Source organism: Pelmatolapia mariae, linkage group LG16_19 (assembly GCF_036321145.2).
Source record: "Pelmatolapia mariae isolate MD_Pm_ZW linkage group LG16_19, Pm_UMD_F_2, whole genome shotgun sequence".
Classification (NCBI taxonomy): domain Eukaryota; kingdom Metazoa; phylum Chordata; class Actinopteri; order Cichliformes; family Cichlidae; genus Pelmatolapia; species Pelmatolapia mariae.
In genome coordinates this window covers 16,258,041-16,510,795 of record NC_086241.1, presented here as the reverse complement: position 1 = coordinate 16,510,795, position 252,755 = coordinate 16,258,041, and the positions used below count along the sequence as shown (strand labels likewise).

At 40.1% G+C, this 252,755-nt stretch overlaps 15 protein-coding genes across 24 annotated transcripts; 6 read left to right on the top strand and 9 right to left on the bottom strand.

Moving 5' to 3' along the window:
* The first annotated feature begins 3,605 nt into the window (after positions 1-3,605).
* ppp1r9ala (protein phosphatase 1 regulatory subunit 9A-like A) lies at positions 3,606-30,260 on the top strand. Of its 3 annotated transcripts, XM_063498138.1 has the most exons (20): positions 3,606-3,749; positions 4,268-6,300; positions 18,369-18,501; positions 19,079-19,199; positions 19,515-19,619; positions 19,993-20,128; positions 21,326-21,484; positions 21,581-21,634; positions 22,182-22,411; positions 23,499-23,595; positions 23,686-23,812; positions 23,941-24,092; positions 24,411-24,735; positions 24,823-24,880; positions 24,967-25,038; positions 25,357-25,558; positions 26,063-26,107; positions 26,945-27,061; positions 27,935-28,123; positions 29,133-30,260. In XM_063498138.1, the coding sequence occupies exons 2-20, from the start codon at positions 4,438-4,440 to the stop codon at positions 29,289-29,291; spliced, it is 4,344 nt and encodes a 1,447-aa protein (XP_063354208.1). In that variant the 5' UTR covers positions 3,606-3,749; positions 4,268-4,437; the 3' UTR covers positions 29,292-30,260. The 3 variants fall into 3 exon arrangements, with proteins under 3 accessions (XP_063354208.1, XP_063354209.1, XP_063354210.1); XM_063498139.1 differs by lacking the exon at positions 26,063-26,107; XM_063498140.1 differs by lacking the exons at positions 26,063-26,107; positions 26,945-27,061.
* Positions 30,261-31,484: 1,224 nt separating this feature from the next.
* Positions 31,485-37,760, bottom strand: pdk1 (pyruvate dehydrogenase kinase, isozyme 1). The gene is made up of 11 exons (XM_063498857.1): positions 37,256-37,760; positions 35,780-35,921; positions 35,607-35,678; positions 35,333-35,517; positions 34,465-34,554; positions 34,281-34,358; positions 34,084-34,160; positions 33,889-33,987; positions 33,652-33,762; positions 33,168-33,281; positions 31,485-33,067 (listed from the first exon to the last, which is right to left on the bottom strand). Exons 1-11 carry the CDS (start codon positions 37,362-37,364, stop codon positions 32,927-32,929), a joined length of 1,218 nt encoding a protein of 405 aa, XP_063354927.1. The 5' UTR covers positions 37,365-37,760; the 3' UTR covers positions 31,485-32,926.
* A 557-nt stretch (positions 37,761-38,317) lies between these two features.
* Positions 38,318-40,584, top strand: nup62l (nucleoporin 62 like). Its single transcript, XM_063498203.1, has 3 exons — positions 38,318-38,512; positions 38,629-40,137; positions 40,229-40,584. Exons 2-3 carry the CDS (start codon positions 38,635-38,637, stop codon positions 40,385-40,387), a joined length of 1,662 nt encoding a protein of 553 aa, XP_063354273.1. The 5' UTR covers positions 38,318-38,512; positions 38,629-38,634; the 3' UTR covers positions 40,388-40,584.
* Positions 40,585-43,345: 2,761 nt separating this feature from the next.
* On the bottom strand, positions 43,346-64,776 carry itga6a (integrin, alpha 6a). The gene is made up of 25 exons (XM_063497539.1): positions 64,570-64,776; positions 54,387-54,511; positions 54,187-54,266; positions 53,838-54,099; positions 53,582-53,713; positions 52,898-53,108; positions 52,486-52,679; positions 52,309-52,403; positions 51,559-51,686; positions 51,383-51,472; positions 51,236-51,297; positions 50,983-51,149; positions 50,532-50,672; positions 50,319-50,437; positions 49,849-50,011; positions 49,158-49,244; positions 48,987-49,066; positions 48,821-48,895; positions 48,627-48,729; positions 47,956-48,132; positions 47,728-47,823; positions 47,542-47,652; positions 47,348-47,440; positions 47,124-47,252; positions 43,346-44,196 (listed from the first exon to the last, which is right to left on the bottom strand). Exons 1-25 carry the CDS (start codon positions 64,755-64,757, stop codon positions 44,032-44,034), a joined length of 3,273 nt encoding a protein of 1,090 aa, XP_063353609.1. The 5' UTR covers positions 64,758-64,776; the 3' UTR covers positions 43,346-44,031.
* Positions 64,777-76,374: 11,598 nt separating this feature from the next.
* dlx2a (distal-less homeobox 2a) lies at positions 76,375-77,800 on the top strand. The gene is made up of 3 exons (XM_063499182.1): positions 76,375-76,696; positions 77,129-77,313; positions 77,474-77,800. Exons 1-3 carry the CDS (start codon positions 76,378-76,380, stop codon positions 77,798-77,800), a joined length of 831 nt encoding a protein of 276 aa, XP_063355252.1. The 5' UTR covers positions 76,375-76,377.
* A 6,185-nt stretch (positions 77,801-83,985) lies between these two features.
* dlx1a (distal-less homeobox 1a) lies at positions 83,986-85,349 on the bottom strand. Of its 2 annotated transcripts, XM_063499295.1 has the most exons (3): positions 85,040-85,349; positions 84,536-84,735; positions 83,986-84,237 (listed from the first exon to the last, which is right to left on the bottom strand). In XM_063499295.1, exons 1-3 carry the CDS (start codon positions 85,347-85,349, stop codon positions 83,986-83,988), a joined length of 762 nt encoding a protein of 253 aa, XP_063355365.1. The 2 variants fall into 2 exon arrangements, with proteins under 2 accessions (XP_063355365.1, XP_063355366.1); XM_063499296.1 differs by lacking the exon at positions 84,536-84,735 and having other exon boundaries at positions 84,215-84,237.
* Positions 85,350-109,978: 24,629 nt separating this feature from the next.
* hat1 (histone acetyltransferase 1) lies at positions 109,979-128,536 on the bottom strand. The gene is made up of 11 exons (XM_063498461.1): positions 128,456-128,536; positions 126,483-126,554; positions 126,276-126,351; positions 122,528-122,648; positions 116,646-116,822; positions 116,375-116,496; positions 115,675-115,779; positions 115,194-115,300; positions 114,474-114,625; positions 113,395-113,511; positions 109,979-110,670 (listed from the first exon to the last, which is right to left on the bottom strand). Exons 1-11 carry the CDS (start codon positions 128,460-128,462, stop codon positions 110,500-110,502), a joined length of 1,227 nt encoding a protein of 408 aa, XP_063354531.1. The 5' UTR covers positions 128,463-128,536; the 3' UTR covers positions 109,979-110,499.
* Positions 128,537-133,405: 4,869 nt separating this feature from the next.
* Positions 133,406-155,383, top strand: LOC134646254 (electrogenic aspartate/glutamate antiporter SLC25A12, mitochondrial-like). 2 transcript variants are annotated; one of them, XM_063500082.1, is made up of 18 exons: positions 133,406-133,596; positions 134,104-134,157; positions 136,781-136,923; positions 137,291-137,406; positions 138,112-138,251; positions 141,082-141,228; positions 141,424-141,562; positions 142,455-142,548; positions 144,758-144,842; positions 146,062-146,143; positions 147,414-147,572; positions 148,554-148,606; positions 148,838-148,918; positions 152,105-152,245; positions 153,356-153,494; positions 153,813-153,971; positions 154,679-154,769; positions 154,856-155,383. In XM_063500082.1, the coding sequence occupies exons 1-18, from the start codon at positions 133,585-133,587 to the stop codon at positions 155,061-155,063; spliced, it is 2,043 nt and encodes a 680-aa protein (XP_063356152.1). In that variant the 5' UTR covers positions 133,406-133,584; the 3' UTR covers positions 155,064-155,383. The 2 variants fall into 2 exon arrangements, with proteins under 2 accessions (XP_063356152.1, XP_063356153.1); XM_063500083.1 differs by lacking the exon at positions 133,406-133,596 and adding an exon at positions 133,822-134,003.
* Positions 155,375-177,541, bottom strand: dync1i2a (dynein, cytoplasmic 1, intermediate chain 2a). 3 transcript variants are annotated; one of them, XM_063500084.1, is made up of 17 exons: positions 177,422-177,541; positions 175,812-175,923; positions 173,753-173,864; positions 172,508-172,595; positions 171,333-171,422; positions 170,900-171,009; positions 165,963-166,052; positions 165,621-165,783; positions 165,430-165,529; positions 164,207-164,332; positions 161,929-162,075; positions 161,731-161,844; positions 161,065-161,198; positions 159,913-160,057; positions 156,862-157,002; positions 156,571-156,696; positions 155,375-156,304 (listed from the first exon to the last, which is right to left on the bottom strand). In XM_063500084.1, the coding sequence occupies exons 2-17, from the start codon at positions 175,911-175,913 to the stop codon at positions 156,191-156,193; spliced, it is 1,902 nt and encodes a 633-aa protein (XP_063356154.1). In that variant the 5' UTR covers positions 175,914-175,923; positions 177,422-177,541; the 3' UTR covers positions 155,375-156,190. The 3 variants fall into 3 exon arrangements, with proteins under 3 accessions (XP_063356154.1, XP_063356156.1, XP_063356157.1); XM_063500086.1 differs by having other exon boundaries at positions 171,363-171,422; XM_063500087.1 differs by lacking the exon at positions 171,333-171,422.
* A 613-nt stretch (positions 177,542-178,154) lies between these two features.
* On the bottom strand, positions 178,155-180,528 carry LOC134645363 (plasma membrane ascorbate-dependent reductase CYBRD1). Its single transcript, XM_063498775.1, has 4 exons — positions 180,224-180,528; positions 179,335-179,543; positions 178,882-179,036; positions 178,155-178,766 (listed from the first exon to the last, which is right to left on the bottom strand). Exons 1-4 carry the CDS (start codon positions 180,408-180,410, stop codon positions 178,487-178,489), a joined length of 831 nt encoding a protein of 276 aa, XP_063354845.1. The 5' UTR covers positions 180,411-180,528; the 3' UTR covers positions 178,155-178,486.
* A 2,175-nt stretch (positions 180,529-182,703) lies between these two features.
* On the bottom strand, positions 182,704-194,362 carry dcaf17 (ddb1 and cul4 associated factor 17). Its single transcript, XM_063499116.1, has 14 exons — positions 193,634-194,362; positions 193,456-193,559; positions 192,564-192,654; positions 192,341-192,477; positions 192,158-192,236; positions 191,754-191,843; positions 191,540-191,647; positions 191,292-191,394; positions 190,773-190,915; positions 185,175-185,284; positions 184,992-185,076; positions 184,705-184,788; positions 183,112-183,267; positions 182,704-183,028 (listed from the first exon to the last, which is right to left on the bottom strand). The coding sequence occupies exons 1-14, from the start codon at positions 193,802-193,804 to the stop codon at positions 182,921-182,923; spliced, it is 1,569 nt and encodes a 522-aa protein (XP_063355186.1). The 5' UTR covers positions 193,805-194,362; the 3' UTR covers positions 182,704-182,920.
* mettl8 (methyltransferase 8, methylcytidine) lies at positions 193,774-199,471 on the top strand. 3 transcript variants are annotated; one of them, XM_063499117.1, is made up of 11 exons: positions 193,786-193,852; positions 194,655-194,715; positions 195,022-195,178; positions 195,416-195,507; positions 195,602-195,963; positions 196,084-196,133; positions 196,495-196,555; positions 197,248-197,387; positions 197,793-197,899; positions 198,028-198,093; positions 198,389-199,471. In XM_063499117.1, the coding sequence occupies exons 3-11, from the start codon at positions 195,027-195,029 to the stop codon at positions 198,541-198,543; spliced, it is 1,185 nt and encodes a 394-aa protein (XP_063355187.1). In that variant the 5' UTR covers positions 193,786-193,852; positions 194,655-194,715; positions 195,022-195,026; the 3' UTR covers positions 198,544-199,471. The 3 variants fall into 3 exon arrangements, with proteins under 3 accessions (XP_063355189.1, XP_063355187.1, XP_063355188.1); XM_063499119.1 differs by lacking the exon at positions 194,655-194,715 and having other exon boundaries at positions 193,774-193,852; XM_063499118.1 differs by lacking the exons at positions 193,786-193,852; positions 194,655-194,715 and adding an exon at positions 194,729-194,909.
* Positions 199,472-200,545: 1,074 nt separating this feature from the next.
* On the top strand, positions 200,546-216,458 carry tlk1a (tousled-like kinase 1a). The gene is given in 24 exon segments (XM_063497391.1): positions 200,546-200,738; positions 200,740-200,778; positions 200,780-200,816; positions 205,636-205,757; positions 205,853-205,924; positions 207,197-207,235; positions 207,683-207,758; positions 207,874-207,917; positions 208,133-208,228; positions 208,321-208,407; positions 208,499-208,591; positions 208,741-208,851; positions 208,950-209,086; positions 209,463-209,651; positions 209,846-209,912; positions 211,101-211,198; positions 212,614-212,695; positions 212,775-212,866; positions 212,964-213,053; positions 213,140-213,309; positions 213,438-213,573; positions 214,966-215,077; positions 215,155-215,262; positions 215,350-216,458. Coding segments are annotated over 24 exon segments (2,310 nt in total). The 5' UTR covers positions 200,546-200,696; the 3' UTR covers positions 215,521-216,458.
* A 123-nt stretch (positions 216,459-216,581) lies between these two features.
* On the bottom strand, positions 216,582-225,995 carry LOC134644380 (Golgi reassembly-stacking protein 2-like). Of its 2 annotated transcripts, none has more exons than XM_063497392.1 (10): positions 225,832-225,995; positions 222,082-222,162; positions 221,804-222,007; positions 221,591-221,677; positions 221,367-221,500; positions 220,157-220,289; positions 219,924-220,053; positions 219,642-219,725; positions 219,390-219,503; positions 216,582-217,376 (listed from the first exon to the last, which is right to left on the bottom strand). In XM_063497392.1, the coding sequence occupies exons 1-10, from the start codon at positions 225,892-225,894 to the stop codon at positions 217,177-217,179; spliced, it is 1,230 nt and encodes a 409-aa protein (XP_063353462.1). In that variant the 5' UTR covers positions 225,895-225,995; the 3' UTR covers positions 216,582-217,176. The 2 variants fall into 2 exon arrangements, with proteins under 2 accessions (XP_063353462.1, XP_063353463.1); XM_063497393.1 differs by having other exon boundaries at positions 216,584-217,376; positions 221,367-221,497.
* Positions 225,996-233,491: 7,496 nt separating this feature from the next.
* LOC134644445 (glutamate decarboxylase 1) lies at positions 233,492-247,425 on the bottom strand. The gene is made up of 16 exons (XM_063497502.1): positions 247,335-247,425; positions 245,699-245,761; positions 244,519-244,674; positions 243,951-244,193; positions 243,742-243,832; positions 239,791-239,903; positions 239,312-239,427; positions 239,111-239,190; positions 238,964-239,018; positions 238,415-238,531; positions 238,227-238,291; positions 237,035-237,113; positions 236,773-236,922; positions 236,579-236,686; positions 236,187-236,276; positions 233,492-235,081 (listed from the first exon to the last, which is right to left on the bottom strand). The coding sequence occupies exons 1-16, from the start codon at positions 247,408-247,410 to the stop codon at positions 234,908-234,910; spliced, it is 1,776 nt and encodes a 591-aa protein (XP_063353572.1). The 5' UTR covers positions 247,411-247,425; the 3' UTR covers positions 233,492-234,907.
* Positions 247,426-252,755: the final 5,330 nt, after the last annotated feature.

The window sequence follows — 252,755 nt, the reverse complement described above, 5'->3', positions numbered from 1 at the left end:
TGAATGTCTGAAGTCTACAAACCATTGAGATCATTAAATGCTGCACTTCCTCCCTTGAGATGCTCTGTCACGCCCACAGCTATACAAACAACCTTCAGTTGCTGCTTGTTTGTCAGTCCTCTCTTCGGACTTGTCTTCAGGGACTGAAAAGCTCTGTTGAGTTGAATATCACATTTCTCTTGGGTTGTTTTCACATTATGCATTCAGCCATTATCCATTTACATTGTGAAGAGCTGCCTGGTCAGTTTTCCAGCATTTGCCTGAATGTGACCGGTGCTTAAAACCATGTACACTTCAGAATTCATCCTGCTACTTCTAGCAGCAGTCACATCATCAATAAAAACTAGTGACTAGTTCCACTGGCAGCCAAATATGCCCATGTCACAACATTGCTTCCACCATGTTTGACAGATAATGTGGTATGCTTCAGATCATGAGCCATTCCTCTTCTTCTCTATACTTCTCTCACCCCCACCATTCTGGTTCAAATTAATCTTGGTTTCATCTGTTTAAAGAATTATTTCTGCGGAACTGTGCGGGCTCTTTTCTGAGTTTTCTGCCAAGTCTAATCTGGCCTTTCTGTTCTTGAACATAATCAGTGGTTTGCACCTATTTGAAAACCTTCTGAAAACTCTCTGTATTTACATTCATGAAGGCGTCTGTTGATGACAATGATACGCCTACCCCCTGGAGAGTGTTTATGACTTTGTTTTATATTATGAAGGTGTTTTTGAAGTTTTTCTTAACCATAGAAATAATTCTACCATCATGCACTTTAATTATCTTTTGTGGTCCACCAGGGCTAGAATAGAAGAATAGAATAGAATAGAATAGAATAGAATAGAATAGAATAGAATAGAATAGCACTTTATTGTCCATGCTTCACACCAAATCTGTAGGAATAAAATATAAATAGTAAGACAGCAGGAAAAAATAACAAACAGGAGAAATATATACAAAACAAGAGAAAGGCACGTAATAGAAAAGGCACAGATTAAAGAACAGGTTGCAAAAGTTGTGCTGCTCAACAAGCTTTCTCTCTCTTTTTTTTAAGATGTACAAGATTTTTCATTTAGCCAGTCCTAAATGTTTTGCCCTCTGTCTGATAGGTTTATATTGTTTTTCCAGTTGAATGATGCTCTTCTTCATTAGCATCAGCATCTTTTTGTAACCTTGTTTTGAGAGTTCAAGTGAACATCTACAGAATTCAAGTTCAATGCTTCGAATCAACAAGTGTCAACTGGTCATAAAGACGGAAAGAGGTAAGATCTTCTGGACCTAACCGTATGCATTTCAGTTTGGTCTTGTTTGGAATTGTTTAATTTGTCCCTCAGCGTTTCATGCTGCACTTCCTGTTTCATATTTTAACCCAAAATGGCTCTTTAGCGTGTCTTTGTATGATTACATGTTACAAACTTTCTCTGCTTTGCCATATTCCTGGTTGCACTTCCCTCCAGAAGCTATACATTTCTGTAAATTTCTAACCATCTGCCTTGAGGACATACAGGATGTATACTTTGGACCTTATCATGAAATGAGCTCTGCTCCAGTGGCTTTAGAATTGAAGGCTTTTAACAACCCCAGCGTCATTCCTGAGATAAATCTGAGTGGTCAAAAGATGTGATAAGAGAATGATAAGAAAGGCAAGCATAGAAATGCATTTCTCGCTCACAGAATAAGACTTCTTTGCTTTACATGACCCTATTATCTGCTCTGAACAATGGGCCCTTTTCACACATTTTGAGTTGTGATTGAAGGAAAAAATGTCAGTGCAGCTGATATTAACAACCACTCTGTTCTACTCAAATATCCCAGTGTAACACTGACCATCCTTATGTGAAAAGCTCAGCATGAAATCAGTCAACTACAATTTCATTTTATTACTTCACCTGTGTGGTGTCAAAAGACCTATTAATCTGATACCAGAAACTAGTGACTCCCCTGAGTCTCGGGCCTTTAAGGAAGGTCAAAGATGTCCAAGCTATAAAAGCAGAGACGATTTTCAATTACAGCACTGTGCAACAGGTCTTGATCCACCCCTCATTTCTTTATATTTTGTTATTAAAATTGGAAGCAAATTCATTGATTTATTTAAACAATAATGCAAACATACAAGTCAGTGTTGTAATTAAAAGCAAATGCAAAGGTTGTACAATTCTAACACATTTGAAACACAATATTTGGTATGACCACCTTTATTAATCAACACAGCCCGAGCTCTTTTAGATAAGACTTCTTGTCATTTCATAAGTAGTCCTCAGGAACAGGCCAGGCTTTTTGAAAGACATTCAAAGCTGTCAAAGCTGGATAATCGTTGCCTTTTGTGCTATTCTCTTTTAAGATGATCCCACACTACTTCTGCAATGTTGAGCTCCAGGCTCTGAGGTCAATTCATGACTGACCTGACATTCTGTGTCAGGTCTTTGTTAGATTTTTTTTCTCAATTCCTAAGGACATGACTTTCAGATATAGTTCAGCTGTTTTCTTATGCCTGCCATTTCTTCTGTCCAGTTTTCTCAGATTTCTTAAGGACACAGTACACAATACAAAGAGTTTTCAACTAATAGTTTTTTGGGAATCAGCTTGTTGACTCAGAAATATTATTGTATGCCTGTCAGTTTCTTATGTTTGACATTTGAGATTCAGTTAAAGAAATAGGAACAGAAATAGGAACATATCGTGGCACAATATTATGTGTTTCTGTGTGTGACAGTTTTGCATAGACACAACACTCCATCTCTTGCGTTAAGTGCGCTTTTTATGCTTGAATGATTCATAGGTCAGTGTTTAGTGTAAGCACAAACATTCCTCTGAAAATGGTCAGATACAAAGGCTGGGCTGGAAATGAGTGAAAAAGCAGCTATGTCTATATAAAGCCTGGAGAAATATTACTCCAGACCATCTTAAAAATTACAAGAAAGCCTGACTCCTTGGAAGCAAAATTTAGAGAAATGAATGGTGGCTCAAAACCTTTGCACAATACCGTACGTGACAATATGCTCATTGACATTTTTTATTACACACCCTTTGCCTGCTTAATCTCAGATCTGTTTGCTCCAGACTACCAACTTATTTTATTACTTTTATATTAATCTTTAATCTGAAGCCCAGATACACCTAAAGGTATCACCTGACCAAGCCAGACGTCAAGCTTTACAACTTTATTACAGCTTGAGGAGTGCTCCTGCTGTGGTATGTTGGCCAAACTGAACTTAATGTGTGACATATTATAACAGCAAAAAGTCAGAGATCCCATTCTACTGGAAAGGTTGTAAGGAAATGCCCTTTTCATTGGGGCCTATCTAAAGAAAAATAATAGTATTGTTGACATGCTCTACATGTTCTGTAAAGAGTACTGTTAAAAGTTTCCATTTTATCTGCCCGGAGGTTTAGGTGAGCTCTCTGACTTTTAGGGTGAGCTTCCCACGCCTTTCCCTCCACTCCTCCTCGTGTCTGTGGAGAAATAGAGTGGAGGGTGGAGCGAGAGCGGTGGGTTACAGTCCTGGAATGTGCGCGCGCTCCCGATCACTCCGTCTGTCCCAGCGGCGCGCCCGTGCAGACAGACAGAAGACTCGTGTGCGCGCGCAGCTCCGCGGCAGGTCTGGAAGTGCAAAGAGGAGGCAGGGGGAAAAAAAGCCGCTGGAGCGGGGGAGTGATGGCGGTGAGCAAGGAGAAGGGACAACTTTGGTAGTGTAAAACTGACACGCTTGACGAGTTTTAGAGGGCTAGCACGATGGAACAACAAAGAGGTGAGAGGCTGAGAAAGTTGTTCACCTTGGTGTGGTGTTTTATGTTGAAATATTGTCAACAACTCGTGCTGGAATTGCCACAATGAATTGTCGAGAGCGAGATACCAACGTTCGCTCCTATTGAACTGTTGGCCGACTAAGCTGAAGTTGGTCGCGCTTTTTTCTAATCAATGTTTGGCGGTGCCGACGACTTGAGTAATGTTTAACCGGTTGAATTTGTTCAAAAAGAAGTTCGTAGTTCATGAAAGTGGCTTTAGAGCCTCATAATGTTGCTGTATCTTAGCGCTAATACACACAATCGGCTGTTCACGCTAACCTTTTCAAGTTGCTAGCCAAATGAAGTGCAACACAAGTTGCAGGCTTACCTGAAGCTACATTTCAGTCTGTTTTGATTTGAAAGTTGAACGACCTATGTGCGTGCAGTTTCTAAAATAGCTAACGTTGTCGTTGGCTGTGGTGAGACCGCGTTGTTTCGTCCATGCACTGATAGACTTTACTTTGCCTTTCTCTCTCTGTAGGAGACTTTGCTGCTTGTGTTTAGTTGATACAACCGTGCTCCAGAAAATCTCCGCCGGACCCATGACATCAGTTGCGTAAAGTTGTCGAGGGACAATTGCTCACCGTCAAACACTGTAACTCTCTCCAGAGCTGGATTTTAAGCGTTGTGCTGCAGCCGTAAACAAACAGAATGATCAAAGCGGAGAGCAAAGCAGGCGAGAGGAGCCTGAGGAGCGCGTCCCCTCACAGAAATGCATACAAGTCTGACTTCCACGCCATTAAGTGCTCCTTTGATGGGACAAAGTCCGAGAATGCGTCTAATACCTTTGCAAATGGATCCAGTGACAACCGGGAGGACTCAAGGGGGAGGCCTTTTGGGACCAGAGTGAATAAGATAAAGAATATATTCCTACAGATGGATGGTCAGCAACAGGAGAGCCAAGATGGGAAAGTGAATTTAAAGTCTGATGTGACCCAGGTGTCTCCACCAAAGGTGCAGTTTCCGGTCAGCACTCAAAGACTTAACTTGAACAGTGCAGCAAGCCCAGAATCGCACATTTTGGATAAAACGCCCAAGGGAGAAGATGCTGAGATTGACAAAGTGGCCTTGGCAGAGAAGTTTTCTGTGACCAGAAAACTCTTTGAAAGGGGCATTAAAGAGCAGCCTGCCGTGGAAAAACAATCTCCAAACAGAGTAGTAAATCGTTTGTCACTTGGAAGTGCCTCTGATGAAGGGAAAAGCACGAGGAGAGTATCAGGATCAGAGACCACTAACAAATCGGAGCAAACTCCTTCACCTGCAGTTAAAAGTCGGCCAGATGAGAAGGCTGATATTGAGAAACGGCCTCGGGCGTCACTAAATGCGGGGCCCTTGTCAAAGAGGTTGGAGAATTATATAGTTGAGAATGACTCAGAAGACATTAGCACCACATCTGCTAAACAACACAGTACCACTGCACACATACTGCCTACCTCTCCAACAGGGGACACCTTACATAAACCTACATCTCCTGTTAAAGACACCGTAGACTCTTTCTCTGATGCCACTAACAAAAAGAGAGACAACAAACCAGCACCTTTAGGGACAAATATTGGGCCAAAACCAACATTTCCAGCTACCAGTTCAGCATCCAAATCAGTTTCTTTTACAACTGATGCCACCCACAAACCTCTCTCACCAGAGCAAACAAGCCCAGTTAGCCATGGTCACAAGTGCTTGACATCATCTGGTGATGGATTTAGTAGGACATCTGTTGACTCAGAGAAGGGCAAACCACAAAGTCCACCCCCAAGGGACGTGAAACAGCCTCTTCCATCAGCTGGTGGCTTACAGAATGACAACAGGGGCAAATACCCTGAAAAAGCCAAGACTAATGACCGTGTAGCACGCAGTCCTGTTGGGGACAAGATTCCCAGTCAAAACTCCTCTCCAGAATCCAAAGGGGTGGGCATGGTACGTGCTGAACTGGTAGTGGTTCAGCATGAGTCCTCGGAAAGTGAGGAGAATGAAGATGAGAATAATGACGATGTGTTTGAGGCTCAGAAGGTTCAGCAACCCAAAGATCAGCAGTCAGACCTGAAAAGAACCCATGCTCCAGAAAAACTGAACTGTACCTCTGCACACCAGGTCTTATTAAGAGATGACATGAAAGAGGCACAGTGGACTGCAGAGGATGTAGGCGAAGGTACACTCTTAGAGGATAATGGGGAATTTGGGCTGAAAGAGAGAATGGAAGACAATGTAGTTGTGAGTCGGGATGGTGAAGACACACGTGATGTAGATGATGAAGCAGCAGCAGAAGAAGAGGGTGAGCTGGAGGAGCAGGTGGGCCAGGGCATACAGGATAGAGCTTCTCCAGTAGTGTATGGTATAGAAAATGCAGCGTTTGTGGATGACAGGGAAGTGGACCAGGTCCTCAGGGAAGAGGAGGAGGAAGATGAGGAGGATCAGATGTATGGGGAATACGATGACTGTTATGAGGTCCTTGGTTTGTCAGATGAGGAAGAGCCTCCCTTAAAAAGGAAAATCAAGTTTTCTACAGATCCCATTCTGGTAAGTATTTTGTGTTGTTTGCATCTGAAGCATTGTTGCTCACCTGAGATAAAAACAAAAAAACCTAAAACAAATTGCACAGCACCTTCATTATAAACCACCGTCACACTGACTCAGCAGTGGTGTCTGACTGGGGTGTTTCCCAGAAGACACAAGACAAATGAGTGTATGCTCAGAATGAATGCTTTTGTTGGACATGTTGACGTCACAGCTGCTGCACTGTATCATCAGATGAGTTTTGCCACAGCTGAGAAAATCTAAACTATGCTTCATTTAATCATAGGGTCAAGGAAAACAGGTAGTTTGACAACCTTGTCCCCCTAATCCCCATGACTAATAGGGGAGCTGTTTGGGGATAAGGGGGGTAGTGGTTTTGTTTGGTCATATTTTTTTATAATAATGTTGACTTTGCATAAAAGCATCCAAGAGTAGGTGCTGCTGAACAAGACTGCAGGGAGGTAGATGCGTAGAAACTGCAATTTAAAAAAAAAAAAAAAAAATTGTACTCATTTATACGGGTTATCCTTTGATCATGAATTATTTGTTGCTGTCATAAGGGATTTTTCTTGTCTGTCCAACATAGATGTGCGTATTTATCCAGTTTATCCAATGGCTCTTTTTGGTTGACCCTGGCTACCAGTAACACGTGTTACCGTTTTTATTTACATTATGTTATAAGGATATAAATCTCAAGTGACAAACAGAAAGGTAGAATTTGTGGCTTTGACAATACAAGTCCTACAACTAGTTTTGTAGAGTTGGTGAACATTGAGAGGACAATTGTAATTAACATATTTTTGACTTCTTTCTTATGACTCATCTCATTTTACCCAGAGATGGGGTTTTCCTGGCTTAGTCACCACCTAAAGGAACCTTCTAAACATTAATTCATGGATATTAAAGTGTCTGTGTCACCTTATTAGACTATTCAGTTTTCCTGTTATTACTCACCACGTGATAAACACAACTCCTTTGCTCAAGTTGATAAACACTTGAGCAAAGGCACTGTCAATTAACAAGGCCAATTAAAAAATTTTAATGCTAGTTTGTTTCTTTGTTTTTTGTTTTGTTTTTGTTTGTTTTGGGTTTTGTTGGGGGGGGGGCGGCAATTTCCTCTGTGCACAAATTCCTCTGGGATGTTTCTCTTTCAGTCCCTGTTTAAAAAAAATCATTCCCCAAATAAGCAGTGGTGAATTTCATCTTCCTAGAGTAGTCACATAGTGGGAATATACAGACTTCTAGACTAGGGAAAATGCATTATATTGAATTTAGATTTAGCAAAGACAACCCTGTAGTATCATTTGTTTTATATATTGTAGAAGTTTGCACTCTTGTTTTTCAGCTGATGTAATCTCTTTTGGTATTGACACAGATCACGAGCGCAAACATCACCACCTAGTTATTAAGGGGTGTGAAGCAGAAGTGATTTATTTTTTTTTCCGCTACTGATACTTAACTGTCATCATATCTCATCAACTTTTTGCTAAAACAGGGGAAACGAATCACACCAGCAGATTTCACACAGCATTTGTAACAGCCCAGTGTTTATCCAGGCCTTGAAATGTGCTGTTATCTGAGGGTGTGGGGTCCTCCTCCCTATCCCAGTCATCCTGGCAGGGGGTCCTGAGAGAGGGGACCAGAAGCTGACCTGGCCTGAAGGGGACACAAACTGTGTGCCTCAGCCCCCAAAATCTAGCTATGACAGGAATAAACACAGCTTTATAGACACATGTCACAGCAAAACACTAGGCTGTCTTCTCTGTAGCAATTCACTGTCTGTAAAAGAGAACTCCTTGATATCAGGTTAGATTAGTTCATATGTAAGTTTGTATCAGTGGGCATCTGCAGGGCTTGTTCCAAATTTTCACATACTAAACTGCTGGCATGACAATTTAGTATGTGAACAGTATGCATAACTTATGGACAAATCACTGAGGTGAAAATTATGGTCCTTTTAATATACTGTTTTCTTCTTTCGGCTGCTCCCTTTAGGGGTCACCACAGTGGCTCATTTGTGTCAATCACACCGTAGCATCTTCCTCTATTACACCAATGCTCTGCATGTCCTTCTTCACTGCATCCATGAATCTTTGTGGTCTTCCTTTTTTCTTCCTGCCTGGCAGCTCCATATTCAACATCCTTTGGCCAGTATAGCCACTATCCCTCTTAGCCTTGGACATCTCGTTTTCATTATATATTAATCTATTATATATAATTCGTTATATATAAATCAGTTTTCTCAACTAACGAATGAGTTACTTTGTTCATAACAAAAAACAAGTGTGTCATAGTTTGCTAGGTCAAAATGTTTACTTCACTGATGGTGCATACATAGTCAATTCTGAAAAAGAACCGCAATCTTGATCAATATGTGGCACATCTAACCAGAGCACTGATTGCTGTGTGGACAGCATGTGGATGCACATTATGGATATTGTCATCCATGAAGTGGGCAAGTCGGCAGTGTAGTAAGTACACCTAGTCATTAATCTTACTTGGTTGACTCGCAACTTCTCACCCTTTGTCAGTGGGATAGGCTCCAGCCCCTCCTCAGGTGAATAAGTGGTTAAGTTAAATGATGGCTGGATTTCGATCAGTGATGTTAAAATGAATTTCCCTGTTGATTTACATGTATGGACTAATGCCAGTTAGTATGAGTGCTGTCCACAATACGAGCTTGTTTTTGCTTCAGATATTTGAGACGTTACTTGACAAATAACTAAAGATATAAGTTGAAGATGATGTCTGTGATTTTTAGCTACATTTACAAGTATCATGCTGAGAAAAAGACAGAAGAAGCCAAGTCTCTTACTTTTTTCCTCAGGCTATGTAAAGACTCTTTTTGGGTGACACAGTTTAGCTAGCTCAGACTGAGCAGCATTCTCGTGGTAGAGAAGACTTGAGATTGGCAGCATTATTGTCCATAGATTTTTAGGTTGGTGATTTAATTATTTAGTTTGAGAAAGAGTTGCTAAAAGACTGAGAAAAGTGGCGGAATCTTTCACTGATGTCCCCAAGATGTCGATAATGACGTGAGTGGAAGCATGATGATCATTGTCTGGAGTGAAAAGTATGTTGAGGCTTCAGGGCTGTGTGGTTAAATAGTTTCCCATTTGAAAACAAAAGATAATGAACGCCCAAATATAGAAACTGAAAACCAGATACCTTATGCAACAGACAAATATGTGATCAGGTAGAGCTGGGCGATAAAACGATAACGATATGTATTGCGAAATAACTTTTTCTCGATAGAAAAATTGCGATAGACCTCGTCTCTCGCTTGCTCTCTTAAAAAAAGAAAAAAAAAAGAAAAGAAGAACAGCCAATCCAAATTAAGTAGCGCAGAGCAGAACCAATCACAGCCGCAGCGTCACGTCACGTGACTTGTTGCGTACAGCACAAGTGCCAAGCCGCGCATGTGTGGTTTGGGATGCAGCCAGCTGCTGGTAATGGAGGAAATGAGTGTGTTTCGTAGTGATGTGTCGGTCGCGAACGAAATGGCTCTTAGAGCCGGATTTTTGACGTGAACGACGCGAGCCGTGGGTTTTTTTTCTTTCTTTCTCTCACCCTCTCTCTCGCACTGTTTTTTCCGCTTCACTCCGCACGCGAGCCTTGTGCTTTGCGCTGGGAAGAGGGGGGAGGGGCGGTAGTTACACTCGCAGTAGCACAGGAACAGAGCGGGAGGGAGGGAGAGAGAAAGAGAGCCAGGGACAACAACGTCACATTAGAAAGGTATAGTAATCATCCACAACTATTTTCAGTTGCGGATGATAAAGGATTCAGAAAGCTATACAACAAGGAGAGATTGAAAATTTCCTTTTAGTTCTCAGTTTATTTGATATTGACAAAAGTTAATCAATTTTGTCTGTTCTTCTGTAAAACAAACTTAAGATTTATTTTTAGAATTAACATTTTGTTTCTAAGTGGAATTGACAATTTAGTAGTCTGTTTTGTTTGTTCTATTTTGAAACTTAAACGCTTTAGCGGCTGCCTTTTGTGTAGTTTGCAATATTTGCCTTTATTTATCTGAAAAGTCTCATGTTCCTTAAGTACATCTACCCTGTTGAACTTATTATGGGAAATAAATATTAAAATCAAGACAAGCTGCTGATTATTTCACATTTTACTTGTGAGCAACGGCACATTTAAATCTTACAAATATAGTTATTTGGCTTATATCGTGATATATATCGTTATCGCCTGAAATGAAAAAAACATATCGTGATATGAAAAAATCTTATATCGCCCAGCTCTATGATCAGGTGGATATTCTATGTGGCTCTACTTAGACTGTAATTCTTTTTGAAAAGTAGGGCTGATTGATGCACACACTGCATCATAGGGCAGCAGTTTGTCAAAACGATGATATCTGCCCGGATTTGGACCACAACAGCGTGGGCTGGTTGTGCTTTCATGATTGTGCCACAGCGAACATTCCTACCTGGAAAACTAAAGCCTTTTGCTAGCACTGCATCATTCTCCACTGTCTATTAGTCAGAGTTGGCACTGGGACTGAGTGCACTTGAGTTGTAGCTGACTAGGAGAGAGGAAGTTCTTTGTACTCTGCCTCAGAACAGTATTAACTCTCTAAGTAACCTGAGTCTTATTGACAGAGGAGGTGTGCTGTGTGAAAGAAAGGTCCTCTTTATGAAGGAAAGACACTGGACATGTCTTTCCTCTTTATGAATGAAAGACATGTCCAGTGTCAAAACGAATCACGCTGGATGAAGAGCTCTTCTAAGGCAGTCCAGCAACATGTAAAATACCAAATGATTGACTACCAAATGCATTTCATGAATACGATACTCACGATGTTCTATATAAGACGAATAAAGGTGTTGAAAATAGAGCAGGTAGGATAGTTACACTTTAGTAGGACAAGGAAATGTTGCTGTGCTGTTAGCCTGTGAGGCCATCTAGCTGAATCAGCAGGATAAAATGTTGCACTACTGCATTACAGGTCCCATATCATTAAAATACGTTTCTGCTGAGAATTTTCTAAATGAAAGTACGAGTTGTGAATATCTAAAGTCTCTTACTCCCAGCAGTCTTTCAGCCCCTTTGTAACAAGAACGTTTGCATGCCAGTTTCCCCCTCTTTCTACTTAGAAAATGGGTAACTAATAGGCTGGAATTGAGCTAGAATTTACTGATAACGGAGTATCAAAGCATGCTGCTAACATGCACTACTGTGCATGGTCAGGAGCAAAATGTATTTTAGCAGACTTAAAGATCATTAGGAGTTTAACTGTAGGCTGTATTTAAAGTTTTGTTTTGTTTTTTTTAGGTAGAGGCTTAAGCTGTTGTCAGACCACTCTTTATAAAAAGGAACTGAAGCTGTTGTCATGGTTAAAACCATCAGTCTCTGCTGATAACGAAAACAGTAATTTTACCTTGCAGAATGCATAACTAGTTAATGTGTTGGTATGACTAATGTACAAACATGTTAATTCTGACTCGAACAACAGTAACCTGGTGTTCTGAGGTAATAGGAGTTTTTTGCTTTTTCCCCTGGAGTCTGATAGTTTCAGTAAAAGAAGCCAAACATCATTCCCTGGCGCATCTAATGTGGTCAACATAATGATTAGCTTTAATCACTGTACACAGATCAGATCTCCAGGAAAATAAAATGCTGACCATGAACTGTGGGAACTTGACCAATTTATAACCAATAGAGAAGAGTCGGGTGTTACTTGGACTTAATTTTGCTTTGTCTTTTTCATTGCAGCTAAACTCAGCTGGCTTTCTGTTCAGTTTACATCTGTTTTGTTTTCTTCTCTCTTCTCTGCACTCATTTATATCATATTTCGATACAGCTGAATTCACAATCAGTCTGTTCTTACGGGCATATTTTTCTGCTCCTGTTGTTAGACAACAGAATAACAATGAAATGTTGACATTAACATGGCCAATTTACACAAGGAAAAAACTGCCAAAACAGTGCAGTCATTTGCCAAGGCACTGCACTGCTGAAGTCTAGTTTTTGTTACTGTGACACTGTCTGATGAAGTCTACATGCTCGTATGTATCATATCGTATGTACTCCAATTTAAAAGCAAAATGGTCACTCAGAGAGCCGACTGTCTGTTTTTAATCGTCACCAACAGACTTCCTGAGAAAGGCAGGTGCAGCAGCCAGTCAGTTCAATTTAAAGCTACAGACACCAAACCGGACGGATGTTAATCTCTTAGTTTGGTACAGTTCTACAATATTATTGTGTCTTAGCATGTCCTCATTCAGAAAAACAAATTCTGAACAAGGACATGCCTATAAACCATTAAACAAATCTTCGTCTAGCACAGTATGTTTGTATAACCTGGATTTCTCATTCTTCCTGAACACTGTAATAGAGCAAAACATCAAGCATGATCAAATGAACTCTTTAAAATAAACAGTCTCTGCTGTAGGTGTGTTAGCTATTTGGGGTCAAAGTCTGCAAAATCACTGTCGGGCCACATATTTTCTATATCTGTCCAAATTGTCACGGTTTTGTGTGTTGTGTTGCACACAAAGAAATTTGAACATTATACATAAGTGGTTCATAGCACACACAAAAAAAGGATCTGCACCTCCTGCTTTGCTGCAGTTACAGAGTCACAGGAAGTGTTACTAGCAGTTGCTGGTCAAGTGACCGTATTGTCCTTTCTCAAACACACAGGGTGTGGTTTAGGATTGTACAGTTCATAGCACATCTTTCTTTGTTTGCACTGTTGATGATTACACTGTCCACATGGGTTGCCGTCCAAGCACGCACCTCCTTTTATTGGTTGGTGTCCCATATGCCCGCAGTAAAGCTTTTGTTTGGTATCCTTAGACATTTCAACTGTCATGAAGATCACAGTTTAATGACTTTAAAATGAGGCGAAAAACCAGGGGTGCCAGGAGTGTTTTTTCCCCCCCATTTTTTGCCAAGCTAAACTTAATTGAAGCAAGGCAGAAGGCTTGTCCTTCTAGTTGTATTTTACATAGAAAGTTAAAAAATAAAAATAAAAAAAGGGGGCGGGTTGACATTTGGATGCTACCCTCTGCAGCCAATCCACCCCTTAGCGTTATGCTTTCCATTTCCTAACTAAAATGGGTCTTGTGTTGGGGAATTTGTCTGACTTTGTCCCACCCTGATCCAACAAATGGAGGGGATTCGATTTTGCTCCAGCCACCTGGACTGGTGAGTGACTCTGACGAAACAGGGCAGAATACTAATGCCGTCAGCTCAATGCTGTTCATTAAACAGCTTGGCATGGGATGAGTCTTGATTGTGATGGCCTTAAACGGTTTCATTATCCCTTTACCAGCGAGCACATTTAACAGATGCTGTGTATATTTCACTCAAAGATAACTGTAGTTTTCAGAAGCTCTTGCTATACAAAAGTGGCTTTTGTGCCATTTATAAACAAACCTGTTCAACCTGTTTATGTTTGCGCTCCTTTTGGAAATTTGACTCTGTTATGGCACTGTGTGCTTCTCAGACTCCACCTCTTCCTGCTGCAGTTCTTTACACTTTGAAGTCTAAAAAAGGCAAACTCAAACTTGACTTACAGTCAGTCATGGTGAACTCTACAAACTCATTTTAGGAGAATGCATGCAGGAAGTAGTAGATGCATATTTTTCTGTTTGCTGGTGCGTTTACCCAGGATCACAGCGCTGGGCCCCTTTGCTTTTTTTTCCCCATTTACTCTCTGATCTGTGCCAGACCACCACCCCTGCCCCAGCTTGCTCCCACAGCATGTTTTGATTTGTTGTCTTTTTGTAGGTCTGCTTACATTATGAGCTCTCCAAATCAGTGGTCAGCCCTTGTGTTTTGGTTTTTTTGCATTGGCAAAAGATTTCTCTGGGTTGACTTTTCCTCGCAGCTGCTGACTCATTTCCCACACTGGTATTCTGTTGTGGGGAAGGAAAGATGGAAAGGATTTCAGTTTGGGTGTGGGCATGTATCCATCTGTGCATGTGAGCCCACATGGAGAGAACAGACAACCACTACAGTTGTGGGAGTTGTTAAGATATCACATGTTGCAGACAGCTAGTGTATTGAAAGACATGGAAACGTATAGATGGCATACTTAAAGTACGTCTTATTTTATTAATTTACTAAAGAACCAAAGAACCAGTAATCAAAGAAATGAGTCATTTAAGGATAGAAGTATCAAAACACATGATCAGCATTACAGTTTTGTATTTTCTAAAGGTAGTATTGTTTCAGTTTATGGTAATTTTTATTTCAAGTCCAGTTTATTTCTATTAAAATAAGAAAGCTTGATAGTTAAGCCTTTAGTTTAGTTGTGTATAATAACCTTGCATATGATGCACTACTAAATGATGGCAAAATGTAAGCAAACTACAGTGTGAGGAGAGGCTGATCATTATCTTAAACCCACCCATATTACACAAACAGCTGTGATTGGCCCAGCACGAGCAAGTCTGTGTGGAAATTTGTTTGATCGGGAGGGGAACCAGAGCAAATGAAACACGAGCTCTTGGATTTGTCTGGTTCCCATGCTCACTAAATACCTTGTTCTGTATAAACTTAAAGGAAAAATTTTAGTTCTTCCTTTCTTTGGTTTCTCATACTTGTTGGAGTCAGTTGTCTGATCGACATTTGCGTGTTTACAATACAAGTGGTTGCTGTGCTGGGCACGTTCTGCACATAAAATGAAAATGAATTTATCTGTCTGATCTGGAAACAGTGCTCTGTTTTTAAGGGTGTTTTTGTAAAGGGAGACGCTAATAAAGACAGATTTTTCTCTTTCTTGCAAAGAAGACAGCGGTTGAGTGATTAGGTTTCTGGAGAGAGCAGGACATTGTTTGAAAAAGGCCCAGGAGTCCATGGCAACAGGGAAGTCAGACGTGAGAGATCAGGGAAAGGTATGGGGTAGACGCCAAGCTGCTCCTCAGCTAATGCCACGGACCAGGATTCAGTGGTGCTTGTTGCATTCCATTAACCTACATTTTCATCCCTCAACTACTAACTCTTTAAAGTATAAACCAAACGGTAGCTTTTATCCTTAGTGAACACTTTTGCTGATCTAGTTCTGTTGAATCCATGTAAACCGCATAAATTTAATAGCTGTGACTTCTATTTATAAAGACAGTCACAGACTTGCAGTATTAGTAACCCTCGTGTTTGAGTGGCTTGTTGTTAAATAGAATTATGTAAGCTTACACACTATGTATAGACACCTTGCTTTAGTGTGATGTAGATTTAAAAAAAAAAAGACATGTGGGATGGGAGCACAGGAATATTGATTCTACACCTGGAATAACATTATTTCAGTATTTTTTAAAAAAAAGGGTTTGAAATGTTAGACACTTGTGTTACTGGTGTAACTAGTAATAGCGTTTCTTCCTAGACTATAAATCCATCTAGACTCCTCACAGTGGTCTCACACAGCAAAAGCTATTCAGATGTGGGTCTTTTGCATAGCACTGCTTAAATAAATAAATTGCTGGGGATATGTAATATAGCATGTAAAAGAACAAGTTCTAGGATCTTGGATATACCCCATGCTTTCCAAAGCAGGATAATTGCATGTACTATTGCACAGCTGTAGTAACTTCTTGAAGTACTTAAAATAAATTATCCCCGTCACTGAGACAGGATCTAACAGGAAATGACTCTGCAGCACTGTCATGGTTATGTCTGAATGAAGCCGTGAGGAACATTAAGGTATAACTGACCTGTGTCTGAATTCCCCTCTGTAAAAGACTGCTAAAGGAAGCAGTGTTATGTATTCCATGTGTCCACTTTGATGATAATCAGTGGGATGTTGTAAAACAGAAATGGTTGCAGTAATTCACTCTGACAGATTTAACATAAAGCTTAGTGAGTTATTCTGGAAACTTGCTATCAGCAGTGTATTTGGGCTTCATCCAAAGGCTACATTGTGAGGAGAAAGAAAGACGGAGGAAGGATGAGATTGTTTGTGGTTGATTCCTCAAGTCTTGACATGCTGCAGGATCTAGACCTTAGTGGAGTGGAAATGTTTATTTAATTACATCATTTAATCTGAAGGTAAATGTCTCAGTCACGGTCTAATCCTATAGACTTTGTAGTTTCTGTTTTTTGTTTGTGTCATCTTTTGTTCTAGGATTTTTGTTTTAGTGTTTCCCAGGAATGTACACTAGAACACAATACATCTGCTTAATAGTTACAAGATTCATGTGAAGTTTTCTGTTTAAGAAAATGTGTGTTTAATGAGAATGCTTGCAGTTGTATGTGTGGTTCTGCAGTTCAGTTTAAACTAGTGAATATTTTAGTTGATTTCTCAAAATTGCCTGTAATGAAACAAAAAGAAACCCTACATTTTTTAGAACCCTACATTTTTATTTTGAGAAATTAATAATATTGCTTTTAATCTACAACACCAGTTCTTTCTTATTTTCTTTTAGCAGCAGTCTATAAATATCTGGAAACAGCAGTGCATTCAGTACAGCTCAGCATACGTACTTGTCTACTGTAAAGCCAAGCTGTTGTAATAACTGCAGTATGTAGTTTAGTATTGTCTTGCTGAAATATCCGAGGCCTTTCCTGAAAAAGATGCCTTCTGGCTTAGAGCAGTTTTCTCTAAAACCTTTACATACCTTTTAGCATTGATGTGCATTTCCAGATGTGCAAACTGTCAATTCCATAGATTGCAATACACCCCTATACCATCAGAGAAGGCTTTTGTAACTGATAAGCAAATTTAGTACCCCTATTTGTGAGATGAGCGTGAAATCCCAGGTATTAGTAACCCTGTTATTCACTAAATTATGGTATTTCTTGCCCATATGCACAAATTATCAGCATGTTTACCTCTATTTCAGTGAGCAACACCTGCGTGGATGTACTTTTAAACACTGACACTGGCATCATCATAACTCCACCCAGATTAAGATTAACAATGGCCAAACAGGGGGGGTTATCTTACCAATGCATAATCAGGCATTAGCTTCTGATGGAGTCTGCTAAACTGTAATCTACTTCTTTTTCTCTTCTTTTTTTAAAAACAGTAATGTTATATCTGTAATACCAAATGTAATTGGCTGTCTTCACTTTATGGCATTTTGCTAGAAAAAAATACTCTCGTTTTAATCAAAGTATTTTTGGGTTACATATTTAGTAACTGAGTGACCGCAGATGATGATCAAAGTCCATTTTTCCCAGTATTATGCTGCTCACTTTGGCTTGACCCTTGTTGTTTTTCGAAGTGGATTATGAATATAATTTCTGCTAAATGGATAAATTAACAATGAAATTTCCCCTTGTGGGACTAATAAAGGTATATCAATCAATCAATCAAATGGAACTTGTTGTCTTGCTGTGTGTTTTAAACCATGGGGCTGTTTCTGAGCCCTGGATAATGCCTGCTAACCAAGGCTAATGTTTTGGGGTTTTTTTTCTCATGTGTCTCTTTTTCCTGTGCTGATGACGACACTTGTCGTCTTTGAATATTGATCATTGCTACATCCACTGCTTGGTTCCCCCAGCTGTGCCCCACTTTCCATGCTGCTCTTGTTCTGACATACTGCTTGTGTGTGCTTTATAATTGCACACACATGCTGCCTCTGGGACGCATCCAGTACTTTGTGAAACCTGCTTGCAAAGTTCACAACTTCTTACATAGAGCATGTTTTAAAATGTCTCTTGAGCTTCAGTGTCACTGACATTTTACTCTGATTCAAGACATGAAGATCAATACTATAAATGTAAGCTACTATATATCCTAAGTTAAATCCAATGGTGACAAAAATGGTGAAAGTGTAACAGAACTTAAAAGAGCAAATGTTAGTGAAACTGGTCCAAGTCACTGGGTTCAGCTGTCGCCCAGCACGTTGTTACAGTTAAGTAGTGAGTGAACTGATGACTTATTTTCTCTAGCAAAGATCAGTGCATGAGTGAAATTCCTTCTTCCCCAAACCATATCAAGAATGTGTCCTTGTTAAGCTTGCCCAGATTTATTAAAAAGAAACAAAAAAAAGCCTGTGCCTGTGAGGATCCTGTGGATTTAACTCATAAATTTGTGCGATGCTTATCTGCCAGGTCAGGACGTAGAACGACTCTGTTGATGCTATGGACTATTTTGCTTGCCACAGGTTTTCAGTACCTTCTCTAATGAGGAATATGATCGGCGTAACGATGATGTTGACCCAGTTGCAGCATCTGCAGAGTATGAGTTGGAGAAGAGGGTGGAGAAGATGGATGTGTTTCCTGTGGAGATTGAGAAAGGTGGGTTTTCCATAACTAAATCAATAAATAACACAGGTTTGTTCTCCAAAGCCAACTGTATTTTCACAGATCTTAACAGTTGTCCATTGTAACTTTGGAATAGATTTGCATTAATAGTATTTATGACAGTCATCAGTTTCTTTAATCAAATGATTAAAGGTCTATGTATGGTGTACATAGACCTAAAAACAATTTTACAAGGATGTGCTAACATTGAAAATATAAAGAGAGGTGATAGCTTGCCAATCATTAATGTATTAAAATATTATTAAATTTAACTCTACGTGCCAAAGCTTTACATCTGCATCTTCCAAATATACACATGGCATGAAGCTGCCAAACCCCCCCCCCCCCCCCCCCCCCCCCCCCCCCCCAAGTCAACGACACTCCTAGAGATTGTATTCAACACCAGCAGTCTCACAGGTTGACTATAGCACAGGCTACAGATGAGATCACCCAGTCGTTTATGTTTTCACATGTGGAGGCTATCTAGAGTTAAAAGGTGTGATTTCAAGTTTACTGTTATGCAGTTCTTTCTACCCATTCTTTAAAATGTGCTTATTTTCTCTTCATCCAGGAGACAATGGGCTTGGTATCAGCATAATAGGAATGGGAGTGGGAGCTGACCAGGGTCTGGAAAAGCTTGGGATTTTTGTGAAAACCATAACTGAGAATGGAGCAGCTGAGAAAGATGGACGGTGAGTCACACTGCTCCAACCTTCTTCTGATTAGACTTCGAAGAAAAAAATGCATAAAATGCACCGCGTACTACACCACAGTGTAATGTCACACAGCTACTGACACACCTGAAAAAACATGTTTATTTATAACTTTGCAAAGAAGCTAATGGAAATACTCAAGAAATTCTCCACTTTAGTAATCGTTCGGTTTCTGTTTGTTGTGATATTTAGATGTGTTTTATTGTTATCTAAAGAAGGGGTGTGTAATATAACTCCCCATTTGAATTACTTTGAAATACTCCATTTTGTGATCACCTCATTTTCTGTCTTCAGCATACAGGTCAATGACCAGATAGTGGAGGTGGATGGTATCAGTCTGGTGGGAGTCACTCAACTGTTTGCTGCCACAGTGCTAAAGAACACCAAAGGCACAGTCAGGTCAGTTCAAACTCCAAAACTTTAATTAAAAGCAACTTTAGTTAAAATACCTTACTGGTAACAAGAATGTATCGCTGTTATCTTAAAATATTAAAATAAAGCTAGTAGTTGAGTCTGTGTTTTTCCCATAAGAGGTCAGAGGTGAGGTGTGTTTGTTTTCTCTTTTGAGGAAAGGTTGCACAAAGTATGCATTATATTACTGATTTATCATAGGAAAATCAAACACCTCTGCGTGACACGGGGAGGCCTGAAATGCATCCCAAAATTTGCATTTCCCCCTAGTAGGCATAACAGATGCTCTGCAGTGTGGTATTTCAAAGCAGCATGTAAAGTATTATGTTAAATAGTGTACTAACAAGGTTAGCATTAACAGGTTTCTGATTGGTCGGGAGAAGCCGGGAACACAAAGCGAGGTAGCCCGCCTCATAAGTGAGACACTAGAACAGGAGAAGAACCAGCAGCAGCAGCAGGAAAGCCTGGATGACCCGTATGAACATTCAACAGAAGAGGTGAGTCAGCTGCTCCTTCACCCCTCTCATATTTTTAAGGGATAAATCATTGGTCATCCTTATGCTATATTGTTGTCATTTAGGATGAAAGATAGAGATGTGAAAATTCCCATGGTGATAACATGACATCATTAAAGTACTGTGAACAGAAATTGTAAAACCATGTTGTACATCAGACCATCCAAAGAAAAATTAAGCGTCTGCTGCTTGAAAACTGGTAATTATTATAAAGCTCACATGCCACGATAATAGCACTATCTCCTTTTGCCACGCCCTGACCTATCCCACTCAGTTCAACCAGCAAATGAGCAGCTGGCTGTGAGTAAACCATGTGTCACCATTCGGCTGTGTTGGAAAGTGTTCATTTAACTACCATCTGTCTGCTGGAGTTGTGAAATGTTTGCTTTCTGAAGTTCAAGCTGCCACAGGCCTGAGCTTTTGCAACAGAGGGAGCGAGAGGATATACAGTGCAAACAGGAGGTTTTCAGGCACTTTTTTAAGTGATCCACATTGTTCTTAATTTTTTTGACTCATTCTAAGATGGATTAAATTCATTCACTTAATTTTAAACACTGTACTCTTATCAAGCATAGCAACCCCACCCCCCCCCCCCTTTTTTTTTTTTTTTTAAAGCTAATACCATGTTTTAAGGGTTGATTCTGAGAAAAAGGAGCACAAAATTCCAGTATTCATTTAATTATTAATTTAATTCATAGCAGTTGCTCACGCTGTAACAGTTCTGAAACTGAGCAATACAGCTGTCCAGAATGTCACATCCACTTCCAGTGATTTCCCATGTGGAGCTGTTAATGTTAGTTTAAGCATGCTCGAATGGTGAATTCACCTCTTTGTTTGTGATCAGTTAATGATCACGTCATTAGGCTTGGTTCAAAAATAAATAAATGCAGGTGACATTTTCTTTCTTTAAGATATTCTTTTTCTTTTGTTTAAATTAATTTCTTTGAAAGAAAAGCCAAGGTATGAACTAAAATTGTGTCATCATAGTATTTACATTTGTTACTGCAGATAGGTGTAGTCAAACTACAGGTGTTTGAATATGATACATTAATTACAGTGTTTCTTCCAGACTGTGGCAGTCATTGGGATCATTGTTGACACATGCTAACCTTTGTCCTGTGCACAGAGGGTGTGTTGCTGTTGGTAGTATCAAATGTCATGTGTGATATCACATTTTAGGAGGACCGGTATGAAGACGACGATGGAATGGATGAAAGGATTCTGGGATCCAATTTCTCTCCTGGGCGAAATGTAGAGGTGTTTGAACTCCCCGATTCGGAGTCCCTGTTTATGCCGGCCAACATGAACAGCTCTCAGATGGCCTTCAAGTTCAAAGAGGTATTACTATCGACATTTGGTTATTTAAAGTTAATACTCAAGTGTTTAATGAACGTAATGTAGCTAACAAAATATTCAATTTTCTTTTTTCCCCAGCTCCAGCTCAAACACAGCATTGCCACAGCTGAAATAAACCAGTTAAAGGAAAAGGTATGGTGAAGCTCTTGATGTAACATATAACATAATAGTAATAAAAACTTAAGTTTAAATAATGTGTACCATGCCATTTTTATTACCAAAATAGAAAAAGTTGAGTTTCTTTTATTGCTCACCCATGTCTGCAGTAATATGTATTTTTATTTATTTATGTATGGATGGATGGATGGATGGATTTTTAAGTTATCATCTCAGAAGTCTGAGTTAGTAAACCTTCAGTGTAAATTTCAGTGTTTTTTGTAAACGTTTTGTTTATTTATTTTACATATACTTAGTATATCTGTACAATGCCTCTGTTGCATATATCTCTATACTTATTGTGCGGGGGTTTTTTTTAATGTAGGTATAGCAGAAAAGTGTCAGTCAAATTTTTCCTCCCAATTGAATGACAGATTGCCAAAGATGGCAGGATAACTTTTAACACACATTCAGAATTTGTGGCGTGTGTCTTTTTAGTCAGTATTTAACAAATAAAATAGCACTGCTCGTCTATTAAGTTATTTTACCAACCCCAAATAACATTCACCATCTCTCTGCACAGCTAGCGGCAGCAGAGGAGGATAAATCGGTGTGGGAAGCCAGGGAGTCTGAACTGGAGCAAAAGATTGAGGAGAATAATGACAAGATCCTCAAGCTGGAGAATTACTGGCTGGAAGCCCAGGCTCTGTGTAAGACTGTGAATGAACAATTAGCTGAGACTCAGACCCAGTATGAGACCCTGGACAAGAAGTACAACAAAGCCAAGAAACTGCTTAAGGATTACCAGCAAAAGTAAGTTTGTCATAAATTACAAAACACTGTTTAAAAAATAATCGCTGTTGAATTCAGATGTTTATAAAAGTTGGTTTAAGTTGGTCAGGTCTGATTGAAGCAGTTCATGAGCCAATGTGAGAAGGATGCCTTTCTGTTGTTTCAAACTATAGAATTGTTATTAGCCTTTTTTCTGCATGACGCTATTAGAGATTTATACAAGTAAGAATATAGCACTTTAAAATAAGTGATTGTGTAGCCACTATGTTTAGTTACATGTGGGATTTTAGTGCTTATTAGTGAGTGGCACAGGTTCAGTACTGTGCTTTGCTTGTGGGGGTGGATGTGGGTTTGAAAAATTGGACCCTAGCAAGCCTTTGCAAATAGAAATTATCTAGGTATGGATTTCAGCTGTGGTCACTTGAGGATACAGATAATACCAATTGTGAACTGAACATTTGAAATTGCATACATTGAGCTCCCCAATTGTGATTTGATCACCCACAATGCCTAATATGAACAGAGCTTAACACTGTAACTGGAAGCAAGTACTAGAGGGAGCCAGGAGAATTTCCAGTAACAACACAGCACTTTACAACCAAATGGACATGTATTAACAGCCATACTGTTATGTTATAACGGAGGTATTTCAGTATCTTCATTTTATACAGAGGGCATTATTAAAACACCCAGAAGGCAATCGTTTGCGGTGCATCTTAAAATAATTTTTTGGAAAACTGTGTTTTGGTCTAAAAGGGTGTCTAAGGGTGTGTGACAGCAAATAATGTCTCTGTGTTGTGTGGGAGAGTGCTTCTTATTTGCATGGATTTACATCAGTGACGTCGCTTGAGATCAACCATGTAACTCAGGGATGGTGGGAAGATGTTGGAAAAGAGTATATGTGTAAATTAAGAGTATATGTAAATGTGTCTATGCATTAAAAAAACAACAGAAAAAACAGTTGGATCTAAACTTAGCCTCTTATTTTGTGATCCTCTGCAGAAAATATCTCTGTGGAATTGCATGGTTTAGTGATAATCACATAAAACTGAACATGTTTATAAGCTTAAATCCTGATGGGAGCCACATTTCCTTGTTTCCTCCCCAGAGAGATCGATTTTGTGAAGAGAGAGGAGGAACTGAAAAAAAGTCTAGATGAAAAAGACAAGTGGTACAAGGGGCAGCTGGAGAGCTTGCAGAACAGAGTAAGACTGCAGCTCAAAAAATAAATGCTTATATATAACCAGACTTGTAAGATACTGAAATGAACCAGAGTGTGATGGCTTTGTCCACAGATAGCTGTCCTGGAGTCCAGAGGAGCATCAGCTGTGGAGAGTCAGATTGTTCAGGATTCTGCTACAGAGGATAGACTGAGCAGCCAGCACTCGGTCACACACACACAGTCTGTTGACTCAAATCTAGGTACTAAAACTGAAGTGTACATGTCACACTTTTATTTTGAGATCTGTAAATCATTCATAAGTACACATAAACTCTGAACTCTTGTAAATTGCTGAAAAGGTGTGCATTCGCTTTTTTCTCTGCTATAGAAAAAGACTGGAGTGAGCTGCTTCCTGAAACGGAGCGCCTAAACACCAGTGCACACAGAGAAAAAGCCCTGTTGGCTCAGAAGTCCAAACGTCAGCCTCCGTCTCGGAGCAAACTGAAGGAGAGTCTTGCTGTGGCTTCGTCATATTCACAGGTCTGAAAGAAAAAGCTTGTGATCCTGTCAAAGAGCATAATATCGGCATGTACTGTGAATGTGATTAGACTGTAAGCCATGTGAGACCACTTCTGTCCAGGAGGTGTTTAAACATACTGACAGACTAGGGAGTGTCCTTTTTTTTTTTTTTTTTTTTTTTTTTTTTTTAATAAACAATATAATAATGCGCCATTATACTGAGACAGAAGACAGCCAAACATAACTTAGAGGCAGAGCTTATATAACGCTATTATATAAATAGCTTTTATCCCCTCTTCCTTGCATTGTCCTTGTAAATTATGGTTTTGGTCCCAACAGGAAAGTGACGGCGAGGACGAGCAGGAGGAGCTACAATCTCCCTGCAGGAGGAGGTCCATCCAGGAGAGTCTGTCCCTCCCAGTGCCGGTCTTCTATCCTGGGAATGGACAGAAAGATGATCCAGGCGAGACTAGAGATGGTTCCAGGAGTAAAGGGGAGCATTCCAATAGCCCATCTCTGTCCCCGTCACAGGGAGAGAGTGTTGAAAGCATTGGAAGTTCCTCTTTGTCGCCTCCAAAACACAACTCGTCACCACAGTCTCCTTCTGGTATCACACGAAATGCGAAGAAGAGGGAGTCCAAAGGCAAGATCAAAGATTCCAAAGGTATGCAAGGTCTGTTTTGAGATGTGTGGAATAGCAAGGCTTTTTCTTGCATTGCTCCCAAGACTGAAATTTATTGTTTCATTACAGAGGAGTTTAATGAGCCTTCAAGTGGAGGAAAGTCTAAAAGAAGATTTCCAGACTTTGGGTAAATATCCAAATCAATCACTATTGTATGTGTAAGCTTTTGGCTTTTTAAACTAACTAAATGAATGTTTCCAATGATCGAAACAGGGGTCTCAGGAAGTCGGGCGGAAAAGGAAAAAAACATGAGAAAGACGCAATGAGGGCATCTTTGGACAGCAGGTATTTTATGGCTACTCACAGTTGAATCTAGTTTATAAAAAAATTTAATATATTTGAAAAAGTCTGATTTGCTTATGGGAACGTTGCTATTGCCACATTGGAAGGTGAACAAGATTTTAATTTTGCAGTATTTATAGAAATCCTGTTTGGTTTTCTTCATTGTTGATTCAAAATCTTCCAAAGGTTTGCTTGCTCATTACTCAAATAGCTGATGTTTATTAATAATTATTAATTTTATAGAATGTGCCACATTTTCAGTATAAACACGTGTAAGTTTGTGTCTCTATAATTACATTTAAACTTTTCTTTTATGACCAGGGGGTCAGCAGAGTTACTAGAGGAATCTGGAGGGAACCTGTCCCCTGCAGAATCAATGACCTCCATCCCCACCTGTATGCCTTTCTCCTGGTTTGGAGACAAAGACAGGGACCGAGACAGAGAGCCCTCTTCCTCCAGCAACAGCCTGGCATATGCTGCCAATGAAACTGGCAGCGAGCAAAGTCAAGATCGCAAGAATAAGGTATGAAGTTCCTGAAAATGTATGTAAAGAAATAAACGTGGAATATAGAGAAAATATTTGTATTAAACACAGCCTTAATAAATTAACATTGTTTTATGGAATTTCACATGAACTTAAGAGAGTGACCAGCTCTCAGTACTGATGGCTTGACTGTAGTCTATCCTCATCATTATTATATAAAACAATGTTAGGCTGACTTCCTGTTGTGGGCTTGTTCTTCAGATACACTGTGCTTTCCAAAGGCTCTAATAAGTAGATCCATGAGTTTGCCATTAGAGAGACACATCAGTGAGGGATTTGGTTCCCTTTTCAGTAACTTTGGAAGTAGTGACACATCAGCTGCCCCCAGTGAAAAGTCTGATTTTCATTTAAGGCTGTGTGGTTGGACTATTCCCAGAATGCTCTTTAATGAGATCATGATCGCACCAAAAGGAGATTACTGGGAAAAAATTTGCTTTTGGCTCTATTGCTGTGTGCTTTATGGCATTTTTTTCCTTTAAACAGACAAATCTCTCCTGGTCCTCTTTATTCAGTCGCTCATTAGATTTGGTACAGTATGCACATTTTTGTTTCACCTTTGGTTTTAGATGACACAGTAGAGAAATACTAACAATCATAGCTCTGGATGCCTAAATTCTCACCTCAGCTGCATCCCATGTATAGTGCACAGTTTTGTTTTGTGTTTTTTGTAGTGGGTATGTGGTACTGTTTCAGGAAACTTTTGTCTAATTTTCCTTCGTTATAGCTGAGAGAGCCTTCTGGCTTTTATTAAACGAAACGGAGAAGCCAAAACTAGTTTCCAGGGATTGTTGCGCTGGCTAATCAGAAATCTACTCAGAGATTTGTGTGAAAATCCAGCACTCACTGCTACCTTGTAACTAACAGTCTTAAAATTTAACTGCACATGAACTTGCTCTTAGTTGGTGCAACAACCTGGAGGCCTGGATAAAAATTCCCTCTCTCTAAATTTAACCCAGAGTTGAGTCTGCATTATATCTAAGAATGATCCCAGCATCAAATTAATTAAAACATTACCCCATACCTGAATAATTGTGTGTTTGTGTTCTAGTGTCAGCTGTGGTAGTTCAGAAGTTGTCGATGTAGTTTTGGTGGTGGATTGGTGTTAGTCTAGCAGCTTCAGTACTTCTTACATAGTCAATCCTTCCACATGTTGAAGATCACAGTCAATCAATGCCTATAATCAATGACATGGACTGCTGCCATAGTAATAAGATTAAATCATTTATCAGATTAATTTCAGTCTTAAGCGAGACAACGTAGCTTTTAACCTTCATACTTAATGCTGTTTGTTTGCCTCTCGTAAAGAACTGCTGAGTGGTGCTGTGTTACTCTAGTAAACAAGTTCCTTGTTTCCACTTGTTCCAGAGTTTTTCAGTCATAGATGATTCTAACCCTGCCAGTCCCAGTTCAGACATCTCTGGGTTAGTTGCTGAACCCAATCTGTCTGGGCGCTCACACACTTTAATCTTCTCTTCCAGCGAGGTGAGTGCTCTCCTTGTTGCACAGTCACAAAAGCCGTGTGGGACGCCTTGATGCTGCTGAAAGGGGACATTCTCAAGCATGCTCTTTGAGCTTCGCCCCCCTTTCATAGCACAGATTAAGTCATGAATGGAGAGGGAATATAAGAGAGCTGCATGTGTGCCTGTTAAATCTTTTTGTTTTGTGTTACAGTGAGTCTTGTGGCTTAGCTTTTTCTGTTAGCTGATGTTAATAGTTCGAACTTGTGCAACCAGTGCTTCGTTTGTTGTTTTTTGTGTTTTTTACAAGCTTTGGCAGTGCACAGAACCTTGTTGACTGCTCCGCTGCCTGTTGAGTGATGTTTCACTATCTGTTTTTTCTGATGTCGTCAATTCTTTTCAGGTGTCTCAGGAAAACATAAAGACATTGACATGCATCAGTGTTGTTGGTACTTTGCTGTCTTTGCACGCTTTTGTTTTTCTCTCTCAGAGCTAGATTAGGAAATGCAAATCAACATAACTCGTAGGACATATCCTTTTGTTGGCTTTCCTCGGGTGTCTCGACCAGCTCATAATTCCTGGCAAAATTTTCTCACCTACACAAAGTTGCAATTTTATCTTGCTGACATTTTTAGATCTGTTGCTCAACACCCATCACTATACTTTGCATTAATAACACAAGGTAACACAAGCCCATGGTATTATTTAGTCGATGAACATGAACTATACATCTTTATTCTGTATAATGTATTTTCCCAGCACTTCGAGTCATAATCTTTAAAAAAAACATGTGGCCCAAAAAAAAGGTGGTATAAGGGGTGGTATAAATTCTTTGCTGCTCTAACAGAAGCAACAGTATGAGGATTTTAATATTTGTTAATATCTGTTTCCTCTGCAGACTTTGGATGATGAACCAGCAGCCACAGGAAAAGAGTATCAGTGGCAGAACCGGCCAGTGTCTGATTGGACCAATCAACAGGTCTGTCACTGGTTGATGGGCATGAATATGGACCAGTACACACCCGAATTCACCGCTAAGGGAGTGGACGGCCAGCAGCTCTTAAACTTGGACAGCGACAAATTAAAGGTAAAACACAAAATTCAAATACAGCACTTACAAATGAGTCAGTGTTGTAGATTGATCAAACAAAGTTTGTTATAGAAAACAAAATCTTCAGTCAGGTCAGCCTGTGACTGCCACCTTGTGGCCAGATTTAGGTTTCACATTTCTGACTGGTGTGGGGTTAAAGTCATGTCACGAAGCATATTAGTCAGACTGTGGTGTTTATAAGACTAAATATTTGTCTAAGATTTGTCTGATTTCACTGCTACATTTGCATTTCATATAACAAAAGTTTTAAACTAAAAGATGTTATAAAAAGTACATTAAAAAAAGTTGTTTCTTTGTAAAAGGGCAGCGTTAGAGCTGATTTAGACTTCTGCAGTGAATCTTTGTGGAGCCTATGATATAATCTGTGTAAGAGGCCAACATCGTGGACAGCATGTGTGGGCGTGTGTGTGGCATAAATGCCTTGTGGTCATCACCTGGTGTTTTATATTCAATGGCAGCTCATAGAAACAAATAAAACTCCAGGACTTGTTTCCCTCCTGGGTCCTCACTCTTTGATGTGGTCAGGTTTTTGTTCCTCAAGCTTTCCCACTTTGTACATTCCCTCACATGCATCCTGGTGGTTTCAGCAAACATTCCTTTAAACATTTGCTGGCATATAGTCCATACATTGAGGTAATGATTGTTATTTACTCAGTGATAAATTCAAAAACTGCTGTGAAAAAGTAGTCCCTAGTAGCACAGGAGGGGTTTGCAGTGACAACACACGGACAGCGTCAATTTCTTCATAAATCCACAGTTAGCGCTGTCTCTCTACTAAACATACCAGTTTGAAGATGTCAGTTTGAAGATCCCAGTTTTTGGGGGGGTTTGTGATATTTTCTGACAGTTAACATAATTAAATTGTGATGAAATAAATGGTTTGAAATGTCCTAATTTTGAAATGTTTCAGTAATGGTATGGAAAATATAGTGGAATTATTTTTGTCCCAAGTCTGTGCTTGATTTATTTTATTTTTTTCTGTCAGGCACTTGGAGTGATGAGTCAGAGTGATCGCTCAACCATCAAGAAAAAGCTGAAGGACATGCGGAAGGCCCAAGAGAAGCTGGAGAAGCAGCGGGAGAAACGAGAGAAGGAGGTTCGACGCAGTGCAAAACTGCCCCTGTCCAGTGACTCCGTCTGCTGAGGCGTCACTTCGGCGATTATGCATTGCATAAAGTTCATCACCATGCACAATCCTGAGAGACATGTTTTGTTTTGTTTTTTTTAAATAACGTCACATTGTCCATGCCGGCAGCCACAGAACATATCCGTGCCAGGAGCAGCCCTGTGCTGTGATTTATGTTTATACTGTTTGTTTTCTCCAAAATCATCAAAATCAAATTTTAACTCAAAGATGGCAAACGTCAAAACGTTTTCCAAAAAAGAGATCCTAGCGTCTTTACCACTAAAAAGTCAGAAGTGATAATTATTAAAGTCTGTATTGAGACATAATGTAGTTCCTGCAGATCATGCACACATTTACCTATCGAGTCAAATGTATACTGATTTTTTTCTTTTTTTGTTAAAGCATTTTATATTTTTTCTAAAATGATATGCCCGTTTCAGTGTTGAACGGTTAATGTACAGGTGGATAAAAGCACTATATTTGTCTTTTAAGCTTCAAGGGGCTACAAGGTTTTAAATGTATAAATGAGTTTTATACATGTGCCTATTAACTGCATATCTTTTTTTTAATTTTTACTTAAATATCATTGTTCATTTTATATTATCAAAAATTTTCTACTAAGTAGAATAGCTAGGCCATCATTTTTGCTGAATGGAAAAGCAAAAAGAAATCAAGCTGGGACAAGGTGAATGCTGCTCTGCTGTCCCCAAGTCTGTGTCGTTAGTGATGCTCCATGTAAATACAAACAGCGTGCAGGTCTGCTACGCGTACACCTCACTGGTCCATTAAACAGCCTGTGACAACGACTTGTGGGATGCGGGATTTGAGGTCTAAACAGTAAAGAATTCACCGCGAAACCGAAGTGCTTCCTTTCCTCTCGAGCATGACTCCATGTTGCGTATCGATTGAGACATATTGGACTGCAACCGCGAAATCAGAGAAATGCTTCTTGGTGTATGCAGCGTCAATAAACTAATTTTCACTTTATGTGGCCTGTGTGCTTTTATGTTGCTGCTCTTTCAAAAAGCAAAGCTTGTATGCACAATAGTCTCAGGGTTAGCTTCACAGACCTGAGTCAAAACCCACCCAATTAATGAAGTGAATATTTGACAGGTTAGATCAGTAAGGTTTTGAACTGATTGCTTAAGATGTTGCTACAGCTTTTATACACAGCTGCAGACTATTAAAGTCTGCTTTAACCAGATGTCGGTGATGTAGCTCATCTGGCACACAATTCACAGGTGTAAAGAAAGTGATGTTATTGTCACCGTTGGTTTGCTGTAGCTGAGGCAGCTTGCAAAAGTCGTATCCAGCACTAATTTCATTCGACTAAAAATAGAGTAGTAGTTGTTGAGTCTGTGTTTCCACAGGCCCCGCTAGTTTAGAGACTTATTCCTCATGAAGAACGAAAACAAGACAGAACATCTTCAAGCGGCCTTTTACTCGCTAGCGAGGGAGAGCTTGGTCAGAACCTGGCTGTGGAGCTTAATGCTCCTCACCTGTCTCTAGCCCAAGTCCTTCAAAGAGCAGCTCTCCTCGCAGCTATTTATTCCCATGATAGTTACAGTTTTACCCCTGAATGACGTCACATTCTCAATCTCTATACAACACAACACAAGCACCTCCCACTGTAGAACCCCCCCTTGGTTACAAAAGACAAGGCACTGTGTGTGTGTGTGTGTGTGTCATGGGGGTGCATTTGTGTGACCCCCCTGCCCCCACACCCAATATATGGTTCAATTCCTGTATTGGTTCACCATACACAACACAGGTGAAACCATAAAAGGGCAGGAAGCTTAACAAACACAAGAAACAGATCTTTCAGATAGGATGTATCTACAATAAAACCCACTTCAGCCTCCCCCAGCACCAAATTGGTTGGAGAGGTGGTCAGACAAAGGAATGTCTTTGATCCTATAGTTTGAACTAAGACTTACAAATTTAAGAAACACAATGATAACATTCAACAATCTGACTTAACAGTAGTGAGTCTTGAGAAAGTAAAGCCATTTTTCTCTTGGACTCAGTTTGTGTGAAAACTTGTTATGAGATCACTGTGAGCAAGTTCAGTTACATTCTGACCAATACTGTCGAAGCAGTAACAAACGCTTCATCGTGGCAGCACATCAGTCAATTGGCTGGATGAGTTAAACATGTGACATAAGTCTCGATCCAGCAGACGTGTGGTCTAAAACTAAAAACAGGCAGTAGTCAGTGTTTGTAACAGTTTATTGAAACTTTTGCCTCACGACAATGATTTCATATCTAATGCTTTCAACTGTCAAACTGCTGGTGTTACAGTTTTAATTAAATACTTGACAGAAATCGGTGATTACAAATAAACAAGTTTCTCTCACCTCTACTCTGCATGCACAAAGCTATTTTAACAAAAGTAATCTATCTGGAAAATAACCTACTACTACTGAACATGATCCACTCAGACAACTGCAGATAGTGTAACATGGAAAACAAGGACTTTTGTCAGTTTAGCTGAATGAGCCCAAATAATACAACCACAGCACTAAAATACTGTATTAAGTTTCCTTATAGGATGCAGAAGAATCATGTGGAAAAGAGTTCAAGGTTGTAGTATCTTCTTTTAAAAGCATAACAGAAAACCACAAACACTGACCCAATAAACCACACCAGCTGCAACACTCCCAATAAATACCCCCAACATTCTCAAGCTAGCACGTAAAACAAGTGCAATACAGCAATTTACAGACAGCAAATCAAACCTTTTTTCCATCATGTTACTTTTTAACCAATACCCTGTTAGAAATGCCCTAATAAATAAACAAAAGAAACACGAGAAGTGCTTAGAAGAGAGCAGCTTAAAAAAAAGCAAAGCTTTTAATTTCACATCAGCTGTGCTTTTCTTTCAAAGTAACAGACTCCACAAAAACAGGGGAGAGAAACTCTACGCACAGATAAACTGTAACAGGAGAAACTAAAGTTCACCATAATTAAAACAGACAAAGGAAAAGCTTCAAAGCAGCAAAGCAAACTAAACTTTTGCTGGTACCTGTAAGGACAACCTGACACGAGTTCAGAGCTTTAATACATTGTCCTCCGACCCCGATGGCATTGAACCCTGCAGACCGCTTGTTTTGCTGAGACCTCTGCTAATACAAACAATACAACATGGCTTTTGAGTCTTATTCTTAAAGCATCACAAAAATTATACAAGCCCTGATAAACACATCAGGTGATCTTTAGCTCATCACAGACAAACGTGACACCTTTGCAAGCTTTGTCCACCAGAGAGCGCTGACAGCTGTGCAGTACCATCTTGCTCATCATTTAAAGGGAAAACATGAATCTATGTTTAAATTGTTGATTTCTCTGCACCTGCAAGTTTTTCATGTCAAATATAAATATAAAACATAAAAAACATGCAGTGTGTGTTTGTTGAAACCTGGTCCTGGTAGATAACAGTTAACATTTAAGATGAATGGGGAAAACCAAGAGCTGCTGCACTTTAAAGTATTGATCATAACAAAGCTATTGTTCCATGTGGATTATATGGCACTAAAACTTTGTTCTGTTATTCTTTAAGCTTTGTTTGTAAATAACTGAAGGGTTTGATGTAATTACTGCCACACGCTCACACATTCAGTTACGTCTCTTGCGCACTTTGATTTACATTTGATCTACAAGCTACGAAATGTCGTCATGTCCTTTGGCTCTTTGCTCGGGACACACCAGTCGTCGGCCTCGTGGATGGTGTTGTAGTGTTTCCAGGCTGACTTGTTGTACACCGGGAGCCTCTCGATTGACTCTGTGGATAGTGCCTAAAACGTGATTGAAGGGGAAAGAAAAAAAAAGATCCTTTACGAACGTGCTCTTCTCTCTAAAAGAGGCACTAATGCTGCTTCTGTGAAACTGGGTTACCCGTATGTAGATCACAGCATCGATTCCGTAACCCTCCATAGAATACAACTTGAGGTCTCCTTGAAAGTAGCGGGCGTACAGTCGTGAGATGGGCAGCCCATACCCATAACCAGCCTAAAGAGAAATGAAGCAGAGTTCATCCAGACAAAGTCTGAAACAGCAGAGCAGCTAGCAGCTCCATGACAAAGACAGCATTCACTGGAACAAAGTGACTGGCTGTGGATTTTCTCTGGAACATAGGGGAAAATTGCAGCAGTGCTTTTTGTTTTGATAGGAGGGACGTGTGAAAGCCCTGCAAAAGCCAAGTATGTGTGTCGAAAAGGAACTCTAGAACTTCAGGGCGTATACGGGATAGCTGGATACCTACCCCAGCTGTGGAGACGCTGGTACAGCTGTTTCCATTTTCAAACACTCACTGATTGATTGATTGATTTCTCTTTCACACTGATTCAGTCACTAGTGATGATAAATTAGGAGTATTCACCAGAGGAGCAGCACGTGAGCCGTCGATGCTGGGTCTCGGAGCAGTCGAGTACGTGTAGGTGAACAGCCTGTCGATTTTACGCAGTGGCACACCTCCTCCACGGTCACTCACCTCACAAAGCAAACAGCATGAATAAACACAAGCTCCTCCAAAACATACACAAAAACCTGAAGGAGTTTTCAATGCCAAGTTTGCTGCTTTAACCTTTACTGTACAGGAGTTTATCTGCACATTTACCTTGACTGTGAGATCTTCAGTTCCCAGAGCAACCTGTGTATGGATAGAAGGGTACTCCATGGCATCTCCGTATAACTCCATGGTGGCCCTCATGGCGTTCTGTGACAAGTGTTTATCCAAATGTTTAACATTGGAAAAGAGATATTTTGAAATATAAAATGCTGACATATATGAAGACAGGCTTTTAAAAAGCACCTTATAGAGTTCAAACACCATGTGATACAGATGAGATGGAACATAGACCATGGTGACAGGTTTTCCCTTCTCTTTGGCTATCAGGACAAACAGATGATTGGAAAGTATTTGATTATGTTACAATTCATTCATTAACCAGTTCAAAGTGCGGCATCATTGAAACTGTTTGTGTTGTTTCTTCTAACTACATAAATTACCATTGAATTCCTCCAGGACCAGCTCAGGAGAGTTCATGTAATACCGATCACAAAGGTTTCTTGCATTTTCGTAGGCATCTACAAGGAAGTGGTTTGTTTTGTTACATGGTGCTTGCAAACTGGAAGAACAGCATAGATTTACACTTTGCTCCGGCATATTTCTATAAATATAAGAAAGTGTCACCTCTGATAACCTCGCTGACCCGACAGTGTGGATCAATACTGCCAATCTGTTTGGGGTGTGCAGGATTCACCTTCCCTCCAAAGAGCAGAGCTACAGAAAAACACACAACATGAACAGTGTGACGTGTTAATACTTACTGATATTTGTCTCTGTAAGTTCAGGGTTTAATGTGAGACTTTTTGATTAGAGCTAAAACAAAACTGAAGAGCAGTACCATCCTGAGGGGGCCTGAGCCGTAACAAGTTCTTCCAGTGTCACCATGTGCAGCAAATTCTAATAAAATCTTTGGTTGAAATTCCATCCATGCTTATCTGGGTTCAGGTCACAGAGTCCACCCTAAGCAGATATGCCCAGACCTCCCTCTACCCATCCACCTCCTCCAATTTAAGCCAGAAGAGAGCCATAATCTCTCCAACGTGTACTAGGTCTCTTCCAGGGCCTTCCGCTGGTAGGATATACCTGAAACACCTCATGCATTGATTAGGCATCCTGGTCAGATGCCTGAACCACTTGAACTGGCTCCTTTAGATATGGAAAAGTGGAAACTCTACTCTGAGCCCCTTCTGAATGACTCACGGTATTTAGTGATGTCCAAAATAAGCCATATTTTATTTATTTATCTACAATGTTTTTATAGTGTAGCTTTATGCAAGTGAGCTTGTTTTGGTCTTTGCTGTCTGTAAATAAAACACAAGTCATTTAGTTTTCGTGCAACTGCCAGAAAATGACACTGGGTGGAGTCTGTTGATTCCTGGTTTACTGTAGCAGACCTCAGATATCTTATCAGCACAGAAGTCTGGCTCCTGAACCCGAGGGCTTTCATTTCCAAACAAGTACAGCTCAGCAAAAAAATACAACATGTGCTCACTGTGCTGGTTGAGCAGCATCCGGATGGAAATCCTGCTCATGTAGAAGCGATCTAGAAAATACTGAACATTCTGGCTGACGATGGGATCTGTGCCATACGCCTCCTTGTACTCCACAACGCCCTGAGCCATGGTGGGAATGACATCATTGTGGCGATTTCTGATATTTATCACAGCATCTGTGAAACTAATTGAAGACATAAAAATTAAGGCAATGCGTGAAAAGAATCTGCAGGAATAGATGAGCTGTTGCAGTGGTTAAAAGAAGAAACCTACTCATATGTGACTTTCTCGTCGTCTGCATTTTTGTCTTTGAACTCCAGAATCTCCTGCAGACTCTGCATGTACCTACATGGGGGAAAATGATCTTTTTGTATTTTACAGACTGGCAAGAGTTAAATACTGTTAATTCGTTAAAATTAAGTGAAAAATAAGGAAAACCTGCATACCAGCTCTGGACCAATCGGACTGATGGAGTCCTCAATAAGTTGTCTGGCAGCAAGTTAATTTCCTTCATGATGTTGGCCAGCCTCACAGGTAACTCCTGTCTGAGGAAGTTGAAGGATGTTTTCACACATGCATTTTCTGAACCTGAGAGAGAAACAAAAGGCACAAATGCCACATTACTACAGTAAAGGGATAAAGTGTAAAATAAAACAAGACAGTAGTTTCTCTGTGTAATATTAAGCCTTAAGCCACCCTCATTTTTTAATAATTTTGCTTGAAAAATGGGAAACAGGTGGAGCAAGCTACTGAAACATGTGCAAAGATACATATAAATACAAATATACAAGGCAAAAACAAGTTTGATAGTCCATACTTCAGCAAGACAGCCTGAACTCTCTTTGTTAGAGTTTTGCCCCATTTCTAAAGAACATGATAGTCTAAGGAGCTTGGAAAGAAAGCGAGTGGACTTCTGTAAGTTTCTTGAAGAAGTGGGTTTTGTCTATTAATTTGGTCAAATCTCTTAAGGGAGAACTCCCACAAGGCATTAAATACTTGGGACTCTCGGGCATTTGGTTTTGGAACTGAAGAAGCCTCTCCGATGTGAGGTGAAATGTCTTCAAGACACTTATAGAAGTCCAGTCACTTTCTTTCCCAGCTCCTTAAACTACCATGAACAGGATGACTGAGAACCTACAAAGACATCTGCTGCAGATAGTTTTTAGGCCTGGCACTTCTTTTTTGTGCCCTACTTGTCCAGTTTCCAGTTTAAACAAATGCAAGGATTACTATGAACACTAATAAAGTCTGGTCCTTAGAAGCATTACTCAAATAAATCAACACTTTTGCACAATCCTGTAAATGTAACATGATAAAAGTTTTTCCATGTCACCCACTTCCAGTTAGCATCAAGGCTGGATTACATATCAGATGCAAAACTACCCCCAAACCATTCAGGCTCCATAACCTCTTATAAACTGTAAACTTTCCATAGTTTCAGCAAACTGGACCATTTTCAGTATGAAATAGAGAAAATCAACCAATCAATCAAGGGCCTAACATTCATTCCTACATACAAGTATTCAAGCTTGACTTACACAGACAGGGCATATATCCCATTAGTCATGTGTTAAGAGATACTTTAAAATCCCTTCCTGTTTAATACGAGGAAGTGTAATAAGGGGATGCTAGATGATTTTAGGAGTATCATTCGTCTTGTGAAATACATCCTTGTGGTATCAACTACCTTTACATCACAGAAGGAAAAGCTTGTGTTATGTGCAGTCCGTACCGTGTGTATGGCAGTTATCCTCGGTTTAACTTTACATTAGTTTGTTTTTTCTATTTTCATATTCAGTTTCCTGAATGTGTATGAGTCATACACGTTGTATGATGATTCTCCGTATTTTAGGCCAGAGTATCGTTAACGATGTAGTAAAGCATTATGTTAGTAAATATCTACTAGTCTTGCAGCTTCTTACCAAAATCCAGAAACTGCTTCATTGATAGAGGGGAGGGTGAGAATTTGGAATAGTAGTCGATGTCCTTCCCTATGGACACGCTGCTCCTCAGAAACCTTAAAATCCTCATGCTGGCACGTTTTGTATTGCCTCACCTCCAGCTGTGACTGCTGCTTAATAAATAAATAAACAAACGGTACTCTCTTTTTTTTTTTTTAGGTTTAATTGCAGTTAGCATTCACAGCAACAGAGCCTAGCGAAGGTTGCAGCTTGGTTTGCTAATCTGTGTTGACACGAGCTTGTTAGCTAACCTCAACAGCCTGCCAACACACAAGTAATTAATGATTTGCTTTTTCGTAATTTGGTGCAGTTTCAGCCTCCATTCTCAGAGCTCCGGCACTGTTTTTCTAAATCGCCTTTTACTTCAGCTTCTCGTGGTCGGATGCCTGGAAGAGGTAGAAAATTGTCACCATGGAAAGGAGAGTGTTCGGCCAGTAAATTCAAAGAGTCACAGCGACATCAAGATAAGCTACCTCTTCAAGCAAACTTTATTGACCAAAATTTGGTGTAACGTTATAGGTAAACGTTACACAGCCAAACTTTTAACGTTGAAAAACAATCGAGGAGTTTTTCAGAAGTTCCCGTAAAGTTTGTTAACTGGTTTCTTGTGGTTTTGAAGCAATTTTTGAGTTAAACTAACATAGGCGTGTACAACAAAATAGAAAAATATTCGTTTTGCTCTAGACAAACGTTATAATAACGCGCCCTCTTGTTACTTAAAATTATTTGTATCTTAACTTTATAGAATAATGTTCATTTTATGTAACTTTCGATTTTGGTGGGAAGCAGCTCGCACTGCGTACAAACGTAAAACCTCTTGTTGTTAATTTGGTCTTTGATAACTTGAGCGTACTAATCTCCGACGTATGTCTGCCAGGTGACAAGCCAAACCAATCAAAGTTTGAGTTGTCTGAAATTGTAATTCTAATTGGTCTTTAGACCTGCCAATATTACTAAGAAAGGCGGGTTGTACTCCGCTAGACAAAATACAGGGCAAACAAACAGTTTGTTTTTCAGGCCAACTGCCGTCATTTCCTTTAGTTGACTACTGAACTGCCTACTTGAAAAAGTCTCGAGGCGGCTGGCCACGTTTTTAAGAAGGATATGTTGCCAGTTTTTTATCATTGTTACGATTAAAGTAACATCAAGAAGGGTGTAGTCAACGTTATTAGACGCCAACGTCTAGAAAGCCGTCGTAAAAGAGAAGCCGATTCTTCGGTAAGTTCCCCCTGGTGTGTGTGTTTGTGACCCGCCAAAAGCTAAATGATTCAGCGAGGAAGTAACCATTTTGTGCGTTAGTCGATTTTAATAATGTTAATTTTTTTATCTTTAAGGAGAAAATGAGCGGCGCTTTCACCTTTGGGCAGCCCTCTTCGGGCTTTACTTTCGGAACGCAGAAAACCACAGCCTCGGCCCCGGCCCCGGCCCCTACCACCGGCTTTGGACTGACAACGTCCACTCCTGCAGCCACCGGAGGAGGCTTCACTTTCGGCTCATCCATCCAGACCCAGAGCACTACCAACCCCACCGGTGGTTTCAGCTTTGGCACACCAGCAAAGTCCACAGCAGCCGGCGGGGGTTTCTCATTTGGGGCACCCACCACAACGTTTGGAATGAATGCAGCTCCTCCAACCACAACAGCAGCTTCAGGGTTGACTTTGGGCTCCACGGCGACTCAAGCAGCAGGGTCGGGGTTCACTCTGGGTGGAGTTTTGTCTGCGCAGGCCACCGCTACTGCACCTGCAGGAGGGGGCTTCACCTTTGGAGCTGCATCTCAGGCTCAAACCCAGCCTGTAGCAACAGCCGCACCGGCAGCCTCCACAGCACCAAGTGGTCTCTCATTTGGAGGGTTCAGCTTCGGAGCTACCAAGGTCCAGGTGACATCAGCGGCAGCCTCCACCACCACAACCAACACCAGCACCACAGGTGGAGGCTTCAGCTTCGGCACCAGTGCTCCCTCCAGCCTTGCCCAGCCAACCTCCACCGCTGCTGCTGCCACAACAGGACAGGGTGGAGGGTTTACCTTTGGGATTAAACCGTCATCAACCCCAGCTCCTCCTGCATCCACCCAGGCCCCACCGTCTTTCGGGCCTTCTCTCTTCGCTCAGCCTGTCACAACAGCTGCTGCCACAGCAGCAGGTCCCGGCTTCGCTTTCAATGCTGTTTCAGCTTCAGCAGCAAGCACATCCACAGCAACAACCACAGCTACTGGTGGAGGTTTGACTTTTATGATCAAACCTCTGGTTCCAGCAACCACCACATCTGCCCCCCCCTCTACCGCTACAGCTGCAGCCTCCACGACGGGTACTGTTACAGGCTTCTCGCTGGGAGCCAAAACTTCATCGATCACAAGCACCACGACAGCTGCTTCAGCCACAACCACTGCCAGCACCACCGGCACAGCTCCTCCAGTGATGACCTATGCCCAGCTAGAGGGGCTCATTAACAAGTGGAGTCTTGAGCTGGAGGACCAGGAGAGACATTTCTTACAGCAGGCAACTCAGGTGAATGCCTGGGACCGCATGCTGGTGGAGAACGGGGAGAAGATCACATCCCTCCACAAGGAGATGGAGAAAGTGAAGCTGGATCAGAGGAGGCTGAACCAGGAGCTGGATTTCATCCTGTCCCAACAGAAGGAGCTGGAAGATCTGCTCTGCCCCCTTGAGGAGTCGGTAAAAGAGCAAAGTGGAACCATCTACATGCAGAACGCCGACGAGGAGCGTGAAAGAACATACAAGCTCGCTGAGAACGTGGACGCACAGCTGAAGAGGATGTCGCAGGACCTGAAGGAGATCATCGAGCACCTGAACACGTCCAGCGGCCCGGCTGATACCAGTGATCCGGTAAGATGACACCTCCAGTTTTTGATAATCGATAAGATTAACAAAGATTTGCTCATGTAATTCATGTCTAATTTCCTTTTTTCATCATCAGCTGCAGCAGATCTGTAAGATCCTCAACGCCCACATGGATTCACTTCAGTGGATCGATCAGAACTCTGTTCTGCTGCAGAGAAAGGTTGAGGAAGTGTCCAAACTTTGCGACACTCAGCGAAAGGAGCAGGAAAAAACCTTCCGATTAACATTCGACTAATCTGCAGTTAATACTTGTGTGCTTACATTTTTACTCTGCAATCAGAGGTGTCATCAGGGCTTTAGATGGTGTAGATCCAACCTTCATTACTGTTATTTTGAGTTTTCTTGGTTGCATAAAGATTGATATTTTCAATCCATTTGCCTTTAGAGTAGTGAAAATTATCCTCTCTTCCTATGTCAATTGTTATGTTTAAGTCTGATTAAATAAACCTTTGGAATGGAAGTCGTTTTTTGTTTTTTAATTATCGGGCATTAAATACATTATTCTTTTCTGTGTCAGAGGGAATGCTTTGTTCACACATCCGGTTCCCCTGTAATAGCTGAATTACAGCCAAGCATATATATATATATTTTTATAAGAGAGGTGTGGATGGAATTGGTTTATTGTATTCACAGGTTTAAGTTTGTGCAGTAAACAAAAAACAAACTGTTGATGGACAAATAAGGCAAACACGAACTTCTACCATGCTGCATCCCCTTCTGGTGCAAACAAGCCATATCTCTTATTACTAAAGATAACAGTTTTTCAAAGGTTGTCAACATGGCACGTTGAACAGGCCACATAATACTTCGACTGAAACGGATGCAGGATTTGCTCTTTATTTTGTTAGAGTGGCAGCTGAAAATTTTTTGCATCATTAATCATTTCCTGCAGGAACCTTTTGGTGATACTCAAAGCGCTTCCATCACAAGGATCAAGGTCTAAATTAAGTTTCTGGGACTTCATTAAAGTGCTGTTTCCTGATTTTGGCACTTGTTGATAAGTCGGCTGGCTTAGCCTCTAAAGCAGGGGTGTCAAACTCATTTTGGTTCATGGGCCAAATACAGCTTAACACCACTGTATAACTTTAATTTACTTTATACTTTATTTTCCCTGAAGAAGAAACTTGTTCTGGATCCCAAACAAGAAAAAAAGGTTTTTATAACTATAATAAAAACTTTCAAGAAATTCTAACTAAAAGTAAAAAATTACTGTAAATCTTAGTTTTAGCATCAGTTATTACAATATTACAACTGATGAGACTTTGATGATTATCGAGACTGAAAGTCAACTGCTTTCAAAGATTTCTGTTTTTAAGGTATTACCTGTACTGATTTTCCTAAATCTTGTGTCTGACATATGCAAATTAAAAACACCCAGACTAATAAAAACTAAACACTTTCAAACAATGACAACTAAACTGAAGCAAGGAAACCCACCGTGGAAGCGAACCAAAAAGAAACTGAATTTAAAAACAAAAAAAATCAAATTGAAATAAAGGTTAAAAAGTAATTAGATAATGCAAAACTATAAGAAGAAGAAGCAATGAAAAGCACCCTTTAATTACAAAACAATGAACAATCTGAAATTTAATTTTAAAAAGCAGGTTAAAAAAAAAAGCTTTCTATCAATTTCTACTCCTGTGTAGTGAAGCTGGGCTCACCACAATAAGAACCCCAAAACACATTTCATTGAAAATCTGGAGTAACTAGTGATTTCACTGGACTTTTGACACTTTGCAAAGCCATACATTGCTGATTATGATCATAGCCAAGCTAAGATTTCAGTTTTCATTCGCTGGTTATTGTTTAAAAATGCAGACAAATTGTGCTAGAAGCCTCTTACCTCTACAGTTTACAGCTTTTATTAAGAGGAAGTGATTCTGCCAGTAGAGTCCAATTTTTAGTGCCATAAATAGTTGTTTGTTATGTTTTATGTAATTACTCATTTACATTCTGCCTGACTGGGCTGGAAGAGTCGGGCAGAATGGGTCTGGAAGTTGCAGACAAATAATGCCCCGCCACGCCTGAAAACCTAGGTAAATTATATTATTTAAACAATAAATTACAAAAAGGAATCAATAAATAAAAAATGCAAATGAAGAAAATATAATACAAATCAAAACTCATATATTCAAAATAATATTTAATAGATTTTTTTTTTAATGGCAGAAATAAACACTCAATTTTCAAAAATGAGAGTTTTCTAACAATGCTTCATGGTTCAGACTTTAAAGGGTAAAATGTGTATTTATCAGCCATTAAAAATGCTCATAGGAATAGATCAGCAGATAACTAATATTGGCTGCTAAATCAGTCGGGCTCTTATCGTCAGCATCTTCCAGAGCTTTCAGATCTTGTTCTGAACAATAATTTATAATACCATTATTTATAGAACACTTTTTAAAACATACTAAGTTCTTCATGTTGTGATATCTCCAAACACAGTACATATAAATGCATGTTCTAACATAAAAGCAGTGGCAGTGGTAGTTTTACAGGTTTTACTACGTTTAGTAGTAAAACCTGCAAAACCTGCAAATGAATTAATCGTTAATTGTCCAGTAATAGGTTTAAAACTTTGCTTTTTGCTAAATCATACAGGTAGGGCTGGATCGGGTGACCCTGAATTCTCTCTTAGTTATGCTCCATTAGGTGTAGGCTCCTGTGGGATTCCCATGATGCATTGAGTATTTCTTTTTCAGACACCTTTCTTACTCACCATGTGTTTATACACCTCCATTGAATCACTACTTATTATTAATCTGTGGTTCTCTTCCACAGCGTGTCTTTATCCCGTCTTCCTTCCCTCACCCCAACCACCCCTGGCCGCTCCTCCCTGAGCCTGGCTCTGCTGTTAAAGGGGAGTTTTTCCTTCCCACTGTCACCAAAGCGATTGCTCATATGGCATCATATGATTGTTGGGGTTTTCTCTGTTGTATTAGTGTGGGATCTACTTTACAATATAAAGCGCCTTGAGGCGATTGTTGTTGTAATTTGGCAGTGTATAAATAAGATTGAATTGAATCAGAAACTTCATGTGCTTGGATTTCTGACTATCTGAAAACCCGTTATTGAAAAGGAGTTTGTTACAGCTGAATGTGAAATAACGTTATAAAGATAACTGACTTCAGTCCTGCTTTCATGTCAGATATCTTCATGACAAGAAAATTCAACAGGAAAACATTTTCTTTACGCATTTTTATTTTACTTGGCAATTTTTTTTAAAGGCATTTTGAATTAAAGCGTTTCACTTGATTTTCACCGTCTTCGCTTTTAATTCCCCACAGAGACCAAAAAGTGAGGCTCGTAGTAAAGTAGATGCGATTCATATGTGAGAACCAAGGTGAGCTAATGTGAGCAGAGAGGAAAAATAGAGCTGCTCTCACATTAGACTCACACACAGTTATTTTCAAATATCTATTTTTTGTGACAAGACAATGTACCTAAATGTCATTTCAAAGAAGAAAAAACAGAAAGTTTACATACTTAACATTCACAGAAAAAAAAAATCTCATTTACATTCATATTACAGTGACTGGCTGTACCTTCTGTGAACAGACCTCAGGCTTCCAGTGAGACAGTACAACTTTAAAAACAGCAGTAAACTTTGCCCGTTGTTATTCGACTCCAGACATGAGTGGATAAAACTTTGGTTGCTTGATTTGATTTCTCTTTTTCTCAAAAAAATGTATAAATATAAAATGCGCAGACATATTCAAATATATACAATGATTAAAAAAAAAATAGTTCATAGGCTATACAGTGTAAAAAGCATTATCTGCATTTAGCAATAAAAAAAACTATCACTGAGCAACATGTTAATGAAATTATTAATTAAGTTCAGTCTTGTCTTTGTTCAAAGATCTGAGCAGAAAAAGGTCATGAGTAACTTTCATTGTCGATCCAAGTCGTCATCCACTGCTTTTTCTCAAAAGGATCGGGTTTCACTTTTCCATCTTTGTGCTCAAGAGTTTCCTTTCTTATCCGCACTGCGTGGTAACGAGGGACACTGTCGTTTTCTTTGGAGCGTTTGAAGAATCCACACTAGGAAAGAGAAATTTTAAAGAAAACACAATGCATTAATAACTTTAAAAAAAATGTATCAGCAATATTCGCACAGTCTGTAAAGGAGCTGTGCAGAAATGCTGAGCAAGCATGCTCAGTGGCAACTGCTCAGTGGCCACTGAGCATGCATGCAACTTCGACTTTTGCAGCAGAACAGCTGCAGGGATGTCAGGAGAAGCGCCTGCAGAAGCACTAGGGGAAACTAGTAAGTCTATTGGCGAGAAAATGCATTACTCTTGAAAAATTCACAGAACCATATTGCACAAAGAGCTCATTAATAAAAAAATATACATTTATTTTCTTATGTAGAAGAAAAATATCTCTCTTCAGCATGTCTATTTCACTCAATTTAGGTGCAAAGTTACCTTTCCCCCCCCAAATAACACGTGCAATATGAGTCTGATTCGAATTTTCCTTCAACAAGTCAGCAGAAGTGGCTTAAAAGCAAGTTCATTAGTCACTGCAGTAACCACACGCCATGCTGACTTTACCCACGTTCAGAGAGCATATATCAGTCCTCAGCACTGAGTTTGTCTTTTTCAGACGGCTGAATGTTGATCTCTGCCTTCTGATATGCAGCATTGTACTGGTCTTTAGATGGTCTCCTGAAGAAACCACACTGAGGAGGAGCAAGGGTGGTGAAGTGTTACAAACGTGTCCAGCAGGAGCAAACATACATTTTTAAAGCAAATACTTCCTCCGGAGTCCAGTGTTGATGTGCAAATGTTAAATGACAAATGACAAACGTGTAGAAAATATTAAACTTCGGGTTATGATTTACACCTTCTTAAAACTGTGTTGTGGCAAGTTTTATTATCAGTTATATGTCCAGTTATTGGTATGACCCACCCAGACACTGAGTAAGTTTACCTAACAGTGTATTTTAGTCACCAAATAACAGATTTATATGGGTGGAAACTTTTAATGCAAATCTAACAATAAACTATCATTTAGTGCTGACAAGCTCTCCAGTGCAGAGCTATTTGCCATAATTAAAGAGTGAATTTTCATTTTTACACTTCAGCTTCTGTAAAGTAAAAAAAGGGGGAATGTTTTTATTAATGGAGCCGGTTGGCAGATTTTATTACAGCTGATCAGAGTTAGCCTGGCTGTTTCTGTTTATTCTAGCCACTGTGATAAGAAGTGCTCTGTCCTCTGCTGTGTCAGTTTCAGATTTAATGCACAAACTGGTGTAAATTCTCCAAATATCAACATAAAAGTGAATAAGCATACAAAACTCTTAATCCGAACGCAACTAACTTCATAGCACTGAAATACTTGTTTTGAAAGCCATGTGTCTGAATTTATGTCGGAATAATTCCTCTCTATAAGATTTTCAGCTTTTTTTAATCTTTTTTACTGAGTGTCACATTCAGCTCAAATTGACAGGATCAGGTGCCAGCAGCCCTTCATCTGAACTTTTCTTCCACAGATCTTGTGACCAAGCGTCAATCAGCTGTTTGTTCATGTGTTTGTATTAAATTATGCCCGCTCTATGTGTTTTTTTAAGAAACTGCAACAATTCATGAAAATGCAGCAGTCAGCATCTAATCAGTCATCGTTACAAGAAATTACTTTCTGTAGACTGGAGAGAAATATGACTAATATGAGCTGTTCCTGTACAGCCACAACTAGCATGTTTTTGATTTTCAATAAATGAAAAATTTGGAACATTTTCCATTAATGTATGTATTTTCTTTTTCTTTTTGAAAAAAAGCAAACACTTGCTTTTGCTTTGAGAGCCAAAAAATTATATACATTTGTAACACACTATATGGACAAAAGAATTGAGCTACCTACACAGTACACCTACATGAGCGTTTAAGACTCTTGGAAGTCTTTCTACAAGATTTTATAGAATTTGTGAAGTTAGACACTGATGCTGGATGAGAAGGCCTGGCTTGCTGGAACAGAAAAGAGCCTTCCCCATACAGTATTGTTTCCACAAAGTTTGAAGCATAGAAATGTCCAAAATGTCTTCAGAAGCTGAAGCATTAAGGTTTCCTATCACTGAAGCTCAAGGGCCCAGGCTACCCTAGAAAAACAACCCCATAGCATTTATCCTCCATCTTCTCCACCAGATTTTACAGTTTGCACAGTGCAGTAAAGCAGGTAACGTTCACCAAACATCAGGCTGCCAGATAGAGAAGCAACATTCATCACTCCACACAATGCTCTTCCACTTCTCCAGAGTCTACTAGCGGTGTGCTTTACACCATCCATTGTGCTTTGTAATCTAGATTGCGTGCAGATGCAGCAGCCATGAAGCTCCCAGCAAGTTTTTGTGCTGATGTGAATGTCAGACAAGGTTTGGAACCCTGCAGTTATTGAATCGGCAGAGTGTTGGCAACTTTTACACACTATCCCCCTCATCATTTGGCACTCCCGCTCAGTAACTTGACCTGGACTGTCACTTTGTGGTTCCTAAAAGTTTCCACTTGATTGAGGAATATCTAGGAGGGAAGAAATTTCCCAAGCCGACTTGTTGGAGCAGTGGTATTCTTATACAGCGCTCAAATTCAGTGAGCTCTTTGGAAGACCTATCCTTCCACACAAATGTTTGCAAAGGCAGACTGCATGGCTAGGTGCTTGATTTTATACTCCTGTGGGGATTGGACTGAAAACACTTGAATTCAAAGAATAAGAGGTGGGGCCCAACACTTTTGTCCATATAGTGTATCAATATCTCATATACTCACAATAAAACCAAACTGAGAAAGGCAATCAGAGCATAGAAATCTAGCAAAAAAGGTGAAAATGTTATTTTTAAGTATCTTTAGCCTTATTTTCAGGCTTCATTTACCTTTTCTAATTGGCTAATTTTCATGAGGGGTTCTCTAAATTCATGTTTTTTTCTCATATCCATGTCCATTGTGTAACTGTAGGTGTGACATCCATGTTCTCACCTTCCACAGCAGATAAACCAGTAGAATCAAAATCAAGAGTCCTATGAGAACTGCCACCAGGATGATCCACCAGGGAACTCCTCCCTGATGCTTAGCTGCTTCATTGTCAGGAGATACATTCACATTCACCTGGAAAAAAACATCAAAGGGAGGAAAACCGAGAGACTGAGTTAGGACCAACACAGCAATAAGGTTAATGTCGTTATACAGCTTGAATTGCTTACATTCGTGTTTTGATTGGTCAGTATGACGTTTTCCCTCTGAGTATCAAATTCAAGTGTGGCTTTTACTGACAAAGTTGAACTAGGGGCATACTCCTGTGTGCAAAAAACAACAATTATCCATGAAGCAAAATCATGAGATTTGATTTATCTCACATGAAGAGACATGTGAAAACAATAAAAATGCTGTTTATTACCTCAATAAAGGTTGAGTTCCACAGACGGGATCTCAATACGACTACTGTACCATCGAGCCCCTGCAGGGGGCACTTGAACACCACGCATTTTTCCATCCCATCTTCACAGGACTAGAAAGCAAAGACACAGTTAAACATCACATAAACACTTTTATTAAACCGTGCATGTCCATTCATATCACTTACAAAAACTCTCTTCTTGCCCTTCAGCGAAGACATTTTTCCACCAGTTTTTCTTTCTTCGTTCATAATTTCTCGTTTTGTTCGACGCACAGAGGACTGCTGAAAGAAGGTAAAGATCTCCTCTCGTTAATTCAACACAGAATCAAATAGGGCAGGCGTGCCATAATGGCCCATTCATCAACGGTCTAATTTCAGCTGTAACACATGAAGCTGAACACTTAAATATGCTACCTGAGCAATATTCAGAGGGTTGATCTCAGTTTTAGGGGAGCAATGGATTTTCTCTGGTCCTTCAGAATCGATGCTCATCAGGTACAGAAGCCATTTCCCATTTTTATGAATTTTGGGCCAAAAAATGTTTAGTGAGGTTTCAAAAGAAGGTTTCAAGTGCTTCCACGAGTTGTTTATCTGGAGGAGAAATTAACAGGAAACAACTCTGCAATTTCACATAAACATTGCACGCACCAGCCACTTTATTAGGTACACATTGCTAGCGCTGGGTTGAATCTCCCTTAACCTGAACTGTCTTAAATCTACATAGTATAGCTTGAACAAGGTGCTGGAAACATTCAGCACTGAGATTTTTGGTCCATATTGACATGATATCTGATATCTGAATCCCCTGTTTCACCACATTTCAATGGTGCTCTATTGGCCTGAGTTCTGGTGACTTTGGAGGCCATTTGAGTACAATCACCTCATTGTCATGTTCAAGAAACCAGTTTGAGAGGGTATGAGCTTTGTGACACTGTGATCATGAAGGTATGGACATGGTCAGCAACAATACTCATATGTACCTAATTATATATTTGCATTAACAAACAGGTATACCTAATAAAGTGGCCAGTAAGTTTTATGAAAACCATATTAATACAGAAAATAGGTGAAATGTATAAACTTACAGTGAAAGTAAAGTTAATCGAACTTCCAATTTCTTCTTCTGACTTCATTGCACTTTCTCCTCTCACAACACCTCCAAAAAACACCTGGGTAGGATTAGCTTCCCTGATGACAACAAGCGAGAAGGTTGGAGGTCCTGTATAGGTATAAAGGTGAAGTCAAACAAGTCAAGGAATCTCTGCGAGAACAAACTTACCCGGAGACAGACAAAGGCCATTCAATGATCACTTTACACTTTACTTTTACATGGATAGCTTCTTGGTAGCTGGTCCTAAACGAAAAGGATATTAATAACAATAACACATTCCAGTTTGAAAGTGTGCAGCACATAACAGAAAGCGACTCTCAGCATCTTTACTTACGTATTCAGCTGCAGATCAATCTCAATCTCAGTGGTGTCTAAAGTCAGATGTGCAGCACTCAGGATGACTTTAAAGGTAACCTTGTGAAAAAGTAGTAGCATTTCTTACATATGAATTACAACAGCAGAGTGTCTTAGAAAGCATTAGCACAGGAGCGTGACATTTCTGTACCTTTGAGTTTCTCTTAAAAGGATTTCCCAGCTCGCATTCTGCTTGAGAGCTGTTTACATTTGCATCACAGGTGATCAGGTTTTCCATCTAGAAAGGAACACGTCGGAAAATGTGTGTAATATATCCAAGTATTTACTTTATGACGCGGCCATAAGCTGTATATAAAAGATGGACGTAGCCACTAGGTTTTAGAAAAGGTAAAGCCCCTTAAACCTGCAATTTTCCAAAGGGCCAACAGGGGGCGACTCTCTTGTTGATGATGTAGAACTGTACTTGAGCTTAGATGCTAGCATGCAAACTATTACAAACGTTAAAGAACATGTACAAAGAAAGCCAAGCTTTTAAACCCGTAACAGCCACATTACGTTGTTTTTTATATGCCAGAAGAGTGGAACAAGCAGTCACTGTCATGGATTCAATCAGTCAGGGATTTGTATTTAATTATCTAAATACTGGATTTTCCTCTTGACAGTCCCACCTCTCTCATCATCATCATCCATATACTGTGTATTCATACCTCCTGCATATTAAACAGCGGAAATGCCCCAAGTTCCAGGTATTTTAAGCCACAGTGGAAGTCATTTTTTAGTATTTTGATTAATGCTTTTAAGGCTTGAATCAATTGCAGGTAAAGGACTTTACTTTTGTAACTTTCTTACAATACAACAAAGTAATTTTACAGTCGACTTACTGTTGTTTGATCGGTGCGGACTCCAGAATATGACATGGTATTTGGGAAGGTCCCCACCAGCTTTGCCTCATAAGCATCGTCACCATTCATGTTGCTTACTGTCACCAACACAGCCAAGTCTTTCCTCTGGGATTTCACAATAAACTCTGGGATGTTGTTCTTGCTGCAGGCACACAGTCATAACCAGTGATGAAAAAAACAAAAACAAAGAAAACATGCTTCTTCAGTGATAATAATCGCGTAGCAAACTGTGTATGTTGTGCAATCAGCATGTCTGAGCTCGTTTTTTGCTGTGGTTTCATTTTAAGTAGGGTTGGTGGCCCAGTGAGACTCAACCATTCACTCTGATGTGTGTCGTCCAAAAGACCAAAGCATGAAAAAGCAGGGTGGGTTTTAAAGTCCAACTGGTCCCATTACAAAACTCAATCAAGGCTACTTTATATTACTACAGTCTGAGAATGAGTTTTAACCTCTTTTTTAACGGGGGGTACTCTTCTTTGTTGGCTTCTTTGTAGTGTAAACTGTAATCCATCTTTAGTTTACTCTTGCAAATATGATCGCTTCCACATCCTTCTTTTAGAAAGTTCACCTGAAACAACAGGAAATGACGACAAATATACAAATTTTACATAACAAACTCGACACAATGAGTTTTAGTGTTTACTTTTAGAAGTTGCCTTTACCTCAGAAATGACTTTGCTTGGTTGAGTGGCGTCTAAAATGGGAATCATGTGAGGGAGGCCATTATTTGATTCCTCTTGTTTTGTACTTATATCTGCCGACACCTCAACGGGAATGCTACGCATCTTGTCCTTAATGTTATCCTTCATGAATCACAAAAAAAGGCATTTAATGCATTTATTATTATGATTTACTGTTACTGTCTCTGTTTTAATATATATTATTACAGTTTTGATTTATATAATTTCCGCTATTCATTTATTATAAATGACCTCAAAGTTAGCACTACATATGTTCATGCACGGTCATATTTAAAACACTGACATCTCCAAGAAATCGTGATTACTATCGTCAACGTCCATGTCTTCATTTTTTTAATCATTTCTCCAGTTTAAAGTTGACAGAGGCTCCTTGCTTTTTCTCAGTGATATAGCTGTGTGACACTTGATTTACCTTAAGTCTGGCTATTAGGTTGATACACTTTTGCTGATTTTGCTCTTTGAGTTTTAAGGTGCCGTTGAACTGGTATTCCAATTCAGAGCTGGAGTCGTTTAAGAACATCGCTCTGGAAGTCAGTCCTCTCCTGTGAGCTCTGTCCACCTCCACAACATAGCTAACAGCTGCAGTGTTGAAGTAAAATGCACATATGTGTGTTAGAAAAAAACTTTTTGTAAATGGAAAAATAATGTCATAAATTTTTACGTACTTAGCTTTGGATTGTAAGATGCAGGATTAGCTTTGTAGGAAAAGCATGCCATCACAGTGAAACTATGGACAGAAAACAGAGATTGTTAGGAAAAAGAAAGTTTTCACTCTGAAGTCTGTTTGAATATAATAATATAAGAACACCTACCAAACATGGTCCCCACACGTCTTATTTGTAAGACTTATTTCATTTGGAGACACTTTGACAACACTGTTGAGGGTAATGACTGGCCTTGTTCTAAAAGAAAGATGGTTAAATAAAACTGTGATTGAGATCAGTAGGACTTTAACTAAATTTAAACTAACGGTTAAGGCCACAGTTACCTGTAAATCATAGCTGAATCTGACAGAGAGCCTACAGCCAAGTCTGGATAAGAGTTACCATCCAGGTCCATGTTTCCTGCCAGAGAATATCCGAAAAATCGAATGTTGTGGTCTTTCCCTGAAAGGATCTGGAAAATAAAGATGCAAACTTAAAGAACTGAAATTAAGCGAGGAAAAAAAACACGGTAAAGACAAAGTTGTCCCAATGAGGTTTTTTAAATTAGCAGCCAAACTAGCTGAAGATTTTACTTTACCTTAGTATGTCTGAGTTTCAGTGCAAGAAGAAATATTAATAATGAGAAAATGTTGTAGCACAGGCTTTCTATCTCTTGATCCCAAGTCTGAAAAAAATTTCAGATGCAAAATCCTGTTTTTCCAAGACTGTTAAGTCTCACTATTAGGGGTAGACGTGTAATAATAGTCTGTATTTTTCTTCTTCTTTTTTTAAAACTGTACCAAACCGATGTTTCTTAAGTCCAGCAGTTATGGAGAATCACTTTTATTCATTTGGAGCAGTTCTTAGGTTCATCAGGAAAATGCTGGTGAAAAAAACAGTCATTTTGAATTTTGGCAGCTAGCTTTAGAAGTTTATCACTAGCAACATGGTTCTGCAACAGCATAAACCAGACTTCATGAAAGCATTCAGACTGTAACAAAACACTGATGTAATATAATTTTCTGTGGCTTCACCAATACAGTCAACTATGAATAATATAAACATGATAGTGGCTACTTTACACAAATATCCACCTGTGCAGGGGTCGTTTTGATTCCCTGTGCAGAGCCGTGATAAATGTAGACTTTTCCTGTCCCAGAATCTTCCTGCGGAGCTCCAATCGCAATGTCTGTATGAGGAAAAAACACAATTTATGTGACTGCAAATGACAAAGACAATACAAACACAGTGCAAAAGGTCAGCTTAATCACCTTTATATGAGTCTTGATTGATGTCCCCGATGTTCTCTACTGCCACTCCAAACATTGAGTCTTTGGTCCCCATTAGACGGACAGGAGTGTTTCCTTCCCACACTCCTGCATTGTTGATGTAAACATAAACAGCTCCCCCAATGTCTTCACCCTTCATGTAGAACTGAGGGGCTCCTATTACTATGTCTTGCCACCTAGTATCACATAGAGTAAAAAGAAGAAAAGCTATTAAAAGTAAATTGTACTTAAAAATGGAAAATATTTTTTTAAATTAAGTGATATTAAAGAAAGTTGTGTAAATCTGAAATGTATGTGTTTTTATACTGTTTTGTGACTTGTTAAGTTTGGATCAAGTCTACTCTTCTGAATAATCTAATAAATGTACCCAAAGGCAGACAGAAATGTTACATACCCATCGTTATTCAGGTCCACTACAGCCACGTCGTATCCAAAGCAGGATCCCAGACCTGGACCATGCAGAATGTACTCCGTCGAGAGGTTTCCTGCTACAATGTCCTTCTTGAACAGGACTACAGCTCCGCTGTGATTGGCCCTGGGCGCTCCAGCCACCACTGTCAGCTTACCCCTAGTGGTGATGTGGTGTCCCGAATCAAGAGAGAATCCTAAAGTGTGGCAAATGAAGTAGATTTATAGTGCTGTGCAAAAGTGTTGAGCTACCTCTCATTGCTTTATATTTTGCTAGAAAAATGGAAAGTAGGTGCAGCAGGTTATTGACACATACACAAAAATACACGGAAATATAGTATCTAACGCAGAAACATGTGAGTCTGAACATCTAACAAACTTGAAAGTCACCCCAGAATTTAGTAGCTTGTAAAATCACCTTTAGCAGCAATAATAACTTGATGAATATCTTCATGTGTGCTTAATCATCCAGGTAAGGAAATCCCAGAAAGCTGATTCTGTTCATCTGGATATTTCTGTATAACCATATTGGTCTTTACATCTTTTTAAAGGAATTTTGGCTCACTCTTTTTTACAATATTGTTTTAGCTCATTCACGTTTGCTTGAGCGAATTAATGAACTAACATTAAACAAGTGATGAAAAAAAATATCTGTGGGTGTTCAACTCACCGAGGTAGCTGTTTGCAGGTACAGGCACAAACTCAGGGTTCCTGACTTGTTCATTCCCAACTTCATATGGGCCGTCATCAAATATTCCCATGTCCAGAAAAGTACTATTATTCTGCTCCACTCGCACTATCCCTGGATTTAAGAGCACAAAATTGTGAGAAAAATGCATTTTAGGATTAAAAAATGAGATTCATGTACGAAACTTAAATCCACTAATGAAGATAAAGCGCATATAAAGACACAATCGAATAGTGACCTTTCCAGTTGTAAGCTCCCACTGCTCCAAAAACCATGTAATGGTAGTCATTGGTGAAAGTAGCCGCCAGTCCTTGCTGGCATGTTCCAAACAATGAATGGCCTTCAGGTCTGCCATCGCAGAATTTCCATTCACCTCCATCCTCAGAAGACTGAGGGTCAATGGTTAGGTCCTGACTCAGAATATAACAACGTCCGGGGATGTGATGAGTCTCCTCTGGAGTATTCACATTCAAACGCTTCTGATAGCGATGAGCACATGTCTGAAGATAAAGATACGAGTAAGACCTTTACTGAACCAGGGCACGAGGATCCAGAGAACGATGGTTTTAATACTTAGTTTGACTCACCACAATCTTTCCCCCAGGTCCCTGACTCTTCACTGACACCCCCATCCACTGATTCTCTTTATTCTCAGCTCTCAGATCCACTGAAAATTTGCCAACAGACATAATTGAACATTTCACTTGGAAAGCTTGGTTTCTACAAATTGTCAAGATTACAAAGGCAGTGGATTTTGTTTAGGTAGGTATGCAGGCAGAGTTCTCACCATTATCATCAAATATGATACGCTCACAATTACTAGACTGGGTGACTTCACATTTATACAGGCCTCCAGTGATATTGGCTTTTTGTTTTTGCAAAGACCGGGCTCTGGGTGCACCAATCAGTACCCTAAAAAACACACAAAAAAAAAACCAAGACAGAAATATATTTAATCATAAACTTATTTCATAAAATGTTTGGGAACTGTTGCTTTAGTTACCTTTGCTGGGATACCATTCAACAAAGCCACAGCTTGTTGAATTTCACACACATATGTAAAAACATCAACAGTGATAATGAAGGGAAACAACAAATGAGTGCAATACTGATGGTTAAAGGGGACTTTGGTTCCTTTACTTCTCTTGTAATGGTGACATCCTGTGGCTTGGTTTAGACAACCTCAACACCCCTCATTTGTTTCCAGTCAAGTAGATTTGTTTCATTATGCCTTGTTTGTTATTTATCACAGTGGTTTTCTGACTGTCTTATCGCTGTTATTATCAAGTAAAGGCAAACAGACAAAAATATTGTTCAAAGAGTCGCTGTGTAAAAAGATGTGCAGGCTAAATATAAAAGAAAAAAGTGGATGCTTGTTAAGCAGAACAGGAGACTCATTAACTCTTTGACCTGCAGCTTGGAGGACAGAAGCTGCACTTCTGCAAAATGATGACCAGAAAGCCAAAGTCAGAGTGACTAAGTGTGTTTCAACACACCACAAAACTAACAGCATTTAGTGTGCATGCTTTCTGCTCTGAATCGACCTTATTTTGCTTCTTTCCAGGTGTAAAAAAAAAGCACATTAAAAACCTGCTTGAATCAGTATGTGCAGATTTGGAAAACAGGAGCATACAACTGACTGGGTGCAGTTCGTTGCTGTCAGTTATTGAATCTGATGATTTTATAAGACATGCAAACTAAACCTGGAGTATGTTACGGCTGATGGGAATGTCATGAATTTTGCAGGCAGTTTGGAACATAAATTTGCCTAGAGAGAAAAAAATAGCTATTAACAGTTCATCCTGAGGGTAACATGAATCTCTGTCATAAATGTAACTGCGGTAACTGTGGGTAAGAAATGTAACTCAAAAGCGAGAAAATCATCAAAATCTTTCAGATAAATGAACTGGAGACAAATGTTTCTGTTTGAATCTCTGAACAGAAATCTTTGCAATAGTTAGTGGGATATTTGGCAAAATATAAGTAAGGTGTAGACACAGTTTTAAAGGTCTGGGCACCAACTTTCCAAGTTACTGGAACTCTACCGAAGGACTATATGCTATGACTATGCATGTGGCATATGAACTGCATCATATTCATGTTAATCAAACCATTTAGTGACCCAGTATGCCCAATGGATGGGTGCAGGGTCATCCTGGAACAGACCACACTCATTAGGATAAAAGGACGGGACAGGAAGTTTATCACTCAGAACAACTTTTAATCGAGTTAAAGTGACCCTTCATTCAAAAGGGACAATTGAATACTTAGAAGGAACAGTGGATAACAGGGCTGCCGGATCCCCTCACTTTAGGGGTCAAGGGTTCATGCCTTTCCTTCAATTTGTCACATGTCTATAGGACACTGACTCACTGACAACCAGACTTTGATCTTCAATTCTAGAGCCTCAGACACTAGACTGTAAAGCCCCCTCTGGTACTAAAACATAATTATAGTTCATAAAGTTGGATCAATTAAAGAAACACAAAGTTAACCTGTTTATCGACACCTCACAGTCACAGGATGGATGGCTTAAAAGGTTCAGCCTGTCATTCAGTTTCTCATTCTTGTCCTCTATGGGGGACACGAGTCTCAGTCCTAGCACAATTTATACAATCGATATGACTCACCAAGAGCTGTGCATAATGGATAGGAAGCAATGTGTAAGAGTCTTTTTATTTCACACACACACACTTGTGCACAATCAACTTAAATTATGGTTACTTAAACTATTTACTTTGTCGATTTGAGTTTTTAATACTATATTTGCTAAAAGTGCATTAAACTGCACAATTAGGTTTCAACTCTACTGGAAATGGGTTGAAACTGTTTTAACATGAAACATGAAAACAGGAGAATGCCCCAGCCAACACTGGAGGCCCATAAACAGCAGACAGACAGCCAAGTTTATGAAAAAAATGTCAGAGCACACGAAGCAGAGAGAGGGTCTTGTCTCTGAAGGCAACCTCAAAACTGAAAATATTCTGGAGCTGAAAACATTCTTCATCATACCCATGTTCACAGCCTGATTCAGACATCCTGAGATCCAGATATGGGGGGCTCTAGTTGTTGCCAACTCAATGAGTCTAGATAGATTCTTCAAGATTAGGCAGTCCATCAAAGTAATGATCATAATGTCTTGAAAAAAGAATGATAACCTCTGGATGGTGACACCTCTCTTAAACAGAGTGCCATGAGGTTGCCTCAATCTGCCGTGTCCATGGAAGAATGATTGCCTTCACAGGTTGCTGTCCCACACTCCAGTTTGTGCCAGGAAAACCAAATCCCACAACTTCAGAGCCCTACCTAACTCCATGCTTCTTGCCTATAAAGGACACGTGTCATCATTTTGGCCCTGCTCAGGCTCCTCAAGAGCTAGTATGCCTATCTCTGAGGCTAATTTATGGCTCCACTTCCACAATTCTGAGTAAAATCCCTTCTGCCTCACTCAGTTCTCTGTCATACCTTTCATGATCCCTATTAGTACAATGGGTGACATGATCTAACAACCCAGCTTTAGGTGACTATCAGATATGCAGAATGCAGGTTAATAAAAGCTTGACTATGAGAAATTATTTGTTAAAATAATGTTTTAATGCTCAGATGTGTTTGCTTCATTTCAAAATTCGTAAAATAAAAAGAACTTTCACCAGAAAGCCAGACAAAAATGAAAACAATATCATTACATCATATCCTTCCTTGATCAAACAGTACCAGACGTCCACTACCAGGAGCAGAAGATCAAAAAGAAATAACAATTGACAATTGAAAAGCATGTTTCTTTAAGCTACAATACTACAATACAATACTTAAACTGTTTAAAATAAAATAAAACATCAAAACCTTTTTGTTTTCTTGGCTCTCAGGAGCATGTTTTATTTTTTAAGAACAAAAATTAGAGAAGTTCCAAATATGGCAATAAACTAGTGTTTTCACACCCTGCAGAGGGCAAGGGGGAACTCAACCAGACTATTGCTTTTCAGTATTGTGGTTGTTGCTCTCTTCTGACCACACTTCCCTTTAAAACCCCGCACTGTTGCAGAGACTCACACATTTTTTAACATCTCATAAAGAGATTCTGTGTTTTATGTGTTTTCAGCAGCAGCCAGTGCGATGACATACGCAGCACCTACGCACAGGTCACTGGGGTTCATCAGATGGTCTTTTTACAGATTGATTTAAGAAACACAGACAAATGCATGAACAAAAAACAGCCTGTTTCTGCCAAAAATGATGTGCAGACCAGGTTATTTTAGAGGACTATGAAATAGTAAGACTGGGTATGATTATGCTGATTATACACCTATATTTGCACTTAAATATATCTGAATTTTTATATGTTTTGCTTTTGAGCTTTTACTGCACATGAATCATGGTCCCTCCTGTGCAGTGAAGTGTGCAACGGTCACATTTTACGCATTTTTTAATATGTTTTACAGTTATTTCAGGAAGAAAGTGAAAGGGTCTAAAAACATGAAATTTCTATTAATTAACTGTACAAAATACACTGCTATACAGCGCTTCTCATAAAGTACATTTTACTACTTGGCTTGAAAATGTAATTGTTAACACTTTAAAAAAAAGTTTTTAGGACTCATTCAGCAGCTTCAAATACAGCTGCAGTGTATCTGCAATTAGATACTGTATCTGGGTATGAAATGCAGTGAGCACTTGCTTTCTGTGACTTTTTACACAGTGTCAGAGCCATGTGAATGTGCAAGGAAGTGAGGGAGAAAAACCACAAGCAGGTCTTGATCAGATAGAGTGGGGTTGAACCACTTCCTGCACCGGAAGTAACACTGAGCACACAACTGAGATCAAGTAAAATCATATCATATATAACAGTATGCCATATAAGTTTTAAAAAATACTATCACATCATCCACAGACTGAAGAAGTCACTTGGATGAAGTGTTTCTCCCGCTGAAAATGCTACGTCAACTTTCTGGGATTTCCTTAGCTGGATGATTGAGCATGCATCAAGACTCAACTACAACTCTTCCCTCCACTCAGTGTTGTGGTTCTTGCACAGGTCAAAGACACAGTGGATAATATTATTGATATACTTTAGACAAATAGATAAAATCTTAACATAAATCTCAGCTCTTAACAGAAAATTGTGACACTACAGACGTCTGATATTCAGAGGCTTGATTTATTTTAAACTTTAATACACTGTAACTGTGTGCCAGTGAACAGAACACATCAGACTACAGGATGTGAGTCACTGGGGACCAGTTGGCACCAAAACAATAGTTTGACGCATTTTACACTCTCAGTCATCTAAACACTTCACGTGTTAGCTGACCATCAAGCTTACAATGAAGGAATTTGTTTTAAGGAATGAAAGGAAATCCTCTCTTTCTTCCTAACTGCAGCTCACTCTGACCCACCTATTGATCTGTGGGACGGCCCCGCGGCTTTTCATTTGCTCAACATGGACCCTCCTAACCGAGCCGTTAAACATCCCCTCAAACAAAGCCCGGCGACATGCAAATATTAAAAAGGAATCTTTAAAGTTAGTTACAGTTTGGGATTATGGGTAAATGATAAAACTAAAAAATATCAAGGTTTTTTTTAAAAATGCAGGTTCATTCAATAAATCTTAAAAGCAGCTGGACGTTGGTGTGTTTGCCACTGTGTTTGTGAGTTCTTTAAGCAACACTCTGCAGCTGCTGTAACATAAGATACGAGATTACACTTTCTTTTCATTGAACAGTCATACTTGGTTCAACGAAATTGGAAACGGTCCCGTGTTGGACCTAAGCACAACTAAAACACACAAAACACAACACAGTCGACCATAAAGTGGATTTTTTTTAAAGTGCAAAAAAAGGTATGACTTAATAAATAAAAGAATGAATGTAATGTTAAAAGTTTTCCCCTACTTGTTCCTTTGTGGTATGTTTTATTTCCTGCCCTGTTCAGATCTAAACTATATCTAGTATATTAGAAAAACCTGCCTTCTTTTTATCGGCCATCTGATACCTGTGGTTGCAAAGAGACCGCCAGCTTCTCTGCCAGTCTGCTCAGTCACTCATTTCCGGCCACACTGACGAAATCATTAACTCCATTTTGTAAACAAAGGTCATTTTAAGTGCTTAGACATAAGGAACATGAAGGGAATGCTCATTGACTGATGACCTGTAGTTGTCAGAATCAACCCCTCACTTTGCTTTGTTTGTTTTTCCTTCTGAAATATAATTTCAGTCATAAAGACATTTTTAACAGAATATCAACATATCTAGTGCCTATGGAAGCCCATTTTCAAGATCCATCATTCCTATGTTCCTGTAGCACATCATGTTATTTAATTCAACTGTATCACCTTAAAAAGCTAACTCATTAATAGCGCTAATTATGTTGGCACAGCTGAAAACTGCTGATTAAAGAAGCAACAACGTAGTTAGCTGAGTATCTGTCAGTCTTGGTGCATGTGATGATATTGCCAACAGAACTTTCTTCTGAAGATGTGCATAAAAAGCTCTAACCAGAATAGAAACAGAAGTGGGAGGCCTTTGTGTACAACCAAGAAAGAAAACTGAGAAAGCATCCTCAGCTTGCAGCTTTAATAAATGGCTCCTGTAAAATAAAGACCCCAACAGTGACAGTGAGGAGGCGACGAGAATCTAGGCAGAGCTGCAAAGAAAAAGCCTAATCTGAGAGTGGACAGTAGAAAGACACTAATACCGAACAGATGAGGATAGACTCTGTACAAAAAACATATTGAGCAATATATCAGAATTTGCACAGTCCAATTTGTAAACTGCCAAAAACACAGCCTGATCAACAAAGCAGGGACCACACATGCTGATATTAGCATCATGGATGTGCATGTGTATGTAAGTAACAAGAAATGAAGAAAGAGTGTGAAAGTTTACTCGTTTTTTCTGGGCTACTGTGGAAAAATGTAACCATGTCAGATGTAAAATGTCCCACTCAGAGTCATCATGTGGGGTGTCTTTTACTGCGGTGTAAATGCATAGTGGCGGGTGTTGGCTTTCACAGTGATCTCACTGGTCTCTGTTAACAGATGTGCTCCAATGCCTTCACAGCTGTGCACTCAAAGCAAGAAGAACTCACAGGATCGGCCGCAGCTGTTCCAACTGTTTCAGTTTACACATCGCACACTGATTGTTGCTGACCTGTGATTGGCTGACACACATCACAGAATCGTGTCAACTTTTAGTAAAGATTAAAGTTTTTAGAGGATTTTCGGGGGGTCTGTTTATTGACGACTTATCTGTTATCTTCACACTAGTCAGACATTGGTGTGAAGTTTGACTGGAGTATCTCCACTGATGATTCACTGATGCGTTTAATCTATCGGGTTACATGTGCACAGATGGCCGTGCATGCCCAGTCTGGTTTCATTGAGAGAATGTTAAAACCATCTTTATCATATTACTCATGAAAGAGGCATCAAATTGCCAAATAGCAACTTTTTGCAATACTTTCAGTGACTTATGGAAACGAGAGTCTACTTTTCTTTAATTATCTCTTTAGAAATCAAACAAAAACTTTTCTTTAATTATCTCTTTAGAAATCAAACAAAAACAAAACACCTTATCACTATATTTATGAAAGCTATAGTGAAACAAACTGGAGACCAACGCGATGGTTTCCTGATTATTAAATTCAACAGCACTTTAATCATCAGAAGAGTCGAAAAATGTGTTTTTTAGCTGAAATTCAGCCTGTGTAGGTTTGGCATGAGAGGAGTTACATTTACCACTCATCAGAGCAGAGGGCCTAAAAAAGAGCCAGTGAAGTCCAGCATTCCCCTCGTCACATATGATTTATTATAATCAGACTGATGCACAGTAAGTAGTGATAGCCAGCAGAGATTTGCAGCTGCCGGTGATCGTCATGACACGTTTTTGTAAAAAATCGGGAGCGACGGATGTTGGACAGCGTGACGCATCCCTGACTTGCGGTTTCGCCGGCTCAGAGGTCCTCAGAGCTTTAGGTCACGCAGAGCTGTTCTACTGTTTTGCTGAGCTTCCTCTTGTCTCGTCTGACTGATTATCTCAGGGTCACACAAGGATCTAGAGCTAAGATCATGACTGAGCTGCTGTTTATTACGTCATTACTGTCCTTTTATTATTTCCATACAGCTACACTTTCTCAGTGTCTGAAGTTTCAACCAAGAAGAGCTGAACAATGTGAGCTCATTGTAACTAGGGCTCCAATTAATGAGTCACTTCAGTGGCTGTACGTTTTGTCAGCTAAAACAACAGTAATTATTTAAGTCACTTTTTAAGTAAAACCATATAAAACCACATAAAACCATAAACATATCTTTCTTTTATATGATCAGGAGGACTCATTCTTACTCTGTGGAGTGTTTGTCAGACAAAACCAACTATTTACCTACAGACAACGATTGGCTAAGTTATCTTCTTCTTCTTCTTAGGGGTCTCCCACAGTGGATTGTCTGCCTCCATCTCACCTTATTCCTAGCCTCCTCCAGTGTCACACCAACCCACGCATGTCCTCATCTGTCTTCAGCCAACAATAGCACAATTTCCACTAACATCTTTCTGGTCAACTGCACAGGTGACAGCTGTTGTTACTCAGGCTTTGATTGATCCAGCATGGAAATCTTACAGATGATGCATATCTTTGAGTTCACACAGCATGTCCTTCCTGGCACAACCCTCCCCTTTTATGGGCACTGGTAGTACACTGGTTTGTGGCCCCCTGTGGTTGGGGGTGTGGCTGGTTAAGTAATGCTAAATCAAATATTAATTAGCTCACATATGGAAAAAAAAAAGTTGCCCATCTTAAGCACATAAAAACGCTGAAGTGGTTCCTGCAAAGAAGAGGTTTTTTTAGTGGTTCAAGTGGTTATGCTTGCTTCATCTCTGACTTCTCAGAGGAGTTCAACATGCCGACTCAAACTTCAGTATGAAAACATGAATTTGGGTAATTTTTAGTTTTAAACAAGTTTTTTAAAGATTTCTGAAATATTTGTGTTTTCTAGATTTTACGAGAGCTGGTCTAATAAATTTCTTTAGCAGTGCATATTTTCTTCTGGCATTATTTAAACATGTAAATTGTTTTGAAGTGAGTTCTCTTGAATACACAAAACAACTCATGAAACCAAGTTACTTGAAGCTCCATAAACCTTGTTGTGAGCACTTTTCTTTTTTTCCTTTTCTTTTTTTTTTTTTTACAGCAAACTATATCTGGCAAGAAAATGAAAACGTGCAGCTCGCTGCCCTTACAGCTCAACCAAGCGAGGCGGTTGTTATGTTTACATCCTGTAATAAGCACAGGCCTCTTGTCACCAGGTAGACGTGCGCTTACTTCTGCACAGCTGTTGAGCTTGGTGACTAGGAAGAAAACATTTCCTATATGAAAATGCTCACATCACTCAGCTTTCCCTTTAAGCTTTTATTTTTTGTCTAAACAACAGTCCAAAACCTGAAATATTCAGTTTCCTTTCACATAAAAAAGATGCTCTGGTTTTTCCTCCCCTAAATAAGGTTTGCTTCCTCACTGAGCGGGATGTAAAAGAGGCACTCTCCTCAGACTTTTACAGGCTGAAAACAAACTCTCAAGCCAGTGTCACATTTCAAGGCTCTATTTGCCCGACAAATATGACATCAGTTTCATGACTTTTCCCTCCCTTTAGACTTGCCAAGCCAGACAAATGTTAAAGTTCCTCTTTTCAGTTTGAATGCTTCTTTGTGAACAAAGAAATGTTTGTGAAAAAGCGATCTGAAAAATCCAGCTTTAAAAACTTCACTTCAACATGACCTGTCTTGGCACGGTGGTCAAAACAGCAGTTAGATTAAATTACACAACTTAAGAGTAATCTCTGCCATCTTTGAGGAATCTCTTGGGTTTTTTGTAAGCGTGTTATCAGGGCTTCTCATCCCTGCTCTCTTTTTCTCAACATGCTGCTGCAGGGTCCCGTGAGTGCCAGCACAAAACCTATGCATAGAGGCTTTTATACACCACACCCTCTTCTCAACACTGAGGAGGCAGGATGACCAGGGTCCCTACACCGGTGTCGATTCTGCCCCTTCTGGGCTGCTCAAACAAGAGATTCTTGAAACCCTTCACTGGACGAATACTTAAATGTTTTGACTCCTGCTCTATCGCATCGTGGCACTGATGCAAAAACCTCATTATCAGCACATCTGACATGTAAGTGAGACTGCATTAGTCAGCATGTTCTGATTTCTCTTCTTAACTGTCTCACAACAGCAAAAATCTAATCTAATCTGAAAACTGCCGGGATCGTGCAGAACACCAGCAAACAAAGCTGATAACAGGAAACCGAGAAGATTAAAAGACAAGAGAATACTGAAAGCCACATGATTACAGCATCTTGAATGGAAATGTTTTGGCTGTTTGTAATCGGTGAATGAAATGTCAGGAATAATAGCTTCGATCCTTTTTACGTGCATTAAACAATGAAAAGCTGAAAATCCACTCGTTTGCAAAGCAATCCTGAGACCCTTTTATTTCCTATTACCTCTCTCCTCGCAGTGCTGCCTCGGTTTGACCCTGCAGGCACATTTGCATGACACTACAAGCATTGTAAATTCACTTGTTATCCTGTGGCTGTTTCCCCGCTTCATATTCAAAGTATCAGCGGGGAAACTGCTGATATCACCGAGAATTAGAACAAAACGTGTGAGAAACCCTGTGGGGTTTGGGGAAAACTGGGGGGAAAAGTTAAAGGACATTGTATTAGAAAGTTACTCTAACGCACGACTGTAACACCTGAGAGGGTTAAAGAGTTATTTTCGCTCACTATTTAAAGTTTAAACAGAAAGTAGGTAGAGTGTAAGCCAGTCAGTCCTCACAGCACTTCCAGTCACATTTGAATTTCTGCGCTGATGCCACCTGACAGAAAAGTCCCTACACTTGCTTGTTAAATGAACCTGTGCGCTCAGGTGCTCCAAGGAGCTCAGACAGCTCTAAAGACGTGAACATCTGGAGACATCACTCACATGACTTTGTCCGGGTTGAGCTGCCGGTGCATGGCCAGAGAAAAGCCGAACAGGCTCCCAGGCTCTCCGTCTTTCCTGAGGACGTGATCGGTGTCCAGGTTAAAGCCGAGCACAAAAGTTGCCTCCAGGACATAAACGAAGAATAAAAGTGCAGCGTGAGCAGCAGAGCGTCCTCCTTGCAGCAGCATTGCAGCGTCGTCCAGATCTGCCCAATCGTCCCAAAGTTAGGACCGCGCAGCTCCTCTCTGCTCTGTCAATTGATGACTGAAAGCTGCCGCTGTTTGAACCCCACCGGGTTAGGGTGGTACTCCACGGCGCCACCTCTGGCCATGATGGCGGAGTGTGTCACTGAATCACTTATCAGTGTCATAATTACACGTTAGAAACTGAATGTCTTTTAGTCTCAGCTGAAATAAGCAGGCTTAACTTATGACACGAGTTTTACTCTAAATTATAGTCCTTAAAAATATCAAAAAAATGACCCACCTTTTACAGAACTCCTCATATTCTCATAAGTGAATTTAAGAATACTTCCTGGATAAAATGTGTATAATAAAAATACACATAACAAGAATAATGCCATAAGAACTGCTCAGTGATGCGCACACCTTTACGCACTGATTGAGTCAATGCTTTGATTTGTCCTCATCAACTTCTATTTGTTATTTCTCGGATAAATGCTTAAAAAGACAGCTCTCAGATTAAATGCACTGATGCAGGCTGTGCTGGGTGGACACACATAAACAGCAAATGTTTGCATCAGCTGGACAAATAAAGCCTCCAAATTCAGCCAGACAACAGAGACGAGATGCTGCAGGTCACTATATAGCTATACTACCTTAAAATTGCCAATATTAGCATCTATCACAAAAAATCTTGTATTCAATCATCTAAGAAAATCATAATTAAATATTTATGTGGGCTGTCATTAGCAGCACCTGCTCTGCTCCGTGTTCATAAATAACTAATTAGTAAAATCAGCAGTCATTCCTGTCCAAAGCTCCTCTTTCTGCTTCTGGTCATGTTTTAACTCTTATTGAAGTATCGCAGAGTACTCTCTCTGGAGACGAGGAAATGATAAAGGAGTCTCACAAACAGCTGAGCAGAAGCTGCTGAGTCCCTGAAAATTGTCATTTGATTCGTTTTGTGTCACATCTTCCAAAACCAGGAGCATTAAACAGCTCCATTGTTCTGTCTGCTCTCTTCTCCCACTTCATCAGCTGCTGTTCGCCGGTGCGGGTGTGAAGTTTGAACCGCACTGGGCCACAATTACACAGCAGAAGACGACACAATGTGGGCATTGTTGAAACCAGAAAGCCCAGTGCCCAGTGTGTGTGTGTGTGTGTGTGTGTGTGTGTGTGTGTGTGTGTGTGTGTGTGTGTGTGTGTGTGTGTGTGTGTGTGTGTGTGTGTGTGTTGTCGGGCGGGGGCTGTGTGAGGGGGTTGGGGTCTGCGTCAGGGTCTTAGCCACATTCCTAATGTGGCAAGAGATTGGGGGGTTCTAGTGTAAGATATGTGAAAGGCATCTCTGTTGGTGGGTTCGGTCACAGATGCGTCAGATCAGATCATGTCCACTGATGTCATCCGCATTTTTCTTCACTGAGCGCGGGCAGAAAACTTTTTTAGAGCAGATCAACTATAATATAGATAACTATATTCACAGTCAAAATCTGGTATAGCAAATGCTCAATATTAACTTCACAGCAGAGCAGTGGCAAGAAAAGGTTACAACTTCTTCCTGTAATATAAAGCATTTAATACTGATTACATCACCATTCTTGACTCTGACAAGGCAATTAGGATTATTAACATCTTGACTATTCAGCATAAACAGTGTATTTACTTGCATATTTATGAGATATACTGATTTCCAATAATTATTGATAATCCTTCATTTTTTTGTGTTCATTTTATGCTCAGTAAAGAAGCTACGTTTTTTTTTCTTTTGTTAGATTTTGTCTACGTGTCCATGAGAGAGTTGAAAGGTGTGCTATCTGCCTTTACCTGAGTTCACCTGAAAGCAACAGCACTTTCATGTCCACTGTTGCCCTGGGTGGTTGTGTAACACAAGCTGTGGGAGAAGGTGAAGCCGCCCAGCTTTGCATTGTCTCAGGTCAGCGGGAAGAGAGAGGTCAGACAGGTGGACCCCTGCAGGTGCCGAGGGCTTTCTTCACAGATTAGCTGCACCTTTGTATGAGCAAAATGAACACTCACTTGAGAAAGATCTGTGAGGCCCCCAAGGTCGAATCACTGGAAAAGATATCAGCTTTCATTAGTCACTGGAGAACCGGAGTCCCCTTTCTCTATGAGTGCACGCTTATTGCACTGACTTAAAAGAAGTGAGCAAATTAAATTCTTAATGTTCACAATAATTTGTTTTTCAGATTTCAGTTTTACTTGCATGCAAAAACATATCAGTCCTGTAAAGCCTGAACAATGAAATAAATGCCAGATAAAAGATTCAAACTGAAGGGTTTATTGAACCTTTTGATAAATTTTTTTTAAAGCTTAATTAATTATAAATTTGCATATATGGGTTAGGATTTGTATCATTTTTGCAGAATTTGTATTTTGTGCAATTTATTTTGTTTTTTCAGGGGAAATATCACACTGATCACGTAGGGGTCTTAAAAACTTCTCTATCAAATATGATACACTTTGCATTACAGGATTAAATTATAATATTTTTAATCATTTGCAACTCATCAATGTTACCGATGTGTTACAGATCAGAAAAATAACATAATCTGTGTGTTTGACCTCATATCAACTTCCTGTAAAGCCAATATTTTAAGGTGTTTGGGAAAAAAATACCTCTTAAATAAGTCTTCAAGTATTCAGCAGAATTTGAAATAAAGTAAAATGAAATGTAATCATTTCACAAAGCTGTCTACAATAACATCTAAGAATAAAATCTTTATGTCAACATCTTCTTCCTTTCTGAGCATTTCATTTCAAATCTTTATACTATTTCTTGCTGAGTCTAACTTTGCTCTAATTATTGTTAAGAATAATTTCACCATTCATGAAAACCTTTTGCTTCCAGAAGCCCTTTAATTCAGATCCTGGCAGAGCAGAAAGGCAAGGAGCTTAAGTTTCACAGCACCAAAGTCGACATGTCAGAGACTGATGGAGGAAACTAAACCCAAAGTTACTGGAGAGACTGGGAAGCATGTCCAAAAGGCACAGCTGGTGTAGGCAATTTGTTGGCGTGCCAACACACTGATGATTGCAATGAAACGTAAACAGATGGACGTTGCCACTTAATTTGAAGGACATCTGTAATATTTAAATGTCGTTTACATTAACTGAATATTAATTTAGACATGAGCTTCACTTTTTTGTGCAGCATTCAGGACAACTCACTCTCAGAGATGTTGAGTGTGGTGTAAGCGTTCATGTTGGATTTGGATTTCACTTATTTGCCACCTTGTAGGCGTGAAGGTGTCAAATCAACTGTTGGAGTTTCAGGAACTCTAATACTAACACTCCCGGCGAGGCGGACATGCCAGCTCTTTCAGTTTCAAAATTAAGTCAGCATAACAAAACCAAACCCACAAGAAAACATGGCCGGAGCGTACAGCTGGCATAAGCAATTTGCCAGCTGGTGAGCCAAGAAATCAAGTCTTATTGAAGGTGACAGAACGACGGTCAAAGTTATTAAAAGCTGAAAACATGTTTTGGTTACTGAATTTATTCCCATCCAACTGGCAACGACATGAATGCAGCACCAAAATGCAAACACTGTACATGTTATGACATGAAGGCTTTTTGTGTTTTTTAGATCTTCATAAAAGTAGGTTAACACTGGACGTATAGCAATAAATCTTTGGCCGAGGAAATTTTATTTTTAATAGCAAAAGGCATCACGGTGATGTGGTGGTTAGCACTGCCACCTCACAGTGAGGAGGTCCAACCTTTGACTCTAACCTGGGGTCTGTCTGTGTGGAGTTTGCATGTTCTCCCTGTGTCTGTGTGGCTTCCTCCCAGAGACACTGATGGGGTTAGGTTAGCTGGTGATTCTAAAGTGGCCACAGGCATGAATGTGAGCATGAATCGCTCTCTGCGCTAACCCAGGGTGTAGCCTGCCTCTCATCCTGTGTCACCTAGAATAGGCTCCAGTTCCCCTTAACCCTGAATTGGATAACCAGAGAGAGAACGGTTGGATAGATCTTTCAACAAGGTGATACACCATGCTTTACATTATATGTTAAATGTGTTAAGACACAAACAAGAGTACAATAAGCTGAAGTAGAGTACCACAGATTCAACAAGAGAGTGAGTGCCCTGATTTTAAAGGACTGAGAGTGGGAACTGACCTCGAATTTGTTTTAGGTACGTTGTGAAATCCAAACAACTTGTGGTGTCCCTGAGAGAAAGGCCTATAATTTAGCAGCCTGAACAGTGAACATGGTACCTCTCTGTGGGTGCAGACAGGCACCGGAGAGGTGCATGAATGCTGAGTGATAACAGAAGTTGTGTCTGCATCAGTGGCTGTGTAAACCATGCCCTAAAGTTGGAGCAGCTGATCCCGGTCCTGTTGTGACAGTGGTGTGGCTCTTTGTAAGGAGACCATCCGCAGTAAATCTGCTCCACTCCCCTCGCACAAAGGATTGGTTCCATTTATGGCTCCCAGGTTGGGCGGGGGTGGACGGTGCTACTGGGTCAGCAGTGAGGGGAGTGGGACCTCACAGACCTCTTCAAAATCTTTCTCACCCAGGCTGTGCAGATGAAACAGGGAATTCCTTTGTTAGCCCTGCAAAATGAGAAATAATTTCTGCTTTAGTGCAACGGACTGCCCTCTGGGATGTATTATCATTATGTCATGCTAATCATATCATACGCTAGGCAGTCTTTTTACATGAGCTGGGAAAACCACATCTTTTAATTAATCAGGTTTTCCTGAACAAAGAGGAAACGAGAGCTATGTAAAGCTGTCACATCAGGAACGGGGATTTGTTAATTCCTTCAGGTTTAAATGTCATTTTTCACGTCCAAGAGGTTGTGAATATTTTCCTCTATTCCACCACTGATTTAAGCAAGAATTCAAATCTTATATGTTATGCTTAACAGAAGCATAACCATAAGGCCTTTAGCACAGATTTCCTCAGTGTGATGCACCAAACATTAACCTTAGCATCTGTTCGGAGCTTAAAGCTTAACACTTCCTTTCAATTGTTATTGGCTGCTGTTGCTCAACATGAAAGCCTTTGTTGTTAAAAATAACTTCTCTTGAGGGGAAAAGTCACCGTGACTAATTCTAAGGAAACACATGCTCAATCATGAACTCCCCGCTGGAGGTTTCCAACTTAAACTCCACGTATGTCCGGAGCCTCGCAGTACAGGCTCAACCTTTGAAGCGGAGAGGTCAAGAAACACTCGGCGGATCATTTCCATGTTTGCGAGAAGCGAGTTGAATGTATGCAGACCCCACAGGTGATTTTATCTCCTGACTCTGTAAGAAGCTGCCCGCTCTTAGTTTGGTTTGAGTGAAAGCATTTTGCAGAGAGAATTTATGTGATTTGAGGAAAAGGATGGGTTGCCAGGGTGATGAATGCTCCAGCTGACGCAGCGGGAGATCAGCAACATCCAAATCACTCTACTGCTGTCTAAACCTGCCTGAATTTCGCTCAGCGAGACAATGCAGAAAGAGTTGCTGCTGCTGACCCCAGTTAGAGCCTAAAACATCTGGAAAATTATCATAATGTGTCATTTAGTGCCTTTCTCCCATTTAAAATCAGCTGACTGTAACTTTAAATGAAATAAAACCACTTAAGTTGAACTTGGTGTCTCTCCAACTGTACTCAGGATATAATTAAATACAATTACGTTTTATAAATTTTTTAAATTAGGCATCATTTTTGGTACATATTTTACCACAAGCACACTTAAAATAACTCTATATTAATACATTAAGTCATATTTAAAATTAGGGGAACTTCAAAAATATGCAAATTTCATTACAATCCAAAAACGTTCTTAAATCAAGTCAAGTCAAGTGAAGTGGCTTTTATTGCCATTTCAACCATACATATGACATATAACGGACAAACACAGGACTACGCAAAGTGCAATGTGCAAAAAGAAATGCAAAAATAAACAAGACAGTGCAACACTAGACAGAACAGGATGAGACAAGACAGTGCAATGGAAATGTACAAAATGCTGAGTATTGTGCAAAAATAACTTGGTGTCTGTAGGTGTGTGTGTGAGAGAGAGAGAGATACTGCAGATAAGTGCTTGGTAGTGACGTGTATGTAGGTGTGCGTGTGTGTGTGTTTCTCTCAGTCCATTCACTGAGTATTCAGGAGTCTGACGTCTTGGGGGAAGAAACTGTTCTGTAGTCTGGTAGTGAGGCCCCGGATGCTCCCGTACCTCTTTCCAGAAGGCAGCAGGGGGAAGAGTGCGTGTGAGGGGTGTGTGGGGTTCTCCACAATGCTGGTGGCTTTGCGGATGGAGCGATTATGTAAGTGTCCGTGATGGAGGGAAGAGAAGCTCCAATGATCTTCTCAGCTGCTCTAACTATCCGTTGTAGTGTATTGCAATCCGATACTGTGCAGTTACCATACCAGGCAGTGATGCAGCTGCTCAGGACGCTCTCGATAGTCGCTCTGTAGAACGTGGTGAGAATGGATGGAGGGAGATGGGCTTTTCTCAGCTTCCGCAGGAAGTAGAGACACTGCTGGGCCTTCTTGGTTATGGAGCTGGACCAGGAGGGACCAGGAGAGGTTCTCCGCCAGGTGGACACCAAGGAATTTGGTGCTCTTGATGACCTCCACAGAGGATCCATTAATGTTAAGTAGGCAGTGATCTCTCTGTGCTCTCCTGAAGTCAACAATCATCTCTTTGTTTTGTCCATGTTCAGAGACAGGTTGTTGACTCTACACAAGTCTGTTAGCTGTTGTGAGTTATATTAAAAATAATCTTGCAACAAATAGATGAAATGTAACTTTACATACTGATAACAGTCAAAAATATAAACAGCTCATATAGGTGTACATAAACAATGTATATAAAGTGCAGAAGAGTAGCAGACTCCTTAGTTTTTGGGTAATCTTCTTGAAAGCACAAAGCAACTTTTGAGTGGTTTACCTTGATATCTTTCTCACTGATTTAGAAATGTGACAAATCTCCAGCAAAATATACTCCACCAAACGCCAGATACCTCTATCCTGGGCATTACCTTTGATCATCTGAAATCAAGAAGAGTGAAAGTCTTCTATCTGATATCTCAGAACAAGAGTAAAAAAAAAAAGAAGATCTACATGATAAAAACCAAAACCTGCAGAATGATCTTTGCATATTATCTCTGTGGGATTCGATGCGCTGTGAAGAATAACATCAGTTTCTCGCCAGCTTCTGTCAACGTTCCTGCAAAGATCATCAAAACATCATCTTCATTGTCGTTCTGCACATAATGGATTGTGCAGAATACAGTGAAATGAAAATTGCTTTGGGTTTATTTAGGATTTCAGACTTTCCATTATATCTTTGCACCAGTAGCAATTAGTATCTAAATAAACAGGTCAGTCAATAATGAGTCTGACATCCGCTCCAGATGGCAGGAGATTTCCTCCTGTACTGCCCTTATTGTTATTTTTGTACAAGGAGTAAAAACAGAGACTAGACACTGTGCGGCCATGGAGGGGTATGCTGTTTTCTGTTGGGGGTTTTTTTTGGTTTTTTTCACTTTTCTGACTTCTGTTTTCCATAACCTAAACTCAGGATGTGCACATGGTATCACATCAGGAAGAACTCAGGCTCTGTTTGCCGTTTGAGTATAAAAACAGATAAGTGAGGTTTGAGATCAATACTTCCTAAAAATGTCAGGGTGTTTATCTCTCACAGTGATTTCCTGGCTTGTGTACTTTGATTCCTCAAGACAAACTGTGACAAACTGTCAATATCAACCACTGTTGGCATTTTCTAAGCACATTTTTCACTCTTTTCAAAGGGTAAAAAACAAGCTGATAGCCCATAGACTGTAATTCAACCATGACTGTCAGAGTTAATCATTTGGACTGTATCTAACATGTTTATCTGACACCTCGATGCCATAGATACACTTTAACTCATTTGTAAACAGGAAGTTATAAAGAGGAATTTTTAAATATTTTTGATAACATATGTGATGTTTCTATGTACGGTAGACTGCTTGAAAAGGAGAACAACAGAGGTTTTGTGGTGCAGCTAGACTGAGGAATTAGTCATTACTATAATTAATATAGTGTGTGTACTCATGGTATTCTTAGTCTTGACATAAAGTCTGAACAAAGTTGTGACAATGCTGAGGTTATAAGATATTTGACAAGCAACACACATGTTGTAATTTGAAGCAACGTAATAGTTTCTCTTTCTATTCAAGATACAGTAATTTTTTTTATAATACGAGTGCTCATATATTATTTGAATGAAGTATTTTCTGCCATAGCTGCTTTGAAAGATTTGTGTGCTTTCACTCTTGTTATTTGTTATTTTTTTTAATTTTTTAATTTTTTTTTTTTTTTTACTTTAGGAATAAACTGACATGCAACTATGTGTGTGTGTGTGTGTGTGTGTGTGTGTGTGTGTGTGTGTGTGTGTGTGTGTGTGTGTGTGTGTGTGTGTGTGTGTGTGTGTGTGTGTGTGTGCAAAGCTTGTTTGATTACTGTGCTGAAAGCCAGTCAAGAGCGACTCCTGTAAAAATGGGAAATTTGGAATGCACAATGAAAGCTGCTTACATCTGTCTGCAGTCATTTGGCATCATTTCCATGTCACCGAACACGGGGAAGATCCACTATACCAGCTGCTCTGCAACAGAGTGATGAAATCACATTTATAGTCACTAAGAGTGACACGCGAGTGACATGAAAACAGAAAAGTTTGACGCAGCAAGAAAGAACTGCTCCTAAGGGTGACAGAAAAGGTATGGGAGGAATGTCGCCTATCGTTAGCACACGGAGCCTGAGCTGTTGTTTTGGCACATCCTAATGCTGATTGTGACTGTGTTGTGAAATCACTCACTGTAATTCCAATATCTAATGATTTTTGCCTTCTCCAGAGGAATCTTCTATTCCATCAACTGACTTTAAAGCTGTTTAGTTCTTCCTCTTTGTGGCATAGATGACACACAGCATAAGCATCTTACTCGGAAGAAGCAAACAAGCAAACTATGAAAAGAAGATATTTTCTTGTATGACTACTCGTGTCCCCCTTCTCCAGTCTTTTAAGGTTTCCATTTGACTCTCCTGGAGAATTTCTGCTCATTCTGGCTCTGATGATGATGACGGGGCAGCTGAATGCAGAGACTTTGTTCCACTAATGAGCAGTGACATGCAGCTACACTGACCTATGGTGAGAGAGGACTGCCCACATCAGCAAAACAATGGACTGATGGAATCCCCCCTGAACTCGAGCTATGGGGTCCTGCTACACCCTCACTGTTGAGAAGGAAATGGTTACTTGTGTGACCTGAACTGGGTCATAATGGATGATGATTTATTGAATCAGAAGGGTGACTGCTCGGAGCTATCACAGATAAGGAAAATTAAAAGGGAACTTCACTGATAATACAGAAGATTTAACTCATTTGTCACTGTCATTAACAGTTGAGTGCTAGTTTTAAAAAAAAATGCAGACTTTAAAACGCACGGTGCTGCAAGGATGCACAAATTCATAATTTCTGCTGCATTTCTATTTGACCTGTCACCAAAACTATGGATATTTCTGATTTGTATCCTTCTCTCTTATGTATCTGTCTTGGTCATATCTTGTAGACTTCTTGATTAATTCAGTTCATTTATATATATATATATATATATATATATATATATATATATATATATATATATATATATATATATATATACAGTATAGATAGATAGATAGATAGATAGATAGATAGATAGATAGATAGATAGATAGATAGAAAACTCAGATGATCCACTATTATAAAGAAATGGGCAATAGTGGGAAGGAAGAACTCCCTTTTAACAGGAAGAGAAAGCTAGCAAAACTAGGCTCAGGAAGGAATAGCTAGCAACTGTGGTGAGTTGGGTGGTGAGAGGAAGAAGAAGAAAGAAAAGAAGCACAAAGAGAAATAAGGACAAATAAAAGGAGTGAAAAGAAGTGAATGAAGAAGAAATGCTCAGTGTGTGTCAGAAGTCCACCAGAAGTCTGAGCCTATAGCAGCAAATAAAAGGGGTGGCCACCTGATCCAGCCCTAACTATGAGGTCTGCCAAAAAGTAAAGTTTTAGGTCTAGTCTTCAAAGATGGGAGAGGGTTTCTATCTCCTGAATGCAAACTGGAAGCTGGTTCCACAAGGGAGAGGAGAGGAGAGCTACAATGCTCTGCTCCCATTTTACTTTTAGAAACTTTGGGAACTAGATTGTGAAATCCTTGTGGGCTTCTATTTAAAGATATGATGATTTGTGCATTTTCAACTAAAAACTTCTTCTTTTAACTGACTGGGTAGTCAGCTGTTAGCTGCTAAGCAACACATTTAAGCAACTTGTGGCACAAAGTTGACGTGTGGAGTTTGAGCTGAACTTTCTGAGGGCATTTTGACAGTATTTGTGGTTGTTATGTATTATACGTTGTGAGACTGAGGAGACTATCAGAGATGATTCATCTCCAGACTTTCACTTTATGACTATATAAAGAGTAGCCAGAGTTCAGTGCAGGTTTCTTTATAAACCTGCAGAGAGAGAGAGTTGTTTTTGTGGAGATGCATGCTGGTGCTAACCTCATCAACACAGAGCAGCCTGCTTTACGCTTTAGGCGTGTTAATAAAAGGAACTATGCTGCCATCTTATGGCGACAACTGCACTTCCGCTCCGTCACCACCTGAACTTTCCCAGGATCTCCGCGAGATCTGAACGCATCACAGTGTCAAACGACCAACACACTTGGACTCCTCACGCGGATGTGACGTAGCTTAAATCGCCAATAGTTTATTTATTTATTCATTTTTAAGGTTGTGCGCAGACAGAAAAAGAGAGGTAAGTGAACAAAAGGGATTTTGTGAACAAGTAAATTTTATGACCTCTGGGTGGCGCTGTAGTTATTCTCCACAGCGACAAAACCTTCACCTTTAGGCGATAGCCACAAGGTTTGGTTTTGTGTCAGCTCCTTGAGATTTCCCTTAAACAGTCCCCTCCTTGTCTATTTTGCTTCTGACAAAGAAGAAGAAAAAAGACTGTTACTGTTGCTCAGTTTTTTGTTTTTTTTTACTATAAAGAACTGTTAAACTTTAATAAACAGATTCCAACAAACAACATACACTGTGCTGCAAGCCAGAAACTGCTTCTTGGCCCAGTTTAATGCATCGTTTTCCTAACGTGCAGTAGGTGTTATCCATTGTCCAAAATCAATATTCATCTGGTTTTAAACGGCAGTTTGCACATGGAGATCAGGCCTGAGTCTGCAGGCTAAATCTTTTGAGATGCTTTTATGTAAAACTATCCGCAGACAACTGGGACAGACAGACCTGAAGAAATAATGGAGGGTGGACGCGGTGGGGAGTAGTCAGTCGTGCAGCCCTTACTCATTGGTTGCCTCAGACACGGTAGCTCTCCCTCTCACTCTCTCATAAATGCGCTCCCACCGCCGACCGTAGCAGATAATCACAGGCCACTGTGAGAAGGACACACCTTGCGCTGATTTTGCCACGGTATACACGGGGATGCGTTTTGATTCACGAAAGGGTGTCATCAGTCCAAGATTTGAGTCGTGCTTTACAGCCTGTCGCGCAATCGCCTAGGTCGCGATTTTTGCGATATTCTTTTTTTTTTCGCATAGGTTAGTGGGCTGCTGTCCTCCATTTCCAAGATGACTGGAGTTTTTGAGAACTTAAATACTGATATGCATTCGAACCAGATTACCTCAAGCAATTACCACAGCTTGCACAAATCGCAGGAGTCCCCGACTCTGCCGGTTTCCACGGCGACGGACAGCAGCTATTACAACGGCCAGCAGCCTGGGCACTGTGCCGGGTCACCGTTTGGACAACTAGGCACTTACCAGTACCACAGCAGCGCCACGAGTTCTGTGCCATATAACGCAAAGTCATACGACCTCGGTTTCAACACATCGTATGGTACATACGGTTCTTATGGCTCCAACTCATCGCCAACTCCCGCAGACACAGGTAGGCGAGCTCTCAAGTTCGTTTTAGAGCATTTTGCATGTATTCAGTGGCTTTGTCTTTGACCAAAACGCACTGCAGAACATGTCTGAGTTAATTTGTATGCACAGTATTTGACAAAAATATTATTATCTAACTAAAATGTATTGATGCTTTATTTTTCTTGTATGAATATGTAACACGATAAACTGTGTTATTTATTTCCAAAGAAAGATCCTACAGATCCACAAAGTGGCCTGTTTTGGCTTTTTGTATTTTTTTAGTAGGGCCTTATAAATATACATAATTTAATCAAATCAGGTTAAGGTATTTCGGGTACACAAATCTGACAAACCTAAACTGACAACAGTGCAAATACACCTAGCAGTTCTGCAACACTGAAAAATGCCCAAACCCTTCGTGCCTAACGTGAATTGCATTTGAATGTTCCCTCAGAGAAAGATGAGAGCGAGCCAGAAATCCGGATGGTTAATGGAAAACCAAAGAAGGTCAGGAAACCTCGAACCATTTACTCCAGCTTCCAACTGGCTGCACTTCAACGGAGGTTTCAAAAGACTCAGTATTTGGCTCTACCAGAACGGGCCGAGCTGGCAGCGTCGCTGGGCCTTACGCAAACACAGGTGGGTAGTCTGCATCTGTGGGCTCATGCGCTGTCAAATATCCACTGCATGTCTCAGTGTGAAAACAAATTAAAACTGACAAAGATGGGATTTAAGGGGGAAATATCGCTTATAATCGATTTTAAGCTTAAATTAGTTTCTTTCTTTCTTTTTTTCTCAGGTTAAAATCTGGTTCCAAAACCGCCGCTCGAAGTTCAAGAAGCTGTGGAAAAGTGGAGAAATCCCCCCAGAACAACATGTTGCTTCCAGTGAATCTCCCCCGTGCACGTCTCCACCAACTACCGCCTGGGACTTTCCACAGACTCAAAGAATGAACAATGTCAGCTCTAGTTTACCTCAGAGCAGCAGCCCTCCAAACACGACTGCGCCTTCGTCGTTTTTGGCAAACTACTCCTGGTACTCAACTACGAACTCTGCCACGCATCTGCAGCCTCCTCTGGTTCAGCATCACCACAACTCCGCCATAAGCGCTGGGACGATATTCTGAAATGTAAAAGAGAGAGAGAGCGAGAGAACGAGAAAACGTCGGGTGTAAATCGGACAATACTGGTGAATAAAGAGAAAATAAAATGCCATTACCTTCATTTTGCAGACCTCGTGCGTGCACCATACGAACTTTACGCGCAGCATCTAGGAGATTTCATGGAACCAGACAGGTTTATGGACCTTGCCAGTTTTCGTGCTTACAAATGGTAGACTCAGATTTCTACAGTTATTTTTGTATTTATTTATTTTGTTTATGTGAGGGATGAATGAACCACTATTACCCAAAGCAATCACAGCCTGGGCGCGAGCCCATATACTTTTACTCGGACGTCACTTTTTCTTCTTCTTTCTTTTGTTTTTTTTTCTTCTTCTTTTTTATGTGTGTTGCCATCCCTGAAAAAAAATAAAATAAAATAAAACATGAATCGCAGGACAACCTGTCACAAATGTAGCACAAGTTAACTGTATGGTGCCTTTTTTGCAATATGACCTCATTTTTGTTGTGCGATCAAAACAAAACCAGCTTACCTTTACCCATTCCTCACGTAGTCCGGGGGGATAAGTGTTCCGATCCACGTTTGTAAATATTTTACAACAGCTTTTTTTCATAGCCCACCTCGCTTTGACTTAATTTTATTTTTTATTTTTTTGTCTTTTTCTGGCTCTTCATCCATTAACCACCGTGAGCTACTGATTGCCCCCCCACCCCACCCCTGACTTGTATCAACACTAAATTGTATTTTTTTTTTGTTCTGGTCTTATTTATTTTAGCAGTGTTTCATATATGGCCAGATTTTATTTAAATAAAATGTTTTCTGTGCATTTGCATCCGAGTTTGTATGTGTGTATAAATACATTCTATGTTCACTAAAGCTGGATTTACCTTCTCAAAAAAAAGTAAATAAATAAAAATAAATCATTTTAGAAAAAGAAGGCATGTTGATGCATTAAGATGTATTTATTATTATTTATTTAATTAATTAATTAATTAAATTGTTTGCCTATTTTTTTTATTAAATGGGTTTAAAAATAAATACATAAAAAATCTTAGGAAATAATTTGTTGTAAAAATGTAGCCTGTGGTTACATGAAGGTCTTGTGGTGCTATATCACGAGCGTGGACAAGCCTCAGGGGGACTCCTGAGTTGTCTCGGTTGAAATTTACTTCTGACTGCCGCCAGCAGCTGCTTATCCGAACCGAGGCTCGGGCAGGCAGGCAAGCAGAGACAGAGGCCCGGGGGGCGCACGCCGAGCTTAGAGCGACAACATCAACAACACGCCTTGGCATGCGAAAGGAGAAGACGAGGGTGGGTATGAATGAGCACAAGCTCGTCAGACTCTGTGGAGTCACAGAGCCGCTTTCCAGACGTTTTATGAACTCAGCCTAACAAGAGAAAAAGAGACAGGAACTCGAGAGCCAAGACAGCCTGCAGCTACAACATCATGGAAACATTTCTCACGCCTCACAAGCGAGGTCTCTGATCTTCGAAGACGAGCCGCTTGACCCACATTATTTGGCTGCATGTAGGGCCTGTGGGCTACATAGAAAACACAGGCACACGTCCAAAAAAACAATTTATTGGAGCCATGCAGGAAACCCTGTTTTATTATAGATTTAATTTAGAAAATGTTTATTAGAGATGTTTTGACTCCAACAGACAGGTAGAGCGGGGCTCGTATTATTTAAACATGGCTCCCACACACAGACTGCATAAAGATAGTGATATACGATGCATGGTCCCACACGCTTCTCTTCAAAAGACCACAGGCCATAAAGTGGGATCGCTTCCTTGTACATAATTAAGACTGCAGCTTGTCAGCGGTTGCTGTATCTGCATGATGAAGCCCCCCACCAACCAACCCCACCACCCCCATAGGGCTGACAGTATCAGACACATGCAGCCCCCCTATGTATATACGTCTAAATAATCTGTTTAAATCAGTGTTGCAAATAGTGTACAAGCGTGCATCGTGCACTTAAAAAATGCTCCTAATAACACATTTTGCTTGCTTTAATTTATTGTTTGCGTCATAAAATAAAATAAAGGGGGGGGGGGGATTTCTGGGTGCTTTCTGTTGCTCCCTGTGATTTCATTCATGGATTAGAGCTGCTGTGGTTTATACTTTTTGCATTTCTCTGGGCAACTTGTAAATGCCATACCCCCCTATCCTAATTTATACCCTGATCTGTAATTTCATCCACATTTGCTCTGGTTTGAGCATTCTGGCTTTCAAATCTGAAAGCCTGCAATTACTATATAATTCTTCGCAATTTTAGATGTCCTAATATGGGGTGTAATTTTTACACAAGACAATTTCCCGCTATTTCAAGCATCAACATTGTCAAAGTTGTATGTACATAATAAATGGGAATATCAATGCATAGTTTTTAGCCTAACATCTTGACTCGACGGTAATTATATCCGTGTGGAGCCTACGCAGAATTAGCCTGAATTGCATGGTAACTGCTGCTTTAAATTTTAAAAAATTACTCATAATTTCCCCCAAAGATTACCAAGATCTCGAGTGCACAATGTCATCAGCGTAATGAGGAGTAAACATTTATGCTAATAATCTACATTTTTTTCCCCATCAGCTATAAAGAGGGGAAATAAAGCAGACATTTTCAGTCATATTCTGAACTCTGCTGCTATAGCTTAGACCGACACATGGGACACATTTTGTGGGATTTAAGCGCTCGTCTTGTGTCTGTGCTGAAGGACTGCTGCTGCTTCTTGCTGGTGGTGCTGATCTGCCTCCATGCTGATATCTGAAAATCCAGAGAGGGCAAACTTGTCTCTTCAATTTCAAGCTGAAAGGTGTGTACCACATGTTTATTTCTTACATTTTAGGGGCTTCGCCGAGTGCGCAATGAGGCTCGATTTATCCATTTCTTTCATTGCGCACAGCCTTTATTAATTTGTATTCTCATCCGTGAATGATGCTGATTCTTTGATGCCGTTTCAAAGACTAGATCCTCAAGAAGCAGGAGGGGTAAAGAAAAATATATTACACGTGTACTATTTTATCCTCCAACTTCAGTGTTAAAAGTGCAACCGAGGAGCTTCTTTTAGCTGAAATCTCCCATGGCTTAGAAAGCCGCTCACATGGAGAGAAGATGCAAGGAAGAGGAGACAGAGAAGTTCTTCTTTATAGTCGCTGCACTCGTTACTCTTACATTGTGCTTTGCTAATTTTGAAGCCTCTTCGCATTGACAACTCGGTGATGTACACCTGCAAGCAATTTGTCAGTCTTATACATAGGCTAAGTCTAAAGGGAACGGTGACGAAATGGCACCTCACCTATTTCACTTTTTTTTCCCTCCTATTGCAGCAGAAAATGTCTTTCAGAGCGCTATCTCTTTTGTCAACGCAGAAAGATCCTCGGTGCGAAAAAAAATTGCTCATAATTACCTCAGAGATAGGAAACTGCATTAGAATAAATAAGGGCGAAATTACTGTAATTATGCTGGGTTTGATGGGCTCAGCTCGTATAATCAAGGGGAGAATACAGCGAAATAACACTGACCCTCTTGGATGTGCAGCTGCGCCTTTTCTAAGGCTAGGTAGGCAGATTTATGTTCACTGCAGCAGCAGCATCTCTGCTTTCCTAATGGTATCGAAATATACGAAGCCCTGTTGTAAATGTGAGGCTGCACACAAAGAGCTCTACATGTTTAAGATTTGTATTAGAATAACAAAGGAGACAGCATCGAAGCAAAGCATGCCATAAAAAACAAGGCTACTACTCACGCTTACTAGTTTAAAGTGTTCTACAATAATAATAATAATAATAATAATAATAATAATAATAATAATAATATGCTTGTGGTGGTTACTTTTTTGGATGTTGGCTTGAGTCAGGTTTAAACGGACTTCGCAGATGCCAAAAAAATAATATTTTTAGGCCGAATTTGCTATTATAATAACATTTATTTATTCATGGAGCTGTGACAGCTGCAAGAGCGAGCACATCCGAGCATCAAAAAAATTGTTCTTTTTTTGTTTTGTTTTTCGATATATTTTTTTTCTTTGCAGGCACATACAGAACTCTATATTTTGTAATATATTTTTACAGTTCTTTATTTTATTTTATTTTTTAATTTATGTTATTATTTATTTTTATTTCTTACTTTAATTTAATATTAATTATTCAAATCATTATTTACTTAATTACTTATATTGTTTACTTTGATTTTTCCCCAATGCATGCAAGTGTTATTTGAGTTTCTATGAATATGGCTAAAATCCAACTATAATAAATGAATTTGTTTCCTATATCACCACCGAAATGCGCGCGAAAAACAGATCTCGTTCTTCTTTTTAAAATATTATCAATATTTATTTCATTTTTTCCCATGTAGATGGCTATTTCTAACCACAGCCTTCGGCCGTGTTAAACAAACAAGAAGGCCTTTGAACTTTTCACTCTCACTGATCTCCATCTGATCCGCCCTGTGCCAGACTTTTTTTTTCTTGTTGCAGCACCTGCCTCTTGAGCAATTATTCACTTAACACACTCAATTGATCTCTCTCATGACGAAAAAGTGAAAAAGTGAGGATCGTTAAAGAGTAGAACAGAAAGGAGGTTATCTTTAAGAAAGGGCTGAAAGGCGATTTTGATGAATGACACAGCAGCGGTGGTTAAATCAGAGTATACATATATATATGTGGTATACATATATCTATATGTATACTCTGATATATAAATTCACGCTTTACACTGCAGAGACTAGGTCTCGTAACAACGCTATCTTGATGCATTTTTACATGCGAGGCCAGATTTCTAATTCTGAGCTTGACTCCAGAGGTCTGACAACATCTGCAGCCAGCGAGCAGCAGCACAAACACATGTAGGCTAAACGCTAGACATGACCATAAATCTAAACGAGGACCCTTTTGCAGTTAATTCAAACGCGCTCACATGGTGTCTGCTACAATAGCCAACATGATACTCCTTTGTGTCAGCTCGCATTAAACCTGCACCACGCTGAAGCCTTTCTTTTCAGGGGCGAGGGTGGGTAGAGGAGGATGGAGGGGTGGTGGTGATGGCGGTATGGTGGAGGAGGAGGTGGGGTGAATCAGACACCGTTCTTGACATAATTTAAATCATATTTTACTGCTTTTGAAACTTTGCACATTATGTACATAAACTTCAGAAACAGATAAATAAATTAAGGTGATCAATACAAAACTAAATATTTCCTATGTTGACTAAACACATTTCGACGAGTAAGCTACACAAAGCCTAAACCCTGTTTCACAGCGTATCCAGTATACAGCACAAAAAAAGGAACAGAAAAAAAGAAAATTATGTACAAAATACAGTGACAAATGAGCTGCTCACCCTCAGGACAATTTTTTTTTCTAAAGCAGCAAATCGTCAGGCCTTTTACATTTTTCACATAACATCGGGGCACGGCATAGAAAAGCTTTGCTTGCGTTAGTGCAGCATTAACAACACAGTGTTGTCATTTCAAACACGCTTACAAACTGAACACAGACTGACCTCAAACAGAAAAAACTAGCCCGAATAATTTAACTTAAATAACAAACACGTAGAAACAACATAGTAGCATCTCGAGGCTCTGCGCACAGCAGCCTGTGTTCTGCGGTTGAATGCGCTGTGAGTGGAGCGGCTTGATGGCTACCGCTGGAATTTATCGTTAATTATTTGGTTAGAGAAACTCTGCTGTGGCCTAAGTGGCCTTTTTAACTGTCGATGAATGCAAATTTATTTTTAAGGCCGTCATCACCTTGGGCCCCGACAACCTGGCGTAAACAAACACGTGTTTTCTAATAAACATGTAGCCTACAGCTCAACAACAAAAGTGTTCACACAAATATGAGTTTGAAAACAAACAGAAACCGACATTTTGAAATAAAATAAAATAACCAAAAGCAGCCAAAAAAAAACCCCAAATGATCCTTTTGTCTGCGATTTCCGCTGTCAGGGACGGTCACGGACTGGTTGCCCTCTGGCGCATTGTGCGCCTTTTCACTCTGTCTGACCTCTTCTCTTCTTCTGTATCTCTGCTCGCCGTCTTCGGTATGAGGAGGCCTCTGTGTCAGCTGGCGGGATGCGGCAGCAAACTCCGGGATTCTTGTTGTTTGTTGTGCATTATCAATGCTGAGCCGCGCTCAGCGGCTGCTGGGCCTTTCACCATCCTGATGCTGAGCTCTCTGCTCACATGAGCTGTGACTGTTGCATAGACTCTTGGTGTGTGGTTGGGTACCATGAGGTGTAGCTGGGAATGTAAGATCCGGTCGTGCCCATTGACGTCTTCACGGTGGTCGGCGAGCTCCAGACAGGTGCCACCGAGGGAGAACCACTGGAAAGTCCACGGCCGGTGGCCAAAGCGTTGCTGTCGATCGTACCACCGCCTTGCTTCATCAGCTTCTTGAATTTGGATCTTTTATTCTGAAACCAAATTTTTACCTGCAGATATTTTTTTTTTAAAAGAGACATTAATATATACATACATATATATATATATAACCATTTTACGCGGTTTTACGCACGTGAAAAAGTGAAAAGCAAAACATGATAATAAAAAATAGAAATTATCTTTATCAATCAACAACACTAAATAAATTGTAGCCTATAATAGTAATAATAATAATAATAATAGTAATAATAATGTATGCTGTGAGAGATAAAAACATTTAAAAATGTGCAGAAATGCGTCGTTGGCGCAGCTGCACAGTGAAGCTATGTGTGTGCGGATCACACTCGCCTGTGTCTGAGTGAGACCCAGCGACGCTGCGAGTTCAGCTCTCTCCGGTAGCGCCAAATACTGAGTCTGTTGAAATCTCCTGTTCAGGGCTTGAAGTTGTAAACTCGAATATATAGTCCTTGGTTTTCTAATCTTTTTCCCTTTGCCGTTGAAGCGCACCTCTCCGCCTTCCACCACTGTGTTTTTCTCTGTTTCTGGCGCTGGCAGAGACACAGAAGAAAGCAAAGAAGAAGAAGAAGAAGAAGCAGAAGGGAAGAAAAATGAGGAGACAGTTGTAGCAAAGAGTGCTGCACAGCAATGAATACTCCAGCGCAAGTTTTACAGGCTGTACTTTAGGTATAATTACCCTTAATTGCATACATTGTTTATAGCCTTACGCAATAAATAATTACCAAGCCTAATTCCACATCTGGGTCGTCTTTTTTGCCTACACCGTCTAGTGGAAAGCCGTACCAGCACAGAAAGTTGATATTTAGGATCCAGAGCACTCCGTGGCACACTTACCCGCATCCTCTAATCGTGTCTGCGTGAGTCCCGAGCTGTTTTGGTAAGTCTGTACTGTGCTGAGATATGGACTGGTGGAATGGCTGCCGACGGAGTTTACGTATGGATAACCCAAGGATCTGGGGAACGACGAGGCTGGACTGTAGCTGTCGTGCTGTGTGTGACCTGCAGAATGTAAACAGTGCATGGGATAGTGTCCGTGAGACATGGAGGAAGGCGACATTTGTTGACTCGGGGGTCCAAACTCCATGAAAACGGTTTTTCCTGAGGCAGGGCTATTAAGACTTTCTGGAATCGTAGTCATTGTCATCTCTTCTGGCGGTTCCCCTTGTCTCGCTTTTGTTGTTTTCCTTCTATGATCTCAGTGAAGGACGGATCCCAATTTAAGCCGAACAGATTTTTTCTCTTTCCATTCATAAGAAAATGTAGTTTGTGCCCGTGAAAAGTCCTAGGAATGATGCTGTGGACCAAGACAAACTCGCTCAAAGGTTTGAATCTCGGACTCATGAATATTCATCAAGACTGTCGCTGATTGGTCCACTCTCTCCAAGAGGGAAGCCGATTGGTGACGCTGGGGCTAGGTCCGAAGAACCTGATAAAGTCAAGGAAAACCGCAAAACCTCAGATTTCCTCCTGACATGTCAAGATTCACCATAATAACATGATTATTATTTGTAGTAGTGATACTGCTACTGCAAAAAAAAAAAAAAAAAGGCCAGTAAACTTAAATATGCGGCTGCTCTTTCTGCATTAAAGCCTTTTTTCTTAAAATGATGATCACAGCTCCCAATGCTCCATCAGGAGTGAACGCGTATTAGCATAACACTAGCGTTCAATTTTCATAAGTAGGCCTGTAATTAGTCATGTATTTAACACTTAGTGCAACTTGAGGTCTCACCTGGCAGCAGAGGGACTGAAACAGCAAAGTCTGCAATGATGTGAAATGAGAAGCTTCTCTGTCTGAGGCCTGATGATGACAACAATAATACCAACTTAAAAAAAACACACAGCATCACAGCAAATGTAGCAGAGCAATCCCTTTAAATTAAACCCGGGGATACTGCTTGTAATTTAAACTACAGTTTCCAAATTTAGTCTTGCAAATTTAGGCAAACTTGAGGTTTTATTTTTGCGCATCTCTTTTTTTTTTTTTTTGCCTGTTTTATAGGCCGGATGGACACGTTTTCTAGTCGCATTTAAATGCTTTCCAAACATCTTTACGCACCCTTTTTGCCGCAGTCAATTTACTGATCACAGTTTAGTTAAACACCGCCACCTTTGATTATTATGAATCTAAGTGAGGATGGGGTGCGGCCAGCCTCCCACAGCCTAACAAGAATAATTGTCGTTTGATTTAATTGAACTTACTACTGAAAAGACTGGAGGCAATTTCCCTCAGCGGCAGATTTAGAACAAAATTCAAATTGGTACAGGAGCTGCAATTTAAAATATAGATACACATACATATCTGTTCACTTACTCAATTTTTTTTAAGTCATGAAAAAAAAGCAAATAAATCCGCATCATCCGGGGTCAGGGAGCCTCCGCGGGATGCACTTGAAAGAAGAAGAAAGTATCCAGCAGCAGCAGCAGCTCTTCATTTTATTAGGCTTCATTTGCAGGCTGCTTCTCTTCTGGTGTCTGCGCAGAGCAGAAACACAGCCTGGCTGCTCCATCCGTAGTCCCTCCATCTCCACCTGAATAACAAATTAAAGGCAGTTAAATTCCGTCACTGTGATTATCAGTATAATTACATAATTGAACTCATAGCAGAACTAGCAAGTTGCAAAATGTGTTATCAAAATGCAGGCGCTGACATCACGGCGCGTGTGCCACAGTGTGCCAGGCGGCTGCGGATGCCTGAATTTAAAGATTTCTGTGAAATATTAGGCTATAACGAAAGCTGGTCCCTTGTCCCCCCTAAAATAGGCCAATTTGAAGTGATTTCTCTGGAATTACTTTCGAAAAATGCTTCAAGATTTCCTCTATCAACAACGACAATGATAATGGTAGTACAACCAATAATTATCATCTTCCAGAACAGAGGACAGATTTTTATGGGTACTTGGTGGGTGCGACTGATAACTGTCATTATTTTCCCACGATTATAGTATCTACAGACAGCTGTGAAGCAAAACCATTAACAGAATAGAGGCAGAATTTGCAGAAAAATGTAAAATAACACCCGAGGAGTCCTACTAATAATAGCAATAATAATGAGAGATTTTTATGTCATTTGGAGGCGAGGAGACAAACATCCTGCATAAATTATATTCATCCCATTGATCCTTCTTGCAGAATCAAACATTTACAAACTTAATTTGACAACTATTTATTTCCTATTTAAGGGGGAATTTCTCTCTCTCTCTCTCTCTCTTTTTCAAGCCATCCTCGGTGTGGCTCGGACGAGGCAGGCGCGGTGATAATATTACCGCTTTCATTAATAATTTGACTCCTGCGCACGCCGGCAGGAGGGCAGCGCAGGCCACAGCGGTCCTTCCTGCAGCGGGGCAGCAGGGCTCTAACTAGCCACACTAAAAATAAAGTCCTCCATGCATGGATGGAGCGCGGAGGCAGGACTCATTAGGAGTGAGTAGCTCTGTGGCTGAGGGTGTTTTAACACCTGCTGCTCTTCACCTGAGGGTTAGTGCAGAGGTGGAGAGACAGAAAGAGAGAGGGGGGCTGCTGCTGCTGCTGCTTGTGGTGGTGATGGTGGTGGTGGTGGGGTAAACGGGCCAAGATGTCACAGACTTCATTTCAGTCCGGTGATAGAAAGCCCTCCTCAACTGCCATACCAACCCACATTTTAACAGCCGCCAAATATTACCCCGACCGCGGTGCGCTGGTAAACTGTGCATCCATGCTGTGTGGAGGCTCAGCTCCCTGTGCACCCTGCAGGCTCTGCATGGGAGTGATGATTAATTACTAACACTGGAGGTGCAGGGAAATTTAAATCCTTTTTCTTTTAAAATAAAATCGCAATTCCTCTTCCTTAAACTGCAAAAGATCAAATATGCCTATTAGGATATGTATATATTTCCCCTCCTTCTGATTTTAGAATTTCTGAGAATATTGAATTATTTCTGAAGTCTGCAAATCATTCTTTTTTTATTGCTATTATTATTATTTAGTTAATTATTATAGGGCACAGATATCTCAAACAGCACTAACAATATAACTGATGTAAAATATTATTATTAATAATAATAATAAACATGAATACAGCAGGCCTCAGCACATCATCAAATCCAAATGCAATTCGGTGAGTGATCTGCAGCAGAAATGTCAAACTATACGAAGGTTGCATTTCACGTTTTTAAAGGCAGCGGATCAGACAAGTGAAATTGCCTTTTGTCCTGCTTCTTCTCTGGTGTTGCTTCGCGCTGCCATCCTGTAATTTGCAGCCTCAATGAACGCAAACTAGATGCACTACAATTAACTCGATTCAATGTCTATTTTCATGTTCAATGCGGCATCAAAATGCGAATTGATTTTGTTTACCGAGTTACGTGTAAACAAAAAAAAACAACAAAAAATGAATCATAGTATCTGAAAGGCAAGATTGTCGCATTGGCTAATTTATTGCATTATCATAAGGGTCAAGAGGGAGAAGATGAAATCATGTTGGGTTTTATTTGACTGTTTATATAAAACAGAGAAGGACGCAGAATTTATTTTGGACAGCTGAATTCAAATTTGTTTCGTGTCAGTTTTTTTTCCCCTCAGAATATGTTTTAATAGCTAATGGTCCATTTCTGTGTGATAATCGGAGTTGACAGTATATTTTATCAGCTCATCATTTATGTTGTGTGAAATGAAAAATTTTAAAATATATTTAGAGTTTTTATTTTCATTTTCTTCCTGTATAAATGTGACTTTTTTTCATTCAATTTCACATCCTAATTAAAACATGCTTGTGTTCTTCATTTGATTTTAATTGACAGTTTATAAGCATGGCAAAGTTAACTTTGTACTTTGTCATATTTTAATAGCAAACTAAAAAGTTTTTTTTCCTCTCCTTGTTTAAACAATTAAACAATTTTAAAAAATGAAATTAAGAAATTGTTCGGGATAACAATCATTATTTTTGTTTGTTTTCAGGCTTTGGTGACCTCATGAGCTCCTGCTTCTCATCACTTTGGGAGGAACTGGACAATCTGGACTTGTTGCTCCGGAAGTGACTGACACTCTTATAAGTGCTGAAGCCTGGAGGCAATAAATCAAATTGAAAATACATATCTATATATATATATATATATATATATATATATATATATTTGTTTGTTTTTAAAATATCCTTTCTTGATTTTCACACCTGTGGAAAAACATGATGTCCAAGTCTTTCATTTCCAGCGGGGCCTCTCTAATATACCTCTAATATGCTGGCTGACTGACTTAAGGTGGCTCATTGCGGAGCTGAAAAGTCACATTTCAAACTCCTTTTTTTCTTTCCATCTCAGTGCTCGGAGCAGCTCTTTCTTCGGAAAGCTGGGGGTCACGGTGTGGAAAGGCTCCTAGTGAACTGGTAGAAATGCTGTCCCCATTACAGCAGCAGCAGGGGTCAGGCCATGGCAGCAAGCATCCAACCTGACCAAAATTGGCTGCAAAATGACCAATTACCTGAGGGAAGGCTGGGGAGAGAAGACTTGGAAAAATATGGCTTTTACTTAATTCAGCTAAACTGTAAAAGAAACTAGTGTCAGGCGGATGCTTCATACTTGTGGACATATTGCAGCGTCCCACTTGTTAAGCTCCACTTTCATGTTAACAAATTAGAAGGAGAAAAAAATGAGTGAAAAATTAATAAAGTCTTAGTCTGTGCAGTGATGCGAGAGAGATGGATGACAGGGGTAGAAATCAATAAAATGCATCCATAACGGAGAATTATTTCACCTACAGTAAAACAACGATTGATTAAACATCTTTACATGCAGGCCTTATTGAATTAATTTCCCCACAAATGGAAAACATGCAAATTCGCCAATTAAGTCATTTGCCCATGGAGAGCTAGGCTGCTTGACGTTCAGCTGCCACTGCGCCTTTAGTCTGAAACCCTTTTTAGTTTTTGTTAAGAGTTAAGTCTCCAACAAAGACAGGAAGGAGGTCAGCACTCAGCCAACACCTGAATGCGCCTCTCTTTTTTGTGCTCCCCTTGATCCCCACAGTCTGTGCCTGTCATTAGTCTTAATGATGGAAAATTGTCATGTTGATACAAGTCTTGCTCTCCCCCTCTCTTCTTTGTATAAGTAGAAGGTGGAAGCTCCATTTGTAACAAAGTTCTTTGTGACTAAAAGCCGTGGACATTGCATTTGTGCTGGGGGAGAAAAAAGGCTGTAGATGCTCTTTCCATAGCTGGGATAATTATTCCTACTGTGACCTTAATGATTCGCTCTGTTCATCCTGCATCTCATCCACGTGCCAGGCCCTCAGCAGAGCCCTGTGTCAGGGAATATGAAAAACCCATATAATGAAACCATTTTGGCTGATGGAAAAAAGGGGCTACTGAAGCTGCACTTGCTACAAAGACGGCTCAATTATATGAGTAATTGTGATAATTTTCCCTCCATTCACTGCCTTCTCTGAAAGGTAAAAAACACAGATGCTGAAAGGGAAATTACTTGGACAATATATAATCTGTGAAATGGTCACAACAGAAAAAAAAAAGATGACTGTAAGAAAGTGTAGGACTATAAATAGGTATGTTAATGCAGGGCACATAAATACACCCTCAGAAGCTCGCAGACATAAACAAACAGCTCTACACTGTGCAAGCTCATGTGAAGAGCAAAAAAAAAAGCAACAAATGACCACTGGGGGAAAAAAAACATGATAAAAGTAGATATGCAGCTGCCAGAAAATTAAACCTCCTTCTCCTTCCTTTTGACAAATTTCAGCTCCTGAAAATGCACCCCCATAGTTGGCTATCATTTGTTGTTCTCTGACAGGAAAAGGATAATTACCTCTCTCAGAGGCAGGAGGACTGACATGCCCTTTAGACTTTGCCATGAATGCAGAAGCTTGATAGAAAGCTTGAGGAATAATTTTGTTCTTTGGCTTTTCCTTTATGTTCGAGAGCATGTTTTATTCCGAAGAACTTGGAGATGGCAGTATTGTAGAGTGCATTAAACCATGAGTGTTCCTACTGTAAATATGACATCCTGGTGTCTATCAACGTCTCCATTCGGGAGGAAAAAAAAACTCTGAAATGCATTAAAATTTCAATTTCATCTCGCTGCGAGACAGACGAGATAGTGAGATATGCATTACTTTTTCCTTTCACAGTGGGTGTTGGATTAAACATTTCTCCTTCCTTGGTGGGTGAAAAAAATATAAAAGCATTTATTTTCTCTCAGGCAAAAACGTAGCTGTAAATCCAACTTCTGTGGAGACCTAAATGCATTGTGTTCTCAGAAGCAGCCCGCCTATGTAAATCTACATTAAAGGAAACACTACATTAACACTTGCTGTTGTGTTTGAGGGAAACAGCAGATGAAGTAGTCAGATATCCACACTAATTGTTTTTAACTCTCTCCCAGCCAGCCAACTGATTCTTGTGAATTGTTTCATTATGGACACCATCATTTCCCCCCTCCTGAAAAGAAAAAGTCCATTTTTTTTCCCAGGTAAACCTCCCGCATGTGCATCCGCTGACCCCTCGGGCCCTGCAATCTAGAATAAATCTTTCCAGACAAGCCGAGCAACATTACAGCCTTGCAGCTCAAACACTTGTATCGCACTCAAATGATGAGTCTCTGTCACACACCATGTCATCAGTTTCACCCCCAACCCCCCAATAACTTCCGTCCCATTGAGCAGTGTTGTGTGTTACGGGGCCAAGACAGCCAGAGACCCCCCGGTCTTACTTGATTGTGCCTCCAGTAACACAGAAAAGCAGCTAGGTCCCGGCACAAGCCTATACTCAGCTTCATTTTTGTGTAACACACAAATACACGCACACACTCTCTCCATAAACCACCAATCTCAGTTCGCTGCACCCCACTGTGAACTTCCTGACAGCCTCCAGAAATGTTTTCAAGTTGTCAAATCTCTACGGTAATAGTCTGGGAGCAGAGAATACAACAAAACAATAATCATGTGATCAGATATTTAGGTTATGTAAGGACCGTAAGAGCCTGTTTGGGTTGCATCTCTCGGGCTCTTTCATTTGCTGTTTTCACTTTGTTTCACATGGAAAGCTGGTGAGGTATTTAAACAGTTTGGACTCCTTGGCACTGAACCAAATTGGCTTCTCAAATCACTTTACTTGCTGTTCTTTGCAGCAGCAGCAGCAACAGCTGAGACATTTGAGCACAAATTTGTTCTTTTGCAAACAAGTTTATGCATCCTGACCGCAGCGAGGGAGCGTCTGAAAATTATTAGGCCAATTAAAAGAAAGGCTGAGGTTTAATTTCATCTGTCAGGTTACGACACTGGTTACTATATTGTCCATATCTCAGCTGATTTAGTTGTTATTGTAAAGGTTTATGGTCCTTCAAGTTTAGCGAGCCATGAATACGGTTAAACTGCATACTCATTTACTAACAGCAAAAAAAACTAGCAGCCAAAATAACCTTCTGTTATTCTGAGATATAAAAGACTGCTGAAACTCTCTTTTATGGAGTCTGAATAAAACATAAATAATCTGCTGTAACAGCAGTGCACTAATGTGGCTCTGGCTACAACCTCAAAAGTCCAGCTATAGGACTTTTTGTTTTATGTGCTGTAGTTGCTCTTTTGCTTAAAGCCCCGTGAAGCTGCTGTACTTATTTGGTATACATATATGTATGAATGGAAAACTAGCTCCGCTTCAGCTGATAAAACCGTGCAGTTAAACACAAAATACATGCAAAAATGTGATTTAGGGACTGTGTGAAAATTATTGGGGTCTGCAGCCAATTATAGCTGGAGAATATGACACCATCACAGCTCACCTTGGCTGTAATAACCAAAAGTGCACACTGAGTATGAGACGGTGTGTCCTTATTTCACATACATAATCAGAAATCCAACACGAGAGGAACTGGAATAACAAAATTATGCAAACAGCCATTTAACAAAAATCTGTGGAACAAGAACTACAATGTTACATTTATATTACATATTAAGGGTCATACTCCCCACTTCCCACCGCTTTCTTATCATTTTCTGCACCGTCCTGTTTAATTAAGGCTAAAATGCAACCCCCCAAAATATTACACATTTAATACCCTTTCAACACTTCTTTTGTTAAATTTTAGAGCAAAGTTGGGTTGCATATATGTTTCCTCCTATACTGGTATCGTAGTTTAGCTTTCGGATGATTTTATTCAGGTGGGAATAAACCAATAAAAGTTTGAAGAGAAAGTTTAAACTTTTGCAAAATGGGAAACGCATAACCCTCGCCAATATGTGATCCCTCTCATCTCTTAATTTTCCCACCGGCTCTTACCCTTACATTTTTGGAGAAAAAAAATATTCTCCCAGCAGCAGCAGCAAGAAAACTCCAATCATCCTCATGTGATTCATAGATAAAGGCATAAATGTAGGGTCTATACTACTGCTCCCACTGACCCTCGGACACAGGTGGTCTGATTTTGTACTTCATAACCAGCAGTCTGATATAAACCAGTCTGACCTACAGCTGTACCTCACAGATATTACTAGCCAGGGACAGAGAGCCTCGTCTTCCAATTACAGGCTGAGCTTCAGGCTGTGGTGCAGCCTGAAGCTCAGCCATCTATGGAGAAAGCTAAGACAAGGCTGTCAGAGACTTTAATAAATGTAGGGAACACTGCATGGGAAAAGTGTTGCTGTCTCAATAGAGTGACACAGACAAGCCAAGGCTGTCAATGGAGCCCCTAATGACAGAGTAAGATAATGACAGACCCCAGTTAGAATCAGCAGGAAGAGGAAGATCAATCTGCAGCCAGAGAGGGAGGGATGGAAGGAGGGGGACAAAACTGTGGGCTCTTTCTTTTCTATTTTCTCACTTTTAGCTCATCTCATACATATCTTTCTGCTGCAGCTGGCTCGCATCATGGCGGGGCAGCTCTGCATTAAGCGCACAGTGGATCAATAGCCATTACAACTCCCTCACAGCCTGACACATCGCAGGGCCACAGTTGACATTTCACTCAGGGCTGCATTGATCCCCAGTGCACAATATTCCAGCCCCCAGTTAGTAGCCGAGCCTGGGGTCTGGCTGGAATTGAAAAGCGAGGGAGGGGGGTGTAAACCGGCAGAGGGGTGGCTAACCAGCTGCCCGTGCTACAAGTAAACAGCACACCCCTTGATGCATTCCTCGTTTTCAATCTTCTGGTTTTCCTGCCACCACTGGCAATCCGAGAGGCTGTATCAGAGGATCAAAGCTTGACCTATGTGAATTATTTATACATGCGCCAGATCAGTGTATACAGCCATGCTGACATGGTCGTTGATAGCATCTTAGCTTTCTGCTGACCGGTGGAAAGGCAAGGGGAAAAAGGAGGGAAAAAACCCTAAAATAAGCATTTGGTGCAATTAAAAAGTGGGAGTTTCCAAGAAAGCTTACTCAAAATAAACATGAAAATAGCAGACAACACAAAATTAGACACAATTTGAGTTAATTTCTTTTTAATTGCTTTCTGAGGCCTAAGATGCTATCTCTGCGGTTAGTTTGACAAAACGCTGAATTCATATTCGGGCAGTAGCCACAAAATGTGTCCTGCTAGGAGCTTGTACAAGTCAAGTTACGTACATGCAATACTTCCAATAGGACACTCTCTTTCAGCACAAACCGATGTAGTCTGGATTATTTTCATCACACATGGTGGAATAATAATCACCTTTTTGCAAAGAACACGACATCTTTCCATGGAAGTGTTTGCTGTGCAGCAAACACAGCAAACACTTCCATGGAAGTGTTTGTTGCACTTCCATGGAAAAACAGAAAACGCGATCTTCTCATGACTCCTCCGCGGGTGAACAGTGCCGCTGTGTTCGATTTCTAAATTGCACTTGATAATTGAAAGAGAGGGGGATTCCAGGGTAAAATGGCTACGAGAGATTTAATACCTGTCAGGTGTAGTGTGACCACATTGTTCACAGCAAAGATGATGGAAAGTACAGTTCTATAGGGAAGGGGGAGGAAAGCATGATAAATCTTCTTTCTCCTTCAATGGATTTCATGTATATGTATGTGCGTGTGTGTGTAGAAAATATGTATCTGCTTCCAAGCTATGTATTCTGAACAAATCACATCTGATATTAAAACCCCATCATGTCTGAAATGATGTCACTGAGTTACATTGCAGGGGTTCATGCTATGTGTATATTTATCTCATGACTTATTTTAATGTGCTAGGCAGGATTAAAGGTATAATCCCAAAATTAAAAATTCCCTCTCACCACAGATTTACCACATGCCCTAATGTTTATAAAGTCTACACCGTGGATTAAAGTGAAAATGTGAGTTGATAAACTTCTCAGGGTGCAGCGACACCACACAGCAGGAAGAGACGTGTACCTCTGATTCACACCCTCTTCTTTTTTATCTTTTTTTTTTATGCGGCCTGCCATACACATACATGTTACGAAATCTCTGTTAATAAGAGAGAATGAGACAAAAAAAGGAACGTACATGAAGATGAGAGCGGGTCTTGTTCACTCACAATGCTCTCAACATGAAATGGTGAGCTGAGGGGCGCAGCGGCTGGGATTGTGGAGCCACAGGTTACCCTGTCTGCACGACCCTTGACAGCAGAGAGACACCGGAGCCCCGCGGGCTGACAGAGGACTCTCCCCATCAGCACTCATATAATACCGCTTTGGCAAGGACTCGCAAGTAAGACGAGGCTACACCCGAGAGCTGCTGGCGAGTTTCCAAGTGGTTTATGGATATATGCCAGGGCAGAGAATAGCCCTAATGTTTATGGAGTGCATGTTGTTTAAATTATTAACTGTCACGAAGAATTAAACACACATGCAAAACTGTAATATCTCCCATGATAAGTTATTTAGAAATTAATTACAGATTTGACAAGAAACTTTCAATTGCACAAGCATTTTCTGCAAGGAACATTTCAAATTCAAATTTCCCTCAGAAGCCTGAAGGCAACGTTTTAGTCCTTTCTTCTTTTAGTCCCACCTTTTTTGTCCTGCTCCCAAAGTCACTTGTCTGACTGGTCAATTACTATGTTTTTCTCCCTCACAGCCACACAAAGTCAAATAGATGCTTTCGTAGCTCCGTTTTATGACAATGTTTGTGTGAATTATTCAGCCTACGCTTTTATCAAATAACAATAACTTGAAAATCCCTAATGCAGAAATAGCAATTCAGGTAGAAACTCCAGCACTCTTTCATTCCTCCGTCTGCTTTCTTGGAAAAAGAAATCAACAATCCTCCCCACATCATTGACGTCTGTTATTCGTGGTTGCATTGTGAAGGAAGCACACAAAGCTTTGATATACAGTAGCTAGCGATACGTTGTATGTGTGTTTTATATTAAGAGCTTAAGGGTTGAGTTTCACATTGAAGATGACTGCTGAAAGTCAACCTTTTGGACAGAGAAGGCAGCCCTCTGCCCTGGCTTTGCTCAGAGGAAACACCTGCAGAGAGCAACACATGGTGGTTTGCAGGGAAACCTCCGCTGTCTGTTTTGCACTGATGAACTATTTCCAAGTAAAGAGGACTTGTTTTGAACATCTGTAGCTCTGGATATTGTTTAAATGCACCACCAGGGAAAGCCTGACGGAAAAGCAAGCAGCAGTTGTTGATGGTGGTTTGCACAGAGGGCAACGAGCTATGGTTTTGGTGTGCGGCAGCTTGGCTTCTCAGTGCTGTGTGAGAAAGTTTTCTCCCTTCTTGCAGCCTGGATAAATTAGCCCCAGAGCCAGAGTGTGGACAGCAGCTGGAGTGCAAGAGTCAGCTCTGGCAGTGGTGATAATCAACAGGGAGGATGTAGAGAGAGAAACCCTGAGGGAGGAGGGGGTGGCGAGGTTGGGGGGGAGGTTGTAGCTGTTGTGATCTTACAGACCCAATCAGAACCCCAAGTGGAGCCGAGGCCTCATGCAGTGTAACAGCACACCATCGTGCTGCAGCACTCAACATCCTGGACACAGAGCAGGTCTCCTCCCTAACCGGCTGCTTAACCCTTTCATAGTGTGTGTGCGCGCCTCTCCCCCGGCCCCCATTCGCTCATCACTGCGCTAATCAGCCTCAGAGACAGCAGCTGCAGGGAGCCCCTCTCCTAACCTGGGCTGGAGAGGCTGTTATACTCAGCAAGAGGAGGGCAAATACAGAGCTTAGTGTTCTCAACAGGGACCGCAGAGCATCCACATGTTCCACACTGGCTGCTCCATCCACTGTGTCACATTCAGTCATCAGATAAACCATGTGAGCACTCACTGGGGCTCTTTATCAGAGGGCAGAGGTGGAACATGTACTCGGATCCTCACCTGAGTAAAAGTCATTATGTTATAATGTAGTAGTATTAGGAATTAATATATTGGTGTTGCAATATAGCAGTACTAAAAGATAACAGTGATTTTTTATTGGTATCATAATGATAATTACATACGATAAGATCTTATTTGTATGCTTTTGCAGTCAGTGTTACAGACTCAGTGTTTATTCACCAAAAATGAGACAAAACTCATAATAAACAAAGTTAAAGATGAATTTTACTGACAGAAATATCAGTATATTTTATATTTTCTAAAGCGATTACAATAATATCATTATTAGGGGAAAATAAAGCCCTAGAATCATTTATTGCTAGAGTAAAAAGTACAGCAGTGTATCAAAGTGCATTAAAAGAAAAAAACCATATGTAATGCATAATCAAAATCAGCTTTATGGCCCAAGCATGTGTACACACACAAGACATTAGGCTCTTAACAGAATAGTCAAACAGAAAATAACAACATGAATATCATATTTATATTTATATATGCAATGCTGCAGCAGTGCAGAGTGCACAAATGCACAAAAAACATATTCAAGTTGTACTGACCAAAAAAAGTAGACACTGAATTAAACAATGAAGAATAAAATGGGTAAGCCCATGCAGACGGTAACTAATTAGATAAAACTGTCATCTGTAATGTAAGTGAAACTGATGCAGTTTGGTATTTGATTAGAGATTTAATAAATAGAATATCTAATAAAATATTTGATTGTGCTGCTATGAATAGCAGTAAACATATAGAAAATAAAAAGCTACATTTTATCTCAACAGATATTATAAATGCACTATGGCAGGGACATAACTGGGCTAAAAAATAAAACAAAATAAAAGCATTAAACTGTGCACAGCTTTTCAGACAGTCTGAAAACCCATTTTCCAAATGTTAGTGCTTCAACAGAACCCAGTTGTGCTCTTTTTCTAAAAGAATACATGAATAACCGCATTACTGGTTCACTGACATGTTTACGTTGAAGCTAATTTTAATATCCTGCCGAAAAGTATAATGCATAACACGCACTTTGGTGTACAGCATTCCCTTGTTAAATACAAAAAAATGTGGCATTCTCATGTAAACTAAAAATACCTCAGATCTGCGCTGAAAGCTGGGGTTTTATGATGGCCTTATTATCTGTCTCTTTATTGGACAGCTTGAGTGGCCACAGATCCGCTATAAATCAGGCAGAGTTTAAATAAACCCCTGATGAATGTTAAGGAGGAAGAATAATGTACTGTATTCTCTGGAAGTCCCGACAGTGCTGGCAGTTATGTCTTATCCTCACTAAATCAGGACTGCAGGTCAAGCCAGCTCAGAGGTTGCACGCGACCAGTGATTCATCAGCATGTGCGTGACACCGGGACATGATGGAGGGTTTGGAGGAACGTCCGGACAGGTAGGGTCAGAGCCGGGTCTGATTACACAGCTGCTGATCTTCCACAAGAACCCAGAGACAAACCAGCACCCCATTCCTGCTTCAGTCCTTGAATTCATCCATCCAGAGTCAGACTGATAAAACAGACCCAGGCCTCAGACGCTGCACAACCCACTGCTTTGTGGTCCAGTGAACAAACTCTCAGATTTGAGGTTTGCTTTCTGTGGAGCGGTTTGTATATGTGTCACTGTGTAAAGGCAACAAACACATTCAGAGTTTGCACAAATGAATTACTCACAGCCTCTCCACAAAGTATAGACCGAGAACTATCTCTTCCAAAGGACTGAATGGTATTGGTAGAGCCGATGCAATCTCTGAAGCCCAGCTTGACATGACATGAAGCAACGATTTTATGTTGTCTGTCAAATATACAGGAAGAAAAAAAAATCAATGCAGCCTGACAGCATTACATAAAGAGCCTTTGTGCCTTGATATTTCTTTTCTGCCTGTGTACTTTTGTCTGGGGTGTAGCGAGTCGTTCTCGAGGCCCAGGGGGAGCAGAGCTGGCAAGAACAATGTGGGAATCCGAGGAGGCAAAACTGCACATGTTGTCTTTTTTTTCTTCTCCTCCACAGTTTATGCTGTGACTCCAGAAGAGGCGGCATCTTTACAGACCATTTCATCCGGCAACATCATCCATCACCGCAGACAGGTTAGGCTGCACCTTTAACACAAATCCCCGACGTGAACCCGGAATTCTTCGGAGATGAAGACGTTCCAAACAGAGGATTAATGTGCGGAATTAAGATCAAATCAATTTAACACAACATTATTTTTGGCCATTTCCAAATGCTCGACATTTACTTTCCTAATCCGATTCTCTCTCAGTGACGCCAAATGCATTTTGTAAATCAACAGCGATCCCGTGTATAAATTGATAAATTGAAATTTAAGTGCACAACTGCATCAAGAGCCCGTTCAATATAATGAAACCAGGTGCATCCATCTGCACACAATTAACTGGAGTTACAGTCCATATTCACAATTTCATGGGAATATGGGAAAAAGGTTTTTAGGGGAAACTGATCAAGCACTTAGTACACCAGCATCCATATAATCTGATTATGGCTAAAAGCCTAAACTTAGCCACGCTCTCTAGCAGAGGTGACAAAGCTATGAGAGCTACTGCCGTCCCAGGTGCACCCAGGCGGACCGAGGTTTCTGTTAACACTCCAGGCTTCAACCTTCAGAGCTTCAGCCCCGGCTGAATGATGCACTGCCTCCCACTCTCTCCCTCTCGCCCAGAAGAGGATCAGCGGTGGCTTAGAGCTGCCCAGGCAGGGAGGTGAACAAGTGGGGCTTTGAGGAGCCCTCTGCCAGTCAGACGGAGAGCTTCAGGCCTCTAGCCCTCAGGGGTTAACCTCTCAGACTGCCAAGCAAAATACTGCAAGAGGCTCGCAATTACAGAGACAGTCAAAGGCCACATGCAATTTCCAGAGCTATTTACACAGTTAGAAGGCCCCCCCTCCAGACCTGCCAAGAATAGGCAGAATTAAGATGGCAGAGAGAGGGAAGGTGGTCTTTTAAATACCCTTTGGCCTCTTATGGCTGTAATTCATTCACAAACCAACTAATGGCTTATACAAATAAAAATTCTCCTCGCTTCATATGAATTATACAGCATATATGAAGCACAGGAAACATTTAAAAACGCATTTTCAAAATAAAGGCGCTCACACACCAAGCAGCACCTGTTCAATACAAATAAATAGTCCACCAGTAAATACGATATACAAAAATGTCTGATATTTTTTTTTATTTTAGCTATGTGAGCAGACATAATTAAAGGACTCTGTGATATTAATTACAAAAAAAAACCCTAATTAACAGATAATACCAATATAATTCATAAAGCGGCTTTCACAAAGGTCTTAAAAGGTAGTTCCCCAAACTGAGAGCCAGGACCTCAAATGGGTTTCAATGCACATCACACAAGACAGTGAGCAGTTTTCCAAACATCTTTGTAATGCTGCTCTTTTTAAAACTGAGTTGTGGAGGAATCCTGAGCTGTAAAGGTAGAAACAGTCATCATGACGTCATGGTGACTGATTGTGACCTTTTTCCAAGCCTTGATCTCAGTATTTTGCTCGTTGCCTGAGGCGTGGATGCTACCAAGAAACTGAGGATACTGCACGCTCAGTAACAACTCACCTACTTATATCTTAATATCTCTCTGTATCTCTCTATCTACACACACACACACACACACACACACACACACACACACACACACACACACACACACACATATGCTTTATTGTTTGTTTTACTTTAAATAGCATCATTTACAAAGTGAGATTAATCCTGTATTAAAAAAAACAAAACTACAGACTGCAAATGAAAATATATTAGGGAAGTTTTCATAGATCAGCAGAGAATTTGAGTAGTTTTCTCATACTATCAGATGTCTTTGTGCAGCGGAATTAACTACTATTATGTATAAGACACTTCCTCATTGTCTTCACTATTTAGACCCAGAGCCTGGTCTGTTTATTGCTCTTTTGCTTCAAATAGGGTCACAGGCCAATAGGTCTTTAAAAAAATGAATGTAAGCCACTGCTCTTACTAAGATACTAACATAACACAGCCCATCTTGAAAAAAAAACTCACCCCAGTTTTGAAGTCAAAGCTTCTAGAGTGATTTTTTGCATGTACTGTAACATATTGCAAGCTTCCCGTTACCACCCTTGGTCCAAGTACATTAGTCAGCGTGCCAATTAATGGGCTAGTGTATATGTTGGTTGTGCACTGAGTCCCCCCAAAAAAATAAAAAAACGAAACTGCTTCTTGGCGGGTAGGTGCAAGAACACCGCACCCCCACCCCAGTAACTGCTCCACCCTCCCAGGGGGCCCCACCAGCCTCTAACCCGCACAGCTGTTCTCCAGGTCTAGAGCCTCTCCAGAGCCCAGCAGTTCCTCCTGCTTTGGGGACCGCCCGCCTGCCCAGGGGGCAAGGAGCTCTAATAATAACAACAACATCCAACATGCAGGCCCGGGGTCAGACACAAACCGTGACCCTCCCCATCACAGCACCAGAGCCTGGACAGGAGCCAGGACACAGAGCCCCGCTGCAGCCTGGGAGAGCAGGGTTAGGAGAGGTAAAGGGTGGGTCTGTGGGTGGCTGGAGCTTTCAGGTCTGCTTTCACTTCCTGCTTAATGCACCACCATCATCATCATCATCATCTTTCTGGGGGTGGAGGAGGCTTTGGATAGATTATGGTTGGAGGCAGTAAACTTGAAAATGTGGAAGCTAGATGATAAAATGTTATAAATGCAGCTAACTGTTGGGAAACTAGCAACAGGGTAGAAGCTTCTCTTTTTTTTGCCTCAGCACCTGTGTTTTGCCGTGGCACACCCCCACATGCAGGACTAAGCTGCAAAAAAGTATCTTAAATGAGTCAAGAGGCAGAATAATATCAGTCCATGCATATCAGCGGAACTTCTAGGAGATCCTGAGCTTCAACACTCAGTCAGACATGGTAGCTTACATCAAATAAAACCCATGTACTTCTCCTTGTAAACGAAAACAGAACAAATTCCTGCTCCAAATAACAATCCCGAGTTTACTTTCAAGCGTTCAGAACTCCTCCCCAGTCAGGTCTTACAGGTCGGCCAACAGTGCACTCACGGTTTCTCACACACTCCATCTGAGGGGGAATACTTGGCCCTAATTAGCACCGAGCATCTGGCAAATGTCAGCGTGGCTCTGTGTGCAGCATTCCTATTTACTTAGTAAGCTTGACTTCAGATGGAACAAACACAGCGAGAGCTTTCCAGTGCTTCAGGTTCTGGGAGTGTTTTGGTATTGCACTGTGAGTGACATACAGTATGTGCAATGCAAGAGCGGTCGTCTCATTATCCACAGTTTCTTTTGAGGTTTACTGAGCATTCCTCATACCACTGCAGGGCACACACACACCGTACACTCACACCGACGTATCCGTTACTGCGTTAGTACACTAAAAAAAAATACCTTTCATATGTGTTTGTTTAATTCTCCCGATTGGACTTTGCTACTGATTTTGAATGTGTCATTATGAGATTTGAGAACCTTCTTAGAGGTCTTCATACCGCTGTTGTTATCCATTTCAATTCCTTAAGTTTTATATAAAAAGTTGAGGGTTTTTTTTTTTTTGTCTTTAGCCAAATAATAACATTAATAACATTAATTTCCTGTTGTGACTCAGGGAAGTTGTTTAAACTGACAGCATCAAACAGGAATCCATAACCTCAGCTCAGAAAACAACCTGTCCTCACAAGTTTGGCCCCTACTGGTGTTATTCCTAAAAGCCACCATTCCCTTTTTCCCCTGTTTAGACATAAACTAACCACTGATCTCCTCGGGCACAAATTGCATATCAAATCTATAACAGCGCCCTCAAGGTTTAAAGCGTTCAAACACGTAAACACCCAGGTGAAACCGAGTCTCCCCCGTGGAAACGACAAAGACGCGTTCACAGCAGCTCAGCAGTCACCGAGAAGCTTCACCGCAGCAGAAGACAAGTAGAGTTCAGTCCGCTCGGCTTGATCTCGGCCCCTGATCTCCAACCTGACGTGATTACACAGAGGCTTCCTGTCTCCTCGGCCCCGATACCATCTCTGTCTGACTTCTCGCTCGCCTCCCACGCGGCTCTGTCCCAACCTCAGATAGCAACAATTACAGCCTAATGGGACAGTTTAAATTAGAAAACTACATCTAGCAAAGCACATGTTCATCCAGCTCCACAGCATGGCTCATTTAAGAGATTAATACTCAGCCAGGTCCTGCAGCACAAGAAAGGCACTCTTAAGAAATAGCAGCTTTAGTCAAGGGGGCCATTCATGTGCAGATCAAAACATAAAGCCTGCAGTTAATGTTGATTTTTTTTTTTTATAGGAATAACTAACAATTAAATCCTCCATGCTGTGCATAACACTGACACATGAATGTTTCCCGTTCTTCCATCTAATAATTACTCACAACTAATTTTTATTTAAAACACACGCTGAAAATTGGTCCTCCGTGGATTTCCAACAAACAGCCCAACTTCCTGCTAGATGCTGTTATGTCATATTTTGGTACCACAAATGGAGTAAATGAAAACCGAATGCCACAGCAGGTTCCAGTCAGTGTGTGATAATATTTAAAAAGCGTAGGGTCATTTGCATTTCCACAAGTCAATTAAAACCAGCGCAACAGAAAGAGAGGAGGATTAAAAACAATGCGATAAATTAAGCCTTTCAATAAGCTACATCATCTTTATGAGGCTATCAAGAAGATTATTCTGCAAACATGCATCGCTTGTGACAAAAATAACAAGCCTCGTCACGCAGCTGTCAATCATGACAACAGCATCCACCACTTTATGTACACCAACTGATCCATTTTCATGTCATCTGAATAGAAACCCGGAGTAAAGCACGCTTGATTTGAAGTGCACCATGATCCCAATTCATTTAGCCGACACATGTAATCACAACCACAAGCTCTGGTCCTACGCAGATGGAAATCAATTACCATGCATTTCGGAAAAACCACTGTCAGCTTCCTGGGATTTATTCGTCTGATGCCGTTTGTTCTGCAGCATTATGAACGCCGGCGGACATTAAAGATTCCCCGTGTGAAAAACCTTTTCAACTGTTGCCGCTGCTCATTTCAAATTTGCTGACACTAAAGATGATTTGATGAAACAAACACTGTTTAAATCTGCACTTAAACATGACCAATCACGTTATGTTTAAGGAGAGGGGAACCAGCGGACTGGACTCCGGGGACTTCTGCTACAAAACCCATCAACAGCACTACTTTCATCACATCCTTCACTTGAGCAAATTACCATATCAGCAGCATGATCTGAAAGCAGTCCAAGAAACCACAATATGTGCTTTCTGACGCACAATTAAAAGATGTCAAACTTGGTTTCCTTTACACTGTTTTGGTTCTGGCTGTCAACGCATCAAACATTATCTTAAAGAGGACTCATTTAGCAGAGAAAAGGGACTGGCCAGGTTCACTGGCGGTGACGAGGGGGCTCCGTAGCCTGGGGGTATGTGGGTAACCAAGGAGCACAAAAGAAATGGATACCCGATAAGAAAAGCAGCGGTGGTGGGAGAGGGTTGAGGGGGTGGGAGGGGTTCGGGGGGGATTCTAACTTTCCTCCCTGGCTCTCTCCTGGGAACCTGGGGGCTAAGACGCTGGAGCTCCTCCACGCAGGTATCATATTCAGCAGGTCCTTCAGTACAGCTGGGCTCCGGTCCAAACTCCCTGACTGTCTGCCTCAGTGGAGAGAGGTGGAGGCGCCATAAGGTCACAGTAGCACAAATGCCAACAGGTGAAACTAAATATTCAAGTCAAGCTTGATACTGTTGTTGTTATTTCACAGAAGAACTGGCAATACGCCTTTCTGCCTGCTTTAATGCAGGTTGCATGCAATTATTTGCATGATTAAACATGATCAAGAGCAGCAAGGATATGCAAACATTAATGCACGTCTGCCCACCCCAGTTTTTTTTTTTCTTTTTATCCGGTGAAATATGAAAAGTGAGAGAGAGGAGACTGAAACCCCTGAGACTTTCAGACATAAATCAACCTCCCACATCTCCACTCTGACGCAGACAGGCTGTATCCCCCCCTTACAAAAGCACGGCAACCGAGGGCCCACGGCTGGATCCACCGTAATAGCTTCGACTCCGGCAGAAAGTGCACTGCTTGCTTCAGATTTCAATTCACTGCACCCGAGTGGCCGATCGACTGCAGAGGGTGAATAAACTGGAATAGAAATGTTGGATACCGCACGTTAGTCTGGACTATGATGGCTTTCATATGTATATATATATATATATATATATATATATATATATATACATATGTGTGTGTGTGTGTGTGTGTGTGTGTGTGTGTGTGTGTGTGTGTGTCTGACAGCTCATATGGCTTCAGAACTGGCCTGAGATATAAAAAAACGAGGATTTCGACATAAAAATTCACTTCAATAAAAAAACACAACACAGAAAGCCTCACTATCTGACCTTTTGTTAATTATATTCCAGTTGGATTGAGAGTAAATGAGAAAGAAAACAACTGAAATTAGTTGCTGATTTGTATCCAAAATAGTTCTCTCTACAAAAAAAAGTGGATATTTTATTTCTTTTATAAAACGTGTTAATCTAAGCGAGAAGTGATTATTGGAACTTCAGCTGAAAAATAATAACGATGATTAATCAAATACTTTCTTCAACTCTAAACACCAGTACAACCATGATGTGGATTTCCTGTTCCGCCACTGCCCAGAGGTGCTCTGCTGGGATTGGGATCTGTTGACTGTGGAAGCCATTTGAGTACAGTGAACTCATTGTCATGTTCAAGAAACCATCACTGTGGTCATGAAGGGATGTATATGGTCAGGTAGGCTTTGGTAGTGATGTGTGGCGTCATCAGAAATGACCTTCTGCGTGTTTTTAAGGGTGGCTGTGGCTCAGGTGGTAGAGCAGATCAGCTACTGATCGGAAGGTTGGTGGTTCGATCCTAGGCTTCCCCAGTCTGCATGTCAAGTGTCCTTGGGCAAGATACTAACCCCAAATTGCCCTCCGATGCATTCATCGGAGTATGAATGTGTGTGAATGTAGTTATAGTTTGCACTTGCGTTTAGAAGTGCTTGCATGAGTGGGTGTGAATGGGTGAATGAGGCATGTTGTATGCAGCGCTTTGAGTACTCCGGGAGAGTAGAAAAGCGCTATATAAGAATCAGTCCATTTACCATTTTGGTAGTGGCCAGTGGTTACTTGAGTTACTGTTCCCTTCCTATCAGCTTGAAGCAGTCTGACCATTCTCCTCTGATGTCTGGCATCAACAAACCTGCCACTTACTGGATATTTCCTCCTTTTCCAACAATCCTCTGTAAACCCTAGTGATGGTTGTGTGGGAAAATCCCAGCAAATCACCAGTTGAAATACTCAGACCAGCCCATCTGGCACCAATAACAATGCCACATTCAAAGTTGCTTAAATCACCTTTTTTCCCTCCATTTTGATGCTCGCTTTGAACTTCGGCAGATCATCTAGAGCATGTGCCTAAATACACTAAGTTGCTGCCATGTGATTGCATGATTAGATATTGGCTTTAAAGGATTTGAACAGGTGTACCTAACAAAGTGACTGATGAGTGTAGCTTAGCTGGGCTCTGTCTTATCTCAAACTCACTCAGCAGCACTAAAATGGAGCATTTGTGACTGGAATATTTCCTGGTGAGCATTTCCTTAGATGCACTTGGTCTAGTAAGTGAAAATGCATATTTCCCAACATGCCACAGTTTCCTTTCTACTGAATCAGTCTCTTCTATACTGCGTCATGACGATGCAGACATGCAACAGACATCAGACCCAGGATAGCATAATTAAGCTTTTCTAAACTCAACTGTGTGGTCTAAAGGGTCAAAAGAGGTTTCACACCCTTCTGACAACTGCAAGGGGTCTGCAAATCCTCCAAACCGGTCACATCCACAGCAGTTTGTTGCCCTTGTCCATCAGATATGTGAAGCTGTGAGCATGCTGTGTGAGAGTCTGACAATGTCTGAAAGTGGAATTAATGAGACAGCATACAAACTCACTAAACAATAATGCCACTTCCCACTAGCAGGTCAGCCGGCTGAGCTTATGCAGCGCAATGCAAAATGTGCACTCACAGCAGAAAAAGCAGAGAAAACTACAGTGAGATGAGGCCCCTCGTGGCCATGAGTGGATTCAATCAGTCTGAATTAGAGGATGTGAAGGGTTCCAAGGTTTTGTCTTGTTTCAAGAGGAGAGAGGGGGAAAAAATTGAAAATTGACCTGGCAGCCTTCATTTAGCGACAATGTGCTAAAGTATTTTAAAGTATGATGGGTATTCATCACAGTGATCTGCACAAGCGGGGGCAATACAGTGGCACAAAGGTTTTCAATTGAAAAGCATAATACTCATTAGTCTCAACACTCAACATCAGCACCAATCAGAAGTTGCATTAGCTGTGAGAGGGTGCCTGGTCAAAAATCCCCTCCCCCCCACCCCCTTACATGGATAACAACACACAAGGGAAAATGAATTAATCAGGCAAGTTGCGATCTATGATATGGCATTAGAGAGGAAAAACTGCAGATTTTACACAAGTATATATAAAGGCTGTTGTTAACTTTCTTTACTAAGTTGCACTGATGACATATTTATAAGGTGGAAACTGCTTTACAAGAACAAGAATGCATCACTACTGAGCATAAGATTATGATGAAGGAGGGTATGATAACACAAAATGATGAATACCCCCCTCTATTTAGTTTCAAAGCTGAAAATAAATAAGTGCAATTAAATAATGCAACCAAGAAGAACAGAGCATTAACCAGAAGACTGGGAATTGCTTGAGGATGTGAAATACAATTATTACGCCTTTGAAAACACACACAGTGAGGAAACAGTGTGGGGGTCTGTCTCTGTCAATCCTTAGAGGAGACCTTCGTGCTTTCCTAGGCTTATATGCCGGAGGATCATATCACAGATCTCACACTTCACACTGCTGTAAAAGCTCGGTGTCAGGCTGTTTTCTCTACTGGTGGATCTGCATGATGTCAAAGAGAAGGGATATCCTTAATGTGGTCAGGCACACGGCAAACCTAACGTTTGCCAGGGTTAGCCAATCAGAAGAAAGTAAGTTATAACATCTCGTTTCCATCAGAGGCTGCACCAAGGTCCAAAATTACATAAATATGCATTATTTTGATCGGCAGTTCATGCAAAGCCATTCTAGTAGAGTCCAAGTCTGAAAATAAACATGAGATCTATTTTTCAAAAACAAAATTAAAGCTACCTGACTAACAATGTGTGGGTTAGGGCATGGGCATTTATGTTACAGTGATGCAGGCAAGTTGTCCTGTTAGGGGAGGTCCCAGCTGTAGGAGAGTGGCATTTCCCCGTGGTAGTGGGTCAAGGTGTGTTGGTCTGCAGTAATGCTTAGGACGTAGGTGGGTGCTTCTGTACTTGCTTGGATCTAAGGTTTTTAAAGCAGAACATTGTATTCTAAGAATCACGAATGGTTAATAATTATAGGCTAACAATTCGGGTTTGGCTAATCATTGTAGATCACCCATCTGGATGCTTGGAGCCAAAAATGATCTTATTAAGGCAGGAGTGTGGAGCACTGAATTATCAGCTAATGCTAACAAGCTTAACTAGATACCGACATCTCGTAATTAACACGTAAATAAATCACTAGACTTTTACTCACCAAAACTGCAGCACAGTTAGTACAATTAAAAACACACGAGACCAGGTTAGAAGGTCCAGCTCAGTTACTTCACTTAGCAGAGGCGACACCTAGCATACAGCTACACCTGTCAGTTAAAGTGACCACGCCCCAAATTTGCACATATTTAAACCCTATTATTTAAATAGGTGAATTGTTTTTACTTACGTAAATGTTAAAATCCTACTTAAGTAGCTTAATAGTACATAGATTCTACTAAATATATTTAAAGTACTTGCAGTAACTCATTCATATATTGTAAGTTAAAGACCCTACAATAATATAGAGAAAAGCCCAACAATCAGAGGACCCCTCTGAGGATGTGGCGATAGTGGGAAGGAAAAACTCCCCTTTAACAGGAAGAAACCTCAGGCAGAACCAGGCTCAATGAGGGGCGGGCTATCTGAGGAAACTGGTTGGGTGGGTACTTTGACATACAGAGGAGCCCGGTATAGAACCACTGATCTTCTAATTATTAGCCCACTCTACTTCCTGTGCCACAGTTGACCAGTGAGTACAAAGTGCAATCACTGCATCCAAAACAAAGTGGAGTAAAAAAGCAGGAGGAAAAATGTAAATACATCAATGAAGTACACTGAATCCAAATAAAGCATAGTTATATTCCTATTGGTGCTATTCATAATCTAACCTGATAATCTTAAAATAGCCTGCAGCACTAACAGTGCTATAGACCACGTTTTAATTTGTCTTCTTAATTTGCTTTCAAAATTTTTTTTTATGCTAAATTGTTTATTTCAAACAGTACATTTGTATTTTTGAGCAGAAAATCATTATATCAAATAAAGCTCTTAACGACCAAAAACAGAAACTCAGTTGCTCCATTTTATTTTCTTCTCAATGACAAGAATCACACCAAAAATACAAAAAACACTTTTTTTTTCTTTTTTTTTTAATTTTCAGTATGAAGTGCTTCAAAACACACACACACACACACACACACTGGGAACTGTTTTGACAAAAGCTCTTAAAAAATGTCTATGATGGAGAAGAAGCAGGGTTTCTCTGCAGGACAGTGTACCTCTGATCACCTGTGAAATATTACGTGTCATTTCATGTCAAACGTTGTGATTTAAACACATGAAGCAAACAGGAAGCCTCCGCCCTTGGGCTGCACTACTCACCTCTACTGTGTCAACACCAGCTGGGAAACAGAAAGGCCCTTTTCTACTACAGCCTATCACCAGCTACTATACATTTGTGACACTCTTCAATCAAAACAGTGATTTCTTTATTTTTTTCCTTTTTTTGCTGCATCAAGAGGTATTCTTCTTGGCTGCTGCAAAAAGTCTGTGGTAATGTGGGAGCGGGTACGCTCCAGGTCAGGAGCCTCTCACAGTCAGATCAGGCCTGTGATGCTAGCCTCTCAATGATTCTCCTGTAGTCCTCCACAACATCCTGATAACTCTTCTCCAGCTCCTCGTGCTGTGTCTGAGTGTCCATCTGACTCATGTGGGACACCAGCTCCTCTGGTCGCAGGCACTTCCTCATCTTTGCCAGCTCCCTCTGATTCTTCTGCACAAAATAAATGACACAAATCAGTGGCTGAGGCCGCATGCATACAAATTCTTCTGATTTCAAATTTAGGGATCAAAAGCCCTCCTTTGCCTTCAGCATGTGTTGGATAAACACCTAAAGAAGGTTCTCTTGTCTTTTCAGCATAGTAGTTGCAGTTTTTTTGTCTTGTTTTTGATTAAAGACAAACTCTGTATAGAGGAAGAGTTCAAAGCTGCTGTCTGGCATAGAGAAGAAAGACTGCAGCCAGAAAGTAATCAGTTTAAAATGTTTACTTAGCATAATTTTTCTTTTCATTGGTTTATGAAAAGATTGGAGGGTTTTTTTAACCCTCCAATACCAAAAAAGACTTAAACTTCAATGCATGGGAGTCTTTTTATATGAAAACTGATTAAATATCAGAAAAATAATCTCCATTAAAGTCTTTGTATATGCTACTCTCTCATCTTTGGAGCCATCTCTTTATTCGGTCTTTATTGTGTAACACACATTCTTTTTTCAATGGCTTTAACATCATGGTTTTGACTGCATGGCTCGTTATTGGAAAGTTAGAGAATGAGTTACTCTCTAATAAAGGGTTCTTAGTGTACAGTAATCCATCAAACAGTGTCTGAAATCCTCCTCATGACAGAAGACGACGGCAGAAGTTTACAGTCGTTAAATAGCTCAAAAAAAGTGAACAATGGAGATCCATCCATCCATTTTCTGATGATTATGTAGGTCCGAGTTGTGGGGGCTTTACCAATTTCTATCCTGCATCTACCCAGGGGCTGCCTACAGGTAAAATACACCTGAACTATCCTCACCTGGAAGAGGTCCTGCTTCTAGGTGAGATGGTTGTGCTGTAGATTTACCTGATTGATACAAAACCCGTGAAGCATAGACTAGAGTCCTTACTCCAGGGGTCTGGTCCATATTTGTCTCTACTCTCTGAACTGTCCTGTCTAACAAAGGCAAACAATGTCCAAAAGAAAATGTTTTTAAAAAAACATCTTAAATGCTAAGTAGCTTTTTAAGTTTAAAGATCTCTGTTACACATATTATACAACACAGAAATATACTTTAGGTTATTTTATACCTCTAGAGAATTAATAACCAGTGATTATCATTTATATGTCTTGACACCTGAAAAAGAAGTGAAATTAATCGCTGCTATTTCTGGACATGGGTGGTTAGATAATGAACATGCGACAGACACATTGCAAACGCAGCCTCAAACATAATAAATCAGACCACACACACAATGCCTTCCCCATCTCCAAACTCCAATTTAGTAATTTATTTTATTTCTTTATTTATTGGTAAACGGATTGGTTCTTATATATAGCGCTTTCCTACTAGACTTTATACAACATGTGTTGTTCACATGTTCACACACACCTTAATACAAGCACTTTTTTCTATGTCTAAGTGCTTTCTAGCTAACATTATACACAGTCTGATTCCTGATCAAGGCATCAGGAGGAATTCTCTTCCCCTTTGGCACGAAGACTAGAGCAGCAACACCCAACCTTCTAATAAGAAGATGACCTGCTTTCAGTCACCCTTGGGCAAAGGGTACACAGTGTTTGGGGATCTGGGTTATCAGCATACCTGTTAAAGGCTACAGTATTTGTTTATCACACCGTAACGTCGTGTTGAAAAATGTTATTGTGAATTTTCTCTTACATTGTGCAGTCTAATCGGCTGTGTGAAAAGCCTGCGCACACGTGCATGCACACACAGTCGCTGGGGAATTGGCGGTAAGAGCAGAAATGCATAATCCCCCTTCACGTTCACAGAGCAGCTCTGCCATTCAGCTAACTACATGCAAAATCTCCTCAGGGAAGGAAAATCTGGCTCTGCATCTGGCCACCAGATCCTTCGTTGCCACTCTCCCAAGGAATTCCTCCTTCCCACTTCGCCGCATAGGTCTTTTCCATGTCACATTCTGCCTTTTTTGAGACATGCGGTTGCCCTGATGACAGCAAAGTCTCTAATGGATAGTATGCGAAGTCTCAGCGAGCAGCTCGGACATAAAATATCACAAGCCAAACAGGATGCAGGGAGTTATTCTGGTGCATAGACACAGCATTTCCCACTGACAAGAATCAAGACGCAGAAAAACGGACATTTTCGATACTCTGTTTGCTCAGTCTCTCAAACTCAAAAAAAAAAAAAACCATCAAGAAACCATTTGATAAGAATCAAATGAAAAGGAGTGAATTCTGAATAGTAGCAGCTTTCTGACAAAGTGCTTTAAACACACTTTCATGAAAATTATTTCCCTCAAAGAAATGCAAATCCCGACTAATGACATGTGCCTGAATAGAAAAAAGCTCCAGCGGCAGCAAAACCACAGACGCCTGGTGCGCCCTATTGTGGCTGTAACAATGCGGCACTAGTATTCTATCAATTTTCACAGGACTGAAGATCAATTTTTCTGCTGTTTTAAAAGGTAACATAATAAACAGTGACAATACGGGGCTGTAAGCTGATCAAGTGTGTGCAGTACACGGGCCACTTTTCTTCCTACACTGAATAGCTATAATGTTATGCTAACAAAAGGTGGAAGACTGCACACTGGATTCCTGTTTGACAGCAGCAGAGACAAGTTGACATTCAGATTTATTCGAATGCACCAAGGAATCACTTTGAATGTCACTTTGCAGGCACTTTTTTGGACCCGCTCCACACTGACATGTAAAGTACACCACGGCGAAGCTGTGAAAATTAAAACCTCACCCTGTAGGGTCCGAAAAGCCTCTTCTTCACCTCTAAGCGGTACTCTCTCGCTTTGTCTTCATCGCTCATGTCTGTCGCTCTGAGGCGTAGGATTTCATAAACTCGCCTGGCATGTTTCTGCAGACAATAAAAAACAAGATAATTATTTTCATTTAATTACTTTCAAAATAAATCATTATGCCTCAACAGGAGTCAAACACACTTCCCAGCTGAATGGCTACAGGAAGTCCTAAGCAGTTACGGGCATGTTGTAAAAGAAAAAAAACAGAAACAAACAAAAATATGATATGCAGCAGCATCAAAGAACAGACAACTGAGTAGCATTTAGAGCAAAGGAACAAAATGAGTTGCTACTATGCTATATACTATACTAGTATAGGCAGTATTTATGAGTATGCAGTGACAAGATCAGCATATGTATTTTTGGGAGGTCCTTTCTCAAGGCTCTAAGTAAATAAATAAAGCATGCAAACTGATTTGCTAACATTTGCAACCGTGCACATATTTAACAGCGGAAAAGAAAAAAAGCATATCTCAGTTTTTGCGTTTGATACTGAAATGAACTGCCTGCATCTGTGTTTGGAAATTAGTAAATTACCCATAAAACTAACCAAGCCTGTGAGCACTATTCAGTATAATGATTATTTATCTGATACTGGACTGTGGTGCAGCCGCTTTTAAGCTCCTCCCTCTTTTTAAAGCAACTGTCTTCTGATTTGCTTCCACTGGCAAATAGAAGGTTTGTGCATGTGTCTGAGGCGGCTGTGTTCCCACACTGAGCATTTAGTGCAGTCTGAAGTGATGACTTATACACATGCTGACAAATTATTTTCATATTTTTCCCATCCATTATTGTAACAGTGCATATATGGCAGGAAACAGAGAATAGCAGGACTAAGGCACTAAACTCTGTGCTTTCAGAGACTTTTCCACACACCTCTGGTAACAACAAATAAAATCTTTTTGATCTCTGCTCTAAAAAAAAAGTAATAAACATAACAAAGGTCATCAAACCTTTTCTTCCTCACTAATAAAACTCAATTTTGCAAAATTATCACAGCTGCACCCTCATACGGCACCTTGTTAATTTTCAGCTTGTCTTGTGCCTCTTTGATCATGTCAGCTGAGAAGCCGAGGTGCAGCTTGTCTGCAGCGAAGGATGGCAGGCCCTGACAAAGCTTCACCAGCACGTAGTCTCTCAGCTTCACATAGTTCTCAGAGGGGTCTTCAGCTGTGAACAGACAAAACCACAAAAAGACTCAAATGAGCTGATGGTGTTAATCTCAGGATTTTTCAACACCCCTGACACAGATGGCCTGGTTCAATCCCAGTGTGTTAAGATAGAGGAGGAGTGAAAGAAACAACAATATACTTCACACCTTGGAACTTTTCAAAGTAGAAATATGGCAAAAATACTCCTCAAAGCCAGATGAACTGTTAGCAGGAACCCTTCTTCCTATTCACTGCTAAACTTTAAAGTTCTGTCTTGAATAGGTTTTCATTCTGAAAAGAAAAGGCTGGGATGCCTCTTTAGTATTCACCCTCCATCTCCATGCAAAGCATCTATTTCGATCCAACTAGTTTCAATAGAGCACATTCTGGTATACGAGCCAGCCCTCCAAATTAACTCACCGTCTGGATCCACCAACTGCAGAGAAAAATCGTTTAAACTGTTCGTGGGTGACGCCTGGATCTTAGATTAAATGTTTATCCCACCTTCTTCAACATAGTAATTGCGTTTTAAAGGGGGGGGGGGGGGGGGGGGGGAATAAATAAATAAAAATAAGTAAGATGCTCACCTGTGATGTCTTGCACTTTGGGCAAGCTGCAATAAAATCTGTGTACTGCCTCCAGAAGCTGAGCTCCGTGACCTTCTCCTTGGAACGGAGGCAGGATCAGCATTTGGCTGTTTAGTTAAAGGTCAGACACAGACACAAATATAAATGCCAAAAAAAGGAAAAGAAAAAAGAAAACAAGAAGAAAACAGGTTTCTTCAGAATTTGTTGTTTTTCTCAGCAGGAGCAGATTCGCTCTGATTGAAAGCAGAAAATAATACACGGATCCATCAATGCAACAAATCAAATCAAATCAAAAGCTTATCTATAAAGTTGTTTTCAGATACAAATCACCCTGGTTTGGTACTGAAACAAAATCTGGTTGAATAGTTGGCTATATAAGCCAGTAATTTGGGCTCTTTGGGAAGAGGATAAAGAAATGTATAATTTTCCACTCCTTTCTCGTACAAAAGAATGGGAAGGCACGTGCTGCCCCGGCAATTACCTTACACGTGGTCGGGTTTTGTCTGGGTATACGTAGTAATTATAAACTGTCATGTAGCCAACAGTTGCGTAGAGAGTCTCCCCATCTTTATTGTACTTTTCAAATCTGCAGATAAAACACAAAGGAAAACAGGTCAATTACAGGCACACTCCCATGCAGTGTCCATTTTAGCCTCTCTGTTCCCGTGCCCACCCCTGACCCCCCTGACATCAGCACGTTGGAGCAGCCAGCGCCGCGATTGGTACACCTGCTGCAACCTGAATACATTATGCACTTAATTGGAGTACTGCAACTTAGACGAAGAGAAGAGGTTGGAGGACGGACTGAGCTCCTCAAACTCACTTCAGCCCATTTTCCCCATTGTAACCATTAATAGGTGCCAGGGTAAAGAAAACACTGGCAGAGGCTCTTTTTACTGTTAAGACATTGTTCAGTATTTCAAAAGACAACAGTATTCGATTCAGCTCTTGCCCCTGAAAAATCTGAAAAGGCCTTCTGGCACAAAGGAAGCTCTTGCCTGATCAACAATTCTCCTACCGGGGGGAAATATAATCAAACTGGCATGGTAATTGGTCACAAGCGCCTCAAAGGGGGGCTTTGTTTTTCAATGACACAATAAAAGCTGCGGGCTAGAGCTCTGTGTGCGTGCGTGCATGCGTGTGTGTGCGGGGGGTTGATGTCAATTAAGGAGGGCACTCACACAAGAAAGAAGTCCCAACGATCGTCGTCTGCGTCAATGAAACTGGCAGTCTCTATGAACCACATGAGGAAGGTCTGCAAGCGCTCGTGGTACTCCCGGAATCCCGGGCAGGTAACGTCAGCCTGTGGGGGCGAATGCAGCGAAAATAAGAGGGTTTAAATCTCATCTGCATCGCTGTGATGCAAAACTATCCGCCAGATGAAAAAGCAAGCTGATTTTAAAACCTAAAAGGCTTTGCGGGTTTGCTTTGATGATTTTTTTGGTCCCCCACCTTGTGAATCTGGTACGTGAGTTCTCCTGCCTCCTCGCTGTGGACCGTGTACGTGTGAAGCAGGGTGCCAAAGGGCTTGAAATTGGCCTCCTTCTCCAGCAGTGAGATGAAGTCATCGGTGTTGCAGGTGAACCCAGCAGGAATGATTTCCCGAATTTTCCCCTCGACGTCATCAGCCTGGAGAAAAAAACCCCCAAAAACAATAAAACACAAGATGACCCCATTTAGCAATTCAACACCCAGATAATCTCGCCTATCTCTGCATCTTTCCCGTATTTATACATATATATATTTTGGCGCTAAACCAGAGTGGTGTCGTTTATGTAGCTGAATACTCATAAAACGTCAGGAAAAAGTTGACTTCTCCAAACACGTTAAGGGTTTCGAGTTTGATCCTAGGGGACTTTTCCGAGTGGTAATTTTTGTCGCTGAAAAAGAGTGCAAAACATCCCGCAAACTCCAACCGGGAGCATACGTGTTTGGCGCCAATGAAAAGAAAACCATTAGGCAATTAAAACTGTCAGCTGAGCAGAGACCATAGCAGCACCCTCCTCCCTCGCGCCCCTCCACGATGAAAAGCCCACTTAAATCAGTACATTTACTACTTATGTTAAACCATGAATATGTGATGAAGTTGCCACAATAAACGCATTTCTGCTTCTCACTGGGAAATAAAATCTTATGAATTGATCTCAACTTAACAAACCTTTGGGCATCCATAATAGAGGCCTCTCCTCTAATCCTGCCAAGTGAACCCAATCAAATGAATTTGCCCCTGCGTTTTCAAAGAGCCTCCGAGACAAAGAGGTCCTACCCTTGGACTTTTTACTCAGTGCAACGTGTGGTTAGTTCAGCTGTAATGTTTGCATTGTATCCATTTCCACAAGGATTGACATGAGAACACTTTGCTAAGCAGCCCTTTCACACCATTTACATGTGTGATGGGCATTATTTCAGCACAGAGACCCTTGCTGCTCAGCATTGAAAACTGGGAAATGAAGAAGGTCTGAGCAAAATGCACTACAAAAGGCTAATACAACATACTGCTAATTCCCCCCTTTCAGACATCAGCTAATATCTAACTGGAAGTAATGCACCTGCAGCTGAATGCCTCTTAGCCATTGTAATTGTTCGGCCACATTTCTAGGGAACAAGGACCACACTTAAAAGGCCATGGACAAACAAGTCTCTTTGTCCCGGCCACTCTCTTACATACTAGACACTAAATTGCACAGCCTTCCAGAATAGATGCTTTAGTTTGGCATGAATATAACTTAATAATGTTCTTTTAGAACATTTTGTTAATGTCTTTGATTTCTAACAAGAAGCACAAAGGGAGCACAAACCACCTAATTTGTTGTGTCGGCATTATTCCATCTCTTTAATCCAATCCTAAGGCCGTGCCACGCTGAACATTTGCAGTCATTTTTCTGTTTACAGTCAAAGTGTTACACATTAACGTGGATTATGAGGCTAATATAAAACTATTAGAGGTATTCAGCAATTTCCTCCAGTTACCAGCCTGCGTGGAATAAAGATCTGGCACTACATTTGTTTTTCTTCTGGGAAAAGTCCAGCAGTATTGGGGGGGGGGGGGGGGGGGGGGGGGGGGTTGGACTGATTTAAAGGGGAGAAAGGTGAGTTTTGATCAGAGTCTTGTATCAGCGTGGCAGCTGCATCAACTCCATCTCTGCCTCCCCTCGTTTCTCACCAGCTGCACCGCACCCCGACCGTCCACACGCACTCAGAGACAAACACTCTTCAGATGCAGCCTGAACTCTGCTGCTCCCCTCGCACTCTGCCTCTACACCAGCTGCACTCAAACCCTTAACAAGGTGAACACTCAGGGGTCAACACCAAGTAGAGGCACACACACTGCCATCACATTTCACGTCTGAATATCGGCTTTAAAAAACAGGTAATGGCTGTCTTTTACCTTTAAAAACCGTAAATTGGTTGCCTTTTTTTGGGGGGTGGGGGATTTGCCTGAGATGAAAGAAATCATGTCTGTATATTCCATATGAGGTTATTTATAATTTCACCGCATGCACAGACACACCAAACTAAGTTATACCAGCACTTCCACTACCACCAGTTGAAGGCCACATTGTCCAGTAGCGAAGCCCCCCTGCTGCTTGCAGACAAGACAGATGTCCCCCAGTTGAATCATTTGACCTCAGTAGGGGCCCTTGCTAATTCTGGTATTCATTTTGCATGTTTGACAGCGTGAGGAAATATTCAAAGCTGCCAGTGGCCTTTTGTGAAGTCTCAGAGGAAGAAGAGAACCCAGGACAAGCATTTCGCTTTACTGTCCGCTTTTGTTCAAATACTGGCCGTTCATATGTAAATAACTCTGACTGGCAATTTAAAAAAAAAAAAAAGGAAAAAAAAGAAAAAGAAATGGCAGGAAACTTTACATACTAAGCAGACGAGTGTTAAAATGAACTATAAAGTCATCAGCAGCCGTCGTTAGATAAAACAAGCATCTCCTTTTTTGATACGTTTACACACATTCGGCCTCAAGGAGCTCAACTGTCAATAACTCGAGCAATAATTCACTCCTACAAATACGTGTACGATACATCCAACCGGGTCACATTACTCCCCCTGCTGATTCCATTACAGAAAGCTCTAAAAATCAATGCCTCGTGTTGGACCCCCGCTTATACAACCATTCTCTTCAGAGGGAGGAGTGGGATTAGTGCAGACACACAGGGGACCGTGGTGTGATGAGATTTAGTCTAACAAAACAGGAGATCTCTAACTGGAATAATGTCACACTCTCCCCTCCGGGAGAGGCTCCGAGGTCCCTCCGTTAGAGCGCCTTAGGTTTATCTGCTTTCCTTAAAGTGTAATCGATCGCACAATTAGGGAGGAAACGCCTCAGGGAAGCTGCCTTGTGTTGGTCTATGAAAATTACAGCCTGATTTGTTAAAAAGTTCAGATTAATAAGGACATCTTTTGTGCCATACTTTGATATGTTGAGCTGTTTTTTTGATATGTTTTGACAAATAAAATAAAATCCTGTTCCATTTACGCTTTTCCCGTCACCTGCTGTTAGTTCAAAACACACAAATTATACGTGACACGGGGTATCGAATCTAACATTTGCAAAACTACTGTCAAAAATACAATACATGTCTCCCCCCCTTCTCAGATTAACAGAAATGCATTGTAGGCGCTTCAGATCTTTTACAGTTTTCTAATGTTTACCAAAGTGGATTCAGAGTGGAGCTGAGTTGACTTGTTTGTTTACAGAGGAAATTTAGGACTCTTTTAAGACTCTTGTAAGACAGCTTTAAATTTAAGACCATGTGTGATGGAAGCAGGCATCACAAATTAAACTAGAATCTAAATACAGTAAGGTCAAATCAAAGTTAACTTCGAGACAAAGTTTCAGTTTCAGCTATTTGTTTTTGCTATTTCAAAAAACGATAAACTTGTATGAATAAACTGCGAATGTGTATCCTTTTCATAAATTGAACTGAAAGAATCAGTTTGAATTTGATGACGTTATCGAGTTTTGTTCAAATAAAAATACAGTTGTTGTTCGACACGATGTCCCTGTTTTTCCGTGTGTCACACACACCTTTGCCCCAGAGTGCGGTTTACTTACTTACTGGTACACATTTCCAAAAATTGTTTTTAACCACAAAGAGTAATCACTATTCTCAAATCACTTGTCACTAAACTTGAATTTTTTTCCATTTCTATAAACTAAAGGGCAGGCTGGCTAGCAACGCCTTCCTCTTTATCATCGTCAGAGTTTCCATCAGTGGACTGCAAGCGTAGCTGGTCATAAAGTGACCCAGTGAAAGCCTAACACACAGAGGCTGTTTGTGATTTCTTTATACATTTTCTTGCATATGAGCTACAACTATTAAGTTAACTAATGCATCTTATCAGGTAACTGTTACTGTTAACCATTTACACAGCCTGAAAGGACAGATCAAACTGTAAGCAGTTTTGTACCACACCCACCCAACATGCTAAAGCGTGATTACCGCGTTAGCGTGTTCACATCCACCCAAACGAACCGGACCGATTCAAACGGTATACAGTGTTAATTTTAACAGCAAACTTTGATTTTGTTTTAGTCAAATTTTAGTCACCTAAGCTGTTCTACTTTTAGTCTCGATTTAGTTGAGTGTAAGATTATAGCAGACTAAATCAACAACAATTGAGCCACATGGTTTATGAAGATTGTTATTGTAGGTGACATCAAATGCAAAACATTTCCATATGTCTACTCTTCTCCTCCCGGGTGTTGACATTGTGTCGCGCTTCCACGAAACAGGGAGCATGGGAGGTAGCAGTACCCACCCTGTTTGTGTGGAGGAAATCAAATGTGCACGTCTAACCTTACTGCACAAGATTACTTCTACTCAAAGTGTTTTTGTTGAGCGATTGTGGATACAGTTTACAAAAAGGAAAAAGAATGGAAACACAAAAACTGGTTACATTGAATACAGAGCAGAACTTCTCATGTTAGAACATAGGCAAAAGAAAAGTTGACAAAACACCACAACCCGGAAGGGGTGATTGATACTAACAAGACCTTTCCTTACAAACCACACAGAAGTTAGCTGCAACATCACTGAGCTTCACATTCCCATTAACACAGACACACATCAGACCTCTACGGAATAAGCAAATCTGTTAGTCAGCAGGAACATCCTTAAATTGAAGGTTAGAGAAGTTTGACAGAAAAAGACCCCAGATTTTATCATATGTGCCCTTTTGGTTCTGGATGGAGCAGTGGATCACGACATAAGATCAGCAAGCCACTGAACATGGGTGGGCGGGGCAGTGGCCTTCCACCTCATCAAAATGGCACACCTAGCCAGGAGGGAACCAAAGGACAGCACCCGACATTGTGCGCCGGCAATATACTTATCATCCTCACCCACTGTACCAAAGAGAGCAAGTAGGGGGTGAGAGCCAGTTTCAGGCCAGTAGCCTTGTTCAGAGTGCAGAAAACCACCTCCCAAAAATTTGCCAAGGCAGGGCAGGTCCAAAACATGTGGGTAAGATTGCCAAGATTACTTCTGATTGGATCAATTCCAAACTTGTCCCGCCTTTCCACACAACTCAATTACTTGTGATTGATCTTGTCTCTCCTGAACATTTCCACCTTGTTTTTAATTCAGTGACAAAATTGTGTGTGTGTAAGAGAGAGAGACATGGATTTATCACCTCTGTACTAGACTTTCATTAGCTCAGTCGGCTTGTTTGTACACTTGAGCTGGATTAAGCTGAACATAGCGTTTGGTACACTGGACAACCCCCAAAAACAGCTCTGGCTAATTGTTACTGGATGTTCTCACATATTTGTTTACTGGACTCCATTCACACAGTTGTACCAGACAAGCATATTCTTACGCAGACACAGGGTAACACGAGTTTCTCATTGATTATCTACCACTTGATGAATGAAATTCAAACTTTTAGCAGCTGTGTAGTTCCTAAGAAAAAACAACATGGTATTTAGCGTGTAGAAACTTTGTAACAAAAAATAAAAAATTAATAAATAAAGCAAGACTGTGTTGATGCAGGCGTCATGACTCAACAACACTTACACAATAAATGACTAAGTGAAAAATCCACCCTCGGGCTAGACAGTGTTTTACATAATAAGCCTTATTAAAAGCACAATAGAGCAGTTTTTGGAAAGAAAAGCACTACTTTTCAGCAGGAGGCAAAGTTTTGTCATCTTTCTTGATATTCAAGTATTATTTTTATGTTTATGTTTATACTGGCGGCCTCCGATAGTGATAAACAGTGAGCAGAACACGGGTATCTATCGTCTATTGTCCCCACGATAACAGAACAAAGAGGCTGATGCAAGTATGATAAAAGAACAGCATAAAGAAATGACTTACCTCCACACAGTCGAACGTCTCTGTGACTTTTGAGGTATATTTCACTTTGAAGAGGGTACTCAGGTTCCCCGCAGCGTAGAAGAGCTGGATCTGAAGACCTTTGTAGCCAAAAGCAACCTCACTGCACAGAAAGTGACTGAAATTACTAAAAATCCAAACAAGATTACAAAAAGTCGGGCAGCGATTTGTAAAAAGGACTGCTTTGTGTAATGTTCAGAGGGACAATAACGAACATCTGATTATTCCCATTACATAAAAACAAATATACACCTGGAGTTTATAATAAATGCCTACCACAGGTCACTTATTTCGCTGTGCTGCATTGTTTCTTTCATCGTTATATCACTGGCAGTTTATGACAAAATAGATTCATCATTATGCAACTGTGATTAAGGTTTACTAGCAATTACGCTTGCCGAAATAATTAATGCCCCAATTACAGAGTTCCCTTTGAGCTGATTGCAGCAAGTGCAAAAATAACCAATCCTAGTTTTGACTAATTTGGAAATGCAATTTAGAAACGTTAACGACGTGCTACTGTAAGTCTATGCGCCGACACAGGTGTCACTGCCAATAATGCAGTGTTGCTCCGGTTCAGTGCCTCTTTTGTGCATCACATTACAGTAATTTCGCAGCTCTACAATAACATGCAAGACCAATTATCATTTATGTTCGCACATTATGTTCCTTTCTGTGAATCCGACACTGGAAACGTCACTGTGTGCTGTCCATCAGGAAGGATCACGTAAAAGGATCAGGTATATTATTCCTAAAACTTTCTGTCAGTGATGCAACAGCAAAGTTTTCTGCTAGTCATTAATAAAATCAGTTAACTGACTAAATCTACGGGGGGTGGGGACGTGTTACCTTAAAATGCAAGTAAAAGTCCTTAATCAAACCACTGGTGTGGGGAGTTTAAATGTGGAGTAACTCATGCACTCCAGGGCCACTTATCAGACCGAATCACACTTCATAAACCCTGACAGGGGCAAAGAAAATCCTGGACACCCTTCTCATAGTGCAAGGCTCAGGACCTTTACTACTAAAACTGTATGGAGACACATTTGAGTCTTATAATGAAGATGCCAGAGGCTTTAAAATAAATTAGCCTATCAACATTACTAATAGGTGTAAATGATTCAAATCTTTAGCTATGTGACGACTCTGCAGTGGGCCATTTATGATTAATTGGTACTTCAATTTTGCATTGTCATAACATTTAACATCACTAATAGCATGCTTTGTTGCATTTCTGAAATGACTGAACTATTTAATCATTCTTATTATCAACAAAGGAAAACCATTGTGACGTGGATATATATACAGGCTGACTTTGAATTGGCATGTCCATAAAAATACGCAGGGCCCTCTGAGTCCTGCTGTGTTTTTGCAAATTAATCATCACAAAAGTAGCCCACTTTGATATTGATTAATACATATAGCATGTAAGACTGGATGTCTGGTAAAGTTTACTGCCACTTTTATGGCTCAGTCTTTTAAAGTATATATGGAAAGAGGTATATTTTAGTGCAGCTTGTGAAGTCTGATGCTCCGAAACTTATCACCATCTGTGAAATGCCTTAGTCCAATAACATCTCCTGAGCTGCTGTAAAACTAGCAGCAGTAGTGAAGTTGTAGATCAGATCTCGCACAACCATGAACAAGCAGATGGATGGATCCAGTTCTTAACACTGGTTTTGCTCTGCTGTACTTCTGAAACTGTTCCCTTTCCTGAATTTTGGATGTAGACAGTCATGATGTAGACACTGATCCTAATGTTTAGCAGGGTTATAAACTTGCAACTTTGTTATCTGGTGTTTTGCTGCCTCTCTGCAACAATGTCCTGGATTCAGACCCACTACTGGTTGAGGCCTGTCTGTGTGGATTTTGTGTATTCTCCCTCTGCTTGTACGGGTTTCCTCAGGCACACCAGCTTCTTCCATAAATGCTGGATTAACTAGCAATAAAAAATCCCCATTGGTGTGAATACAAGCTTTAATTGTTTTCTGTCTCTATGCCGTGTGACTGACTGTTGGCTTCTCCCAGACGAACAATGTCTCTCAACTACCATGAGCTGTGATTTGCTTTAGGCCACCACTGTGTTTGCTTCCAGTCAGACTGAGAGACAAGCGTGCGATATGACTCTTGTAAAAATATTTACTTTGAAAAGTGGTTAAAAGGCAAAGTTATTATGACTTCTAGAACCACAACAGCAAAGTGTGTCAGTTTTAAATAAACTGGGATAAAGTTTTAGTAGATCTAATCTCGCCGCAGCTTGCAGAGCTTTGAACAAATCAATTCTAGGGAGGCAGCCAGTTTACACTGCTCAAAAAATATTATAGGAACACTTAATCACAGTATAACACAAACTCTGTTAAACTTCAGGGAGACTGATCTGTCCAGTTATGAAGCAGAAATGATTGTGACTCCATTTCAGCTAAATCAGTGCAAGCTGAAGGGACTGGAGAGGCAACAAGAAGACAACCCCCAAAAAGGGAAATGGTTTTACAGGTGGTGGCCACAAAACCGCCACTCTTTTCTAAGCCAACCTGTTCGATTTATCTCTAGTTTTGCTTTTTCCTGGTGTCCTTGTCACTACTGGTAGCATGAGATGGTACCGGCATTCCATTCATGTTGCAGAAGCAGTTCAACTTCACCAGGATGGCACCTCCATGCATAAGTGGAGGAGACAGGCTGCTACAAGAGGAGAGCTGGTAAGGGCTGTAGAAGGGACTGTTATCTGCTCCTCTGCATGCAGCAGAACAAAGTGTCAGAATCTGGGATGGTGACAAGACATCCTAACGTTCTCTGGTAGAACCTGTGCTCACAATCCAGCGCTGCGCAGCATTAGCAAGAGAACACCAGAAATCACTGAGTATATGTAGCACAGTATCTAAATTTTGGACTCCCTAAAAAAACTTGTATCATCATCAGCTTCAGAACTCCAGCATCATGCTTATTATACATCTAAAAATTTGCTGATTTCTTGCAGACTCTGTGTCAGAGATCAACCAGCCACCATTCAGCTCAAACAGCAGTAAACAGTTACAAGCCATTATATCACCAATAACTTCTGTGAAAGAATTACTTGTTCAAAAGATGTTGAAGGTGAGTTTAATTTGGGTGCTGTTATTAAATGAAGTTGTTAGCCTAAAATCATCCATAATTTCCTCCTCATATTGCTGCATTTGTAAGATTAATCTCCGAATTCATGCCACTTGAAATTATTGCTTAAATCACAAAATGTAAACAGACAGTAACCACTACCAGTCAGCTCATGTATTGACTGTTTACTGCGTCTTAATTAAAGATTCATGAATATGTTTTCTTAAGGAGGCCAATTACTGTTAATGTTTTCAATACATCTTTATAAAGTCAGCGCAGGAACCCAAAAGGAACGCTAGACGTTATAGCCAAAGAAAGACAAGCTAAGGGAAAAGTATAGTGAAAAACAAAATTTATAGTCACACTGCTACAAGTATTGAGCCCTGTAGTTTTATTTTACTAAACTGTAAACTGACATAACACCTGAGTGATAAGAGGGCCTGAGAGCTGGATTTGAACAGACTTAGTAACTACCATTAAGGTGTCTGTCTCTTGCAGCTCCAATGTGCAACTTTAAATATTTATATGCATCTATAGTGAAGCATCATTTTTGCCATATCTGTCTAATTTTGTTTTTATGCATAGAAAAAAATGCATTTTTTAAACATGATAACATTATGTTTGTATCATTATAAATACTCACTCGTCTCCAAAGACTTGGTGGCTGTACTCGGGGTGGAATGTGGTGCTATCGTCGTCAACATCCTCTGGAAAGCGAACTGAGTGAAGGGGAAAAAAACATGTTCAATTAAAGTGTGAAATTAGGAAAAAGTACCACAAAATGTTGGAACTGTATACACGCATTTATTCATTAACACAACATGGGAAATGAAGAAAAAACACAACCTACCCAGCTTCAAGGATATAGCTTCATTGGTGTCACACTTGTACTCAGCCAGTTTCTTTTCCATGGTGTTTACATCTGGGGCAACACAGAGGAAACAAAGTATGTTAACAATTGTTCCATTTCACCCTGAGAATAGAGACTGAATCCATTTTGATAATTAAATGAACAATTAATGCTTTTTTCAAAAGGTTAGTAAACCAAATGCTTTTTGTTTGTTTTTTAACTGCCGTGCTGAAGAGTTGATTGATTGGTTTCTGGCTGTAGTATTTTATTTCTATCCCACAGTTGACTCAAGCCTCTGGTATGAAAACTTATTTATACTCATGCAGCATTGGCTATTACCACTACTACTCCACCTCATCACGTCACACCAATCCACTGCATGTCCTCCTTCAATACATCCATGAATCTACTTTGAGGTCTTCCTCTTTATCTCCTTGTCTGGCAAGGTAAATGGCCTGTATTTGTATAGCACTTTACTAGTCCCTAAAACTAGGGACTAGTAAAGCACTTTGGGGTACTAGACCCCAAAGCGCTTTAGTCGTCCAGTCATCCACCCATTCACACGCTACATTGTAGCCACAGCCACCCTGGGGCGCACTGACAGAGGCGAGGCTGCCGGACACTGGCGCCACCAGGCCCTCTGACCACCACCAGTAGGCAACGGGTGAAGTGTCTTGCCCAAGGACACAACGACCGAGTCTGTCCAAGCCGGGGCTCGAACCGGCAACCTTCCGATTACAAGGCAAACTCCCAACTCTTGAGCCACGATCGCCCATCCATCTTCAACATCCTTTGTCCAATATATCTACTATCCCGCCTCTGCACATGTCCAAACTATCTCAGCCTTGCCTCTCCAACCTCCTCCTGCCACAATCACCCCAAACACTCATTCTCCACCTCTCTTGTACAATCTCTTCCTTCACGGAGTTGATCGCAAGTATTTAAACATCCACCTTCATGACCTCCACTCCTTCCAATCCATCTAACTCTCATTCACGTACACACACGTATTCTGATTTGCTTCTACTGACTTTCATTCCTCTTTTCTCCACAGCATACCTCCAGCCTCTCCTCCACCTGCTCCCTACTCTCACTACGGATCATAATGTCATCTGCAAACATCATAGTCAGCAGGGACTTCTGCCTGACCTAATTTCTCAACCTGTGGGTCACTACTGCAAACAGAGTTTGCTCAGAGTTTATCAAGAGAGAAATAAAAAGTGACAGGTTTTAGCTCCTCGCCACTTTCGATAAGGTCCACTGATGTGTAATAATGTAGTAAATTTAAATTTCATTCATTACTTTTTTGCAGTTACAATAATGTCTGGTCGGCAGAATGAGGCTGACCATTAGAGAGCGACTGCTCCAGTTTATGACTGATGATGTGAACCACCTCACCTGCCACCAAGAACCCTATTGTTGCAAACATCAACAGCTCTTTTAAACTCTAACTCAAGCCCGACTTATACCTAACTGAACTATAGCTGTGCAACCCATGGACAAACAGAGATTTACCACGATGTAAAACTATAGATCCTGTGCTCTGACCGGATGAGCTACTAGTGTGGTCCTATAAAATAAGCATGCCAGCCTCTTAGTTCAAAATATGTGTCAAGATGTTACATAAAGGCACGCAAACAGAGTATAAACACCTGGTCAGCTACTCGACGTTACATGAAACGGTCTAAATTAACATATGCGCACCATCCCTCCACTCAAAGCCTATATTCAACCTGAAATCAAAGCCTTACAGTAGCACACAAGCATGCAAACATTATCAGCTTGATAACGGGGTGCTAACGTTAGCAAACAGGCCAGCTGCTGCCTCCGAAATCTAACGTTATGTTTTCGAAGACATCGCGAGCTGGTTTACAACTCTAGCGAGCTTAAAGCAGCACTGAAGTCCACCTGACAGTGAACAGCATTAAAACAAAGACAGGGAAACCCAACCTTAAAACGCTTAGCGACCTTACCCGCCATTTCTGCACACTGTGTTGTACGTAGCAGTGTTGTCCCAAAAGACCCGCGGAATTAGGAGGACTTCCGGGTCCGCGTGTTTCCGTGACAACAGGATGTGGATTTTTTTTTTTTTTTTTTAGTAAAGTGTAAAAGAAATTAAAGGATTTAAAGTTTTTCTTTCACAAAATATTAACAATGTATTATAAGTTATTACAAGATTTAAAACAGAATATCTAAAAACAGGATTAAACTAAAAGTTTTAAAAAAAGTGAAGATTACATCGTTACATGCCAAATAAAAAACAAAACACTGAACTGAGATACGTTCCGAATGTAACTTTCTTTTCATCGTTTCATCAAAGTGATTATCTGTTTTTTCTTTTCTTTTTTTCTTAATGGAACGCTTTTCTGTTTTTTAGCTATTAACATACTACACAGTATTGTAATTTCTCATAGCCCTTTTTTTTATAAACACTTGATGAACTTGATCAGCGAGTGTGTCCATCCCTATAAAAATAGAACTTTTGGTATTTTGCTGGACTGGAGCATTCATGTGTGTGTTAACTCACTTCCCAGGAGTGGACATTCTATTAAATTCACCCCAATTTCAGACTTTGCAATGCTCAGGAAAACTCCAGAAAACCCAAGAGTTCCATCTCAGACTGTACAGGCCTCAGTTAGTATGTTAAATGTTAGACATAAGATGTTTGGCCATAATGCACAGCACCACATTTGGCTAAAACCAAACACATATGATATACAGCAGAAAATTATTGCTTATGTAGCTGTTTTCTACAAGCTATAGTATAATGGGGGTATTCTTTTCTTTTTCACATGATTGTACCTTAGAAAAATGCAGGAGAAATACAAATGATAAGTAGTTATGTCACATATCTTTAAAATTTAGCAAATGAATGAAGGTAGCCTAACTTTATTATCACTAACTCCAATTATTTAAGTATGATATTAAAGCATTACTCTAAGAGGCAAAGATATGATGCTAGTATTATTAAATTGACAAGAATGAGGTTTATTGACCAGACAGTTTTGACTTTCACCTATACAATTTCCCACTCAGATCAGTCACAAATTGTAATACTGAAATTTAAGTGGTTCAGATGTGTTATGTGATGACATATAAACAGAATTAGATGTTTATATTTAAACACCTAAATATCTATCTAAATGTATTATGATAAAGAAAAAAAAACAAAAGAAAGTATCGTTAAAATAGAGTTACATTTGTTATGTGAAATAAGAGTAAAATAATATATAAAGGCCATATTTTAATCTGCCCTTTTCATTATATTGTATTGGCTTGATGCAGTGGACTTAAACACTCAGTTAAAGGCATTTTTTACTGAGTCAAGGCAGTAATTTGCTGTGTTTAACTTAAATGTGTATTTTCACATTTTCTTTCTTCTTCTTCAAAAAAAAAAATCCAGTAAAATGAAAGCCTGAGGGGAAATCATCCCACACCACATGCACAGCTGATTACTGTCATACAAATGTGGGACAAATAGCACATTTTGGATAAAAGTCCGACATATTTGGACGGTGAAGTTGGTGAGAATAAAGAAAGTGGTTAGGTTAGACTACTGTGATATCTCAATAAAATAAACAGAAATTTACTCTCTAGGGGAAAGTGCAATTCTGAACATCCCTCTGAGCCCAGGTAATGTTGTGCTATCATCCCAGCCTAAGCTATTCTGTCCTCCAGGTGCACCAATGAATGACCTACCCAGTCATGTTTAAGCCACTGTAATTTTACCTCTACCACACTATCAGCACTAGATTATCCTTTTCCTGAACAATACTATACCTTTTACAATCCTTATGTAACAAATTGTGTCTGCATGGAGGCAATGCATGCTGCTTGATCTCTGAACCTCAAACTACAGTCTTTGGACTTTTTTTCCCCTTTTTTTTGGAGAAGTCCTCGCTGTGGAGGAAGGGAGGAAATATAACATTGCAGTATTAAAAAGGTTTTGTGCAGGAATTCCTCTTGTAGACATTTACTACCGTATTCAATAGTTTGCATTTGAATTGGCTGCGTTAGTGATGTGGCAGTGGTAAGTAGCTCAGATAATAAAGTGATATGGCCACGCTGTAAGGTTATTAGTTTGAACCCTGGCATTTATTGATATGTTATAACTATGACTAAGCACAAAATAATAGGAACACTGACTAAACTATGTTAACTTATATCAGATAATACTCAGAGACTTGGGTGCGACCTACACTCGTCAGTAGTTTTCCTCTGTTCTAACACTGCTCTTCAGTTTATGGATGGTCTGGATTTGCCTGGGCTTCACCTGCAGGTGTGGTCTCCTGTGCCTGCTGTATCAGACTCATCATCTAACTGAATTTAAGGACCAGCTCCAGCATTCCGTCTCTGCCAAATTGTTGTTTATTGCAGAGCAGTAATCAGGCTCCTTCGTGGTTTTAGTGCTCCCCTGAGTTTACGCAGTGCTTACATCCTTACTGTCTTGTTTTCCAGTCGTTCTTGTACAACTTAAAAGCACACTCCCTCCAAGATACACTTACCTGTTTCCACAAAACTGGTCTATTTTATGTGGAAGATTCTGGCCAAACACTCACCTCTCTGACTCACCTGCTTGTTCGCCCTCCAGTGGTGCTGAACTCCCACAGAAACCTGACCAGTGGCTCCCCCCTTGTGTTCTCCTTGCTTCTTCCAAGTAAGAATACTGATCTGCACTATTAAGTAATCGATGACTCACAGTTTGGCCTGGACTAATTCTCTCTCCAGTCTCACCAATCCCCTCCACGTTTCTCTTGTCACTCCTAATTAAATGCAAATAAAACCAAAGAACTATAAACTGTCAAGTCACAGGTTTTGCTTCAGGGACTGCAAACTGGTGTTTCCTTTCAAGGCCATGACACTTGGATAAAATAATGCATCAGTAACTGAAGGGAAATGTTGCATTCAACTGCATTTCCCTGTTGCACACGGAAATCCAAGTCCTTTATGTGAAAAAAAAAACAACCCTTTTTCAAAACTAAATAAACCTTATCATAGAGGGCTTCTTGCATATGTATAGGTTCTCAGTCAACCTGCTCATGGTAGTCTCTGGTCCTTTCAAGCACTCAAGTCTATGAAAGACTATCTGTGCTCTTGCTATGTCAGTAGCACTAGGAGTGACAAATTATCATTAGGAAATGGATAAATATATTCAAATTAAAAAGATCAGTTAAAGTAGTACCAATGGAAGACCACAGAGATGGTTTATGGATGTAGTAAAGGAGGACATGTAGAGAGTTGGTGTGATAGATGATCAGATTACCTGTTGTGGTGACCCCCTAAAAGAAGCAGCCAGCAGAAGAATTATAACAACACCACAACAAAGATAAAGACACACAATTACAGCTACAGACTGCATTTTAAAAATTTACTGTTACACTGAGTAACATTATAGAAAAACAAAACCTAGTCAACCTATAAACCAGTGAGGAACCATCTTTCTGAACCCCCATTTTAGTCTGATTCCAAGCCGAGTCCAAAGCAGGACTTCAAACCCAACTACTAGCTACCAGCTCTCTTATCTCTGAGGGAGCTGGAGGAGGCAGCCTAACCAGAGCTGCTAAAATTATTCATGTTACAGTGAAACATGTTTGCCAGATGTTTTACCCTGAGAGTCCCAATGAGCTAGACTATACACAACTGTTGGCCGACCATCGATGACAGTTCAGGATGTATTAAATGTTGTTGGAACTGAAGAAGAACCAACAATAAGTGAAATGTGGTTTCATTAGTTTCTGCTGGTGACTTTTGATGTGGTTCCACCAACATCTCCTCACCCCCAGGCAGATGGCTGCCCATCCCTGAACCTTGTTCTGCCAGATGTTTCTTCCTGTTAAAAGGGTGTTTTTCCTTCCCACTGTCATTTATTTCAAATTCACAGGCAATCATGTCATTGTTGGAGTTTTCTCTCTAATACGACAGGGTCTTTCTTTTACAGCGTAAAATGCCTTGAGTATGGCTTGTTTGGAAGGGTTGGTGGGTTTTCCCAAAAAAGAACATGCCAGCACAGCTTAGGTTTGGAAAGCTGCATCTGAAAAATCTCTGGTAAAATGTCTCTGGAGCACCATGTTTGTCACAAACCAAACATAGCCTACTGACACCTCGTACTGTCAAGCACAATGGAGGAGTGATGATTTTGGCTTATTTTGCAGCCAGAGGACCTATAGAGCAGTCACTGAGACCACCTCTGTACACTAAAGTATTCTAGAGTCAAAGGTGAGGCTACGTGTTTGACAGGTAAAGCTCGGACAATACTGGATCATCCACCAGGACAATGTTCCAATGGTCAAAGCAGAAAATTTACAACAGAATGAGTGAAAAAGAGTCATAGTGCTACAATGGCACAGACTCCAGACCTGACTGAAAAGCTGTGGTGGGATCTAAGAGAGCTGTGCATAAAAACAGTGAACTGAAACAATGTTCTTCAGTGATATGAGAGACTGATAAGGATATATTTACTTAAATGTAAGTCCTGGTTTTGAATATGTTTTATGTCCTGACATATAAAACCTTAGAATTGACATGGGGTGTAATTTTTATTTATTTTACCATGGCTACACACAAATATGATAGTTGATGTCTGAAACTGTATTTTTACGTGGAGGTTTTAAGCATATACGATCACTTTCGCCAAAACGATTCTCTCTCTTTATTTTATATTATCCTAAACCGAGTAGTTCTATTATTAGAATATGAACTATGGAAAATTCTTTTGGGCATTTTTCATTTCATGATATGATTTTTTCCAATCAGTAAATAAATAACGCATTTTTTTTTTTTAAATTAAGATACTCTCTCCCGGTTTAGAGACTTTATCCACATTTGTTCTTTTCACATCTCTGTCCTGCTGTTTGTTATGTGCAGGGCTACCACACAGTACAGCGTGTCCTCACTTGACCCCGTGCAGACCGGAAATGCTGTAACACATCTGCTGACCAAGTGTCTCTGTCCGGAGCGTCCATCTCAGCTGCGCTGCCACAGCGCCTTGTTCACAGCAAAAGGACAACAATCTGGCTAAAAATAGTGCGCTGTCTCGGACCTCCGCTGTCATCCCGATGCCCAGCGCCTGCGCTAGTCCACTGCGGCTGACGTCACATCCAGCATGGCGGTCAAGGTGACTCCGTCAATATTTCTTATCAGATAATAATTTTTAAAGGCAATAAAACGGCCGCGAGTTTTGCGCTGTCGGATGCCGAGGACGGCTCGTCTGCGCGGACGCTTGGGTTCAAATCCTCAGTCTAAAACGCAGCAGTGTCCTCCCCCCCTTTTATTTAAGCTCTGCATCTTTACACAGGCGCATCTCTCCCGGCCTCGCAGAGACAGCTGTAATTTCTTTTTCTCTGCTGCTTTTTTCTGATTCTGGGAGATTTGATGGGATTTTGCTGTCTGAAAGGATCGCAGCACGGCTACTTCCATATGCAGTACCAGGCTGTTGCTGTTAGTGGTCTGTGATCGATGCGTAAAAAGGGGGGAAAAAATCAAAGCTAAACTGTGACAGACTGAACTTCAGCTTTATTGATGGTAGAGTTGCCTGCTGGAGCTCCAAAAACTACAGGCATTAACGTGGTATGGTCAGTTTTTCAACTGCTTTTCATAGCAAATTCCAACTTGTGTGTTACAGGTGCAAGCAACCAAAAGGGCAGACCCCCAAGACTTGAAGACTGTTTTTCTGAAGGTAAGGCTTGCTCACAGGATTAAAACTGTTTCGAATACTAACTCATATGAAATCAAACAAATACATTAAAAAGCCTACTGGTGCAGTGAGTGAGTAGTTTGTGTGGCGTCCACAGGGACACGTAGCTCTGTAAAGGTCACATAAATACTCTGACTAATTATGGATCAGCTACTGCAGAGATTCGTCCTTGGCTTTAACTTTCTGTATGTGCAGTGTGTGTGTGTTTTTTATTTTATTTTTTTATCTTCAAAACTCAAAGAATTCCTCTTCGTTCTTCCGAGACAACCAATTCCCAGCATTAGGGTGTTAGTTTGTTTACCCCCAACAGGTCTTGTTTGGAGTGTCAACTTCTTAAGTCACCTTATGGTCCCTGAACATCTCTTCACTCTACTAGAACAGGGCTGCGTAATTTGTGTTGCATATTCAGGTGGAAGAGTTAATTACTGGAAGCTCATTCTGACTGCCTGTATAATTTGATTAAGAACTACTTGAGGCCTACTGCGCGGGTGAATAGATACACAATCATGTGATGGAGAAATGTGGCAATAAATTGCTCGGAATTAATATTTTCACTTAAAAAGATTAATTCAGCAGAGTGCGTTGAATTGTCCTGAAAACACTTGGAGTGGAGGTCTCCTCCCACACTCTCAGCCGGGTTCATGTCGTACTCTCTCTGTCTGAGCTTGGCTCGGGCCCATGAGTGTGGCCTTTCTGTTGCCAGTTCATGTGGTGCTTGTGTTCCCAGAGCTATCTCTGCTCCAACTTGAAAACCAACCCGGGCTCTAAAAATGACCTTATGTCTTAGAGCGTGACCCAGATCTCACGTTCAGCACGGCACTGTATTGCATGCTTTGCGTCAGCAGAGTGGAGTAAAACACATTTGCAACACAAGGCTCTGTTATATGCATTTTATTAATTGCAAGTCGATTTGGAGGTTAGAATTGTATATCATGAAACAGCAAGGATTTACACCACTTAATTTTTTTTATTTTAAAAATTTTGGACAATTTTTCAATCTTTGCCGCTATAGTTTCTTGGCAGTCATCATTCCTAGAGCTGGAATTTCCTCTGGAATTTCTATGGAGCGTCTGAGTTGTCGTCCGAGATTTAATTTCTCTGGAGAAAGGTGGGGAGAGGCACTGTTGCATGGAGAGGATACTGATGGAAAGATGAGGTTCACTTTGGTTTTGGAGTAATAAAGCCTATGGATCACCTCGTACTAAATCAAACTACCATGTGTTGTTGGAACACTTATGAATAAGGGATATTGCTTCTTCCCAAAACTCTGTTAACAAGCTGCTGACTAAACTTGGACATTAAGTGTGTCTAATTTGAAGGTAATGGAAAAAAAATGTAAATTTGGAAGGATGCAAACTGTCAGAGTTGCAGTATATTTTGCTCTCCAGGCTGAACATGCCCTATTCAGCTGACTAGGTTTAAAAGGATGGTTATGCCATACTGGGGCATGTAAGGAGATACTAGAGGCCTTCCAGGCTACTTTTGTCTGAGTTGGTATTTGTGGGGACTTTTTAAACATAAAGTTTTGTTGAGCTAATTTGTCTCTGACTGCACAACTGAAGAACAACAGATAGGAAAGGGGTATCTTTTTAACAGCTGAGGTCTCACGGAGTACCCACAGGGGGACATAACTTTATTACTTCCAACAAGCAAGGCCTCTCACATTGGCTGCCCAGTAGTATCACCTCGAGACCGGAATACCAAAACAACCCTCCTCATTAGACTTGTGTGTAGCCCTGTAACACCATATACCCCTAAAACACATAGCATCCATAGATGTTTACGCTCAAATAAATCTCTACATAGTATACTGTGGCACAGCACGTTTCACACCACTGTACATGATAAAACAACATAGAACATCATAGAAAAATGTATCCTGCTAACTTAAGACTTTGGATAAGCGGGCCTGTTCAAGTCCCTGACTGGTGAGATGAGTTTGGGTGGACAAAGTGAAACAAACATTTTCCCATCCCTGAGGAGCCCCTGAGAAAGGCCTTGAACCTCTCACAGGGAGGCCACTGGAGCTGCTCAGCGGCCAGCAGATTGTACTGCAGCTTCCAGGTTTGAATGTGTGCAAGTGTGTGAGTGGGAACAGGGTGTTCCTGAAAAAGAGAGGGGCTGTCAGCTGCGTTGCTCTGAATGAGTAAGGGGTAAATCATTGTAATACAGTGTTCCTCTCACACAGTAACACTTCTTTTTTTCTTTTTCTTTTTTTTTCTTTGCAATTTCAGTGGCACGGCATGCATCATTGTCTGTTATGTGTGTAGCAACATGTCTTTTGTATGAGAATGAGATTCATGGTTAGAATGAAGTCAAGAGATGACAAAGCTCAGCGATGCTTTTTCAATGCTGCCTGTCATTATGGGCTGTGGCAAAGCTACATATATATGCTTAAAATGCTCTATAGGGCCGATAAACTTAGATTCCTTTATGCTGTTACAGGAACTGGGATGCATCTTATTGTTACAGAGACAAGGGATATGTCCACATCTTCCTCTTTTTATGCACACAGTAAAATGTCAGCCTTACTGGTTCTCTGACTAAATGCACATATGTATCCACACTGAGTCTTGTTTATAGCTTGTCTGTTTCTTCTTTGCAGTATGCCAGCGTGGTGCAGGATGGAGAGCAGTACATGACCCCCAAGGACTTTGTGCAGCATTACCTGGGTCTGCATACACAGCCTCAACACAATCCCAAAACTGTGGAGCTGATAGCCGGAGTGGCTGACACCACCAAGGATGGGTGAGTAAGAACAAGTAATGCGATGAAGGTTGCCATGAAGAGTTTGTTATGCTTAGATCTCCTTTTTTTCTTTATCTTTTTTTTTTTGCTATACACAGATATTTATTTTAGTACATCAACCAGTCAAACGTTTTCTTTTCTTCACGGATAAATAAAGGATATCTATCTATCTATCTATCTATAGATAGATAGATAGATATGCGTGTGTATATATCAATGTATGAACAGTGTTAGTAACGTATAGTAAACGTATACCTTTAATGTTTTTTGTGCCTTGTCCTCAACATCAGTCCGTGTCCTGGTCACAGAGTGATGTTGAAGCTCCATTTATCTTTCATCCATTTTTTTTTCTTTCTTCTCCAAACAGATTGATCTCTTTCCAGGAGTTTCTGGCCTTTGAGGCAGTTCTATGTGCCCCCGATGCCCTGTTCATAGTTGCTTTTCAGCTGTTTGACAAGACTGGTACAGGGAACATCTCATTTGGTATGTACATGGTAGTTAATGTCAGTGTTTCAGCACAGACCAGCACAGAGGATAATTTAAACTGGATAATATTATTATACCTACGTCTGACTTAAGATGTAGACCTGATGTAGATAATTAAAAGGAATTTAAAGTGCTTCTTGTTGATAGAAAACATTGATGACATAATGATGAAAAACACTAAGAAACTACTGGGGTGGGGATGATTAAACACTGTAGAAGTTCTCCTTTGTGTGTAAGCATGTATAGTCAATAAATGTGGGAGTATCAGTGCTTTTGGGGGCTTCTTCTTTAGAGTATTAAATATGCTAGCAGTGAGACTTTTTAAGGTCTCGTGTCTGGGCAGTGCTGCAATGAGCTGTGTGAAACATCACATTATACCCAGCTCCATTCGACATGAATCCAGTCTGTCATAAACCAAGAGAGTCTTACAAAGAAGCTGCTGTCGTGCTCTTTCTGTGCAATAGGCCTCCATAAAGGCAGCTGGAATTGAGAGTAGAGCTTATACAGAAAATTTCCTGGAAGGACTCACGACCCTCAAAATGTAACAGCCTCTTCAGATTCGCCATCCAAACTGACTCTTTCATCTCCTTTAACTGGGTTCTCTGCAAAGGGAATGAGCACGCGAGATGGACATTACAGCTGCATCTTGCAGGTTTTTCCTTCTGTCTTTTGTTACTGCTCACTCGGGCCTCTCTCTTCCAGAGAATGTACGTGACATCTTCAGCCAGACTACAGTCCATCACCACATTCCCTTCAACTGGGACTGTGAGTTCATCAGGCTACACTTTGGCCATGAAAGGAACAAGAACCTCAGCTACACAGAGTTCACCCAATTTCTGCAGGTATGTATTTTTATCTTGGAGCTTCATGTCAAAACTGATGTGCAGCGTGTTAAAGGGATGAGCTAAATTTCACAGATGAGCATCGGTCCATTTTTAAAATTAAAGGAATGATTTTACATTTTGGAAATAAGCTCATTTGTTTAATCTGTGTTGTGTATATTACGTCTACAGAAGCCAGATAACAGAAGCTGCATCCAGACTTGTGAAATTTGTATCTCTGCTACTGCCATCTTGCTCGGAGGGGTGGGGCGGTGGGGTGGTTCATTTCATATCTCAGTTGGTAGACTGGTCCTTCTTTTTAGGCTGACTTAATATTAAATGACACTACTTTCTCTCATTTAAATTGGCTCTAACTCTGTAGGCGTTATTGTGTTAACGCATCATAAATTAATGTGACATACAGCAACCGCTGACCTACGTATATACCTGAGCTGTGGCTACAAAAATTTTTTTTAAAGCTGCACAACATTGTTCACGTGAACTTGTTAGGAGACAGAGACAACTGGGGAGGAGAGTCTTCTGCAGCTTTCATTACATGTCTGACGTTCACAGTTCTCTCTTTGTAATGACGAGATTTGTTAGATCAATTTTTAATTTTTACAAACTTTTTTTTGGCAGAATATTACCAACAAGCAGATTGGTTAAATTCCTGCCAAATGTTAAGCAGTATGGTGAAGCAGTGGGTGGTAGTTTCTCATCTCACACCAAGAAGGTTTGGGGTTTGAACCTGCTGCATGGCTTTGCACGTTCTCCCTGTGACTGTGTGGGTTCTCTCTGGGTAATCTGGCTTTGACCCCCAGTCCAAAAACATGCACGTTAGGCGAATTGTTTATTGGCTGTAGATGTGAAAGTGCAAGTGCGCGATTTCTCCCAGGATCACATGAGATATCATCTAGGATAGGCTCCAGCCCCCATGTGACTCAAAGTTGACTAAGCAGTTAGGAAAACGGATGAACGGATGGAACCATGTTAAACATTATTTTTTAGAACTGCCATGAATGCTGCCAGTATTTTGTTATGGAAACAATAATATTATAAATATGGAATGGTGGACTGAAAAAAAGTTGAAAACTAATGATGACCTGTGGCCTCTGTAGACATATATGCAATATATATTACAGAAAACTGCATTCCCTGTCAAACATGGCGGCCGCGTTGATGCATCTTCCAGTGAAACAGAAGTGACCCCTGCACTATCTACATGGGTACATCTATGTTCAAAGGAGCCACTTTTCTTTTGCTTAGTCTAAAAAGTAGTATCTATCAAAAGGTTTTTAAAAAACACACATAACAACGTCAGTATTCAAAAAAGTGTAAAATATACATCTCACGCTCTTTTCATATGACATTTTTTTAAATTTAAGAACATACCCCCTCTAAATAAGTGCCAAAGTCTTTAAAGATAATACTTAATGAACAAAATCCAACTTTCTCATCTAAATCTGATTAATTTAGTATCTTCTGTATTTAAAGTAAACAGTTTGTACAGAAAAGCAGCCAAAAGTGCGTCAATAGCATCAGAAAATATGAAGTCATTCCTCCTGTGGGGATTTCATCCCACTTGGGGTCAAATTGGAACTATATGCCATGCATATAGTTGGCATGACTAAAAGGGAGGGGAGTGTAATCAGCAGTTCTGGTGGTTTGAGGGAGCCTGTTGTGCCATTAAGACACTTAAAGTTGGGCACCAGTTTAGCCCACTGGTTGAGCAGGCGCCCGTACAGTTACAGCTGACATGCAGTGGCCCAGGTTTGAGTCCAGTATGCAGCCCTTTGCTATGTGTCCTCCCTTGCTTTCTATCTCCTTCCTAACTACCCTTCTCTGTTAAACTGTCAAAAAATTCCCAAAAATTGCTATTTTGCTTGATTGATTATTGCCCGGTGTGTGTGTGTGTGTGTTGTCAAAAAGAAAAAGCGGGAGCGGGGCTAGTGCAGCGACCTGGTTCAGAGTTGAGGGCTGTGGTCTGAGGCAGAAACTGGGTGGTCCAAGAGTTATGCAGGCTGCACTCTGTCTCCACTTCAGTGTGGGATCTCTCAGAGCGCTTTGTGGTTTATCATACTTGACTGGAGCTTCCCACCGCTACACCAAACACTCCTGTGCGTGCGGAATTTCATCTATATGTATCATTTTTATTGTCTTGTTTTCTGGCATGTCCGAGCACATTTCTTTTCTTCTAAGCGTTACTTGAAATTGATGCAAGTAGATCCGATTATTATTGAAAGTTAGGGCTCTTTCACAGGAACGTGAAACTTCAGTGAGTTCACAGAGTGTTTGTAACTCTAAAAAAAGTATATGTCTGTGTAATGAGTATCATGACCAGGTTTGAGCATTCTAATCAGCAAACATTGTGAGAATAAATCCACTGATTAGGTTATCAGAACAAGAATATGAGGATGAAGAAGCACCTCGGTGTTGGAGTTCCTCCACAGTCCTCTGGTTATACGCGATGAGCTTTGACAGCAGACACTGACCCGGGGTCAGCCTCCCCCTGCATCCCCTTCTGATTGCACGGTTGTCATATTGAATCATCTTGTTGCAGACACACCTGCCGGCCGCCTCGCCAGCCGCTCAGCTCGAGTGCGGGATCAGACTACCCGGGACGTGGTTTTCATTAGTCTTTGGAGAAACGACTGCTATTTAAAAAAAAAAAAAAAGAACAAAAAAAAGAACAAAAAAAAAAGTCTGTCTAACACGGTCACATCTCATGACTTTCACATCTGTTTAACACTAATATTATTGTACTTTCTTCTTCCAAGGTTCTGGGAACGCGCTCTCTGCTTCTTTTGTGTTTTTAGCATCTTAACCTTGTGTGTCTGTGTGCGCGCTACAGGAGCTGCAGCTTGAGCACGCCCGCCAGGCATTTGCACAAAAAGACAAGAGCAAAAGCGGCACCATCACTGCCTTGGACTTCAGTGACATCATGGCCACCATCAGGCACCACATGCTGACTCCGTTTGTCGAGGAGAATCTGGTTTCAGTTGAGTTAATACATTTTCCTTTTTTAAACAGTGACACAAGAATTCACAGTTAGCTCGGACATCTGTGTTAGTGATTTATGTCTTACTGAGCTGCTGTCATTTAGCTGGTTAAGGAAGATTTAAAGGAACATAATAAGATCCATCCGTAGTCCCTCCTATCCAGTAGGTCTGACAGGCTTTTGGTCTTGCTGTAGGCTGCGGGAGGGAGCACCTCCCACATGGTGAGCTTCTCCTACTTCAATGCCTTCAATGCTCTCCTCAACAACATGGAGCTGATCCGCAAGATTTACAGCACGGTGGCGGGCACATACAAAGACACTCTCGTCACCAAAGGTACTGCCGAGCGTCTCCCGAAATAATCACGTCTGCATCGTAAATGTGATGTGAGATGTTCGATCATATTTTAACTTTCTTGACAGAGTGGTGTGAGTGAACACTCAGGAAACATTTACTGTAGCACTAAATTACTAAGGTAAATGAACATTTTTAATCTGGTAATCAGATCATCCCCTCCCCTCCCCACACATGTATACCTGAGTAACTGATAGTCGTTCTGTCAGTCACATCTGTTCCCAGTTGTGTTTCCCATTCAGATGCAAACTTTAGACGTCTGCTTCCTCTTCATTGGTATTTCTCCTTGTAGAAAAGACTTTGAGCAAACAGTATTTGCAAATAATTATTGTTATTTGTTGCCGAGCATGTCAAATATCATTAAGTTTAAAGCGAGCACTCGCATGTCTGCTGTCCTTCACCGAAAAGTAAATCATTGTACACCTCGAGCATACTTGTAACTAAAGGTGTGGAGGAAGTGAATAACAAACTCTTTCCCCTCTCTCAACAACTACCATTAGGTTTCCTTTTAGAACGACCACCTGATGGCAATGGAGTTTCTCAGCAGGCAGCAGTAAAGAAGTGAATATAAATCCCATATAGCAGAGCCGTGCAGGGTGCTGCTGAGAGTGGTTCAGTTAGTGGTAGTCGAGGAAGAAGAAGTAAAGCGCACACAGGACTGGTTTTAATGGTTTTAAAGATTTTTCTGCAACAAAGAGCCACATAAAGAAAAAAATACAAGAAACATTATTTGCAAATACTATATAACACAAACCTCCAGTAGAAAATAACTAATGTTTTTATCCTCTCAGCCTCATGTCTGATGTTTGACACAGCGAAGCTTTGAAATCCAGTTTGTGTGACCGCGTCGTCTCCTGTCTTTGTTAAATTGTAGAGGAGTTTGTTCATGCTGCAAATAAGTTTGGTCAAATCACTCCGATGGAAATTGACATCCTGTACCAGCTCGTTGGTCTCCACTCTCACTCCGGGTAAGATCTCCAGTTATTCTGTTTCACCTATGGAGTTGGTTTATTGGTCAGTGAACATATTTCAGGCTACAACACGTTTACACTAAAGAGTAACAAGACTTTACTGGACAACAGTTTATAATAAGGTACTTTTATTTACCATTAGCTTATTTCCATGCTTATGTGGAAAATCTTTATTAGTATTTCAAAGATTTTCCAATTAGCAGGCCATTAAGAGATTACCTCTCAATAACTCGACTGCTTTATAAGTTCACTTAATATAGATTTATTTAAAAAAATATATATGAACCCTAGTTTAGTTGTATTACGTTACACCAGTGATGTTCAAATAATAGCGCTAGTAGTACTTTCACAGTAATTAAAGGCTCAACTCATTTAAAAAAACAACAACAAAAAAAGCAAGAAAATACAGTTAATTAAAGAACTGATTGACCTGGACAGGTTTGTATGGAAGGTTGTTTCTGCCACTTAATTATTTACCTATTTGCCAAGTAGGGCTCATTCAAATTTATCATCTCAAAACTGACTTAATAACTTAAAATTTCAAGAACTAAATAAGTTGACATTTTTCAGGAGATAACCCCAAATTCTTGACTTATCGACGGCAACAAGTGTATTTTTTTCTCAGTGGCAGAAGCAAGCTTCCATAGGTTTGTGCAGAAAAGTTCATTTTAAATAAAAACAGGATTGCGTAAATAATAAAAATTGCTAAGTAAACAAGTACGCAGGGAAAAAACTTGTACACTCCACTAAAAGTATTGTCAGCTCACAGCATAATAGACAATCAATTGAAAGACCTATTGAAAATTCAGATTTAACAACTAGGAAATTCTTGACTAAAGGTGTAATTAAGTTGAATTTATTGAGCATATTAAGAAAAAACTAGTTAGCTAAACATCATGGAAGGAGTGGTTGAAATTAAAAGCTTATATTTATAGATAAGCAGTTGAGACAGTTTAGTAACCATAACTGATAAATGGTGAAGTGAATCTAATGGTTAAGAGTTAATGGTAACCTGGTCCAGTTCCACTCTGAACACATTACAGTGCTATGATCCGGTTCTCGGGTCTGTGGGGGGACGTTATTAAAACAGCAACCACTGTATTTGACTGTATTTAATAAGTGTTATTAAGGAAGAATGACCGTCCTGACTCCTGAGTAAAACATACATTATAAAGAAAAACACTAGGAGGATATTGATGGAAAACCTTTAGTTAATGACCTACAAACTGAAGAATATTTTCATGCATATGAAGCATTAATAAATGTTTTATAATTATTCATAAAGATTTACTGAAAAAGTAGTACACATGCTAATAAACAGCTGTCTAATAGTGAATATTTGTACTATAATATACAGTGTTTCTTTTATTTGTACCTGTTCGTGTTGGACAAGCTGAAAAAGTGCTCTTGTACAGAGTGCGTCATTTAAATTTGTAACTAAATTATGAATATGTTCTCATTAAAAGGGCACAAAAAGAAAGTTGGACAAACTTCCTTAATATTTTATTATTTTTTTCTGTTGTGTTTATGTGTATAAATGGGGAAATAATTATTCCAGCTCCTGGATTAACTTGGGTGGTTTTTGACTGTGTAATTTTTTAAATGTAGTTTGGATTTCTAGCAGCCTAATGCTTTCCTAAATTGCCAAAGTCAGACCTGCATATATGTGAGGAATACATGAAATGGAACAAACCAAACTCGACGTGGAGTCCAAAAAAGTGCAGAAATTTTCTTTTCCACTGTCATTAATGCAGTCGCCCAGGTAGCTTCTCCTGCTATTCCCTCAAATTTACATTTACGCAAGCCCGTGTTTTTATTCTAATCCGACACGAATGGAATAAATATGTTATAAACATCTGTTTATTGGTCGTAAAGATAAAGTTATTGCTCATTCTGTTTAACAATGGTTGCTCCAGTGGCTGATTAACAAGACACACATAAAACATGAATGCAGTCTTTATGATGCGTCAGACCAGCGGGGGATACTTGGATCTCCAGCATTTAGTAACAAAACACTTTCATTTACTCGTTGGGCCCCTTCCAGCTTTGTTTGTCTGTTGTGTGTATAAGCTCGAGTAGCAGGAACTTTAAGTTATATGGCAGTAAAAGGTCTGTGGAAAATCTTACATCACTGGCTGCCGCTCAAAGTAGATGCACGGCTTTCTGCTTTTTCCTGGACTAAATCCCTTCCTCTCTCCCCCTCAAGGCGACTGAACCACGCAGACATCGAGAGAGTTGCCCCGCTGGAGGAAGGAGACATGCCATACCACCTAGCAGAGAGCCACAGACAGGTAGCCTGAGTGACTCCTCTAATACACCTCACATCCTCCTGCCTTTCATCAAAGCCTTTCCCACTTCTTCGCCCTGCTTCCTTCTCAGAAAGAAGCGAGAAAAAGGAAGACTGTTCAGTCGCTGAATTAGCAGAGTGCCCATGTTTTTCTTCCCTTGTGAAGTGCATTTCTTTAACTCCCAGATAAAAGTACTCCAATTATAGTCATAGAGGAGGAATGGATTGTTGCGTTGCGCCTCTCCATGAAAGGCACTGCCTATTTTATTCAGTATGGCTGTACATACACATCAGCTGCAATCACACATCTGAGACGCTAATAAGAGGCTTTTATCAGTGTGGGTCTTGAGAAGTTTTAGGAGCCTTTAGCAAAGTCTGCTAATGGCAGGAGGGGAGTGGGAGTCAAGGTGGATGTGGGAGAACAAAATAGTTCCTGCCTCCACCGGATAACACGGCTCTATATCAGGCTGTGGTCAGAGCTTTCAGGCCACTCCTGGGACTCGTGCTCAGAGGTCTGGAATTTGATTCCTTTGGGGGGGATGCTGCAATTCTCAGCCTTGCCCTTCTGTGGAAGTAGGCTAATTGTTTAAACCCTTTGATCAAGACCTCGATCTTGTTAGCATGCAACTCTGGGTGGAAGCATCTGGGAAGAGGAAAAAAAGTGGTCTTCTCCACTCCCCTCTCATCTGGTGGCAGAAGTTGCTAAATACATCGACTTGCACACACATTTGACGATGTCTCACTCGGACTGTGTAATATTCATGTAGATTCTTATCTGGACATGGAAAAGGGTTGTGAGGCTAATCAGTTCCCAGTGAAAACAAAGGCCTCTGTTTTCAACATCAAACACCAATCCTGAGATCAAGTGGATAAGGGAGAAATTATGCTTTGTTATAAAAATAAAAGAAGACCTTTTTAGCTTTTAGCCTCCCACATGTCGCATGCGTGGAAAACTCAGCCGCAGGTTCACACAGTCATTTACTGTATCCAGAGCTAGTCTGTCTGTGACATTTAATACAGGCTGACGATGAATCAGACATTATGTGACATGTCTGCATTCCATCGCCTTCCTCCGCCGTTGAGTACTCTATAGCATTTTTCTTTCCACAATGTATCTGGTTCGCTATAGTTTAATAGCCAGCCGATTCATGTTTAGTGTCTGATCCCCCCTCCTGTCTTTCTCCAGATTCATTTGACCGCTGGTGTCTTTTTCTCCTATACAGCACGCTCACGAAAAGTCTCGGCCCATCTGGCTCCAGGCTGCGGAGTCTGCCTACAGGTTTTCTCTGGGCTCAATCGCTGGAGGTGAGTGACATGTCTGCGGCGGAGCCCCCGGCCCGCCCGAGCGGTAACCTTAGCCGGCCGGCTGCCGCGCCGAGGCCCCGGGGCCGACCATTGTCCTGCAGGGAGAAGGGCTGTGATGTGAGGCTCCGGCATTGTGCTGCTGTGCCACCGTGGCTCCAGGCTGTCGTTGGAGTCGGAGCTTTGGAATGACACAAATCTTCCGGAACCGCACTCCCTGGAATCTCCCTCTCTAATTACGCTGGGGGGAACTGATACAAGGAACTTCTGACATAACTGCCCCTCAGATAGGAACACGGTCTTTGTATGTGTGTGTGTGCGCTTGTTCTCCCTAAATACGCAAAGACTTATCAGTCATCATTCAGCAGAAGCCAATTCAGGCCAGGTCAGAGAGAGATATACTGTAAGTCATGAGGCATACAGAGAAACCACCAGGAATGGCTGTTTCTCACTCACTGTGCTGCTTTCTCTGTTTGCATGTTTGGGAATCATCATTACAGCAGCCCTTGATGCCAAACAAGACATGGCGAGTGTAACTGATAGCAATAGTTTAGTGCAGTGTTGCTCAAACTTTTTCTGGCAAGCTTCCCTTCAGAAGTTGAGAAAGTTCACACCCGCCAAACCGCAATTTTTAACAGTTATTTACAATCACAATAAAGGCTCGAAGGTGCATTCTTGTGAAATAACAGAGAACATAAAAGCTTCAACACTCTTCTCTCCTTACTTTTCCACAAATCCTTCTCATTAAACTTGATTTCATCTTGTATTTTTCACCCAGTCGTCCACTTTGCAGGACTTCCTACTCTAAGCTTTATGATGATTTCTTTTAAGTGATAAACCATCCCCAAATGTAGCTGCAGAATTATTGCTGTACATCTCAGTTGTGTAGGACTCTAGATAAATAAAGTGATGGCTTGTATGCACTAGAGGGCTTCCCAAGGGCTGTCCAATAGCAACAGGTAATTAATTGAATTAAAAATGAATTAGTAGTAATAGTAATTTATTGTTAGAAGCACAAAGATCAAACATTTACTAGCTTGTCTAATTTGAAAAAAGGGAGGGTTTCTTTGTCATTTTGGGTTTTCTTGTCTGCCAGTTGCACAAATCAGAAAACAAACTGCAGCTCTTTTTGTCACATTTGCCACAAGTAAAATTTGAATTTGCTTTCTGACTTGTTTAGATGCTCAAAAAAATCTGTCCAAAATAGCGGAAACCCCCCCCCCAAAAAAAAACTAGTTCATTGTGTGCGTGGTTTTGTAATTTTTTTTTGTAGCTGCCGGCGCTACGGCTGTGTACCCTATTGACCTGGTGAAGACGCGCATGCAGAACCAGCGCTCCACCGGCTCCTTTGTAGGAGAGCTGATGTACAAGAACAGCTTCGACTGCGCAAAGAAAGTGCTCCGTTACGAGGGCTTCTTCGGCTTTTACAGAGGTAATCCTTTGCAGATTTTTTTTCAGTAAATGAAAAGACCTGAAATCTCTGTGCAAGCCAACATGTGGGTGTCGTGCAAAACAAACCATCTGATGGGAAAGCATCAGCATTCGCCAGCGCGCTAATATCGGGAGCATGGTTCGCTAATTGATACCAGAAACCTTTGCCCTCCCTGTTCAGCAGTGAATAAAGCAACACCCAGGGGTCACGTTTTCATTATCTCAGTACCTGGGAGAGTTGCCCGAGGAGAATGACCAGCAGTATTCATGTAGCAGCAGCAGCAGCAGCGGTGTCTGATCTGCCTCTGCCTGAGTGGTGATAATGGTGCTGAAGGCTTGTGATATACAACACTTCTACCCTCGGGCTTTTCATATGAGGGAAGTCAAGACTGCCATCTACTGCTGCCTCTACCGCTGCAGCGCTTTGTTGCTCTGATCTGCGTCCCCCTGCCCTCCTTCCTCATCTCTTGCACATGATAAGAGGGTGATTGACTCAGAGACAGACACGCTCGGCTGTTTTCTGGCTGCACACCAGCAGCAGTCACTCAGCAGCTCCTTCAGAAGTTTATCTGGCCTGATGAAGGACAGACGGTGAAACAGTATGGCAGTTATCGCCACTGTAGCACCCAGCCTCCCCCCTCGATCTTGTACGTGACCACACAGCTCTCTCTGTTCCCCGCTAACAGCGGGATCAAGTCTCCGCGATGCTGATCCCATATGCAGCAGCAGTGTCATATTTTTGGGGACTTTTGTTCAATTTCAGTGGGACCTTTGTAAGCTGGTGCATCAGCTGTATCAGGCACCATCTGTAAATATTTATGGGTTTGTTTTACGCGCACAAGAACCCCGCAGCTTATATTGTTCTAGCTGTCAGTGGATGTATTCATTCAGCAAAGATACAAAAAAAATGTGCATTCATTTCCAGCCAGACTGTCTCTCTCTGTCAGGTATTCTAATGGTATCTATGAATAATATTTTGCAGGTCTCCTCCCGCAGCTCATTGGCGTTGCCCCGGAGAAAGCTATCAAACTCACGGCAAGTCATTCCACTGCGTAGCTTAGAGTCCTCAAAAAGTTGTTCTGAATGATTCATTGTGAATGGAAAAAAACATGCAAAGAAGAAGAGACACACTTTGCAATCAAGATGCGACTGCAACCACAAGTTAACATTAATGCCCTGCCATCAAGACGGCGATTGTGTCTCATCTGACTTTTTTTTTTCTTCTTCTTCGTGTCTTCTTTCCTTTTTTTTCCTTCTTTTCTTCAGGTGAACGATTTTGTCAGAGACAAGTTCACCAACCAGGATGATACCATCCCTCTTCCTGCAGAGATTCTGGCTGGTGGATGTGTAAGCATTACTGAGGCGATCATCATTCAAATTCAGTCTGTAGATGAACCCAAAACCAAGTGAAGGGACACCTTAAAGATAAGCGATGTATGCATGAGTTAAAAAAAAAAAAAAATAGTGCAGTGATTATGTGCATTTTGTAGTCTTGGGTTCATAAGTAAGTACAGAAATGAAATGTGTAAGTATTTCAGATGCAAAGCCAAACGGATACCGCTCTTTTAGTGTTTAAATTTTTGTTTTAACGTATGTGAAGGGCGAGAAATGTATTTAACATGCATGAAATGATCATTATATGCCGTGCGGATGAGGTATTCAACTTTACTTAAAGGTGTTATATGTAAGTACTTTTTTTTTTTTAACATCCCTCCATCATGTCTGTCCTCAGTGTCATTTAGCTGCCTCTTCAGTGAGTCTCTAAAATATCTCCAGTGGATGGATCCAGCTCCACCAGCTGCAGCTGGGAAGCCCAAGATGGGGGAGCTGGTTCTGCTCTGCATAGTAACATGGGAACCAGATCTCTTATTTGTTGCAAGTTGAGGTCGGCGTGTCAGATGAGAGACTCAATGTGGAGGCAGCTGAATGAAATCTAGGACTACCACAATATTAATCTAACCTGTCGGTAGTAAGGATGAGCATTTAAGGCACATATTGTTTTCAGTATTCTTTATGTACTGCCTTTAACCCCAAACGGCTTTCAAATAACTGCACAGTGCTGTGCCGGGCTTTTGCCATTCTTGTTCAGTTTTTAGCTTAATTACCATTTAAATATTTGTAAATCATGACCATCCATAGCTGTCAGGTAGGAAAACACAAATATCTTTCAAAATAAAATACTAGTGTAAAGCCAATTAAAATAAGAGTATCAAAACATTCTACAAGTCCACATCCTGCATCACCATCCAGAGAGGTCAGTTAAAAGTACAAATATATAAAAAGTATATATCATTATTGTTAGCGAGGCCTGCAGCACTTGTTCACTTCAATCATGTATTTAAACAAACACGTATGTTAAGTTTCACTTACTGCTATTCTTTTTATCTTCACTACATGATTGTATATAGTCCATCCATTCATCAGAAACACAAAACAAATGATAATATACACATACGTTTAAGACAAGGTAATCAATCAGACACTATTACTATCACTGTTTGATGAACACTTATTAACAAATATGGATGACAACACTTTCCAGTGGCCCCAAAGTGCCACTGCACTACAAATTGAGCAAAATGTATTTACAAACAATGCACACCTATCATAGATCAGCTACTGTGCATAATCTAAACAAATTATTAGGATTCGAGTGTTATATATTTATTCCCAAAAGCTATAAACATGTTGATAATCCTGGTAACCTAGGCAGGTTGTACAGTGAGTTTCATCCAGACTGATCAATGTGTCTAAGAGGAACAGACATACATATGCCACAATCATAAAAGTAAGATATTAATGCATGATGAGTAAGTAGTTTTTTGCAGGTGAGAACATTATAAATACATAGTACAGAAAGAAGTGTTTTCCTCTTTAATGTGGTGATGTGGAATAATGAAGTAGAGTACAGTCACCTTGTCTTTGCACCTAAGCAGAGTGCTTGATGCACTTTTACAGGTCCCACAGAAGAAAAAAGACACTCCTGTGTTGTAGTAATGTTTTGTGTGTATATTTCTGGTTGTAACCACACCATTTAGAGGAGAAGGTGCCCCGGCTTGTTTAAAGTTTTTGAAAGACAAGTCTTTCACCTGCGTTTGGATCTTTGTGAGGTGTCTGTTTTGGACTTGTAAACACAGGGAGACATTGTGGTTTTATTTTATTTCATTTCATTTACAGATTTTTGCTTTAAATTGAATCTGACTTCATTTGCCAGTGTGTTTACTGTTGCCATGGTGACTCTTATTAAGTTAGAGAGGTTACTATAATTCAGCGTCTCATGTCAGCACATCGGAAGTTTCCCAAAGCAGAAACTATGATTGTGAGTCGTCTGAAATGGCGACTGCGGTCAGGTGTGATTTCTTTTTCTGTGTAGCAATTTGTCATTGCATCATCGGATTAAAGATGCCTCTGTGCCGGCTGTGCTGAAATAAAGCAGGAGCGCTGTGGAGCAGAGGCCGCAGGTTGGACTCAGAGGAGCTGAGGTCTGCGGGGTCGTGACCCCTGTCAGGGTGCAATTGAAGGAAGAGGCCCTGGAGGGCCCTGGATGAAGCGGGGTCTAGCTCATTGTGATTGAGTTTGACAACGCGGTACGAACCTGAGGCGTAGTCACCGTGCAGGTCTTTGCACAGGATGAGGATGGTGTCCACTACAATTCTCGCTGCGAAGAATTTATTCCATCTGTGGACCCTGATAGAAATGCATTTTATGACTTTCCCCATATTCTCGTGTTGCTTCATGAGAGTTTGAAGTCTGCTTAATCTGATAATTTGTTAAATAATTGCTTCCACCAGACAGAACTGAAGGAGATAAAAGGGAGCAGACGAGTGAATCAATCTTCAGAGAAGCGGATATTCCCCGTCCACTCTGAAGATGACTAAATATGCCTGAGCTTTTTTTAGACCTTTGCTCGGATGTTTACAGATAAGACCCCTGCCCTGAATGTCACCAGCAGGCATCCTGAGGCCTGATTAGATGTGGGGCGGGTGATAAATGTGCCTGAGTCAGAGGGTGCCGTGCCTTTAGGGCATCGCTTTCCTGGACTCTTAGCTGTCTGGGTGATTCAGCGCTCTCCCCTGGGAATAGGGGTGAATTGGGGAAGTGTGCGGGCCGAGGCCAGGCTGGGCCACTCACCCTGCCACAGGAGGTGCCTCGGGGGAGGCGAGGGGGCAGAGGGCTGGTGCCAGGGTCAGAGCCTCCCAAGCATGAGCCGAGACTTCTCCTGCTCTATTGTGACCCCGGTTGTTCTTCTATCAATGCCTGCTTTTTCCTCCTCCTGTCAAGGCCACGCTCTGACAATATCACATCAGATTTAGGAGGAGAAAAAAAAGTATTCTTTGTGCAAGAGGTTTACCGAGATGATTTTAGAATCCCTGTGGGGAAGAAATGCTTACACATCATTACCATTTCACCCAGAATTCACCCCTCACTTGTGCAGCCTCACACACCACTGAAAATCCACTTAGAGACCCTGATCCTTGCATTCTTAAGCCACAAGTCAGTTGTTTGTTTATTTTTATTTTTTTCCCGTTGCAGGCTGGAGGCTCCCAGGTGATTTTCACCAATCCTCTGGAGATTGTTAAGATCCGTCTGCAGGTGGCTGGAGAGATCACTACTGGCCCAAGGGTCAGTGCCCTGACTGTTGTGAGGGACCTGGGCTTCTTTGGCCTCTACAAGGTAGGTCAGCACCTCTGCAGCACCATGACGTCTGCAGCATCAACCTCCTTTAACTGTCATACAAGGGCAGTGAAAGGTACTCCAATGTTCCCGAGACACAAGCAGCCAACAACATGAGTTTATTTTTGTTTGCCATGGTGTTGTCACTTGTAAGTTTCTCATCCAAAAATTTTCCACTGATTTTTCTTGATTTGATGAATTGTTTGATACATTAAATTCACAAACAACATCCCTCTAAATAAGAAGGTGGAGACTGACATCTTTAATATTTTCTGCTTGTAATGTTAAACATTTGTTTGATTTTTTTTAACTATAATTTACATTGGGGGTGTCAGTTAATATAACTTGAGCAATAAAAGTGTCAATAAGGCAATTTAACACCTAAAGGTCCTCGATGCAAAATCATATCTATCCTAATATTAGTCTCAATTTCCAACTCTCTGTATCAAGAGTAAAAGGCACAATATTTCCCTCTTAAATTTAGTGATTTTTGGTGTGAATTATAACATATGCTCTTATTTAATTTCCTGTAACAATACATAGATGAAACACTACTGTTTTTGAACAAACATCTTGTATGTGTACATAGACATAATGGAGATGGAGAAACCGAAATCTGAAGATCAAACATTGCTCTGCTGACTGTTTGCAATTTTCCAAAACAGTGTTAAACATGCAAACGGAACCGCGGCCAACAACCGACAGCAAATTACTGAGGGATTACGCTTTGCTACTGCTCCTTTCCAAATCCTTGCGGCTTTACTTACAGCTGGAGTCATGTGTTCATACTCCATATTTTAATGAGCGGCAGACAGTGTGTGGCTTGTTTGAAAAAAGAAAAGGGAAGGAGGGGGGGGAGAAAAAGCGGACTTCCTCTTGGTAAAAGAAGCCAGCACACTGAGGTCTGTGGTGTGATGGATTTTTCTCTGGAGGCCCAGTGCCTGGGGCTCTTTGGCTCCATCATCAACACTAAAGCCCCCTGTAGGTTAAAATAAATCAGATCCCAGACCATTTAATCCCAAAGACAAACCTGCTCCACTGCTGTCTTTGCTCATTCATCAGCCCTGTTACGATGCATTTATTTTTAAGATCTTCCTTTTTTTCTGTTAGGGAGCCAAAGCTTGCTTCCTGCGTGACATTCCCTTCTCCGCCATCTACTTCCCCGTTTATGCCCACACCAAGGGGAAGCTGGCAGATGACGATGGAAGGCTGGGGCCTCTGCAGCTGCTCACTGCTGGAGCTATCGCAGGTAACGAACATCTGGAAAGCTCAGAGAATCTGGACATTGAAACAGCGGCACGTTGAGTTGTTTTGTAAAGGGATCTGTCACGTTGTCTGCACAAAAAAATGCATTTAGGCTTCCTCCCCGTTTGTAATTGCTCCGTCTATTGATGCTCTCAATAGCCTGGCTGTATATGCACCGCTTTTGTCATGCTTCACAGTGAAGGTGTAGCCATTTGGAGCTCTGCGTGATGCTCCAGCTGGGATATCAGAATGTGACGCCATCTGTGCATAGCGAGAGTGCTTTATGATGTGGTTGTTTTTTTTGTTGTTTTATTTAAACAAGGTGTACCAGCAGCTTCTTTGGTGACCCCTGCTGATGTCATCAAGACCAGGCTCCAGGTGGCAGCCCGAGCAGGCCAGACGACGTATAACGGAGTCATCGACTGCTTTAGGAAGATCCTCAAGGAGGAAGGTTTCAGAGCGTTTTGGAAGGGCGCAGGAGGTAAAACACACACATATATATACACAATGGACATAAACATCTTTAAGATTTGTTCAGATGAAACCAAGGTGAATTTCCACAACAAAATTTTACCTGAACTGAACAAATAGACTGTATATGAAGATAGAGATAGCCCAGTGTCAGCCATTGGTTTCTGAAGTTTTGATGCCTTAGCTTTTTGTCTACCATCTTATTCATATTTATGTGTTGGACAGTGACATAACTGAGGATAGCAAACTTGGTTAGCAAAGTTTATCCATCCACAGCTGAGGTACATCAAACAGTCATGGATATCTTCTAATTAGTGAGACATAGAAATAAGCTACTGGAATTTCACTTGCCTAAACTGAGCAGAAACCTCTTGGATGGGCTGTACGAGCATACAGCAGCACCACAAATGTGATCGAGGGATCCAGTGACTCAAATTAGCTGAGGTGAAGCGCAGCAGATCTGTTTAGTCAAAATGACCAATGCAAGCTTTAAGCATTAATAAAAGGGTTTGTGGGGCTCAACTGTAGTGGCCTCCAGAGGAACTGAAGAAATTGCTGTTTCACGCTTCCATTAATTACCGACCCTCAGGGTTGCTGTTTAGCCCTAACAACCATAGAAGTCCTTTGATTTCTATAAATGAAAGTCACACTCAGATGAAGCTCACCAGAGTAATGCTATTTCTCTGTAACTGTCATTTTTAAAATTTCTCCCTTTAGCTCGCGTCTTTAGATCGTCACCGCAGTTTGGCGTAACACTGGTGACCTACGAACTGTTACAGAGATGGTTCTACGTTGACTTTGGAGGACAGTAAGTACATTCATCGTGTTTCAAACAAGAGCGAGCCACTCATTAATGCATCACGAGGCTCAGCTTCTCCTAATCTTTCTTCTCAGTCGTCCTGCTGGATCTGAGCCCACTCACAAACCTACAATCAAGGACCTTCCCTCTGTGACTCCAGACCACCTGGGTGGTTATCGTCTGGCTGCCTCAACCTTTGCTGGCGTGGAGAGAAAATTTGGCCTGCACCTGCCCAAGTTTAAGCCTTCCGGAGAGGTGACAATCACATCAGCGACGTCCAAAGCGGAGCCTCAAGCCTCATAAACAGTCACTTGTTGTGAGGGCTGCATGCTCTTTCAGCCCTCATTTCCTCCTTTACTTAACCACATTTCGATTCAATGCATAGAAGTGGTTGTCTTACTATAAATGCTGCATGGGTATGGCTTTAATTGCTTTGCATAGCTTGCACAATTTTTTGTACATCTTGTACTTCTCCACAGAGGGACATAATGGCATTACAAAGGATTGTCACTGCGCTTTTCTGGTGTGCATGTGTGACTTACATTTAAGAGACATGAGGATGTACAGATATTTTCCAAAGTATTTATTTTGAAATCACGACCAGGGGACTTGGGAAATAATTTAAATGTATTTATTGTATTTTACTGAAATAAATCATTCAAACTGTTGATTTCTATTGTGAAATGTACATTCTCTGTTTTGACACCAATCTCTATTCAGAGCCCATCCCCGTACATGACAAACGTGGAAATCACCGAGCAGTTACAGCATACATAATCACCCTATTCAACATGCTGGGGTGATATTCCAACCATCCCGGATCCAACTCGAGCTGCGCTGATTAAGAGGCAAGAAGTGCAGTATAAAACAACATCTTGGTAGAAAGACATTTCACTATTTTACAAACACGTGTTTATGTTATCCAGTCTAAAAGAACAGAGATGGAGACGTGGGCTACAGCTATGAGATGTTTACATTCCTGGGTGTTTAGAGATGTGATTGCTTTACTACAACTTTGGTGGAAATGGAGAACAGCTCTTACTGATTTTCCTGAATATGTTGAAAGTGGAGCACCGACTTAACTCATAATTAAGGCTGCCATGCTGTAAATAAAGGTGGGTAAAGACGTGACAATCAAGATTTAAATTAAACTTTAAGGCATCTGGTTGAAGAAAAGATGACTGTTTTGTGAATATGGCTTTGGGTTAGTGTCTGAGGTTCATAGCCCTGTCGCTTGGCTTATTCAGAGGAAGACAGACCACGGCGCAGCAAACTAAGAAGGCAATTGTCTAAATAAGAGGAGCGTTGGAAACCAAGCGATATCCGTACTTCTTTCTAATACAAACTTCATCTTTTCCATCTATCAAAACAGGGCTGACATTAACGAGCACATGACTGGTCCCTTAAATGCCTCGTCCAGGGCGACAAGCTCATGCGGCCAGACGCTGAGCTGCCAGCTCCTCTGCGTCATCCCTGTTCTCGTTGATTTCTGCCAGTGTGCGAACAAAACGGGTCCATTCGTCATTTCGCGGTACCGCAATTTGCTGTGGGGGAGGAACACGACAGAGGCGTGACTTTCAAACGCAGACAGGTTATGCTCTGTGCATTTTTTACTCACAAAGAGCAGACCTAAAATGCACAAATTAGTCCTTAAGATGCTCTTCTAAAATCTCAATAAGGTAAATGCTTTACAATTAATCCCTCATCACTAAATTACACATTGTAGCAGGCTGACTCATTTTTGCAAAATCCAAATTGTTTTTTTAAAAAGTACAGTCAGAAACTGAAAGGCTGACTCATGCTTGCTCACCTCTCCAACATCATAGACAAGGACTTGTCCATCAGAGTCTCCCACAGCGATTTCTTTGCCAGAATGAGCCCATCTGACCCTGTTCAGGGCTGGGTTACCCTCCACTGTGACGCTGGCGGTGGGGACCTGAAACAATAACAGCAATCAGGAGTGTACTTGTGCGCTAAACCACGTGAAGGCACAGGATCTGATATGGTTAAAAAGGTCAAAATCAAGATGTGAGTATCTCGTCTACAGTAATGTTTGTAACAGCACACAGCTGCTCTGCTGAGAAATGTCTATTAATATTACCTCTGTGTCATTGTTGAGGTTCCACAGGTCGAGATGACCGACTCCGTCCACGCAAGCAAACAGAGCAGGGTGAGTCGGGGACCACATGACATCATACACGTAATCGGAGTTATCCTCGAATGAGTACAGCGGCTTATTGTTCTGCAGGGGGGCGGGGAAACAACTTCATTCAAAAAGGTTTCCAGTTTTGACTGTACAAATATCCATCTACACACTAGTGCAACTCAGTGATGGGCTAAACTGTTAAAACGCACTGGCTTATGTTACTTAGCAAAGCCAGTCAACATTATCACAAACTGCAGTGTGAAAGATCAAACATTACAAAGGTTTGTGTTTCAAAAGAAGTGTATGGTTATGTTCATGCAGGACACACAATAAGACACTGAACCCCAAGTTGCTCTGCAATGAGTCCATTAGAGTGTGAATGTTAAAAAAGTGCTTGTGTGAATGGGTGAGTTTAAATGCTCAAGTAGAAAAGTGCTCTATAAGAACCAGTCCATTTACAATACTGCTAAAAAAAATGCTTAAAGGTCACTTAGAAATGTTGTAAATGACAATTAATGATTAATGAAATCAATCAGAAGTAATTTATGATTTGTAATGGAATATGTATGCAGGCCCAATTCCAGCGACGATCATTCATGTTTTTCCTAATGGGACACTGTGTTACCTAATGCAGCTTTGTCATGTTAAAAGGCTAATTGATCATTAGAAAAAAGCCCTTTCCAATTATGTTAGCACAGCTGAAAACTGTTGTGCTGATTAAAGAAGTAATAAATTTGGCTACTTGAGTATCTGGAACATCAGCCTCTGTGGGTTCATTGTAGTCTTTAAATTGGGGGGGGGGGGAGAAAAAATAAATAAAATCTGAAAATCAGAGTAAACTTTTTCCAAGAAAAACAAAACAAAAAAGTTATTTCATGATTAGATTTGCAGTGAACAGATTTCAATCATCTGTTCTATTCGACTCAAAGAATAGCACAAACCTCTAACCAGAATAAAATCAACAAGACTGAGACGCTGGCCTATAACAGACCAAGAAGAGACGCACAGTCTCTAGTTTGAAAAACAAAAGTCTCACAAGCCTCAAGGGCACCCACAAAACACCCAATTCTACCTCGACACTGAAGTGATGACACCAGGATGGTGGGCTTCTCTGAGTTACTGAACACAAGGGAAAGATTAAGATGGGCGAAAGAACACAAGAGCGGCAAAAAAGTGCAGAGGGATCCAAATTTGAGGAGACAAAGAAGAAAATTTGACAGACGTAGAACAAACAAAAAGATAATCATTTGTCAAACTGATGGAGGGAACCTGAAAGGCCGCCTCTCTGTGATGTGCTCTTTTTAATCATAGAGTATAAAAATAAAAGCAGTCAGCTGATATCCCAGTCTGTAATGGAGTGGCTGGGCAAAATCGCTGGATCTCAAACCCACTCATCTGTTGTGGGAACATCATGACCATATGGTTTGTAAGAAGTGTCCAGTGTGGGAGGTGAAATGTCTACAGAACAAAAAAAAGCCATCGGGAATTCTGTAACTGATGCAAATGGATGAAAAAGACTTGCTTTGGGATGGGATGCAACGGGGATAGCATGTTATGTCAGAACAGAACCTTTACAGTTTGCCTGGCTTAAAATGGGTCTCTGGGAGCTGACTATGGAGTAAGTGTGATTGGTCTTCATATAGTAAAGGCACAAAGTCATAATTGTTTTACCTTTCCTGTTACTTTTTTGGTCATTTTATAAACAAAAATGAGAAAAGCTTGAGTAAAATGAACATTCCTTATAAAAAAAATAACATTTTTTCCCCACAAGTATGGTAACTTTCCTTTGGTGAAAAGAAAATTCTAAATAAGTGATGCCTTTTCACACTTGACCCTTGATCATCGTTTCTGAACTGTAAATAGTGTACATATTTCGTGATGTTATTCGTTTCACATGTAGAAATGTTTCTAAGACCACTCTTGGCAGCCCAAATTCGTACATCATTTCCTGTGCGTGGTCAGTGCGTGGGCCCACAGGAGGTTCACTAAGTCCCAGCCACCAGACACTCGCCATTGAGCCTCCCATCCCTGGGTGTTGCTCCACAGTGGGGCCCCAGTAACCCTCGCTTGGGCAGGGCATCATCTCGTTCCTGTTCTCTTCAACAGGGATTTCTGAATCACTCATCATCTGGCCCCTCACTTAAGACTGAAATTGCCCCAGGGGACCCCACCGGGGAAAGCTGCCTCTGACAACCGAGCTTCTGGGATCACAAACCCCGTCCACGTCCATAAGCCGGCGATGCACGAAGGGGCCAGATGAAAAGAGGCTGTCTCCCAAAAGAGCTAGAGAAGGTGGCCGTGTATGTGTCTATTCATTGCCAAATAAAGACAACAGAGCGCAGGCAGGTGAGACTTTCACTTTGACAATACTTCTTATGAATTTTCGTTACATGTCCTTTTCTCTCATTGTCTCTTATTTTTTTCAGTCTCCCAAGTTCAGTTCAAGAGTGTTCTGTATTACTCATTGTGATGTACAGTCAAGATGTCAAAAGTGCAAATTTTCCACTGCCACCACTAATGCATTATATCAAATGTTTTTTTAAAAATATATGTAAAAATGCAGGGTAACAACTCTCATTTACCACAACAACTACAGATTAAAAAAAAAAAAAAAAAAAAAAAAAAGAGTCATCCATTTTTATATAAACATTTTTAAAATAAGCATTAGAGCCTAACAGTCTGAGCCGACCTGTTGCTGTGGAAACCAAACTGTGGTAAATAGGAGGTGAAAAAATTAATTCTTTTGGCTAAACGGAGTCTGGTATTGACTGCTGTATCAGGACATCTGTCTACAAATTCAATCAATAGCCTTTTAACAGAAGTGTGTTACTTAAAAATCAACCTTAAAAGAATCATTAGTCCCACCTTACGGCTGAAAGTGAACAATAACTGGATTATAGTGAAGCCCAGAGAGGCACAGAAAGGGAGGAAACTTTTCCCTACGCAGAGATGGGCCAAATAAATGAATCATGGCCTCTAAAATACATCCTAGAGCTCAAGTCATACCTTGGTGCTCCACAGCTTGACAGTCCAGTCGAAAGACGAGGTAACAAACAGGTGAGAGAAGTCCAGTGGCCCTGCAGCTGTGTGGCAGTGGAGCCCCGTGATGGGGCCGTGGTGTCCCTCAAACATCTCGCTAATGCCTGCTTTGCTGTGGAGCACACAGATAAATATGGGTAAATATGCTTAAACTGACCACAAAGAATTAAATTTTACCTTCAGATCTAATGTCTGAATACACATTTGTGTGCACTGTAGAAACTTTAGAAAAAAAGAAACAACAAAAATGCACAACACTGCTGGTTGTTACCATTTATGCAATGCATTAAGCAGGTAAGTAAGCGACAGGCACAGATGGACCTCTGCTGGACGTATTCACAGTAATCATTTACTTATATCATGTAATTACCAGCAGGGAGGCAAAAGTGACTGCATCCCTTCAACCACATGTTGCAGAGCTGTTACCCAACTGAGGCTCTGATAATTAATGTAGAGAGGTAAATACTCAGCATGAGTGATGCTTATGCATTATTAACTGCGATGAGAGTATCATACCATTGTAAATGAGGTGGAAAATTATTCCCCCGATTACAGAGGTGATTCTGCAGTGCAAAACCTCGCAGCTATCACCTCTCTGTGGTCTCCAGGCATACTACAGGACATTTGGTGCGAGGCTGACATGCTGCTCACTGGCAGCTCTGATTTAAGCCACATTTCTCTGCCGAGGACCATCCTACATGAAGAGCCCCAGTCTCCTAAATGAGAACATTGTGGGATGAAGTGCAGTTTTAATTCTCCCAGGGATGACCGACTGTAAACAAACTCTCTCACCCAGAGAAACATACTGAGGGAAAAAAATTAAATAAAAATAAAAGAACAGGGGGGGAAAAAATGATTTGTTTCCCCTGCATGTGTGCCCTGTTTATGTTGAACGACCTTTACAAACACAACTGACAAGCGGAAAAGAAAAACAGGATGACTGGGCAGGAGTGAAACCTCAAACAGCAGGAGATCAAGTGTTGGATTTGCGTTGCACTGGGAAGTGAGTGGGCTATATTTATTTGACACACGGGTCTAGGTGGGCCTTACAAGTCGCCTCAGTTTCCTGCTGGTGTTCGGGAGGCGACACGGTGGGACTGCGGTTGCTTATGAACGCACCTTCCATGACGACATGACATGTAGACTGAGCCGTCCTCGCTGCCCACTACGAAATTGTTGACATCTCCAAGAGGGAAAGACATGGAGGTGACAGCTACAGCTTTGGACTGCTTGAACACCAGCTCCATGCTGTCCTGTGGAGGGGAGGAAACATGGAACAACATCTATAACAAGCTCCCCGCCCAGGCTTTAAGTTAACACACACTCTGCCAAGCAAAACCTATAAAAATCACCCGACAGTTTATTAATGTGTAATCTAAATTCGACTAGTGCTTTATTAAAAAAAAAAAAAAAAAAAAAAAAAAAAAAATCAGTTTGACAGCGAGGGCTTGGCAGCAGAGATGAAATGACACAGCTAGCAAGAATCATTTCCTTCAAAGTGAAAAATGAGCTGTAGAAAAAAATAAGGGTAAAGTCGAAGAAAATACCAAACTGGAATGTGAAAAGGAAAGAGTCCAGCCAAAATGTCTGACATTTAGCACAAATGCAAAGGACAGGAAGCATGTGGGCAATGTGAAAGGGGAAAAAGAGAGGAAAACAACAGAAAATATATTGTCTTTGCTAAAGCTGATGCATTATCATTATAAAAACGTATTTTTATAGTTAATACTTTAACTTCTTCACAGCAGAGCGCACATTCAGCATCTGCCCTGTGTTATATGTTACCTGAGGCTGAGAGAGCATGTCCAGACTCCAGGAGCACATCTTGCCATCAGTAGAGATGCTGATGAGGTTGTGGGCATTCTGGGTGCCGACCACATTCACGCAATATACCGGGTGCTGCGAAGACAGTGACGGGGAAACTTTACCTTTTAGCTAAATATAAATGAAGTATACACCCACTGTGTCAGACCTCTACTGTACCGTATGTGCTGCTGCTGACAGGGGAGTCCTCTGCACAGGGGTCCTCTTGTTGCTCCTGTTGTCCCACAGCACAATCTGCCCCGAGTAGGTGCCTCCCACCACAACGTTGGGGTGGAACTTGGCAAACGCCGCTGACATAACAGCAGACTGTCACAATGAAAGGGTGGAAGAAGGGTTGGGCAAGGAAAAATGAAATAGAGATTTATATTGAGACAGCCGCAGCTAACAATGGAAGCTCAGAGACAGTTTGCAAAGATACCTCAACATTCACCGTATCGGCTGTTAAACTAAGGCGACCGGGCTTTTGCCAACCTAGCCTCTAGTTGGACTGCTCCACGCTTTAGAGTCACAATGGGAGCATCACTACTGTAGAGTTTACCTGAAATACTCTTATCAGAACATCTTTATAAATTTTTTAAATTTTATACATTTTTTTATACTGAGAAGCAGTTTGTAACTTTAAGAGAAGTGCTACATATGAAGTATAACATTTTTTAATGTATTATTCATTTTTTCCCCATTGCAATTTCCTAACCATTTATCCAGTTTCAACTTGTGGAGGCGGGCTGGAGCCTTTCCTAACTGTCGTGGGATAAAAAGCAGGGTACCAGAGAGACAGACAGCCATTCTCCAATTAGAATTACTAATTAATCTATCAAATATGTCTCAGGGCTGTGGAACAAAGCTGGAATACCTGGATGGAAGCCATGCACATACAGGGAGAGCAGAAGAGCTGATCATGGCGTCTGGTCAGCTTGTAGATTTAAACTCAGGACTTTCCTGCTGTGAGGTGATGATGCTAACCGCTGCACCACTGTGTAGCTAATGTTATTAATTTTAGCCCAGTCTTAATTTGCCTCTTTCTCTTAAAGAATAAGTCTAAACAGTTAACCACTTTCCAAGATAGCAAGCGGCAACACTACTGTCATTTCAGAAAAAAGTGACACTATTGACCAAGGGCACCAAATGACCCCAAAAGAGGAAAAAATAGCTCATTATTTGAGGTTAGGTAACCGCACTGTGGAGCGAGTGATGAGAAGGGAAAGAGTTTTCATAGAGTAACAGGCCAATGGAAATCTACAGCAGTGAGGACGTCATGCCACTTGTCGTTTCAAGGAAACTATCCCAAAACTGACGAGCTGAAAACAAAATGGAAGTAACGAGCCCCGCAACATGAAGAGGGCACAGCAAGCATGCTGAGATTTTATGCTACTAGTTGATTTTTGCACTGCTGCCAAATTTGAATTCTTCCACACAAACATTTTTTTGAGCTGTTTTAGCTAAAAAAACTGCATTTTATTGAGAGCAAATGTAATTATTTCAAGCTATTTATTTGCTGAAATAGAAATACAAATTAAAGTCAAAATAACTCCTATTTCCCACTGATGTTCTCAACCACAAGTCAAACCTATGTGGGGCTGCAAAATACTGCAAAGATTTGCTTCAGTAGCACTTAAAATCTCCAAAGATGCAATAATATGAACATGGAAAACACAGACTTCAATCTGCAGCTTTTTCCTTCTTCTGCGTCATCTTGCATGTTCCCTCTTTCTCAAAGTACAACTAAACACATCTTGCATAACTCGAGCCTCAGTTCTCACAGTGTAAATAAACAGACCTCAAGGCTGGCCGATAAGATCAGTATATATTTTTGGATTATGGTTTAGGTGGACTACACACACTCATCACCCCACCTATAACATTTTTTCCCCAGAAAGTCATCCCGGCAAAAATTTTAATGCACAGATAAACTGACTTGGAGGCAAAAAGAAAACTACGTTAACACTTCTGTTCAGTTTTACTCATCTGAGCAACACGCCTGCATTTACATCCGCTATGGAGGCCAAAACATGTGGTTCTACTCAACTTGTCTTGGTGAAGGAGCCTCAGGGCAAGCATTGTAATAAGGCTGGGCAGAGCGGAGGAGCTCAACTGGTCTCCCAGCTAGCTTGTCTGAACACAGGGCCCTTGTTTAGATGCACATGATAACCAGCCCTGCCCCACACGCTTAATCCTGCCGCGGTGCTCAGATTCCACCCGACTCCACAGGTCTTCTCAGGCGCCTCATGAACATGTGTTTGTGCATAGATGTGGTGGAGGTGGATGCCAGCACTGTGAACTCACAATGTGGATGAGGGTAGGAGGGGTATGGGAGCAGAGGAGAAGGCAGGGAGCCTGACAGGATGGCTGGCCGTGTTCCATGTTTGGAAGACGCCATCCGTGAGGGTGCTGGGTTATGTTAGTAAAAGGACAGGAAAGTTAAAGTTGCTTTTAGTACCTGACAGTGGAAGACGTACTCCGGTGTAGTTTTCTTGTACTTCATGTTCCACACCAAAGCCACACCGTCCGGCTCATGAGGAGCATCCTCATTGTTGTTGTACGAAGCAACCAGCAGTTCAGGATACTGGAGACAGACCAAAAAAAAAAAAAAAAAAATCAGACTGAATGAATGTCGGAGGGAGGCAGGCAGACATGCCCCCCAGGCTTGGCTCCAAGTGGAAAAGCTTTGCCTGCCCCGAGTGCTGCTGCTGAATGCCTTCGAGAATGACTAACCCTTTCCTCCAAGATTTATGGCTCATTTAAGTCACCCTACCCCCCGAAGAACGTTGGTAAATGATGTTTTTATTCCTTTGCATAATTTTAACTAAAAGCTACAGTTCTGCAAGGGCTCAAAAGAACACAGAAGCAGACTCAGCAGCTCAGTAAGGATCTCATAAAACACAAACCCATCCCAGTGCATTTCAAAAAACACAGACTGCAGAAACACTATCCAGATGTTGACAAACGATTAACCTCTGCTGCTTTTAATACTTAAATTTAAGTACAGTGGATGCATCACTTTACATCACAAGGGTGTGGATACTGCTCTGAGCAAGAAAATACAGTGAACAAAGAGTTGGTGTTCAATCACTGTCACAAGTCATTGCACAATAATGCATTAAATGACCTTAGACACCAGAGGAAACAAATCATTACGGCCTCCGACTAAGTGACAATTTGTATGGGACATAACTTACTTCTCCTGAGGGAGCTGAGGCTGAAAGAACATGCTGTCAAACTCAAGCTATGTAATCATAAAGCATTATGGCTGTGCAAATCTAAGTCGTTTAAACAGGCAATTACAAAACAATTATGCTCTTAGCAGAATTCCAGCACAAAGATGCAAGGATTAGGATTAGCAGATGATCCATGACTGGCTCTCTGAGAAAATGTGTTAAAATGTTGGTTTTAGGGCCAAACTTATAATACCTGTCGGCCAATACTGGCTAGTTTTTTTTTTTTATTATACTGTCTGCAGAACACCAAAGTATGCATCAAAGCTGAGCATAATCAAGCAGTAACTTCAATGGTGAGTGGCCAGCATGTTTGTGAAAGTTAATAATTAACGATTTCAATATGACTGCAAACATAACGTGTGTTTATATATGTAAACCACACAAAATCCACTATCAGTCGGGCTCTAGTTGGCTTCACCATGAAAACTTTGCTAAGAAAAATGACCTGGGGTGACCAGTCCAAGCAGGTGACAACACGATGTTTGGACCAGCGCTCATCCACGAACTGCCTGTTAAGCGAGAGCTTTGCCCCGGCCTGGATTTCACTGCGGAAAAACAAAGCACCAAAAATCAATAAAAAGCACTTCTTCAAAAACCAATAACAAGTTTTAAAAACACTAGCTGCCTAATAATTACCCCTCTTTCTCTTCAAGGTCACGGCCGCTGTAGTCAAAGAAGAGGTCCACGTGCTCGGATAGAGCCCGCTCGATAATGCGAGTGCTGTGGTCGAAGAAATCTGCAAACTCCTCCGAGTGCAGGATCTGGAGTTTTTCCTCCTCTGTCAGCTCGTGAGGGGGTGCTAAATGGAGAAACACAAACACAGTGAAATGTCGTGAAGATCCCTAGTGCTAGTAACCATTATTTTATGCAATCTGATCCCCTCAATTATATAGATAATCTGTAACACTTACATATTTTAAGTGTTAACTAAACTGCCTCAATTTCAGCAGAGAATCTCAATTATCATTTCTGCAGTACCTTCCTCCTCCTCCTTTTTCTGGTCCTCTTTCTCAGCTTGAGTCTCAACTACTTGCTGAGGTGGAGCACTTTCTTCCTCTTCTTCTTCCTCTGTTGATGAAAAAGATACCCGTATTAAACATTAGAAAACAACTCTCAATCAACATAACCTGTGTAAGAAGTAGTAAATGAGTATGTTTATGATCATCATTTCCTCGGAATTTTCAAATGCTAAAAGGTATAAAAATCAAACAACAAATAAACAACTTTAACAAAATGAATGAGTATGCTTCCAAACACAGACATTTCATACCTTTTGGTCACTACATTTTCCACATTCATTATTTTTCTCTTTCAAGAGAAGCTCCACCCAGTGATTACTGGCACAGCAATAGACCGATTTTGTATCTCTCCCTTGCATTTGTTTGGTTTGTCAGCACAATGTCTCCTTTCAAAAAGAACTTGCCTCTGTAAAGCGGGGAAGTTTGTCATTTGTATTAAAGGGACACAGCGCAGCGGGTGTCTTGTTGTCATAGGGACCCCTGTCTTTCCCAACTGTTAATGAGACCCTAACCATTCAATAGACAGTCTAGCTGTCAGTGTAGCTGTTTCCTCTGTGTCCCACTAGCAGGTTGCCCCCTTCTAGGCCACGGGGCAGAGGGTGTGGAGCAGCTGCCCAGGCCCGTCCCATTGGACTGGCCAGATGACGGCATGGTGCAAAAGCAGATGGTGATGCTGGGATTGTCTTGTGCTCTTCAGAGGTGGCATGGGGATGGCACAGAGGTTTTCCGCATGGCTGCCCCGAGACAAGCTTCTCCCTGAACGGCAAGCCTGTGCAATTACCATCCTAGCAGGAGGTCCTGCAACTCCTATTCAACCTCAGAGAATGTACGACAAAATACAGGCCACACCAGCTGGCAAACTGCACACCGGCTCTACCTCAAAGAAGATGAACACATCTTTTTCAAACACATTTCCTAGAGACAACTATATAGACTATGCTTAAAAAAATAATAGCAAAAGGACAAAACAGATTCATGAGGAAAGTGGAAATACTCGCCTGGTTCCTACAGGCGTTTATCTTTGTATGAACCTTACAGTTAATCTAAGATGACAGCACCACACGCCAGAGTTTCCTTCCTACTGAGATAATCTAAATGATAATGTCATCTGTCACTTTGTCCATAAAGTGATTTATCCCCTTTCTCAGATGGAGGTTTGGGGGACGAAGGTTACCGGGTGCACTGATGAGTTTACAGAACTGGGTTGATGACACAAGCCATTTCAATGTGCGGCCATACTCTGCAACCAACAGGAGAAGGTTAAAATCTTTCCTTTCAAGGGCCTCAATCAGGCTTAAAGGAAAACAGTAATCACTGTCTTTCAGCTAGTCCCGGCCGTGCTCGTCAGCCCTTTCCCTGGTGAGGCAGCCAGAGCAATCAACCTGCCAGGCATTAGGAGCGGACAGACAATCTGAAAATAAAGGGTATAATGCACCTGCCAGCCAAAATGGCCATTTGGAGAAAAGCTAGTGATCCTGGTGACCCCACTGGGGATGTGCGTGTGTGTGGGGGTGGGGTGGGGGGAATAGCAAGGGTGGGTGGGTTGCATTTAACAGAATTCACACGGATCAGCAATGTCCCATACGCTGACACCTCCTCTCAAAGCTGCAAAGCAGGCCCAATTATGGCTTTTGTACCACTTAAGACATAAAAGCTTTTTTTTTGTATGTAGTGGTGGTGGGGGAGTAATCACAAGTCTTCCTCAATAGACAATATATTAATGCAAACATGGCGTGTGGCCAGTGGTGAGCAACTACAAAACTAAATGACCTTGCAGGTGGCATCCGCGTTCTATACGCACAGACAGACCAAGGCTGTGACTTCAGCATGTGCAACATGAAGCCCAATAATGAAACCATAGAAGACAAATTTCCACCAATTCACACGCACATCTGAACTATCATTTCTTGTATGCAGAAATAGACCGCTTCTAGCACCAGCGTACAAACAGCCTTTCCAAAAAAGTGTGTAGTTGCATGTAGTAGTGCAGCAAATAAAAACATCAGCAAACCCTATTACATGAACAATAACAAAAACCAAATTGCATAGGTGCTGAAATCATACACAGAAAAAAAAAGGGAAGAATATTCTCAATTTTCTTTTATTCCAAATGATTAGCTACTGTATGAGAGAAGGATACAACAGATATTTAAGGGTACTAATCATCAAGTGCATAAAAGCTGACCACAATTACAAGTGGCACTTCAAACAAGAAGACCATTAAGGGCTTTTGTGATTAAAAGTTTTGACCTGCCTCTGAATTCATCGTGATTAAAACAATCACATTCAATTAAATATTAGATTTACTAAACTGCTCTGCATACTTATATTCCTGACGAGCCTTTTTGAAATGCTGTACTAGACGAACCAGTCCAGCCCTCCCCCTCCACCCCACACGTACTCCCAAACCTCCAACCTTCCACAATATCTTATGCCATAATTACAGCCTCTTGTTGAGGAGTGCATACTGATGCTGCATATTACCTACTAGTGCAATCTGGGAATCGTGCAGTGGTGGCATATTCGACAACCTAATGACTTAAACTAACAAATTTTCTGAAGCTACCTACAGATGGAAAAAATTAATCTCCAATGCACTAATGTTAGGCAGTGAATGTGGGGCAGGCAGTGCTTTTAAAAATAATGTGGTTTTTTTTTTATTAGGCAGAAAAAAAACATTATATAATTTCTATGTCCTTTCCACTTTGTCTATGTGCACTTGTTTTTTTTTTAGGCTTTTGCCAGGTAGTTTGGCTCAAGCATTTTGGAGAGCTCGCCACTGTTCTTCGGTGGATTCAGTGTGTCACTGCTTTCTCATGTAATCTCAGACTGACCCCACGATGCTGAAATCAGCTCTCTGTGGGCGCCTGATCAGCTGCATGGCTCGTTGTCATAGACGACAGAGCCGTGTAGCTGTGTGCTTGGGGTGGCTGTGATGTAGAAATATGCATGTGGGAGCCAAACAGATGTTTTCCTGAAGGTACTGTGTAATGAATAAAAATCTCAACAGCTAATATGCCTTGAAACATTTGCACAGTGCTGTTCACTGTTTAATTCTCAAAAACTGGGATTAATTATAAGAAGACAGTACATTTTCTTCTTTGGCTGCCCCCTTTAGGGTTCACCACCGAGGATCACCTGCCTCTATCTCACCCTATCCTTTGCATCCTTGTCTTCCTTCACTATATCCAAGAACCCTCTCTCTGGGCTTCCACTTTTCCACCTGCCTGCCAGCTCCAGCTTCAACATCCTTTGTCCTACATATCCACTATGCCTCCTGTGCACATGTCTCTAAAATGCTGAGTCTGAGCTGTCCCTCTGATCTACTCCCTCTCATACTGACCCTCCTGGTCACTCCCAACAGAATTAATAAGAAAAGGAAATCAAATATTAAAAAAATGGAAGTGATCCTTATACGAGCACAGGTATCAAGAGTTTTTTCATACACCAAGAAAACGAGAATCCAGTTGTTCTTGAGTGATATACTATTCTCATTTCCAACTATTTTAAAATGTGGATGGCTTCTCTTGGACTGCTCAGGGGACATTCTTTGTGCCAATGGGGCAGGTTATTTTAAAATCTTAAAATCTTTTACTCCTTTTTCTGAGGTGTCTCACTGACACTGTGGGAACCCTCAGTTTGGAGCAGCCAGGGCATGGCAGCCGCTACCCTCTAATGCCACCGCCTGCTGACCTTGAGAGTGCTGCGGCGTTGCCTCCTTTTGACAACATGATAAATCGCTCAATCAGAAACCAGGCCTGACGCCACCCCACACATCAGAAATGCGCCAAGGGGAGCAAGCTGGGAAGGGGATGCCGTCTCATCGAGTGCCAGAAGTGATGGTGTGAAAATGCACAATGTCACTGAGTGTGTTTTGTTATGTGCCTGCTCGGTGAAGGGAGAAGACAGGGAAGCGAGGGAGTTGATGAAATGATTACATAGTGGCAGAGAGGGGAAGGGGGGCCCCAGTGTTGAACAGCTGGCAGAAACTATCGTTGTTTAACACAGTTTTACAATGCCCAGTAGAGTCCAGCGTAAAGAGCGATGACGAACACTGGGATGCTCTTCATCCTTCACTAGTTCCGCTTGTAGTTTTCCACAAAATCACACAATTTTATCTTACTCGAGCTGCATGCCACCTCAGAATTTTCTACACGTCACCTGATTAGACCACACAACCGACACTCGGTACACTTTTTAAAATCCTAACCAGGCTTTCAGGTATGCTTAAAACACGTGTTAGCTGGTGCAAATCATTTGAGAAATCAGCTTTAAAAAACGAAAGAAAAAAAGATAGTGGCTATGAGTGACGGTACAAAACAACTATCCTAATCAGGATTTCAGTCGAGCATATTACTCACCATCAGTCATTAGAAAAATCAACCGAGAGCAAGAAGCATGACCAAAAATATTGCATATTTGATGGAACATGTGCTCACCATGTGAATTTTAGCAAAAAACCCAAATATTCTCTTCGTCCAACCACATGAAAGCTTTGCTGCAGCAATTACATACATATTGACACGCTTCAGAGGGAATGAGCCGTCCTATGCACAGCATTTCATATCTTCCCTTCCAATCTCATTTCTCCTTCCTGTCACAGGCTTTCTCATCCTGCTCATTAATTATACCAAAGCAGCCTTGGCTGGAAGGTTCAGAGGAGCAGAGCTTGTCAGAATCTAATCCCTGCCCTGACTTCTTATGTTTCCTGGGCCTTGTTTTTCCTTTACTTTCATCTCAGTAAAATCAAATCTCTTGCACTTGTTCACTTCTGCTCTCAGAGAGACTCTGTTAAGAAGAATGATATGATATAACCCATGCAAGCACGCAGTTATGTACATGCGCACACATTTGACTGCGTTTTTCAACATTAACCTATAACATTTCATGAGTCACCTTCTTTCGCCTGAGTAATGGTCTGGGTCTCTTTCGTGTAGGACACAATTTCACGTGGTGGGAAGTCCACTTGTGTGACTTTGGCCATCCCCAGTTTTGGAGTTACACGCCTAAAAGGAAAGAACAACTCAAGCTTTGCACAAAATCACAGTGAAAGAGACAGTAAAGACAAAAACTTACAACACAGTGCTACATCTGTAACCACTCTCAACTCCTTGCAAGTGGGATCTTTTGCTGATTAAAGTGAGTAAATTAGTCGTTTATGGGATGGCAACGACTTCATATTAGTTTTTAAAACTATGTAAATAATTAAAAGGTTTTGTCTCACCATTCCTGCATGCATCACTACACGGTTTTCCTGATCTGTCTTAACTGAATAATGACTTTGAAAGACAAAGTAATCATGCCATAGATTGAGAGAAGGGAAAATGACCAGGAAAGGAGAGAAGAGAGTGTCCAGTACCCCAGCTCAGAATCAGAGTGAAGTTGAAGAGTGGACGGGTCAGAGTCCCAATGCAGATTCCTGGTTAGTGTCACAGCAACAAGGCAGCATTAGTGAGAGAGAAACAGGCGAGCACAAATGAGTAGAGGAAATAAAGTTAGCATTATGGCACATAACAAACATGCTGATTGGATCCTAGGTCACAATTAAAATCATTCTGCATATCCAAACACCCAAAACGTGAGTTTTCTTTATTACAAATTAAGCTTGAATCTGTTTACATAAACCCAGAGATGGAAAAATGTATCTGCTTAAAATGCATGGGCACACAGACCCTCTGACTGCGATGGCACAGGGTGTAATGTCCGAACTGTGTCACACCAAAGCACTGAGTGCTGTGCCGACACAGAGAGAGAGAGGGAGAGAGAGAGAGAGAGAGAGAGAGAGAGAGAGAGAGAACCCTCAGGGAGAAAACATGACCTCCATGTGTGTAGGAAATGGCCATGCTGGTGAGGGAAATGAGTCAACACGTAGGGGGAACAGCTCACTGGGTCTGATGGGACACTGGGGGAGCTTGAGTTTCAGCACTGGGAAGGGGCTCTAATTAGGGGTTAAGAAGTCCCCCAGGCGTCACAGCAGCCTGCTGCTTTATTGTTAATTTAGGATTGTTCTAATTCGATGGCACACAAATGAAATAAACATGCACTCAGTTGGCACGAATTCGTCATCGTTCACTGTAATGATGTAGGACTTTGTAAAATGTTTTAACTCAGCTGCTGTTAATGCAATTGTGCTTAACAGGTATTCATAAGCTTTGTTTATAGAGTTTGAAAGTAATGCCAAGCATAAGAAAGCAGAACAGACAAGCTTCTTTATGTTGTTTTCAAAATGCTTCACAACTAATTTGCTGCAAAACAGTTCTGCAATTTAAGCTGTGACAAAGACACTGGAAACATATATTGCAAATATAAGCATAACAGTTAAAAAGAATGCTGTAGTAACTTCAGAAAAAGCAAGGTAGAATCAACAAAGTACCAAGCATTTGATTATTATTCCTCAGGTAGAAACAGTTTTGGCCTCCCCCTCCCCCCCCCTGAAATAGGGACGTCTGCACGTCCTACTTGTCAAGTACTGTACAAGTGCAGATTGTGAGACAGTGTGTGTACCTGGGTCCCACAGCTCCATCAGAGTCCTGGCTCCCTGCATCACTCGGTGTGCCCGCAGATTTGGCAGTTGGAGAAATGGGAGGAGGGACTACACAGGCAGACAGACAGTAATCATCAGTAAACTGTTTATAGCAGTACAATACAATATAAATGTCTCTGTGTAAAGCAAGCAAAATGCACAAATCTAAATAATAAACGTAAACTCTTGCAAGCTCAAGCCATGTTGGGAAAGGAGATTTCAGCACAATTGTACTGTCTTCATCAATTAAATCATATGCAAGACCAAAAAAATAAAATTAAAAACTAGCATTATTAAAAATACAACCATGATTGTTTTGAATGTCTTATTTGGGTCCATCTGCAAACTCTGATAGATTTTTATATGGATCTCTGCTGCCATCTGCTGTTAGCAATATGACAATGCTCTAAAAACCCACTGTGTGTATACTAGTATATTTTTGGAAATGTTTAATTTTTATCCATCCTTCCACTTATTATTATCATCATCATCTAGTGAGGCTCATGCTTGACAAGCTATTTACACAAACTCATCATAGTAATAATATCATGATTAGCCTCATCTTCCAGGCAACTGGATTTATTTTTGTCACAATTTTCATAGTCACAGCTCAGAAAATGTCTAATATAAAGCCACAAAAGAACAGTGACACATTTATGTTACTTCAGATCTGTGCTCCAGCATATTTGATATGAAATAACTGTAATGGCCACCACATGAAAATGAGACTATTGTGGTGGCGTTTTCTTACATCCATCAGCATTGAGAAGTGTAACAATTTTTTCTTATTTTTAAAAAGTTAATCCAATTTTAGGAGTCAGCACAAGCATTACAGACAAAAATGAAATGTTTATTAAGTAGTCCAAAGTATGCTGCATCTATGCACAAAATCAAGTGATTTAATATGACTATTAATGAAGATTCCAGTGCTTAGACACTGAAATTTGACATTATTTATTTATTACCCCAAATATTCTGGTGTGAGTGATGTGGAATGAAAAATGCTGATTTCTGCACTGCTCATCCATGAACATGAACACCCAGACACCAATGTCAAAACATAGTTCTAGTACAATGACCCAACTGTATGTGTATGCAAACTAGATTCATTTTTTATCCAGCAATGTACTGGGAGTTTGAGCTCAGTTAGACATCTTGTATTTTCCTAATGGTGTACAGTTAAAAAGAAGGTATCATAACAGAGCTCTATGTAAAATAAAACATACCAACTGTAACATCTGTGGTTATGCCCACGCTCTGTAGAAGAGCCTCAGCTTCACGTCTTTTCTTCTCCAGGTCAGAGTCATCCTGAGGAAGTACGACCTCTTTCAGTTCCGCCTAGAAATAAAAATAAACAAAACAAAAAAAACCCCACTAATGATAACAATATTACATTGACTGGATCTCAGGCAACACAGTAAACCATCCAGTCTCTTCTGCTTAACCAGTTCAGTGTTACAGAGGGCTAAAGCTGAGCTGTCATAGACTGAGTGGTGGGGTACACTTTGGACAGGTTGCCAGTCTATCACAGGACTACACAACACATTAATATTGATTTATGACTTTTTTAGTGATTCACAGCTATGAGGAAGCACATTCTCTAAATTAAAAAATAAGTACTTAATTGTTTTTAGATGCACTCTGTGCAAGAATCTTATTACTGCCAAAGGAAATGGCAAGTGCAGCAAAGAGCTGATCAGCAGGAACACCAGCAAGGATACATAACATTAATTTGGGGTGACTGTGTGGAGAGAAGGTGATCCACTAATTGGAAGGTCAGTGACTTGATCCCTGAGCTCCTTCAGCCTACATGTCAAAGGGTCTTTGGGCAAGATATTTAGTCCCAAACTTTTCTTTAGTGTGTGATTGAGAAAGAGCTGGAGGAACAGAATAAAGTGGTGTATGATTGTATGTTTGTAGGCTATCAAATGCTAGCAGAGATATTTTGGAGAAGAAGAAACCGAAAAGATGGATGCTATTAAATATGTCTGAACACAGAGCAAATTTGATTTTGTACATCTCCATCATTTAAGAGAAAGGCACTGCTGATGTCTGTCATTTTACCATCTCCAGACCGAATTGCAAGATGAAAAGGTCTGAGGTTTGCTTTTCCTCGTGTGCACACAAAGCCACTGTATTTTAATGTGTCAAGATAAGATTGTCAAGGCCTAGTGTCTGGCTTCTTAGCCAGAAATGTAGCACTGAGCATACATTGGTATCTGTGGGCAGTGGGACTGTGTATTTACCCTTACTTAAAACAGCGACAGGTTGGTTAAGAGCACATATCTTACAAAATAAACTTGCAGTCATGATACAGTGTTGTTTTATTTTCATCCAATCTGTGTTTCACTGAGAGGTTTTGCTCAATGACCTAAGCCTTGCCGCAGTTCTAATACAGTAAGAACTCATGTTAAACTGGAGAATTTGGGGAAAATGCTCCTTAAAGGACAAACCTGGAGAACAAATCAACTTTCCTTTCCCATTCAATAATCTGTAGCCTTCATACCACAAAGAAATACAGCTATTATGGATAGGATGGATTATATGTTCAAAGGATGTGGAGGAAATAATCAGACGAAAAGTAGAAACATGCAAATATCAATTAAGAAGAAGAGTTCTATATTGTCAGAACAGTATGAAACTGTCAAAACAGGAAATAATCAAATGATCTACACGTGCTTTTAAATGACAGTGGAATATCGTTTTTCATTTTTATTCCAATCAAATTATAGAAATTTAAAAAAAAAAAAACATAGCCAAGAATGGCTGGAGAGGGAGACAAAAGCATCAATATAGCCATCTACCAAAACACAGCAACTCTGCTAGAAGAAAATGCATACTGTACACTAGCCACCTCATATTGTTTTATCACATTAGGCCCAAGTTGAGCTTTTTAATGCTATCTACTTACTACCAGTCAGCTGAAAAAAATCAATCCATGAAAAACATTTTACTTTTCTGTCTTACTTTTGCCATTCAAAACAAATGGTGTGGAATTTATTATCTATATAAACGCAGAAACCCTTAATACCTGCAGGGTTACATTTGGATTAGAAATAAAAAGGGTTATCACTAAAGGAACAGGGTTGCTTATCTTAATATAAATATGCTACCTTTCTCAGAAGAACCTTATCTCTTTGTAAAGGGCCTTGGGATGTGTTGTGTGTATTAACCATTTTCTCCTACTCTAAACTTCATATGCAAATGACCAAATTAGTTTGATGATTAATGTGAACCATTGTAAATGCATGTGAACTAAATATTTACAAAACACTGTTAGCATACCTTCTTGCGCTCCTCTTCCTTCCTTCTCTTCTCCTCTCTGATTTGTGCCAAGCGTTGCTTCTTCCTTTCAAGCTCTGCTTTCAGCTCACTTTTGTCAGACATGATGCCAAAGCTGTATAAAAAGATACAGCTCTGTTATCTTTAGTGTCGATTAAGATTAGTCTGAAATATAAAGTATTTATCAGCTAAAACTACAGCCAGTAGCCAGAAGTATTTGGATAAAGTATTTGGACAAAGACACAATGTTTGTCATTTCAATATGTGACTGAAGTACAGGCTTTCAGCTTTAATTCAAGTTTCACAGATTTAGCCAAATGCTGCAAAACTGATCAGACAGCAAGTTCACAGTGCAAATGAGAAGTGGGATACTGTTCAATGGTCACCTGCTCTCAGCCCAATAAAGCATGCTTTTTAGATACTGAAGACAGAGACCCACAAACAAGCAGTAAAGGTCTGGCAGAGCATGTCAAGACAGGAAACAACGTATTTGAAGATGTCCATGGGGTATAGACGTCATGCAGTTATTGGTTGTAAAGAATTAAAAACAGTCCTGTTATGTCCGTTGGTCCCGTTTCTTCTGAGTCTCTGAAAATTGGGAGGACTCCGTAATAAAACGGCGTTAACTCCGAAAGAGTTCATGCAAATCTTTGGTTAAACCCCTTAAATTAAAGCTGAAAATCTGCACTTCAAACACATCTCAGTCTTGTGATTTAAAACTCCATGTGATTGGGTTTTGAATAATCAGGCAAAAATACAAAAACTGTTAATTTCCAAAGATTATTTATATATCAAAGCACCAGAAGTGTCCCAGTGGTCTCGCTGTGTTTACAGGGTGTCCTATACTGTCACTCAAAGCCAAGCATCTCATAACAGCTTCAGGACCCTCTCACGGCATTTCAGACAGCTTGTATCTACCCAACCTCTCACTGACCGCACAATTAAACCGACCAGTGTTTCAGCCTCCCCCGTGGGTAATTGAGTTTAATGTGTTAGCCATGTATTATTTCTTCGCTTCATGTAAAGACTGGCTGACCAGTCATTGTCATTAGCTAGCTAACAGAGAGCCCCACCCTAGAGTCCGAACAACCTCCCACACCCGCTAACCTCACCCGGCCCGGTGTTACGTTATCCATGTAAGTTAGTTATTCCCGGTTCATATTAGCTTAATGTACCAATGAACTCAAAGCATTATGATGCTTTGTTTATTAGTTACACTGCAGTTTAAGGGAAACCCGCTAAGAAGCAAGGGCCTCGGCTATTGCTAACAGTAGCCTTCCGTGTTATTAGTAACTACTGTACTCGCATTACAGCGCTTTTCTCTTAATAAACACCCACTACTATCTCCATTTATTATTTTTATATTTTTCTTGCTGACTTCAAGGCAATAGAATATTTCCCCCAGAGATCAACCCAAAAATAACGGCTAGAGATACATCACTTGGATAGAAGCTAGTTAGAGCAGCTAGCTACAGCAGTTAACCGGACTCCGGTCTGCAGCGCTGTCACGCTGACCACACGGTGAATAAAGACAGTTCGCTTACGAACACAGACATACTTTTACAGCTATGTGAAGCTACGGTTATATTGATGGTGATGTGTAGAGAACTAACCTTACAGAAAGTTTTGGACCTGTCACCAAAAGGCTTTAATCAACACTGAGCCAAAACAATCGGGCTCCCAACCAAAGTACAGGTGCCAAGTAGAGCCAAAAAGAGCCGCTCCGCCTTGACGTGGCTGTGCTGCTGTCATTTCCAGGCCATGCCAAGCATGCAGAGTTTAGAGTCTGTCAGCAACTCTGGTAGCGAATTAACAGCAGGAGCGTTATTGCTGAAGTCAGCTGCTCGTATCCGGAATTAATTTTGCACCGTTTCTTAAGAAAAAAAAATTATTATAAGACCGTATCAAGGACCTTCAGTCCTAATGGTTCATGTGATGCATGTACTTTTTTTAAAAAAATTCCTGCAGTCAACTTTTGATGTTCAGTCACATTTTACTCGAATTAAGTTGGATTTAATTAAAGCGATCCAAAATCCTGCGTTACTTATTTATGAACATTTTTTTCACCCTGCTGGCAAGGAAAGAAGTGATTCTGACAACCTTGGTTTCTTTCTTTTTATCTAATTCGTGCACCTGGTTAGTACTGTTTTAAACGTTCCAAATTTTTCTCACTTATGCAAAATAATATATGTATGTATATTAAAAATATTAACATCTACAATAATAACAATACAATCACTATCTAGAGCATGGGTAGTTTCTCTCTTTCACTACTTCTCTCTTTTCACTAAATTTACAATGTGAATAATGGAGACATTTTATATGTATCAAATGTTTATTAGAAAATATACTGTCAGTATCAAACTCAGAAAATACAATATAGAGTATTTAGTGTATAGAAAACCTGCAGTGATTAAATTGTGCAGTGTATGCCTATTTTTAAATCATTGTGTAATCTTATTACAGTAGTAGCTCACCATTATTTACATGCACTTACATAAACACTGGAGAAATGAAAAAAAAATCAAAATGAAGTACTTTTAAGGTGTGAGAGTGAAAACTAAAAAGAAATGAAGAGCGGTACAGGAATGTAACAATTTGATGCATTCCTTTTGATTTCCCTTATTCGTTTAAACTGGTTGCACATACATTAATCCACTCTTTTTTTACTTTTTCTATCAGTTAGCCTGTTCTTCAGATTTGTTACTCCTCTTCCTTGCATCTCCAGCACCGTAAGCATCAGATCCATCCGGCAGTTGAGACAGTGCTGAAGCAACTTTACTGTTGTCCTCACCTCCCCCATTGGTATGCAGACTATGCAAGATCTGGTCACTGGGGCGTTTCCAAGATGTTCGAGTGGCAATCCAAAGAATCAGACCTCCAAAAAGCACCAGGAGGACTCCCAGTACGTTCACAAAAATTGCCTCTGGGGGAGAATCCTTATATTTTGGGTCTTTCCTTTTGTGATGTAAACACAGGAAAGTTATTCTCACTTCAGCAGCATATACAGTTCAGCATTTACACTGTATCCGTCTCATTTTTAACCACTCTCACTCTCTATTTTAATACTTACAGGCCAAAGATGAGTTTCTCTGTGATGCCCATAAGTGCCACGGCTATGACACTGGTAAAAAGTAAAAGACCGCTGTAGACGTGGAGAGGCATAAACGCTGCTCTCCAGGACACAGGTGTAACTGGTATCAAGTACATGCCAACTCCAAGAACAAGCTGCCCATTGAAAGAGAGAGACAGATAAAACCCACTTCAGATCTGAAGACTGCTGTCCACTATGACTTAGTCTTTTAGAACCACCAGTAAGAGGTTCAGAGAAAAATGAGAAAGCTATACTGTTATACTTTAGATGTGTTAACAGTCCATTCTAATGGTAGTAGTAGCTACAAAAACCCTGCAACAACTGTGCTTCTTAGGTAAAATGTTAGACGATACTCTTATCTTCAATATGTAACAAAAGTAGGTCTTTGTTGTAACTGCTTTAAAATAATACCAAAAAATTGCATCTATTTACCTGCAGACCATACAGTATAACAGCTGTGAGGCCCAGCCAGCTGTGCAGACTGTACATGTTGGGAATGTTGGCAGCATTGTGGAAGTCAAAAACTGCCACCATGGCTATAACAGCAAAAACGAAGGCTAATAAATTCAATCCTGCATGAATGAACTTCATCATGAGTTTGCTGCACTGCCAGGTCCAGGGGAGCCTGTAGACTATTATTGCTGCAAGAGAGAGTCAGACAGCCAGTTAGCAAGAACTTAAGGCAACAATAATGCTTTTTAAAAAAAAATAAATAAATTAATTAATTAAATAAATAAAATAAAATAAATTTGACTACATATTTCTAAAGTTGTAGGCTTACTTGCTTTATACTATGTAGGATGTAATGTTTGGGTCTCATAGCCTCATGAAAATCATATGGGGAAAAAAGCACACGCATCTAAAATCTATGTGTCATGTCACAGTGCATGTTCACTCATAAGTTTCTCTCTTTAGATGAAGGAAAAGTGTACTGCCAGCTTGTGATTCCCTCATTACGCAATGAAGGCCAGAATCAGGCAGGCAAACAATCCAAGCCAGCCCACTTTGAAAAAGTCTTTGAAAAATGTGAAGGAGGACATCAATTTTGGATTTTATTTGCACCTTTTAATCCCGCAGATATCTTGGTATAAGAAAAAGAAGTGCACTTTCAACAGTTAGTCTCAATTTTTCTACATGATAAAAAAATGCTGCTGTCATCATTGACAGACATCGTCGTCTGCACGACTCTTTGGGCTTAAACTGTAAAACGCAGGAAGTTTTTTTCACCTTAGGCGAGAATTTCCTGTTATTGCTCACACTTTTAATATCAACACCCGATGCAGAGGTGATGTCTTATAAAGGTAATAAAGACCCTTCTTACCTATTCCCTGCAAGAAAATAAATCCAGTGACTGTTAATACTGGATGCCAGTTGAATTCGGCGAGCCCTCCATCCCAGGCCAAACCTTCCTTAAAATACAGAACCCATCTGAGGACGAAGATTATGGAAACAAAGCCGGCGGCGGCGGCGGCACACAGAACCAGCAGGAAGTGCTTCAGGTTCTCCATCGGTGTCTGCAGCGGGGGAGAGGCAGAGACTGGACCGGAGCGGCTGCTGTCAGGTACAATAACAACTTACAACTCAGCGCTGCCCGTTGAGGAGGGACTGCGGTCACGTGACCCCGAGCTGAGAAAACGTTTGGAGGGAGGGTGTTTTGCAACTTTTGTGGTTACAGAAGAGAGTCTGGGATTGGTTTTATAAGATCTTTTATTTTTTTTATTTTTTTTTTGGTGCTGCGTCACCCTCTGACTCCCGTTACAACACAAGTCCACATCTGCGCAGTCCTTCAAAGTCTGAGCTCCAGCGGGATTAAAGAAACAGCCATGTGGGCATGACTGGACATCTGTGGCTCTGTTTTTGCTTTGTACTGCGTTTTATCAATAGGCACTTTTCTCATTATCCCCCTATTTAAATCTTACTAATGCACCACAAGCCACATTACAAAGAAAACATGAAGACAACGCTTTGCTTTTTTTCCTTTTAAAGCTATACCTACACTGTAAATATTAACGTGTCACTTACCCTGACAGACAGCTACAACATTTAGGGTTGGAACATTAAGACACAAAATCCTACAAACAAGCTCAAAGCCACTTTTGTTACAACTGAAGATTCATTATTTAAAAACTTATTAAAGAAGAACACTTGATTAAAGTTCAAGTTCACGGATATCAGTCTGTCCCATTAGAAGGCATAAACCATTGTGAATCAATTTCACTTCCCTTGGTGCAAATAAAAGTCACGCACTGGAGAGGCAACAAAAAAGGGAGTGGTTTTGCAGCTGGTGGCCACAGATCATTGCTCTTTTCTTATCCTTCCCGGCTGATTTCTTTTCTCTTATTTTGCTTTTTGTTGGTGTCAGTACCTGCAGCCCATTCGGGTTACAGAGGTAGTCCAACTCCTCAAGGGTGAAACATCCATATGTGCTGTTGCAAGAAGGTTTGCTGTGACTCCAAGGATAGTTTTTTATTCAAAATATTTTTATTGAGTATTTGTGGATATAGTTTCCAAAAAAAAAAGAAGAAGAAGAAGAAGACGGAAAACACAAACTGTTTACAATGAATACAAAACAAAACTTCTCATGTTGGAACTTTGTTTTCCTCTCTTATTATTTATCAAACATACTCCAAGGATAGTTTCAAGAATTTAGAGGAGACACAAAGTGTGCCATTACATGAGGAGAGCTGGACAGCGCCAAAGAATGGCATCAACCCAGCAGCAGGACCAATATCTGCTTCTTTTTGTAAATGACAGTGGAAACACTGCCAGTGTCACTGCCCACAAAATGACCTACTCGTGCATGTTTCTGTGGAAAATCAGTCAAAAGGGATACAGGAAAAGCAACAGTCCTGCTAAACCATTTCCTTTTGGGGAGGGGTTGACTTGTTGTTACCTCTCCAGCGCATCCGCTGTGACTTTGTGCCAAGACAGGGGAAAAGGATTCACACTGTGACAGATTGATATCCCTAAAGTCCTCCTTTAATTTTTGAGAAGTGTCAATATGGGGTATGGTGTACATTTGCAAGGGAAATGTGATTAATTCTGTGAGATAATATATGCTTTTGATAAACCTAACTTAAAGGTTAGCTAGAACACACAAACTGTTTTCAATTTGGGGATCTATGCAGTAAAGAACAGACATACTTTATTGTACTGCTACTTTTAATTTCCTATGAGCATATTTAAGAGCTAAAATTAAGATATTTAACACCATCACATCTTTTTTGTAAACTGAAGCCAATCAAAATGTGTGATACTATCTCAATATGTGGGACAAGACAAACACGTGATCACCCTAACTTCCCATTGTGACATTATATTTTCTTTTATTACATCTTATAATGAATACAGAAACCATTTTTAAAAAATTATAGAAACTTGATATACATAAGACTCCTGTTCCTGTTATGAGATTTTTCTTTCACGTTAATTTGGAGACTTTTTGGAAAATCAAAACCTCATATCTGTAACCCATGCATATAAATAGACCCGCAATTTGCATGCAACAATCATTTGTGAAACGTGACACTGTCACCACATTTAATCTGCATGAGTGCACTGCAGCTGGCAAATCACTTTTCTGAAACGTACTTCATTAGGATGGCGTTAGGCAATTTCATCAGCTCTGACTGTTAACATCAAGCAAACAATCGCATAACTATCTCAGATCCTGGCTCAGAGCAAATATCAATATCTTAAAATTTGGATATGCATGACGGAAAAAGAGAAGGCTGAAATACAGAGCAACTTGGAAAAATAAAATATTTTATTTTTAGAATAAAGGAAAAAAGTGAGATCAAGTTTAATGGTACAGACTTAGAATAATCATAACAGAAAAAATAGTGATAATCAAGATTAATCATATGAACTGAGGATGCAAAGATCCATATATTAAAAAAACAAAAACAAAACACAGTCATGATCTACATAGTAAAGTAATACAAATGTAATCATATTAAAAAAAATCTTAAGTGATCATGAAAAGCTTTACAGCAGCTTTGATTCAATTTTGCACCGCTTATGTTTTGGTCGTGAACAGTTTGTAAACATGGCAGCAGAACTTAGCGTTCTTTTGTTCAATATGAACAATCGTGTCTTTGTCGAAGAACACCTCGTTTTTTTTTGTCTGAAACAAAAGAGAAGAGCACACATTAATCCACATCCAGACTACTCGCGCTGATGTTTGCATACTCATGTCAAGTTACACACCTCATCCCAGGTTTCGATCAAATCGATCGTCCGCAGTAATTGTCCGGTCTGGTTGTCATGGAGTTGGATGCACGCTCTTCCTTCTCCCTCCTCGCCGTTGGTTACCACGATTGCCAAAAGGTCAAGCTCATCCTCATATTCCACCATTCGGAAAGACTGCATAATCAAAAGGCCGTTGTGAATTAAGTGCTACGTACCATGTTCTCTTTAATGAACAGCTCTAAGAGCTTTTACTTGCCTGCAGTGTTTAAACCTGAAAGCTTATCAATGAAATTCTTCAGAGGACATTACCCAATACATATCTCACCTGAGGAAATGTGTAAGGACAATTAAATGTATATAAATCAATTGAGCTGCCATCCTGAATATTCTGCACTTTAAATAAATATGCAGGGTTTTTTTTTTTAAATTCTTCTAAAAATATTTTGGCGCACACCAAAGAGGCTTTGGCTTTCCCCCAGGAAAAGGAAACTCCCACTGGCTCTCTGCCTTATGTCACATGGAGACCAATTTAGGTTACATACATACTCACCTCCAAATGCCCATTTTGAGCCAGGAAACCTCTGAAAGGTATTTTTAAGGACAGAGGATCTTGTATGATGACTGAATTCGACTTAAGATCCTCATTCATTTTGAATTTTTATTTCTGAGCTGTAAATCTATTTAAGCCTGGAGGGGTGTTGACAATACCTCATCAGCGTCTTACAGCTGATTGGGGAAGAAAAAACTGTTTTGCAAGAAAATTCAGCTGAAAAGAGAAATAAACCCTGCATCAGTTGGCTATTTTTAGCTGCAGATTTGCAGTATTAAGAGGTATTTACAGGAGAGGAAGTGTAGGCAGGATTGAGTCATGTCTGCCATGATAGATAAAATTGTCAACGAAATTTTTTTTTGTTTAGGTCTATTACAGAGGAAAAGCTAATATATATCGCTTTTTGAATAAATAAGAAGAAAAAGATCTTATTTATATTAAGAAACATATATATATATATACATATATATATATATATATACATATATATATATATATATATATACATATATATATATATATATACATATATATATATATATATACATATATACATATATATATATATATATATATATATATATATATATATATATATATATATATATATATATATATATATATATATATATATATATATATATATATACATATATATATATATATACATAAATAATAAAAATGTTGATATTGTGTTTGCTTCTTGGTTTAAATAAGAGAACAACCTAATCCGGATTTGTGGATCTGTTTTGTCATCCAAACCCTCGGGGCATGCAAGGGACTTCGGGGATGTCTCGTGGTGTCTGGCTTCAAAAATGACGGCAGCAGTCTGCTTGTTCTGGCATGCTGTGAATTCTTGATTGGGATCTTGGGAGTTTTTAGATTTTGTCAACACCTTGCTGTTTTTATGGTGAGGCAAGCCACTCTTAAAGTCACTCAAGTAATTAACAAGAATGTCAGGACCCTTACTGCATTGTAAGAGGAAGAAAAATATTATCCACTTCATGTCACTTTCACTTATTGGTATTTAAGTTAGTAATTTAATTAGATCCTATTTTTACCTTTTGAGATGGGTCATCATCCAGCTGTTGAAATCTTCTTTTTACTGTGCGGCCTGATGAGGTCACAGTGACTTGGGAGATAGGCTACAAGAGATGGAAAGCATAAACTTTACATTTTCTGAAATTATAAACAATACGCATACAGTTCACCTCTATAGGAGACTTCCATCTCTGTTGTAGGCAGGCTGATTTATTGTACAAGGCCGATCCATCGCAGGTCAATTAAATTTATTCAGAAAGCAAAGGACAGCAACTAAAAATCTCAAGCAAATAAATATTACACTTACATTGTTTCGGTGGGTTTTCAGGGAGAAATCCTCAACGACCTTAGACGGCAGAGCACTGTTCAGTTCACCGAGGATTTTTAGGACACTGGAATATAAAAAAACCCAAAACACAAATATTGTACAACAAGTGTACTTGGCAAATAAGATAATATGATGATGTTAAATAAATACCGGAGCACTCACTTTATGGTGACAGGTCCCACATGGATAATTCTTCCTGAATCATCAGGATGGAAGAAGATCCCGTCGTTCTCAAGAGAGTAGGAGTCCATCTCTTGTACTCCGTTTGTTGCCTAATTTAATAAAATCAAAAAGCAAAAGATGCAGATTTCTTACAGTTTCTAATTAGCACACAACTTAAAGGCTCTTTCCATCGGGTCTGTTTTCTTGACAAAAAGGTCAAGATGCAAAGAGCAGGTGAGAAAGACAGGAAGTCAGATACAACAAAAAAAACAACAGTGCAGAACATTGTAACAGACCCACGACCGACACATTCCCAAGGTTACATTAGTTGACAGTCTACGCCTATGTCCACACGTATGTGGGTATTTTTGAAAACGCAGATTTTATGATTCTATCCATTTGGGCCTTTCGTCCACATGTAAATGGCGTTTTGTGTCACTGAAAACAGAGATTTTTTAAAACTCCTGCCAGTGTGGAGATTTTCGAAAACTCACTTTTTGCATTTAGGTGTGGACGAGGAAAACGGAGATTTACTCACGCAACGTCAAAGGTGTGCACCGTTTTTGATGTCACGCTGTGCGCCACGTTATTGTTTACATGAGATTAATTTCTATAATGGCGGACATAGACAAAATACTGTTGCTGTTAATCTGACTATCTGCATTTTTTACACTCTTACATATACAGGCGCAGTTTCTGTCCCTCCATTTAGAAAGACAGAGGCGTCAGAGTGAACTTCGGATGTGGCTTCTACATTTAACACAGACGCTTTCACAACCCAAATCCAGATGTCGGTTTTGAATAAATTTAACTTTCAAGGTCCATTTTTAAGCTTTTCCAGCACATTACTAGAAAAAAGAAAAAAAGAATGCATGTTCCATTTATCATCACCTCAGTAAGACCATGTAAAAATTAAAACAAATCATTTTAGCTCGATTTAAATGTCCTTTGTTCCCCTTTTGTTAAAACATAGAAAACTGCACCAAAGACAAATACTGAAAAAGGAAATGGTGCACTATGCATATAGTGTACAAACTCAAAAAACAAATTTCTCTTAAAAATAAAAATTTGCAAATGTGAACAAATCAACTCGTTAGAGATATTCATCTCCACTTGAAAAAAAACAACAACCCCACAAAAGAAGGAAACTGCACCAAACGCCCCAATAATACACAGCAAGGCCAAATTAATAAGTCTTCTCATCAGATATTGATGCTTCTTTCCAATGTGACACAAAAAAAAGGAGACAGATGTTTGTTATTTTAACTAGTTAAGCACCTACACCCTCAAAAATGGGGGGAAAAGGGAGGAGATCGCGTTTAATCGATTATAACACGAGGTCAGAAATATAAGTGCCGACATGAGTAGTGTCCACAGAAACCTCTGAACCTCAGCTAAAAGCTCATGTAAACCATTTCTACAAACACCAAACAAAGCAAAGACACCAAACAGTTAAAAGAGCAGTTACCTCACCATGAATCTGTGGACGGGTAATATTCATATTTTGATTTATGATTTTCTGGAGTTAAATGTGAACCGAAGCATATTTTCAAAGGTGTTGTATGCTATAAAATACTTTTAAAAATTAGGCAAGGGATATAAAAAAAAATAAATTAAAAAAAAATCTAATTTTTCTATGTTTGAGTCACAGCAACTTTGACATAGTAACATCTGCAGTATTATTCACATCCCTGATGACATCTCACAAGTGTTAGCTTTATTTTGATACCAAGACTGTTTACACAGAGCTTGTAATTGCAGAGAAATACATTTATTTTGGTCATTTCATTTTCAAGTAGGAAGGTCATCCTTTTTGTTATACCCTTTAGACGAATAGAGTGTTTTTTAATTAAATACATATTCTTTAAATAATGTTCCCTTTTATAAAAAGTAGGATAAGTTAAAAAAAATACATAAAAAATAAAAATTATTATAGCTCTATCACGTAGAAAAAACTAACCAACTAGTCTAAAACTAAGAAACACTTAAATATTAAGTTAAATTTGAAAACTGTTTAAAAAAAATATATATCCCCATTCCACATTCCAAAATGTCATGTGACAATCTGATAGGCTTAGGAGTGATGATGTCACAAGGATCTTTGATCCTTTGAAGTTTTTCCTTAAATAGGGGTGAGAAACAGCAATTTTCAGTTCGTTTCTTCGCAGCCTTTGTGTTTGCAGCCTTCAAACGTTCACTACAGAAACATTTGGAAACCTCTCAGAGTCATCGTATACAAACGCCAACATGTATCCAAGATTACGGCAACCAAGACAAAAAGATTATGCCGCCTCTCCTTCCTGCCGTGGCCGGCCAATTTCTCCAAGTGGCCTCTTATCCATCCATAGGGCATTACAGGAGAGTAAGAATGAAAACAACCATCTCCAGAACAAAATTCAACAAATTGAAAAAGAAAAACTTCACCTGGAGAAGAAGTGCTTACAAATGGAAGCACAAAATAAACACCTGGAAGAAACACTACAGCGCCAGCCCGACATCAACATTATTAATGAGGGCTGGGGGATCAAGTTTGCTCAAGCCAGAGAGCAGATTGTATTCCTCATCAAGGAAAACAAGCAAAAGAGCGCTGAAGTTAAAGAAATGTCCGAGCAGCTTCAAGGCAGGAAAGCGACGATTGATAAGATAGAGTGGGATCTCCAATACATGGACCAAAAGAATCAGCTGCTCCAAAGAAAGCTTGATGAAGCTGAAGAAAAAAATAAAGAAATCCTCCAACAGAAGGAAGAACAGGACACAAAGCATAAAGACATGCAGCGTGAACTCCAAGGCATGCAGGAAAATTACAGAATGGTGAAGGTAAGGTTGGATCAAACACTGCGCCAAAATAAAGACCTCCTTCAAGAGAAAGAGCAACAGCAAGAAAGACTGGCAGAAGAAAAGTGCATTATCAAGGACTTTGAGAGTAAAAATCAAAAAATGCAAGAATTCTGTAATGAACTGAAGGTCAAAACAAGTGAGCTGGAAGGAGAAAAGGAAACACTGGAAAAACGATGCTCACAGATGCAGAAAAGGATCGATCAAATGGCGAAAAACAACGCAGAGCTCCTTAAGGGGATATTGTTGGAATTCAACATTTTGAAGCGGGAAAACACAGAAATGCAGGCCCAAAAGCAACAACAAGATAAAACGCATGAAGACCTGCAGTGTACGCTCCACGACATCCAGAAAAGAAATGAGCAGCTAGAAGGCATGCACAAAGAAGATCAACTGAGAAATGCAGACCTGCAGAAGGCAAAGCTAACACAGGAGGCAACATCCAAAGACCTCAAAGAAAAGCTTGAAGAAACACAAGCAACATTAGAACAGGTGGAACAAACATGCAAGAAACTAGAGAAGCAAAACACAGAAACAATCGATGAGTTGAGAACCCTCATCCTGGAGAAGAAGGCGCTCGTGGAAAAGTCAATGAAAAAGAAGAAAAAATTCTTCAGCTTGTTCCGGAAGAGGGACAACACTGCTTCTTCAACCGATGTAGCCTCGTCTTGCTCCACCTCTGTTCACCCCCCCAACCAGTCCCGGCAGTTGACTGTCCCCTCCTGAGCCTGGTTCTGCCGGAGGTTTCTGGCCGTTTAAAGGCAGTTTTTCCTCCCCACTGTCGCCTAGTGCTTGCTCAGAGGGGATTGTTGGGGTTTTCTCTTCTCTACCTTGTTTCTTTATTTACTTGTTAACTTTTTTGCTCTTACTTCGTTTTACCTTGTTTCTTTATTTACTTGTTAACTTTTTGCTCTTACCTCATTTAACCTTTTTTTCTTTATTTACTTGTTAACTTTTTTGCTCTTACTTCGTTTTACCTTGTTTCTTTATTTACTTGCTTGTTTAACTTTTTTTTCAACTTATGTAACAAAATAAACCAATTGAATTTATCCTTTGAGTATTGTTCATCTAATCTTTACAGAGTTTTTCCAAAACACTTTCAAACATTCAGATCTGTCTTTTATTTTCTTCTTGAAACCTCATGAACGGTGAACTAAAAACTCTGGAACATAGTTTGAAACACTGAAATTGTTTCAGCTGAAACTGGCAAAGTCCAAAGTCATACGTGCGTGTGTGTGAGTGTCACAGGTGATACGGTGTCACTAGTCCGGTCATCATGTTTAGGCTCATTCACGCCAAAATTATTTAGGCTAAATCTTTAAAACGGTGTCATTGCACACACATTTTCAATCACACAAATGCAGAAATAATTATTTGCAGTATCTTCTCTGATTTATTATAAGAATGTCATACCTGATCATTTGCACCAACACCATGAAAAATGGGGGAAAAAGGGAGGAGATCGCGTTTAATCGATTATAACACGAGGTCAGAAATATAAGTGCCGACATGAGTAGTGTCCACAGAAACCTCTGAATCTCAGCTAAAAGCTCATGTAAACCATTTCTACAAACACCAAACAAAGCAAAGACACCAAACAGTTAAAAGAGCAGTTACCTCACCATGAATCTGGACAGGTAATATTGGGGGAGGGGGTCTCACATTAAAACAGACTGACATGCAGAGGTGCAAGGCAGCCCAGGCGGAGAAATTTTGCTTTTAGACTCATTTTATTTCTCTATCTGATAAGAAAACTATTGGGTCAGATAGTTATTTGTGGTGAAATTAATACAGTTTCAAGCACATTTAAGCACCACATCTGAAATTCAAGCACTTTTCAAACCTTGAAAAGTCTATATTAAAATTCAAGTATTTTCAAGGATTCCAAGCACCCGTACGAACCCTGACTACACAACAGCCAAAATACTGTCTTGAGTTATTAACATTTGAAATGATGAAGGCACTTGAAAATGACACTTGAAAAGTAACACAAAATGATCTGCCTTTCCAGAAAAACAAAAACTTTTCAGAACTACTTAAGGTTTTGTGAGGTTACAAAACCCTGTTTAGTCTTTCCCTCCTAGGCTTCTAAACTTCTGATTGGCCAACATTTCGCTTTTAGCGTTTCCATGTGGACGGAGATATTTTTTAAAACTGCACGTGTGGACGGGATTAAAAAAAAGAAGAAGAAGAAAATCTCTGTTTTCAAAAATACCAGTGTAAGTATGGACGTAGCCTAAACTACATTTTGGAGGCTGAACTGGAACTGGAAACCTCCCTTGTCTTTACCAGCTGACAATCTGACATCCATTCCACTTCATACTATAAAGAGTGTTATACCCCCCTTTGATTCTCCTATGTTCTATTTAAGTATGTGTGGTATTTTCATTCACATGAACAACTCAGTGGAGAGATTATGTGAAAATAATACATAACACATAGTAATATCATCCCTAATCTGATACAATGTCATGGCTTCTCAATGGGAGAGAAGGCAGAGTTTAGAGATCAGCACAAAGGTAGCATTGTGAGGTGATTACAGGTTTAGTTCACTCCTGCTCTTTCCACTGACTGAATAGGAAGACTGTCAAAAACATTTGGAGCCCTTCTTACAATGACAACTCACCAGGGTCTGACAAATTTAGCAACAGCTCATTCTACCACACACTGACTTATTACGATCATGTTTTACTCAAAGTACAACCATAACTAAAAGGTAATAAGGACGTAAATTTATAGTTGATGAGGATTTCTTAAATATACCATAGTGCCGTCCTTGAGTGAGCAGATGTGGTAGGTCCCCTCGTCTTTTTTACGAGGCGGTGTGTAAATGTAGTGCCATGGGTTTCCTCCAATCTGAACACTGTTTTCAGCACAAGAGACCTTGAAAAGTACAGGAGGGCAATCTGTGCAATGAGAAAGGAAAAACAAACATTATGCTCACTTTGTGAAGCAAAACATTCTTGATTAGAGTGGCTAACACTCTGTGACCCCTGGAACAGCAGCAGAAGAAAGCTGCTGCAGCAAATAGGGATCTTAATAAACAGGACCAAATGTGTTTAATATCACCTTCATGTCAAGCACCATATTTTTACTGGTAGTTTTACATGATTCACACTTCACAGCCTTGAAGAAGTAATTTCACGTCCCTTACAGCTCGCTTTAAGACAGCTTTCTTCTTATTAGCTGCCTCACAAAAATGGCTTTATTAGTTATTTGAAGCTATGCATGTACTCAACTTTAAGCACAGATAACACTGGTTCTTAAAAAAAAAAATCCAACCTGTGATTTGAATATTTAACGGGATACCAAACGGTGCATCTCCAACTGTTTTGCCACCAAGAAGAGGACTCTGCTTTCCAAGTGTTAGCTTCTCTGTCAGGTACTGAAAACAAAGAAAATGTTCATCATGTTCCCAAAGACGTAAGAAGCAAGCTAAGCAGAATGATAATAAAACACTTTCTATTAAAAAAAAAAAATCACAGCAAATTCTGATGCATTCACTAATGTCTAAATAAACACAGACTTACTCTTTGGACAATGTGCTCGAAGCTGTACATTTTCACTGACTTATTGCTGTAATACAGTGCAAGGACACCTTGAACCAGATCAGCACCTATGACACCATTTCCAAACACCTACAAGAAAAAAACCAAAAAACCTTTAAATAAAAAAGCCTCCAAAAATGTACATTTGAAAAATGTAAACTGTAAAAAAACAAAAACAAAAAAAAAAACCACTTACTTTTTTATTGATCTCCATAATGCCAATAACTTCCAAAGGGAAAACGTGAAAAATAGCGATGTGCATCACTGTATTCTGAGTGATACCTGCCTGTGGGATAAATCAGAAAAGAGGTCACATCTCCATCTCCTCTCTTCATTTTTATAGGACTTACAGAAAAATAAATAATTAATTAACTCTCTAGTTGCACAAACAATAAATTATTATTATTATTACTACTACTAATAATAATAACAACAACAACCTTCTGATTTGAAACCAACAACCACAAGATGAAAAAGAATAATGATAACAAGGGTCACGTATAGCTAGTGAAAGCTATGTTTAACTTAAATATAACATTAACTTATTATTGACTTTCTCTTACAAGACACAAATGCTTTAAATACATGTATTCACTTTACCTGTCTGGCTAAAGGTGTTTCCTTGTTTTGAACAGATTTAACATAAAATGTCTCTTGAGAAACATCCCAGCCAAGATATCTACAAGACAACAACAAGCTATAAAGTTAAAAAGGCTTTAAAATGAACCAAATCTAAAAATACATTCCACTCAAAGGACACTGAAATCAGAACCTTAGAGATACCTGAACTTATAGTTTGGAGAGAGGTAAACTCTCTGCAGTTCTTCTCCTGTTTCAGCTGAAAGGCGAATTAGCCAGTTATTGGCCGTCAAAGCCAAGAGGCTTGGTTTATGATCAGATGGAGAAGATAAGGATTTTTCCTTTGGATGAGAACAAAAAAAAGAGGTAACACAACAGTCTGAAAATTTCTATCTGAGAAGCACCAAGTTTATTAATGTTTACTTACAACTGGACTGTGACACATCAACGTATCTTCAATTTTCTCCTGTTTGGACCTCGTTGGCAGTTTGTACAAAATCTGAGGCTCAGCATGAACACTGAAACACAGATACAAAATATAAAACATAAGCAGCTTGTCAATGTTATTGGGCATACACAACACTTTCCTACTTCATTTAAAGCTCCTTAGATCATCTGCTCCTCTGTATCCTACATCACTGTTTCGCAAAAGCAACAATTACTAACGAAGTTAAAATGACACAATGGGTTTTATTTTAATAGTACACATTTACATTAAATATCATGGCCCACCTGTTTTCACATTATTCATCAGACATCTATACTTTTCCCTGCCAGATAAGACAAAAATATTCAATATCTTCCGTTGTTTTGAATGGTTTTCCGCATTTTTTAAAAACTCATCTACTTTCAGTACCGCAGCTACACTGTTACACCCATCTCTCTTTCATTCACACGCATGTATTCTGATTTGCATTCCTCTTCTCTCCAGAGCACACCTCAACCTTTCCAGGCTCTCTTTCACCTGATCCCTACTCTCACTACAGACAATAATATTTAATACACTCAAGTAAAAGCTTTAAAACATTATATATCCATTACATACATGATTAAAGAGGTGATGATTTTCATTTGGCTCTGGCTATATCTCTTAAGTGGGTGCCAGAAAAATTAATATTACAGGCCAGTGTAATATGAACACTTCATATAAAAAAAAATTATATTTTGAATAGGTAGACTTTTAACAACTCATTTTTAATAGTGTATATGACCAGTGGAGGATTACTTTAATTTAACGTACCAAAATAATCCTGTGTATTATTTGGTATGTATACGTGTTTAAAAACTGAAGCTAATTAAAGTTAGGACCCCATACTCACCAGCTGTAGCAGTGCTGGTAGTTTTCAAAGTATAGTTTGCAATTTTCGTACATTACTGTGGATTTTGAGGTCTTGCTCCATACTTTCGTGAAAGTCCGGTTTTCCTACAATATGACAACAATAATTAATATGGTAAAACACCGAATGAAAGCAGTTACACTACAAACTGTAACATTACCTGAAGGAGGATACCTCTCAGGATCTTCAAATTATGTCTGATTAAAGTCCCAGTATTGCCAAGACCTGTGCTCCTCCGGCTCAGCAGTTCAGCTGCGTTAGCGCTCCCCTTTCTCTGCTGTGGCGCCATCTGCAGGTGGTGCGTTTCCCTACTGGGGGCTGCTAGCAGCATGACTAGATCGACTGACTGAAGTGACCACAACAGCCCACCCAGAGCGAGGTAAGCACCGTATGGTTTTGTAGTCCAGCACGCTACAGCTGTTTTCTAGGCTTCATGTTTTCAACGCCGTCGCGACCTCACACGTCCAATGACTAACATGAAAAGTTAACAGCTAGCTTAGGTTAGCGTGAGGTAAAGAACCTCGACATGTCGCCAACTTCGTCCAAAAGTTTTGTCTGCTATATGACCCAGAGGAACTGCTCGGAGGTTGCATGGAGGATTAAATATAATTCTTAGGGTTAAGTTGGCGAGCATTGCTTTCGCGTGTCGACTGAGGTTGTGTTGTTAGTTAGCCGCTAACTCTATTAGCACCCCATCCCTCTCCATGTTTTCACACGCGTCTTCTTCTACGGCACAATAGCGCGCTCGCTGTCCCGGTGTAGCGCACCCATTCGTCTGCACGTACCCTGACCAGAGATACACTTAAAAATCAGCTGCATCCTTTAGTTTCCGATTTTATATTTTAGCAATTATTATTCAAACTATATAGCTTTTTTTGAGCATTTGAGCTGTGTTAGCTAAACATATTTGTCTCTGTGTATGTGTATTTAATCATTTATTTATTTTATTTCTGTTTTGTTTTTCTATATTAAATTTGAGCTAATGTACTTTAAAAAGTCACGCTAACGTATTATACTAGGTTCTTTTTTAAGGATTTTGTTGCATTGTATTTAAATGTTTATGTATTCTTGACTTTTGTTTTCTTTTACTATTCTACTACTTTGAGCTCATTTTAGTTTAGTTAGCTTTGGGGATTTTTTTTTTTTTTTTTTAACAAAATGCATGCATTTTCTATTTTCAGGACATTTCCCAGCTTTCAGGGCAAAAGAAGAGTTTATCATATTCTGTTATTTTATTTACATGTATGTATTAACATTAAATAGACATTTGGGTGGTGTCTTTAGGGGTCACCACAGCGGCTCATTTGTCTCCATCTCACCCTATCCTTAGTATTCTCTTCTGTAACAGCAACCCTGTGCATGTCCTCCTTCACTACATTTATCAGTCTTCTTTGTGGTCTTCCTTTGTGTCAGCTCCATCTTCAGCGTCCTTCGAGGCTAGTATCCCTCCCCTGCATGACATAGATATTGCTTCCACTAGTCTTTTTAGGCAGAGATGAACTGACCAGGAATTGTTGTATGTATTTAAACCTATGTGCACTTTTACAGAGTAAATGAATAAAGTGAAGAGGTTCTCTGTAGCCAAAGTGGCTGCAGTTTTCATCAGATTCTCTATGAGGTTAAAGAGCAGTGACGGAAGACCTTCAGTTCCACTGGGTTCACGGATTCTGACCAGTCCTGATGACATCTTCAAGCACAACATGTGGTAAGTGATGCGACTTTAATGAATATGTGTAAAAGTTGTGTTTATGATTCCACATAATAAGAAGACACCATGTAGCCTGTATATTGTATATGTGTTATGTATAATATACAATCTAAAATATAGGTCACAGGATTTCATGACATTAAAGCTAATTATAACAAATTAAATTATGAGTCATTATAGTTAAATTGATATATTAACATTCAGGAGTTGCTTTAGTAATGTTTTTCATGTTAGGGATCATGTGCAATGGACAGAGGAGGACAGGGAAAATGCACAGCAGAAGGCGGAGGAAAATTCCACTGTACGACTTCCTTTAAACGAACAAGGCAAGAATAAAATATTTTAACACATTTAATTGGATTTTTGGGAATTACATGGAAACAAAAATGATGAAAAAGTTCTTGAATTCTGTCCTTGCAGGTAAATTTGTTACAGCAGCTTGCCAGTACTGGGACAAGTTTTATGAGATTCACCAGGACAAGTTCTTCAAAGATCGCAGATGGCTGTTTTTAGAATTCCCAGAGCTGCTGCCTTCAGGTGAAAGAGGCCAGAGCACAAACACGTGTCACGGTCATCAGCAAGCAGCTATTCAACTATGTAGTGCATCCAGATTGGACACTGAAACCGGAAAACATCAACGGTGCAATCCCGTTGACCATCACAGGAATACAGACACCTTTAACTTTCAGGAGTCCTGTCAACAAGCTGCACGAGGAGCGAATGAAGCTGCTGTGGATGATTCTGTTTTTCCTGGACAACGTGCATCCTTCAGGATCCTGGAGGTTTTTAAAAGTGTTAATATACTCTGTTTTTGTTTTAATTTTTTATACAGGATGTGCATGTTATATTATTGTATCACAGATAATGTTAAATAACTGCTTTGCATTTTCTTCTGTTCACAGGTTGGATGTGGAGTTGGTAACAGTGTGTTTCCTATTGTAAATAACATCAAGTAAGTCAAAATGTTTCTCTTTAATGAATGATGTTTAGTATTTGATTGTCTCTATTGTCATCTCTGTTGTTGACTGAAAGCAGAGCATACACATAGAACACAGTGGAAATTTCTCTGTGAAGTTGTTGTGTTATCACCTATATTAGAAAAAAAGTTTCTGCCGTTCTTCTATTTTCTCTTTAGTTCTTTAGCTTTAGTTCATCCTGATCTATGTCCTTTGGAAAAAAAACAAAACAAAACAATTAAGGCACTTGTAAAAAATATGTGTTGAGCTACAAAATCACTTCGTCAGTGTTTTACAAGTACTTGTGGTTGTAATGTGATGATTCCCGGTTGTTAAACTGTTTGTTTTCTTCCACAGAGAAACAGACTCATTTTTATACTGTTGTGACTTCTCACCACGTGCCATTCAGCTGGTTAAGGTTAGCATTTGTTTCAAATGAAAATATAAAGTGTATACTGTATTATAATAATATTTTAGTCATCTACAAAATATTGCCGTCCCTTAAATGTTTTGGGAAATAACTTAATTTCAACAGCTGATTTTTATCTATATATAAAACATGTCTTTATCATAAATTTCTACCTAGACAGACACAGAAAAGATAAATATGACATCATGTGCAGAAATGTAGCAGAAGAAAAAACATCACTGTTACATATCTTCACATTAAATAAATCTCACACACAGAAACTAATGTTAGTAATGTAAAAAAGATGGCATTCATATACACTCGCTAGCCAATTTGTAAGGTACACCTATTTAACTGTTTGTTAACTGATCCACTGGGATTTTCCCACACAACCATCTTTAGAGTAGCTAGGATAGGCTCCAAGCTATCCTAGTCCTGAATTGGATAAGAGGAAGGATGGATGAATGGACGGATCATCTTTAGGGTTTACAGAGAGTGGTCTGAAAAGGAGAAAACATCCACTGAGTGGCAGTTATTTGGGTGAAAATGTCTTCTTGATGCTGTCAGACAAGAATGACCAGACTGCTTCAAGGCGATAGGAAGGTTCATGAGAAAATGTCTCAGAACTGTACATGAGCTGCAACACCAATGTGATAATGACATGCTTAATAGATATAATCTAACTTATTTTCCTTCTGTAGAACCACCCAGACTACGATGACTCGGTGTGTCACGCCTTCGTCCATGACATTTGTGACAAAATGGCCACCTTCCCATTTCCTCCTCAGAGCCTGGATGTTATTCTGGCAGTATTTGTGCTCTCTTCCATTCATCCAGAGCGGTAGGTGAGGTTTAGAGTACAGAGATGGGAGACCCTAATGTCATTTATCACCTGCCAGCCAGCCCCTCCCCCTCTACAACCTCCATAACCATCCCATTGCCCAGCCTTTGTCTGAATGCCATTACAAACCCCAGTTTGAAATGGAAATATTAAACCATACAGTTAAGTGCAAGATATTGAATATTTGGTGGTTTGCTTGACACTAAAAGTATAGATGAATTTGGGAAACATATGTAATATACTTGGGTTAAGCTAATACAAATGCACTGCTGACTGAAGTCAGTTATATCTCAGTGAATGCATTTCTCCTTGGCCTATATTTTACCGATGGCTGCAAGGATCACCTTAGCTGCAAGCCTGCTGCATTATAACATAATTTATCCAATAACTAAATTTTATTGACAGCTTGCAAGACGTTGTGAACCATCTGTCTGCATACCTGAAACATGGTGGTGTACTCCTTTTCCGTGATTATGGGAGATACGACTTCTCACAACTCCGTTTTAAGAAAGGTAAGCCTCCAGATCTACCCGTTGTATCATTTTACCCTAATTTCTTATATATTCTTAATACATCTTTGTCTGTGTGTGAGATTCTCCTTTTTAAACAAATTCTTTGTCATTTCATCTCTGACATCCAGGACGGTGTCTATCAGAAAATTTCTACACACGCGGAGATGGAACCTGTGTTTATTTTTTCACAAAAGGTATTTTTACTTATGGTGTGTGGGTGTTGACACCCCTATTCTGATCAGTGCTATGATACAAGTTTGTGGTGTTTACAAACATGGAATTTACATTTATTGGTGAATGGTTAAATATATACATTATCTCAGATAAAACTCAATTCCAAAATTCGTAAAAAAGAAAACTAATGTATAAAAAAACAGCTTCACGGTAATGCACACAAAACCGTGTTTTCTGTTGTCATGGCTTTCTTGGCAGAAAGAGAACCTGGACTAAAATTTTGGTTCCTGACTGTTGTGTTTTTATGTTTTACAGAGGAGGTTCATGATTTGTTTTCCAAAGCTGGACTGGAAGAAATTCAGAATCTAGAGGATAGACGACTGCAAGTGAACCGAGGAAAGAAAGTAGTAATGCACCGGGTGTGGATGCAGAGCAAGTACAGGAAACCATATCCACCTTCAACCTCTTAGCATCCCACCATGCACAGCTCTAACTAGAATTGTGTATTTTTCATACTTTTATACTTAAACTGGTTTATTTGGGCCTAGTAATAACTGTTTTTTTGGAGGCAGCTGGGGGTAAAATATATAAAACTCAATAAAAACCAGTAAACAGGTGTTTGGTGTTTTCTACTTTATTTCTCATTATATTCATATTTAGATACTGACACAATGTTGTTAAGTCCAGGTGGGCTCGGGTACATGAACCATGGTTCATGGTTCATGTACACTAGATGTTTTAAGGCCACTGTAAGAATGATTGACAGGAGATTACGTTCCATTATTCAGTAAGGCACATATATTCTTCAAGCCACTTTTTGTAAGAGAGAAGCAAATTAGCGGTTGCACTGATGTGTTGCCTGAATATATGCTCAGCCGTGTTTATTGATGCTGATTTATCTGCAGATAAGCTGCAAAACTGATTCAACCTCACTGCCATAAAGAACATTTCAGGAAATCATTCCCACTGTTCTAAGAAATACATTGAGCAAATTAGAACTAGTGAATCTTCTCGGATGAGAGATTTAACATCTTCAATAATTTTAAAGAAGTCCAGTCGCTTTCTTTCCAATTGCCTTAGATTCCCATGACCTGGATGACTCTACACGGACATTCCTGTTATTCTTTATGAAATTGTACAACAGCTCTTCTTTTTGTGACCGGTGAACACATCCGACGCACACCAGGACACATGATTACATGCATATTTCTGTACCAAACCTCCTTGCTGCTGTTTCTTAAGTGTAAAGTGCACATGTTATTTGTTATGTCATTTCCACCACTGTTTGTTAGAATTTGCTTTTGCATGATCTCAGTCTTTTATCTTTTTTCTTTAACTTCATTTTATTATCTGATTTCAAATTTTTTTGCACTGCTTTACATATTAAAGCCTTCAGTATTGGCCTGTGGTACTTTTAATATTGTTTTATTTTTTGTAGATTATGCTATTTTAATTTTTTTTTTAATTTCTTTTGTAACAATAAAATCTGGCAAGCTAGCTATCAGCAGTGCTGTGAAGAAGTATTTGCCCCTTCTAATGTCTTAGTTTGCATATTAGTAGTGGTTAAAATTAGCAAGAAAGAAATTGTTTTAAAGAATGTAATCGTTACTAACCTGAAATACTCAAATTTATGATAAAATATATGGAATTTATTTACCAGCAGTGGAGAAAAAATGTGAGGGGGGGCTAAGTTAAAATTTTAAGTTATTATCTCAAAATTTCAACTTACTAAGTATCTAAAAGTTTTGCCTTACTTCTGACTAACTGGAAATGTCAAGATACTTTACTCAAAAGTTTGAGATAACTAAAAATGTCAAAATATTAACTCGGACTTTTGAATTACAAGTTGTTTTTAATAGCATAAAGAAGCTTCCATATCAACCCATTAACCGTTCCAAAAGTAAGCTTTTTTTCTTAATTACTATTTCAGAATTGTTAGTTTCCGTCATACTTTTGACGGAATAATTTTTTTTTAATTTGATTTCTTGAAATTTTTTTGTTTTGGACGTCAGAATCACAACTTAACCCTTACTCTAATTTATGCCTGAGAGTAGAAAATAAAAATTATTGCATTGTATCTAACTATTAATCTGAGTATTTTTATAATTATTATGTTAACTCTCAACCGTTTTTTGTATTTATTTATTTTAATTCTTAATTAAATGAATTTGTTTATTTATTTATTGAAAAGAGATTTTTTGATATGCCATGCTATGACAGTTTAATACGAGGAAATCGATTGTTTCATTCGTTTAAAAGTCATGTCTCGACCCTTTGAGCATCGTAACCTGTAAAAATAAAACATATGGTTGTCATGTTTTTGTATGTTGTCGCTGACGCTGGGGGGGAAAAATGTTTCGCCCTCGCGATAAGAATTTTGCACACGATGCGTGACGTTTCATAGCCAACCACTTGAAGACGGAGAGGTGGCCCCGGAGCCCGGACTCGCTACTGAGGTGTGAAGAGGTTTGTGTCCTTAAAACACAATAATTAGACATTTTCACCTACTGGCAGTCACCGAGCCCTTCTAAAGTCACACAGGGCATGCCAGTCGGTCAGTTTTTCAGTCAGTGTTAAAGCCTACCCATGTACGCTGCAGCACCTACACACGAAAAGTAGCTTGATGAGTATCCAAAGTAGTGGAAGTTTGGAGGGGACGCCATCTTTGGTCCCAGCTCTCCACGTCCCCAACACGGACTGTGTTTTCAGCTACATACCACGGCAGTGGTGAAGGTCCAGAAAGGTATCGTGAAACATTTTAAGCCGCACGTCTTTTCTACTTGTTCGTGTTGGTCTTTTTGTGCATATAGAAGGGAAATTGTATTAAAATGACCGAGCAAATCTTGGTGGCGAAATCTGCTCGCTAGCTAACGTTACTGTAACGCGTCAGCTCCAAAGTCCATTGAGCCTGTTTGGCTAGCTACTAGCACTGAAGACACAGGACCGTCTTTCTGTGCCCAGGCCAGTGCAGTAACCTTAAGACTAGTGCAATGGCGATTAAGCTTTGTTTTGAGCAGAAATGTAACTCTTGTAGTCGATGCATCCTCCATTAGGCATGCTGCCTGTTTAAGAGCACACATTAGCCAGGTTACCGATAATCATGCGCAAATGGAGATAATCAAGCAAATTCTAGTAATGCTTAGTGGATTGGCAGCAGCCAGTGCAAAGGTGTGCATCGCATCGTTAGCAATCCTTTGTGTGTTAACTGGTGTTTTCTTCCATCAGTGTCCACATCATCTACATGTGTAAGTGGTGTTGTTTGTCATCTTTACGGTACACAGGGGTCTTGCATCGGCTTTTATCCTGGAAGTATTTGTGGTCTGTAACTAAAGCTAATGCACTGGATGCTTGGTAGCCTTGCTTGACCTTAGCTTTTAACTCTTAAGTAATACTCAGTGTTTGTGTAGAGATGACATACCAAACTGAAGGAGAACTTATGGCTGGGCTATGCAGCATGCTAATCATAACGCCATAAAATACATCTGTAGTTGGCACTTAATGTTAATATTGCTTCCTGGACGTTAGTAGTTTTCATTGGCTGTTGCAATGATGGAGGACTTTACCCAGCCTAGGACACTGATGAATCTCCCCCCTTCGTTTTGTATACACAGATTGACATAAATTAGTAAGTAAGCTGACTACATCAGAAATGAGACTCTAATTTATTTTGTTTTCAAGTTTTCAATGAATGGACTCAGACTGAAATGGCCCGTTCATCTAATGTCAGGTTTTTTGTTTGTTTTTTTTAAAAACCGACTTTCCAAATGTCTGCCATAAACAGGTGGTCAGCTTGTCTGCTGAGCAGCGTGGAGTTAAAACACATCCACAGCATGAGCTGTAAGGGTTCAACCGCTAGCTCCCGCAGGGGCTTGAATATAGATAATATTTATGCTCTGAGGCCTTCATGTTTGAAAGAAAAGCAAATCCTTGAGAAACAATACGCAGCTCATGTGTATTTATGACGTGAAACTGGCATAAACATTTGGGGAGATGTGGTTATGGATCCATCTCAGCAAAACCAAGTCATAAAAATGCGTAAGTATTGGTTGATCGTCTACAACATTTGACATTTCAGAGCTTATGCGGAAATGATAATCATCACTGAACGTAGAAGCCAGTTATTCCCTGCATGTGTTAGATTTTCTAATTAAGCGGTAGTGAGGTGAAAATGGTGCTAATCATTTGAATGAGTTGAAAAAGAAGCCGATGTGTTAAGGAGTGTACGATATTTAGTTGCTATATACAGTGTTGTGTAAAATCAAAGGTTTTTTTTGTTTGTTTTTTTGCTTATTTTTCACACATGTTTCAAATCACCAAAAATGGGTAAAGGTAACCCAAGTAAATACAAAATGCAGTTTTTAAATGATTCAATTTTTTTAATGGGGAAAAAACTATCCAAATCTGCCTGGTTTGTTAATCACAGTAAATTCATTATTTAACTTTAGTTCTTAAAAAGATATGTTTAATTTTGATAGCCACACCCATATCTGATTACTACCAGACCTGTTGAATCAAGAAATTGCTTAAAAACAACCTGTCTGACGAAATGAATTAGGCTGAAAGATTTCATCTAAAAGACACTTAAGAACAGGAGAGAAACAAATTCGTTGACATCTATCATATGGAAAGGGTTATAAAACCATTTCTAGGGCTTTGGGACTCCAGCAAACCATGGTCAGAGCCATGAAAATCTGGAACAGTGGTGAATCTTCCCAGAAGTGGCCACCTACCAAAATTACTCCAACACCGTATCGACTCATCCAGGAGGTCACAAAAGCACACAGAACAATATCTGAAGAACTGCAGGCCTCACCTGCCTCAGTTAAGGTCAGAGTTTGCTTTGATTCAACAACAGGAAAGCGACTGGGCAAATAAGGCATCCATGGGAGAGCTCCAAGGTGAAAATCACTGCTCACCAAAATGAACACAAAGGCTCATCTAATGTTTGTCAAAAATTTCTTTGGGCTGCTTCGGGACCTGGATGACTTGGCATAATTGATAGAACTATGAATTCCAGAAAATCCTGAAGGGGAATGTCCAACCATCAGATTGAATGGGTTAAAACAAAACAAACAAACAAAATCAAGGTTTTGGAGCGACCTGAAAGTCAAAGTCTGGAGATGGTTTGGCATGACCTTAAACAGGCCGTCAGTGCTAGAAACCATCCTGTGTGGCTGAATTAAAACAATTCTGCAAAGAAGATAATAAATGTGAAAGACTCATTGCCAGTTATCACAAATGCTCAATTGCAGTTCTTGCTTATTAGGTTTAGTACACAATTACTTTTTCACACATGGTGAGGGTTTGGATACCTTTTTTTTTCCTCTTTCCCTTAATAAATTAAGTCACTGTTTAAAAACTGCTTGGTACAGATACTTTTCACAGTGCTATTTACTATAAAATAGGGGGAAAAAAGCAAATATTCTCCATAAGGTTTTTTTTTGGGGGGGGGGTTTGCTCTTAAATTGATAAAGCTGCCACATGCAGAAAATATGGTTAGCTGTGTTAGGTACGTGACCTGCAGTAAATGATTTCTCAAGCAGAATTTAATTGGGAAATTACAGATCCACAAACATGACAATGTTAGGAAGAAAAATGTGTGGGCTGCCTAATTTTTATTTATTTATTTTTTAATAAGGTATTTCTCAGTTAAAAAAAAAACAAGGTCTATCGGGTGGTTGCAAAGGGTAGTTAACATTATCAGATTCATGACAGTTTGACCTTTTTATTAAGTCTTAATCAAGAGGTTAGGGCAAAGTAGTGATTATAATAAGCTAAGCAGATGCATCAGTGTAATCATTGTTATTTTATATCTAGTTATATCTTGCTTGCAGAGCATAAATATGACAGTATTATGCACATATTGATCAAATTTCAGTGAGGCAAATACTTGCAGTTCCATGGCTTCTGTGGTGCTAGACTTGATGCATAGCATCACAAATACTTCACTAAGTGTAACTATCGATCACAATATAGTGTTAGTAAATGTAAATTAGAAGACTACATTAATAGCAGGTCTCTTTTCAGTTTAAATGTGTTACTGAATACACATAAAGATAGCAAATACATCAGTTAAAAGTTTTCAGATCGAATTTGCCTAAAGCGATCACCGTGGTGGTTATTTAAAAAAGGTAACGGACTTTTGCTCTGTGGAGGTGTTGATAGCATGCTGGAAGTAAAAATATCCTAGCCTGGTTAATTTTTAAAAGTAGCTTTTGACTTTTCAGAAAATTAAAGTATAACAGCATGTTGGAGCTGTTTTTGTGAATGACACTGATTGGTAAAGAGGGGATTTTAATTAACGACAGGACACGTGATTCTTTTTACGTTAGACACACTTCTTTTTTTTTGTGTGCTTATCTGGGAAATGGCTTCATGTCAGTATCGTTTGGCGAGCCAGCTGTATTCTGTCTGTTACAACCCATTTGTTAAGTTGCTTTGTGTTTGCAGATGTATTGCAAAGCATACCATAATGGGAGACAGTGTTTTGGTTTGAGAGGATGTAATAAATTACTTTTTGTTTAGCTGTGTGCGCAAACTGTTATGTGAAATCCTCAGGGTCTAAATGAAGTGCAGATTCAGTCCTGAGATCATTGAAGATTTTATTTTTCATGTGAAACTGTGTGTGTGTGGTTTAATTTGTATTTGTTATCTGGGATAATCGGGGCAATCACGTTCTAGTTGTAACTATTTTTTCACTCCATTTAGAGACTTTAAAAAAAAAAATTCTGTAGGTTTGTTGTTGCACTGCTGAAATATTTTATTAAAAGTACATGTATTTTGGTTTCAGTGGTTTGTAATACATATCCTCCAACAATTCATGTCGCTGAATGCTACAAGATTACTTTTTATCCTCGATCTTTAGTTCACATTTATAATCCTAGCTGGTATAATTTTAAACATATTCAGTGCGTTCTTGTCTTTCCTACTCTTAAATGGATTTTGAAAATCCCTACCTACTGTACTAAGCTTGGATGCAGTGCCAAACCTCCATAGCCCTTTCAAAATGGTTGTCTCATTAAAGCACAGATTTAGTGAGCAGGCACCTCTGAGTCTGCAGCAACACCAAAGCCCATGGTGCTCCTGCATCATTCCCACAGGAGCGCTGTGAGCAGCATTGCCTAGCATTTGAAACGTTGCCCTTGGATTCTCATGATTTCAAGAAAAGAACAAAACAGAAAATTTCTGAATGTGGCCTGTGCATTTGGAGAATATAACGCATTCTTTTGAATGTTTTTGTTATTGAAGTATTAGGCTTTTACCTGTAGAGTTGGTGTAACCATAATCACAACTAGCTTATCTCCTCAGTGCTTGATGAATAAATATAGCAAAACCTGCCTTGGGGATGCCACTAGGGAGCAGGCAGAAATTTGGTCTTGGCCTACATTCTGATCTAGACTCAAATCCACTCACCTCTCAGAGTTTTAGTCACATTAATCATGACTCTGCTCATAAGCTTACTGCTGCTGTGTCATTTGCCCACTCGAGTGGGCAGTAAATGGGTTCAATTAAGCTGATCGTTGAATAACGGAGACACTGTGATTTGTTGCTAATCCTCCCAGGCACCATGGAGGAGCTGCACAGCCTGGACCCCCGGAGACAGGAGCTGCTGGAGGCTCGTTTTATGGGTGGAGTCAGCGGCAGCACAGGGGGCAGCACTGGCAGTGCAAGCGGGGGAACCAAAGTGAGTCAGAAATGAGGATGTATTTATTTATTTATTGTTTAAGTGTTTCCTATTGTAGTGTTCACTCAGTTATTAATTATCTCTCTTTATTTCAGGGCTTGACCAATAATGAATGTTCAAATCACAGTTTTGGAAGTCTAGGATCTTCAAGTGACAAGGAGTCAGAGGTGAATATCTTTAATCCTATGTGGGAACTACTCTGACCACATTTACACTGTCCAGATTAATCATGCTTGACTTCTCTACTAAACCCTAGTACAGACTGTTTATATACGTTTAATTTACAGTGCTATCACATCTATGTTGTTTTCCTGCTGGTACGGAGAAGAACTCAGCGTGGTGTTAACATTAAAAGATGACTTGCGCATTAGAAACCGGGGTGGTTGTATGTAGGGCCGCTCAATTAATCGAATTTTAATCTAAATTACGATCTGGGCTTTCAACGATCATTAAAAATGACTGAGCCGATTATTAGCACCTCCCTCGTGTTTTACTCTCGCGCTGCTCCGTGTGGCAAATCGAGCGCACCTCTCTGCGTTTCAAACACGCGTCACAACAATTAAGAGGACCCGAGGGAAGCTCGGAAAGCTCAGATAGCTAAGCAGAAGTTATTTGGAGAGGAGAGGATAATGGCTGCTGAAGAAAGAATGCCGTTGGTTGAAAAGAGAGGTAAAACGACTTCAGTGGTGTGGAAACATTATGGGTTCGGAGTCAGACGTGGATCAAGTAGACATAGTGTGTAAACTTTGCTACGGTGTCGTAGCTGCACCACAGAGCAACACTACAAATTTATTCAATCATTTGAAGACCGCTCACAAAGTGACATACGATCAAACAATGAACATAGATGTTTACATTTTTCATTTATTTTTTATATTGCAAACATTTGCTCTGTTATCAGTATTTGCACACTATTTTATATTATTTTTTGACAATCTTTAAAGCCATTATTCAATACATTGTTATTGTTAAATAAATATCGTCAAATAATCGAGATCTCAATTTCAGTGAAAATAATTGTGATTATCATTTTTGCCATAATTGAGGAGCCCTAGTTGTATGTGCTCTCTGTAGTTTTATATGTAGGCATTATATACTTAATATACATTTGGCTTAAAATAATTAAAGATAAGTATTTGTGTCCTTTGCACGCTAATCTTAAGCATTCCATTATTATATAACCTTTATTCTGGAAATGATACCAATATTTCCAGGATCAATATTGTTAAATTAAACAATATATTTTTAATGTAGTCTTTAACTGTCATTTACTTGCATACTGGTGGTTATTTTATACTCTTAATTAATAATTTTTTTAATAAGGATTTTCTTTGATAATGAAGTACACTTGAAATAAATGCTTTTCACTGTTAGTCTGGTCACTTATTATCTCTGGGTAATACGTTTTGGTCTAAAGCTTTCCTTTCTTGTCATTATAGGGGTCTGATGTGAAAAGAGGGAGCTCTCCTGCTTATTCGGTGGGTAATTTATCAGATCTGAAAATGAATATTTTGCATTTAAAGGCTGGAGATTTGTCTGGTCAACACTGGTGTTTGCAGTGATCCCTCTAGGTTCAACATGACCGAAACAATGCTATTTATTTATATTTTTCAAAAGACCAATATTTATAATGGAAATATTTTTCAGATATTAGGAAAGTACTTTTATTATTCCAGAACTTGTTGCATTTCTTGACTGGTGTTAACCTGGACTATTGGCACTTAAAAAAAGGTTGTTACAGCTCCAAACATCTATTGTAATTTTACTCATTCTGTATATAAAGCATGAATATCTATAAATACCCATTGGAAACAAAAAGCTATCACTATATAGAGAATACAGCAGCAGTCTAGATTAAGGTTCAGAGTGTCCGTTGTGCAGTAATCATACTGTAAAATTATACCAAATTAAATTTAATGTTTCAGACCCCAGAGAAAAAACAGACTGAAACAACTAGAGGCAGAAAAAGGAAACCTGAGATCCAGTCAGAGAGCAGCCAAGGTAAGTGTTGTTCTGTTATACCGGTTATAATTATTTTACTCCTGTTGTTTGTGTTATTCCAGTAAAATATGTTTTATAAATCACAACACTCATCCCTGCTTTCTCTTGATTTTAGGAAAATCAACTGTGCGAGGACCCAAAATAAGTGATTATTTCGATGTAAGTTTTGTGTCAGATATTTCATATATGAAGTATGAACAGTATACTTCATGGCACTATATATAATGTGTGCTATATCAGTCTGTTGAAGGTCTGAGGCGTAATCCATTTCCTGTCTGTAACCACATTACAGTGAAATAAAAGGAACCACTGGCTGTCTGCTGTTACCAGATCTTAGGCAGCGGTGCTACTTATCCTCTCTTTTCATCTTGTAGTTCCAGGGAGGAAATGGGTCCAGTCCTGTGAGAGGTCCCCCACCAGTGATTCGTTCGCCCCAGAATTCACATTCCCACTCGACTCAGGGCACTTCTGTAAGCTGTGATAATAACAAAATAACTCTTTTGTAGCTCACCATAGTGTTGACCTGTTTTTAAATAAAATATCATCACTCTCTGTGTTCCAGGTTAGACAAAATAGCTCATCTCCTACTAGTCTGTCTTTTGGGGACCATATGGCACATCCAAAGCAACTAGCAGTCAAATTTGTTCAGGTGAGGAGGATTTAACCAAAGCCTTTCTGCATTCACTCTTAAAACATGTTTGATATGACGAGTGTTTAACTCCTATTGTTTTTCACTCCAGACTGACCTTACAGTGTTAAAATTGGCTGCCCTTGAAAGCACCAAGAATCTAGACCTTGAGAAGAAGGAGGGCAGGATAGATGACCTGTTAAGGGTAAGAGGGACATCTTACTGTTTTATTGACTGAACTAGTTTAAAAACAAGGTGGATAAAACTTCCCAGAGTTCAGTTTTATAGTAAATGTGTTTAGTAAAGCATTTTTGTTCTATATCTGCTGATCCAGTGTCATTTTCTGCTTCACAGGCGAACTGTGATCTCAGGAGACAGATAGATGAACAGCAAAAATTACTCGAGAAATACAAGGAACGCTTGAATAAGTGCATCACCATGAGCAAGAAGTTACTTATAGAAAAGGTAAACAAGCGTTTTTTTTTTGTGCCCTGCGTTATTAAAATGAGTAATGTTTGCGTGGCTGTGAACCTGCATGCTGACCTGTATTTTATGTTGTTCAGAGCACCCAGGAGAAGCAGGCCTGTCGGGAGAAGAGCATGCAGGATAGACTACGTTTAGGCCACTTTACTACAGTGAGACATGGGGCCTCATTCACAGAGCAGTGGACAGATGGCTATGCCTTCCAAAACCTTGTCAAGTGAGAAGCTTTTAAATTGTTTATCTCCCATTTATTTATTAAGCTTTGCATATTTTAAGTTTAGCTCTCCACGCACACCTTAAAGCTGCACATTACATGCACATTTAATTCCCCCGCTACTGAAAAGTTGGGGGTTGTAAGCTCATCTCCAGGGCTTCATTTCCTAGGACAGCTGCCACGTCACTTCTTAACATTATTCGCTTAAGAGTAGATTTAACCTCATGTTGTCAAAACAGACTTAGTATTTTTAGTATAATTTCACCGAGTTTTGCATTGCAGCCTTCATCTGCAGTATTTCCATCGTCAGATTCAAGTTGAAAATTCTAAAATGTAGTTGTACCTCTAAAATTAACAGCTTTAATATGTCCTTCGGCAGGCAGCAGGAGTGGATAAACCAACAGAGAGAAGACATTGAGAGGCAGAGGAAACTTCTTGCCAAGAGGAAACCTCCATCTTCCAACAACTCCCAAACACCAACCACAAACTCTGAGCCAAAGCAACGGAAAACCAAGGCGGTGAATGGAGCAGAAAACGATCCCTTTCTAAAACCCAGCCTACCTCAGCTGTAAGTCCACACCCTTGTGTATGTGTTGTGTAGGATCCTTTTTTCCCTCGGTGTTTTGCTTTATTACCTCATCTTTACCAGGAAAGCAGATTTTAACAGCCTGTAGCACAGTATTAACTGAAAGTGGTGAATTTGAGATGCGTTGTTAAATTAGGCTCATGCTTTGTTTCTATATGCTTTCTTATCCTTGAAAGGCTGACATTAGCAGAGTACCATGAACAGGAAGAGATCTTCAAACTGCGACTTGGACATCTGAAAAAGGTTTGTGGAAATATGAAGCCTGGTAAACAGAATCGTGACGTTTTGTTTGATTGTTCAATCAAGTTAATATAGTTCAGAGCGCCTGACAGATAATTGACAAAGTAAAAGAACAAAATAAATATGCAACAGTAAGAAATTTAAACAGACAAAACATTAATGGCCTAAAAGTAGGATGAATCAATTTAAAAAAACAAAACAAAAAAACCCTGATAAAATATTAATTAAAAAATGTAGATTATAATGGAATAAAATGTATGACAAAAGGCAAAAAATGGAACAATTTAACATTGCAGTGCTGGGTTTTAGGTCAGATGTCTTCTTCTTTTTTGAGTGCTATACACTAAAACGTATGGCCCTTATTGCTTAGTAACACCCCCTTTGGTGAGAGTCGTGACTTTTAAAAGCCACCTAAATACTTGTTTGAGGAACTTGTTTCCTTCTTCCTGCAAAAGGGTTCTAGTTTTGTGAGATTCTTGGGCTATCTTGCATTCACTGCTCTTTTTAGGTATGACTACAGATTTTTGATGAGGTTTAGGCTGGGGAACTGCGTGGGGCCCAGGCATAACTGTTAGCGTGCACCTCTCAATGTGGCCAACTGTACTGAGCCTTCCATGAACGTCCAATTTGAGCAGATGTGGCTGTACAGCAGAGGCATAGCCTTCTCCTACTTTTTGGGCTATGGCTGCATATTTTTGGGCTAAAGGTTGACTTGGTATATTCATAAAGCTTTGAAATTTGCATCACCTGACCTTTCCCAGTGGTTGTAAACAAGCCTTAGAAATTGCAACGACCGAGGTCTTTGTAAAAGGGATAAAAAAAAAAAAATGCTAATGCTATTTAAAATAACAATAAAGAACTGTAACTTTGACTTTTTAAATCGGTTCATCTATTTAGATTTTAGCTTGTGGCCAAACTTTCTGCATTTATCTCTTCCACCTTTTTCCTCAGTTTTCTGATTGAAAATCCTGTTCCATTAGTAAAGATTGTGCAAACAATATAAGGTCAATTTACTCATTGTTTTCATGGAAAAAAAGCTTCACTGAAAAGCCCTAACGGACTCTGCACCAAGTCAGATGTTAATATTTAATTGCGAGCTCGTCATGTGTACGAGTGGGTTTTGATGAACTCTCCTTGTAGTCAGTGCTCTGAAGTTCCTTCTGTGTGTTTGTGTGTTTGAATCATTTATAGGAAGAAGCTGAGATCCAGGCAGAGCTCGAGCGTCTGGAGAGAGTGCGCAACCTTCACATTCGGGAACTGAAGAGAATAAATAACGAAGACAGCTCACAGTGAGTCTAAATCACTTTCCTTGACATATGCTGCATTGACATTGGAACACGATGTACAAGCAAGGCTACAGTTCTCGTCCGCAGTCGAATAATAAAGGGTTGTATTATGTGAAATTAAGCTTCTCGTCGTTTTTCAACATTATTTCTTGTCTCCAGTGTGTCGTGAGACCCACAAAATGAGGGGGGGGGGAAAAGCCCATCTCTTTTTGTCTATTCCATTCTCTGTCACATTCAGTGTGTCTGAACTTGCTGTTCTGATTTATAGACCATTGTGATGTCAGAATGGGTTAACGCCACCCCCCACCCCACCCCACCCGGCAAACAGATTCATCCTCTTGAATTCTGAATGAACAGCTCACAGTCTGCCATTATTTCCCTGCTAGAGCCATGTCTGCTAACTCAGAGATGCATTAGCTATGAGCAAACCAAACAAAATGTCTGTTCTGTGTTTGCTCCTGCAGCCCATAATTCTTCATGTACTCCAGTATCCAGGGGGAATGAAGACCCAGTGGATTACTTGTATTTACAATGTCCTTAGAGTAACAGCAAATGTCCTATTGTTGGCACATCATGCTGCTAAATATGGTTGGCAGTATTACATTAATTCTGATTGTATTCACACAGACTACAGCTGCATTAAAAGTGAAATTAAAAATTATGGAAGCTTTGAGACCGATTTGGAAAATTAAATAAGAGGTTGCTGTTTTGTGCTTCGGTTTATTGTTCACATCAGATTTCTCTCTCCTTATATTGTGTGCTTGCCTGCGCTTTATTTTTATATAGCAAGTTCTTCAGTAAAGGGATTATCATGTATTTATTTTTTGCCTCTTTTGAGAGTGATTGGATTTTGAAATGTGACTGAAATGGTTTCATAAAATCTGCACATTAACATCTAAACAGTGTTTGAGCAGCTAAAATTTGGGCTTTTATAACCAAAACATCTTACTTGTCTTACACAGACGGCCATAGCTAAAATGAGAAGGTGTTAGAAGCAACAGAATTTCTTTGTTTTTTTTCCCCGCATTTATTCATGTCTGTATATCAGCTATAATGCAGTATGCTGCTCCTTTATCTCACTCGCTGAACTCTACTGTAAACCGTCGTGTGCAGCAGTTCATGATTACACCTGTAGTCAGAAAAATGACCTCTTAAAACATTGCAGAAGCTGGGTGAAATGATTTATCTGTGCAGTATTTGGAGCTGAAATTTGACACTTTCAACTGTTATGCAAGACTTGCCGTTAAGTTTTTAATAAGCAGCATAATGTGACTTTTTGCTTGTCTTTGTAGAACTGAACCTAAAATAAATTGATCTAGCAAAGCTAATTTTTTATTAATTTGTGATTCACATATAGGTCCAAATTTTAATTTTACTCCTCCCTCCCTTATTATTATTATTTTTTCTCCAATCTAAAGATTTAAAGATCACCCAACGTTGAATGAAAGATACCTGCTCCTGCATCTTCTAGGCAGAGGAGGCTTTAGTGAAGTTTACAAGGTAAGTCATTAAACATGGAAAAATACTCTCAATAAGTGTTGCTGTGCAGGTTTATTCTAACCGTCACTGTGTCGTTCAGGCTTTTGACTTGATTGAACAACGATACGCTGCTGTGAAAATCCACCAACTTAACAAAAACTGGAGAGAAGAAAAAAAAGAGAACTATCACAAGTATGTTAGTCTGTGTGAATATGTTTGTATTATAAGGGAGCACAGCACCTCCCTGCTTTGGTTGCTAATAGTATGATAAATATCATCCTCTCTACAGGCATGCATGTCGAGAGTACAGAATACACAAGGAGTTGGACCATCCCAGGATTGTGAAACTTTATGATTACTTCTCACTGGACACAGACACGTCAGTCACTCAATGCATTTTTTTCACACCTTTTACATGCTATAAAATGTGCAAAGTAATTCTTACTTAATTTATCCGTCCAACAGGTTTTGCACCGTTATGGAGTACTGCGAGGGCAACGACCTGGATTTCTACTTGAAGCAGCATAAATTAATGTCTGAGAAGGAGGCACGGTCCATAGTCATGCAGATTGTAAATGCACTAAAATACCTGAATGAAATCAAACCTCCCATCATCCATTATGACCTTAAACCAGGTAAACACCCCCTTCTGAACAACGGATCAGTCTTAAACAGTTTCCCCCCCTGGAATTAATAAAGTATTCTGATTCTGATTGAGCGTGATTACTGCTGCAGTTCTGACCTAATGTGTTTTGATTTGAAGGTAATATCTTGTTGGTGGATGGCACAGCCTGTGGGGAAATTAAAATCACTGACTTTGGTCTTTCCAAAATTATGGATGATGACAACTACGGCGTAGATGGGATGGACCTGACATCACAGGGTGCAGGAACCTACTGGTGAGAAGAAATGCTCCTAAATCACATTCAGGCGTTTAAAATTGACTTTAAATGTTGATTGATGATTACTTAAAAGTAGCAGTAACATATTATAGGCGTACTTCTTTATAAACAAAGATCCGTATTTAGTTTTGTGCTCTTGTGAAAGTGTCAAAAGCTGTTTGTGAAGTAGACGCTTACATTGAGTGTTTAACATCGTTACAGTCCTGAAACACCTTAAATGTCGATGATGGTCCTGGTGGAACCAAGTTTAAGAGCGCGTTAAGTGCTTTTATATAATAATGTGAAAATCTTTTAAAGGGTTTCTTTGGAAAATGGCTGCTTCTTTTTACTCATTTTCAGTTCTCTCCTTGTAACTCACATTTTTAGAGGAATACTTTTGTGTCAGCTTCTTCATACCAATCATTGAATCGCTCAAGCATAAAGCCATTAACTCCTGGGATAAATTTTGAATTCGGTGTCTTTCAGTGGCAGTGTTGTGTCAACGCATTAAGAGATAATTCTGTTGGCTATTAACAAAGAAAATAGAGCTATATTTTACCTGTAGCTGAAAACCTGGCATATTTTGACATGCTGTGTAGAGCATCCTTTGAGGAAACTGGACAAAACGCTACAGGTTAGCCAATGTACCCTGACTGCTGTTAGGCATCAGGATGAAATCCTTGGACCCAGTGTCAGACTGTATGCTTGCGCAATGGGTGCTGGGCTCTTCCTGGTGCGTGACAATGACCGGCCTCATGTGGCGAGAGTATGCAGCCAGTTCCTGGAAAATGAGGGAACCGATACCACTGGCTGATTTTCACGCTCGCCAGACCTAAATCTAATAGAACACCTCTAGGACATTATGTTTCCATCTTTCCAACACCACCAGGTTGCATCTCATACTGTCCAGGAGCTCAGTGATGCCCTGGTCCAGATCTGGGAGGATATTCCCCAGGATAGCATCCCATTAGGAGCATCCCCGACTTTGCCAGACATGCATACGAGCACATGGGGCCATACAAACTACGGAGTGTCATTTTGAGTTGTGATGAAATTTTGGACTAGCCTGCTGCATCAGTTTTTCACTTTGATTTTGGGCTGTCTTTGAATTCTCTGTATTGTTAATAATTTTCATTTCCATCAAAGGATGTGGCGTCCTTTTGTTCTTAACATATTACCCAGTCCATATCAGTATAGATACCTGGCATGATTTATTTATTTCAGCAAGGTATAATGGAAAGAAAAAAGTAGCATAAAATAGGCATCCATTTGTAGTAACAGTACTATTACTACTACTACTACTATTTGTAGTTGTAGTAATCTATAAGTAACTTAAAATTGTAAAAATGGTACTGACCATAAATGTGTGTGCCAACCTTGTCCTTTGATTTATGCATATTGTGACATCAGGTACTTGCCTCCTGAGTGTTTTGTGGTTGGTAAAGAACCTCCAAAGATCTCCAACAAGGTGGATGTGTGGTCTGTGGGTGTCATCTTTTTCCAGTGTCTGTATGGAAGGAAGGTAAGGACGATGGCTGGTCTTCTAGCAGTGTTGATGTTAATTTATGCCTGATGATAAAGCTCTGTCCTTCTTTCCAGCCTTTTGGCCACAATCAGTCACAACAAGATATCCTGCAGGAGAACACCATACTCAAAGCTACCGACATTCAGTTCCCTGTGAAGCCAGTTTCCAGTAACGAAGCAAAGGTAGCAGAACTTGCACACAGTTGCTGTCTTTTAAATATCATCACGCATTATGACTTGTTAATTTTGAATACATTCTTCAACTTTCAGGCTTTCATACGGCGGTGCCTGGCATACAGGAAGGAGGACCGGATCGACGTTCACCAGCTGGGAAGTGACCCCTACTTGCTCCCTCACATCCGGAGATCAAGCTCCTCTGGAAATCTGCAAATGAGTGCTGCGGTCTCAAGTCCAGCCTCCTCCAGCAACATCTCATATTGACAATTTTGAATTGTGACAAAAAAAACAAAACAAACACACACAAAAATTTTAAACTTGATGACTGAAGTTGCACCTGCAGAGCTCTTCAGAGGCTTGGGCTCGTAAGAGGAGGAACAGCCAGCGATGGAAGGAACAGGGGCTCAGGTGGGGGGCATCACCTGGCCTTCTCTGACCTGTGCCAGGCTTCTACTTGTTTACCAGGGCTTGATCAGTTTGGAGGGACAGTAAAGGGACGGGTAAAGGACATGGGTAAATGGATCTCGTTGAAGGTCTAACAAAAAAAAAAAAAAGCACTGAAACTGACTACATACCTTGAAGAAAATGTGACTGGACACTCGGTTCGGATCTTGCTGATGGACAGCCTTAAAGGGCCGAAGGGAGACTTTGGCAGGCCACCATTTAGATTAAATAATGTGGTCCTGCCGGGGTGCAAATGATTCAGCTGCTAGAAGTTAATTTACTGTGAGGAGAAGACAGTCATTGTTAAGTAGAACTACAAAGATTTCACCATTGATTTGGGTAATTGTTTTGTTTTTTGTTTTTCCACAAATGTTAGGCTTTAATTTGAGTTACTTAGCCATGAGAATGTAATGTGTAGCATACAAGTGGCAACTAGTGTCATGTAGATTGGGGCAGCATACTTACATTTAATGCACAAAATAACCAAATGTAGAAAAAATTTAATTGTATAAAAAAACCCTATGCAGGAATATTAACAGATAAATTGGAAACTGTATATGCTGTACAGGTGAATTTTCAAATTTTGAGCTGCAGCAGTAATGTGTACAAAGAGTTCAAATTTTTCCCAATTTAAGAGTAGTTTCCTGGAGTGGTTTCATTTTGCTGCTTTGTTGCTCTTACTTTTCAAGGGCTTTATGTTCCACTTCGGGTACAAATTGTACAGTTCTGCTAAGAGTGAATAAATACCAGGAAACTTCTTTTTTTCCTCCCCATTGATCTTAGTGCATAAATCCACTCTTATTGTATCTATAAAAAGATAATTTAGTCCTTATTCACTGTAAATTTTCAGGTGTGCTCTACCTACCATTATGTCTGTGATTATACTGACACCCTCTGGCTGTGTTTAGTATTACATAGAAGCCATACTAGGATGCAGATAAGATTCACAACAGATGAGAAAAACCAGAGGCTAACATTGAGAAAATACATCAGTTTAATCAAGGTAACAATATTTCACTTTACAGATAATTTCATACAAGACAAGAAAACAATGTCTGCAACGCTGCAGCCAGCAAGCCTTGTTTTCTAATGGAAGATCCCCAGTAGTATAAGTTATAGTTGAGGCCTCCCGTTAAGTAGTGTAATCCTTGAAGATGCAAAGATGCTGATTTGCACAATTTGAATAACCCATGTTCCATATTTTAAAAAGAATTTAAATGTCTTCTGTCACAGAACAACTTAAACTCTAAAATGCTCTCAAATTTCCTTTAACTGCCTTCAGACGCACCATTTCCAGGACAAACTGGATGTACTGCATTTAATACCAGTTCCATTCTTGCAGCTGAGCTCGCACAACAATCCTGATGGTCTGTTTGCACGTGTAATTTGTCAGCCGAGTGCTGGGGTGAATGGACAGATTACACTGTGTAAAGACTCAATGGAGAGCATGCCAACATCTTCAATTTTTGCTTTCTGTTAAGATGAGTCTGCAGACATTGTAATATTTATTGATCCAGAGGTGGTCACTGATGGGGATTTGGCATGAAAACTGTTCATTAGGATAGTGGAAGCAGGAGAAGTACTGGCAAAGACTGGGGGTGAAACAAAGTTGGATAGGGGAGGAGTTGCACTGGGGGCTACACCTGGCAGGTTAATTGCTGAAAGAGGTGGAAGACCTGCAGAAGATGACACAAAACCCTTCAGTTAGCAAAATTGTAATTTTACTTTAATAACATTAGCTCTTGGACACTACACTTTTACTTTTCCTGCCTGGAGAAGACACTCAGTATTAAAGAAAAGGCTCACACGGTGTTTGCTTCCATTTCAACCAATCCTGGAAAGATGCCTTTGTAAAGCACTTTCAAAGAGGTGTGAGTCAGAATCCAGTTTCTGTGCAACAGTGTATTCAAATATTAAAGGTAAGTTACTCTTCCACAACTTTAGTTTAAATATAAACACTAAGCACATGATTTAAAATGATCGACTTGGTAATTGGTTTAACCCTTTCACCCTTGGACGCCTACGAGGGATAACCCTTTTTCTGAACCGAACACTTTCGGTCATTTCAGCTTTGCTTCCAAAAAGAAATTTCTTGGTGTGCATCAGAAGTTAGTGAGGGTGATTTCTGCCTTGGTTGTCAAACCACATCTTAATGGATATATACTGTGGTGTCAACTCATCATTAAGTCTTTATGATAAGTGGATTGATTCTCAATAAATCTTGAGAATAACTTTGAGTTCAGTATCTTGCCCAAGGATACTATGGCTTACAGATCGAGCCACCAACCTTCAGGTTAGTTGATGATCTGCTACACTGATCTACAGCTATTACTTTTATAGGGTAAAAGAGTTAAAGGTCCTTTAGACTGCAGTTGCAAACATGTGGATGGGAGGAAAATTAAAGGAAATGTTTGACCCTTCCAGTTATGGATTCTAGTATGCCACGGGGGACAATTAAAAAGATTGATCACGATGGTAGTAGACTCTTCTATGATGACATTATCCCATCTACATGGCTCAAGGGGTCAATAACATGCTTATGGAAATGATAACAATGAGAATTGTATCCTCACATTTCAAACTAATTGGACACCTTGGGGAGATTTTTAATTGACTTTAGTTCTCTCCATCATGAGTCCCAAATGAGGGAATATCTTTTGGAAGAATAGTATTCTAAAGACTTTAAACATTCAATGCAAAGACTAGTTGAAGCTTTTCTAGGAGGATGTCTTATACCCACACTATACTCAGTTTTACTTTTGTCATCTGTAGAGTCTCAAGAACATTTTGGCTAGTTCAAAATAGTTTACACAGGGGTCAGAGGTGAAGCCGGTTGTCTGCCAATCAGATGTTTGGTGGCTCGATCCCTGGCTCTTCCAGTCCACTTGTCAGTTTATCCTTGGGCAAGATACTGAATCCAGACTCCACCCTGATGCTGAGTTTGATTGTTATAACCGCGTAGACATAGATAACCCACATTTACTAACCAATTAGTCAGAGGATCCAGTAAAATGACCCATCTGAAGTATTTAAATAAAGCCTAGAGGAAAAATATGAATGGACACAAACAATGGAGGCAAAAATAGAAATGTTTACAGGACTGTAAAAGAAGAAAACCTGTTTTTCTTTTTTTTAAATACTTTTTTTCCTATATCTATCCAAGCGTTAGAATTTACCAGGCTGAACTGTTGGATACATCTTTGCACAATGTCTCTGTCACTTAACTGTGTTATGAAAAGATCATGTCAAGACTAGTAATGGGAGAAGGAGTGATGTTAACAAGTCAAACCTGTTTCAGAATTTTCAAGGACACCTAATCTCAGGGTCAAGACACTTAAAAGTCAGTCAATCTAAATCCTATAGCCAAGTTTCACTAAATCCCTGCTATCTCAATATTAAAAATAAACCCTTAAACATTTGTTTCTATAAACAAATGTTGGGAACACCAAAAACAGCAAGCCTGCCATCACACTTTTAAAAGCTAAAATGTTACTAAGCTGGGCGTGTTCCATCAAAGTTACTCAGTAGTAATAAACTGTATTTAGCTGGACTATTCTCAGCTGCCTGTGGTCGTTACACTGTACGTCTTTACAATATATTTCTAATTTGCATTGGATAGTAAGAAAGCAAAATATCAGCGTTAGCCTTTACATCTGAACCTAAGCATGCTTGACAGAACAAATTTATACCTGCAGGCTGTATTCCAACTCCCGCTGGCAATACATGACTCACATCTGGCAACGAGACATTTAGGTTTGGTAGATTAGGAAAAGGTGAAAGACCTCCAGGTAGGGGCATTACGCCTATGCAACAAAAAGAAAAGGGAGAAAAAATAGACAGGTGTAGCAGACTAGCATCATGGATCATAAAGTATGAATTTTACAGACTGTCCTTGGCACAAAAACTGGGGAGCTATGAACACCCAAAGTAATTTAACCGACCTGGTAGCGTTGGAGCAGCACTGACAGACAGTGGAACAGTTTGTGAGAAGGGTACTTGGTTGTGCAGCGGGACAGCAGGAACTCCTGAAATTATATAATCATATGTTTTATTACATGAGAAAGGGACAACAAGGAGGAGATATTATAGGTTTCTAAATGCCTTTAACTCTTGTTGTTCTGTTATTCCATTTAGGTTTCATTTGAACTAATTAATTTCAGTGAGATTTCATCCTCAGATCAGCTCAAATTGTAAATGCTAAAGAGTCAGAGAGGACAGTGTACCTGTATGACTGCTCAGGACTGATGTTGGGTTTGAGCTGACGGACAAGCTAGTGAGACCTTGGTCCAATCCCGTTGAAGCAGAAGACGACACAGCAATTGGAACAGTTGGAACAACGGCAGAGAGGTGGACCTGGTAACCAACAGTGTTTTGTACATTTTTAAAAAAGCTGGAAGCCAGACAGCATCAAAATGATATTTACTTCTGGATGCAGTTATTAAAGATGCCAACTTACCTCTGTGAAGCCATCTTTTGGTGAAGGAGGTGGTTCGTAATGAGTCTGTATTGGTAAACTGATCTTCTTACCCTCAGCAAATGGCAGGGTAGGTATCCTGTGCAGGTAACCGTAGCCAATCCCACAGCCTAGACTGCATGGCAGAAATAGAGCAATACTGTGAAGGGGCAGCATCAGAAACATTGTAAAAGAAAAACCTGACACTCAAATTACAGTAGAACTTTTTCAACAATCAAACCCACTGAAACTCAGGGACCATAAAAGTGATGACAAGATACACCTCCCAAACGTAGGTGTATCCTTTTTCTTGATGGCATGATTCATAACTTTCTAACGTTCTTTGTAGCAGAAGTATACTCCATCACTTTCTTAGTACTGGGTTGAACCTACTTCTGCCTTTATAATTGCCTTAAATCTTCATGGCACAGATTCAAAAAAAGTGCTGAAGACATTCCTCAGACACTCTGCTCCATATTAACATGATAGCACCAAACAGTTGCTGTAGATTTGCTGCATAACCATGATGAGAATCTCCCGTTCCACCACCTTGGATTGAACTCTGGAGGTCATTTAAGTGCGGGGAACTCATTGTCATGTTCAAGAAACCAGTTTAAGATGATGTGAGCTTTGTTACGTGTCACAGAGGATGAGTAGACTTACAGGGATGGATATGGTCAACAACGACAGGCCATAGCATTAACAAAAAAAAAGGTTCGTTGGTACTTAAAGTGTGCCAAATGGCAGGATGAATCCATGCTTTTGTGTTGTTTACACCAAGTTTTGACCCTACCATCTGAATGTTGCAGCAGAACTCGGACTCAACAATGAGAATGTTTTTCAAATCATATAGTGTCTAATGTCTAAAGAGTTTCCTGTTCTTAGCTTATTTGAGTTATTGATGCCTTGCTATCAGCTTGAAGTAGGCTGACCATTCTCCTTTGACCTCTGACATCAACAGCAGTTTCAGAAATACTCATTAGTCCATCTGGCACCAACAACCACACCAACAAAGGCAGCATATGGCTTTGCATTCAGCACTTATATATCAAACACATTTTTTAAATCCAGAAATGAAAATAAAAACATAGCCTAGAACAAATTCTGCATTTAAAATAAACTAGCAGGATTGACTGTAAACTCCCCTCTTACGTAATATCAAGAAAGCTCACAGATTTTAACCAGCAACAGAAACTTTTAGTGACTGTCATACCTGCCTTCTCCACCCCAGTCAGAGTTTGGGGTGATGACCACCTCGCGGCAGTTGTCTGCGTCTGTGTTGTAAACGTAGAGCTTTAGCTCCTTCCCTTCATGTGTTTCAATGAGGGAAAACAGATCTTCGCTCTGCTTAAAAACCACAAAAATACACATCAGGTTAACTTGTTCCTGGTTTAATTCCTGTATTAAAAAAATAAAAATAAAATCTTAAGCAGGCACCTCAGTCATGGCGGTGTCCACTCCTATAATGTAGTCTGCATGCGGCCTCAAACCTGCCAGGGATGCAGGAGAATTCGGCTCCACTTCCTGGACTCAAAAACATGCAGCTATCAACACATGAGATCACAGAAATAAATAAGAACCCCCCCCCCCCCCCCCCCCCCACACACACACACAAAAAAAAAGCAGCCTCAGACAGAACCTAACACTCACCAAGACATGCCAAACATTTTCATTGGCTCCCTCGAAGCTGCAGAAGCGAATGCTGACTCCCAGAAGCCCCTGGCCGCCCCACATGTTGCTCGGCGTGACCGTCGTCTCCCGCACGGCCAGCGTCTTGCTGCTATACAACAACATCTTGACGGGCTTCTCCACGTTCATCTTCAGCAGCTCTTTCAGGGTGTCATTGTCCCTGTTCTGTAAAGAAACCAGTATATTCAAATGATTCCTAGGAATATCCGTGACTATCACTGACCTAACCGGAAACTCACCAGCCGAGTGTCACAGATTGAGATGATAAAATCAAAGAATGGCTCCAGTCCTGCACGGCGACCGGGAGAATTCTCTTGCACCTACAGATTATAAGGCGGTCAGAAGGTTTTCAACCAAAGCAGGTTAATGCCAGTCTTTTAAATATCTGCACACAGGATAAAATTACTGCAAGTGTGTCTAAACTGAAAATTCTAAATATTTGGCTTTAAAAATAAATAAATAAATCCATGATGAGCGAGAGCTAGGTCTGAGAGACCGACGGACACTGCACACCAATCACAAAGTAGCACCAAAGAAAACTTTGCTTTATCATCTATTTTACACTAAATGGGCAGACATTACATACAGAACATTATTCTGTATTCAATAAGACTTTAAACTAGTGGTTGAGACCATAAACTCATCAGTAAATGGTCACAGAGCACAGAGACAAAAAGGCAGCCAACAGGATTTGTCACAAAGGACGAGCAGCATTCAATGAAAACCTGTACATCTCTGTTTTGGCACACACTCCTGTGTAGTTTAACATTCCTCTCACTGGTTTAAGACTAGTGTGTCAAGTGAGGTTTCCAAGAAGACTCATTAGTCTTCTTGGAAACTAGTCTCCTTCTTGGAAACTAGCCTTAACTGGTTATTTTACTTTGTGGAGCAGCTTAATGTGGCATCTTTATTGTTCCTTAACAACCGCATTTCATCTGCAAGCTGACATGCTTAGCTGGAACCTACTGACACAAAAGTCATCAATAATATGTAGAGCAGCTGAGAGCATTTACAGACCAAAGACAGTTTTGGAGTGCTGAAACAATGCCATGCATTTCATACACAGAAGAAAGCAAAGAGAAATCAATTTAAAAGAGATGCACCCATGAGGCTTATCTCCTCTGATAATCAGTTTAAGGTCTTTGCCTAATAAGAAAAACCAACCTGAAACTACTGTCCTCTATTTATCCTATATTTTAAATAGGCCAGAAACAGAGCTTTAACTTCGGACTAGGGCTGGGCCATATCATACCGTTCACGGTAATGCCGGTATAATGTCGGGCAACGATAAGAAAATGAAATATCGCGATAGAATATGGTAAAACGCGCATGCGCAGTGCCTTTGTTTTCATACGCACATGGCGGAAAAAGCATGGCGGCGACAGAGAATGAGAAGGGCGAAAGCGGATCGGTGAATGAAACAGATGAACCAGAATTGGTTTGTAAAAATGCTGCAACTTCAGTGGTGTGGAACTGGTTTAGCTTTCGTCCGTCAGATACACAACAAAGCACTATTTTTGGTAGCGCATGCTAGCGGGTCGTCGTTATTACCGAGGTTTTAGGAAAATACGGCACACTTAAAATCAATCCTTTGATTTTTCTGAAAATCGACAGTGCCCCTTATAATCCCGTGTGCCTTATGTATGAATTCTGGTTGTGTTTACTGACCTCGAAACGATTTTATGTGGTACACGGCGCTGGAAAATCTATCAAATGTTTTAGTACGACTCTGCTAAGCTACGAATCCACACCCCTTGATGAATTGTCGGAGCATTATGGCTATCGTAGGCAGGAGCCTCGCGGAGTGATACATATTGTACTTCAACATATTACCGTATTGTGTGTGTATAACCTCTTTTTAAGTTTTGTGGCTATTACACATGGTTATGCTGAGGATATGTCGGCCAATTTCCACTGGAAATGCCTTTTGGTTAAACTGTCAGCAAGGATTTTACATTTGCACTTTTAAATTTTTATATAACTTTAATGCACATAAAAACAGCTGCTTGTTTAAGTGAAAATACGTTGATTTTTTTTTTTGATTTTTTTGCACGAATAAAGTTGTGGAGTTGTAGTATTTTATCTAGTGTCAATTATATCGTTATCGCAAATTTTCAAATGTATATCGTGATAAATATTTTTGGTCATATCGCCCTGCTCTACTTTGGACCCTGTAGGCCAAAAGTGAAAAAAAAGAAAAAAAAAAGTTTTAAAAAAAAGATGCATCTTTGGAGGAATTCCCTTCCATACCACATCACCACCAGAGGAAGGACAGAGGAATTCAAAAAGGTGTAGAAACATCATTGTGCACAGTCATAATGACGCTGCTGCTTTTCTGTTTTTCTAAGCCCTAGCTAAAGTTTGAAATGTGGGAAATGTACTTCCTCGATGGTGTGCTTTCAGCAGATGAGAAACACTTTAAATGACATTTATTCTATTCATTAACTTGTGTTCATTTTAATAAATAAAGACCTGCTGTTTCAAGTGTATACTATGTATGACGTGATTAATAATACAATGTTTTGGTGCGGAGCAATGTTTGGCTTAGATCAGACTTGTTTGAAATTGGTGTTGTCATACTGTCAAACCTCTTAATATTATTACAGATGTTATTCTTAATTCACAGTGCTGAAAGCTGGGGTATTAACAGGAACAACAAACACAGATTATATTTCTCCTATACTGGGTTCTCTCCTTTGGCTCCATGTTAAATCCAATTCTCGATTCTGGATTCTCCTTCTCACGTACAAAGTCTTGAATATTCAGGGCATATTGTCTTTTAAGGACCTCATATTACCATAATAACCTAACCAGAGCACTTCACTCTCAGATGGCAGGGTTACTTCTTATACCAAAAGTTTCCAAAGTAGAACAGGAGGCCGAGCCTTCAGGTATCAGGCCGCTCTCTTTCTTTTCACGGTTTGGATTTAGGAGACAGGCATCCTCTCTACATTTAACATTAGCTTCAAACTGGCCTTTTTTGATAAAACCACCAAAACCATCCCTTTGCTATGCCGCTATAGGTTCAGGGCTGGTGTGGGATTGCCTGTGATGCACTATTTCTTATCTCCACTCCCCAGGTGTTTATTTTCCTTCCTCCCTTTCTTAGTATCCTTCCCACCATCACCTAGGGTACGCCTAGAGCTGATCACCTGATTGTTGGGGCAAGTGTTTTTATGAGTTGTTGTTGTCTCATTGCAACTTCGTGTCCCTGAATTGTATTTAAAGTATCTTTTTAAGAATTTTTAAAGGCTTTTATAAAACAAACTGAGCTAATGACCCACTGTGAATGAATTATGTTCAAAGTGATCCTTTTTTCTTAATGATCCTTGATCAGTGGGTCTTTAGATTGGACACAGATAATGATCTTTGAAGCACAAAATGCAAACATTTAGCATTTTACTTTTAGTGTGGCCCATTTTCCCTGCGTGTGATCTGGTGATGAAACATCTTTAAAAGCTTGGACTGCCTGCTGGAGTATAACGTTTTCAAATGAAAACAGCCACACACACCCATTTCCATAAATCACGTATAGCAGCCACACCGGTTATTCTGGCATCATTCAGTCTGCTGGGGAGTGAGGGGACATCTGCTGATTGTCTCACAAACTGCACGTCTGAATGACAATTAACCGTGTCCAGTTTCTAATATGGATATATATCATTTAAACAGTGTAGACCGAGAGGCTATTAGCAGGCTCACACATCAGTGGTTGGTGCTAGAGAGTGGGCGTAGCAGGAGCTTCCATTCAAAGGCGGTGACAGCTAGCCGTTTACAATAAAGACAGCGAGCTATGTGAAGAGATTTCTGGGTGTGTCTGAGTCCTCCTCGGGGTCTGTGTCAAACACAAGCCTCTACTAGCATCAGTATTTAGCCAGTAGTAGAGGTCGCTTCCTCTAAAGGAAAAATAACCCTTCTATCGTTAGCTGCTCCTCCGCGGGCTAACAGGAGGTCACAGTCCGTACGTCCACATTAAAATGTTCTCTTACCCTGAGGACGTGGTATCCCTCTTTGCCTCCACCTGGTATCTCGACGCTCGGAGAGCCTCCCATGCTTCCCTGAGTGCGACAGTCAGGGTGGGACACCTGTGCTGGTTAGTTAGGTGATTAGTTAGCAGGCGGCTCGGATCATGCCGTGTTTCCTGTGGCTTTGGTTTCCCAGGACTTCCGCTCATGAGGATGATGATGGTGAAGAGGAGGAGGAGCAGGAGGTGCATCCCTCTGTGGTAGCAGGGTTTCATCATCTGTGTCTTTTAAGGTCTGATTATTTGTAAAGTAATAAGAAGATTATGGGGGAGAGGCTTTAAACTTTAAATCTGGGTGCTTCAGGGCAGGGGGACCTAATGAGGACGATATTTTAGTGTAATTTCAATAAGATGTTTCCTGCCTGTGAGCTTTTGCAAAATATGTTTGTTGGCCTTCATTATTTTAGCATAATATTAAATATTCTTAAATAACCGTGTTTATTAAGGGCGCAAAACCCAGGGGCAAGTAGTCTGAATCCATGGTGGTTATAAAATATAAATCATGACATTTGCAATGCATTGTGGGGAAGCAGGTTAAGCACACGAAGGGAGAAAAGTCTCCCAGCAGATATATACTTTTAACTTAATCTAGCCACTTTCTTGTGAGGCAAGTCAAACAAGAGAAGCCCAGGTCATGTCTCAACATGAGCAGTGTGACTGGTAACATCTCCACGAGCCAGCTGGTAGTGAAAACAAGGGATTCTGCTCTGTGTGCACAGTTGAAAGTCTGAAACAGCCTCTTCCACCTCCAGATCACGTAGTCTACCTCACCAGCAGGACTTGACTCATGACTCAAAATCTCCTCTTTCTCACTGACATTTTCAGATTAGGAAACCAGACAGTGTGGAGAACAGGAAAGACTGAAATAAGACAGGATGTCACACCCAGTTTCAAGCTTGTCACGTGCAGTGTGTTTGCTTAATTGTTTTTAGTGATAGTGTCATTTATTTGAAATCATTTGAATCTCTTAGGTTGTCAGTTTCAAATCATGTCTGGTGTCGTTGTTTGCACTTGTTGTTTGCTGTTCTTAAATAAAGTGACTTATGATATTTAAGGTTTGTGGCCTTTCAAAGTTTGTCTGGGGATGTTTTATTCATGCTGAGATTCACCAAATTAAGTTTGAGGTCACATTTTGACAATCGTAATTTAAAAAAATGTGCTGTAGTCCAGTTAAGGCTTCTTTTGCAAATGACCAACCCATGCACCATGACAACACGTCCTCACTCCCAAAGCGTAACATTTTACGCTAGGTGACAAATCGTCAACATATTACGTTTTCGGGCACCCAACGCGTTCCTATGCTGAGGATTTTGAATTGTGCATAATTTGTATTTAATTACATATTGTATACATTTTGTGGCTTAAAATTACAAAAATTGGAGAATTGCTGCATTACTGCTGCATTACTGCCTTCTGCAAACACAGTATCAGTTGTCATGCTTTGCCAAAGAGCACGGTGCTACAGTTTAAGATCCTGTCCTGTCACCTTCTGTAACATCAACTTGACTGAGAAATGTCTGTAGAATTCTCAGTTTATTCACATCATGGCTGATTTCATTTCAGTATAGCTCTGCCAGAGCAGATACGAGACCGAAGATGAAAAAAACTATCTCTATGATCAAACTGTGATAGGAGAGATCATCGGCTCTATAAAGAGCATGAGCTCACTGAGTAGATTAATGCATATAAATTTGAATATCTCTGTAGTGCAGCAGCTCTTATCAAATAATTTGAAATAAACTTGCTCAGCGCTGTTATTCCCCTCATCAGTCATCAGTTATCCTGTCAGTCTCCAGATCCACAAGAGCTCAGCCTGATCGTGTGTCTATGCAGGCTGTAAGCTGGATTGTGATGTAAGACAGGAAGTCAGGCTTTACTCTAATAAATTCTGAGAATAATGTTTTATTCTTTATACTGAAATAATAAAAAATACAAATAAGGATTGCAATTCAATTCTGATTTTACAGTTTATTTCATGTTAAAAAATTAAGAAACAGTGAAAATGGAAAAGAAATTCAGTTTTCGTAATTATGAAAATACTGAAATGTGTATAACAAGTATTTAAACAAATCACACGTTTCCAAGGAAACAACAGAAAAGTTTAACACATCTGATAATGCAAATGCAAATATTACTAATGTTCCCAGTAGGTTCTGCTATGCTTTATGTTTAGGACTAAAAGGCAAGCTAGTGCTAAGGGGATGGCAAGCATTCCACCTGCTAAACATCAGTATGCTATATTAGAAAGCATTCAGCTCCAAGCAGACTATAAGGACAGCATCACAGGGCTGCAAGAGCAACATGCCTGCATTAGTAATTAAACCAAACAATAAGATGCTCAGTAAGAATTCTGTTAGCTGGTGTAAAAGATGGAAAACGTTTTTAGTTATGCATTTTTTTCTTTTAGACCATCAGTATTTTTTTCTGTTGTTAGATGACTGTGACTTTAAACTTGCAGTAACTTAATTTTTCAGGTATTAGTTAAAATGGCCATGAGGAGTTTATGCAAATATAGCTGCTGCTAGAATATAAGACTTTATCAATGCTTCAAGAAAAATGTAAACAACTCATGTGTTCAATCTTCTAAGCAAATAAGCATTTTATTTTAAATTCCATTTAAAAGCAATATGATATCAGTAACAGGAACAACTTTTCAGATAAAAGCACAATAAATTCTTTTATTTAAAAAAAGCTGATGATTACCATTTTTATCATTGGCCCAATTGTAATGCATCGACTGTTTGCTTTGCTTATTGTTATTATTATTATGATTACTTATTATTATTTCATGTTATTTTCTTATTTTGTGCTATTTATGAAGTTGAAGGCCTTTGGCTTCATGCACCTTTCATTTATCATGCACTGTGATCAACAGCATGCTAATAAACCATTCATTCACACTTAAACCTTTCATTGTACACAACGATTCCTCGTGTCACCTTATATGCCAGTTAGAAATATACTTTACATGTTGACGCTTGCTCCTTCGAGAAGCAGATAAATAAATGCTGTATTTCAGCAGCAGCTTGCTGACACCTGAAAACTGCACAATCACTGATCTGGATCTGGTTCTCAGATTTATACTTCTTCAGTCCCTCAACGAATTTACAGCTAAAGCTGCAAAGAAATGCACCGTCCTTTTGTTCGGGCATTTTTACCACAGATTCCTAGTTTGAGCTGGTGAGGAAGACATTAATGGCCCCTCTCTGGTGTCCACACACACACACACACACACACACACACACACACACACACACACACACACACACACACACACACACACACACACACACACACGCACACACGCACACATGAACACGCACACTGCATTTCGACACAGAAAGCAAAGCCAGAGCTACAAACATAATAAGCCATTATTGTCAGGGTTACTTGCTTAATGCTGAGCATCTGTGAGAGGTCAGTTTTTGTAGCATGAAAGCATCTAATAAATACATGCTCTCTGCTGACATAATGTACTCTGCTGTTCTGGGAGGTAGAGATAAAATGCTAAGTGAATTAGAAAGGCCTGCGTTAAGATGACAGAGCACTGGAGCCAAATACCTGGACAGGCCATTTTTGCATTATTATTATTATTGTTGCTGTTTATCATTTTAATTTAAGCAGCATGACCAGATGCACATTTCCCGCACTATTGTTCCTGTTCAAAAGAGGAAAACTATGATGGTTCAGTGTGTGGTATTGTGCAGAAAACAGCATCAACACTTCTGCCGTGGGGTTTTTTAGTTCATCTAGCATGCGTGGTAGCAATCACCATGGGGAAACTTGGTAAGCTGCTTTGTAATTGCTCCAGGGCTTGTGCTTATTCCTTTAGAAAATGTCCAGCAGAGACATTTACTAGCAGCCTTTCAATTTTAACAAGCGCCACATTAGGTTTACACTCCCCAGCTATGGAGACAAGCAAGTTACAGTCTCTGCACTATTAATTTCCTACTTTCTGCCAGGATTAATCAAGCTGGGGGCGCGCAGTCAATAAGAGCAAGCTATTTAGATAAGTTTAACCCATTATAATTACTTTAGAAGTGAAAGGCGCCAAGGTTTGATAATTGATTCTCTTATCACCGTGTTGTCAAGCGAGGCTGCCGTTTGGCTTGAATTTGAGAGCATGCACGGATTTCATTAGCACATAAACACCTTTTAAAGGAGAGAGGAGCACAGGATTATCGCCCTTAACCAAAAAGAATAGAAGCAGGAACATTTTTACTTTTGATAATAAAACATAAATTGTTTGCAGGGGAGTCTTTGGTGATAGCTGCATGTGTGTATTGATGGTGTGTGGAGAAAAAAAAAAGTGGGGGGGGGGGGGGGAGGGCTGGCAAGCAGCCTGCAGTCAATATCATCATCATCATCATTTCATTAGACTTGCCTCACACAATGGGACTGTCAGTATCTATCAGGAAGCTAATGTGGCAGTGATTCCCAGGGGTGGGAGATATATTTGGCACACTGGGAAACCACTGACAAGAATCATAGATATATAAGAGAGGGGAGCAGCAGCTGAGGGGGGTTGGATGGGTAAAGTGGGTGTAGGAGGAAACTTCTGCATTAACCACAAAATATTCAACTAAACCAAAAATGTGTCCGCTGTGGAAATGAAGAAAAAAAACCAAACAAAAACACGGAAACAAAAACGCAGAGAGAATGATCACAGCCTTTTATTTCACTTCACTTGCAGTCTTATAACGAGTGCTGAATCCTCAGCGCGTGTGTGCCAGGTGTGAAATGGAGGGTGAACAGACTAGTTCAGAGACAGACATTAAGTGTTTCACGGTCTGGTGTTTAGAAAGGCGGGCCGGCCACACTGCACAGATTACTGCGAAAACAGAGCTGCTACATCCTCCTTTTATTTCACTCCCCCTAATTCTTTTCACCAATGTTTAATTATGCCTATAATTAAAACTGATGGAGTTACTAATACTGGATCAAAGTCACTAACGCCTTCAAATATTGTTTCTATAGTGTAAATCAACCATAAACCTCCTCTTTCCACATTACATGTATTAATGGGATAGTCTTACTTGTTTGATGCTATGATGAGGAGCATCCAGTCCAGAGTTACTAGACTGTAACAGGCTATAGTAGCTGAAGATTGGGTTTCATTTGCATTTAATCATTACAACATTCTCCAGCACCTGCTCCCAAATTAGCCATGTTATTATCCTTTGTCACATTTAACCTTCAACAGTGCCCCCATCCATAGAGCTGCAAGCCAAAAGAAAAAGCTCTCCCCCGTGTAGATGTGGCAAGAAGTGATTATTTCTTTTGAAATACATGATTATTCCTTTAATTCTCTGCTCTCTGTAACTTTACAAAGCAACCCCTGACATCAGCTCTGTAATGATCGCTGCACTGAAGCGTGAAACAAAGAACCAGCGTCTGCCGGGTGGAGGAAGGGAGGAGAGCCGCTAAAACAGTCGAAATAAAACACAGCCAGGCAGATCGTCGAAATGGGCTCTGCGGGGGAAAAATGTTAAGAAATCACAGTCTAATGCATTTTATGACAAAAGTGTGAGTGATGAGAGAAGTGAAGGGATTGGCAGGGGTCGCTCATGAAATCTCAGCTGTGAGATGGTCAGCCAATAAAAAGTCCCTCCAGGGTGATTAATCTGACCGGCGACTGGTGACAGCTAAGTGGACTGGAAAGATGTACCAGAAGAAATAAAGGGGAAAATCACGTCAGCTTCTCTTAGTTTTCCCCAAATATTCTGCTACATTTTTTTCATATGTTCAGTTTAGTTATCAGTGATCATTTACGTCTTACCCATTTTGATGCATTCAATAAATCTTTGGACCGTGAATATCCCGGAGGCCTTTTTTTCCTTTTGTATCAGTGTGAAAATATGATGAAAAATCATTATGATGATGAACTGATGAGATATCCTAGAAACCTGTCTGTCATCTAAGTGACAATAAAGTTACTGCACTATACACAGTAAAAATATCCTATTAAATTACAGTAAAATACTGGCAGCTGGACTGTCCAGCATTAAACCGTTATTTTACAGTGTTGTTAAATTAAGTTTTACAGTATAATATTATCATCTGATTCAGTCATTTATTTTAGTGTTCCTACTGTCTCCATAAACAGTTTATTACTTTAAAGTGCATCTCTATGGCGACACCCAAAGGTCCATAAGTTGTTGGACAATTATGTTTCTAGATGTTTGGGAATCACAGAGATTTTTATACACATCATTCAAATTTACTGAACAAACTAACAGGAGGATTGTTTTTTATACTTGGATGAAAATCCTATTTAGTCACTGACTTTCTGGAGTCTAGAACTGTTACTGCGTGTTTGTGGGTTTGTCTGCTTTCAGTTTTGTATTCAATATCTGAAAAGCATGCTCCAACTTGACCATTGAACAATATTCCATTTCTTTACTTTAAGAAACTCTCAGGTTGTTTTTGTAGCATGTGTCATTATCCATCTGCACACTTCAGAGTTCATCCTACGACTTCTATCAGCAGTCACATCATCAATGAACACTAGTGACCCGATACTGTTGGCAGCCCTACATGCTCATGTCTCCATCATGTTTAACAGATTATGCGGTATAATTTCAGCTCATGAGCTGTTTCCCATCATTCTAATTCAAATGAATCTTGATTTCATCTGTCCAAAGATTCTTTTTCAGAGCCTTGCAGCATCTTTTAGATGTAGATGCAAAGTCTGTATTCTGGTCTTTCTGTTCTTGCGTGTAACCACTGGTTTGCACTTTGTTGTAAATCCTCTATATTTCCATTCATGAAGGATTCTCTTGATTGTAGACTTTTACAATAATGTCAACATACATTTCAGTATGTAAGTAGTAGTAGTAAGAACACCTCACCTGGCCATGAGAATGCTTGTCAGTCATTTGTCCCATTATTCGTGAGAATTTGAAATAAAGCAGAAAGTCTGCACTTCAATCATATCTTAATTGTTTCATTAAAAATCTACTGTGATGGTGTACGGGGACAAAACTACACAAACTACATTTTTGTATAACAAATTATGGACCTGACTACAACTGCATTCACACGATAAGGCACATTACGGCATATTCTATCACAAAACCTGGTGGTGTATGGGTGTCTTCCCCAAGCTTGGGTTGTCTAGAAGCACCGTAGCTTTCCCAGCACTGCACTTTTCTGAACAGAGACCTCTGATGTTGAGCTTGGAATCTGGTGGAGCCAGTCTTCCAGGTACATGGGGTTACAGCTGTTAATCAATTTATTGCCACTGGGACCACTTTGGACTTCTATTATCACTGGGATGTCTCAGTTATGCAGTATATATTACATATAGTCAATCCTAATAACCATAAAACACATAACTTTTCTTTATTTGATGTATTTGTAATACTTTGAGGTAATTTCTGTATTTTTTTCTCCCTCAATGTGCACAATGTGGAAGCCCAGTTTCTGGTAAAGGGATTGGATGTTTGTTGAATATAACTGGATTGTTATAGAAGAAAAATGCTTACTTTATTATAATAATAATTATAACTATTATTGTATATACAACAGTGGGGTCTGTTCAAGCCTAAAAGAATGAAGATGTAACACCAGTTTTGTTAACCTTAAAAAGCCATTCTGACAAAGAACTGTGATCACAGACACCCTAAAGCTTGTGTTTTTATTAGCCTTGTAGATACACCAGTAATACTTTGCAAATGATTTGTCAAAGTACTTACACTGAATATGACAAGAGACATTGCGTCCCTCTAATTCGGGAGTGTACAGTTGTTTAATAAGGCTTGTTATAGTAGCAAACACTGTGCACTTCATTGTTCAGGCAAAACATACTACGATAAACAATCCCCATTTCTCAACACATAAACATTCCTATAGCGACGACGTTCAGACAGACAAAAGTTTGCATATTATACTTTTACTCCACTCCACACATAATACAGACAATCATGTGTCCCTCGACTCAAAGCTGCCCCACGATCATGGTTTAGCGTTGTGCTTTTTTATCAATAACGAAGCACCGGCAGTAGTGGCCACACTGCCAGTCAGTGAATCACAATGACATTGCACGTTTACACAACACTGATTGCACTAAAGTTAAAGGCATTAAATGAAGTACTCTTATATAAACATCTGAGTCTCTCTGTAAGGGAGAACAAGGGACATGTACATATTCATAACTCTTCTTTGGTTCACAAATACACTAAAAGACATGAATGTTATTCAAAACATTGCGATATAATACAGCAGCGTTTCCCAAAAAGGAAGGAAGGTAGGTTACAAATAGCAGACAACCTATTCACAATTATAATCTCTCAATATAAATAAAGTCATGTAGCTACCACATAACATATGGTTGATTTACATATAGGATTTTCTCACTGTAAAACTAGGACACATTTGGCACAAAGGCAATGTAACAGTACTTTACACAATCTACACAAAAATTTCTAAAAACACAGCAACCAAGTACAGAACCTGTTACAGTGACTGTGTTATATATATTCCCACTTACTTGTGTATATCAAAGGGAAATATTAGCTAAAATGTCATGGTGCAACTGTCTTAATATTTACCTTTTATTGAATGATAATTATCACATATAGTACATATATACTATATAGCGCCCCGAACTGTCCTCTGTGAAAAAAATATTTAAATTTTAGATCCTTACCATTCCTCCATTTTTCATAGCAGCTATATACAGAATCATCAAGTGTTCAGACATTCTTGCTATTGCATATTTCATTGAAAAAGTAACCCACGTTAAACTCAGCTTCATCTCCTCTTCACGTATGTTTTTATCAAGAATGCCACTGTGCTTAAACCTTTTTACTCAGAGAACCTGTTGTGCAAATATGTTAAGTATATGTCACGGTTGCAAAAGACAAGAGACAGAAACACACAGGGCATGGCGTTATTATTTGTTGTGCATTAGCAGAAAAGACCCATAAGCAACATCTCTATATGTCTTGAGGAGATAGACGGGATACGAAGCCAAGCCTGAGTCTCTCCAGAGTTGGAAAAGACAAAATGTTAAGAAAAAAAAAATACAGGTATGACTCTTACAAGTCATGCCCCAGTCGCTCAATCTCCTCGACCAGGAAATCGATGTCTGACCTGGTGGCGGCAGGGTTGGAGATGACCATGCGAAAGAAGTTGACCTTATCTCCTTGTGGCTGGTAACCCACCATCGTAGTGCCAGACTCCATCATCATTGCTTTGATCTTCGGAGCCACCTGTTGCAAAAAAAAGAAAAAGAAAAATGTTTGGAATCATCAAAATACTAACCTGGACACCACCTATATAATCAGCCAATCACATTGCAGCTACTCAGTGCATTAGGCATGTAGACATTGTCAAGACGACATGCTGAATTTTTAAACCGAGCATCAGAATGACAAACAAAAGTGATTTAAGTGACTTTAAATGTTGCATTTTTCTTGGTGCCACATGGGCTAATCTGAGTATTTCAGAAACAAATAATCTGCTGGAATCTTCCCACATAACGATCTCCAGAATTCACCGGGAATGGTCAAAAACTCCCAAAATATCCAGTGAGTGAAAATATCTTCTTGAGGCCAGACGTCAGAGGAGAATGACCAGACTGCTTCAAGATGGTAGGCAAGGAACAGTGACTTAAATAACCACTCATTACAACCAAGGTATGCAGAAGAGCATTTCTGAATACACAGCATGTTGAACCACAAAGCACATGGGCTACAGCAGCAGAAGACCACACTAGGGTGCCAGGAACAGGAAACTGAGGCTAGAATTTGCACAGGCTCACCAAAATTTGACAATATAAGATTGGGACAACATTGCTTCGTCTGATGAATTTGTGCTGCAGCATTCAGATGGTAGAGTCAGAATCTTGTGTAAATAAAATTAAACCATAGATCCATTCTGTCTTGTATGGCTGGTTCAGGCTGTTGTTGCTAAAGAACAGTCAGAGACATCAAATCATCTCAAGCTGGCTTCTTGAACATGACAACGAGTTCACTCCACAGTCACCAGATCTCAATCACATCAATGATGTTCAGCTGAAAAGTCTGACGCGACCGTGTGTTCTCATCAATATGGACCAAGATCACTGAGGAATGTTTCCAGCACCCTGTTGAATCTATACTACAATTAATTAATCCAGTTCTGAAAGTAAAAGATTGACCAACTTGGTACTGGCAAGGTGTACCTAACAAAATGGTCAATGAGAGAATACATTCAAAGCAAATGTATATGTATACATATTCATATTTGACTTTATGAATCCATAAACCCTGGCAGAAAAGTGGTGCATAAATCAATCTAAGTGAGCAGGGGAGCTGCAGATTGAGGAGTAATTACCTTGTGCAACCTCTGACGTCTCTCTTCACCATCAGGTAAACTGCGCAGGCTCGGTGGAATGTACCAGAAGCAGACATTAGTGTGCTGCGGCTGATAAGAGAAAATGGGAACAACATTTGTAATGAGTGCTGATAAAAAGCTGCCTCCTGTATTTTCAGCGTTTCTTGTCAACATGTCAGCAAAGCAAAGCGACCCAATCAATCCCAAAACCAAATTAAGGCATCAAGTGCTGAATTATTGCAGTTATTCATCACAAATGAAAAATATCTTTTGTGGAGCAGAAAACTCGGATAAAATAAAGCACAGACATTTTTCATCTGTTGGAGTTAGTGCTGCAGGGAATCTCTGGATGTTCATTTTTAAAATGTTTGCTGTGGAAACAGTCATCTCACCTCTCCATTGAACACCATCTTGAATCCCTCTCTGTTTTTGATTTTATTGTAGAGGTAAGCTGACAGATCCAGGCACTTATCAATATGCTGCTCAAATCCTACTGTTCCCTGTAAGGGGAAAAAAAAGAAGCTGTTACCATCCGCTTCTGCATATGGCAGCAAAGCTGACAGAAGCACTGCAGATTAAAGCACACCTTTGCCTTCCACATGAGCCAGAACTTAAAGATATCGACATGCCGCCCACACTGAATGGCTTTGTCACCGGTGTCGTATGTAACGTCGTACTGTTTGTCTGGCTGGAAGAGGTATCCAGCACACATAGAGTTGCAGCCTTGTAACAGTCCCTGCAACGGAAGCGATCGTGATGAGACATAAACAAGATGGTTTTGGTGAAAGTGCACAGATTCATTTGTGTGTGCAGAGGTGGTACGATGTGGAGCACCTACACATACTCACCCGCTCTCTGACTAGAATGGCAGAGCACTGCAGTGGCACTCCCATCATCTTGTGAGGGTTCCAGGTGACTGAGTTGGCCCTGCAGAGATATTGAAACAGTAAACACAGCTCTGTGAGGGTGTGGAAATGTGTGTGTGTGCTTATGGAGTCTGGTAGTGAAAGGTAAAAAGATACCGACCCTCTCGAGATTTGAATGTAATAATTTTGCATGTTTGCATTTTGAAATATGGAGTCTGCAATCTGTAGCTGGAGCTGACAACAGATTGCACTCTTGGCTTGAGACTAAAATACAGATTTTCCAGTTTCCTCTCTGGCCAAAGAAACACACTCTACTAAAGACACTGATTTTAATCAAATGGTGTCTCTTAGTATCTTTGAAATTACTGATGTGTCTCTCTGGGTTTTCCCTGTTCCGTTCAATGCAACTATTGTCAAACTTTCCCAAAAGCAAATAAAAAATACTTCTTGAATGTCAGATAGTGCCTCTTTTGACAAGTTTTGAAACATTTTTCAAAATCTTAGCCTGTTTTTTTTAGGACTTGCACTCTTCTTACATCTTATTGAGACAGGAATGTTTAAAATTCTCAATGACAGAACATATAATACTCAAAAAAAGAAAGAAAAAGACATATGGGCTATCTCAAGGCTCTGCACCTCATTATTTTCTCTCTCTGTAAATTTGATCACATTTATCACAATATATGCTACTCATCTGTATGTGCCTGTATATTCTGGCCTGCTGGTCTTCTCTGAAAAGCTCGAAGTCACATAATTTCCAGCACCTACATTTTAAGTGGCTGAAAGAATAAAGGAGGTCACCAAGAATGCCTCTTTTTACTAACACGACATAGCTGAGATTGTCATGAAACAGCTATCCAGAACTTTTGGGGTGTTTTTTTTTGCTTGTAGTGCTTTACAAGGCACTCTTATTGCCTGACTCTTGTCTTTCTCTTTATGTGTTTTGAGTAAAGTGCGCTTCCTTTGTTAAATTAGAGTGTTGAGATTTTTTTTTTCATTATATGCAGCTTGAAAACGCCTGGTAGGCAAGCTCTTGATTTGTGCTCATTAGAAGAAATGACTGTCTTAAATAGTATAGAAAAGATGCTGCTTTTTACAGGCTGAGTAGTGAAGCAGATGTGCAAGAAATTCGTGTAAACCCGTGTTTGCAAGATCATGCGATGTGTTCATTTACCTCTCCACTCCATTCAGCTTGTGTCTGTGTTTCCTGGACATCAGCAAACCTCCTCCCCATGCACCCTGCATGGGTCACAACATGGTAATAACACTGAACATATTGATATTGATCATAATGCCACAGCAGACTGCTGATTTGTACAGCTTTGTGTTCATTTTTTGCATTGGAGATCAATATTCTCTTACATCCACATGAAGCCACATATTGTACTTTTCACAGATGTCGGCAATTTCGTTGATGGGATCAAAGGCTCCGTAGACGGTGGTACCAGCGGTGGCAGTCACAAACAGTGGAACATACCCCTACGAGGCAAAAGCACAGCACACACAAAAAAGAAAAAGACAATTCTTGGTTGAATTCAGGTTGTTATGTTCTTTTCTTTCTCCCTGATTGTTGACATCAAAGAGATGGGCTAAAACACGTTGCTCAAATGACGCTCTCTTTGCATCTGCACCTATTGTTGGGGCAAAATTGCTTCCCCATTTCTTCTAGTCTACGCATCACTTTGCCTTTGAAGGAAAGAGATACTTAAAAGCAGGGGGAGCATTGTATGTGAACAGACAGAAGCATTAACTTTATTGAAATAGCCTCACTGCTCCAGCATACCGAGTGTTTTCTTTGCTACAAGCAAATTCTGCAGCTCATGTAAGTGTTTCTTATTTTAAGCAGTAGCTGAACAGAGGGAATAAAAATGTTAGCAGGGTGATGTCTGAGTCATTGCTGCAGACATTTACCTTTCGCTTGGCCTCTATTACTTTGGCTTCTAAGTCAGCAGGAATGACTCTCCCTCTGGAAAAGAAGAGGATATGCAGTAGTATCTCATCTAGATGTTAAATATTTTTCCTAAACTATTTGCAGGTAGGTTAAATAACAAAACAAACCTTTCATCTGTGCTCAAAAGGATCAGGTTCTCTGTTCCGAAGCCCAGAGCTGCGCTTGCTTTCTTGATGGAGTAGTGGCTCTGCAGGGACAGGAGTTCATCACTCATCACTATGATGCTGATATTTATTTGCCCACCTAATGTAAATATGCTCCGGTGGTGAGATATTAATATTCAGTGACACCGTTAGTGTTTGACTAACATGCTCTGAGGTGAAGAGGACCAGTCTGGGTGCAGCTGCCATGCCTTTGGTCTTCACTTCTGGGAAGAACTTGTATCTGGCAATCATCACACTGTACATGTTGGAAATTGCTCCACCTGCAGAAACAAAACGTGGCTTAAAGATTTGCTGCATATGTGATAATATGAATATTTCAAAGGCAAAACTTCTTCTACTACTTTCTTTATTTGTCCCTGACAGTTACTAATAACTTTGTAGATTCACATACTTAAAAATAATTATGATACATTGATATAAGTAAAGTAGCCAGCTGTATATGAAGCAGTTAATACTAACCTCACCTGTTTTTTTACACATTTGTAATTTTATAATCCCAATGTCTGTTTCTTTTGTCTTTAAAATGGGACACTTGCATCATGAGTATAGTTTGATGATTGCACTTTTACTGTTTTCATGCACATGTGCTTCAATTGGAGGTTGATCATTGGTTGAGATTTTACCTGGAGAAAATATCCCATCACCCTCTCCATCTGGCCAGCCAACAATCTCTCTCATCTTTTTCAGAGTCAGCTGCTCCATTAGCACAAAAACGGGGGCGATCTCGTAGGTGAACCTGAACCAAACCAAAAGCAAAGAAACTTGAAGAGCTAAATGAACCCCAGCTCTTTGATTTCCAGTTAAAAATGTAGCACAGTCTTTAATTCTAATTCATTTTTTAGAGATGGACAGTATTAGATTAAAAAAACCATCAGCTCAGTTGTGAGGTGAGGGGCAGCTTGAAGTGCATTTGGATACTTTAATTGTATACAGCATGAGCAGTAAGTTAATTTTTGGTGACACTGAAAGGGCCAGTCTTGGTCTGAACAAAGAGTATTTTTTAAAGGAAAGTAGTCATCTGTTATACTCATGGGGTGAAAAAAAGGTTGTTGGAGATGCCAGCACTTGGCTCCTGCTTAAAAACAATATGAAATTCATCTTATTTTTGTATGCCATAAAGCTCTTCTTCTTCTTTTAGCCTTTAGGGGTCGCCACAGCAGATCATCTCAAGCGGAAATTTTGCAGCTCTGGAAGGATAAGACCAATATGTGTCCATCAGGGGTTATAAGGAGTGGAGGAATTCACCCAGAGGTCAAACCACACAATGCTCAGACAAACTTAACCCCCCCCCCCCCACCCCCACAGAGAGCTACATCTCAGACTCTACAGGCCATGGGTAGCATGTTAAATGTTAAACTTCATGATAGTACAATTAGGAAAAGACAACCCTTCCAAACCATACTTGGGTTTGGAAGGGTTGCCAAGAAAAAGCCTTTCCTGGTGACCAAAGAACATGGCAATGTGTCCTAGGTTTGCAAAGTTCGATTTGAACAAATCACAAGACTTCAACACAAACACCTCATGCCAACTGTCAAGCATAGATGTGGAGGGGTAAGAATTTAGGTTTGTCAAACATAGTCCAACACAAACTCCTCTGTATACCAAAGTATTCTAAAGACAAATGTGAGGCTATCGCTCCCGCACCTAAGGTTTGGCCTAAATGGACAAGTTACAACAGAATGGGTAAAAAAGAAAAGAATCAAGATGCTGCAATGGCCCGGTCAAAGTCCAGACCTCATATTGAAATTAAAGTTATTAAAATTTAGTAACTGAAAGAAGGTGTACTTTCTCTTCACCCTGACTGTGTAAGATTTTTCATATAACCAAACAAGATGAAAACCAACAACCTCAAAGGAACACACAGCCAATTTGGAATTACAGCACAAAAAGACTCATCCAAATTCTCCAAACCAGTATTCTTCTGCTTGCACAAATATCTGTCCATTCATGTAAAGAAAGTAACTAAATCATTAGGAACATTGCAGTATGTCACACTGTAACTCACAGCATCTTCAACATATGGCAACATGAAGGGGAAAAAACATAAACAAGTCAGATTCATTCATGCAGACGAGGCTCACTCATTCTGATTATGTAAGACCAGGATGTGATTGTCAGTCTATTAGTGTCACTCAATATCTGCCAGGGGTAATTAGGGTTGATAGAGTAATTAATAAAGGTAAATTAGTGTGTAAGCAACCTCCACCCTTGGGTTCAACTCTTCCACAGGGGTGTCGCTAGCAACACAAAAGGTGAGGGTACTTTTTGAAAGCCACATGATGGACTGATGACTCAACCAATGAGAGGGAAGAAGACTTTGAAAAGCATTAGTCTACTATAAACCTTCACATCTATTACCCTCTAAAAGCTCCACTAATCTCTAGATAATCTGTTGTGAAGGATGAGCTCTGCTCAGAAATGATGACAGATCAGTTATAAACTATTAAAGAAAAAGAGAATTGCCGTCATTTATTGTACTGAAGGAGAATAACTAAGCAGACCAATGAGGCAAAGGGATTTTTCAGTTTGGCAACCCATAATTTGTTCTTAACAATGGATTGATCTATAAGACATTAATGAACAATTAAGTTATATCAACAGCCATTTTTTACAACCCTCTGTCGGCTTTTTTATGTAGCTTAATGACAAGCAAAGTCCAATTTTCATCTGGAGTGCAAGCAGCGTGATTCACAGATGACTTATCCATGCTGCCAAACCTCCTCGTCTGTTTAGTATATAAGTGGTTTTAACTGATAGATGCATGTATTGCCATTTAACAGTGAGATTGTAATGTAATGTAAAAGCACTTTTTCTTTTTGTTTTTAAAGATCATTTAATTTCTAATAGGAGACAGGAAACAAGGTCCATGACTAAAATCAAACCAGGCATCCGACGCTTCTGCAAGTCTCATCTTCGGCACTTCTCGGGATCGTGACAGATTTCTACATAAGCTGACCTTTGACGTTCAGGTGGATGATGTCTACTTGAAGCTCAAAAATCACCAGCACATGTAGTTTTATCACAAGCTTTGTCGTTTTCATGTCGATAGCACTTTTATGAGAATGTTTTATTATATTCTCAGCTCGTTCGGGTCACTAAACCTAAAAAAAACAATAAGAGACTTCAAGGTATCATTACTCTGTGACCCCAAATGACCTCCCGGCTGATCCTAGCCTCCCTCTATCAAAGGAGTTTAACTTGTTTATGTCTCTGTATTCCAACATGCAGGAAAAATAGACTGAAAAAGTCATTTCATACTGTAAGTCTTCTGAGTAACTCACTATGATCTCATTGTTATTGTTGCTTTTTTGAATATTTAATACCTGTTTGATGTTTGTTTTTTTTGTTTTTTTACAATAAATTTCCCCTTAGGAATAATAAAGGTGTCCTTTTTCTCCTATATAAATAAATGATATTTGACTGCAGATCAAACAGGTGCACTGACATGTATCCATTAACAATGACTGTATTGAAGATGTCAGTAAATATAAATATCTGGAATGGGACTGAGAAATCTGTGATGTTTGCATTATAAAAATTTGCATAACTTCATTTGTGGACAGAAATCTAACCATGCTCTATATGAACATATTCACTAAGCTTGGTAACATTTTCAGCTAAACTGTGAGTGAACAGCGACACAGTATGACACTGATTTGTGAGTCCTGTTTGATGGGGTGCTCAGTGATACAGCTCGCCCTGTTACATTGATACAATGTACAATACTGGTTTGATCAGAGATCCCTCAGACCTTCCAGCTCTGATAAACAAATCTGCAATGTTTAAGTATTTCCACCTGTTATTTTATTCATCGGCTAGATTTTGCAGAAATTACCAACAAAACTAATCGCTCATCTTTTTTATTTTACGCTGATGCATGCAAATGCAGCACTATTGCTATGCATGTTTTGTTCCTTCCCCTTTGAATGGCAAAGCACCGCTCATTCTTCTCAGTCTATAAAGTATGACGTAATGCAGTCCAACATGTTCACAGACTACAGCCTTGACTGCGACCACCTGCACAGTCTTCTCTGACAAAGAGTCATTTAAAACTCACATTCAGGATTGATTGCACTATAGCAAAACTGAGCAGAGCCCCAATAATGGCTGCTGTACCGATCCTGTGAAGGGAAAAGACTCATTTTTCTCTCCCGGCATTGTTATGTCACAGGAACCAGCAGTTCATGGAACAAAGACAACATGTAAACTGTGAATGCAAATCAATATGCAATTTAGTTTGCCTGCAGGGCTGAATTATGTGACCACAGCCTAAGCGCAGGACAACATCGACAATACTGCCAGAGAGTAGCCATCTGAATGTCTTCTTTTGTGCTCTTTATTTTCTTGCTTGACTGACAATCTATTAGAGCATGCTGGGTATTCCTCTGCCAAACACAGTAATTACTGTATGTCCCTTGAAGTATTCCTCTTACTGGGAGCCTCTCTCTTCATGGGCCATTAAAAACAGTGAGTACAAAAAAAGAGCTTTAAAATAGGCTGAATCTAATGAACCTAATAACTTCAAAAACATCACATTTGTATTGCTCTGATCCTGGCTGTATTGCAGTACTCACATATTAGTGTTGGCTGTAGATGTAAGCCACTCTCCTGCCAACCCCACAATATCTAATCCGGTGGACAGCTGGTTAAAGAACCTGGGGTGACCTGCGATTGATGAAGACGCAATAAAGTAGCAAAATACTCAGAAAACACTTTATTATCTAAGAATTTGTATGAGTTAATGAAAGTTATTGATTAGCACTACATCCTGCAGGCCTCATACCTGTTCTCACTCCATATTTCAGCGTGTCTCTGCAGTCCACTAGGATCTGCTCCAGAGACTCAGGCTGGTCAGAGAGCTCCAGGTTGAAGCCCTCGATGCCCTCCAGCAGCTGGTGGGGATGGTGGAAGTCCAGGACCTTGGTAGACCTGTCAAAGGTCTTCCGGATGTAGCTGGTGAGGATTTCCACGACCTCCAGCAAGAACTGCATGGTTGGCTCCTCTCCATTTTTGGCAGGTAGCAACTCTAAAAAAAGACAAAGGTCATCTGCATTTATTTGTGTTTTTGGGTTCATCTTTTTTTTCTTTTTTTTAATTATTCTTTCTGATTTTTACATGTTTACAATTTTATTTTTATTTTTTGGGAACCTCAGGATCTCCCTACAAGTTATTACTTTTATGTTTTCATTTTCTTTAAACCATCAAATTCAATAAAGACATTTTTGAGAAAATTATTCTTGCACAAGAATCCAAGAATTTCCCACAGGTTTATGGGGGAATTTAGGCCTAATATATAATGATAATGTTAAAATATAACGAACATACGGGTTTTCTTTTTATTTTAAGCCTACCTCTGGCGTACAGATTGGAGAAGTCGGTCTCTGTTCGCCTGAAACGCGCCTCTCCGCCGCTGTTATCGCAGGACAGCAGGTTCTTGGCTGTGCGCTCCTTGAAGGAACTCACAATCCTGCTCCTCTCCTCCAGATTGTTGTTCTTCTGCAGAAATCCTAAATATGAAGAAGAGGAGTCCGGAGGATGAAAACACTTCCCAAACATCATGAGAGCTGCAGCTTTTCCCACTATAACATGCACAATAACGAGTACTTCTGTTTTCGTGTTTCTACAGTTTATCTCGTCTCTCCCGCTTTCTCTCTCGCTCTGTCCTTTCTCTGCCTTTATTTTAAATGAGAAGAGGCTCCCATTCTGTCCTATTCACGGGCGGGTGGGGTTTGATACCTCTTTGGGAGGTTGAAGTCAGTGACATCAGCACCAAACTCCAGCCAGGCAAAAACAAATGGCTGTCGTTTAGTGAATGTAAATTCTTATTAAGACACGTTGTGCACTTTACTGTGCAGCGGAGAACACAAGTAGTCATACATTCATACGAATATATGAATACAAATAAAATAATACAGCTAAAAACCTCTGACATTTACAGTCTTACTTTAATTCTAAATAAGAAATCGTTGTTTTTGTGTTTCTTTCTCTGTATTTTGGCGCGTAGTTGTGGATTCTATTTAATGACCATAATAAAAACCAGTAAAACGTGTCGGTGCAAGATACCAAAAAATAATTGTAGTGCGCACTGGTGCGTGACATTCACCAGTATGGTAACTGTCCTTGGTTAGTTAGTGTCAGGCTCAAATGGACTCTGAAGGTGGAAATCGGAAAATCCATCCCGCATAATTCCCTCTTTAATTTCATCAGCTCTGACTCGGGCATCAATTGATGGGTTTTTGGCAGCTGAAGCATTTTTTTTCCCATTTTGTGTAAAATGGCGAGATGAGATTGGGGGGTGGGGGTAATTTAATAAACTGCATAATGCTGGTTAGTCTTGCGTTTTTTCGCGAGGAAGGGAATTAAAAATCTAATTAGAGCAGAAATCAGCGCTGTTTCCAAACGAGCCGCGAGTAAAACGATGCAGGCCATGAAGCCTACAGTCATGTTTGTAGAATATTAGCTTCGATCATTGAGAGATGCAGATTTATTCAGAAAAAAATATATAATATTGGAAAAAACGGGCGAACTTACCACATATTTTCATCCCCAATTTTCTAGTACAGCCATGCGCAACTCCACACCAAGCATCATAACCTGACATTTAAAGGAGGGAAAACTATTAGAGAAGGCCTCACAGAAAGAAATGTACTCTTTCATTTTGAATGCATTTATTTATTTTTAGCTTGAACTGTTACACATGAAAATAAATGATGAGAAGAAAATGAGAATGATGAAGAATGCTAAAGCAAAAAAAATAGTTTCTTTGGAGTATTTTAACATTTAGCCGCACTCTGGGGGGCAGTGCTGTATTTTCAGCGCGTGTCACCGTTCATGACCTAGGCAAGGACTTAAAATTAATTAGCTCTTTGAACCCATGCCAGCCTGATTGAGTGAAAAGATGCTGGTTAAAAATGCAAGCGTGGGTAGACATGAGCCTGCCGGCCAGTGACAGATAGAGAATTACTGTGTTATCAAGTGCTTCCAGCCAGAGAGGGGATGGGGCACCTTGGATGGGAAGCAAAGGCGAAATCCTCGAAAAAAAGAAAAACACAGCAATTTAGGGGAGGAGGGAGTGCAGGGGTGGGGTGGTAGGAGTGGGGAGATAGGAGGAGGAGGAGGTGATCGGTCCCATTCCCACATCCCAATTTAACCCTTGCTTTGGTTCATTAGATAAATCATCGCTGGGCTCAGCTCACTGGACGCACTTTAACAGATTTCCGCCCCTCTAAGCCAGTAGAAAAGAGACAGAGAAAAGAAAAATAGAAAAATGAAAAATAAATAAATAAATAAAAACAGGCTGAACAAGCATTTTCCTATAGGATTGAAAGCACACAATACATTTGCAGACGTGCAGATATATAGAAAAGCCAGGCAATGCATGGGCCTAATGTGAAGCAACCAGCGCAGTGCATTAGAGACACATATACTGCACGCGCAAAGCCATTCCTACAGGTTATCCAAAATCACACAGGACTGAAAGAAACACAGCAAAACCTTAAATTCACCAGCATCTGTGCTTATTTCACGTCTACACCTGTTACATGATTTTAGACCTCAGACTCGTGCTTGTATAACAGCTGCCAGTGAAAGGACTGCACAGTGCCCTTTCTTGAAGGCTACAGCGCTCAAGTGTGCCATTAGGAGCAATTTATTAGGGCAGGCTTTTAACAGCAACTTCAGACGCAATTTTTATTATTCAATGTATGCCCTTTAATTTAGAAATTAATAAAAACATAAAATAAATTACTATTATTATTATTATTAATAATAATAATAATAATAATAAATCCTCTCTCTCCGGTGGTGCTCCTCCGGGCTAATCTTCCAGGCTAATCGCCTGCAGTGTGATGTTAGTAGAGGACATCATTTTCTGACAACAGCACTGGTCTGCCACGCAGATGCCGGGAGGGGTGGAGGGTGGGGGTGAGGGGTCCGTATGGTGAATGAAATGCAGCGGTGATTTGTGGCGAAGGAAGCTCTCTCTCTCTCTCTCTCTCTCTCTCTCTCTCAAATGGCAGCGGAATTTTTCTCTTTCTTTCTCCACCCCCCTCCACCTCCACCACCCGCACTCTCTCTTTCTCTCCCTCCCTCGATGAAAATGATTAATGGCATTGCCCACAAAGTAAATAGCACACGTGAAATAGCATTTTATCTGTAATGGACCTACTTGAGCCCGGTGGCCGTAAATTTGTCGAGTTGGGATCCGGATCGCCGCCAGAAGAGGAGGGTGCAGACGCCGCCATCACTCCCGAGACCCTGTGCCAAAGTCCTCACCTCAAAAAGCCTGTTCACTTTTTTTTTCTCCTTTATTCCCCTCCCAAAGCTGTCTCTGAGCTATCCAATGACAGGGGAACAGAAACAATACCGCGTGTATGACTTAAAAAACAAAAATGTGCCTCTTCCTCTTTTAACACTGAAAGAGATGCTCAACTTGGAGACTCTGTGGACGACAAGGGCACAGTCTCTCTAACAAGTTGATTTGGGGTTTCAAATTCTCAGCCCAAGCTACAAAAATAAATGTATAACTAAAGCATTACCAAATTAAATTTACGCACAACTAACGGTTAACAATTTGTAACAATGTAACCCTTTCTGACAGAAGCACATCATTTCAGTAACATCGCTCACTGCCCAGGAGATCTGAACGATGGTTATTATTACCACAACAGAGCTTATTAATAATAACCCTAATTATTCTGGCTAAGCTATTAAAAATGCAAAACATCCATATTGTTTCTGGATGTTAGGCCGAAAGTTTTAAAAAATGCAAATAAAAAACAATACAGAACAGCCGTTTAATGATATTATTTATTTATTTAGACTTTCTCCAATTAATATCATGGTCTTATTGGTAATCAGTCATTAGCCTGAGCCACAATAACATCAATGACAAATATTAGTTCAAGGTGATCATTCCTCTCACCGGCCCAGGTTAAAGTCAACCCACGGAAATAGACGACGTGTATCTTTATTCCCTCCCCCCATGCGGTTATTAAAGATTCAAATATTATTTTTATATTCGAAACCTTTTCAAAAATAAAAAAAATACAAATACGTGCAATTTGCATGCAAACTGGGCCAACGTGTAATTTAAACCTAGAAGTGTCAAAGGAACCTCTCACGCTTTATAAAAACACCTGTTAGAGCATCGATGGCAGTAAAGGAGACTTTTGTTGCGTGCTGGCTTCCTACAGTAAACCCTGAAAATGAAGAATGAAGCCACTTACCGTGCCTATGTGTGTCCAGGTGAACAGGTATAGTCCAAAAAACAAAAAAGAAAAAGAAAAAAATTTTGTGACTAAACTGAATCCTGGACGAGAGCCTGCCGCGCTCATCCACTCAAACAAGACGAAGAAGAAACAATAGACCCGAGCCCCGGCTCTCCGTTAGATCCGACACAAGGTGACCTTGCTTGTGTTGATGAGACTTTGATTTGCTGACATTTAAAGCGAGCTTTGTCTGTCTTTTGTCAATGCGCACGGATGACTCACGGTGCTACCTCCAGCGGTGCAGCATATCTGTGAGGCAGCAGAGCAGTCTGCAGGTGTGACACTGAATGGTGCCGCTTTCGGCCCCCTAAAGAGCCACTTTTTTGGGGGTGGGGGGGTTGCTTGTCTCCGGATCTATACAGCTCTGGTCTGAATCCTAGTCACGAACATGGAGTTGAAGTTTGATTCTGTGAGCATGAGGAGGGATCAGGATCTTTAAAGGGGGGAGGAGGGGGAGCGCTGCTTTCTTTCTTTTTTTTTGCTCTTGTGGAAAAAAACAAGAGGGCATCACACAAAGCGCCACAATCACGAGCCTGAAACACTCATTTTGTTGCTCTTGTTTATTTATTTATTTATTAGAACCCCACGAACACCACGAGGGATTCTTCTATTTCAGCACATCGAACAGGGAATAAATAAGAGGCCATGCCGAGCAGTACCAACGCCACGTGTGATTAAATGCAGAACATAGAGCTGTCACAAACATCTCATTTCCACACTTTCTGTGCAGACAGATCGGTGCAGAGCGGTGAAGATGTAACCTACGACACCAGCAACGCGCTGACACGGGCGAAAAATCCACAAGGTGGCAGTGAGAAACCAAGAATGGGTACTCCAGGAGCCCAGCACAAGTGGTCTATTTCCAGAAATACTCCATGAATCTAATTATAAACTGGCCCATTAATCTGGAACACGTCACCGTCATACGTGAAGGCACGGGACATGAGTGGACACGCACGAGGCGGCCAATCAGGAGCAAAGATCACCCACTCCTGGATTCTGGGAGATTTGTTATCCTTGTTCTTCTGATGATGGATCATCTTGAAACCGATTAAAGGTCACATCACACGCTGTGTCAAAAAACTGTTTTTGAGACTGTGGTGTTTTCAGCACTGGACAGCTCCATTACAGTCATGTGGAAAAGGCTTTAAGTAGCCTACTGCTGCCCAGCCCTGACTTCCCTGAAGACAGTCAGGGCTAGAATAACCTATAACTACAGTCAGGGGAAGTTGAATTGCTTGAACTTTAACAATATCCACATGTCCATGTCTAAAGCATCATTGACCACTTTACATCATGCTAACGCTAAAAGGTTCATGGATGTAGTGAAGGAGGACATGCAGAGGGTTGGTGAGCCAGAAGGGGGTAATAGGGACGGGGTGAGATGGAAGCAGATGATCTGTGGCAAGACTTAAAGAAAGAAAAAGAGTTACAAATTAAAGGGTCAAATTTAAAGTCCTCATAGTATGAAAAAAAAGATGACATTTAAGAATTTCAAATTGTTACTAAGCTTTCTGCCAAACTAATAATTGGATTTATTGGATAAACTTGGATTGTGGCTGTGTGGTTGTGGTTAAAGGCAATTATCTCATAAGCATCAAGAATATAAGTAAGTAGGTACATTTTATTTATATAGGACATTTAAAACCAAAGTGCTTTATGGTTAAATAAATGGTTCAGTGCAGTAACAACTTATCTGCCAACCACAGTTCAGATCAGCTGTTACAAAGAGCCTGAAACACAAAAAGGCATGTCTTTTATTTGGGTTCAGAGACAGTCACAGTTGATGCATTTCTGAGGATCATTCCAGATTCTTGGTACAATGACAGCAAAGGCACAACCCCCTTTTTTAAAGAAGCTTTGACTGAAGAATGGGACAGAGTGACTGGGAAGCAGGCCTTAATGATCTTAAGGGTGTGTATGGATGAAGTGTATCTACCATATATGCAGGTGTAGAAACATTTAAGGCTATGAAGACAAACAGTCTCCCTTTATACTGGATTGTGTAACGCACAGGGAGCCAATACAAGGCTGGCAACACTGAAGTAATGTAATCTCTCTCTCTTTTTCTTTTTCTTTTGGACTATTGTAGACAAGCAAGAGCTGACTGATTAACTCCAGAGTATGGTGCATTACAGCAGTTCAGTCTGGATGTAACAAAATCACATATAACCATTTCCAGATCTCATGGTTTTAAGAAAGATTTTAGTCTGGAGATGGTTCTGAGCTCAAAGAACCAGCTTTTGATCGCAGTATTAATTTATCTGTTGAATTTCAAATTCGTGCAAAAGCATCCCAAAGTGGGAAAATCTGTTTTTAATCTGTGCTTTAATAAAAGGACTTAAAGAGCCTAAGTTATCCTTCAATCTGTCAATTAATACTGGAAGACCAAAAAATATGACCTCTGTTTTGGATTTCTATAACTCTAATAAACTGTGGGACATGCATTAATTTGTATATCCAAGATGCACTCATTGAGATGCTGCTGTGTACTTAATTATAATAACAGATTTTAAGTGGTCCCATTTTATTCTGAGGGAAAATGCAGCGTTTTTTTGTGTCCTACTCAGCACTAATTAGTTTCTGTGGATGCACTTTGCTAACCAAGCTTGCTAACATTAACTCATAACTTGGCACTTCAGCCTCTCATCCAGATATGTTTCATAACTCTGAAATGCTAAAACAAAGGCTTTAGAAGCCTTTTAATCTTCTATATACAAATTACAGCTAATGTGCAAATAATTTAAGAAGCAATAACAAAGATTTCAGTGTACACATGGGAAGGCGACTATTGCATTAAGACAAACTTAAAGAAAACAAAAACAAAAAATCTGATGCTGAGTGGCACAGCGATGTAGTTATTAGCACTGTCACTTCACAGCTCAAGGGTCCTGGTTCTGAAGCTACTGATTGGCTGGGGTCCTTTCTGTGTAGAGTTTGTATTTTCTCCTCGTGCCTGCATGGATACCCTCTGGATACTCTGACTTCCTCTCAAAGACCAAAGACATGCACGTGAGTCTTTGTCTGTATCTCTGGGTTAGTGCTAAAACAATTCAATTTCAGTTTAATTTATTTATATAGCTCCAAATGAAAAGAACAGGTGCCTCAAGAGAAAGACTGGAAACTTGTCCTGTGATATGCCCCAGCGCCTCTGTCACCCTAAATTGGATAAGCAGAAGAAAATTGATATTTTCCATTAACATTCTGCTTTAGCAAATGTATAATTATTTAAAAAATATACAGCATTCAGTAATTTGCTGTCATTTCCCATCATTTCACTTCACTTCCAGCTTTATGCATTTCTTCTCAGTCACACCTTTATACACCAACTGCTTCCAGGAGGTCTTTACTAAGAAGCAGCTGCTGAAGTGTTAAACAAGGAGAGTGTAACCTGAAAAGGAGGAATTATAAAAACAACAACAACAACAAATGATTAAAATCCAGAAGGAATGAGGGTTAAAGTTGATGTCCACCAGAAGCTGTTTAAACTGTCCACAAGAGGGGGCAGAATTCAAGCGTCTACTATATATAGCTAAGTGAGAAAGAGGAATGAAGGAGCTTTCAAGGAGGAAAACTGTTTATCCATTTCTGTTTTGTGGCAGTAAGAAGGAGACCGTGCGGGGTCCAGTTGCTTCTCCCTGAGCTTGGAGCTGGAAGTGAATCTCCCTTGATTCTGACTTTAGTCTTTCCATCTCTGAATCAAGGCTGCACAGATCTCAAGTGCCACTTTATAATCAATGACTTTACCAAGTTGTACATTATAAGTTCTCACATAACAAAATGCAGAAAAGAGACGAAATTACATTTAAACAGCACAGATTATCATTTGCCATTACAGTCACATCTTTTGCTAACAGTTAAATCCAGAAAAACAACTCTTCTTTTGCCTGCAGCGAACAGACCCCTGCTGAGAGACGAAGCAAGGTGACGTTCAGCTCTTAACCTGGAGCTCAGCGCTGTGGATTAAGGATAAAATGGGCTAACACTGCACTGTGTGAAAATCATCGTTTGATCTTATTAAAGCAGGTGAAACTATGACACCATCAGCAGCAATCATAAAACTTTCAGGGCCGTAGCCAGGATGTTTAGAAGACCTCGAGCTATCAGTCCAAATCCCAGAGTTCCTCCTCTTCTCCAAAACCAAAACGAAAGTGTTTAAAACTGCTTTTATTTCTTTCACAAATAGAATTATTCAATTAAGCATTTAATTGCTAGTTGTTTACAATGCAGCATGTAAAATAAAATACTAAGTAGTTATCTTGGAATTAATGAGGAACAGCTTAATCAAAAATTAATTTATAGCAGGCCTTTGTGCAGCC

Bases quoted from the DNA above. Each gene is read 5' to 3' on its own strand.
- dlx2a (XM_063499182.1), top strand. From the start codon at position 76,378: ATGACTGGAGTTTTTGAGAACTTAAATACTGATATGCATTCGAACCAG. The intron at 76,697-77,128 runs GTAGGCGAGCTC...ATGTTCCCTCAG, and splicing joins GCCAACTCCCGCAGACACAG to AGAAAGATGAGAGCGAGCCA. The intron at 77,314-77,473 runs GTGGGTAGTCTG...TTTTTTTCTCAG, and splicing joins TGGGCCTTACGCAAACACAG to GTTAAAATCTGGTTCCAAAA.
- mettl8 (XM_063499119.1), top strand. From the start codon at position 195,027: ATGAATAAAGTGAAGAGGTTCTCTGTAGCCAAAGTGGCTGCAGTTTTC. The intron at 195,179-195,415 runs GTAAGTGATGCG...TTTTCATGTTAG, and splicing joins ATCTTCAAGCACAACATGTG to GGATCATGTGCAATGGACAG. The intron at 196,134-196,494 runs GTAAGTCAAAAT...TTTCTTCCACAG, and splicing joins CCTATTGTAAATAACATCAA to AGAAACAGACTCATTTTTAT.
- LOC134644380 (XM_063497392.1), bottom strand. From the start codon at position 225,894: ATGGGAGGCTCTCCGAGCGTCGAGATACCAGGTGGAGGCAAAGAGGGA. The intron at 222,008-222,081 runs GTGAGTTTCCGG...GTTTCTTTACAG, and splicing joins CAATCTGTGACACTCGGCTG to AACAGGGACAATGACACCCT. The intron at 221,501-221,590 runs GTGCCTGCTTAA...GTGGTTTTTAAG, and splicing joins TGGACACCGCCATGACTGAG to CAGAGCGAAGATCTGTTTTC.
- pdk1 (XM_063498857.1), bottom strand. From the start codon at position 37,364: ATGAGGATTTTAAGGTTTCTGAGGAGCAGCGTGTCCATAGGGAAGGAC. The intron at 34,555-35,332 runs GTGAGCACATGT...GTTTTTCTGTAG, and splicing joins GATGCTGCTCAACCAGCACA to CTCTGCTCTTTGGAGGGAAG. The intron at 33,282-33,651 runs GTGAATACTCCT...ATTTCTCTTTAG, and splicing joins GCTCACGTGCTGCTCCTCTG to GCTGGTTATGGGTATGGGCT.
- LOC134646254 (XM_063500082.1), top strand. The intron at 144,843-146,061 runs GTAGCCTGAGTG...TCTCCTATACAG, and splicing joins TAGCAGAGAGCCACAGACAG to CACGCTCACGAAAAGTCTCG. The intron at 153,495-153,812 runs GTAACGAACATC...TATTTAAACAAG, and splicing joins CACTGCTGGAGCTATCGCAG to GTGTACCAGCAGCTTCTTTG.
- dcaf17 (XM_063499116.1), bottom strand. From the start codon at position 193,804: ATGCTGCTAGCAGCCCCCAGTAGGGAAACGCACCACCTGCAGATGGCG. The intron at 191,395-191,539 runs GTAAGTCTGTGT...CTTTGTTTTCAG, and splicing joins TCGAGCACATTGTCCAAAGA to TACCTGACAGAGAAGCTAAC. The intron at 185,285-190,772 runs GTATATTTAAGA...TTATTAAATTAG, and splicing joins CACTCAAGGACGGCACTATG to GCAACAAACGGAGTACAAGA.
- nup62l (XM_063498203.1), top strand. From the start codon at position 38,635: ATGAGCGGCGCTTTCACCTTTGGGCAGCCCTCTTCGGGCTTTACTTTC. The intron at 40,138-40,228 runs GTAAGATGACAC...TTTCATCATCAG, and splicing joins CGGCTGATACCAGTGATCCG to CTGCAGCAGATCTGTAAGAT.
- LOC134645363 (XM_063498775.1), bottom strand. From the start codon at position 180,410: ATGGAGAACCTGAAGCACTTCCTGCTGGTTCTGTGTGCCGCCGCCGCC. The intron at 179,037-179,334 runs GTAAATAGATGC...TTCAATGGGCAG, and splicing joins TTATACTGTATGGTCTGCAG to CTTGTTCTTGGAGTTGGCAT. The intron at 178,767-178,881 runs GTAAGTATTAAA...ACATCACAAAAG, and splicing joins GAGAAACTCATCTTTGGCCT to GAAAGACCCAAAATATAAGG.
- itga6a (XM_063497539.1), bottom strand. From the start codon at position 64,757: ATGCTGCTGCAAGGAGGACGCTCTGCTGCTCACGCTGCACTTTTATTC. The intron at 53,714-53,837 runs GTCACTATTCGA...TCTTAAATCCAG, and splicing joins GGGAGCTTACAACTGGAAAG to GGATAGTGCGAGTGGAGCAG. The intron at 48,133-48,626 runs GTAAGTTTATAC...TTTCTCCTCCAG, and splicing joins CGATTAACTTTACTTTCACT to ATAAACAACTCGTGGAAGCA.
- ppp1r9ala (XM_063498138.1), top strand. From the start codon at position 4,438: ATGATCAAAGCGGAGAGCAAAGCAGGCGAGAGGAGCCTGAGGAGCGCG. The intron at 21,635-22,181 runs GTATGGTGAAGC...CTCTCTGCACAG, and splicing joins TAAACCAGTTAAAGGAAAAG to CTAGCGGCAGCAGAGGAGGA. The intron at 25,559-26,062 runs GTATGAAGTTCC...TCCTTTAAACAG, and splicing joins GTCAAGATCGCAAGAATAAG to ACAAATCTCTCCTGGTCCTC.
- LOC134644445 (XM_063497502.1), bottom strand. From the start codon at position 247,410: ATGGCGGCGTCTGCACCCTCCTCTTCTGGCGGCGATCCGGATCCCAAC. The intron at 239,428-239,790 runs GTAAAATCTCAA...TTGTTTCTGCAG, and splicing joins TGATGGGATATTTTCTCCAG to GTGGAGCAATTTCCAACATG. The intron at 236,687-236,772 runs GTGTGCTTTAAT...TTCCCCTTACAG, and splicing joins GGCTCATGTGGAAGGCAAAG to GGAACAGTAGGATTTGAGCA.
- hat1 (XM_063498461.1), bottom strand. The intron at 122,649-126,275 runs GTGAGTATTTAT...CTTTCTGTGCAG, and splicing joins CACCAAGTCTTTGGAGACGA to TGAGGTTGCTTTTGGCTACA. The intron at 116,823-122,527 runs GTAAGTCATTTC...TTTTTTCTCCAG, and splicing joins AGACGTTCGACTGTGTGGAG to GCTGATGACGTCGAGGGGAA.
- dlx1a (XM_063499295.1), bottom strand. From the start codon at position 85,349: ATGACAATGACTACGATTCCAGAAAGTCTTAATAGCCCTGCCTCAGGA. The intron at 84,736-85,039 runs GTAAGTGTGCCA...TGTCTCTGCCAG, and splicing joins GACACGATTAGAGGATGCGG to CGCCAGAAACAGAGAAAAAC. The intron at 84,238-84,535 runs GCGAGTGTGATC...AAATATCTGCAG, and splicing joins TGGGTCTCACTCAGACACAG to GTAAAAATTTGGTTTCAGAA.
- dync1i2a (XM_063500084.1), bottom strand. From the start codon at position 175,913: ATGTCTGACAAAAGTGAGCTGAAAGCAGAGCTTGAAAGGAAGAAGCAA. The intron at 171,423-172,507 runs GTACACACACTG...GACACTAACCAG, and splicing joins GATGGAGCTGTGGGACCCAG to GAATCTGCATTGGGACTCTG. The intron at 165,784-165,962 runs GTACTGCAGAAA...TTCTCCATTTAG, and splicing joins GAAAAAGGAGGAGGAGGAAG to CACCCCCTCACGAGCTGACA.